The sequence below is a fragment of the Prionailurus bengalensis genome, chromosome D3 (genome assembly GCF_016509475.1).
Source record: "Prionailurus bengalensis isolate Pbe53 chromosome D3, Fcat_Pben_1.1_paternal_pri, whole genome shotgun sequence".
Lineage (NCBI taxonomy): Eukaryota > Metazoa > Chordata > Mammalia > Carnivora > Felidae > Prionailurus > Prionailurus bengalensis.
This window is the reverse complement of record NC_057356.1, coordinates 56,247,458-56,517,923: the sequence shown is the minus strand read 5'-3', so window position 1 is coordinate 56,517,923 and position 270,466 is coordinate 56,247,458. Positions and strand designations below refer to the sequence as shown.

Sequence of the window (270,466 nt, the reverse complement as noted above, 5' to 3'; positions counted from 1 at the left end):
TTTCTCTTTGCATCAATGTCAAAGCCCTTGGGGTTGCTCATGAGGTACATCCATGCACTTGTGCCTGGAACAGAGTTAAAGCTACAGGCGGACTCTTTGCTGTTTTACTCTTTTCCCTTCCTTTTCAGGTTAACCACAATGACAAATCTCATCCTGGCTCTTAATTCTGTCAGCCACTTCAGAAAGTGGTTCTGTTAGGACTCTGTTCTGCCTTAGGGTGATCCAGTAGAGATAAATTCTAAGATGAGGCAAGGGGAAAGGTGATGCCTTTCAAAGTGCATGGAGTATGAGTAATAAAATGAACAACTTAGCTAAAGAAGCAGAGTGGAACATTTTCTAATGGTTTTGTGGACAGGATCATGAGATTCTGGAGAGAAAGCTTTTTAAAAAAAGCTGTAGGACTTGGGTACTAAAAGACATTCACCTCATTTCATTTTAACTGTTATTTGTGGGAAAGTGAACATGTTAAGAATCTAATTTGGTTGCCTTGGTTGTAATATTTGCCTCAATTCTTTTGTTGTAGCAATCATTTATTTTTAATTTTTTAAAGATTTTATGAAGCCCTCTATCTGTACACTCAACATGGGGCTCAAATCCACAACCCTGAGATAAAGAGTCTCCTGCTCCATCGACTGAGCCAACCAGGTGCCCCTGTCATAGTGATCATTTAGGAGGAAACGTAGGTTTTACTTGAATTTTTTACAGAACAGTGAATTCATAGAATACCCATTGGTTTCTCTCTGACAGTGCCTAATGAAAAATTAATTTTTAATCTTGTCAGGCAGCATGGTGGTAAATGACTGACCAGTTTATATACTACCCAATGTTCAGGCCCCTTGAAGGCCAAATACATTGTTTTAAAATATTTTTCAGAAGGTGCAACCTAATTTGCTTACCTTTTCTGGATTTGTTTTGCTTTTTTTAAAATTTATTTTAACTTGTTTTATTTTTTATTTTTTTAAATTTACATCCAAATTAGTTAGCATATGGTGCAAAAATGATTGCAGGAGTAGATTCCTTAGTGCCCCTTATCCATTTAGCCTATCACCCTCCCACACCCCTCCCATAACCCTCCGCTTGTTCTCTGTATTTATGAGTCTCTTCTGTTTTGTCTCCCTCCCTGTTTTTATATTATTTTTGTTTCCCTTCCCTTATGTTCATCTGTTTTGTCTCTTAAAGTCCTTATATGAGTGAAGTCATATGATTTTTGTCTTTCTCTGACTAATTTCACTTAGCATAATACCCTCCAGTTCCATCCCCGTAGTTGCAAATGGCAAGATTTCATTCTTTTTGATTGCTGATAATACTCCATTGTATACATATACCACATCTTCTTTATCCATTCATTCACTGATGGACATTTGGGCTCTTTGCGTACTTTGGCTATTGTTGATAGTGCTGCTATAAACATTGGGGTGCATGTGTCCCTTTGAAACAGCACACCTGTATCCCTTGGATAAATGCCTAGTAGCAATTGCTGGGTCATAAGGTAGTTCTATTTTTAGTTTTTTGAGGAAACTCCATACTGTTTTCCAGAGTGGCTGTACCAGCTTGCATTTCCATGTATTTGTTTTGCTTTTAAAAATTCATTATATTATGCTTTTATGCTTAGGATTATACTGCTGCAGGTAATAACATGTCCCTTTTAAGTGGCAACTTCTTTGGGTGATATTAAAGAGATCCAATTGAATATTGTTTTGTAGAACTTCCTTTATGTGGTCTACCAGTTTGCAATTTGTGATCACTTATATAGAGACCACAAGATGACTTTCATCACCAGGAGTAGAAATGGGTACCCAAAGGGACATTTGGGGCCAGTACTTTGGGGAGGATGGGACCAGTGGGAATGGGCAGAATAACATAATGGTTAGGAGTTTGGTTTCTGGAGCAACACTGGGTTTGAATCCCTGCTCTCTCTGTTGTTAGCTCTGTGACCTTGTGCAAGCTTCTTAAATGTTCTAATCTTTACTCTTCTGTTCTAAAAAAAACAGGCAAAGTGATGGTACTTACCTACTTTATAAAGTTGTGAGCATCAAGTGAATAAATACATTCAGAACAGTGTTTGATGAATGTGTGTTGGCGGTATTTGGGGAGGAGGAATTGCATTGGTGAGGAGAATGTGGAGGCTAGAAGAAACAACAGTGCTGTAAGTCTGGATTTGTCCAATGGTAAGAATTATTTAGGGTCTTTGTTAAAAATACACATTTCTAGGCCTTCAGTTACAACCTTGAGGGAGGGTTCTAGGAATTTGTTTTTGACAAATACCTCAGATGATTCTTACTATCAAATTAATTTGGGAAACTGATGTGGCAGAATGTAGACTTCGGAGTCAGACATATGTAGATTCTGATCCATTCTTGAAACAATTATGTCCAAATTTCCACATGTACCAGAGCCTGCTTTAGGTGCTGGGCATATAGCAGAGATTAAAACCCACCCAAATCCCTTATTTTTGTCTTTATAGACTTTGTAGTCTACTGGGATTCCTGTTCTAAGATGTCAACTGGGGCCTATTGGTGTGACTTGAGTGAACTATTTAAGCAATAAAAGCTTTTTTTCCCTTGTCACACAAGCATTATAAGTTCATTAAAGAAAAAAAATAATAAATCAGAAACACCATAGCCCAGTGAGCGTGATCATGTTGGAGAGGGAAATCTTTAGCTGCCCAGAGGCCTGATGTTTACATTAAGTGAAAGAGTTTGAGGGGGAAGAAAAGTGGTGGGGTTGGTGGTTTGGTGGTGGTGAAGATGTCCAAGTGGTTCTACCTTGAAGTAGGAAATTGAGCCACTTGACCACGGAAGGGCCATTTATGACCAGATTTCATTTGCTTGGGTTTTTGTGTTTACTGTCTGATGGCCTGGGTTGCAAACCTAATAGGTTGTTTTGACAAATCCCTTCAAAATTGCCTTTTGCGAGGAAAATTAGGGCAGATGAATTTTAGTTTTCTCTTCCTCCAGGAAGGTATGATCAAACAGGAGAAAATATGTTTTCATTGATGGCTTCCTTATATATTTACTTGTGAAAATGGTTTTGTTCCTTTCTTCTAAGGGGATAGCATGGAGTACTTGACAAAGGTTTGAATTGGAGTTCAATTTAATATAACCGGTGTCCTATCTACTCTTAGAGTCCAAGCAGGAGCAGGAACTTTAGTTTGTTTAGTTTGTTTTTTATTTTTAATTAAAAAAAATTTTTTTAAGATTTTATTTTTAAGTAATCTCTACACCCAACATGGAACTTGAACTTACAACCCCAAGATCAGGAGTTGCATGCTCTACCAACTGAGCCAGCCAGGTGCCCCTTTGTGTTTTTAGTAAATGAATTAAGGGACACTAGGATTAAGATTGATGAAAGAATGCTATTTAATTCTGTAAAAAACAGATTAAAGATAAAATATTGTTTTCTTTGGAGTGTCTGTTTTTATCCTTTGATTTGCAAGTTCGGGATTTATTTCACACTGGATGTGGTGATTTATTACCATCCCTACTTTTGGTTCTTATGCTCTAAGTACATTACAAAAGTCATTAAAAACAAAAATTATAGTTTAGACATTGTTGTTGGGGGAAATGGAAGTGTTCTTTTCAGTGACATTTGAGACTGATAATGCTTGCCTCTTTAAGAGCCAAAGCTGTCACATTTTTTGCACTTTCTTAATGTGCTGCACGATTAGTAAATTAGTGTAATTTACTTTTACACTAAAGTATGAGTTTTTGGAAATTATGGGGATATAGAGATAAGGCTACATGCTTAAACATTACTCATCCTAACACAATCCAGTTTCCTGATACCATTCCTCTAATGTTGAACTTTTGAAGGTAGTGACCTTGTAACTGCCAGTACCTTGAAGTTGGCTCTTGAATCCTTATCCATTCTGAACAGTAGCATTTGTCACTGTGGACAGCCTATCTTTTTCTCCCACTCTACTGCTCCATCCACACTTTGCCTAGCTAGCTCCTCTTTTGTACCTACTTCCTTTTTACAGGCTTCTGCCCAGCTCACGTTCAACACTCCTCTCTTCATATATATTTCATCTACAAGAAATGATTTCTGTTTGTGCATAAATGATCCCCACATTTGTTTTTCCATTCCTGACTTGTCTACTAAAGGAAAACTGTTTGTTTACTCATAAGACTTCTGATACCGAATGTGTGGGTTTCCCCACATCCAGCGGTTCTCCAGTTCCAAAACTGGAGTCTCACAATTCAGTCCATTCTAACGCTAGCTGCTCAGAGCTGGCACGGGCCCTGCAGGTGAAGGGGTCAGCCCCACAAGACTGTCACTTCACTTCAGATACCAATCACAAGTAGTGGGTTACCAGCTTATCCATGCTTTGGTCCAACCTGGCTACACAGTGGAGATTCCCACAGCCCCCCAAAGGTTTGATAATTTGTTATGATAGCTCACAGAAATTAAGGGGAGCACTTTACTTACTATTGTTGGTTTATTGTAAAGAATACAAATGAACAGTCAGATGAAGAGCTATTAGGGTGAAGTCGGGAAGAGTCCTGGGTGCCAGAGCTTCTGTCCCTACAGAGTTTGGGTTGTGCCACCAACCTGGAGGCTCTTAATGCCTTTGTTTAGGTTCCTTTGGAGGTCCCATTTCATAGCTCTGATTGATTAAATCATTGACCACTGATGATTAACTTGATCTCTAGTATCCTCTCCCTTTCCTGGAGGTTAGAAGTAGAATGCAAAACTGAAAATTCCAATTTTCTAATCAGGTGGTTGGTTCCTCTGGCAACGAGCCCTCGTGTTCCATCTCATTAGCATATATACTCAAGTATACTTGAAAGGGGCTTACTGTGAATAACAAAACTCTTCTCTCACTCCTACCACTCAGAAAATCCCAAGGGTTTTAGGAGCTCTGTGCCAGGAACCAGGGATGAAGACCAGGTATTTATTGCTTGTTACATCACAATATTACATCTACAAAGCCCCAAATCTTCATTCCTGGTTTGTATGAACATCAATTCCAGTATTGGTGAATAGTCCAACAATGCTTCAACATTCACACAGCCAATTCCAATTCAACTACCTTCCTTTATTTTTAATCTTATTATTGATAATGAATTGTTATTGTGGAATTATAATAGAGTAATTGCCTTACTTTACTTTAACTTCCACCCCCCACTTTTTTTTTTTTAACACCTCATAATGTCATGACTAACCAGAAATTTAGAGCCAGTATAGGGGAAAATTGGTAATTTTTAAACTTTGGTCCTATTGAATTACCATCTGAAATAGCTCAAATTTGTTGTCTTTACCTTTCCATGATTTCAATTCAGGCCTTTGTCTTCTTGTAAATAGATTCTTAATCTCCTTGATTCCTATCTGCCCTCTTATTCCAATGCATCTTTCAGATTGCTGCCGAAATCTTTATATGAATCCGATTATGTAATCATCCTATTTGTAAGTCTTTGCTGCCTTGCTGTATCCTCAGAATATAAGGTGCACACTTTTACTACTTCGTTTAGCATCTTTCTCCTGACCGATATTACCTACCTGTGTACTTGGACACCAAAATCATGTTCCATTTCTCTCCTGCTATTGTTTAATTTCTTTGCCCTTGTCCTGACTTTAATAACATTGAGCTTTTGGTTGAAATCTTCAGCATCCTTCAAGGATAATGTATAGGTTATTTCCCTGTGAAGGCTCGCTTAGCCCTTAGGAAGGGCTCTGTTATCATTTGCTCCTCTTAACTTATTCATAATAGTATTCCTTGGACCTGCAAAACACTTGAACATATTATTAAATTGAAAGTACTTATTTTTTGAAATTATCCTTAAATGTTTTTATTACCATTTAGTTCTTTGGTAAATTTCCTTTGTTTGATTTCTTAGCAAACCAAACTACTACCATCACCATTGTCATCCTCACTCTGACACGCATTGAACAAATGTCTGGACTGTTTGCATACGATTGGGGTAGACTGGAGTACAGAAAGATCTAACCATTGGTCCTGCACTTATCAACTCAATGAACTATTCGGTAGACCTGGAATGATGGTAAGTGCGCTTCTCCCAGTGCTGTGCTACCATCACAATGAGTGGATGATCTGCTATACAAGTCTCTGTTTCCTTTGAAATTCAAGGTCATAAACCGATTCATACTCAACACATTTCTAAGCATAGTGGCTACTCCTTTACGTAATTTTAAACAAGTCTCGAGTAAATTATGTGCAGCTAAGCAAGTTTAGTCTAAACTAAACAGTTTTGTGTTTAAATAGCAACTGAGGGGCGCCTGGGTAGCTCAGTCGGTTAAGCGTCCGACTTCGGCTCAGGTCATTATCTCACGGTCAGTGAGTTTGAGCCCTGTGTCGGGTTCTGTGCTGACAGCTCAGAGCCTGGAGCCTGCTTCAGATTCTGTGTCTCCCTCTCTCTCTGACCCTCTCCCATTCATGCTCTGTCTCAAAATTAAATAAACATTAAAAAAAAATAAAAAAAATAAATAGCAACTGATTTCTCAGTCTCCTAGGAAACTGCATGGAAACCAGGGACTCAAGTAGTAACCCTTTAAATAGAGAACATGTCAGGATCTCTTAAAGCTTTAAAATCGAGGATAGTATTAACAGTTTGTGTAAGTAAGCATGACAACATGGTAGAAGGAAATGTTACGAAAGCACACAAGTGAATGCATTCTGCTAATGACTGAATCTAATCAAACCAACCAAAAATAAATTCAAACAAGTAAGTGTTAATTTTTCAAACATAACTTGCCCAACATTTTACTATAATTTTATTAGTCTGTAAAAGGATCACATACTAGTAAAATCCTACAGTTATAATTAAATATATGAAGTTGTTGAATGTTCATCTAAATAGAAGTTCCTATGCCACAGGATAGATACCTCTATTTTTACTGAAGTGTTTACTTGCACAAAGAATGAGTAAACTAATCGACCTTAAAATCCTCACTAGTTTTTGTAGTTGATAGTATTATTACTGTTAGTATCTATCAGAATAATGTAGTTATATATGAAGGGTTAATAGTATAAACAGTAAAGTATATCACCTATTAATCATGTTTATTAGAAAGGTCATCATGTGCATATTAGAAGTATTTCAGAATATTCAAACAGTTGTCAATTTCTTATTTCCCACCCTCCCCTTGTTTGTTTATCTCTCTGGCTTTGCAGGAATCTTGTTAGTTTGTGTTGTGTTACACTTGTTGTGAGTTAACAAGTGATAATTGGCAATAGTGGTGATACCAGATCTAGTTGTAAAATGGATGCAACCTTAAATTACTTTTAGATGTGGAAATACACTTTGGCTGGACCCAGTAGAATAAATAGATTTTTGTTTATCCGCAGTTTAGTACTTTGGCAGTACTACTGCCAAATATTCCGGAAAAACAGTCACGGGATTCTTGAGACTTTTCCCTGGAGCATGCTGCCACCTGTTGGCCAGATAATTCAGGGCAGAGCTACAGTAGGATCGGAGGGAGACTGCAGTATCATTTCTCATTCCCACTAACATTTAATACTTCCAGAACATAGCAAATTTAGATTTTCAATATCTAAGGGATTCATCCTTTTCTTTATAAGGAAAAAATAATATAACAGCCTAAGGAACCAAATAATCTGGAACACTTGGCCCAGAGTTTCATGAATACAAAGCTACTGTAACTGAGTAAATTCTAAAACACCTACTTTTGAGTTGTGTAAAGAAAAAATAATTAGCTTTGGAAAGTTTCATAGCGAAACGCTTAAGGTGTGATTTATCTTATGCTTATTCAGTTTTGTAAATCTGTCACCACTTTTTTAAAAGTGATGGCATATATGAAAATGAAGTAACTTTGGCCTAAATGGAAAAGTGGCATATTTCAAATGTCATTAATAAATAAAATCTGTGCCTACAACACCTACATTTTTGATACTTAATAAACCAATGTTTATTTAGCACCGCTGAGCCAAGAAGTCTACTAGGTTCTGTGACTAGTGCAGTGAATCAAAGACCCAGGGTCTGCCCTATCTAGAGGGTGATGCAGAGGTGGCAACAGAATTCTAGAAAAACAGAATAAGGTACAGTATATGCAGAGTGCTTTGGGCCCTTAGAGGAGAGACTTCAAACCCCAGTTGGGATTATGGAAAATATTAAGCATATTAGAGCAAACATTCTTCAGTAGTTTACAGCTGACATATATGGACTTCAATTTATGTCCCCATAATAAAATCGTAAACTCCAGTTTAATATTGTCAGATTTTTTTTAATGTTTTATTTATTTTTGTTTTTGTTTTTTTTAATATATGAAATTTATTGTCAAATTGTTTTCCATACAACACCCTGTGCTCATCCCAAAAGATGCCCTCTTCAGTACCCATCACCTCCCCTCCCCTCCCTCCCACCCCCCATCAACCCTCAGTTTGTTTTCAGTTTTTAAGTCTCTCTTATGCTTTGTCTCTCTCCCAGTCTAACCTCTTTTTTTTTTTTCCCCTTCCCCTCCCCCATGGGTTTCTGTTAAGTTTCTCAGGATCCACATAAGAGTGAAAACATATGGTATCTGTCTTTCTCTGTATGGCTTATTTCACTTAACATCACACTCTCCAGTTCCATCCACGTTGCTACAAAGGGCCATATTTCATTCTTTCTCATTGCCACATAGTACTCCATTGGGTATATAAACCATAATTTCTTTATCCATTCATCAGTTGATGGACATTTAGGCTCTTTCCACAATTTGGCTATTGTTGAGAGTGCTGCTATAAACATTGGGGTATAAGTGCCCCTATGTATCAGCACTCCTGTATCCCTTGGGTAAATTCCTAGCAGTGCTACTGCTGGGTCATAGGGTAGGTCTATCTTTAATTTTTTGAGGAACCTCCACACTGTTTTCCAGAGTGGCTGCACCAGTTTGCATTCCCACCAACAGTGCAAGAGGGTTCCCGTTTCTCCACATCCTCTCCGGCATCTATAGTCTCGTGATTTGTTCATTTTGGCCACTCTGGCGTGAGGTGATATCTGAGTGTGGTTTTGATTTGTATTTCCCTGATGAGGAGCGACGTTGAGCATCTTTTCATGTGCCTGTTGACCATCTGGATGTCTTCTTTAGAGAAGTGTCTATTCATGTTTTCTGCCCATTTCTTCACTGGATTATTTGTTTTTCGGGTATGGAGTTTGGTGAGCTCTTTATAGATTTTGGATACTAGCCCTTTGTCCAATATGTCATTTGCAAATATCTTTTCCCATTCCATTGGTTGCCTTTTAGTTTTTTTGATTGTTTCCTTTGCTGTGCAGAAGCTTTTTATCTTCATGAGGTCCCAGTAGTTCATTTTTGCTTTTAATTCCCTTGTGTTTGAGGATGTGTCAAGTAAGAAATTGCTGTGGCTGAGGTCAGAGAGGTCTTTTCCTGCTTTCTCCTCCAGGATTTTGATGGTTTCCTGTCTCACATTCAGGTCCTTTATCCATTTTGAGTTTGTTTTTGTGAATGGTGTAAGAAAGTGGTCTAGTTTCATTTTTCTGCATGTTGCCGTCCAGTTCTCCCAGCACCATTTGTTAAAGAGATTGTCTTTTTTCCATTGGATATTCTTTCCTGCTTTGTCAAAGATTAGTTGGCCATACTTTTGTGGGTCTAGTTTTGAGGTTTCTATTCTATTCCATTGGTCTATGTGTCTGTTTTTGTGCCAATACCATGCTGTCTTGATGATTCCAGCTTTGTAGTAGAGGCTAACGTCTGGGATTGTGATGCCTCCTGCTTTGGTCTTCTTCAAAATTACTTTGGCTATTCGGGGCCTTTTGTAGTTCCATATGAATTTTAGGATTGCTTGTTCTAGTTTCGAGAAGAATGCTGGTGCTATTTTGATTGGGATTGCATCGAATGTGTAGATAGCTTTGGGTAGTATTGACATTTTAACAATATTTATTTTTCCAACCCATGAGCACGGAATGTGTTTCCATTTCTTTATATCTTCTTCAATTTCCTTCATGAGCTTTCTATAGTTTTCAGCATACAGATCTTTTACATCTTTGGTTAGATTTATTCCTAGGTATTTTATGCTTCTTGGTGCAGTTGTGAATGGGATCAGTTTATTTGTCTTTCTGTTGCTTCATTATTAGTGTATAAGAATGCAACTGATTTCTGTACATTGATTTTGTATCCTGCGACTTTGCTGAATTCATGTATCAGTTCTAGCAGACTTCTGGTGGAGTCTATTGGATTTTCCATGTATAATATCATGTTATCTGCAAAAAGTGAAAGCTTGACTTCATCTTTGCCAATTTTGATGCCTTTGATTTCCTTTTGTTGTCTGATTGCTGATGCTAGCACTTCCAACACTATGTTAAACAACAGCGGTGAGAGTGGACATCCCTGTTGTGTTCCTGATCTCAGGGGGAAAGCTCTCAGTTTTTCTTCATTGAGGATGATATTAGCTGTGGGCTTTTCATAAATGGCTTTTATGATCTTTAAGTATGTTCCTTTTATCCCAACTTTCTCGAGGGTTTTTATTAAGAAAGGATGCTGAATTTTGTCAAAAGCTTTTTCTGCATCGATTGACAGGATCATATGGTTCTTATCTTTTCTTTTATTAATGTGATGTATCACGTTGATTGATTTGCAAATGTTGAACCAGCCCTGTGTCCCAGGAATGAATCCCACTTGATCATGGTGAATAATTCTTTTTATAAGCTGTTGAATTCGATTTGCTAGTATCTTATGGAGAATTTTTGCATCCATATTCATCAGGAATATTGGCCTGTAGTTCTCTTTTTTTACTGGGTCTCTGTCTGGTTTAGGAATCGAAGTAATACTTGCCTCATAGAATGAGTCTGGAAGCTTTCCTTCCCTTTCTATTTTTTGGAATAACTTGAGAAGGAGAGGTATTATCTCTGCTTTAAATGTCTGGTAGAATTCCCCTGGGAAGCCATCGGGTCCTGGACTCTTATTTGTTGGGAGATTTTTGATAACCGATTCAATTTCTTCGCTGGTTATGGGTCTGTTCAAGCTTTCTATTTCCTCCTGATTGAGTTTTGGAAGCGTGTGGGTGTTTAGGAATTTTTCCATTTCTTCCAGGTTGTCCAATTTGTTGGCATATAGTTTTTCATAGTATTCCCTGATAATTGCTTATATTTCTGAGGGATTGTAATTCCATTTTCATTCATGATTTTATCTATTTGGGTCTTCTCCCTTTTCGTTTTGAGAAGCCTGGCTAGAGGTTTATCAATTTTGTTTATTTTTTCAAAAAACCAACACCGGGTTTCATTGATCTGCTCTACAGTTTTTTTAGATTCTATATTGTTTATTTCTGCTCTGATCTTTATTATTTCTCTTCTACTGGGTTTGGGGTGTCTTTGCTGTTCTGCTTCTATTTCCTTTAGGTGTGCTGTTAGATTTTGTATTTGGGATTTTTCTTGTTTCTTGAGATAGGCCTGGATTGCAATGTATTTTCCTCTCAGGACTGCCTTAGCTGCATCCCAAAGTGTTTGGATTGTTGTATATTCATTTTTGTTTGTTTCCATATATTTTTAAATTTCTTCTCTAATTGCCTGGTTGACCCATTCATTCTTTTTTTTTTTTTTTTTTTTTTAATTTTTTTTTTTCAACGTTTATTTATTTTTGGGACAGAGAGAGACAGAGCATGAACAGGGGAGGGGCAGAGAGGGAGGGAGGCACAGAATCGGAAACAGGCTCCAGGCTCTGAGCCACCAGCCCAGAGCCCGACGCGGGGCTCGAACTCACGGACCGCGAGATCGTGACCTGGCTGAAGTCGGACGCTTAACCGACTGCGCCACCCAGGCGCCCCGACCCATTCATTCTTTAGTAGGGTGTTCTTTAACCTCCATGCTTTTGGAGGTTTTCCAGACTTTTTCCTGTGGTTGATTTCAAGCTTCATAGCATTGTGGTCCAAAAGTACGCATTGTATGATCTCAATTCTTGTATACTTATGAAGGGCTGTTTTGTGACCCAGTATATGATCTATCTTGGAGAATGTTCCATGTGCACTCGAGAAGAAAGTATATTCTGTTGCTTTGGGATGCAGAGTTCTAAATATATCTGTCAAGTCCATCTGATCCAATGTCTCATTCAGGGCCCTTGTTTCTTTATTGACCATATGTCTAGATGATCTATCTATTGTTGTAAGTGGAGTGTTAAAGTCCCCTGCAATTACCACATTCTTATAGATAAGGTTGCTTATGTTTGTGAGTAATTGTTTTATATATTTGGGGGCTCCGGTATTTGGCACATAGACATTTAAATTGTTAGTTCTTCTTGATGGATAGATCCAGTAATTATTATATAATGCCCTTCTTCATCTCTTGTTACAACCTTTAATTTAAAGTCAAGTTTGTCTGATATAAGTATGGCTACTCCAGCTTTCTTTTGACTTCCAGTAGCATGATAAATAGCTCTCCATCCCCTCACTTTCAATCTGAAAGTGTCCTCAGGTCTAAAATGAGTCTCTTGTAGACAGCAAATAGATGGGTCTTGTTTTTTATCCATTCTGATACCGTGTGTCTTTTGGTTGGTGCATTTAGTCCATTTACATTCAGTGTTATTATAGAAAGATGGGTTTAGAGTCATTGTGATGTCTGTAGGTTTCATGCTTGTAGCGATGTCTCTGGTACTTTGTCTCACAGGATGCCCCTTAGGATCTCTTGTTGGGCTCGTTTAGTGGTGATGAATTCCTTCAGTTTTTGTTTGTTTGGGAGGACCTTTATTTCTCCTTCTATTCTAAATGACAGATTTGCTGGGTAGAGGATTCTTGGCTGCATATTTTTTCTGTTCATCACATTGAAGATTTCCTGCCACTCCTTTCTGGTCTGCCAAGTTTCAGTAGAGAGATCTGTCACTAGTCTTATCGGTCTCCCTTTATATGTTAGAGCACGTTTATCCCTAGCTGCTTTCAGAATTTTCTCTTTATCTTTGTATTTTGCCAGTTTCACTATGATATGTCGTGCAGAAGAGTGATTCAAGTTACGTCTGAAGGGAGTGCTCTGTGCCTCTTGGATTTCAATGCCTTTTTCCTTCCCCAGATTTGGGAAGTTCTCAGCTATTATTTCTTCAAGTACACCTTCAGCACCTTTCCCTCTCTCTTCCTCCTCTGGAATACCAATTATGCATACATTATTTCTCTTTAGTGTATCACTTAGTTCTCTAATTTTCCCCTCATACTCCTGGATTTTTTTTATCTCTCTTTTTCTCAGCTTTTTCTTTTTCCATAATTTTATGTTCTAGTTCACCTATTCTCTCCTCTACCTCTTCAATCCGAGATGTGGTCATCTCTATTTTATTTTGCAGCTCATTAATAGCATTTTTTTTATCTCTTTCTGGCTGTTCCTTAGTCCCTTGATCTCTGTAGCAATAGATTCTCTGCTGTCCTTTTTACTGTTTTCAAGCCCAGCGATTAATTTTATGATTTTTATTCTGAATTCACTTTCTGTTATATTGTTTAAATCGTTTTTGATTAGTTCGTTGGCTGTCCTTATTTCCTGGAGGTTTTTTTGAGGGGAATTCTTCCGTTTCATCATTTTGGATAGTCCCTGCAGTGGTGCGGACCTGCAGGGCACTTCCCCTGTGCTGTGGTGTATAACTGGAGTTGGTGGGCGGAGTCGCAGTCAGACCTGACGTCTGCCCCCAGCCCACTGCTGGGGCCACAGTCAGACTGGTGTGTGCCTTCTCTTCCCCTCTCCTAGGGGTGGGATTCACTGTGGGGTGGCATGGCCTGTCTGGGCTACTTGCACACTGCCAGGCTTGTGGTGCTGGGGATCTGGCGTATTAGCTGGGGTGGATCGGCAAGGTGCACAGGGGTGGGAGGGGCAGGCTCAGCTCGCTTATCCTTCGGTGATCCGCTTCGGAGGGGCCCTACAGCACCGGGAGTCAGACCTGCCACCTGAGGGATGGATCCGCAGAAGCACAGCGTTGGGTGTTTTCACGGTGCAAGCAAATTCCCTGGCAGGAACTGGTTCCCTTTGGGATTTTGGCTGGGGGAGGGGCGAGGGAGATGGCGCTGGCGAGCACCTTTGTTCGCTGCCAAGCTGCGTTCTGTCGTCAGGGGCTCATCAACTCTCCTTCCCGTTGTCCTCCAGCCCTCCCGCTCTCCAAGCAGAGATGTTAACTTATAACCTTCCAGATGTTATAACATCCACTTGCTGTTGGAACACACTCCATCCGGCCCCTCCACTTTTGCAAGCCAGACTCGGGGGCTCTGCTTGGCTGGCGGGCTGTCCCTCCGCCCCGGCTCCCTCCCGCCAGTCCTTGTAGTGCACACTGCCTCTCTGGGCCTCTCGTCTACGCTTGGCTCCAGAGAATCTGTTCTGGTAGTCTTCTGGTGGTTTTCTGGGTTATTTAGGCAGGTGTGGGTGGAATCTAAGTGATCTGCAGGACGAGGTGAGCCCAGCGTCCTCCTACGCTGCCATCTTCTGCTCCAGATTTCTTTTTTTTAAAGGGTTTTTGTTTATTTATTTATGAGAGCGAGTGCGTGTGTGAGACCAGGGTAGGGGCAGAGAGAAAGGGAGAAAGAGAATCCCAAGCAGGCTCCACCCTGCCATCACATTACCAGCACAGAGCCTGATGCAGGACTTGAACTCACGAACTGTGAGATGATGCCCTGAGCCGAAATCGAGAGTCCCGGATGCGTAACTGAACCACCCAGGTGCCCCACACTGTCAGATTTTTATCCAAACTGTATTATTCATTGTAAATTTCCTTTTTTTCTCTCAAGGAGAAATACATCAATTTAGAAAAATGGTGCACTATTTCCATAATTAAGATGTAAACAATTTAACAACTAAAGCTTAGGCAGAAATGCAAGCAGGCTATGCAAGCATGCATATTTATAATTTCCCTGGGTTTAATATTCAGTGACTGAGGAGTGATCGCTTTTGCTTTTCACGATCCCTTACCAATACTGTGAATGTGTTATTTCCTGTCTTGTAATTTAGGTTAATGTGCTGTAAAGGACTGCTTCTCTACATTTTCATTTCTTTAGATACGTAAGTTTCTAAAATAGAGTTCCCTTCTACTTTTAAATTTGCTGTGTTTAAAATGAAAGGGCAAGTTACCGGCCTAGAATAAATGAATGAATAAAATAAACAAATGAACACGTGAGTAAATAAGCATGCACACAGTGCACACACAGTACACAAACACGCACAGACCATGAGCTGTTGGAATATTTCTCTCAAGCGTTAGGTTACTGCTGTGGTGAACTGTGGCTCTTTGTTGATTTGTTTATTTTTAAGTAGGCTTCCACCCACTGTGGAGCCCAACACAGGGCCTGAACTCAGGACCCTGAGATCAAGACCTGAGCTGAGGTCAAGAGTCGGATGCCTAATCTACTGAGCCACCCAGGCGCCCCTCTTTGGTATTTTTCTAGTAGTCCCCTTCCTACTGCAGAAGCCACTTTCGCTCCCCTGCCAATGGACCACTTTCATTGTTGTCTTTTTCGTATACCTTACGTCCCTTTAAAATAGTGTGGCCTTTCTAGATCTCAGAATTTCATAAAAATTTGTTGTTAATGTCTTTAAAATTGGCTGAAATATTAGATCATTGTTCCTTTCTTCAAGTACATCTTAACTAATTTTTTTAGACTATTGAATGGGAAGTCATTTTTCAGCATTTTGACTCAGGGCACTTCATAGCATCTTAAAAGTTCTGATGAGAAGAGAATATTCTAAGTCTAAAAAAATTGCATGGGATACCTTTTAATAGAGGTTAAAATGAATACAATAACCTTTTGAAAATCTACTTAAGGGGCACCTGGATGGCTTGGTTAAGCATCTGACTTTGGCTCATGATCTCCCAGTTCATGAGCTTGATGACAGTGTAGAGCCTGTGTGGGATTCTGTTTCTCTCCCTTTCTCTCTCTGCCCCTGACTCACTTGAGCTCTCTCTCACACAGAAAACAAAACAAAATAAAACACAAAAACAAAAAGCAAAAAATCATTTCATTTTATTTTTTACATTTTTTTAAAATTTATTTTTGAGAAACAGAGTGAGACAAAGAGCAAGCGGGAGAGGGGCAGAGAGAGAAGGAGACACAGAATCCAAAGCAGGCTCCAGGCTTCAAGAGAGCAGTCAGCACAGAGCCTGATGGTGGGGCTCGAACCCACGAACTGTGAGATCGTGACCTGAGCTGAAGTCGGACGCTCAACTGATTGAGCCACCCAGGCACCCCAGCAAAAAATCATTTTAGAGAAGATGAAAATCTACTTAGAAGCTGTTTTGAGGGCGCTTGGGTGGCTCAGGTCATGATCTTGCGGCTTGTGAGTTCAAGGCCTGCATCAGGTTCTGTGCTGGCAGCTCAGAGCCTGAAGCCTGCTTTGGATTCTGTGTCTCCCTCTCTCTGCCTCTTCCCCAGCTTACACTATTTCTCTCTCTCTCAAAAATAAATAAACATTAAAAAAATTTTAAAGAAGTTGTTTTTAATCCAAGTTTAACATATATTTTTGAAAGGTTCTAAACATTGTTATAAAATGAAAAATTTTTGTTATCCACTTGGTTCCCCTACATGTCTACCTTCTGGAGAGCCACTATAAATGTTTTCTTATATACCATTCTAGAATTTCTTTGTGCATAATAAGCAAATAAAATAGGTTTTACCTCTTTTACCCAAAAGGTAGCATACCATATACTGTTTTCACTGTGCTTTTATTAAAAAAAAAACCCAAAACTAAGAACATACATAGAGATCTTTCTGTGTTATTTAAAGAGCTTTCTCGGGGCGCCTGGATGGCTCAGTCGGTTAAGCGGCCGACTTCGGCTCAGGTCATGTTCTCACGGCCCGTGAGTTCGAGCCCCGCGTCGGGCTCTGTGCTGACAGCTCAGATCCTGGAGCCTGTTTCAGATTCTGTGTCTCCCTCTTTCTCTGACCCTCCCCCATTCATGCTCTGTCTCTCTCTGTCTCAAAAATAAGAATAAAAAAACGTTAAAAAAATAAAAAAATAAATAAAAAAAATAAAGAGCTTTCTCAATTTTTATAACTGCATAGTATTTTATCCTGTAAAACTTATTAAACCATTATATTCAATCAGTCAGCCTCCTACTGATGGACACTTAGATTGTTTTCAGTTTTGTGATTATAAACAAAGCTACCAAAAATAACCATATACATTTAAACATAGGATATTGACTTTTTTTGTGTGAATGTTTTTCCTCGTGTGTGTGTGTGTGTGTGTGTGTGTGTGTGTGTGTGTGTGTGTGTTTTAGGCTGTTTTCCATGCAGAACTTTTTTGATTTTTATATAGTCAATTTTGTCAATGGTTTCTTCTGTGGTTCCCTTATTTTGTGTCATGGTTAGAAAAACTGCCCTTACTTCAAGGTTGTAAATAAAATGTTTATTTTCTTTGAATACTTTTATTGCTTTGTTTTCATATCTAAGTTGCTGATCCATTTAGTATTTGTCCTGATGTAGAGTATGGGTATAACATCCTTTTTTCCATCTAGGTGGCTATTCAGTTGTTACAAAACAATTTATTAAATAATCCCTCTTTCCCCAACTAACTTCAGATGATACCCTTTTCATATACTTAATCCCTATATATGTATTTGATTTACTTATTGGCTTCCTGTTCTGTTTTTCTGTTTTTTTTTTAAATTTGAGAGAGAGAATGAGTAGGAGAGGGGCAGAGAGAAAGGGAGAGAGAGAATCCCAAGCAGGCGCCATGCTCAGCACAGAGCCAGATGCAGGGCTTGATCCCACGGCTGTGAGATCATGACCTGAGCCCAAACCAAGAGTCAGACACTCAACCAACTGAGCCACCCAGGCACCTGTCTTCTTCTGGGTTTATCTAGCAAAACATATGTCACTTTTCCTAATTAACTTTTGATTTATTAAACAGGAACATACTTTTTGTTTGTTTTTGTTCAGTGAATAATGTGGGGTTGTAAGCATTCAGTGCTTGGGGAGGCATATTTTGACTCTCAAGTTAAGGCGTGGATAAAGTCCAAAGATAGAGCCACCCGTGCTATCCATGCCTGCACCTTCGCACGCTTAGTGTCCAGTCCTTGTGTGTTCATCCTCCAGGCCAATGTTTTCTTCATGTTAGAGAGATGCTGAAAACATTTTTTAGCTGTACAGTCTGGACATGAACTAGATGTTGTACATAATCAAAAATTTAAAAAGGGCTTGCTTTTGCCCAGCTCTACCACACAGAAAAATCAGAAAGTCACGGGTGTGTGTTTTTTTTTTTTAATACATTCTTTTTTAGTTCTTACCGTAACTTAGTAGGTAATGTTTCTTTATTTTATGGATGACAGAACCAAGAGCAGATTGGTTAAATGAGCCCAAGTTCACCCAGGGAGTGGTGGAACCTGGATTTGAATTTAGGGAGGGCTTTGTCTATTTTGTTTTTGAGATTACTACAGATTCGCAGGAAGCTGCACACATCATACAGGGAGGTCCTGTGTACCCTTTACCCAGTTTTTCCCAGTGGTTACATAACATGTAATAAAATGACCGGGGAAACTAGGCAAAGGGTTATCTCTTATGTAACCATAGTATAGTATTAAAACTAGAGCATGGGCATCAGTACAATGTGTGTGTGTATCTATGTCATTCTATGACATGTGCACATTTGTATGACCTCTATAGAAATTAAGATACAGAACTATTCCTACACCACAAAGATGTCCCTCATGTTCTTCATTTATATTTACCACCCCTCCCCGCTTCACCCCTAACCCCCGGCAACCACTAATTTCTTCTCCGTGTTTATAATTTTGTCATTTGGGGAATGTTACATAGTGGAATAGTATAGTATGTGACCTTCTGAGATGGGTATTTTTTCCACCCAGATAATGCCTTTGAGGACCATCCAGATTTTTGTGTGCAGTTTGTTGAAGACAGCATATAGTCAGGTTGGGATTTTTATCTCCTCTGACAATCTGGTGAATTTAGACTGTTTTCATTTAATGTAATTATTGATGTCAGGGCTTAAATATTTTTCATTTTGTCCTGTTTCTCCATTTTGCCTTTTGTGGGTTACTAAAACATGTTTTTAGAATTTCATTTTGATTTATCTATGGTGTTTTGAGTATATGTCTTCATATAGTTTTCTTAGTGATTGCTCTTGGCATTATATTACATATATATAACTTACCACAGTCTACTGGTATTGACAGCAGTTTGAATAAAGCATAGAAACCTCTGTCTCCCTCATTTATAATGTAATTATCTTAAACATTTGCTGTACACCCCTCTTCTATATTGAGAATCACATCAAATAATATAAAGTGGTTTTTTTTTTTTTTGCCTCAACCCTAAAACACAATTAACAAAACTCAAGAGGTAAGGGAGTGTCTATTGTAAATTGTTTTTTAATGTTTATTTATTTTGGAGAGACAGAGAGAGACAGCATGAGCGAGGAAGGATCAGAGAGAAAGGGACACAGAATCTGAAGCAGGCTCCAGGCTCTGAGCTGTCAGCACAGAGCCCAATGTGGGGCTCAAACTCACAAACCACAAGATCATGACCTGAGCTGAAGTCGGACACTTAACTGACTGAGCCACCCAGGGGCCCCAAGGAATGTCTATTGTATGCACCTAAATTTTTACTCTTGTTCATTTTTCCTGATGTTCCTAGTTTCCTCCCGTCATTTTGTTTCTGATTCAAAGACTTCTTTTAGCCATTCTTTTGGGGTAGGTCTGCTGGCAACAAATTCTCTTATTTTTCTTTCATCCGAGAATGTCTGATTTCTCCCTCATTCTTGAAGGATATAGAGTTCTTTTCTTTTGGTACTTGAAAAATATTCAGTCTTCTTATGTATGTTTTACATATAATATCCAGGGATTTTCTCTGTACTTCGGAGGAATAGGGAGAAGAACATTTATACCATCTCGTCCTGGAACCAAAAACACGTGGAACAGTTTTTTTTTAAAAATATTATTTGTATTCCAATTTGGAAAATGGGTACTCTGTGAAATCTCCAACATATAGTTGATTTTTTTCAAGTATTCTAGAATTATCACCAGTGATATTAAAATTATATGTACTAAAGTCACCGGAAAGTGATGTCAAGAGCAAAGCTTAAGATATCGGATACAGGAAGCACCTGGCTGGCTCAATCTGTAGAACATGCAACTCTTTTTTTTTTAAAATTTTTTTATGTTTATTTATTTTTGAGACAGAGCATGAATGGGGGCGGGGGGAGGGTTAGAGAAAGGGAGACACAGAATCCAAAGCAGACTCCAGGCTCTGAGCTGTCAGCACAGAGCCCGACACGGGGCTCAAACTCACAGACTGTGAGATCATGACCTGAGCCGAAGTTGGACACTTAACCAACTGAGCCACCCAGGCGCCCAGGGCATGCAACTCTTGATCTCTGGGTTGTAAATTTGAGCCCCACGTTGGGTGTAGAGATTACTTACAAATAAAATCTTAAAAAAAAAAAAGACATTGGATGCAAAATCTAGATGGATTTCTAGGGAGTGTAAAATGACTTGGTTTATCAAAAGAAAAAGATACTAGAAAACAAATTAAAAAATGCCAGCTGTTTGTCACCCATTCTTTTTTGGACTGATTACTTCTGGGAGCTTAATGAAATAATAGCCCTTTGTGAAAGGAAAGAACCTTAGAATCATTGAGGACTCTTTTCCAAAATTACACGTGCAGGACTTCAGTGTGACACATTCATTCGTGTTGATTGGAGTTATGTAATTCCTATCACCCAGGGTATTACAGCTCCCTTTGCTAGTGTCTAATCTAGTGCCAGACTCCCCAAAGACCCTGAATCTGGCAAGGCCACAGTAAGATGAAATGCATAGTCGTTTCTTTAAAAAAAAAAAAAAAAAAAAAAAAAAAAGGCAGTCCAAGCTGTTCTCTAAGTTTTAAGCTTAGATTTAATCAAGTCCAGCCAAAATTCTTCCACCCAGGAGCTATTATCACATTCCTCCTTTTGAAAACAGCTCAAACCACGGAATTGCTGGCAGCCACATCCAATCCTTTAGAAACAAAAAAATTCTTAGAGCCTCCCAGTCTCTAGCTCTTACTTCCTTTTCCTGTTTAACATGTTTGCACAGTTATTTGGGAAACAGCAAAAAAAGATTTGAGTTTTAATTTGTCAGTCCTCAATTTAATGCAGGATAACTTCATGCTAATAAAACAGATAGTGAATCTGGGAGAAAGAGTAATTGGAAAACTGATGTGTATGGGGATTAATACAGAGAAGTATATATCAATAGATATTGCTATAGCTCTGTATTAATCCCCTTGTCAGTCAGAGTTATATGTATGTCTGTATGTGTGTGTATATATATGTACGTATGGTAGAAAAAGGAAACCTGAAACAAAACCCAAGAGATAATGGCAGTAACCTCAGACTGACATTAAAAACGACCAATTTTTTATTTATTTAGATATTTAGAGCTGCAACTCCTTGGAAAAATTCAAAGCTGGACTGAGCCATAACCCCTTCTGTCCACATTTGTTTCTTCACCTTGTTTTTATAGATGTTAATGTGAGAAAGAAAATACTTAAAGATATATGTATTCTGCTTGTACCTTGTCAGAAGTCTCTATGGCTTTGTTTGGGATCTCTTTGTTATAGATGATGGCCGATAGCCACTTGCAGTTGAATAGACAAGATACTTTTTTTTTATTGTATTGGACAGTTCATGCTAGGGAAGGCCTTATAGAGCTGATCCTGAATGGTACAGGATGTCCTTATTCTGAGAAAAATTGAGAAATACTCAGAGGCATGCTTTTGACTCCTTAAATCAGTACTGGTTTTTCTTAAATGAGTACCCATTTCCACCCATGAGCTCTGTTCTGAGGCCTGATTGTACTTTGCCATGGCTGTCAAAAAATTTTTGCTAACATTGGCTTAAGGTGTACATAAAAAATAATTTAAGGAAGGTATCATTCCTCCCAATCTTTTTTTTTTTAACGAGATGTTTGGAAGATAAAAAAGTACTTCTCTTCTTCTGCTCTGCTGCCTGTGGCTGGAAGGAAAGAGTTTGTTAGCATACCATCTTGAAGATGCAAACACCCCTGGTCTGTGCTTGTTTGATATAAACACTTGGGTTTTTATGAATTATGGAGGCCACTTCTGGGAGGAGAAGGGCTTGAACCTGAACAAATCACTAGAGTCCAGCCATCCCGGCCTTTCAAGGGAAGAGCCGAAGCTAAAGACCTTCCCTAGTTGGGCCATCAATCTGAATCAGAAAAGTACCTGTTCATTAAATTGCAAGTGGCCATCTGCTTGCTTAATCATGTGCTTCTTTTTTCTTTGCGCTGATTATTATTGTCTGATCTGGCCCCTTTTACTAATTAGCCTAAGCTTGAGCTTCAGGTGAACCTCTTCCATTTGGTTAAGCCATTTGAAGGGGGGAAATGTTGTTATTCTTAAGTTTACAAGGCCTGGTTATTTGGAGTCTGAGTTGATATTTGGCTTTTGCTGAGTACATTTGAATACTCCCGTATGAATTGTTATATTTTATTCTTTTTCTCAGCTTGGCAGTGTAGATAGTAATGTTTACATTTATGGTTTCTTAGAGCTAGACAGTATTCTTTGTTTCTTTATTAAGATACATATTGTAAAAGATTCAGTTGTAAAGTTTAGATAACCAGCGCTAGCCATTTGGTCTGCATTCTTTTGCTATGTTTGTAAAATACATGTTTGTGTGGGATGGGCTAGATATCTAAATGTAGCAAATAAAGCTATAGGAGAATATTTCCAGAATGTGATGGGGTGGAATGTGGAAGTGAAGGAGGGAAGCTTCTTAAGCAAGATGGAAAACCCAGAAGCTTGGAGTCAGATTTGAATTGAACATTTAAACTTTCTGAAGATGATATCCAGTTTGGGAAATTGTTTATAATTCCCAAACAATTGATTGTTTATTTCACTAAGCATAATGTTTTCAAGGTCCATCCACGTTGTTGCATATGTCATGCCATTTAGGCAAGGAATCTCAGGGTTATGGGGACTCAGGGCATATTCTGGAAGGGGGATGCCTTTATGTGGGTAGAAGTAGAGTGAGAGAAAAAATAGAGTGGAGGCCCAGGGAAATATACAGTGCATGAGGATGGACATTGTATTATTTACTGAAGCAAGTACTTAGAAATATTGAACTGCTGAACAGTAAAGGAAAGGTTGAGTATATCCCCTTCATAAGCCAGCCACGAAACTGTAAGCGACAAAACCCTTAATATTGGAGACTTTATAACAACATGGAAACTACTTACTGTAATAACCATTGTGAAATATCCAGGCTGAAAAATTGAATGGACACTATGACTTTAACTACATAAAACATCAACTAAAGGAGGTTCACTTCTAGGAATTTATCCCACCAATATACTTGCATATCTGCATTAAGATAAGAGTACCAGAATGCTGGTTGTGGCCTTGTTTGTAAAAATAAAAAATTGCAAGTGAGTGATTTGGTATGCTACTGGGTCAATAAATTATGCAACATTCATACATTGAAATAATATGCAGCCATTAAAAATAGTGAGGCAGCTCTAAATATATACATACATATATACATTTTTTAAAAAAAGAATAGATCCCCTAATCTTCTATTTCCCTCTCATACTGTCACATTGTTAAAAATTTGTTTTAAAATCCAGCATAATTAATGTATGGTGTTATATTAGTTTCAGGCATACAATACAGTGATTCAACAATTCTGTTCATTATTCAGTGTTCATCACAAGGGTACTCTTTAATCCTCATTGCCTATGCCACCCCTCCCCTCTCTCACCCCTCCCGTGGTAACCATCTGTTTGTCCTCTGTAGTTAAGAATCTGTGGGGCACCTGAGTGACTCACTTGGTTAAGCATCTGACTTCTGCTCAGGTCATGATCTCTCTGCTCATGAGCTTGAGCCCTGCGTGGGGCTCTACGCTGACAGCTCAGAGCTCAGAGCTTGCTTCAGGTTCTGTATCTGTCTTTCTGCCCCTCCCCTCACCCCTCTCTCTCCCTTTATCTGTCTCAAATATAAATGTTAAAAAAAAGAATCTGTTTCTCTTTTTTCCCTTTGTTCATTTGTTTCTTAAATTCCACAGTTGAGTGAAATCATAAAGTATTTGTCTTTCTCTGACTTATTTCACTTAGCATTACATTCTCTAGATCCATCCATGTTGTTGCAAATGGCAAGATATCATTCTTTTCTTATGCCTGACTAGTATTCCATTGTGTGTGTGTATGTCACTTCCTTATCTATCCATCTATCTATGAATCTGTTTTCATATTCTTTGGACAAATACCCAGTAGTGGAATTACTGGATCATATGGTAATCATATTTTTTTAAAAAAATGTTTGTTTATTTTTGAGAGAGAGCATGAGTTGGGGAGAAGGAGAGAGGGCAGAGAGAGAGAGAGAGAGAGGCAGAGAGAGAATACCAGGCAGGCTCCACGCTGTCAGTGCAGAGCCCAATGCAGGACTCAAACTCTCAGACTGTGAGGTCATGACCTGAGCCAAAACCAAGAGTCAGATGCTTGACCAACTGAGCCACCCAGGCACCCCTGGTAATTGCATTTTTAATTAAAAAAATTTTTTTTAATTTATTTAAGTAATCTCTGCACTCAATGTGGGGCTTGAACTCATGACCCTGAGATCAAGAGTTGTATGCTCTTCTGATTGAGCCAGCCAGGCACCCCTATTTTTAACTTCTGAGGAAACTTCATACTGTTTTCCATAGTGGCTACACCAGTTGGCATTCCTACCAACATTGCAGGAGGGTTCCTCTTCCTCCACATCCTCACTAAGCCTTGTTGTTTCTTCTGCTTTTCTGAGTTTAGCCATTCTCACAGGTATGAGGTGATACTGTGGTTTTGGTTTGCATTTCCATGATGATGAGTGATGTTGAGCATCTTATGTCTGTTGGCCATCTGTATGTCTTCTTTGTAGAAATGTCTGTTCATGTCTTCTGCCCGTTTAAACTGGATTGTTTTGGTGTTGAGTTGTGTAAGTTCTTTATTCTGAATATTAACCTTTTATCAGATATGTCATTTGCAAATGTCTTCTACCATTCATTCAGTAGGTTATCTTTTAGTTTTGTTGGTTGTTTCCTTTGCTGTGCAGAAGCTGTTTAGTTTGATGTGGTCCCAGTAGTTTATTTTTGCTTTTGTTTCCCTTGCCTCAGGAGACCTAGCTTGAAAAATGTTGCTATAGGGCCATTGTTAGAGAAATTATTACCTATGTACTCCTCTAGGATTTTTATGGTTTTAGGTCTCACATTTTGAAATTATTTTTGTGTATGGTGTAAGAAAGTGGTCCACTTTCATTCTTTTGCATGCAGCTGCCCAGTTTTTTCAACATTGTTTATTGAAGAGACTGTCTTTTTTGCATATTCTTGCCTCCTTTGTTGAAGATTATTTGACTGTATAATCATGGGTTTTTTTTTCTGGGCTCTCTATTTTGTTCTGTTGACCTATATGCCTATTTTTGTGCCAGTACCATACTGTTTGGAATACTACAGCTTTGTAGTACATCTTGAAATCTGGGATTATGATACTTCCAGTTTTGTTCTTGTTTTTCAAGATTGCTTTGGCTATTCAGGGTTTTTTTGGTTGCATACAAGTTTTAGGATTGTTTGTTCTAGTTCTGTGAAAAATGCTATTGGAATTTTGATAGGAATTGCATTGACTCTGTAGATTGCTTTGGATAATGTGGACATTTTGACAACATTCTTTCAATGCACGAGCATGGAATATCTTTCCATTTCTTTGTGTCATCTTCCAATTTCTTTCATCATTGTTTTATAGTTTTCAGAGCATAGGTCTTTTCCCTTGTTAGTTAAGTTTATTTCTAAGTATTACTATTTTTGAGCAATTGTAAATGGGAAGGTTTTCTTTATATCTCTTTCTGCTGCTTCATTACTAGCGTATAGAAATGCAATGGATTTCTGTATATTGTTTTTGTATCTTCTGACATTACTGATTTTATTTATCTGTTCTTGTAGTTTCTTGTGGGGAGTCTTTAGGGTTTTCTGTATATAGTATCATGTCATCTGCAAATAATGAAAGTTTTACTTCTTACTAATTTGGATGCCTTTTATTCCTTTATCTTGTCTGATTGTTGTGGGTAGGACTTTCAGCACTATGTTGAATAAAAGTGAGAGAAGACATCCTTGTCTTGTTCCTGATCTTAGGGGTAAAGCTTTGAGTTTTTTTCACTGTTGAGTATGATGTTAGCTGTGAGTTTTTCATGTATGGCCTTTATTATGTTGAGATATGTTCCTCTAAACCTACTTTGTTGAAGGTTTTTTATCATGAGCAGATGTACCTTGTCAAATGTTTTTTTTCTACATCTATTGAAATGATCACAAGGTTTTTATCCTTTCTCTTGTTGATGTTATGTGTCACTTGATTGATTTACAAATATTGAACCACCCTTGCATTCTGGGAATAAATCCCACTTGTTCATGGTGAATGCTTTTTTTTAACGTGTTGTTGATTTTGCTTTGCTAATATTTTGTTGAGGATTTCTCATGTGTGTTCACCAGAGATACTGGCCTATAGTTCTCTTTCATTTGTAGTGTCTTTATCTAGTTTTGGCATCAGGGTAACACTTGCCCTGTACAGTGAATTTGAAAACTTTACTTCCTCCACTTTTTTTGGAATAGTTTGAGAAGAATAGATATTAACTCTTTAAATATTTGGTAGAATTCAGCTATGAAGCTGTCTGGTCCTGGACTTTTGTTTGTTGGGAGTTTTTTGATTAGTGATTCAATTTCATTGCTGGTAATTGGTTTGTTCTTATTTTCTGTTTCTTCCTGATTGTGATTCAGAGGTTATATGTTTTTAGGAATGTATCCATTTCTTCTAGCTTGTCCAATTTTTTGGCATATGATTTCTCATAATGTTCTCTTATAATCCTTTGTACTTCAGACGTGCTGATTTTTTTTTTTTACTCTTTCTGATTTGTTTATATAAGTGTGTGTGTGTGTGTGTGTGTGTGTGTGTGTGTGTGTCTGGCTAACAGCTTATCAATTTTGTTGATCTTTCCAAAGAAACAGCTCCTGGTTTCATTGATCTGTTCTATTGTTTGTTTGTTTGTTTTAATTTTTCTTGTGTTTAATTCTGCTCTAATCCTTCTGATTTCCTTCCTTCCTTCCTTCTACTGTTTTTGGGTTTTGTTCTTTTTCTGGCTTCATTAAGTATAAGGTTAGGCTGTTTATTTGAGATATTTCTTACTTCTTGATGTAGACCTGTATTGTTATAAACTTCCCTCTTAGAAGAGCTTTTGCTGCATTCTAAAGATTTTGGACCATTGTGTTTACATTTCCATTTGTCTCCATGTATTTTCTGATTTCCTCTTTGATTTCTTCCTTGACCCATTCATTATTTAGTAGCATGTTAACTAACTTTTGTGCATTCGTTCCCTTTCCAGATTATTTCTTGTGGTTGATTTCTGGTTTCATGGCATTGTGACCAGAAAAGATGCATGGTTTGACTTTGATCTTTTTGAATTTGTTGAGACTTGTTTTGTGGCCTAATATGCAATCTGTTCTGGAGAATGTTCCATGTGCAGTTGAAAAGAATGTGTATTCTGCTGTATTAGGATGAAACGTGCATATTTATGTTAGATGGGTCTGGTCCAATGTGTCATTCAAAGCCACCATTACCTTGTTGATTTTTCTGTTTGGATGATCTGTCCATTGATGTAAATGGGGTGTTAAAATTCCTTCCTATTATTGTATTACTATTAATTACTTCCTTTATGTTTGTTATTAACTGCTTTATGTATTTGGGTGGTCTAACGCTGGGTTGGCTCTCTTTGCTTCCTACATCTGGATTTTTGTTTCCTTTCCCAGATTCAGGAAGTTGTCAGGTATTATTTCTTCAAATAAATTGCTCCCTTCTCTCTCTTCTCCTTCCAGGATCCCTATAATGGGAACATTTTGTACTTGATGGTGTCGCTAAATTCTCTTAATCTATTCTCATTCTTTATTAATTTTTCTTTCTTCTGGAAAGAAGCTTGATTTGCTTTCCATTACTCTGTCCTCTAGGTCACTGATGTTCTTTTTCTTCTGCTTCCTCTAGTCTACTATTCCATCTAATGCATTTTTAATTTCAGGTATTGAGTTCTTCATATGATTGGTTCTTTAAAGTTTCTGTCTCTTTGTTGAGACTGATGTCCTCCACTCTTTTCTCAAGTCCAGTGAGTATCTTTATGACCATTACTTTAAATTCTCCATCAGGCATATTATTTATATCCACTTTGTTTAGCTCTTTCACTGTGGATTTGTCCTGTTCTTTAATTGGGGGCATATTTCTCTGTCTCCTCATTTTGTCTAACTCTCTGTGTCTGTTTCTATGTGTTAAGAAAGCCAGCTACATCTCCTGCTCTTGCAAGTAGTAGCCTTATGAAGAAGAGGTCCTATAGTGCCCTGTAGTCCAGTGTCCCCTGTTTGCCAGAACCTGGTGCTTCAGGAGCATCTCCCGTATGTGCTGTGTGCAACCTACTGTTGTGTCTGAGCTGCATTGGCCTTTAGTCCGGTCATCTTCAATGGCTCTCTTTGCCTGTCGTGGACAGGGTTTGGGCCCTCTGGTGTTAATGGGCCAGTCGGTGTCACATTGGGCTTAAGTTGGATCAAACCAGGTGTTTGCCAGAACTGTGGTCACTCCAAACTGCAGGATGCCTTCCCTGTGTTGCTCTCTGGAGGTTTTCACTGGTAGGCAGAGCCTGCATTCAGGTCAGATGTCTGCCCCCAGCCCACTTATGGGGCTGCAGTTGAACTGGTGGTGTGTAATTATTTTCCCCTCTCCCAGGGGCAAGAGTCTGCTTGGAATGGTACTGGCTTCTGTTGGGGCTGCCTGCACAATGCCATACTTGTTCTGTTGCTTTGGATGTATTCCTGTCCTTTCTGGGTTAGAGGGGCATGTCTGCAGAAGAATGCAGGGACCCTTCGTGCTTTTAACAAGCTAGGTGGAGAGTGTTTGTGTTGCAATAGTTTCCCAGGTGTTCTTTTATGGAGGCTGAGGGGGTGGGTGGTAGAGGGAGCTGGCATGTACTAGCTCCTTTGTTTTTGGAGTAATCTCCTAATGATACCTACTCCTCTGAGATTATTAAAGAAATTTCCCTCTTGGGGCACCTGGCTGCCTCAGCTGGAGGAGCACATGACTTGATTTTGGGGTCATGGGTTTGAGGCCAATGTGGGATGTAGAAATTACTAAAAAAAAAAATTAACTTTAGAAAAAAAATTTCCTTCCAGTATACTCTGGGCATTTTTTAAATTGCTGCTTCTATGCTGTATCTTGACGGGGCTGTTTGTTGTGCTCTTTAAGCGTGGGGACTCAGTTTCCTCTTGCCCTCCTGGCTCTCTCAGAGTTGAGTGCTGATTTTTAAAGTTGTAGGCATGAAGCCTGGAACTTTAAAAACTATGATTGTAAGAATTCAAGAAGTTAAGCTCCTCTGGTTTTCAAAGCCAAATGTGATGGGGATTTGTCTTCCCAGTGTGTGTCACCTGTGCCTGGGGTGCCTGGTTTGGGGTTTGTTCCTCTTCTTTCTCTGTCTATGGTGTCCTCCCTCCTGTGGACAGTGCTGCAGGTCAGCTTGGCTCCCTACCACGTCCCTGCCCTTCCTAACCCTCTTCAGTGTGGCTTCTTCTCTACATTTAGCTGTGGAGATTTGCTCTGATAGTCCTTGGTTTATTTATGCTGATGTGGGTGTTATCTAGTTGTATCTGTGAAAGGAGATGAATTTAGGATCCTCCTACCCTGTCATCTTCCTATCACATTCTAAATACCAATATGAAAGCACCTCCAATAAATATTTTGGTATAAAGTAAAGGACTTTGTGTACATGAAAAAGCAAGCCTGAACAGGAATATTACAAATGACAGTAGTTTTAAGGTGGCAGGGATGTTGGTAATGGCTTTTCTTATTTTCTATACATTCTTTAGTGCTTTTGTTACTTAAAAAGGAAGATCAAGGAAAAATAAATCCTAAGCAGCCATGAGAGGGAAGTTTCTTAAGCTCTAATTACCTCCCCCTATGCTGTTGAATTCTGGTGCTACTTAAATTTAAGCACACTTGTCCGTTTCACAAGTCTTCATCGCCCTTGTTAGGTTCAGAGGCAGAGTGCTGGGACTTGGTTTCTGTTAACAGTCATTTTAGCACCTAGCATGTCTATGCATTATAAAGTGAGAGTTTCATGATACAGCTACATGCAGGAGGAAAGACAAGTCGAGAGTAATCTTGGGCTTTGGTTGAGATTTCCTAACTGGTTTATTTCTGTTAATGATATCTTATACAGTGCCATAAATAAAGTAAGCCATCTGGATGCCTTTCCTGGCTTTCATAACTGAGGCTTAACTGGCATTATTTTCCCTTTAGACGTTGTACTTCCATTTGTACCTACATTTGGGACTCTTGACAACAATTTAGTCCTAATAGAAAAATTAAGGCAGGTAACTTCTACAGCAAAGTGATCTGGTACTATTTTGAGAATAGTATTTGGGGGTATTGAGGTAATAAAATCAGTTAAATGCACTGAATTTTTTTCACTCTCTGTGTTCTGTGAGATTTAGCAAAATCATAAATCTTTATCTTTCATTGGCCTGTTTTTCTATACTGATGAGATTTCAAGGGCTAAGCTGGTAACTATTTCTTATTAGCAGTACCTATGGAAGTGCCTGGATTATTAGCCCATTTTAGATTGCCAACTGATGCTGAATTTCTACTCTAGTCCTTTAATTACAATACTTTTAATTTTTTTCCAAAGTCTTGGTAATAATTACATTAAAAAGTTACTACTTTTTTTTTTCACAGATTAAAAGGAAATGATGCTAGATTGATTAAATTTTATTCTAGACACAGGCAAACTGTTTATGATTGTAGCTTCCTTAATTGGCACATAAAGTAACTTTTAACTATGGCTTACCTCCTAAAAGATATGATTCATTAAAATTGGAGAAATTCTCTTGATTTATGTATGGTTTTCATGTGTCCTTTGCTGTGTTTCATTCACGTTAGTAAGTAATCAGATTGCCAAGTTATGCTCACAACTGGTGTTTTAATTAGTTTGGGCTGGCAACTCATTCATATGAATGTAATAAGCCAGGAAAATGGTGTTATTTTTTTAGTTGTGGTCTCAGATCTAAGTTTTATTTATTTTTATCTTCTGTTTTTTGAATTTGAAATCTCTCTATATACTCAAGAGACATTACATTCTATATATTTATTCCTTAAACTTTGCCTTCCCCCACCCCTCCAGGAGGTTATCAGATTGATAATGGAGAGAGTGAGACATTTTATAAGCAGAGATCCTGACTGGTTGAAAAAGTATATATATTTTATTGTAAAGTTTGACAGGTTGCAGCATATGGCAAAAACAACATGGGTTTTTAAGTTAGGCCAAGGTTGGAATGCTGATGTACTAATTACTGGTTACTTTTTAGAACTAGATGTGTACATTGGCAAATTGAGCTTTCTAACACACACTTGCTTTGAACATAAACCTTTGTCCTGCTCAGAACTTGTGAGACATAATAGGAGAGAATACATAGAAGTCTGGTTTTCACTTTGGCCTTCAATTCAATAAGCTTTTATTGAGTACTCACTACATCCTTAATATCTTTTAAAAATACATCTTCCATATGACTTCTTAATAAAAGGATACAGACTGAATATTGTACTATAGCAAAAGAGAAATTGATATTTTGTTATCTGGAAACCTCTCTTACTGTTTATTTCTGCATGCCTATTATATAATAATGATGATTAATATTTATTATGGTAACCCTGAGCCCAGAGGATCCATGCAAATGATTAAAGATGTGGCAAGTCCTATGCTTTCATCTTTAAGCATTTTTATTGTGTTCTAATTCCTTAAAAGTCAGTAATCCAATTGATTGGGTTTCCTTTTGGGTACAGGCAGAAAATCCATAATTTAATCCCACATATTACTTGTAACAATGATAAATATGGAAACTGTCTATTGAGCAGAATATCATTGTTTATAACCATTCCAGATAACCAGTCCACTGAAAATTAAGAATAACATAATAATAGCACCCATTATCCAGTGCTTCCTATGTGCCAAGCTCTGTATGTTTCTCATCTACTTTTATTTAACATTAACTTGAACCAGGCAGGATCTGTGTTATTACCCCATTCACAGATTAAGGAACTCCAGGAGGTTAAGTAAAGTGCTCAAGGTCACATAATAGCTAAGTGGCAGAACCCGTACTCGAACCTCCAACCATCTTATTCAGCCACCTTATTCTAAAGCTTGGGTTCTTAACCACCATGTAATTCTAGATGGCCTTTTGTATAGACCTTCTCTTAAATATTTTTCATATGCCTTGTGGTCAAACTCTTTATCTCTGAATGGGTCTATGCTGGGAAAATATGCCTTATTATGTATGCTATAATATATAAATCTAGACTATTTCAACAGGAGGGAAAATGTACTGGTAGTTGTGAAGCAACACCACATCTCTGATGTTGATGGTGTAGAAAGGTCACAGCATCTTCAACATCACTGTTGACAATGTGGGACTTTAGCAGTGTGAAGAGTCCATTATGAGTCATTTCCCTACATCATGGACAGAAGGCAGTAATAGAAACGCCACATTTCACTTCGGTAGAAGATAAAAACAAAAATGGGAGGGCTTGCTGGTAATACCTGCAGAGAGATGACCTGACAACATTAGCCTGTAACTGAGAAGGATTCTAATCTGTCAGTGGAGACGTCTTTAAAGTTGGCAGCCATCTAGACTGTTGTATGTGTGGTGTGTGCTTTCTGTCTGCATGGAGTATATGTAACATTGTCAAATTCTCGATGCACCCGCAGCCAAAATAATGTTAAGAACCAGCTTAAGTCTAAATTGAGCCATACAAAAATGATTTTAAAGAGGTAAAGTTTAAAGATATAATTAAAGATAATTTCTGAGGATATAATTGTGTGTGTGTGTGTGTGTGTGTGTGTGTGTGTGTGTGTGTGTGTGTGTATGTTTTAGTTTATTTCTGAGAGGGCATGCATGTGCTTGGGGGAGGAGGGGCAGGGAGAGGGGGAGAGAGAGAATCCCAAGCAGGCTCCACATTGTCAGTGCAGAGCCCAATGTGGGGCTCCATCTCACATACCTCACGTATGGTGAAATCCTAACCTGAGCCGAAATCAAGAGTCAGTAGCTCAACTGACTGAGCCACCCAGGTGCACCATTTGTGTGTGGTTTTATGTTATCTGCTCCCATGAAGAGAACTCTGGGAAGTACTGCCTAATGGTTAAGAGCTGTAGGTTTCAGAAATCACTAATTGGCTTTGAATCATTATCACTGTCCTGCCTGTTTCTTTTATTTTTGTTTTTATTTGAGAGTGCATGTGTGTGTGGGGGTGCATGTGCGTGCAAGCGGGGGAGGGGTCAAGGGAGACAGAGGGAGAAAACCACACGGGGCTTGGTCTCATGACCATGAGATTGTGACTTGAGCTAAAATCAAGAGTTGGACGCTTAACTGACTGAGCCACAGAAGTGCCTCTGTCCTGCCCATTTCTAATTTAACTTCTGAGGCTCAACAGTCTCTTCTGTATAATGAGAAATGATCACAATTAATATATTCCTCACTGGATTGTTATGGAGACTATATGAGGAAATTTGAATTATCTATGCAAAGAAAATATAATTAAGCAGGAAACAGTATGATACTTGGGTTCGTACGTACTCAGTAAATGATTGCAGTCAGAGTCCCATAGCCTTTATTTTAAAACTTAAAACAGCCAAGGTAATGCAGCCAATATCTATGATACACAGAAAACATAACAAAATGACTACATTCGTTGAAGTCAAGGAAAGTGAGCTTTCAGCAAAACTGAGGTAGGAAGTCTGAGAGAAGGCAGCTAGTTCATCGTGTTTGAAGTAGCATTCCAGGTTTCCACGAGGAAGTTTGGTGTGGGAATGGGGATTTAGAACGGATCTGATGGAACAGTTACAGGAAGTGTGTGATGTTGCTTTGGAGTTACATAGGATGTGCGAGTGGGTCCCACTGTACCACATTCAGGTACTCCAGTGTTTAATTACGTGACTTCTGGGGTGGTTTTAGCTGTTCACAGTCACGCCTTATTTATTGTAGTCATGAACACACGAGAGCCCTCATAGTGAGAAATACAGTTGTTTATAACGGGGAGTAGAAGGGAAGGGCTTGATAACTAAAAATGCTCCAGAGTTTCCTTGGCTCATTTGACAGTTATAAAATGGGCAAGTATAGTCCTTCACCTCCAGCAATAAGGAGACTTGTTCACAGGTTAAGTCTTCCAGAGCTGTGTAAAAGAAAGCACGGCTTTTCATGGTAAAATTTAAAGTTTCCAAACAGCAGTCGAAACAAGAGAACATTTTATTTTATTTTATTTTATTTTATTTTATTTTATTTTATTTTATTTTATTTTATTTTTTGTATTGAGATATAATTGACCTATAACATTAGTTTTAGATGTACAACATCTAAATTCAACATTTGTTTATCGTGAAATGATCACAGTTAAGTCTAGTTAACATCCATCACCACACATAGTTACAGATAAGAGAAAATATTTTAAATGATCAGCAATCTTTAAAACTTGAAGACAGAAACTAACATTTAAAATGAGCTATTTCCTTAATGTAACTGTATTAAATTTTCTAGCATGGAGCCTGGCAGAGTAGACTTTACATATTTTTCCTTCCCCTGCCTTTTCATGTCTTCCTTTGCCAATGAAAATTGCAAGCTCATTAGGGACTCCCCTGCCCCAGTATTACAGTGGTGTTTTCTAATGAATAACAAAACACATTTACATGATAAAATATCTTTCTTTTTTTTAACTTACAAGAATATCCTGCCTCTTCAGAGTCAAACATTCTCTGTTCTCCCAGGATATGAAAGCTGAACCCTTTTAACAAATAGAAACAGTGGATTTTCTTTGCTCTGCAATAAAGGCCATAGAAAAGTTTATGGATTCATCCTTGGGTTTTATGAATGGGACATGAAAACACCCACTTTGCTTTTCCCAGAGGCTGTTTCAGAGAAAACCTCTATTCTCGTTCTACTTACATTCTAAATCCTTGCACAAAGCTACTAATTTATAATTGTTGATTTGGCTGAATGTATAATCTTAAAGCATTTCAAGTTCTTTTTGGCAACCACAGGAAATTTCCATGTTCTAAAAGAGAATGTTCAGTTTACTTTCTTTAATTAGATGAGATGGTGGTTTTAACCCTATCAAGTGAGGTAAATTTTGATTGAAAGAAAAAAAATCTAGATAGTATGATAGGATAGTGAGGGAAGAATAAATCATGAAGAATGCTAGGCAAGTAGTAACTCAAAATTGAACTTCTGTCCTTAGTTCTAGGAGACTACCAATAGTGAGGATTTGTTTACTCAGAGGTACAAGAGAAATTCCAAGCCTCATGTAGTATCCCATTACTTGCAGTGACAAACATCTCTTTTCAACCAGATGACTCTTAATTTTGTGTTATAAGAGACCTTTGGGCTAAATTTTTATTTCTATAGTAGAGCCATTAATTTTACATGCAGTATGGCAATTTTTTGGTGTCTACTCTTGTTTTTTTAAAATAGCATATTTTGGTAGCACAGTATCATTCCAAATTATTCCCTAGGGGACACAGTGAATTCTAGGCTTATAGCAAATTGGGAAAAGATGGTGGGTGAACCTCTAGAAGCCTTAATAAAGCATTTGAAAACCTCTAAGTGGCAGGGTGGATTTGGGAGCTTCTGGATCTCCTTGTGTTTCTCTTGCTAGAAGTCTAATATGGAATTGGAATTAACCCTGGGAATCTACTTGGATGAATAGCAGAAATAATTTGTTCTGGGCATAAACCAGACTTACAGAATTTCGGGAGTGCCTGGAAGGGTAGATGGATTTTTGAGAACTCTCAGCACATTGGAATCACAATAATAGGCGGTAAGCTGTGGTCTCTCTGGTCAGATTGCCTGAGTTCATGTTCTAGCTCTTCCACTTCCTGGCTGTACAACTTTGGGAGAGTTACTCAACTTCTCTGTGCCTTAGTTTTCTTATTTATAAATGGGAAGATAATAACAGTAGAATTGTTTTGAGGATTAAATGAGTTAATTTTTAAAAGCCGAATATAGTAGCTGTATATGTTTAAAAAAGAAAATACCAGAGAAGAGAACGATCAACGTAGGCTAGAGTAGGGGTTGATAGCTTATGGCCCATAGGCCAGATTGGGCCGAACACCCACTTTTTATAAATAAAGTTTTATTGGAACACAGCTACACCTATTCATTTATGTGTTGTCTATGGCTGTTTTTATGATAGAACAGCAGAGTTTAGTAGTTGTGACAGAGACCCAGTGGCCTACAAAACCTAAAATCTTTACCATTAGGCCCTTCACAGAAAGAGTTTACAAGCTCTGATCTATAGTCTTCATTCTTTTGCATTGGTATATTTCCTTGAGTAATGCTTTTGCCATAGAGCCAGCAAAAGTGCTTCCAGCTACTCTTTCCTTCTTTAAATGCGTGAGAGTCTGTAGGTCATGAAACTCCCACGAAGTAGCACATTGTTCCAAGCTGAGAGGCCGCCCCTGTCACAGAATGAATTGTGACTGGATCTTTTGTGGTGGTACTGTGGACCATTGAAACTAATATGAAAATTACCTTCTGAGTATTTATGCGAGATAATTTAATTTTAGAGCTCATAAACAAGATCAGAGTTATGTGGTTTAACAAAAGGTCTCCTTATGTGTACACACTCTTGCCAAAAACATGATGAAATCCTGAAATATGGCAAACTTAATGTGCACTGTTAGATTTACATGTGGCAAACAGAATTTACTAGTGTATCTCCTTCATAAATATTCTTGGTGCTATTAGAAGGTACTTGGGAAACTGATATAGTTCTATTAAATACGAAAATGATTTCCTCCTTTGCTATGGGGGCCCCATACCAATGGGTACACTTATACCAAAGTCCTGCAGGCAGTTTTTCTTTTTAAAAGTTTCTGTTCCATAGAAAACATGGTCATCTTTTCCCAGCATCTTTCCTGTTCATCTAAACCTGTCCTCATTCAGAGCGCCTACTCATTTTGTTATGAACACCTATCTTGAGGTTGCCCTGGTGTCCTATCTTTCCGAGGCTCCCAAAGCACAGTAGTGTACAAGGAAAGTTAAGTCTGCATTAGTCCTAGGTTACAATTTAGATTTGATTTATTTATCAAACTTTTCTAGGTAACTTTAAAACTGAAAACAACCTACTTTCTTTCAACCCAATTTGAAGAGACCAGGCTAAGTCATGCCTGCATGTCAACTAGAAAAGAAATGGTAAAGGAATATGTCTTCACAGATACCATATGTGTTCACTCTTATGTGGATCCTGAGAAACTTAACCGGAACCCATGGGGGAGGGGAAGGAAAAAAAAAAAAAAGAGGTTAGAGTGGGAGAGAGCCAAAGCATAAGAGACTGTTAAAAACTGAGAACAAACTGAGGGCGGGGGTGGGAGGGAGGGGAGGGTGGGTGATGGGTATTGAGGAGGGCACCTGTTGGGATGAGCACTCGGTGTTGTATGGAAACCAATTTGACAATAAATTTCATATATTAAAAAAAAAGAATATGTCGTCAAATTAACTCAGAATTATTGAGGGATCTATGACCACTCTGCAATGCACTGTCAGTTAGGGGCTGGTTTTATTATCATTGTTGGTGAATAGTAAATACCATCCATCAGTGATCAGTTTCATTCAGCAAGGTCTTCTGGACAGACTATGTTCTGTATGGCCATGTGTAGCCAACTAAATTGCATTAGTTATATTAGAACCAGTATTTCAATTACCTGACTATAGATTCCAATAAAGATATTTTGGCAATTTTGATTCACTAAAATAATATAAGCATTTAATCACTATAAACGTAATAGCATGTATGAAAAAAGAACAATAGTCATCTTATTATAAAAAAGCATACTGTATAAAACTTCACTGACAATTAAAAGAAACAGACCAAAATAAAATACCGTTTTTTACTTAAAGGCTGGAAAAGATGAAAAAGTTTCATAATATGCCAATTTGTTGGGTGTGAGGGGAAATAACTACTCTCCTACATTATTTGTGGAAGTTTAAATTTGACAAAACTTTTTGGAGGTTTGCAATTTGGCAATATATATGAAAATTTATTCCTTTGATTGAGCAATTCTCCTTCTAGGAGTTTATTCTATGGATATACTCAAACATGCACAAAGATTTCTATACAATGATGGTCATTATACCATTGTTATAATAGTAAGAAGCTGGAGACAATAAAATCTATAATGCTTCTGTTATAGACTGAATTGTGTTCCCCCCCAGGTTCATATGCTGAGGTCCCCAGCCACCCGCCCCCTTCCCCCCATCCCCGCCCCAGGTATCTTAGAATGTGACTATATTTGGAAACAGGACTTTTAAAGGGGAGAGTAACTTTGAAGTCCTAAGGATGGTGCCCTAATTCAGTATGACTGGTGTCCTTATAAGAAGAGGAAACACCAGAGAGCAGGCACACACAGAGGAAAGGCCATATGAGGACACAGCAAGTAGGCAGCTATCTGCCAGCCAAGGGGAAAGGCTTCAGGAAAAAACCAAATTTGCTGACATCTTAATCTTGGAGTTTAGCCTCTGGAACTGCGAGAAAAGAAATTTCTGTCATTGAAGCCTCCCACTCTGTGGTATTTTGTTATGGCAGCCCTAACAAACTAGTACATCCATCTAATGAAGTACTGTGCAGTTTCAACATCAGGTATACTGTACCCCCATTTATTGGCTTAAAAAATTTTTTTTAAAAGAGATATTGTGCCATGCTGCTTTCGGAGAGAGGCTTGGTAGTAGAGCTTGAGAGTAAGTGAGGAAAATTCTCATTTCTCATTACATACCATTTTGTCTTCTTTGAATGTTTTTAGAAGAATGTATAGGGAGGGGGGTGCCTTGGTGGCTCAGTCAGTTGGGCATCTGACTTTGGCTCAGGTCATGATCTCGCGGTCAGTGAGTTTGAGTCCCGCATCGGGCTCTGTGCTGATGGCTCAGAGCCTGGAGCCTGCTTCGGATCCTCTGTCTCCCTCTCTCTCTCTGCCCCTCCTCCATTCACAGTCTGTCTCTCTCTGTGTCAAAAATAAATAAACACTAAATTAAAAAAAAGAATGTATAGGTGTTATAATAATAATGCAATAATGCATGTAGTTAAAATAAAAGAGCATTCTGCTTACAATATAGATATTCAACAGGTATGGGATGGAATACTGCTCCCACCAATGTATCTGCTTATAGAACAGTGTTTGTTGTTTTTTCCCATTCCAAGTTCAGTGTTGAGGAATTTACCCTAAGAAACGACCAGAGATGGGTAAAATGATAGCTGCTCAAAGGTGCCTATCACGGCTGTGTTTGAGAATGAAATATTGGGAATTTCAACAACCAGGTATGGTGTAAGACCTAAAAGTAAGGTTCAATAATTATGTGTTGCCTTGACACCTAAAATTGCGTATGTGAGGTGGGGGCTTGAATGGCCTAAGTGCTAGTTCCCCTCCCTATTCTGTTCCCATAGGTAAGATAACCTGGCCAGAAAACCCTCTTCATCATGGGGACCAAACATGGTGCTCTTTATCCCTGAGTAATAACATTCACTTCCCTACTAGTCTGCAAAATTATTCAAAGAAGTCAAATTCAAATACCATCCTCCTTCAGGAAGCAGCGATCACCTCACCCTCTTATTATTACAAAGCCTGCCTCCCACAAACTCTGCTTATTCACTCTGTTCCCAGGTGTGACCCTCATATGCCCCTGTGTGGCATGCACTGTCCTCCTCTGGACTGTGAGTGTATATGATTCATAAACTGTTCCTCATCTCATCTGTCTAGTGTCACATGTTTGCCTATCCCCATAAGCCGAGGCTGCAAATCCCTCTCTTACCAATGGGGTGAAGAGGGGGTGAATAAAATACAGGGGATTGAGGAATTAAACTGCAGTACATCCCAAAGCCAACAGGCTATGCAGTCATTAAAAATCATGTAAAATATTTAATAATATGCAGAACTGCTTATAATAGATTATACTTAATGAGTGCTTTCAGCCATTGTGTCATCTGTCAATCTCTGGGTAGTTTCAAGGATGCAATGGAATAGTAGGTAATGGACATTACCTGGGGGAACAGAAGGAAGCCTCCCTCCCCACCTGACTCTGATCAAGGATATTGGACTCTTAGATTGGGAATCTTGAAAGATCACTTTTTGCCCTGATGTTTTGACTCATCTGGAAAATGAAGGGGTTGGGCATCTCTGTTCTATCTCTAAGGTGTCTTTTAGCTGTGATTCTGTAAGATTAATTTCAAGGGGAATTACATTCCAGGCTGCAATGTTGGAATCACATTATGCTCTCTTGAGTGTAGGGGCACTACTTCCTGCGGAGACATAGGTACTGCGTGTGTATGTAAATACACACATATGTATACATGTATGCATGTGGCACACATGCACACACAGAGATATATGTACAGGTTCTTCCCTACTCTCCTTGTCCAGGAGTAGATAATGACCTGCGTTGTAATATGTCTAGACAAAAATGGGCTGTTAGGTCTCATGAAATCCCAGGACCATCATTATGATACATCAGAGCATTCCAAAGTATCGTTTGGGAAATGGTATAGTGGCTTCGGAAACAAAGGTGGTGTTTCCCCCCAGCATTTTTACCTTTCAACATTCTAAAGAACTTGAACAGAAATCTTTATAACAGTCTTTATTTTACTGCTTAGATTCTCAAAACAGAAAGACTAAGTCCTAGACAGTTGAGACCAAGGAAGAAAAAGCATGCAGTTTTTTAGATCAAAATTGCCTTGGAAATTATTTCATATGTATTAATACTTAAACTGATAATTACTTATAATATAACCTGTAATATGATATAGAAGGGAATAAAGTAGTAAAGGGAAGGTGTAAGAAATCATTTAATGGACACTTTGATTTTAATAGGCCTCACTGATTCCAGAAGTATTCTAAAGTAATACTGGAGTCCAATTACATTTATCCTAGAGGATGAAAACCTGAATTCCTGAAATAATTTAGGAAGTTGTTTAACATAGTGGTTGAGAGCATGATTTTTGGAGTTGCACTATAACAAGGTCCCAGTAGAAATAAAATGATATATTCTAATACATTCAAATTAAGTTTATTTGGAAGGGGATTTAATTCAGGGATGATTTATAATGACAGAACTCTCATCAGAGTGCATGCCTTAGAACTTATAACAATGGCTTGATGGGATGAGAGGGTGTAGAAACTGGTTTCTGGAGCCGTGAGAGACAGTTGTATGGAGAGCAGCATCTTGAGAACAGTGGTGATCTTAAGGAACACAGAAGCTTGAAGGTGATGCTATGGGGAGGGACCCCAGAGAATAGGTACCCCAGGTTTAGTCTCCTTCCTCCCCTCTCACCTCCTGCCTTGGTTCCCATCAACTGAAACAACTATAATCCAGAAGGCAAGGAATTCCATTGATGTGATTCATAGAGGCCAACCACCTGGTTATAAAGTTGGCACAATTTATAAAATTGGTGCAGAGATTAGGATGGAAAGCAGACTTGGTAAATGAAGAGGTCCTGCACTCAGATCCATCTGAATTTGAGTCACTGCATATAACTTTGGGCATATTATTCAGTCATCATAAGCTCATTTCCCCATATGTGAAATGGGCTTGATGATACTATCCCAGAGAGTTGTTGCAAGAATGAAGTGAGTAGTTTATAGGAAGCCCTGGGTATAATGCTCTACCTGTAGAAAAGAACAATAAATGCTATTTCATTATTACCATATCCTTCCCTGCCTCTTTATCTGTTCCTCCTCCTTCTCCTCTAAAGAATATGTTTTTAATGCATGCCTGCTGTGGCCTTGATCTTGCAAGGATCTATTGACTAAGACAAGGGTCCCAGGGACTGTTTCAGTCCTCTGCGAAGGGGAAGCAGTGTCTTGTGCTGTTCCTTGGCCCAGCATTGTCCCAGTCAGCTAGATCTTGGAACCCCCAATCTGATTCCTATCAGGGGTCTGTCCATCATAATGATCCTATCACAATATGCTTATCTTTCATCTTGGTTTTTAATTTAAAATTTTACATGAATACATTATATTGTCAAAGTGTAGTAATGTTCATGTCTACTGTCTCGTAATAACCCTGGAAAGTTCATGAGACACAAAATGCCACCATCTTTGGGAAAAGGGCAATTACTTTAATATGTTAACTTCCAGGATCCTTGGAATAGTTTCTGAAAAATCGTGTGTGAACTTTTTCTGGTGCCTAACTGTGGGCAATTCATTTTATTTTTGTTTAGAAGTGTGGTATTTTAAAAATGTCTTCAGAAGAAGCATATGTGCTTCTCATGATAAAACACAAAATGAGTGGAAAGTGAAATTTCATTGAATAGGAAAACATTACCCTCCTGACAGTATACACAGCTTAATTCATCATAAAAGGAAGAAGTGTGAGAGAATTTCTTAGAGTAACCTATTGTCATAATGATGATTTCTTGTATTGTATTTGTTTTTATAAAAAACATATTCCAAGCCTCAATCTGGGAACATGAGAGCTGAGCCAGTGAACACACTACATGGGGTTTTAAAGTTAGGTCTCTGGGACTGTTGGCTCTGTCTCCATCTGAGCTGTTCTCCATTCAGAGGTTGGCAAGTAAAGTTCTTATTATATAACCCCGAGCTTCTATGGAAACAAAATCCCATGATCTCTCTGTATTCCCTTATACCATCAATAGGTTACTATAACAGGCTCCACTCAGGGACCCTAGGGTTAATATGTGTCTATGACTTCCTTGCTTTGGGAAGGGTAGTTGAAGTGGGTAGGTCTTTTCATTTCATTTCATTTTTTAATTTTGGAGAGTATTAGTTATCCCATTGCTTTTATTAGCGCTGCTTAATGGATACACTGTCCACTTCTCTTTTTCACTTCAAACACTGTCAGAATGGTGTAAGGAAGAAAATAAAAGTAAAAATCAAAGTATGTGTCAATATTGCAAATTCTTTTTTCTAAGAATTCAGAACACTTTTCATGAAGTGTAATAATTTCACATGATATCACATGTTAAGTGAAACCTGTCAATCCCCTTCCCTCATCCATCTCTCTCTCTTTCTCTCTACCTCTCACTCACTGTCACTCACTCACATGCATGCTCACACATACCATGTGCCAGAGGGGAAATCAGTCATATTTCATAGAAATGGTGATGGTTTGGTTAACTGCAAACCCAAGTACACCCCAGATCTTATCCAGTGTTGAAGCACAAATGTGGAAAATCAACTCCAGAAGAGCATGGGAGATATTTCCTAACTTCACCAAAGATTTTTTTCTAAATGAAATCTATGATAGTGATTCAAACTGTCTCCAAATTGTGAATTAATTTTGTTCCAAAAGTCTACTTGTCAGCCAGTTGTCATTGCTCAGAATTCATTTTTCCATCTAAGCAATGTTACAGTGTTCTGTTCCCAGGCTGGCTTCTAAAAGCTGATTGAACACATGTGCAGTTGAACAGTGCTGCTCTAGATTTGCAGATTGTTAATACCTGAAGGATCTTCAGAGATTCTTCAAGTTCAGTAAGAACAAAGGATCAGAGAAGTTAAGTGACTCGTGATCTAGTACAGCCAGGACTGGATCCATATCTCCCAACTTTTAGGCCATGATCTTTCTTACGGTACTGTAATTTATAAAATGTACCACTGCTTACCAGCTTATATCTCTAAAAAGTTACTTCGGAATAACTATATATCACTGTGACACTTAGAAAATGCTTTCCCGTACATTAGGCTTACAAAATCTTCACAGCAATCCTATGAAGATGGTAGACCCTGTCCCCCATTTTATGAGTAAAGACATGGAAGCTGCAGGAGGTTCAATAAATTATCCTTAGCCACACAATTAGGAGGTGGAAACCTGGGACTCAAACCCAATCTTCTGAGTCTGAAGCCAGTGTCGGCTCCTCCACTGACCTTGTAGCAGTAATGAAACCCTCAAAGCTCGCACACCAGGGTGTCCCATGGAGGGGCCAGCAGGCAGATGCTGTGCATGTGGGGGGCTAGGTCAGTCCTGGAGATGGGGGTACTGAAGAGCTGATGGGGAAGCAGAAACGAAGAAAGAGGATGGGAAGCAGAGATTAAGGGCGATGGTACAGCTTAGGGTAGTTCCCAGAGTCATGGTGGTGGTTGGCAATTGGTGGTCCTCAGTGGTAGAAGGTTGAAATAATTGCAGAATGGGTGAGTTGTGCTTGCTGTTGATATGTTTAGGTCACTTTTCGCTAGGAACTGCCTCCATGTAAAGGTGACCTTTAATAGATCATCTAGCATATGGTTGATGTTTTAATTATAATGTTGTGTGGATTGGGCCTTAGTGCCTTGATATAAATAGGCACTCATTAAGGATTTAACCTAAGTCCTTATTTCATTAACCTAACTGGAATTAACCTAAAGCTTCACTATAAAAAGATGAAATGGCTACCAAATATTTTTAAAAAACGAATTTCCGTTTGAAGAACAAGTGCTTACTTGGATGATAAAAGCTAATGCTTTTACTAAATCTCCCTGTGCAGCTCTATGGATTTTAACCCCTACCTTTTCAGAAAGAAATGTTTACCTACAAAAAAGGAACCTCCTGAATCTGGCTGGGAGGAAAATAGATTACAGCTGCAAGTTTAAAAAGGCTCTGACATAATGGTTTGCACACAACACAGGGAATGTGATTTTTGAAATTCCCTGGAAAGGACAGAGAAGAAAGAAGCATTCAAGGGGCGCCTGGGTGGCGCAGTCGGTTAAGCATCCGACTTCAGCCAGGTCACGATCTCGCGGTCCGTGAGTTCGAGCCCCGCGTCAGGCTCTGGGCTGATGGCTCAGAGCCTGGAGCCTGCTTCCGATTCTGTATCTCCCTCTCTCTCTGCCCCTCCCCCATTCATGCTCTGTCTCTCTCTGTCCCAAAAATAAATAAACGCTGAAAAAAAAAAAATTTAAAAAAAAAAAAAGAAAGAAGCATTCAGGAGAATGCACCTTTTTTTCCTGGTATGTGTCCGTTCTGCTTGATGCCCAGCCCCTCGTCGTGCTGGTTAAAGGTGTGGGCAGGTGAGAGTGTGGGTTTAGAGGCACGTTTGTGAAGATTCCTCCTGCTTGTTCAGTAGTAAAGATGGAGTCGGATTCCGGTCTACAACTTGGTGGACTAAGGAGGGAAGAAGTTAAATCCATAACAGCAGCCTGCGGTCTGCAGGCTTTCTGCAGAATTGAAAATGGTTCCAGAACAACATCGTGTTTCAGTGCCACGCGCCACGTTTCTAAGTACTATGTCATATTGGAATTTAATTTGCATTCCTCGGCGCTTAATTTTCATTGTGAGGGGTCTGTTTGTTCACTGATGCTTTCAATTTATTACCCTGCTATTTCAAAATGTATCACTCGAAGTTGCTGATCCTGTTAACGTCAGGAAAGGGAGGGAAAACCTTGCATGGAAGGACATGGAACTAATTTATGAAATGACTGGAAGGCTCCATCTGCCTTCTCCTGTATGCCATTCATTTGACCCTCTTTGTCCCCCTCTTCTCTCTAATTTTTAATCTTGTTCTGTACTCCTTGCACTTTACCTAACTTTTGTCTTTCTCCATCTCCAGGTTTCACCTCCGTTCCTGCCTCTTCTTAAGCCTCCTTTCTCTATAGACTCCTTTCTCTCTCCTAAGAGCTTTTGTCTCCGGACTCTCTCCTCTTCCTCTTCCAGAGCTTGTTGTGTTGCTGCCCACCTACCTACTCTCTTTGGTCTCCTCCCTTTTCTTTCTTTATCCCTAGTATTCCCTGAGTTTAATGCTCCTTATTAAAAAAAATTTTTGTAATGTTAATTTTTGAGAGGCAGAGAGAGAGAGACACACACACACACACACACACACAGAATCTGAAGCAAACTCCAGCCTCTGTGAGCTGTCTGCACAGAGCCTAATGTGGGGCTTGAACCCATGAACCGTGAGATCATGACCTGAGCTGAAGTTGGATGCCTAACCAACTGAGCCACCCAGGTACCCCTGATGCTCCTTATTTTTAATTATGTCTTGGAGTGTAAGAACAAGAGAGTGGTTCTAAGCTTGTGGGCTATATCCTGAGATCGAATATTTGGGAATAAGGGATTATTTTTTTCAACCTCCTGGTCTAGGGTTACTGAATCAACTTAAAGACACTTGAGAAAAAGGGAGTATGTAAATCCAAAGTATATGTCACAATTGTATTATTGTTCCTGCTAATAATAAATAACTCTGTTTAATGACCAGTTAGACCTACCTTGCAGGTCTTCTAGCTTGGGTTAAATACTAGTTCAAGCAAATAGTCTCCATTTTGGAGAGGCAGCACAATATTGTGGGGAAAAAAACATGAACTTTTGAGACAAACAGATGTGAATTTGAATCTGAGCTCTGCCTTTAATTAGCACAGTAATATGGGTAAATTGTTGCCATCATTTAATGATTTATTTTTTATTATGAAATATCTCCAGCTCACAAAGAAGAATACACAATAACATCTGTTTACCCAACATTTAACTTTGTCAAATCTTATTTTGCTGTATTAATTTCAGATCTCTTTATTTTTGTTAAGAAATAAAACATTATAGCAATTACTTAATTTCTCTGATCTGGAGTTTCTTCTACACTAAAATGGGTCTAATCATATCTATATCCTGGAGTCATGAGAATTAAACAGCATGATGTATCTAAAGGGTCTGCCATATGGTAAATGCTTAAAAACATTAGCATTGTTTGTAAACAGTAATGAATAAATCACTTTAGTGGATTGTTAACAAACCCCGTATGATTGAAAGAAAAGACAGTAACATAATTTTGCTGGTTATAGGTAGCCCCTAACCTTGACTTTATTATTATAAAAATAAAGGTGATTTTCTCTATCACTGCTTAGAAAAATGACCCCAAATTTAATATTTTCTGAAACAAAGTTTTTAAAAAAAATTTTTAAATTTCATAACCATTTGAATTTTTTTAAATTTTTAAAAATGTTTTATTTATTTCTGAGAGTGAGAGAGAGCACAAGTCAGGGTGGGGCAGAGAGACAGGCAGACACAGAATCTGAAGCAGGCTCCAGGCTCTGAGCTGTCAGCACAGAGCCTGATGTGGGGCTCCAACCCACAGTCTGTGAGATCATGACCTGAGCCGAAGTCAGACGCTTAACTGACTGAGCCATCCAGGAACGCCTCATGCATCTGAATTTTTAAGCAACAACCAACTAGTCCTCATTAAATGCATGTTGGAAATCATACTTCATAGTTCCTTGGCTACTTTGTAAAAAGTATGAAAAGTTACTTTCCCTGGCACATGAGGGTTGAACCACTTTCTCAGTGGGTTTTCCAGATGGCGGAATGGGAAGGGTTCTGGTAGCTGGTTCTGCTTCAGCAGCAGCTGCCCCCCAAATAAGCTGTTGTCCGGGCAAATGCATAAAGTGTGTCCTAGGTGGGGACAGGGTGGCATATCCGGGAGCCGTGGTTGCCAGGGAAACCCGGTGGGTCACTGCCTAGAAAATCCCATGGCCATCTGAAGCCAGCTGAGCAGTGGATGTTTGTCATTATTTATTAAGTGCCTATCGAATGCCTGGCACTCTTTTAGCCACATGGGATATAGGAATAAACCAGTGGTCAGAAACCCCTTTTGTCATGAAGCTTATGTTTGGGAAGGATGTTCAGAATGGAGAGATAATAAGTTAAAAAGGTTAGTGAATTTATATAATGTTAGAGGCAATAAGTGCTATAGAGGAAAAAAAAAAGGGAAGGCTTAGGAAGTGCTGGGTATAGGACACTGTTTACAATGGCTGTGGGTTTACTTAATTTGTTCATTCAGCAAACATTTATTGAATAACCATGCCATTTGCACAGTGTAGTGACATAGTGCAGGATCTGAAATTACTTACCTGGTGGGGACAGCATGTGTCTGGCAGGGTCTGACCATGGGAAGATGGGAGAGGACTGTTTCGACTCTAGGATCAAGGAAGGGTTTCTTGAAAAAAAATGTTGAGTGATAATATAGAGTTGGAATGGACGGGACATGACTGCAAGTCGGAGATGACTAAGGGGAGGCATCTAGGACAAGGCCTGGTTCCTGCATGGCCACCTGGGTGGTGGTGCTTCTATTGTGCAGAGTCAGGGAAAACAGGAGAAACGCGGTGTTTTGGGGATGATGGTGAGCCCTGTCTGATGCCTTTGGGAACCTGGGGCAGTTCCCTTCTGTGAGCAGAATTGATTTAGAGGCAGAAAGAGGTCTCACAGACTGCCTGGTGCTCTCTTTTACATGGGGCAGCCATGGATCTTTCTGTTCCTGCCCCTTGTTTCCTTCCTAAGGGCCTACCCCCTAGGCTTGAAGATTAATCTTTGGGGGAAATTAAGAAACTTTTGTTTAAGAGCTCAGGCTGGTCAGCCTTGTGGCCAGTCATACCCAGAACCTCAGACTCAATCATCTGCCTGGGAGCTAGACCACCACAAAATTTAATAACTGGGTCTTTATTTTCCTAGGTTCTAAATCCTGTCCTGATACCCTATTCTCAACTCTTAGGTCCTTAAGACTGGTTTCCTGCTCCATAGTTTAGTCCCATTTATTCATGAATACTTGGTCCTGGACGCAAAGGGTGCCATGCAAGGAGAATTGAGCTGGTCCTGCAAGCATGTAATGATGGTTCTATATGATTTGATGCAACAATAGCAGAATTTTTACTGTCCAGAGGAAGAGTTCTGCCCAAGAGCAGCATCACCAAAACCCAACTCTGGCCTTAAAGCCACCTGCTGTCTGCTATAAGATTTCCCTATTGGTGGTTGCTGGCCTGCCCACCACTATTCTCTCTCTACTCTGCTTCCACGGGACTGACCCCTCCGTAGCTTTAAGCATTCTTTTTGGAGTCTAGCATGGGTGACTTCACTGCCATTCTGTGCTAAATGCTTCAACTATATAGGCTTTTTCCCCTTTCTGTCCTCTCCTATCTCACTTTGACCTCCTCTGTACACTAGTTCCTAGTCCCTGTTTTTAACATGGAAAGTTAGCATCTGTATAAGACTCTCTAATCTGTATAAGAATTTGAATCTAGTTTCCCTGAGTCCCAGTGTAGCATTCCTTCCACTAAAGCTCCTGGCCATGTATTTGAAAGGCACAGCAAGGGATCTGCATATTCAGTAAGCACAGTGTGGTGATTTAAAAACCCATCTGCAAATTCTTTGACATTCCTCCCGTTAAAAGGTGGAATCTAATCCGCCTCTTTCAATATGGACTACCCTTTACTATTTGATTTTAGAGGATAGAGTATGGTAGAATGACACTGTGTGACTTAAAAGGCTAAGGGCAAGAGGTGACAGTTTCTGGCTGGCTCTCTTTTAGGATGTTAGCATGTGGAGCCTAGCCACCATGTTGTGAGGAAGCCCAAGCCACAAGGGGGGAGCTTTGTGTTGTGACTCTGGCTCCAGCTAAGTTCCCAACCACCAGCCAGCTGCAACCAGCAGACTTGTGAGTCATCGAACTTTCAGATGCTTTTTACAGGTCTCAGCTTTGCGCCTTCCAAGATGGCTCTGAGTGATGGCTCTGAGACAAACTGTTCCTCCAAACTGCATTTAAGACACATACTTTTGGGGTGATTTTTGATGTTGTAATAGATCATCAAAACACATAATAAACAGAATTACTGGTTATACTAAAAGCTGTTTGTAAGATATTTGAAACTTTGATTTTGTATAAGGAAGGCAAAAAAAGATAGCAAAATGGCTCCTTCTTGGACTAGAATTGGTTGGTGGTCTCTGAATCAGACCCATTAATAACATTCTTTTGAAAAACTAAATCCTCAGCTTTTTGTACAGGACTGACTTGTTTATCTGCAGTTAGTTATGTCTATCTGTAAAAGTGATATAATATCAGCATATCTGAGCAGGAGGTCAGTCTCCAGTTGCTTACACATTATTCTTTTAACAATAACTTTATTGAAATATAATTGATGTACAATAGACAGCTCGTGTTTAGATTATGTGCAGATAGTATGGATGCATTTTGAGATATGTTCATACTGATGAAACTATCACTGCAATTAAGATAATGAACATATATTCATCATCCCCCCAAAAGTTTCCTTATGCCCTTGTAATCTCTTCCTCCTGACCCTCCCACCTCCCCCTGTCCCTCCTGAGGCAACCACATTGATCTGCTTTTTGATTAATTTGTGTTTTCTAAAGTTTTTTTTTAAATTTTTAATGTTTATTTTTGAGAGAGAGAGAGAGACAGAGCATGAGCAGGGGAGGGGCAGAGAGAGAGAGGGAGACACAGAATCTAAAGCAGGCTCCAGGCTCCAAGCTCTTAGCACACAGCCCAATGCGCAGCTCGAACCCACAAATGGTGAGATGATGACCTGAGCCGAAGTTGGACGCTTAACCGACGGAGCCCGCCAGGCGCCTCTGTATTTTCTAAAGTTTTATATAAATGGAATCATAGAGTATATATTCTTTTTTTGTTTTTCTTTTTCACTTAGCATAATTATTTAAGATCGTTGCTGTTATGGGTATCATTATTTCATTCCTTTTTATCGCTTAGGAATATTTCATCATATGGATAGATCACAGTTGGCTCAACTACCCATTAATGGACATCGGGGTTATTTCCAGTTTTTGATTATTACAAATAAAACTACTGTGAACATTTGTGTACAAGTCTTTGTGTGGAATGGCTGGATCATGTGATAGGTGTATATTTTGCTTTTTAAGAAACTAACTGTTTTCACAAGTGGGCACACCATTTTCCATTCTTACCAACAGCCTATGAAAGTTACACTTGTTTCGTACCATCACCAACACTTGCTACAGTGTGAATCTTTGTAATGTTAGCCATTCTAAGAGGTGAGTAGTTGTATTTCATTATTTTGCTTTGTATTTCCCAATTACTAATGATGTCAGCATTCTGTTGTTTCCTTATTTGCCGCTTATTTGCCTTCTTCAGTGGTATCTATCCACATATTTTGCCCATATATTTGTAGGATTTTTGTTTTCATTTTAGAATTTGAAAATTCTTTATATTTTCTGGATACAAGTCTTCTGTAAGATATATGCTTCTCGGATATTTTCTCCCAGTCTGTACCTTGTCTTTTAATCTCTTAGGGGCTTTTAGTTTTCATGAAGTCCTGTTTGTCAATCGGTTATTTTATGGATCATATTCTTGGTGTTGTAACTAAGAAATCTTTGTCTAACTCAAGGTTATGAAGTTTCTCATCGATGTTTTGTTCTAGCAGTTTCATAGTTTGGGGTCTTAAATTTAGGTCTTTGATACATTTTAAATTAATCTTTTTATATAGCATGAGGCATTGCTCTAAATTCACTTTTTGTTTGTATGCTAGCACTGTTTGTTGAAAAGATTATCCTTTCTCCACTGAAGTCTTTGCATTTTTTTTTTTTTTGAAAATCAGTTGTTCGAATATGTGTGGGTCTATTTAGAAACTCTTCAGTCAATTTCATTGATGCATTTGTCTATCTTCATGGCAGTACCACAATTGTCTTCAGCATTGTAGCTTCGTAACATGCCCTGAAATCAGGTAGTGTTAATCCTTTAATGTTCTTCTAAAACCTTTTTTTTTTCTTTTGTTATTCTAGGTCTTTTGCCATTCCATCTGAGTTTTAGAATCAGCTTGTCCTTTTCTACAAAAAGCCAGCTGAGATTTTGATAGGAATTATGCTGAATCTATAGATGAATTTCGGGAGAAGTGCCATCTTAAGAGTTTTGAGTCTTTTGACCCATAAATAATGGGTAGATCTCCCTTTATTTAAGTGTTCTTTAATTTTTTTCAGCAATGTTTTATAGTTTCAGTGTACAAATCTTATAATCGTTTTGTCAGATTTATCATATTTTTGAGACTTTTGTAAAGGATATTTTATTTCAGTTTCTAATTATTCATCACTAGTATGTAGGTATATAGAAATATCATTGATTTTGTATATTGTTTAGATCTTGCAACCTTGTTAAATTCACTTACTAGTTCTAGAAGCTTTTAAAAGTATTCCTTAGCATTTTCTACATAGATAATCATGTCATATGCAAGTGACAGTTTTACTTTCTGCTTTCTTTTCCTTTCATGCTATTAAAAAAATGTTTATTTATCTTTGAGAGAGAGAGTGAGTGAGGGAGTGGCAAAGAGAGAAGGAGACGGAGAATCTAAGCAGGCTCTGTATTATTAGCACAAAGCCTGATGCAGGGCTTGAACTCATGAACTGTGAGATCATGACCTGAGCTGTGGTTGGATGCTCAACCATCTGAGCCACCTAGGCACCCCTACTTTCTGCTTTCTAATTTTTTCCTTTTTTCTTTTCAAATGAATGCAGTTTTACTTTTTTACTTTCTAAGCCTTTTATTCCTTTTCTTGTCTTATTGAACTGGCCAGAATCTCCTGTATGATGTTGAATAGAAAAGGTGAGAGTGGAAATCCTTATCTTGCTGTCAATTTTAGGGGGAAGGCAGTCAGTGTTTTACCATTAAGTATAAGGTTATCTGTAGATTTTTTGTCAATACCCTGTATTGGGATGAGAAAGTTTCCATATATTCTTAGTTTACTGAGAGTTTTTTTTTTTTTTTTTTAATCAGGAAGGAATGTTAGATTTCATCAGATGCTGTTTCTGTGTCTAGTTTGAGATGGTAATGTGGTTTTTATTTTTTAGTTTATTAATATGGTGATTTACATTGATATTTAAAATATTAAACTAACCTAGGATTATGGGACATCCCACTTGGTCATGATGCATTATCCTTTTAATATATTGTTGCATTTGATTTGCTAATTTTTTAAAAGAATAGTTGCATCTCTGTTTATGAGGGAATTTTATTCTGTATTTTTCTTCTATTGCCTCCATCTGGTTTTTATATCAGGATAATGGTGGTATCCTATAACGAGCCAGAAATATTCTTTCCTCTTCAATTTTCTGAAAGCGTTCACATAGACTTCCATATTATTTCTCCCTTAAATATCTGATAGAAACCATTAGTGAAGCCATCTGGGCTTAGATGTTTTTTGTTGTTGTTGTTGTTGTTGTCATTTTTTTTACTGCATTGGTTTTAAATTACAAATTCAATTTCTTTAGTAGTTACAGGGCTATTCAGGTTATGTATCTATGTCTGTATCTCTATTTTGAGTGAATGTTGGTAGTTTGTATTTTTCAAGCAGTATGTCTATTTCATCTAAGTTGTTGAATTTATTGGCACAAATTTTTTCATAATATTCGCTTATTATCCTAGAAATATACATAGACTCTAGTGATGTCCTCTCTCTCATTCCTGATGTTGATAATTTTATTCTTTTCCCTTTGTCCCCCCTGATCTGCCTGGCTAGAGATTTACCAATTTTGTTGCTCTACCCAAAGAACTGAGTTTTGGTTTCATAGATTTTTTTCTTTATTAGTGTTCCATGATCTATTTCACTAATTTCTGTTCTGATATTTATTATTTCCTTTATTCAGCTCACTTTTGGGTTAATTTGCTCTTTCTGTTTTGTTAAGGTGGAAGCTGAGGTGATTGATGTGAGAACTTATTCCTTTTCTTTTATAGGCAGTTAGAGCTATACATCCCTGTAAGTATTGATTTAGGGACATTCCATGACAGAGTTCTACTTCAGTTACCCTTCCCTGCACCATGACCTGGAATTGCTCTCAAGTCAGTAAACTAAGTAGATTGTAGGGCTCGCCTCAGTTGTTTCCTGTTTCTCCTCCATTGTCTGATATCCATTACCTTGAAAACCATTCTTTCATATATTTTGCCTGTTTTTTGGTTTTGTTTTGGCCTTTTCAGGTAGAAGGGTGAATCCAATTTTTGTTAATCCATGATGCTTGCAAGTAGAAGTTCTTATGTATTCTTTTTTTAATTTTTTTTAAATTTTTTTAATTTTTTAAATTTAAAAAAAAAATTTTTTTTTTCAATGTTTATTTATTTTTGGGACAGAGAGAGACAGAGCATGAACGGGGGAGGGGCAGAGACAGAGGGAGACACAGAATCGGAAACAGGCTCCAGGCTCTGAGCCATCAGCCCAGAGCCCGACGCGGGGCTCGAACTCATGGACCGTGAGATCGTGACCTGGCTGAAGTCGGACGCTTAACCGACTGCGCCACCCAGGCGCCCAATTTTTAATTTTTTAATTTAATTTTTTATTTTTAAAAATTCACATCCAAATTAATTAGCATATAGTGCAAAAATGATTTCAGGAGTAGATTCCTTAGTGCCCCTTACCCATTTAGCCAGTCCCTCCTCCCACAACCCCTTCAGTAACCCTGTTTGTTCTCCATATTTATGAGTCTCTTCTGTTTTGTCCCCCTCCCTGTTTTTATATTATTTTTGTTTCCCTTCCCTTATGTTCATCTGTTTTGTCTCTTAAAGTCCTCATATGAGTGAAGTCATAAGATTTTTGTCTTTCTCTGACTAATTTCACTTAGCATAATACCCTCTAGTTCCATCCCCGTAGTTGCAAATGGCAAGATTTCCTTCTTTTTGATTGCCAAGTTATCCTCCATTGTATATATATATATATACACCACATCTTCTTTATCCATTCATCCGTCGATGGACATTTGGCTGTTTCCATACTTTGGCTATTGATAGTGCTGCCATAAACATTGGAGTGCATGTGTCCCCTTGAAACAGCACACCTGTATCCCTTGGATAAATGCCTAGTAGTGCAATCGCTGAGTTGTAGGGTAGTTCTATTTTTAGTTTTTTGAGGAATCTCCATACTGTTTTCCAGAGTGGTTGCACCAGCTTGCATTCCCAAGTTCTTATGTTTCTTGAAGATACATCTTAATTTACAGGCATCATTGTGATTGTGGAGTGCACTGTTGATTTATCCTAAAATTGCTCTTATTCTCTTCTTTCACCCTTCAGACACCAGACCTGGCTTTCCTTTCCCTGAGACACAGTACATTGTAGTAGTTAAGAGCTCAGGTTTTGTTTCTCCTCAACCTTCTGATAGGCTATATGGTAGTTATTTATTTTATTTATTTCCCTTCTGTCCCTCCTCCTCCTCCTCACAAGTGTAGTGAAGAAAAGCATTTTTGTTGGGTTGGTTTTTGCTGAGGTTCAGATCCTGGATCTGCCACTTTTACTAGCTAGACAGTATAACTCCCTGCCTCAGATTCATCATTTGTAAAATGAGAGTCGTAAGGACCATCTCAGTGTGGGGCTGACAATTAAATGTTTATAACATCAAGCACTTAGAACAGTGCTTGGTACCTACTAAATCATTGTTCTTTTTTTCTTTTTTTAAGTTTATTTATTTTTGAGAAAGAGAGCAAGGGAAGGGGCAGAGAGAGAGAATCCCAAGCAGGCTCTGCACTGTCAGCGCAGAGCCTAACTATAGGGCTTGATGTCACAAAACATGAGATGATGACCTGAGCTGAAATCAAGAGCCAGATGCTTAACCGACTGAGCCACCCAGGCACCCCATTGTTCTTTATTTTTTAATTTATTTTTATTTTTATTTATTGTTTTTAGAGAGAGTTTTATTTATTGTTTTAGAGAGGGGGAGGAGTGGAGAAAGGGAGAGAAAGAATTTTTTTTTTTAAAGAATTTTTTTTATGGTTATTTATTTTGAGAGAGAGAGAGAGACAGACAGAGCACAAGAAGGGGAGGGGCAGAGAGAGAGGGAGACAGAGAATCTGAAGCAGGCTCCAGGCTCTTAGCTTCAGCACAGAGCCTGATGTGGGGCTCAAACCCACAAACCGTGGGATCATGACTAGAGCTGAAGTCGAACACTTAACCAACTGAGCCACCCAGGCGCCCCAGGGAGAGAAAGAATCTTAAGCTGACTTGCAGACTCCACTATAGTGCACAGCCCAATGTGGGGTTCAATCTCATGACCTTGAGATCATAACCTGAGCTGAAATCAAGAGTTGGTTGCTTTACTGAGCCACCCAGGTGCCCCGTAAATCATTGTTCTTAAAGATGTTACTGAATTTTCCTCACTAGAGACTGGACAATGTGACAAGAGACAACAAATGCAAGCTTAGCTCTCTCAGATGAGCCACAAGCCAGTAGCACTTAACACAGTTTGGATAGGGCTATATGTTGAAATGATCCACTTAAATATGACTATTGATTATATGTGGATATAATGGCTATACTACAAATTAAAAAAAAAAATTGAGCATGGACTATAAAAACACATCCTAGTGGTCCTGAGTCCAACATGTCAGCCCATTTTGCAGTGAAATATATGATTGTTGGGGCACCTGGGTGGCTCAGTCGGTTAAGCGTCCGGCTTCGGCTCAGGTCATGATCTCATGGTCCATGAGTTTGAGCCCCACGTCGGCTCTGTGCTGACCGCTCGGAGCCTGGAGCCTGCTTCAGATTCTGTGTCTCCCTCTCTCTCTGACCCTCCCCCATTCATGCTCTGTCTCTGTCTCAAAAATAAATAAACATTAAAAAAAAAATTAAAAAAAAAGAAATATATGATTGTTGACACTAAGTGGATAAATGAAGACTATAAAAAACCCAGCATTGGTTCAGATTGGGTTTTACCACCAAAAGACTTTACTGCATACTTAAGAATAAACATCTGGATTTTCAGAACTTTTTGTATATTGGAATTGTGGGCAACAATTGGGGACCTTTTATCATAAGTCTTTGGAGAGGATTGAATACGCAAAACGTTTTTATTTTTGTCTTCGTTACTCATTGCCTCAGCATTAGTAGTAGTATCATGTAGCAGATGTAGTGATCGTGACACGATAAAAGTTGAAGGCCTGTTAGAAATGTTCCTCAGTTTCCCTGATCATTCAGGCTTGGTTTAAGCTATGGGGGGTGTTTCAGAGACGGGCTAGCTAGGAAAAAGGGCCTGGGAGGCTCACCCTTCGAGTTCTTTCATGTGTTCACTGAGGGATGAAATGGAAAGGCTGGTGGTAAGTGTATCCAGTGGGGGTGAATGGCTCTCAAAATATTGGGAAATGCCTTTTGCCTCCTCCTCTTCCCCTTCTCCTCTGCCTTCCTTTCCTTTTTTCTTCTCCCCCTTCTCCTATTTTGGTACCGGGTCTTATGGATGTCATCCCATGAGAAAAAGGAAATCACTTCAACCTCGGGCTAGGGGTTGAGGTTCACGTGTGGGTGGGGGAAGCTAACAGAGTTGTTGACGTGCTGCGTGTTGCCACCTGCACTGTGGAAGGTGAGGCTCACACTGCTTCCTCATGTCAGCGTTAACGTGGCCTCTGTCATCCTTGTTCAGCAGCAGCCCCTGTTGTGCTGGCGTTTCCTACGTTTAGGGAGTGAACAGCTGGTTGACTTGGGGTTGTTAAACGTTGGGGTAGTTTCCTAAGGAAGCCAGTAGACGTGGGATTGTTCTAGCAGTGCTCCTGTCTTAATTGGAGAGTGAGATGTGGTACAGAGTCTTTCCCCTGATATAGCATAGACTTTGGAGGACTGTGAATCCTGGCTCTTCATATGTAGGTGTGGGCAAGTCATTTAGCCTCTCTGAGCCTCACTTCCATGAGATTTTCTGTCTTATGATTTTATTTTTCTAATCAAGATACCAATATCTTCCTTAGCCTTGTGAGAGTTAAATGTAAAAAATATGCAAACACCTAGTACCTTCTTCAGTGCATAGCATGTGCCCCATAAAAGGTAGCTACATTATCTGTGTGTCATATTAGTTTTTAGCTAATGAGAACTTGCTAATAGAATTATCATTTGATGATCTTTATAGTTAAAAAATGATGAGTTGTAACAAATGTATTACTCTTGGGGGGATGTTGCTGGTGGGGGATGCTATGCATGTTTGTGGATAGAGGGTACATGGAAATCTCTATACTTTCTGCGCAATTTCTCTGTGAGCCTAAAATTGCTCTAAAAAATAAAGTGTATCAAAATAAGAAATTATGGTATGATAACTGTAATAGCAGCCACAGAGCTATTCAGCATTGCACAGTAAAATAAATAGTTCTAAAGTATTTTAGAAGATGATGGGGTTGTGCAAAGAACCTGAGATTTAGTAACAAAATACTTGGCTATGTTTTCTACTGGTTGTATGATCTTGAACAAGTCACTTAATTGGATTTTAGTTGTATTTTCAGTAAAATGAGGATTATGATGTGGACTTTGCCTACCTCCTAGGTCTGATGTGAAGATCCAGTGAGAGAATATATGTGGAAGCGTTTTGTAACAATGTAATATGTCGTAGATATCACATTGATATTGTTTTGTAAACTTAATCTTTTCTTTGCCATTTTGGCAAAGGGACCCCTGGTTCTGCTCCAGGGGAGAAGACTTAATCACAGCGTAATAGTCTGATTTCAAAAAGAACCTTCTCATTTCCTGCCAAACCAACATTTCAGTTAGAGACAGGAGAATACCATCACTGAAAGCAGCGGGGAGAACATACATAGGGAGGAGCCTTGAAAAACGAGGTAAAATGAATAAAACATATAGAAATCCGCTGTTTTGGCCTTTCTCACTTGATACGTAGCTCATTCTTGGCAATGTATTTTTCTCTCCTGCTGCTGGGGTTTCCATTTACATGAACTTAGTTATTTCTATTTATGTAAATAAAATTAAGAGTGTAATTACTTGGAAAATCGAGAACGAGTGCTTGCTGCTGTGTGTATTGATGGTGAGAACGGGGCTGTTGGAACCTCAGATTCTGATTTTCTTCCTGTTGCTGGGTTGTCAAGGCATGTTACTTTAATCCTTTGTACTGTCTCAAGTGCTCTCCTTTGCTCTCCTGGGCCCTTGGAAATTAGCCTAGAGATTCAGTGTCACTGGCTTAATTGCTAGGAGGACCTGGGAAAGGCAGCCTGGCACAGTGGCAGGAGCATGGGCTCGGAGACCTCAGACCTGCCTTTGGGTCCCAGCTCTGCCACCTGACAGCTTGGTGATAGGAAAAGTCAAGTCCCTTCTCTGAACCTCACCTTCCTCATGTGGAGAATGAGGATAATAACTTTCTACCTTTTAGGATGGTTTAGAGTGACTGTACATAATATAGGACAGGGCTCAATACAGGGAATTTATTTTTAATTATTAGCAGGAAAGACTTTGGAATTTGAATCCTGTTTCACAGCCTTTAGCTGTGGCCAGAGGACAAGTCACTTAACCTTCCTGAGCTCCCATCTTCTCAGATGGGACAGGGAGATCAAAGCACCACTGATCTATGAGGATTATTCTGAAAATTAACGCTAATACAAGTAAAGTTTCTGGAAAGTAGTGTGAACTGCCTCTTTGTAATGCTGCTTGTTCAGTGGCTGAGTTTGCAGCCACGTGGATCTGAGTTTAAGCCCTAACTTGACCACTTAGCCCTTTTGAACTCCATTTTCCCTTTAGTAAAATGGAGGGTAACTTCCTCCTTGCACGGTTTTGTGACAGTTTATCCTTGTCACGTAAGTAAAACTGCTCAGTAGATGTTAGGATTATTATTGTAATCTGTGGTATTAGTAAGTCATTTGTGAGTTTCATTTGCTTATTGTGATTCTTCATTTACCAGAAAATATCCAATAGCTGATAGGAGTGTTTAAACTTTGTTTTCTTCCTAGACCTGTAAACATTTGCAGCAATGGAACAATTTAGTTTTTGACTTTTAGCTCAAGCAAGAAGTGAGGTTGGGCAGTAGGCATCTGATCTGAAGGCACAGTCGGGGAAACACTTCAAAGACCTTCATGCTCAGAAGTGACAGTGGGCATGGTCCTCACCTTCCCATTTAGGAAAAGTCTAATAACTCTCTCAGCCTGCAGAGGAACTGAGTTTATACCTGAAATATGAACTTGAAGACAGTGGCTCTTATATTTTCCTTTTATTTTGTTTAAACTTTATTTTTGAGAGAGAAAGCATGTGCATGTGTGCATGCAAGTGGGGGAGGAGCAGAGAGAGAGGGAAAGAGAGAGAATCCCAAGCAGGCTCCACATTGTCAGCACAGAGCCTAATGTGGGGCTTGATCCCACGAACTGCAAGATCATGACCTGAGCCAAAATCAGGAGTCGGACACTTAACTGACTGAGCCACCCAGGTGCCCCACTTGTTCCCTTTTAGAATACAGTTTAGAACCTGCTGGCCAGGGGCACCTGGTGGCTCAGCTGGTTAAGTGTCCAATGCTTGACTTCGGCTCAGGCCATGATCTCATGGTTTGTGAGTTTGAGCCCCACAGCAGTTTCCCTGGTGTCAGAGATTCTCCGCCTCCTATCTCTCCACCCCGCCCCGATTCGTGCAGACTCTCTCATAAACTAAAAAAAAAAAAAAAAAAAAAAAAAAAAAAAAGAACCCTCTGGCCAAAGCTCAGAGGTTGGTTGTATATCAAGCCAGAAAACAAGGCACTGTAGACAGTGGTCTAGGTAACTAAAACCAGACATTTTATTAAAATCTGAATTGTTGATTGGGGCACCTGGGTGGCTCAGTCAGTTGGATGTCTGACTTCGGCCCAGGTCATGATCTCAAGGATCTCACGGTTTGTGGGTTTGAGCCCCGCATCGGGCTCTGTGCTGACAGCTCAGAGCCAGGAGCCTGCTTTGAATTCTGTATCTCCCTCTCTCTCTGCCCCTTCCCTACTCATGCTCTGTCTCTCAAAAATAAATAAACGTTGAAAAAAAATTTTTTTTAAATCTGAATTTTTGAGATTGAATTTAGTCCTACAATTTGAATAATTTTCCAAATTGTTTCTCCTCCATGTAGATCAATCAAACATATAATTGTCAATCAGTAGTGCAGAATGTTTTCTGACGTTCAGCTTTGCAGGCCAGCTTGCCTTTAGAAATAAAAAGGGCACTGAAGGATCCTCACCTCTACTCACAAGATCTTTTTAATACTAGAGCAGAAAGAGAATTTCCTTACCCCTAGTTAAGTATTTTAGTGAAATGATTATAAAGTAACAATTACAAAGTTACTCTGGAATCAAGACACTCAGTTGCAAAAACTTCAGTTTTGGGGCACATGTTACAACCTGAATACTTTGAGCTGAGACCTGACTAGATAACATATTTTCAATTTGTTGATACAAATAATGGGTGTATTAGTTTATTAGGGCTTCCATAACAATGTACCACAAACTGGGTGTTTTAAAACAGCAGAAATTCATTGTTTCCCAATTCTGGAGGCCAGAAATCTGGTCTCTCAAAATATCAGCAGGCCCATGTGTTTTCTGAAGGTGCTGGGGAAGGATCTGTTCCCTGTCCTAGTGGCCTCAGGCTCAAAGATCCATCACTCCAATCCTTTGTCTTTACATGGTACTTTCTTTGTGTGTCTTCATATTACCTTTCCTGTGTGTGTGTGTGTTTCTGTGTCAAAATGTCCCCCCACTTTTTTTAAAAAATAAAGATAGCAGTCGCATTGTAATAGGGCTCATTCTAATGATTGATTTTAACTTGATTACCTCCTCAAAGTCCCTGTTTCCAAAAAAGGTTACATTCTGAGGTACTGGACTTTAAGACTTTAATGTATCTTTTTTGGAGAACACAATTCAACCCATAAAAATGGGTTTCGGTTTCTTACTAAAGAAGACTTATAAACTTTTCAGTACAGCTTGGCCTTGAACAATGCAGGGTTAGGGGCACCAACCCCACATAGTCAAAGACCCTATATAACTTTTGACTTCCCAAAACTTTACTAATAGCTTTGATTGGAAACCTTACCTATAACATAATCAATTAACACACATTTTGTATATATATTACATACTATATTCTTACAATAAAGTAAGCTAGAGAAAATGTTAAGAAAATCATAAGGAAGAGAAACTACATTCACAGTACTGTACTGTATTATTGAAAAAAATCCACATATAAGTCGACCCACATAATCCAAACCCATGTTGTTCAAGAGTCAACTGTATTTATTCTATGACAAAGGAACTCTCTGATAATCCTTCTCTCCATCACACTCTTGGAGATGCATGTCTTTTTTTCTTTTTCTTTGTTTCTTTCTCTCTTTCTTTCTCTCTTTCTTTCTTTCTTTCTTTCTCTCTTTCTTTCTTTCTTTTTTAATATTCACAGCAAGCCTTTAAAAATTTTTTATTCCAGTATAGTTAACATACAGTATTATGTTAGCTTTAAGTGTATAATGCAGTGATTCCACAGTTCTATACATTACTCAGTGCTCATCATGATAAGTGTACTCTTAATCCCCTTCACTTAGTTCATCCATCCCCATCACCAACCTCCCCTCTGGTAACCATCTGTTTGTTTTCTATAGGTAAGAGTCTGTTTTTTGGTTTGTCTCTTCTTCTTTGTTCATTTTTTTTTGTTTCTTAAATTCCACATATGAGTGGAATTGGTATTTGTCATATGGTATTTGTCTTCCTCTGACTTATTTCACTTAGCATAATACCCTCTAGATGTATCCATGTTGTTGCAAATGGCAAGATTTTATTTTACTTTATTTTTATGGCTGAGTAATATTGCAGTGTGTGTGTATATTTCCATTCATCTACAGATGGACACTTGGGCCGCTTCCATAATTGGGCTATTGTAAATAATGCTTCAATAAACATAGGCGTGCATGTATCTTTTCAAATTAGTGTTTTAATGTTCTTTGGGTAAATACCCAGTAATGGAATTACAGGATATGGTAATTATATTTAAAATTTTTTCATGCGGCGCCTGGGTGGCTCAGTCGGTTAAGCGGCCGACTTCGGCTCGGGTCATGATCTCGTGGTCCGTGAGTTCAAGCCCCGCATCGGGCTCTGTGCTCAGAGCCTGGAGCCTGTTTCAGATTCTGTGTCTCCCTCTCTCTCTGCCCCTCCCCCGTTCATGCTCTGTCTCTCTCTGTCTCAAAAATAAATAAACGTTAAAAAAAAATTAAAACAAATTTTTTTTTCAGGAACCTCCATACTGTTTTCCACAGTGGTTGTACTAGTTTGCATTCCCACCAACATTGCAAGAGTGTTCCTTTTTCTCTACATACTTGCCAACACTTGTTTTTTTTGTTTGTTTGTTTGTGTGTTTTACTTTAGCCATTTTGACAGGTGTGAGTGATGATATCTCATTGTGGTTTTGATTTGCATTTACCTGATGATGAGTTGTTGAGCATCCTTTCATGTATCTGTTGCTTATACATATGTTTTCTTTGAAGAAATGTCTGTTCATGTCTTCTTCCTATTTAAATTTTTTTTTAAGTTTATTTATTTATTTTGAGACAGAGAGCGAGTGAGCAGGAGAGGGGCAGAGAGAGAGAGGGAGAGAGAATCCCAAGCAGGCTCTGTGCTGTCAGTGTAGAGCCTGACACGGGAGCTTGAACTCACAAACCATGGGATCATGACCTGAGCTGAAACCAAGAGTCGGACACTTAACTGACTGAGCCACCCAGGTGCCCCTCTTCTTCCTATTTTTAATTGGAGTATTTGTTTTTTTGGTGTTGAGTTCTGTAAGTTCTTTCTGTATTTTGATCCTAACCCTTTATTGGGTATGTCATTTGCAGTATCTTCTCCTATTCAGTAGATAGCCTTTAGTTTTGTTGGTTGTTTCCTTTTCTGTGCCAAAGGTTTTTATTTGGATGTGGTCCCAATAGTTTATTTTTGCTTTTGTTTCCCTTGCCTCAGGAGACATGGCTAGAAAAATGTTGCTATGGCCGATGTCAGAGACTGTATTCTCTTCTAGGATTTTATGGTTTCAGGTCTCATATTGAAGTCTTTGATCCATTTTATTTTTGTGTATGGCATAAAAAAGTGATCCAGTTTCATTCTTTTACGTGTAGCTGTCTGGTTTTCCTAGCACCATTTGTTGAAGAGATTTTTTCCCACTGCATATTCTTGCTTCTTTGTCATAGACTAATTGACCACATAATCTTGGGTTTATTTCTGGGCTCTCTAATCTGTTCAATTGATCTCTTTGTCTATTTTTGTGGCAGTACTACACAATTTGATTACTATAGCTTTATAGTACATCTTGAAATCTGGGATTGTGATACCTCCAGTTTTGTTCTCCTCTCTCAAGATTGCTTTGGCTATTTGGAGTCTTTTGTGGTTCCATACAAACTTTAGGATTATTTGTTCTAGTTATGTGAAAAATGCTGTTGGTATGTTGATAGAAATTGCATTAAATCTGTAGATCGCTTTGGGCATTTTAACAATATTTTTAATCCATGAGCATGAAATGTCTTTTCCTTTGTGTCATTTTTACTTTCTTTCATCATTGTTTTATAGTTTTCAGAGTACAGGTCTTTCACTTCTTTGGTTACCTTAATTCCTAGTTACTATTTTTGCTACAATTTTAAATGGGACTGTTTTTTTTAAATTTCTTTCTGATGCTTTACTATTAGTGTGTAAAACTGAAATGGATTTCTTTTTTTTTATGTTTATTTATTTGGGGTGCCTGGGTGGCTCAGTTGGTTAAGCATCTGACTCTTGGTTTTGGCTCAGGTCACGATCTTATGGTTTCATGGGTTTGAGGCCTGTGTCCAGCTCTGTCTGCACTCATAGTGAGAAGACTGCTTGGGGTTCTCTGTCTCACTTTCTCTCTGTCTGCCTATCTCTCTCTCTCTCAAAATAAACTTTAAAAAAAAGTTTAAAAGTGGGGGGGGGCCTCGATCTCAAAAACAGTAAGATCACACTCAACAGACTGAGTCACCCAGGCACTCTGAAATGGATTTCTGTATATTGATTTTGTATCCTATGACATTACTGAATTCATTTGTCAGATCTAATATTTTCTTGGTGGAGTCTTTAGGGTTTTTTATATAGAGTACTGTGTTATCTGCAAATAGTGTAAGTTTTACTTCTTTCTTACCAATTTGGACGACTGCTATTTTTTGTTGTTGTTATCTAAATGGTATGGCCAGGAGTTGCAGGACTATGTTGGATAAAAGTGGTGACAGTGGATATCCTTGTCTTGTTCCTGATCTTAGGGGGAAAGCTTTCAGTTTTCTCACAATTGAGTATGATAATAGCTGTGGGTGTTTTTTTTTTATTTTTAATTTTTTAATTTTTTTTAATGTTTATTTTTGAGACAGAGAGAGACAGAGCATGAATGGAAGAGGGTCAGAGAGAGGGAGACACAGAATCTGAAACAGGCTCCAGGCTCCGAGCTGTCAGCACAGAGCCTGACGCGGAGCTCGAACTCATGGACCGCGAGATCATGACTTGAGCCGAAGTCTGCTGCTTAACCAACTGAGCCACCCAGGCTCCCCTGTGGGTGTTTCTTACATGGCCTTTATTATGTTGAGGTATGTTCCCTCTAAACCTACTTTGTTGAGGGTTTTTATCATGAATGGATGTTGTACTTTGTCAAATGGTATTTTTGCATCTATTGAAATGATCATACAGTTTTTATCCTTTCTTGTGTTGATGTGATGTATCCTGTTGATTGATTTGGGAATAGAGAACCATCTTTGGAGATGCAGGTCTAAAAGGCATGAAACATTTGCAAATTCCAGTGGCTATAGTTCCTTCAGGTCTGAGAAGGTCCTTGATGTTTGTACTTATTTTGTTTTTTTATAATCTGTAGAGAGAAGTAACAACATTTATCCTGTATCCATTATTTAAATGATAATGTAATGTGTTTAAAGGTATCAAATCACTAGTTAAAAAACAAAGCTTATTGTTTGACAAAGAACTGAGAGTTTAGTTGTAAGTATGCATGACTTAAGATTTTCAGAGTTGGCAAACAAAAATGCTAATGCAAATTTTTGTTGTTGTTGTTGACTAAGTGCATAAAAATCCATGGTCAGTAGAGCAGAGCTAATGTAGAAAAGATTTCAGAGGCTTTAAATTGGAGCTTGAAAGGGGGGAAAGAATTATTTCCCCTGCTAAAGAATTTGAAGAAAGTTAAAGAGGGAAACATGACACAAATCAAATTTCAAATTGGCAGTGTGGTGGGCTTTATTCAATAGATATTTATTGGGTACTGACTATGGGCTTATATTCTAGGCATTTGGAATATCTCAGTGAACAAAACCTAAAAGTTACTGCCCTCATGGGGCTTACTTTCTTGGGGTGTGTGTGCTGGGATGGAACAGAAAATAAACTAATTGGTAAATATTAGAAGGTGGTAATTATTTGAGAGAAAGAAAAAAGCGTATGGTAGGGGAAAGAGGATTGGAGTACCAGAGAGAGGGTGGTTGCAGTTTTAAACAGGTGTTCCAGGCAGGCATCACTAAGAAGGAAACAAGTGAAGGAGGTGAGGGAACTATGTGGCTATCTGAGGGAAGAGTATTCTACAAAGGAAGAAGCACCAGGGCAGAATCTAAGGGAGGAATGTGTCTGATATGTTTGAGGAAAAGCTAGGTGGCCATTATGAATGGAACAGGTTCAGCAAAGGGGAGAAGTAGAAAAGGAGTCCATTGTGAGGACTTTTGTTTTCATCTGACTGACATGGGTAGCCATTGCAGAGCTAAACCAGAGGAATGTAATGATATGACTAATGTTTAAACAGAATCTTCTTGCCTCTCTAGGAGGCAAGGGTAGAAGGAGAGAACATTTAGGAGGCCGTTGGGGGTAACCCAGGTAAGAAACAATGGAGCCTGGATCAGGGTAGTAGCTTTGGAAGTGATGGACTCTGGATACACTGTTATCTTGATGACTTTTCATGTAGTCAAGAGGATTTTCTGATGGATTTAATGTGGAGAGTGAGAGTCAAGTGTGACAGTGAGACCTGTCTTGAGCAACTGGAAAAATGGAGTTGTTATCAGCTGAAAATAGGAAATCTGTATGGTCTGTATGTTTGAAAGGTGAGGTAGAGAGAAATTGGGTGTTAAATTTGGGATATGTAAGTTTGAGATGTCTGTTAGACAGCCAGATGGAGATATTAAACAGGCAGCTGTATCTATAAGTCTGGAGCTCAGCAGAGAGTTTGAGCTGAAAATACAAACTTGAGTCACTGGCATATAGAGACTGGATGAGCTCTCCAAGGGTGAAAGTATTGATAGAAAAGAGAGCCAAATACTAAGCCCCAGGAGCTTTCAACATTAAGAGGAGAAACCAGAAAAAGAGACTGGGAGGGAGGAATCAGTGAGGTAGAATGAATAGTAATAGGGTTTGTTGGGCTGTAGCAGAGGGGTAACCATCTGTTGAGACAGGACAAAAAGGATACATTGGGAAGAGGTCTTGAAGACCAAACAGAATCTAGATTTCTTGGATGCTGAAAGTGAGGTATGAATTGATAGAAGATTTGCCTAAAATGATTCATGGCAAATCTGTCCTTCTAATCCTACTTCCTCAATTCAATCGGAATCTTTGTGGTTGAAAAAAGAAATTTGATATGCAATGTTTAGAGATAGGCACCTCATTCTATCATGGAATTTGGTATAAGAGTGTATTTCATTCTGAGTTGTTCAGAGTAACAGATCCTTCATCTACATGTGTGTGTGTGTGTGCGTGCACATACACGCTTCTGATCAGTGGGATTTTAGAGAGGCTTCCCCAGAGTCACCAAAGCCAGTAGGTCAGCATTACTTTATTAAAACTTAGTTTTACTCACAAGCTTGATAAAGGAGGAGCTTCAGACTTGAAAGCCAGACTTGAGGATGGAGTTTATTGAATCCTGGTTCTGGCCTCATGCTCTTTAGTTTTTGCTGAGATCATTGGTCTTGCTTGTTGACCTTGACTTGGGAGCTTGAGTTTTCTTCAGTATAGGTTCTGAAATTAAAGCCCATTAGATTCCAAAGGAGACTGAAATAATATCTTTGGAAACTCAAGTGTAATGTAAAAATATACTAGAGAGAAAGATGTGGATATTCAACAACATCCCGCAAGAGAGATGAAGACTCCGAGGCCGTGGTTTGGCATCTCCTATGACCTACAGATCACAGGTGTGTCAGCCCTAACTCTGGAGAACACTGGAGCACAGTGCAGAATTTTCACTGATTTTTGTTTGTGGCTATTGGGTAATTGCTGACTAAATTGGTCCCTCAAAGAAATAACTAAGTGTTGGCATTTAATAGCTTTTGAAATTCACTTTTGGACTTTTGGGGGGGGGTCCATTTTCCTTGTTGCCTTTTTTCATCTAAACTCTCAAACTCTTTGAGAACTGCAGCAGGAAATTTAGATTTAACCTCAAGAGTCAATGTTTTGTCTTGTGTCTCCTCTAATATAACACAGATGTTAGGATGGCTATATTTTACTTGAACACTTATTGAATTTCTTCCTTACTCCTTTCTCTTTTTAATGGGAAACAGTCTGACTCTACTCCTCATTAAACTCAAAGAATCCAAATTGTAATCTTGAGAATGTACATAGAGAGAAGATCTTTTCAGGCTATTTACTGAGATTACAAACCCTTACATTGTTTCACTATTCGAGGAAAAAACCTCCCATTCAAGAGAAAGACACTGAAAAACAAACAAAATGTTAAATATTAGGAAAGTATTAATTTCAGGACTGAAAAAGTAGATCTTCACGTGTTTTGTTTTGACCAGAGTATCAGTTCATTACGTGAACAGTCTGTAATAAGGGTGAGATGTCACTTTTTACCACTCTGCATCCTAAGTTTATAATGCCTAGGTTTTCTATCTAGAAGTCTAGTTCTCCTAAATTGCACTACTTAGAGGATTGTCAAACCATCTGAATATTTCAGCAATTCTGAGGTTGCTATTTCAGCTCCCTGCTGTGTGTAGCCTCTCTAGGTCAGAGAAAGACCTGGTGTGTCCAGTGACTGTGATAGAAACAACAAAACCTGCCTCCTCTGGCTAAAGCGCTGTATTTATCTATCAGTACTCAACCAACAGTGTTGGTTTTTTGTTTTTTTTTGTTTTTGTTTTTGTTTGTTTTGGTGGTGGTGAATTTATTTAAGAGTTAAAACCACTGCATAATGTAGATGTGTAATACGAGCTTACTCATATGGTTTAGGTACCATTTCTTTGTTGGCTCAGTGACCTGATCTGCTTCAACTAGTCTAAACATATGTGTCATAATTTTTGTAACCTCTTTTGATTTACTCGATTACAGACTTTCTTGTTGCCTTGTGTTACAGAGGAAAATAAACATGTATCCATGTCCTCAGACTTGTCACTGATTTGTTTACTCTGACACAATGCATCATCAAACAGAGCTGTCCAAAATGGAACAGTGACCTCTGCTCGGGTAGAGTGAGCTCTTTGGTCAGTGTAGCCAGGTGACAGGGCATGACTCTGGCATGTAGCCAGATGTCTATATGGTGGGGATCTTATAAAGAGACAAATACTCTGAATGAGCAGTAGGTCCAGTCCCTTCTCACTCCTAGATGTTTTGATCAATTCATTTGATTCAATGCTGTCAGGACTGGGTATCTGGAGGGCTTGGTTGTAAATGAGCAATTTGGAGTCATGTTCACATCTGGCCCATCTTGTGCCAGTGAACCTGCTAATAATTACATGTGTACACTTGGCCATGTAGAATCAGGGTTCTGTGGGAGGAATATTTAAAATAATTTATTATTTTGGCATTGACATTTGCTTTGAAATTTAAATTTTCTATCATGTGCTCATTAGGAATGCTGGGCATCTGGTTTAAAAAACCCCAGACAACCTGTGTTAACTCTTACTTCTAAAATAACATATACATAAGACTATAATAACAAAACCAGTTATTATGGTAGTGATTCTGTTGCAGCAGGCAGCAATTTTATGTATCTGGTCAAGAACTATATTATTTTCTAATAAGATAGTAAAAGATTTCTATTGTTGTCACTATGATACACCTTATTGTTGTAGAATTATAACAAATATTCATTTATGAATGTCTGTTCCGGCCTCCCCATCCTGCCCTATGTTTCTTTCCTGGAGACTTGGAATAACATTTAAATGTCAGTTTAAGCCTAAGAAGGTAAATTAGAAGGCACCAGAGAAACGAGTAAGGAGCTTTTAGTATGGATTGGCCTTGGTTCGAAACTCAGCTGTGAAACTCACTAGCTGTGTCCCATAGTTTCCAACTTCTTCTTCTCTTAGATTCTTTTTTTTTTTTTAATTTTTTTTCAACGTTTATTTATTTTTGGGACAGAGAGAGACAGAGCATGAACGGGCAAGGGGCAGAGAGAGAGGGAGACACAGACTCGGAAGCAGGCTCCAGGCTCTGAGCCATCAGCCCAGAGCCTGACGCGGGGCTCGAACTCACGGACTGCGAGATCATGACCTGGCTGAAGTCGGACGCTTAACCGACTGCGCCACCCAGGCGCCCCTCTTCTCTTAGATTCTTTAGAAAAAAAACCCTGTGCCCCATGAAACCTGCTTGATACAGGTCCTGTGCCCAGAGAGAGACTTCTTTCACGAGAGGGACCGTTGTTCCCAGTTGGACCAGGGGCATTAATGGGAGCAAGGAGGAGTGAAGTAGATGAAAGCCAACATCAGATCTTCTCTCATCCTTTTCTATTTTATTGGCTTGTACCTTGTTCAGCAGTAGGTAGATCAAAAATGGAAGGAGGAAAGAGCAGCAAGGCACTGAAACCAGAGTGTGCTCAACAACGAAGATCTTGATATTCTCAAAAACTAGCATTTGGCTCAAATAATTCTGTATGGCAAAGATGAAAGCATACTCAATTCCTGAGAGTTATGGGATAGCTAAAAAGTCTCTCATAGGTATTTTTATGTCGTAGGGCATAGCGGAAGAAAACCCTGAAAAAAGATACTTTTCAGGAAGTTTTGTTCCCCTTGGTATCTCCTGCCCTCGTTTTCCCTCCTTACTCTATGGGTGGTCTTACTCCATGTGACATGTTGATCAGGCAACCTAGCCTGTTTATATTTATGTCTGTTTATACTTATGTCTTGCCTTCTCCAGCATGACTGTAGGATCTAAAATCCTCACTAGTGTCATGTACCTGGTACAGACCCTTCCAAAGTGGAGGTGTGAATCCATGAACCAAGTTTGCTTTGACAAATTCACTCAATATATACATTGCACACTTAATAACCATCCGTCTTTTATTGGTTTTAAAAATGTTTATAATGTTTATTTTTTGAGAGAGAGAGATAGAGTGTGAGCAGGCGCAGCACAGAGGGAGAGGGAAACACAATACAAAGGAGGCTCCAGGCTCTGAGCTGTCAGCATAGAGCCAGACGCGGGGCTTGAACTCATGAACTGTGAGATCATGATCTGAGCTGAAGTCGGATGTTTAACTGATTGAGTCACCCAGGCATCCCAGTTACCACCCATCTTTTGAAAGAGCTTCAGGTCTTCAGGTCTTTGAAAGAGCTCCAGGTGCTGGGGATAGCTAACCTGATTTCAGGATGCCCTCCCAGCTTTGATGATGCTATATAGAGACTTGGAGTTTATGTGGATTTGTATACAGAAGATTCTTAAAAACTAAAATTCTTGGATGCAAAGAACTTGGATTTAGATCATACAACTTGTGTGTTTTGAGATTTTTACCTGCTAACAATTACAGATTATTATATAAGTTTACTTCTGGAGGATCTAGAAAAATATACTCTGAATATGGTGACATTGATGTCCTAATTTATAATTAATTTATGATGGTATGACTGACAGATTTCAATTTGGTTAATACAGGGGATGATAAGCCTTATAATTTAACAGCAGCATCATAAGGACTCTCATGCATATGATTGATTTTGTCAGACACAATGAATAGTGAATTGCTTTCCTTCTCCCTGGGAAGGTGTTGAAGTTGGGTGACATGAGAGGAAGCTCAGTGCTACTGGAGACCTTCTGCGATTAGAACTGATTCATGTCCAAACCACTCCACTTGGCAGGCTTGGAGTTGCAACAGATGAGGTTCCTGGATCTGGAGATGGGTTTAGAGCAAGGGCAGGCTGGCCTGGCCCTTGGGCTGTAGAGCAGAGCCATAGGAGATTGAATGACAAGCATCCAGGGCAAAGCTCAAGTGGGGTGCCAGACTAGCTGAAGAAGCCAGAGCAGAGAGAGGAAAACTGGGCATGAGGCTACAGCAAGGAAACTGAGGGCATTAGACCTAGGAAATGAAGATATAAGGGCAGGCAGGAGGCAGAACACTACAGGTGCCTGGACAAGGTCAGGCAGCCGAGTTCATTAAAGAGCCACCTGTAGCCAGCTTGCTTCCTTTACAGTGAAAATGTCTTAAGGCATATGCACTGTGCAAAAGATCAAATTGCTGGGTTCTCTAACTTGAATCCTCAGGATCCCTGGGCTTGTAAGAGCTGATTACTCTGGCTTCAGGAGAGTGAAAATGACTAGGTTATCCTAGGAGAAGCTGGGGATATCTGACCCTGCACTATTCTACCTTCTGTCACCAATCAGATAAATAGCAAACTACATAGCAGGTCTCCGGAAGTGTCATGGTTAAAGGAAAATGCTGGAGAAGAGGTAGGAAACTGGTCCTTTATAACTGGTTTGAAACTTTACACTCTGGCAGCTAAAAATGTATTGATTCTACATTCTCTGGTATCTGCTTTTACTATTTGGCCTGTAATAGAATGCATTTAATGTATGTTTATTCTTTAATTTTGGTGTGGTCCTTTGAATATTAGAAGTTAGCAATGAAGGGGACAGGGCATCTTAGTGGCGTAAATCATTAAAATGGTCTTAGTTTTCAGTTTCATTTCATTAAATGACGGTTTGTTCATTTTAATTTGTAATACAAAGAAGCTATTGAAATGGAAGACTATTTTCATGTTCTCATATCAGAGCCAAATGAGCAAAACATTAAAGAATAGTAGTTGAAATGGTTTCCAAATCAGAAAAGCCACATTTCTCTATAATTTTCTCATTCTGGTTCCTATTTATATTTTCTGTGGAGGTTGAATTGTGGTTGTCATAGCAATTCCTTTTTATATATGAAACTCTGATAGTTGGATTTTTATTATTTGTGTCCCTACTCAAGACCTATTCAATTCTAAATATTTCTTTTTAAATAATATCTGATTAGACTAGGTCTTTTAACCTTCACATTTTTTGACCTCTGAATTACAGGATTTCTTAGGACTGTATTTTGGTCGACCAGAAAATAGTCCTATGAGAGGGTGGTTTGATGATGAAATCCTGTGAGTCATGGTACCCATCATTCTTTTCTTTGCCTTGAGCACGTGCAGTGGCACTGAGGCCACTGGGTATTTCCATCCCGGCTGTACACAAGTGATCTTGGCTTAAATACCAAAAGTCTTTGCAGGATTTGTTTCCTTTTCTTTCTTTCATCCTATTTCCTTCCTTATGCATTTATATTTTTTCACACAATTTTCACGTATTGTTTTGACCCCTCTACTAAAAATTTTGGTTTGAAGCAATGACCCAATTCTTGTCAAATCCATTAGTGTCTCCGAGTTTATCATTTGTGTCTTTCCTTTTGATATGGTTGACCAATCAGTCCTCCTTGAAGCTGTCCCCTTTGATTCTTTTCTTTCTCTTTTTTGTCCTTGCTTCCATCTTGCCACCCATCCATTGGCTATGTCATGCCAAGATACTATTCAGAGCCCTGCATTGTTCTGGTCTCTGAGTCGGCCTTTCCCAGCATCTCCTGGGCTCTTCTTTAATTCATTCTAAAATGAGCGCTTCACCTCCAGTTCTGCTTTGAACAGCTCCATGTTCCACATTCACTTCGTTGATGGGCTTTTTCACCTCTGGATGCCACCTGTCACTAGGGAGGGCTAAAACTCAAATCCATATTGCTGGTTCTGACTGCCCACCTCCCTGCAGTTCTCTGTCTCCAAGTAGAGGTGGAGACAGGGCATCTCCACTTTTGGGATCTGCCATCTAACACTGGGTTCATACCTTCTCCTGTAATTCCAGTCTGGTTATTTTCAACTACCAGAGGCAATACTCGTCTGTCAGTTGTCTAACCTGAGAACCTTTGAATCTTTGGCTCTCATTTCCTTTTCATTTCCTATATCCAGATTCTTAGGAATGATCATTGCTAATTCACAATGTTTTTTGACCCCAGCACTCTTTTTAACTGTGACTTTCTAATTTTATAGGTGAGGCCAGGGAGCTTCTTTGCCCTCTTTATCAGTTACCACAGAGAAGAGCCAGGACCTGATTTGCTGACTTGAATGCCAATCCCTGGTTAAAAATCATGGGTCCAGAGCAGTGGTTCTTATACTTCATGGTCTCAGACCCAATTTAGACTCATAAAAAATGCTGAAGATGCCAAAGAACTTTTGTTTATATGGGTTATAATTATTAATATTTATCACATTAGAAACTAAAAGTGGGAAATTAAAAATATTCTTTGTAAAAAGCAGTGAGCTCATATATGAACATGGCACATTTTAATGAAAAATACCTATTTTTCAAAACAAAAACTTACAAGAGTGATACTATTTTATATATTTGGCAAACTTTCTTAAGGTCTGGCTTAATAGAAGACAGTTGGACTGTTAAATCTATTTCTGCATTTGTCTGCTGTGATATCATACATCCTGTAAACTCTGGAAAGATCCACTGTTCATGGTGCAAGAATGAGAGTGAAAAAGACGAGTAATGCCCTATTATCATTAGGAAAATGACTTTGATTTTGAGGACTCCCTGAAAGGTTGTTGGGGTCTTCAAAGGCCCTATGATCACATTCTGAGAATCATTGGTCTAGAGAGTTGCTAAGTCTTTATTTTTTTTTAAAAAATTTTTTTCTTAATGTTTATTTTTGAGAGAGAGACAGAGTGTGAATGCAGAAGGAGCAGAGAGAGAGGGAGACACAGAATCCGAAGCAGGCTCCAGGCTCTGAGCTGTCAGCACAGAGCCCGACGTAGGGCTCGAACCCACGAACTGTGAGATCATGACCTGAGTCGAAGTCGGACGCTTAATTGACTGAGCCACCCAGACACCCCATGCTAAGTCTTTTTCTAACTCAACATTTTATTCTTGTTCACGACCTTTCAATTTTGGTTTTGAAATTTACATAAGAAAAGTTCAAAATTAAACGCAATGATGTAGTTAGAATCTACTATTTATCAATGACATTCAATTTCTAAAGCTTGAAAATATATTCTATGATGAAGTGGTAGCTTTTTAAAGATCATGATGTAATACTTCCATGCTTATTCCATGTCGAGCCCTGCACTGATAGTGTGGAGCCTGCTTGGGATTCTCCCTGTCTCTCCCTCCCTTCCCCACTCATGCTCTCTCTCAAAATAGACATCTTAAGAAAAGATTCTCTCCCTCTGCCCCTCTCCCCAGCTCCTGCTCACTTGTTCTCTTGCGCTCTCTCTCAAATAAAAACTAAAAAAAAATAAAAACAAAACCAAGTAATAGTTACATGCACGCATGTAAACAGCTTAGCATTGTGCCTAGGACACACTTGGGACTCTTCACTGTTCTCTCCAGTTCTGTGTTTTGATCTATTCCTCTGGCCACATGGACTGTAATTTTAATAGAGAATTAAGTTTCTGTTACTTGTGTTAATGGAGAGTAAGATGGATATAGAGAAAATACCTCTACACTCTATCACTGTACCTTTTGTTTTCTTTATTTAGTAAACATACTGAGTTTTTTCTATGTGTTTAAAATCCTGGATGCTGGGGATATTAAATTTGTAGACAAAATGGTCCATCCCTAATATCATACCCAGTATGCACACAGCTTAAACACCAGTGATCACAATATAATGTGTTAACAGAGAAGACCTACTCCTTTAAGAGAAACCTATGTTGACACGATGCAAGGTGCATTGTCTCTGGGACCCCGCTAGGTGACCAATGATTTCCAGTTCCATTTCTGTCAAGAGAGACCATTTAGAATGTGTAGATCCAAAGATTTCCCCAGCACTTAGTGTTAAGCAGAAAGCTTATCATCTTCCACTTAACTATGGAAACTTTGATTCTTCTTGGGTCTGAACATAAACTAGAAGAGTTGGGTATATAGAAGTGGGTGGATTGTCGGGAGAGGAGGCAGGAATTTAGAGCTAGAAAGGAAAATGGTGGCAATGGGGGATCTGAAAAGGAGCAGTAACATAGGTACTATCTCTGTATAACAGCCTGTGTCCCTGGAGAGCAGAGAGAGTATCTCCTTTTCATGCCACACTTTAGTTCAGCACGGATTGAGAGAAAAAGTACCATCACTACCGCCACTATTACTCCTCCCGCTAAGCGCAGAGGCAACAAATGTGCTGAGTACTAATTTTGCCCCAGGCACAATGCTAAGCTGTTTACATACGTGCATGTAACTATTACTTCTTTGTGTGTTTTATTTTTAAAATTTTTATTTGAGAGCGCATGTGAGAGAACAAGTGAGCAGGAGCTGGGGAGAGGGGCAGAGGGAGAGAATCTTTTTTTAAGATGTCTATTTTGAGAGAGAGCTTCAGTGGGGAAGGGAGGGAGAGAGCGAGAAATAGAGAGTGAGGGCGGGTGGGAGGGAGGGGGAGAGAGAGAGAGAGAGAGACAGGGAGAATCCCAAGCAGGCTCCACAGTGCAGGGCTCGATCCCATGAACCATGAGATCATGACCTGAGCCTAATTCAAGAGTCGGACACTCAACCGACTGAGCTACCCAGGCACCCCACGTGTAACTATTACTTACTGAGCCCTGAGGATGTGCTAGCCTGTGGGCATACAGCAAGGCTACTGTTACTACCATCCCTGTTCCAGATAAGCATATTGAATAAGTTTCAGTAAATAGCCTAGTAACTTGCCAGACTGCAAAGATGTGTCCTTATGCATCACGCTGGTAGATGAGTCACTGAGTGTACGTGGACATGTCAGAGGATGGACCATCTGTGGGGTCACTGTCTTTGCTGCGATTTTCTTCATCAGAGGTAACCAAAGCAGAATGTGCAGTCTTGTATCATCAGGCCACTGGGAGCTAGTGTCATGGTGAATGTGGCAGTGGCTACATTTCCTCCCTTATTTGGACGCTGGGAATACAGAGACAGGTGGATAGTGTGATTTCTATGTTGAAAGTGAAGGGCATGTCCAGTAAAATGTGGTTTTAAAATTATTCCTGAGCTGTTTTTAAACAGAACCAATAAAGAAATCTATCTAGAGGAAGCATTTCCCATTAAGCTCCCCTTTGGAAATAGCCCAGGTTTTCTTGTCCTTAGGATAAGGAAGGCAGTTTCAGGAGAAGGAAGTTTGGGGAGAGAGCAGGGCAGGAAGAATAGGAACTTTTTACATAACGGTCACTTGTAATGGGTTTCCTTTCACCGACGCTGCCTCCCTGGTTACCTCACAGCGTACCTGTTTGTTACTTCACAGTGAGGAAGGATGGTTGCCAGGTGAGTGACATCACATCAGAGCCCTTCCACTGGCTCTGTTTTCTTCTGGTGCCATGCTCCTCTCTGCAGCTATAGAGCTTCTGGAAAGCCTGGAGGAATTGACACTCCTGTCACCATGTCATGTTCAGGGCACAGGGTGTGGTAAATATAGGATCTTTTCTTCCTTCTTAGGAGTGGGAAAAAAAGTGCCAGGAATGGGATGGAGGTGAGTGAGGAGGACATGTCCTTACTGCCAAGAGAGGGGCTCATGTGAAAGCTGGGTGTGGTATGTAGGGGTGACTGGCTGGTAGTTTCCACCTGCTCAGCTGCCCTGGGTGGAATGACCCCAAGAGGCAGCAGGTTGGGTAGACATGCTCTTTGGCCGGAGCTCTGGGAAGTTTGGTACAAGGCTCTAGAGGAGAGTGAAAGAACAAACCTGAGATCACTCTTTAACTGCTTTGTGTTGACAGTTCACTTTGGATCTGTGTTTACTTTTATTCCATTGGCTCAGGAAGTGACCTCAGGTCAAGTGAGTGAGAAAAAACAATTTAAATTAAGTCGAAGTACCCATGAAGGTGGCATTTCAATTCAAACAAATTTTAAGCACCTACTGTGCCTCTAAAAGCAGTTTTATTTTGCATTTGACTTTTTTTTTTTTTTAATAAGGTAGTTCAGACGTTAAGCCTAGGGAACCATCCCTTTAGGGCCATGTTTTGACTGTGTCATTTGCTGGCAGTCAGAATTTTTAAGAACTAGAAGGGATCTCAAAGATCATGTCGTCTGATTCTGTCATTTTCGTTTTCATTTTATGAAACTCAAAAAAGTGAGGTGCCAAATTATGTTAGCACAGGCATAGCAAAAACGCAACTGAAATCACATTCCCTCTGCACGATGTTCGCACAAAGCAACAACATAAAACTTGTCTTTTGCTATTAACTACACTGCACTGGTTATCTGTTGCTGCATCACAAACCACCGTGCACTTAGTGACTTAAACCAGTTTATTATTTCTGTGGTTCTGTGGGCTAGCTGGGCAATTCTTGCTTGGGGTCTCCCCTTGCTTGTGTGATGCTCAGAGGTCTGAGCCTCTGAAGCCTCAAAGGGGCTGGATGCCCAGGACACTTTACACACATAGCCACCGGATGAGGCCCGGCTGCTGGGCTTGGGATCGCCTTGTCTTGAAGGTCCCTTCTGCTCTGTAAACTTGGGCAAGTTAGTCCCTGTCAATTCTCAATTTTTGAGAATATCTTAGGTTGCAAGGAGGAAATTCATTTAAGTTACTTCTCTGACTTCAAGACTACACATACATGTCACATCGATAAAACTGATCAACTGGATTTCAAGAGCCAAACAACTGGTGAGTCGTTCAGGGTTCAAGCAAGCAGTAGGTGTTTATGGATCTTAGCTAAAATGTTGTTCCTTGGTTCTTGCTTGTCTGTTTTCTTTTCCTTTTGCTTCTTCTATTTTCTGTTTCAGACCATCTTCTTTATGTATAACATCGCTTGCCATGATGCTTTCTCAGGGCTCCCTTCATTCTGCATCTAAGTCTCGTTTCCACTGCTCAGTCCTCAATCGTTAGTACAAATGAGATGGAGAGGAGGGCAGAGGACCCTGTGAGTGGCCCAGTTCGTAGAGTCAGGCTATGTGGTCACCGGCAACCCTGGACTAAGTGCCCCTGGGTTAGAATTTCACCATCAGCTATGGCTGGGTGGGGACAGGATCTTGGGGTTACAATCTATGACTGCTTAGGGCTATTCCTTCTGCAGGTGCTGGTGGGGGGAGCAGTGGGCAGTGCTGAGATGTCTAGTACTAGGGTAGTGGTGGTCTTCTAATATCTGGATCACCTCCCTCATAGACTATCAACAGAAAAATCAGTAATAATAGCGACTATTTATTAAAACTCTATATGCAAGGTACTTTATCCATGCTATCTCCTTTATTCTTCAGAATGACTTTGCAAGGTAGGTCTATTCTATGTATTCAGATGAGGAAACAGGTTAAGAAATGATCTGCAATTTGCTTAAAATCACACAACTAGAAATGATGTGCCTGGGATTTGACTCCAGGTCAGTGCATTTTCAAAGCCTGTTCTTGTTTTCCTCTGCATGGTGGATTATTTTACTTTTTTAAAAATTCCAGTATAGTTAACATACAGTGTTATTAGTTTCAGGTGTACAATAGAGTGATTTGGCAATTCTATGTTACTCAATGCTCATCACAAGGGTACTCTGTAATCCCATCACCTGTCTCCCCTTCCATCTCTCCTCTGGGAACCATCAGTTTGTTCTCTATAGTTAAGAGTCTGTTTTTTGGCTTATCTTTTTTGTTGTTGTTGTTGTTAGTTTTTCTTAAATTCCACATATGGGTGAAATCATCTGGTATTTGTCTTTTTCTGACTTATTTCACTTAGCATTATATTTTCTAGCTCAACCCATGTCATTGCAAATGGCAACACTTCATTCTTTTTTATAGCTGAGTAATACTCCAGTGTGTGTGTGTGTGTGTGTGTGTGTGTGTGTGTGTGTTTGTGAGACAAAATATTCATTCATCTATCCATAGACATATGGACATTTAGGCTGCTTCCATAATTTGGCTATTATAAATAATGCTGCAATAAACACGGGGGTGTATATATCCTTTCAAATTAGTATTTTTGTATTTTTAGATAAATACCCAGTAGTGAAATTACTGGATCATATGGTAGTTCTATTTTTAACTTTTTGAGGAACCTCCATACTGTTTTCTACATTGGCTGTACCAGTTTGCATTCCCATCAACAGTGCAAGAGGATTGCTTTTTTTCTACATCTTTGCCAACATTTGTTCCTTTAGCCATTCTGACATGTGTGAGGTGGTATCTCGTTATAGTTTCTTTCTAAAGCTTATTTATTTATTTTGAGAGAGCCAAGCAGGCTCTACGCCATTAGTGTAGAGCCCGATGTGGGGCTTGAACCTGTGAACTGTGAGATTATGACCTGAAGTCAGATGCTTAACCAAATGAGCCACTCAAGGCATCCCTCACTGTAGTTTTGATTTGCATTTCTCTGATGAGTGATGTTGAACATTTTCTTATGTCTCTGTTGGCTATCTATATGTCTTCCTTGGAGAAATGTCTGTTCATGTCTTCTGCCCATTTTTAATTGGGTTATTTGTGGGTGTGTGTTGAGGTGTGTAAGTTCTTTATTTTGAGTACTAGCCCTTTACTGGAAATGTCATTTGCAAATATTTTCTCCTATTCAGTAGGGTTGTCTTTTAGTTTTGCTAGTTGTTTCCTTTGCTGTGCAGAAGCTTTTTATTTTGATGTGGTCCAATAGTTTATTTTTGCCTTTGTTTCCCTTCCCTTAGGAGATTGTACATCTAGAAAAATGTTGTTATGGCCAATGTCAAAGAAATTACTGCCCATGCTCTCTTCTAGAATTTTTATGATTTCAGGTCTCACATTTAGGTCTTTAATCCATTTTGAGTTTTTGTGTATGGTGTAAGAAAGTAGTCTGGCTTCATTCTTTTGCATGTAGGTGTCCAGTTCTCCCCAACACCATTTGTTGAAGAGATGGTCTTTTTTCCATTGTATATTCTTGCCTCCTTTGTTGAAGATTAATTGACCATATAGTTGTGGATTTACCTCTGGGCTCTCTATTCTGTTCCATTTATCTCTGTGACTGTTTTTGTGCCAGTGCTATGCTGTTTTGATTACTACAGCTTTGTAATATAACTTGAAGTCTGAGACTGTGATACCTCCAGCTTAGTTTTTTAAGATTTCTTTGGCTATCTGGGTGTTTTTGTCATTCCATACAAATATTAGGATTGTTTATTCTAGTTCTGTAAAAAAATGCTGTTGTATTCTGATAGGGATTGTATTGATTGTGTAGATTGCTTTGGGCAATACGGACATTTTGATGTTTGTTCTTCCAATCCAGGAGCATGGAATATGTTTCCATTTTTTGGTGTCATATTCAATTTCTTTCATCAATGTTTTATATTTTTCAGGTAGTATGGGTCTTTCACCTCCTTGGTTAATTTTATTCCTAGGTATTTTGTTATTTTTGGTGCAGTCATAAATGGGAATGTTTTCTTAATTTCTCTTTCAGCTGCTTCATTATTAGTGTATAGAAATGCGATGGATATCTATATATTGGTTTTGTACTCTACAACATTACTGAATTCATTTATTGGTTCTAGTAGTTTTTTGGGGGGGTGGGGTCTTTAGGGTTTTCTATATTTGGTATCATGTCATTTGCAAATAGTGAAACTTTTACTTTCTCTTTACCAATTTGGATGCCTTTTATTTATGTGGTTTAATTGCTGCAGCCAAGACTTCCAGTACTATTATATAAAAGTGATGACAGCAGACATCCTTGTCTTGTTCCTGATATTAAAATCTTTCAAATTTTCACCATTGAGTATGATATTAGCTGTGGGTTTTTATATATGGCATTAAAAACATTTTTTAAGTTTATTTATTTGAGAGAGCATGGGCTCAAGAAGGGCAGAGAAAGAGGGGGAGAGAGAGAATCCCAAGTAGGCTCCGTGCTGTCAGCACAGAGCCCCATGTGGGGCTCAATCCTGTGAACCATGAGATCATGACCTGAACTGAAATCGAGAGCTGGTTGTTTCACTGACTGAGCCACCCAGGTGCCTCTCATATATGGCTTTTATTATATTGAGATATGCCCCCTCTAAACCTACTTTGCTGAGGGTTTTTATCATGACTGGACATTACACTTTGTCAAATGCTTTTTTCTGCATCTGCTGAAATGATTATAGTTTTAATCCTTTCTCTTATTGATGTGATGTATCTTGTTGATTTGTGAATTTTGAACCATCCTTGCATCTTGAGAATAAATCTCACTTGATCATGATGAATGAGGTTTGTTTTTAAAGAATTGTTGGATTCAGTTGCTAATATTTTGTTGAGTTTTCATCTACGTTCATCAATGATATTGGTAGTTCTCTCTTGTTTGTAAGATGTTTATCTGGTTTTCATATCAGTGTAATGCTGGCCTCATAGAATGAATTTGGAGGTTGTCCTTCCTTTTCTTTTCTTTTTTTTTTTTTTAATAGTTTGAGAAGAATAGGTACTAACTCTTATATAAAGGTTTGGTAGAATTCACCTGTGAAGCTGTCTGGTCTTGGGCTTTTGTTAGTTTGGAGATTTTTGATTACTGATTCCATTTCATTGCTGGTAATAGAGACCAATTACCAAATTTTCCATTTCTTCCTGATTTAGTTTTGGGGGAGGTTATAGGTTTCTAGGAATATGTCCATCTCTTCTAGCTTGTCTAATTTGTTGGCATGTAATTTCTCCTAATATTCTCTTACAACCTTTGTAATTCTGGGATGTTGGTTATTATTTCTCCTCTTTCATTTATTTGGGTCCTCTCTTTCTTTTTTTCCCCAAGAGTCTGGCTAACAGCTTATCAATTTTGTTATCTTTTCAAAGAAATCAGCTCCTGGTTTCATTGATCTGTTCTATTTTTTTTTTTTTTTTTTAGTCTCTATTTTGTTTATTTCTGCTCTTATCTTTATGATTTCCTTCCTCCTACTGGATTTGGGTTTTGTTCTTTTTCTAGCTCCTTTAGGTGTAAGGTTAGGTCGTTTGAGATTTGTCTTCCTGAGGTAGGCCTGTATTGCTATAAAGTAACCTCTTAGAAGAGTTTTTGCTGCATTGCAAAGATTTTGGACCATTGTGTTTACATTTTCATTTGTCTCCCATGTATTTTTTAAAATTTCCTCTTTGATTTCTTGGTTGATCCATTTGTTGTTTAGTAGCATGTTGTTTAACCTCTGTGTATCTGTGTCCTTTCCAGATCTTTTCTTTTGGTTGACTTCTAGTTTCATAGTGTTGTGGTCAGAGAAGATACATGTTATGACTTAGATGTTTTTGAATTTGAGACTTGTTTTGTGCCCTAATGTGTTATCTATACTGGAGAGTTTTTCATGTACACTTGAAAAGAATGTGTATTCTGTTATAGGCTAGAACGTTATGAATATATCTCTTACATCCCTCTGGTCCAATGTGTCATTCAAAGCTATTGTTTTCTTGTAGATGTTGTTTGGATGATCTGTCCATTGATATAAGTGGGGTGTTAAAGTCCTCTACTATTACTGTGTTAGTATTGATTATTTCTTTTATTTTGTTACTAACTGCTTTATGTATTTGGTGCTCCCATGTTCAGTGCATCAATATTTAAAGTTTTTACATCTTCATGTTGGATTGTTCCCTTTGATTATATAATGTCCTTCTTTGTCTCTTGTTACAGTCTTTGTTTTTTATTTATCCAATATAAGTATTGCTACCCTGGTTTTCTTTTCACTTCCGTTTGCATGTAAATGATTTTCCCTGCCTTCACTTTGAATCTACATGTATCTTTAGGTCTGAAATGAGTCTCTTGTGGACAGCATATAGACGTCTTATTTATTTATTTATTTATTTATTTATTTATCATCCCATGTCTTTTGATTGGAGCATTTGTTCATTTACATTCAAAGTAATTATTGATAGGTATGTATTTATTGCCATTTATTGCCATCATCTCTTGACTGATTTTTACAGATATACTTAATTTTACATCTTTCGTGTTTCCCACTTTTCTTACTCCTGCTTAGGGTCTTTCCTTTCCATTCAAAGAATCCTGTTTAACGTTTCTTATAAGGCTGGTTTAGGGGTGATGAATTCCTGTAACTTTTGTCTGGGAAACCCTTTATCTCACCTTGTGAGCAACAGCCTTGCCGAACAGAGTATTCGAGTATTCGGTTGCAGCAGATCCGCCCCCTCCAGCCAGGCCTGCCTTAGTTCCGGCAGTGGCAAGCCCTCTCTCGCAGACGACCAGCACACAAACCTTGCTGCCACTGTATGGGCAGGACACACATTGCGTACAATGTGTCCACTACCTGCGCATTATGGATCTGTCTCCTCCGCTACACTCTTGGCTCGCAACCCTCCAAAGCGGTGCCACAAGCATGGCAGTGTGCAAGCAGCCCCAACAGGAGCCAGCACCACTCCACAGTGACTCCTGCCCTGGGGAGAGGGAAAGATAACCACACACACCAGTCAGACTGCAGCCCCAGCAGTGGGCTAGAGGCAGGCAGCTGGTCTGACTGCAGGCCCTGTCCACCAAGGACAGCTTCTCAGGGGACAACACAGGGAAAGCACCTTGCACTTGGATGCTAATGCATCCCTGGCAAATGCCTGGTCCCACTCAACTCAAGCCCAAGGCAGCCCCAGGCTGACCTACTAACACCAGAGGGACTAAACCCTGCGCCCAACAGGCAAAGAGAGCTCCTGCTGACGACTGGACTGAAGGAAAAAGCGGCTCAATCACAGCAGCCAGATACGTGCAACACACGTAGGAGACACGCCTGAAGCATCAGGTTCTGGTGAATAGGGGACACTACAGTGCCTCCTGTTCATAAGGCCACTACTTCCAAGAGCAGACACAGCTGATTTCCTAATGCAGAAACAGACACAAGAGTCAGAAAAATGAAGAGAGAGAGAAATACGCCTCAAATCAAAGAACAGGATGAAATCACAGCAAGAAACCTCAGCAAAATGGAGTAAGTAGTATGCCTGACAAAGAATTTAGGGTAGTGAGCATAAAGATATTCACCGGACTTGAGAAAAGAGTGGAAGACATCTGTGACACCCTTAACAATGACCCCAAGACTGGCAGAACAACGTCCGTAGCTAAATGGAGAGACAAGGCCACATCAAAGAGGGCGAGGAAGGGTGGAGATGTGATAGGGAGCGAAATGGACCTGCAGGCCTGTCTTCTAGAGGGAGGGACCTATGGGCTCGAGAGGGGACATGAACAGACTGTCAACTGGGGATTCCACATGGGGAAGATGCATCCCTCACACTTGGCTTTGGGCGAAGTTTCATGAGTTGTTAAAACCAGTGGGATTAGGGGCGCCTGGGTGGCGCAGTCGGTTAAGCGTCCGACTTCAGCCAGGTCACCATCTCGCGGTCCGTGAGTTCGAGCCCCGCGTCAGGCTCTGGGCTGATGGCTCAGAGCCTGGAGACTGTTTCCGATTCTGTGTCTCCCTCTCTCTCTGCCCCCTCCCCCGTTCATGCTCTGTCTCTCTCTGTCCCCAAAATAAATAAACGTTGAAAAATTAAAAACAAACAAACAAACAAAAAAACCAGTGGGATTAAAACCTGGAATTTTAAAACTCAGTGGGCTCTGCTCTGTGAGAGGAAAATGAATATCCACCCTTAAAGAGACAGCACAACGAACAGCCTGTGGAGATACAGCATCAAAGCAGCAGTTTGAAAAATGCCTGGGGCCTCCATCAGGGAGAGTTAGTTAACTCCCAGGGTGTAACTAGAGGGACAGAGATTGCTGGGAAACCCCTCCAGGAACCAAGGAGCTGACTTACAGCATTTCCCTCCCCTGCCCTGAGCATAAACTTACAGCCACCGGGGTGGGGCAGGGGGGAACCAGTGGGGTGCCAACACCCACTCCCTAACTTGCTAACGCTGCCGACCCTAACGCCCCCAACTCCCCTCACCCACCCCCATTTTACCGTTTTATCCTGGGATGAAGCCTGGAACTCTGGGAGCAATTTTCTGGGCATAGACAGTTTTGGTCCCCGGTGGACTGGTTTTTACTGCACTGCGTCTTGACACCTTGTCGTCTGGGGTAGGCCTGGTGACTCATAGGAGCAGGCCCCCTAGAAGGTTCCTGTATTAGCTGTGAGATGCTGTGACGGCCAGGCTCCCTACTTCACTTAATTTCTTCTTAGGACCCATGGAGAAATTTCTCTTAGTCCTAAGTACATCTACTCGACATAACTGTTTCTAGCTTATGGACTCTTTAAATTGAGTCATGCTTGCTTACCTCTTGCTATTGGCAACTAGGAAGCTCAGTGGTAATTCTTCCCCTTCATCCTAGCAAATTCTAGAAGACCTTAGGGCATGTGTGAGGCTCCTGACCATACTTCTGGCTTCCTTCATCTCTTACCTCCTCCTCATTTGCCTTTGCTCTGATTTCCTCACTTAGAAATGTAATGTACTGCTTAAAAAAAAATAAACTGCTTTACTTTTTTTTGGACTGAGGAAGGTATGGATTCAAAATGCACCCCCTCCCTTTTTTTTTAAGAGTTCCATTAGAGTAATTGAAGGATACTGATGTGATATTAGGAGTAAAAAAGTCACTACTGACTTGTGTTTTACCCATTATTGGTGCTAAGCTTTTGAAAACCATTAGAGGAGAAAACAAAAACACCCTCCTGTTCCCTCTGCCTTACTTTAGCTTAAAAATCTCTTGGGTCTGAGGTGGTAGGAGCAGCCTTCCTGGATATGGTTTTAAAGAGTGTCTATATTTGCTGATATTTCCCTCTCTTCTTGGGAGGACAGTGAAGTCAACGCATATACATAAACATCTTTTTAGTACAGAAACGTGACCAGGAATAAACACCCTCTCTGTGAAGCAGCAGCCAGTTCTCTCCATGGTTTCTAGGGCATGGTTTCTCCACAGGAGCAATGTTAATGGAACCCCTGACCAAAGATCTTCCACGGACGAGATACTTGGAGCCGTGGGCTTCTCTTGTGCCAAAGCTGCAAGCTTGGTGGAATCCTCTTGCCGGCCCTTTGTCTCCTGCCCGCCTCCGCTGGCCTTGGGCCGCCAGTCCTGCTGGTGCCCTCTGCCCCCCCACCCAGGGTCTGGGCTCTTACCTTGCCTGTCCTGTGAAGTGAGCGCACAGCTGCTGCCTCAAGGTAATGTGTTGTTGTGGAGCTGCATTCGGGTTGATGATGGGATCAAGTTCCCCCTCCCCGCCCCCATGCGATTTTCAAAACAGGAACAAGTGACTTGAGGATACTGGATTCTTCTTAAAATATCTTAAAAGGCAAGAGGGATCACCTCTTATATCATTGTCCCCTTTGCAGTCTTTCCTTCTCTCTCCTTCAGTAGGGAAATCGTGTAAGGGGACTGCCACTGAGCTGGAAAACTAGCACGTGACGAGAGAGCTGAAAGCTCTTGTAGGCCCAGCTTTGACAGGTACAACCGTTCAAGAGTCCTCCTAGGTTTAAAAAGCCTCAGCAGGTTCAGCCCCACAGCACAGCCCATCAGTTTGGGGGCCCTTCTACATAGAAACCCACCGCTTTTGTTTTTCTTTGTGGAATGCATGCAGTGTAGTCCCGTAAGAAAACGGGAGAGGCCGTTCACAGCCTGGAAACCGGCGTGGGTAACAGAACACTACCGTGCAGCATGCCGGCGTAGGCCCACCGTTCCCCTCAGTTCGGACACTGAGGACTTAGATGAGGCTCTTCCTCAATGTTATGTGCTGACTGTATAGCTGGGTGGCCCGGCATACCATTTTTTTTTTTTTAAATATTTATTTATTTTTGACAGAGAGAGAGAGAGAGAGACAGAGGATGAGTGGGAGAGGGGCAGAGAGAGAGGGGGGGAGACAAAGAATCAAAGCAGGCTCCAGGCTCTGAGCCGTCAGCACAGAGCCCAACACGGGGCTCAAACTCACAGACCGCGAGATCATGACCTGAGCTGAAGTCAGACGCTTAACCGACTGAGCCACCCAGGTGCCCCCCGGCATACCATTTTTAAGTTGTGTGTAAACTGACTATTAGTGTTTTCAAATAAAAGTCTGGAGCCTCTTTTTCATTCTCAGAGGCTAACAAAATCGTGTGTTCTAACTACGGGTTACCTGTGCTGTGAAGTCTTTGCTTAGTAAAAACAGCAGAGATACAACCACATGTCTGCAATTTCCAACATTATGTCCTCAGAAGAGAAAAATTATTACATTTGATCTTTTATAGATCTGTAGGTATGACAAATACAACCGTTCACTCTGTTTATTAAATCTTTAAAAGGAATATGTTTTTCTTAAGTAAATGTTATCAAAATTTAGAAAGAAAGGAAAACTAGATGACGTTGGATGTTGTAGTGATAATGTCTTGGCTGTGACTGGTCAGCGTTCTGTGACATTAATTTCAAATCACTCAAGAAAAATGGAAAATGTTTTGAGGTAAAATTCACATTTTCCTTCTCTGTCCCATCACATGAGCTAAAAGGGGTGAGGTGGGGTGGGCAATGTCTGTATCTGTAGGCCAGGAGGATCCCTGAACCTATCTTTGAGAGAGCTTAGCCTATGAGAGACTGACATTTAAGGTAATTTTCTGTAATGTCTCTCGGGAAGAACTTTGAAAAGCCGTTAAAAAATTGTTTCATTGGGAGGTCACATTTCATCTGTATGATAAATGTATCAGATTCGAAGGGAGTGTCATAGTAGTAAACTGTGAATTTAGATCAGATTAAAACTGTGAATACATTTATGGGAACTTTTTATTACTTCTCTAATTTGTAAAGGTTAGAAATTAAGGTGTGTGAGACTGGACCAAAAATTTTTAGTGAATAAGATAAACACAATTTAAAATAAAGTTATACAGATAATCTTCAAAACCTAGAGAAATAGTTAAAAATATGAGGGACATTTGCTGCATAGCTTTTTTTCTGAAAAAAGACCACATTTAGGTACTGGGCTAGTTCCTTCTGAATATCATAAATTCAGAGGTATGTTGATATATTATTACCCTTTAAAAACACTTTGTTTACACTCAGTCTTAACAAAATACCACAGGAAACCTGAAGAAGCTAAAACGTGACAGGCTACAAAGATGCAACATTTGCAGTGGAGAAAGAAAGATGCATTCAACAAATTAGCTTCAGCTGGGCCTTCCATTGATCACAATCCTAATCTCAACACAGGAGGCAGCAAGGCCTTAACCAGTGCCCTTTCTGTGTGAACCCTACCCGTACGAGGTGGGGGGTCTAGTTAGGTCAGAGCGGGGAACGGGGGTCCTGCTCGTGGGCAGTCATGTGAGCTGAAGTCCTGGTGCCATCTGAGGGTCCTCCAGGGCTCAATGGATTTTGCCTATTGCCTTTGTTAGGCAATAAAGCCAGAATGTTTCCAGTGAATTCCCGGTTTCACAAACAGTAGTTGTTGCACATCAGGGAGGTGCCCTGCTGTCACACCGATGCTGTCGGGTGGCGTGTGTGAGTGCTGACAAGCTGGGTCGGTGGGTATTTACTAGTGACAGTAGCTGTAAGGATCATAGTAGCTGTGTTCCAGAGCAAAGAGGAAGATTCAGGAAGGCCAGAAATGAAGTCATGTGTTTCATTTTAGAGAACTGGCATGTTACAACTTAGTGGAATTACATGAACTCCTCTCTGCCCCCACCTCCCCCAGACTGCTGGGCCTACCCATAATGCCAGTAGGAACGCATTACATTTTTAGAGACCATCTCAGATTGAGTCAATGGAGTAAACATGTTATTTCACCACTTTTGTACCATCAGTGATGTGTTCACCAGAGTCCACCAGTGTGCCTTGTAAGAGAAATTACATGGATTCTTGACTATTTGTGTGCAGATGTCTAATACCTAGTGTTTAAAATCCCAGGGTTAGTGGATGAAATGGAAGCACGTGGGTTTTGAGCATGAGCTTTCCCAACCCGGGTTACGGCTCAGACTTCTGTCACAAACTTACCCGGTGTAGACATGAGTGCAGATGACGAAGAGTTGCGGTATCTTTGTCTTCTGTCCTTTTCCCACTTCTCTGCTCTTAAAGGGGCCTAAAGGCAAGTGAATGGAAAACAGTCGCCAAAGGATAGTATAGAAACAAAACTGGCCTCTAGGTGGTGCTTGAAAGCAGTTCAGGGAAGGCTGGCCTCCTTCAGGGTGAAGAGTATAGGTCGGCTGAGCCTGAGTAACCTGCCATCTCCTGGGCAGAGTCTCCAACAGACTGCCGTCACCTGTTCTAGCCTCTCCAGGTGGCTCACTGGGCCGCTTCTAATGCATTTCTTTTTTCACCTCTTCCTGGGCCTATAAGTTTGGATTCTATTTTTGTGTATAAATCACCACTGTTAGCCAAAGTTGTCAAACTAGAGGGGGAGAACGCACTGAACCCCAAAGCTTTTGCTGATCTGAGGTTGTTTTGCCATGAAGCCTTACTCTGAAACATCTGCCTGCTTCGGTCATGGTTCCCTATTTGCCCAGCCCAGTCTTGCCCAGATGGGGCAGGCTGGGCCTGCAGGGGCCAGGCTTTCATTTGCCTGCAGGTGGAGTATTGCCTAAGGGAACGGCTTATCCTTATTTTGGATGAAGTTCTTAAAAAGGGATCACAGCTGCTACATCTGATATCAGGTACTAACCTTTAATTCCTGTTAAAACCTTTGCCAGCAATAAAAGCAAAGACACGCCCCTGCCCCACCCCCTGTAAATCATCCTAAGATGTGGGTAGTTGTGTGAATCGATGAAAACAGCCTATTCATACACACATGCTCACTGAGAAGCAAACTCTAGCATAAAAATTTAAGAATCTGTAAATCCAGTCCTTTTAACATATACTTTTTTTTTATTAAATATGTAAAAAGATAAACGCAAGTCAAGTTATTCACATATTCAGAGACAAAAAAACTATTCTACCATGCGACAATAGGCGGGTAATGTAAAATGAATGAGATACATCTGAATAAGACTTTTTCATCTATTATGTCATTACTTATCTATATTTATAATTAACAATACATATGTTTACATTCCTTTCAGTTTACATTTAATATATAACAAAAGCTTTATGGTGTACTATTTAGTAAAAGTAATCTGAATGCATATTAAACCTTAACGGAATAATGGAAATACTCACCAGGGAAGGGAGGAGTTCTTGGTTCCCTTCTGGAGTTTACTTCTCTCTGGTCAACAAGGTGTTTGTCTTTTCTTTTTCTGCTTTTCTGCTTAGAAAGAAGAGGGGCTCGCTCTCTCTGCCCCCTGCTTCAATCACTTCCTATCTGACATGAGCAGCAGAAGTGCTATAACCAGCCACAGGTGTGTGACTAAGAACGAAGTCTGGCTTCTGAGAGGGAGGGGGAGCACACGAAGGGGTACTTCTCAGCCCAGCGTGAGGATGCGCGATAGGGGGCCGTGGAGTACGGCATGCCCTGGATGCTGGGAGGGGAGAATGATGGGGTGCAGTCCTCAGGGAGGAAGGAGCAGCCCTGGTAAAGGAGACGCAGTCTGCACAGAAACAGGGGTGCAGCCAAAGAAGACCGAGCTAGCTGTCCCGAAGCATCCATGATGTCACGTGCGATAGGGCACAATGGAAGAGGTTTCAGATGGAGACAGAAAGAGGAACTTGTAGCTCTTTTCTAAACCAATGAATAGTTGGCTCCAAGGCTCTCTCATGGAGAATGAAGTATGACCCCTGGGGAAGGGGAAGGTATCGGGCCAGTATGTTTTTCCAGCTGAGAAGGCTGGGGCTTTTGGGGACAGGGCAGTGGTCACTTGAGGCTGAGGCCAGTTGCACAGTGATCACACAATCACCCACATGACAGGAGTCTGGGTCTCACTCCCCGTGGCACTGGGTATTACTGAGATGTCCAGGGCTGGCCAGGAACTGCCTAGGAACCACTGGAGTATCATCGGCATGGAATTACTTACTGTGCCTCTTTACAAAAGCTATTTTTTGACAAGGAAACTCAGGACAAAAGGCCAGGAGGGGACCACACCATTAAGCATGATGCCGCGTATAGCACAACCACTACCTGTAACCAGGTGTGGGAGGGATGTCACTGCCGAGAGCCAGGCTTTCCAGCCTGAGAGAAATGAGCTGCCGCTGTTGTGCAGAGCAAGCAGGAGAGAGAAGAAAGGGAAACCAAATACCACAGAACCTCTGTCCAATTCTGCACAGTGTGTTGTAATAACCTCAAAAATACAAGCACTCTTTCACATGTAACTCAGATACCACATTGCTGCAAAAGATTTTGAGAAGACTTCTTTTGGTGGAAAGCTTCAATGGTGGAATTGAGAATTAGTTCATCAATTAATAAAGAAATGTCAAAGCTTTAGGATACATAATTCAGAAATTTATTTTAAGCTTTTCAGTTAAGAGGCAAGTGGGGTGGGCACACTTGTTTGGCTTGCACCTGCTAAGTCAAATAACAAGTGAAGTAAATCTGAAGTTAGAAACCAAGTGAAATGAATGATCCAGGAAGGGATACCATCTGTCAAAGGAATAAAAGAGGCAGATTTGGAAAGATACTAAGAAAATGTGCAAATATTTGTTAAAAAAATAAGGAATGCTTTTAATTCATTAATGTTTCCTCTCTTTATGAATTGCCAAGGTTATCAAAGGTCAATGACAAGGAGGGCCACAGTATGAACGAGGGGAGATTCCTTATTCCAGAAGGTATTGGGAATCCTAGAGTTTCCTGTGCTGTCATTCCAGTGTCAACACCAGACTTGGGAAGCTGGTGTCTCCCTTGGAATGATGCTCCTAGTAAGGTGGTCTTCACTTCCGGCGAGGGTGCAGCTCACTGCGGAACCCTGACGCTCACGAGCTTGGGCCGCACACCCTCAGGGCATTCTACAGGAGGAGTCCCCTAGCGTGGAGGACAGGCTTTGGGCGGAGACCCAGAGAGAGGCAGGAGGACCGGGACCTACGCAGACCCCCTCTGGACTGTAGCTGACTGACAGCTTACAGGGAGAGGGGCTGCCCACCAAAGAGGACCCTGAGAAAGAAAATAGCATGAGAACCTGGGGGGGGGGGGGTGGGGGGGGGCAAGCAGTTGGAGAGCTAAGTTGAGATGGTGTTGTCCTTGAGTGAATGTCTTTCAAAACTAACTGAGTTTGTCTAACATGCTCAGGGAGAAACACTGGGCCCTGAAGTCCTAGTTTTGATTCTTTTTTTCCCCTTAAGTGTTGGGAGTAGAGGGAGAAACTGGTTTTCCCTATAAAACAAGTCACTGTCCTTATGGCTTTCATATCAAGTATCTCTTTCCCTTTGTTCCAATTTATTATTTGACCAAATTTATGTTCAGAGGTTAGACTTGCAAACATCAAAGCACCACAAATGTGTGACATCTAGTGACACTGGGTTGAGAAATGCCAATATAAATACCATATATCAAATTACCATTGTTTCACACCAGGATAAAAAGGGGGTGTTGGTGGTGGTGGGGTGGGGAGAGTTGTTCTGGAAAGAAATGAAAAGAGCAGAATCAATCTCAAGCAGCCAAGTGAAGTAGAAGATGTGTGGCCCCACGATCTCTCAGGTAGGCCGCCACACGGCCGGCTGCTAATGGGTCTTGGCAAAGTAAACGGGAACCGAGCGCCGTGGCTGGCGTATGCAACAGTGCGTTGGTGTTAACGGCAGACTGGGAACAACTGGTTTCTGTTGAGCTTGAGGCCACACGTTTCTCCAGAAGAAAAGTTCCCACGCAAAGTCGAAGTTGAGAGCTGCCAGGACCCTTCAGTACTCTTCCTGCTGCTGGGGCTGCTGTTCGTGGACTTGTTCCTCTGCCTCCGGCTCTTCCGGGTGACCCTCCTACAGCACAGGGGGAGAGGTTTAGGCTGGAATGATGGACGTGTGGGCGGCCCTGCAGAGGCCACAGCCCCACGACCCCTGCCCAGGACGGCATCTTCAGGCTGGGGGGGGGGGGGGCATGGGTGTAGGCACACGGGCCCCCCAGGCGCTTCCCCACTCCCAGGAGCCAATGCGCGCACCCAGACTGCTCAACGGACAGGTCATTCGAGAAAACACTTGTCGGGGTCTTCGCACCAAACACTCCTTCTGTCTTGGAAAGACCTCTTCATAGAAGATGTTTCCTACTCTCCTGCCCTTGTGAAAGAGAACTGAATGCACTGCCTCACAAGCATCCTGACAACCACGAGGGAACCCACTGTGAGACAGCACTGGGCCCCGGGTCTCACCCGACTCCACGGGCCGGGGACGTGGAGCTTCTGATTCCTTCCCTGTCCTGCCCTAGTAGCATGTCCACCTGAAGCAGACCCTGTGCTGTGATCTGTTACTACTCTGATGCACGGACCCGGCTGGTTGCGGTGGTAAGGCAAGGAAGACACACGGGCTTGGGGGGCTTCTCCACCAGGGGGGGCTCAGAAGCTGTAGCTCAAGGACTCTGCTCTGGGAAAGTGAGGCCTTGGTGCATCCTTCACCGACCAGGACCTGGAGGGGTGAGGTGTCCTGCTTGGCTCCAAGAGACCTAGTCATTGATTTGCCTGACCCCACGAACGCCAACTCCAGGGAGCATCAACCCTAGTCAGCTCGTTGATATTGTGACCTCACAAAGAATAAGCTGCTCTTATTACCCAAGCAGAGGGAGTGTGGCTAATGAGTACCGCCGATAGCTCCTTCAAGAAGGCACACAGGGACCTAGAGCCACGCATGTGGCCCCGCACAGCAGGCACATGCACTCCTTTCTTAGCCAGAGACCCCTGCCTTCAGGTCTGTTCCCTGCGCTTAGGAGAAGCCAATCCAACCGACCATAGTCAGTCTTCTCCCCTGAGCCACAGTTCTTTCTTTCCCTGGTCTTGTAGTGCTTTGTTTCCAGCTTGGCTATAAAACTTGGGCTTGTCATCTTGTCTCCACACTGTGGCTTCTGCCACTGGGTCCTGAGGTTACTCAAGGCACCAAGAGGGCCTCATCCATTTGTGTCCTACCTCACTTATTTCAGAACTCAGTGCAGGTTGTGTTGAAAGGAAGAAATCCCTGAGGACAAAACAACAGAGGATTTGAGACTCTCAGCCAAGGTCCCATGCTGCATATTTTCTGAGAGACAGTAAAATGTCAAGGTTCTAAACACGGGCTCTGGAGTTCATATCCTGGCTCTGCTCTTTACCAGCTGGGTGACTCTGGGCATGTAACTTAACTGCCCAGTGCCTCAGTTTTCCCATCTGTAAAATGGGGGACTGTAACGGGAATACCCGTTGAACAGTTTTCCATAAGTTTCACTGATCGAGGAGTCAGTGGAGTCCTTGAATTCAACAGAGAAGTCAAGGTAGGTATAGAACAGTGTTTGGTTCATAACACATACTTGTGTGAGCTGCAATTATTACTTCTTGGTGGGAGAACTCTCTGAAATACATTCTAGAAGTGAAAAAGTTTTAACAAGTCACCTTTTCTGGGACAGCAGTACAAAGGACCATCACACTGAGGACCCTGGTTCAAATCTAGCTCTGTCCCTTTCTGGCTCGGTGTCCAGAGGCCTGTTACTTACAAACGGTCAGCTCTCTCCGTGCTGATAGGGACCACACCCTATCAGCAGCACCCACAGCTCGCCCACCTCTGAAGCGTGAAGGTCCAACACCCTACTCTGCCTGCACAATGCCAACCTTTGGCCCTACCCACCCCCCACTTGCTCCCGGGCCCTCATGGCAGCTGCCCACTGCCCTGCTCCTCTCTGCTCCGAAAGTTTGTGCCTCAACGGCAAGTGCCGTTCTTGTGGGAGTAGGGGAGTAGTTCTTGTGGGGACTGTCACTGGCTTTTCCCAGTAAGTGCTCTCGCTCTTGTCTGGGGGCAAAAAAGAAATCTAGTGGTCATGGGACTTTACCCAGACTGGTGACCTGGGAACTCGCAAGTGTCTGTTCTGCCAGTGTTCCTGGCTGACCCCTCTTCTCCCTGCCTTCACCCCAGAACCAATCACTCCTCTAAGCTTTCCATCCTTGTTCATGCTTCCATCAGGTTACAAGCTGCAGCCCCGAGTGTATGCGCGTGTGTGCGGGCTCACTGGCTGGCTGCACAGCTGCCTCTCTGGCTGAGTTCCCATCCCCTCTATGGGTCAGGGATGTTCATTCATCCATCATCCTAACCGTTCAATGCTAGTGTGGTGCCTTCATTTCACACTGCTAGGATTTCAGCAGGTCTCAAGAGTACTTTTCTTACCTGTTTTGCGCGTGTTAGGCTGCATGGAAGACCTCAAAAAGGAGGATCCGTATGACATTTTACAGAAAATCTTATTTGCTCACATCACAACTGGGAGTTAACCCAGGACGGAACGTCAAAGCTTGGATTCAAATACTGTGAACCTGTACCAAGTTGAGGACCAGGAACCTCTAAGATCAGACCTCACCCCTGGCCTCCCGTTTATACTTGCCCAGCCAGGGGGCTTTGTGGTCTCCAGCTCGTCCAGGGAAGTTCCCTCAGTCACAGGGCCCCATTGTGATGCCCTCCATCTGCAGGAACTGCAGACCCCAGGCCCCTCTTACTGGGATAAAGAGCAAACCTCCCAGCTTACCAATGGATTGCTAATGCTAGGGGTACAAGCTAAGGTGGTCTGAAAGTCTGCAGACGAATCTTTAATTCTGAGGCATTTACACTGCATAGCACAGCTGAGTGCTCCCACCTCACACGATACCGATACCGTGTAGGCTGGCTCACAGAAAAAAACCTGTCTTCTTACACCCCATACAAGAAAACAAACACATGCAAGCAGGAGGCCAGACAAAACTTATGCCAGATATATGACCAATGCCCTGGAGTGCCACCTGCTTAATTCTAATATTTGCATATCGATCCATCACAGTTGTATCCTTAGAGTTCCTTATTCTTATGATAATTATAGAAGATGGAAAGCAGTACTGAAGAAGGCTCTTGCCTACAACAGGAAGAAAATGGGGGCAAAGAAAGGTGGAAGGGTCTTGAAGAAGCGCCGAAGGCCCCCTCCTTCCTGCGTGTACGGGCTCAGCTGCCCCCACGCACCCCAGCCTCATCCAGCCATTCTTTCCTCTGGCCTCTGTCCATGCTGTTTTCTCTGCCTGAAAAATCCTCTCCCTGCCTTAGCTCCAGGACTGCTGAGGGTCCTAGTCGTTCTCTGAAGCCCACACAAACGTCCTCTTCTCTGTCAAGTAAGTCTTTGCTGTCTCTCCAGGCTCCTCGTCCGTGATCACCACCCAAGTTTAAGTGTCTGTGATCACATGTATCCTACTCCAACATACTCCAGTCAGTGGTGCCCCGTCTGCCTGCCTCACTGAGGCAGTGGCTCTGTCCCCTTTACGCACACCCCATGCTTCCTCCAGTGACAGAAACACAAGCTCTTCCTAAGAGCTCTGGGTTGAGGGGGGAGGAATCGTTAGGTCACTTAACAGTGGCTTCTGTGACAGTGCCTCAGGAAATAAGTTGCCCGTTTGTATCAGCAGGTACACCTCAGCTGACAGATGGACAAGGCGGCAGTTAACCAATGAATAAGCCGAGATACCTGTGGCCCGTGAGGGAAAAGATCCTGAAAATGATAAAGAGAGGCACTGGAGAGATGTCAGGTGATCTGCTCTGGAACCTTCCATTAAGTTTCTACAACTGTGAACTGAACTGCGCCTGTTTACTGCTGCACACGCCCTGCTATCTGCATTTCTGTATCTTCCAAACATTCTATTCTAGAATCGTCTGACTCGGAGAATCAAAGGCCAGCCACCATCAAATAAAGACTTAAAGAGGCCTCTCCAGCAAACACCTGCACCTGAAATGTCCACATAGGGCTCATCTGTGTTTTCCTGAAGAATAGGCACTCAGGCAGGAGCACACTAAGAAGGCAGGAATCTCCCCTGGGGCAGCCCTGCCTATCGGCTGCTGCCACCAGCATTCAGTGGCCCGTGTCAACTCTGAATTTGGAGTTTGAGAGTGCCCCTGTACAAGGACTCCGTCTGGGGAGAATGGGGACAAGATCCGGCTTGAGGTGACCATCGCAAGGGTTTTCCTCCTGCCGACAGCACAGGGCGGGATAGATCTGGCCCTGCACGCTGCCGTCCTCCCTCAGTGGGCCTGGTCCTTCAGCTACACAGTGCTGGGGAGACTGCATGGGATTTAGCCTCCCACAAGCTTGTGAAGAGAATAACTGTAATTCACATAGTACCTGATAGACTACCAAGCCCTCAGGGTGGTGCGGGCACACTAGACATCAACCGGAGGTTTCTGCCATCAGATCTGAAAATACGGAGCACCATATTTTGTGGAGCCATCGCTGCCTCTGGGACCTGGCAAGGCAGCGTCCTAGGACTTCAAGATTTATAGTCTGAGCCAATGATAACTGAGAAAAAAGCTTAAAAAAAAAGTGGTGGCAGGGGGGGAGGGTGAGGAATGAAAAAAGTGGAGAGGCCTCAAACCTTGGATTTCATCCCTCGAATTCCAAATCTTACGTGGAGTAAACATTTGTCTGGTACTGGGCTGGAATAAGTCCTAAAGTACCCTTGCCGGTGACTTGTTCCATTCTGTCCAAGTGCTAACACACGCAACTCGACCACCGGGCTCTGGGTGCGGTCCCAGGCCTCCTGGGCCAACAGAGTCAGACTCTTCCACCAGCTTCAACACAGCCTCAGGAAGAGCTTGAGGCCCCCGCCTACTCTTCTGCATCTTCCACAGGGCGGCTCTGTAGAAGGTGACGCTCCTTCAGGCTCCCACGCTTGTCTTGGTGCCAGGGCCCCTCACTCCCTGCACTGGCAGACTTCTTCTCCCGCCTTGCCTTCCCTTCCCTTCCCCTCCTTGATTCTTGAGAGTTTTGGTCCTCTGCTGCTCCTCACACCTGCTTTCCATCACCAGGATGGATCCACCTCCCGGGTCCCCGCCTTCCTCATGCTCCCGAGTAGCAAGCCCGACAGCCAGGTCTTCCCCGCAGTGAATTCTAAAAGCGTTTTTCAACTGAGGGCTGTTGTACAGCACCGATCTGTGCTGGCAATGAGTAACCGAGACAACCGGCTCTGAAATAAAAACCGTCGGGCTTGCGGGGATGTGAAAAACACTTAGACTAACTCCTCCTCTAACCATACTCTGATCTGTCATGAAGAATCCTTACATCTACTTTTATTGCTCATCTGCTCAGAGCTGCAAACCACTTAAGATCTGGCTGCATAAACCTAGTTTACTCAATCATTCCTCCTACTCTCCCCCTCCCACCCCCATCCACTCATCTCTTCCCAGATTAATTCACGAACACACATCCCACAAGCAGGGGTCAATGGATCACGATGATGATGACACTTATTCCTGTGGGAATAGCACACGCACAGGAGGACTCCTAATCCTCAGGGATCCCAGGGCAGCACCCGAAGACACACAGACTGTTGCACCTTGACCAAGAGCATCGCTTTAGAAGCCAAGGGTCAAGGGCTCTCCTCACACTTACGTGTTCTTCCGAAGCATAGAGGACTTCCATTAGTCGCTGCACGAGGTCGTCGTTTTCCTGCCCATGCTCTTGACAGAGTAGCTCAATCTCTCTCAACTTGCCAAAGTAGAAATCCCTTTCCTTTTCCACACCTTCAAGGGCAAGTTTTAATGAATGTACCTGCAAGGGAGTGAGGATGGAAAGAAAATTCCCCCAAAATCCAGGATAAAAAATGTGACCAACTACACCTGCCTATAACATGTGAAACATGCAAAGACAGATGTGCCAAAATGACTACTAGGCAATGGAGCTTGAGCCTGGGCCACAACGTCCAACTTCAACAACACACTAGTCCTTCCCTCTGCCAACTGAGTGTTCATAACCACTGTCCAAGGGATTGTTCTGCTCAAGGTGGTTGCGTCCAGACCCTGAATGAGCTTTCCTCCTCTCTTAACACAGACTAGGGCACATCCTTCTACTCTGTCCAGTCTCTGCAAAATGGGGAAGCAGAGGAGAGGGCTAGCACTGTGGTTACTTGAGATGTATTTTGAGGACCCTACTTTCTTCAGGTAACCATATTCTGTGGTGGAGCCCTTCGTAAATGTTCCTGAGCCACACTAGGCAAAGTCTTTCTACTGAGAAACTGGGTCTTAGCTACATGAGGGAAACTGGGCAAGACTGAACGCGTGGTTCAGTGGATCTGTTTCAATTCCTCTGGTTCTAGCTTTGGGGACATCGCAGGAAATAGAGGGAAGACTACAAGAAGGAAGCCCCATCCCCTCAGAATAATAGCCCTTGTTCCCTTTTTCCCTGGATGCTGGTTCCAGGACCTCCCAGGGCTGGGTGGCCTCTCATAGTGATTACGGAGATGGCGCCAGGGAAGGAGCCAGCAGTGAGGCAGTGTCACCCGGGCTGAATGAAAGCTGACAGTGCCTCACTCCTACAAGCACAGTAGCTACTCACAGGCCTAAACCATGACCCTGTTCCTGCTTCCCGAGAATCCCTTTTTTAAAGCCCCTTGTGCATTTATATTTACACAGACAATATTTGTCAGGAGGTAAATTAAATCTTTCATGGTCTCCATCAGGTGAAATCTCTCATTCAGTGTATTAAAAAATCACCCTAACAGAATTTCCAAAACTGACATTTGGAATGGGAAATTGTCTTCTCTCGTAATCCTGGGCCTTTGGACATGCTATTTATCAAACGCCTACCAAACATCTGCAGTGTCGGTCCCCTTCCTGAACACCCGGCGTAGGCCTCGGGGATATGGCCCCTCAGAGTTCACCTCACTGCCTCCCTCACCCGCTGCTCAAAAAGCAGCTTTCCCTAGCTTTCACTTTTATTTTTGATGATGCTATGCCTTCTAAGAAAGGAAGGCAACCAGCAGCCTCAAGTCCAGGAAAAAGAAAACTTCCCTTTTTCTAGAAATCCTTCCTTGCTTTACAACAAACCACCCTCCTCCCCAGGCTTGGCCACAGAATCCCTCTGAAGCCTGCGTTGGTGCCAGTGGACAGATCTCTGGCAGTTGAGGAGTCTTGAGTCTGTCAGCGCTCCCTGAAGGAGGCAAGAAGGGTCTCTGGAGTACTTCAACCCATGGAAACTAGGTTTGTCTGCCTCTCGAGGGTGCTTTGGTCTGTACAATGTGCAAAGAGGTGAGGCTTTTGTAGAAATATCCAGTCCAGGTTGGCGTTGGGTGGTATTCCAGATCGCCAGGCAATAGATACACAGCTATAGACATCCCTGGTAAAAAGTGATAGAGGCCCAAGTATATGAGGATAGCCAACTGGCAAAGGAGAGTCCATGTTCACGGTCGCACTCATGCAGAGTGATGCCACCCGCACCCTCATGTATCAAACCAGAAGCCTAAGTGGTGGAGGGGATGCTGGGGATGGACCCTTGAGTAAGTCAAGAGGAAGAGACAAGAGGGGGGACGTTCTCTTCTCCCAGTTCTCCCCTCCCTCAGCGTCTGCACACTGCACGTCCTCCTAGGGAGGCCGCCCAAGCCCCAGCATCCGTCCAAGCCAACTGACGCCCACTCTCCAGCCCCCAGGGGTCCCTGAGCGCAGTGGTGACTCCACCCTACTTCCTGTTTACTAACCCACTTGCCATAAATGGCCCCTAATTATTTCAGTTATGTCTTTTTCTCCCCTTTTGATTCATTTCTATCATTGGAATTGTCTAGCACAGTGGTACTTTTATAGCATGTCATGGGAGACTGCCTGAATAGAGGCAGGAGGCCAAGAAAAGGAGAATTCTTCAAGTTTATGGCACTCGTCACTTTCTCTATTACGACATGTAATTCACTCTCCAGCCTAGGCATTTCCTCGTCCTACAGTCCTGAGTCCCAACACAGCAATGCCTCTGCGGCTACCCATCAGCTTTAGGGAGCCACCCTGCAGGTTACAAGGGCAGAAAATAGAGGGGGCAATAATAGATAACCATAGAAATGGGTCTGGGTAAGTGTTCAGTAAACAGTTGAATGAATGCTCACAATCTGGGGTGTGTATAACCTTCGCTCTGAGGGACTGGGGAGGGGAAGAGATGGGCACACTCACTCCTCCTTGATGTAAATGCATCAGGGGATAGGTGGGGGAGTGAAGCCCTTTGGAAGTAATAAAGGAATTACAGGACCATTGGGAAGTTCCTTTCTTCTCCCTCTCCCCTCTCTAGAGTGACATTTTGGATGGTAGGATGAGGTCTGGGTTCCTTGGGGATGGGAGGCTCTTTGTGTAAACGGACAGCTAATGAGTGCAGAGCCAGCCCCAAGGAGAGGCAGTGGGTCTGGTGGACTAAGGCTGAATGGCAGAGGGGCAGGAAGGGTCTTGAGGTTTCTGTGTGGTTATACTTTGGGTTGGAAGTTTGGAGACCAGGGTGTGGTAGAGGGGAAACAACAGGGAGGAGAGAAATCATGACAAAACATGAGATAATCAAGATATCAAAAGAACTTGGGTTTCTATGAGAAAAGGGTTATAAATCTAAAGCATTATAGACCCACGCCTGAATCTCTTTAGGTCTACTCTGATTTGCTCTGAGCCTTAGGCATGTGGCCCGAGGCTCATTATGGCTGTCGTACCTGCCTTTTATGTGAGAAAAACTCATTACTGGGAATACCATATGGGCTCAAACTGAGAATGAGCAGGTAATTAGAACATTCCAGAGTTTCTAAATCAAAGTCCTGCCCATTGGATAACTTAAGGTTTCACTATTTTCATTAAAGTGATCAGAACTGTAAAGAAATACCCTAGCTAAGCAGCTGCCTGCTTTTAAACTAGATTCTTGATTGCAAATATACAATTATCTCAAAAATGGTTTCCAGACTCTTGCTGGCTCATCAGGAATCCGATTAATCATTGGGAATGGCGCAGCCACTTGGCTGGGAACAGCCTAAGAACCTTGAATAGAGGCTCCTCTCCGGGTAGTGGGAGTAGCCAGGATAAAAGACTCTGCAACTCAGGGTCAGGGCGGGTGGCTTCTTCAGTGGGCCTCATGCTACCAATTGTTTTATTACCTTTAAGCTGCATATAATCTCAGGCAAAATTAGCTATTGTTAGGTAGAAAGCACACCTAAACTTTTATATGGAAATTTTCAAAGGCAGCAGAGCTAGATCTACCATAACCATGAAGAATGTTAGACGAAAAGGAAAGTTCTTCGACTTCAACCACAACCGTGGCCTTCTGATCCCCCAGTATTGGGGTCAGTGCTTCTGTGGCATCAAACATCTGCTGTCGTGGCAAGCATTAGGTTCTCGCTTTCGTTTGCACGATCACCTACCCCGTACAACTGCTGTAAGCTCCGGGGGGGGGGGGGGGGGGTAGGGTTAGCTATCTCACTACCATTATATTAGCACCAAGCACCGAGTCTGTCACACAGAACAAGCTTAACAAATAGCTTGTGCAGGAAAGGAAGGAGGAAGAGAGACTAAAGTCATGAATGCTATCTCGACCGGCCAGAAGTGGGCAGACAGTCCAGAGTCTGGCCTGGAGCTCCGGACAGGCACTGAGGTGTGGGGGAGGGGGATGCTGCCTACAAACCCGCATTTACCTGGGGCTGAGTCATCTGTCCTTCTGTCTTAATGTACAGCTTTGGGATTTTTAACTAACGTCTTATATTCCTGGCGGACCGCTGGTTTCATCTGCCTGAACGATTCCTTTTATTCTTAATCATTTGGAACCAGATTCCCTCACCTGCCCTCCCTTATCTCAGGCCTACAGGTGTTTGGTCCCTCCCCTCTCAGAGACAGGGCCAGGGCTGAGGGGTTACCTGTTCATTAAGCTGTATGACCTGTGTTTCTAAATCTTTATCAGATTTGGATGCTGAGCCGCTGGACGAAGCCCTTTTGGCTGATGAGGGACGAGAAGGTGTAGATCCCGGCTTAGATGCCGGACTTGATTTAGCCGCACCTGAAAGTAACCAGAATAGATTATAAATACGGGCAACATTAGAAATGCTTTTTAGATACACTGCAAATGTATAAAGGAGTTACTAAGAAGTATAAAAGCTATACTCTTTTATAGGACTCTTTCCAATCACAAAAGTAGCCGACATACACTTAGAAAAAGCACCGACGTGAAAAGGACAGTGCCATCTTTGGCAACTTATTTAATCTTTCTGAGTACTTTCCCCCCCTCAAGTTAACAGGAGATTAAGCTGTCCTTTGTGCCTCTGGTGAGAGAAGAAAAACTGATTTAACTAAGAGATTTTAAGATTTTTTTTTTTAAGAGGAAAGGTTCTGAGATAACCTCAAAGCATCACCATAGTTGAGTTTCTAACAACAAAAAAGAGTTTATAACAGATGAATACTTTAGAAAAAAATTCAGAGCAAGTGTAGGTTTTTTTCTCTTTTGTTTCCTAGTTTAGCCACTGAAAGCGCCTGGGAGCAATGACATCTCCATAGCAGCATGTGCTCCAGGTGCCTACGTCCTGGTGTCTAAGTTTTATTCTGCAGTAAGAGCTTCTTGAGAGATAGCAGACCCCGTGGGTGGGGCAGGAAAGGTATGGCGTGAGCCTGGGACACCTTCTTGTGTCGCAAAGCAAGGATGTGCTCAGGACTAAGGTCAACGGGAACAGGGGCCAGTTTGAAGGTGCTTCCAGATAGCCACAGCTGGGACAGTTTTACATGTCAAAAGTGTAATGGCTCTCATGTGCTAGAACACACTGAATAAATAAAAATCCAGTCTATAATGACGGAGAAAGGAGGGAGGGAGGGTATAAAGATCTTTACAGAACACAGCTAGTAAACGCAGAAGAAATGTTAGAACTTGAAAAATCACGACAATTACAACAAGCATAACTGATCCAGGAAAGGCTCAATGACGGACTCTGAAATGTTAACTGGGAAGTCTGGAGGGAAAAAGACATTCATGTGTGTCAAGATACTGGCCTAGGATTTATTTACTACAATGGAAGAAAGATACGCCTTTACAGCAGGGGCCGGAGCGGGGCGTTGTCTGGGGCTCAGCATCGTAAGTAATTAAACAGCATCACTAATGATGATAGAAGCTAGGGGAAAGAAGGTCCTTAACGTCAGGTAAGAGCTCACCCACCAGAAGCTCAGCTCCTAATAGGTGATCACAATCTAGAACATGACACAGACATAGGCAATGGCTTCTGCAGCCAAAACAGAAGCAACAAGGTAGATGTGGTGATATTTACACACGTTGTGGATTAAGAAATTCAGGGTCATTACCCACGGCCCACCCAGGCCCTTTTACTCTGAACACAGTCTCGACCATGTGGTAGCTCAGGCTGGTGGAGAGGCTCCTCTTATATATTTCCATTAGCCCTATTCTCCACCACATCCCACACACTCCTCCTCCAGAAGGCTCCGGGAACACAGGGGCCAGTGTTCATCACCTTTGCAACCCCAGAACTTAGCACCATGCTGGGCTGAACCGGTATTTAGTGAAGGTACAAATGTTGAAATAAATACATGAACAAGTAAATACAACGTGGTTATGCGGTTTCCAGTCTCAAGGTTTATCAGCACCAACAGATCAGAAACAGGCAGGGGGTTATGAAGCCGAGTGTACTGACAGCAGTTACAAGTTTCAACTAATCTCCTAATTACAAAGTGGCAAACAGGAAGAGTTCCGGTGCCTGGAGTCATCAGTTATAAACATGAAGTCATACGCCCCCTCAGGAAGCACTGACAACATCATACCCTTTAAAATCCGTTACAAAGAAAAGAGAATTTTCTTCTAAAAATACAGGGAAAGGCCTAATATATTTTAAACTGAAAAATTAAATTGGGAAGGACTTAAAATATTTGAGTATCCAAAGGTAAATCTTCAGGGACCTGGAAACCTGGCCCATGCGGAAGACCTTCCCAAGGATTCTAGAGAGCTGATGCTCTGCTTCATTTGTGATTCACATCAAGTTGCAAGGACCCTTCATCTCTGCAGGAGCCCACAGAAAACACTCCTCGAACACCACTTCCAGCCCCACTGGCCAGGCTCTGTACAGGCCACGCCGGCAGGGTAGAGAAAACCGTGTGGATAACAGCAGAGGAGGCAGGGTGAGGACATGCTGACCTGGCAAAGTGCCTCCTCTGAGGGCAGCTACCAGCCAGCCTTGCTGAGGGAGAAGCTTCTGAAAAATCAAGTTTTCAGGCCTTTTTATCAGCAATACGTCGTATTTTAATATCCATCATATCTGACAGAGAGCAGCTTCCAGAGGGAGGTTCAACACCTCTTATTTACTAAATACAGGTTTACCCAGTACCTACCATGAACCACGTCCCACTGGAGATCCCTGCTCTCCAGGAGCTCACGGTCTCATGGAGCGACAGCTGTGGACAACGGCCCGGGCACGGCCACACTCACCGTACCCCGGGACAAGGCAGTGTTCCCGACCACATGACCACAAAGCATGATTCATGCTGCGACCCCCTCGCCTCAAACACTCCTCTTCCCCTCTGAGGGACTAAGTGTAGCACCCTGCAGATATCCGCTGGGACGATGCCGCTCCGGGAGGCCGCAGCACCTGTCCCCTATAACCGCACAGCTGTTTGTGCCTATTCTCCCATTCCAGTCTACAGGTAGGGGTTGCATCTGTTTTACCATTTAATGTTCCCAAGGCCAAGCTCCGTGCCTGACCCAGAGGCCACGCTCAACAGACGTTTTTATCAATAACGTTAAAACCACTCCAAGGAGAGGTATCTATCCGGGTCAACAAACCGGGGAGAGCTCAAGGGGCTGAGGCCAACATCCAAGTCACTGACAGCAAGAGCTAGCAATACGTGAAGGAGACCAAACAAAACATCATCAAGTTCCCCCAGAGGGCTCCTACTTGGTTTTCAGATCCTCTTCTGTTATCACCTGGGCCCTTCTAGATGGAACCAGGACAAAGTTCAAGTAGGGAAATCGAGTCAGTAAGCATTTAAGTCTGAGTAGGCAGGGGCAAGCTAGTTTGTACCGTGCCGTCCAAGTCAAGGCCATGTTCATTACCTCTTCTGAAGCAAACAGCGCCCCGCAGAAGGGGCTTCCCTAGAGTGCGTGACCCACCCTGGGCACCTCTCCCTAAGCAGGGCGGCGGCTAGGATGTGGCTCGTTGCAACAGCTGACCTACGTTCATCAGACACTCATTCTCACACCCTGCCCTATCCAGCCCCACGTAAACTTTAAAAGAAAAACACGGAAGGAATAGAAACCTGACTGCTTGTAAAAGCCACTACTAATTATATTTTTAGGACATCATCAAATGCAGCTTGAGAAAAAACCTGAAATGAAGCAAAAGCGGAAGGGTCGTGGGCAAGCCAAAGCCCCCTGCGAGATCAAGTTATCAGGAAGAGAACTGTGAATAAGCAGAGGAAGCTCGCTGGGGAGGAACAGGGGGCCACAGGAGACCCTATGTGGCTCCCGGGGGACAGGCCGGAGCTGCTGCCGTGACTGATGCTGCAGCGGCAGGTACGGCTTCTTCCCCCTGTCTCATGGATTCTGTCCAGGTTGGCTGGGGTGCACAGTCCCCATCTTTCACCTGGTACACATGCATGCAGCTTGTGGCTCTCTCAAGATGACAGAGATGAAAACAATGGAATCGCCTCCACCCCGCCCCGGACAGTCACTCACGGGCTGGGGAAAGGAATGGAAAATAAATTTGAAAAACTGAGTTAACAGAGGAAGTAATTAGTATTTGAAATTTAAAATCAGGGGTTTTGAAATTGTGATTAACTTGTTTGGAAAGAAACTGATAACAAAGGGAAATAAATGTCTAATGAACGAGGTGTGAGAGGGCAGTGCTAGTCAACTGTGCTTTTCTTTTTAAATGTTTATTTTGAGTGCACGTGCATGCAGGACAGGGGCAGAGAGAGAGGGGGAGAGAGAGAATCCGAAACAGGGTCTGTGCTGTCAGCACAGAGCCTGACGTGGGGCTTGATCCCGTGAACCATGAGATGGCGACCTGAGCCCAAATCAAGAGTCGGACGCCTGATGGACTGAGTCACCCAGGTGTCCCGTCAACTGTGCATTTACACTGCTTCTAAGGGATGAAGAAATTACAGAACAGGAAGGCCGTACAGAAGATCTTAGTATCGTCAGAGGTTTAAAGTTTTAAAACCTAGACAATTCAGCATTAAACTAAAAGCTCATTTTTCGAAAGAATATAAAGTGAGCTCTTTAAATCATCACAAACTATAATCTGATGTGGAAGTAATCTACCCCTCACGGCTATTTCTCACATTGAGAAATACTAAATAGTAAAATTCATAAAAGTAAAAATGAAGGCTTTTGTTCATTCTACTTAATGATTTCATGGTTTACTTTTTAGAATAGTAAACGATATCCTAAGGTATATGGCACCCATTAGACTGTTAAGAACTGTATTTTTGTTTATTTGCTCTGAAAGTCTTCCTGTCTCCTTTCAAGCAAGCATACTCCAAAGTGTACCCAGCTTCTGGGGTGCCAGATATCATTCTGCCATTTACCTGGGCTGCTAGCATAAGGATGTTATTAGAAAATTGTAATTATCAATATCAGCAAATTTAACATTGATCTATTACTTTTATGTAAGTTACCATGTAGATTCCGATTTTGTGAAATGACCCAATAATGTCCCGGATAGCATCTATCCCGGCTTCAGATATCGGGGTCCTCAGTAGCTGCCTTCCTGCTTCCTAAGAACGCACCCAGGGCCACGGTGACTTCACTTCTGTGCCTTCCCATGCTTCTGTGCTCAGTGATGCTTACATGAAAAACATTTACATAAGGGCTTTTAAAGAGAGTGCAGCTCCTTCAGCTATACGGCAGATATTTTTTTTTTCCTCGCAGCTATCAACCATTCCAAAATTTTTTTTGAAGCTGTATTTGATGTCCTGAAAACATAATTAGTGGTAGTCCTGTTTTACAAGAATTTTTTTTCCCTCAAGCTTTTCTCTCTCTCCCTAATTTTCCCTTTCAAAATAAAAAGGAGTTTCAGAAGCAGAGAAAAATAGACATAAATTCTGTACAAGTCCCTGTAATTCTCTGACTTTACTCACTGGATATGGACGTGATTTACAATGCTAGTCTTTGAGCAGTTGTGTCTTAATTAATGCCTTTAGGATTTGGTGTATAAATATGATTCTAAGACATTTTAACCATAGTTGTAAAAAAACAAAGAGTAGCCTTATTCACTGTCTTAGTGAAGCCACAGCATCACTGTGTCTAATGTCAATAATTAGTAGCTTAATGTTTATGGAAAATGCTACATTTGGGCCATATGAGGCCCAATGAATTCATAACGATAAAGCAAAGAAAAGCATTGTACTCGGCTTTATCCTTCATGGCCGGAGCTCTGATGGAATTTAAACATTCTTCTCACTTAATCTGCTGTATTCCTTCTGCCAAAGTCATAAACAGAGGAGCTAAAAATATGACATTAAAACTGTTGACAAGAACCACAGAGACATTAAAAACATGTGCACGCGTGCATACACGCTCAGGAGGCAACTGATCTTCTGGTCATCCCCAGCTTCTTCCCTAATTTGAGAGCATATTCCCTTCCACCCCCGGGTCCTTTTCACTCAGTTAAAAACCCCACAGAGGTGGGGGCTGGGGAGTAGGTGAAATAGGTGAAGGTGGTCAAAAGGTAGAAACTTCCAGTTATACACAATGAGATACCAAATCACACCTGTCAGAATGGCTAAAATTAACTCAGAAAACAACAGATGTCGGCGAGGATGCAGAGAAAAGGAACCCTTTCGCACTGTTGGTGGAAATGCAAACTGGTGCAGCTCCTCTGGAAAACAGTATGGAGGTTCCTTGGAAAGTTAAAAATGGAACTACCCTACAACCCAGCAACTGCACTACTGGGTACTTATCTCCAGGATACAAAAATGCCGATTTGAAGGGGCACAGGCACTCCAATGTTTATTTTTATTTCTATTTATTTGTTTTTTTAAGTTTGTTTATTTTGAAAGAGACAGAGATAGCGCAAGTGGGGCAGGGGCAGAGAGAGAGACGGAGAGAGAGAGAGAGAGAGAGAGAGAGAGAGAGAGAGAGACAGAGAGAGAGGGAGGGAGGGAGAGAGACAGAGACAGAGACAGAGAGAGAGGGAGGGAGGGAGAGAATTGCCAAGCAGGCTCCACACTGTCAGCATAGAGCCCCATGGGCTCAAACTCACAAACTGTGAGATCATGACTTGGGCGGAAGCCAAGAGTTGCACGCTTACTGACTGAGCCACCCAGGCACCCCTCACCCCAATGTTTATAGCAACACTATCAACAATAGCCAAATTATGGAAAGAGTTCAAGTGTCCATTGACCGATGAATGGATAAAGATATGGCATACATATACAACGGAGTATTACTCAGCAGTCAAAAAGAATGAAATCTTGCCATTTGCAACAATGTGGATGGAAGTAGAGTGTATTTTGCTAAGCTAAATAAGTCAGTCAGAGAAAACAAATATCATATGATTTCACTCATATATGGAATTTAAGAAACAAAACACCTGAACACAAGAAGGGAAGGAAAAATAAGATAAAAACAGGGAGGCAAACCATAAGAGGCTCTTAAATACAGAGAACAAACTGAGGATTGCTGGAGGGGAGGTAGATGGGAAGATGGGCTCAATGGGCAATGGGCATTAAGGGGGGCACTTGCTGGGATGAACACTGGGTGTTATATGTCAGTGATAAGTCACTAAATTCTACTCCTGAAACCAATAGTACACGATGTGTTAACTAATTTGAATCTAAGTAATACAAAAAAAACTTCCTGTTACAAAGTCTGAGGAACTCATGTACAGCAAGGTGGTTATATGTAACACTGTATGTTTGAGAGTTGCAAAGAGAGTAGATCTTAAAAGTTCTTACCACAAAAAAAATATTCTAATCATACAGTGACAGATGTTAATCTAGACTTATTGTCGTGATCATTTTGCAATATATACAAATATTCAATCATGTTTATGCCTGAAACAATTATGCTGTATGTCAATTATGCCGTATGTCAAGAGCAAAACCCCACAGACCTGAAACATGACAGAAGATGCACTGTACCTACATTGATTGGTTATTTGTGGATGATCTGCCATCACTTCCTTATCCTTTTTACCTTGGTCAACAGATTTTATTTTTTAACTGGGAACGGGAATGAACTTGGTTAAAATAAAAGTAAATAAAGCCACTGCTGGGGATAGAGTATAGGGCTGGAGTGACGCGAAGATGGAGCTCCCACACCAAGAGGGTTTCCTGAGTGCCGAAACGGACACCGGAGTGGCCACACTGCAGTATGACCGACTGCGCCCCCACCCTTCTCACGGCTTCGGGGTCTGACCCTTTTCTTGGAAAATGGCTCCACGCCTCCCCTTTGTAGGCTCCTAATGCGTTCTCTAAGGGCAAAACAAAGGAAAGCGCCTCTGCGGCCAGAGTCCAGTCCACGTGGAACATCAACGGGGGCTCCCGGATGCTCTGATTCAGCAGGTTATTAAGAGGCTGGTTCGTATATTCTGAAATTACTAGTTCACGGCCCTTAGGGCTTCTGTCACCAGTGCAGCCCGCGGCCAAGTGTGGCTCTTCCTTCTGGCCACTTCAGGGTCAGCTTGTAAAAGTGGGCAGCCCCTTTTCTGAGCACCTTGGAGCCTAGCAGAAAGCACACCAGCCGTGTGGGCACGGGGATCGGGTATGGAAGTGGTAATCCTTCGGCTTGCCCTTAAGGAGGCAGTGGCTGAGCTTGGGGGCCCGGTCGCCAGGTGGCCTTCACAGCAGTCCGGGTGCTGCTACCTGGACCCCTGGAGGCCGAAGACCGCAAAAGTAGTGCCTGTTTCCCAGAGCCAGGAACAGCACAGGACAGGTCCTTAACAAGAGCCTGACACATGGTAGGTGCTCGATAAATGTGAGCTCACATTAGTAGTGCTGTTACTCAGCGAATATGATCTGACCAATGATGAAGTACACAGGTTTCCCATTTCCAGACACTAGCAAGATAAAAACTAAAGTGCTAAAGTAGTAAGAACATCAGACTCTCTTTCAAGAAATCTCTATAAAAATTTTAACCCAGAAACCACCAGTGGGCACCAAGGCCTCGGTTCTCCAGTTCCATTCACCCTCTATCTTGAAAATCAGCAAGCTGGAGTCTCTGTGCTCCTTCTTAAATTACCCTGACTCATTCATTCAAGCAGCCAACATTTACTGACCTCCTACTGTGTACCTGGCAAGCTATAGGCAGTTGGGATAAATCAATGAATGAAACATAGAAAATGCCTTTGTGGAATTTACATTCTAACAGCAGAAATGAGATAATAAACAACATGATACATTAGTAAGTGCCATAATAAACCGGCAAGCAAATGCTATGGAGAAGAGACCGGCAGAGCAGGGTGAGGGTGAGCAGCCTCTGCAGTAGCAGCTCCGGGTGTCTGAGTGCCCAGCACGTGTCTTTCTCCAGTCTCAGCTCTGCAGACCCAGGAGCCTCCCATGGGCCTCACTAGACCCAGGTTCCCTCAGAAGGACAGGGGTCAAGATCACGGAGCCCTCTTGATGCGAGTCCTGCCGCAGGCTAGCAGAGACATGAGGCGAGACGTACGCCAGGCCCATGTGGCAGTCACCCTGACCCGCAAGTCCTGTTCCTCACAGAAGCCTACGTCTCTTGTGACAGCTCCAGAGGCATAACCTTCCAGAATCCCTGACAGAGACTTGCCAGGTGCAGGAGGAACCCTTACTTTCAGGCCTAAGAAAGTCAGATTGGAACAGAGGCCTGAGAGGGGTGAAGCTGGTGCCCTGGACAGCCCAGGAGCAGAGCATTCCAGGCAACGGCAAGGCCTGATGCCCACACGAAGGCCCTACCTCATCTGGGGCAGGGGCCAGGTGGAGTGCTGCCGCAGAGCAAGCCTGGGCAGGAGGGGGCAGATCGTCGGGACTCAGAGGCCGCAGTCAAGAGGTGGGCTTTCGTTCTGAGGGGGAAAGGGAAGCCGCGGCAGGGTCCCGAGCTGAGGAGTGACATGGTCTGACTGCTGTGTGGAGAATGGGCTGCAGGAGGGTGAGGGCAGAGGCAGAGAGGGCAGAGGCAGAGTGGCCAGAGAGGAGGCCACTGCCGTGATTTTCCTGGTATGAGTAGTGAGTGCTCAAGACGAGTTTCCTTTATGGTAAATCATTTACAACGCGCCAGTTCAGAAAGCCCCATCATGTACCCTATAAAATAGGCACCAAATGTCTGGCTGTTTTATACGGCTTCCATTTTGCAATGTTAACAGCAACCCAAAAGACATTTTGTGATCAATAGCATCTGCTATTGACTCTGAGAGAAAGGCTGAAGAAAAGTAGGCGGTGACAAGGGCTATGAGTCAGCGTGTGTCCCTCCCAATTCACTCCTCAGGGTCATTACACAGTGTGATAACTGGTTCTGCCCTGGGAGCAAGCCAGGGAATTACACTCAGAGTGAGAGGCCTGGGACGGCGTGGCTGCCTCTGCACCCAGAGCCTCAGAGCCTGAAGGCTCCCCTTCCCCGGCCAGGGGTCACAAAGCCTGCCCCCGCAGTGGCCAAGAGGACCTGAGCTTGGCTGGCCAGCATGAGCACTCAGAAAACTGAATTACTTCTGCCCTGGTTACTGTCCCTGCTGGAGATGATGTGCTTATTTTTAGCCATCATGTGATTCTCCAGTATTTTCCAGGCTCTGCCTGAGTCACTATGGTTTCTGAGAATTTTTCATAGTGGGAAAAAATGCACAGAACTTCTCCTCTTAGAATGGCTCAAGTATTAAAATAGCCAACTTTTGAATAGTTGTTTGAATGTGGCGTGTATTTCCTTATGATAAACCGACTCTTCTCACATCTTGGTAGGTAATTAAGGGTGCTCTGAAACACATTAGGTGCCGAGCAATCAGTCTTAGTTCAAATTCTCGTTTTTAACTTGTCCTCAGGGCAACTTCTCTCTAGAAATGGCAAGGATCCCTCACTCCCAGGAAAACAATACACACCAGAATCCCAACAAGTTAGGGAGGAACCCCCTTGCCTGTTTACTGCAGGAGGAAGAAAAGCTAGTGGGTGAAACAGCCCAACAAACCTAGCCAGACCATCAAGAGTTAAAACACACAGGCATCACCATGACATCGCGGCATCACTGTACTCCTGGCATACAGCAGCCCTTCAAGCCAAAAGTCTTCAAATTAAGATGGCTATTGCGTAGGAACACGAGCACTCAATACTTCATGATGGACAGATACAGTCCTGACTCCACTGTCAAGACCAGTATTTTAGGTTATTTTTCTGGTGGTGGCAAGTTGACTGTGCTCCATTAACAGGATCTTCCCCAGACTCCCTTGCAAACAGAGAGATGTGGTCCGAGGCCACAGAGCTGGAGCTCAGGGAGGCGAGAACCAGAGCTGAGCCTCATATGAATCTTTTACTACAACTGGCTCCTGGCTCCAGCTTCTCTGCTTTCACCAACCAACCATCAAGCCAGAAAAATGTGCATCGTATATCCTTGGCCAACCTCCTCTCCTACATGGTTTGTTGGAACAGCTTCTTAGCTAGTCTTCTGGACTGTAACTGTGCCACCCGCCATGTATTTTCTACACCAAACAGCAAACTTGTGCTTAAAACCTTTCAGTGACTCCCAACTGTTCCCTTCAAAGCATAAACCTCTGTGACCAACAGAACCTATGGTGACCTCCTCTCCCCAATAATCTTCACCTCCTGGTATTCTAATCTTTGTATAGTCCCTTCCTCTAGAGTATGCGTGCGGCCTGTGCCTTGCTTCTAAGCAACAGAATATGACAAAGGTGATGGGAGGTCGCTCTCATGATTACGGTACTCTACAGAACTCTGTTTGGCTAGCGTACACACCAGAGAGAATCCTATGGGTCTAGAAGCACAAGATGCCACGTAAGCACCCATGCTGGAAAAGCCCATGTGGCAAGGAAGTGCAGGTGGCCTCTGGGAACTGAGAGCAGCTGCCACCAGGAGACTGAAACCTCAGTTCTGCAGCTTCAAGGAAACTGTCACAACCCGAGAGCTCTCCCCAGCTAAGCCTCTGATTAGACCACAGCCCCAGAAGATACCTGGATTGCTGCCTGGTGGGACCCTAGAACACAGAACACAGCCAGGCTTGGCCTGGACTTCAGAAGGTGTAAGACCATAGATGTGTGTTGTTTTAAGCTGCTAAGTTTGTAGTAGTTGTTTTGCAGCAACACAGTCTGAATATCACCTCTCCACTCATTATACAAGGGCCCCACCCACCTCTGCAGCTTTACTTCGCAATACCCATGCAGAATAACACACACTTTACCAAATACAGCATATTCTCTCTTGACATCGATATTCTACTCTTTCTGTTTGCAGTGCTCTTGTCCATACTCTTAACCTGGCTAACTTCTACTCATTCAGTGACTCGGTGTCAAAACCCCCATTTCCCCAAGAAGCCTTTCTAGAATCCACAAGACCAGCTCTGATGGCCTTCCTACACACCCTGATAGCACAGACCTCACTTTGTTGTTATTGTCTATTTATTACCAGGTTTTCATCACAAGACTGTAACTTCCCTGAATCATGATGTGTTTCCAGAACTTCTTACGGTGCCCTGACAAATACGTGTTGAGAGACTGAACGAAAATCCAAGCAAAGCTTTCATAAAAAGAGCAACGACTCCAGCAAACAGGAGCTGTTTAAGAAGGCTTTTTTTCTGAGCTATTGTGTAGTACACCATATACTATTTCCACAGCTACGGTACAAGGGGCTCCTCAGGTGATAGGACTGGAGAGGATGCCGAAAATAGCCATACACGTGGGCTTCAGTGCTGCATCTTCCTGGATCCAAATGGACATGCTGTGATTCAATTTAAATCAATTCAACAAATTCTAAATGAAATTCTTCAAAGTAAAACAATGTTTCTCTTCCTGCCCAACATACCAAGTGACAAAGAATGGCACCAATAAGAAAAACAGACCTTGTTCTGCCATCTTGGAACCTGTGGAGGCCTGCTGGGAGCAGGACTCCTAAAATGACAAGTATGTCTGGAAGGCTGTGGTCCAAGGTCATTTTTGCTGGAGAAAGCGGGGTCTCCAGAACCAGAGAGAGCACAGAACTCTTCTTAAAATTGAAGATGTTTATGCTTGAGATGAAACAGAACTGTATCTAGGCAAGAGATGTGCTTAGATGTACAAAGCAAAGAAGAGCACAGTGACTCCTGGTGGCAAACTGAACAAAACCAGAGTAATCTGGGGAAAAGTAACTCGTGCTCATGGAAACAGTGCCATGGTTCATGCCAAATTCCAAAGCAACCTTCTTGCTAAAGCCATTGGCCACAGAATCCATGTGATGCTGTGCCCTTCAAGGATTTAAACTTACTGTAAAGTAAATGAAAGTGTACATTTGCTCTCTTATGCGGCGCAGGGAGGGAGGAAGAAAAAAAGAAAAATAGGTCCATGGGTGACCTGTGATACTCTGTTTATGGAAATGGAGAATAAATGCTAAATCATTGCCTCTGAGACCTCCTAAGTTTTGTCGTGAGGCAGAGAAGCCAGATGCCAAGTTATTATTCCAACAGAGAGAAAAGCGATGATGGGAGTAACACGTGGGATTTAGCACAAAACCAATTGAGTATTTCAACATACACAGGGAGCAGTGAAAATGACCCAACACCAGTTATGAAAGGAATCAATGCTGTTTAAAAGAGGCCTCGACGCTTTACTTCCCAGTGCAGGCAGGACAATAATGGAGGCCATTGGTCCTCTCCTGCAAGGCTGTGAGTGAGGGAACAGAGCCCAAGAGGCCAAAATACATGTCAGTTGTGTCTGAGGGGCTTACTCTTCCCTTTGAAATCACCTAGACCATCCATTCAGAGAATGAGGTCAATCCAAGGGTTAAGAAATCAGAGATGAGGAATCCCGCTAATCCAGGACCCAGTATCCCAGGCTTCACGTACATGTCTGCTTCCAGGCTGCGAAGAGGCCTGGAACAAGTGACTCAAGGTTTCCTGCTTTTACAAACCTATACAAAAGACAGCAACTCTCACCCAGAACTTGCTGCAAGGATGAATGAGAATGTTTTTAAACTTGAAAAAGCGGCTGCTAGTTTTAAAAATAAAAATGGAGGTCATTCAAATGCAACAGCACGTGCTCTGGTTCCAGCCTTTATGACACTGCAGAGACTTTCATTTCCTCCACACACTATGCAATTTGAATCTGGTTTGTGAAAATGTACTGTGGTTCAGCATAGTGTAAGGAGAAGATCAGAACATAAAACAAGACCACATCCATAATATTTCAGAGGCAATATAATGGTTTAAAGAGTAGGCTTTGGAATCACAAGGTCAGGCTTCAAACTCTGGGTCCCCTGCTTCTTTTTTTTTTAATTTTTATTTAAAAAAACTTTTTTTTTTAACATTTATTTTTGAGAGAGGGAGAGGGAGAGAGAGAGAGAGACAGAGCATGAGTGGGGGAGGGGCAGAGAGAGAGGGAGACACAGAGTCCGAAGCAGGCTCCAGTCTCTGAGCTGTCAGCACAAAGCCCGACGCGGGGCTCGAACTCACAGACTGTGAGATCATGACCTGAGCTGAAGTCGGATGCTTAACCGACTAAGCCACCCAGGCGCCTCTGGGCCCCCTATTTCTAGTGTATGGCCCTGGAAAGTTACTGAAACTCTCTGTGGCTCAGTTTCCCCACCTCTACAACAGGGGTTATGGTTGTAGGTTTTGATCTCTAAGCTTTCAAATATTCTAGTTTTACAGAAAACTAGGTCAGGGTTTGATTCCAAAAAGCCAAAATAACTAAAAGTTGTAAACTGAATTAGTAAATCCTCTATCAAAGATGCAGTCTCAGTAAGCAAGCACATTGGATGGCCATGAAAAATGCATGGCTGTTCCTCGGACGAAGGCCGTCAGCCTTGTCCACAGATACTGCCAGAAGATTCCTATCCAAAGCTCCTGAATTCTTCATGTCTCTGTTCCTCACTGTGCTCTCAATATTCCAAACTCACAGATATTCAATATCCTGGCAAGGCAGAGCACTGCTCATATTGTATTGCTGTGGTTTTATCATTACAGGTTGAGAAATACAGTTTTAACTATTGTTTGAGGAGAAAAGTATCCTAATGCCCAGTGGTATATCTTATACATCTTACATAAGACAGATGTATAACTGGAGGAACAAAACTACCAACAGCCTTCTGCTTCCCATGAGCAGCCATTACCTGCTTTGCAGCTTAGCAATGGGATGGTTTCTTAATATGAGGAGGTCAAGGGGATGCAATGCTGATACGGGGCAGGGACTGAGTGAAAGATACATCGTTCATATAACAACCGCTAGCATTTGCTTGAAGACAATTCTTGCTAATTATGGGACTGGTAAGAAAAATGCACCTCTTCCTTGTTTTGAGTTGACATTACATGATCTCTTAAAATGAATATTTGATCCTTGAAGAAGTAAGCAGGTATATGGAGGTATAGTTTGTGGTTAGGTGACTGAGGCCTCTGAGAACAGTTAACAGCAGGAGCATACCGGGAAGGTGCAGAGAATAAAGAGGCATGACTCATCCTGATGCGGAGACCACAAAGGGCAAAGGAGGATGCCTGTGCATACCCTACAGCTCTGAGAAGTCAAATGCTATCAAGGACTGGTCTGGTCTAAAGAACAGACAACGGAAGATGCATTTCTTGGAATAAATAATGGCTTTGGGGTGAGAGCAACATTTGTGTTTAAAGGGCAGACTGTTCTCAAAAGGTAAATGAACACATATGTTTTGTCAGTAATAAGGAAAAGGAAGTCCTGCATGAAGGCACAGGCCTGACACCAAGGTCAGGACCCTCTGAGTGAAATTTAACTTTGTGGGTACTTTTTACATGGACTCTAATTGAGTCCCTGTTAAATCAAAAACATCAGAACACTTTGGAGCAATACACCAAAAGCTTCTATGTCCACAACAAAACATTACAACGTCTACGATATAATCCAAAATTATTCAACATACAAAGATCCAGGAAAATGTGACACATTCTCAAAATCAACAGATGCCAATAGTGAGGTGATCAGATGGTGGCATCAGCAGACAGGAGCTTTAAAGCAGCTATCAGAACCATGCCCAGGGAAGTGAAGGATGTTCACAATAAATGAAAGGTAGGCAGTACCAATAGAGAAAGAAAAAAAGGGAATTAACAACTGAAAACATACAAGGGTTGAAATTTTAAAAATGCTCAATAGAAGGGAAATGACAGAGGACAAAGAGGGTAAACCTGAAGATGTATTAATAGAACCCATCTAATCTAAAGAAGAGAGAGCGTGCTGAGAAAAAGGTGAACAGAGCCTCAGAAACCCGTGGGAGAATTTCAAAAGCTCTAACATATGGATAAATGTGTCCCAGAAGGACAGAGAGAATGGAGCTGAAAAATGGCTGAAAATCTCCCAAATATGGTAAAAGACATAAACTCAACAGATTTAAAGTAGCTTAATGAGCTCCAGAACAAGAGAAATTCAAAGAGAACCATGATTAGGCACATCCCAGTCCCACTAACTGAAAACCAAAGATAAAGAAACTCTTGACTGCACCCAGAGAGGAAAAACATGTTGCACATGGGGAAGAACGATTAGAACAAGCAAGCCCTTCTCATCTCTGGAGGCCATGGACACTGAAACGACATCTTTAAAGCACGTAAAGCAAGATCAAGTGGAATTCTTTATCTATGGAAATTTTTGATCGTGAAAAACAGACATTTACAGAAGAAGCAAACTGGAAGAACTTGTTGCCAATGGACCTGCTCTATAAGAAATGCTAAAGCAAGTTCTTCAGTATGAAGAGAAATGAAATCAGTAGGGAACTCAGAGCTTCAGGGACGAATGAAGGCGACTGGAAATGGTAAAAGGTAGGAATGGGGGGAAAACCCACTCTTTTTTCTCTCAATTTCTTTTAAACACACACGATCGCCTAAAGCAGCACTGCCTCCTAGAAATATGTTAATCAGTCAATTAAAAAATTTTTAAGATGTGAAATGTAATGTATGCAAAAATACATATAATATATACAGATTATAATTTCTACATGTAATTGATAAAATTGTTAGAGATTTTGCATTCATTTTTTTCCATACTAAGTCTTCTACATCCAGCATGCATTTCATACATACAGCACATTTCAATGCAGAATAAGCACATTTCAAGTGCTCAAAAGCCACTTATGAAAACAGTGTTGGTCTAAAACAAAAGTTGTAACATTGTCCTGGGGGATTTATAATGTATGTGGACATAGCACATGTGACAAGTGTAATAGTCATACAAACTATATGGGACAAACAAAAGTGGGAGGAAGGGTTGCCAGGGTTCCGCATTTTACATGAAGAGAAAATACAATTTTTAAGTAAACTGTGAAAGTACATATATATTGTAATTCTTAGAGCAACCACTGAAAAAATTAATGCAAAGAGATATAGTTAGAAAGGCAATCAAGTAAGTTGGAATATACAATATCTGAAAAATCCAGAATATGGATATGGCAACTAAAGTGCAAGCAACCAAAACCACAAGTGGGACTACATTGAAGTAAAATGCTTCTGCACAGCAAAAGAAACCATCAACAAAGTTAAAAGACAACCTAGAGAATGGGAGAAATATTTGCAAACCATATATCTGATGAGAGATTAATATCCAAAATACATAAAGAACTCCTACAGCACAAGAGCAAAAAAACCCAAATAACTCAACTCAATTAACAATTAACAAAAATGGACAAAACATACAGAGAAGGACAGATAACATACGTTTTCACTCTTACGTGGATCCTGAGAAATGTAACAGAAGACCATGGGGGAGGGGAAGGGAAAAAAAAAAGGTTAGAGAGGGAGGGAGCCAAAACATAAGAGACTTAAAAACTGAGAACAAACTGAGGGTTGATGGGGGGTGGGAGGGAGGGGAGGGTGGGTGATGGGCATTGAGGAGGGCACCTGCTGGGATGAGCACTGGGTGTTGTACGGAAACCAATTTGACAATAAATTTCATATTTAAAAAAAAAAGTGAAAAAATGGACAAAAGACATGAATTGACATTTTTTCAAAGATATATGGAAGGCCAATAGGTATATGGGAAGATGCTCAACATCAGCATTCATTAGGGAAATGTAAATTAAAACCACAATGAGAGTGGGGCACCTGGGTGGCTCAGTCAGTTAAGTGTCTGACTTCGGCTCAGGTCATGATCTCACAGTTTGTGAGTTTGAGCCCCAAGTCAGGCTCTGTGCTGACAGCTCAGATCCTGGAACCTGTTTCAGATTTTGTGTCTCCCTCTCTCTCTGCCCCTCCCCTGCTCATGCTGTCTCAAAAATAAATGAGCATTAAAAAAAAACAAACAAACAACCACAATGAGATATCACTTCATGCCTATTAAAATGGCTATCACCAAAAAGATAAGAAATAACAAATACTGGTGTGGATGTGTGTAGTACACAAGGGCACCCCTGTGTACTATTGGTGGGAATGTAAATTGGTGCAGCCACTAAGACAACAGTAAGGAAGATCCCAAAAAATTAAAAATGGAATTACAATATGACCCACCAATTCAACTTCTGGGTATTTATCCAAAGGAAATAAAAACACTAACTCAAAAGGTATCTGCACCCCCATGTTCATAGCATTATTTACAATAGCCAAGACACGGAAACTACTTAAATGTCCAATGATGGATGTATGGATAAAGAAACTGTGGTACACACACACAGTATTTTCAGGCCATAAAAAATGATGAAATTCTGCCATCTGCAACAACATGGAAGGAGGACCTTGAAGGGATTATGCTAGTGAAATAAGTGAGACAGAAAGACAAAGATTGTATGATCTCACTTACATGTGGTCTCTTTAAAACAAACACACAAACAAATAAACTCAGTAAAAGAGATCACACTTGTGGTTACCAGACGCAGAGAGCAGGGAGAGGTGAACTGGAAGGTAGCCAAAAGGTACAAACTTCCCGTTATCAGATAAATAAGTACCAGGGATGTAATGTATAACATGATGGTGACCGCTAACACTGATGAAGGATCTGTAGGAAAGTTAAGAGAGTAGATCCTAAGAGTTCTTATCATAAGGAGAGATTGTTTTCTTCTTTTTTTATTGTATCTATATAAGAAGATGGATGTTAGCTGAACCTATTTACGGTAATCATTTCACAATACATCTAAATCAAACTATTATGTTGTACTCATGAAACTGATAAACGGTGTAAGTTATTTCCAAATAAAACTTGAAAAAATAATCATAAAAAATCCAGAAGACAACAGGAAAACAGAAAAAACAGAGGAGATAAGCAGAAAACAAATGATAATATGGTAGGCCTAAATGCAGCTAAATCAACAGTTACATTAAGTTGTAACAGACTGGAGAGTCCAACGTCCAGAGATTATGAGGATGAATAACAATGCAAGACCCAATCACATGCTTTTTATAAGCTGCACACTTTATTTTTTATTTTTTTTAATTTTTTTTTCAACGTTTATTTATTTTTGGGACAGAGAGAGACAGAGCATGAACGGGGGAGGGGCAGAGAGAGAGGGAGACACAGAATCGGAAACAGTAAGCCGCACACTTTAAATATGAGCTCAAAGACGGGTAGAAGTTTAATGTATCATGGGGAAAGATATACCATGCAAGCAGTAAGCATAAGAAAGCTAGCATGGCTGTTTAGTATCAGATAAAATAGACTTCAAGACTAAGAGTTTTAACGAAGATAAAGAGGGACATCTCATAAAATACAAAGGTCAATTCATTGGAATGATTTAGCGTAACAATGTATGCATCTCACAACAGAGCCCCAATACAGGACACAAAAACTGAGAGGAAGTAAAGGGAGAAAAGACAATTCCACAATCAATGTAACACCCTCTTCACAGCAATTATTTGAACTAGACAGAAACAAAAATCAGTAAAAGCATAGAGGATCTGAAAAACACTATCCACTACCTTGATCTGATATTTCTAAAACGCTACGCAACCAACAACTGCAGAACACATATTCTTTTCAAATGAACAAGGTATACTGACCAAGCGAGACCATATTTTGGGCCATAAAATTAAGGTTGGAACAAGGACAAAATCACTATACACTGCCACATTTCACCGTCTCTCCTAAAAACACAGAACAGAAACTTTTTGGGAAATTAAAAGCAACTCTTTTCCCCAAAGGAGGTGACAGGCAGTGCTTACTTAGATTACAGGTGCTCAACAAATGTGTAAACACTTAAATACACCAATAAACATGAACACCCTGTTAAGATTATATGAACAGCCTTAAAGAACCCAAATTAAAGTTAATTGAGAGAGTATTTACATATTCAATAGTTTTGGAAATACACTGTTAGGATTTATTTCTGTTTACATTTAGGGATTTAAGTGTGATTGTGCAAGTACTTTATTCTGTTATACTTCTTAGGTTGCTTCCTTTTTGAAACCATTTTTCTAATATTTCTATTGATCTGATTTTAAGGCTGGAACACTCAAGTCCCTGAGGAAAAGAGAAAGCACAGCCTCAATTTCCATAGCAACTCTAAATCCATCACATTATATTTGTATATGAGAATTTGATTTAAATATATTAATATATGTGAATTTGCAATGTGTCTAAGCTGTAGTTGCCATAGGAACTGCAACTTCAAATTTCCTTTTAAGTTTAGTAAATGCTCACACTTGACATCGGATTCCCGCCCCCCCCCCCCCCAGCTACCTTGAGTTGCGGATATGGCTCACTACAATACACTTACAAACATCATGACTCACAATGATAGATGCAATTAATAGGTATCTATCATTATGGAAACATTTTTTTTCAATATATGAAGTTTATTGTCAAATTGGTTTCCATACAACACCCAGTGCTCATCCCAAAAGGTGCCCTCCTCAATACCCATCACCCACCCTCCCCTCCCTCCCACCCCCCAGGAAACAGATATTTTAATATATGCGCCTCATTGGTAGATCAAAAGCAACTAGAGATGCAATGCTTCAGAACGCAGATGGCAGAAGACTTGCCAGGCAGCCATTCACCCTTATGTGACAGCCTCTGCTTACGCTGAAGCTTGTTTCAGTCCAGGTAAGTCACCCAACCGCACTGACACCGATGGGCTCTATGGCTTCTCGGAATCTACACGAGGACATTTTGGATCTGTACTGAAATGGCAGAAAAATCTGGTACATTCTCATGATAACTGAATGCACCAAGTATGTGGAGTGTATCTAGTTTATAAAAAAGCAAACAACCCATGGTGCAGGCCTACAGAAGTAGTCTGTGTGATGAAAAACATTATTATTATTATTATTTTTCCAATGTAGACAGTACTTTCTTAAGTGGAGAATCCATTCCAGGATCACATTTCCACTCTAATACGGGCCCTTTGCCACTTATCGCTGCTCTTAATGTATTATAGTCAGGACACGCAAGTTAATTTGTTATTAGCCTACAGAAATATTTGGGGAGAGAGAAATGCACTGCAAAATCAATCAAGTGTTCCATGGCCAAATGAAAAAATAAAGACCATCTCTTGCTTTTGGTTCTACCAGCCATTGCTCGTTTCTACTAACGCAGATGGTTGAGAAATGACAAGGCTTAGAGGTGGAGGGCGCCTGGATGGCTCAGTCAGTTAAGCCTCTGACTTTGGCTCAGGTCATGATTTCATGGTTCGTGAGTTCAAGCCCCACATCAGGCTCTCTGCTCTCAGCCGAGAGCCTGCTTTGAATCTTCTGTCCCCCTCTTTCTCTGCCCCTCTCTCACTCATGGTCTCTCTCTCTCAAAAAAAATAAACAAACATGGAAAAAAAAATTAATTGGGCGCCTGGGTAGCTCACTCAGCTAAGCGTCCAACTTCGGCTCAGGTCATGAATTCACAGTTTGTGGGTTTGAGCCCTGTATTGGGCTCTGTGCTGATGGCTCAGAGCCTGGAGCCTGCTTCAGATTCTGTCTCTCTCTCTCTCTCTCTCTCTCTCTCTCTCTCTCTCTCTGCCCTTCCCCCACTCATACTCGGTCTCTCAAAAATAAACATAGAAAAAAAATTAAAAATAAAAAAAAGAAATTACTGATAGGACATCACTGTTGGGTAACTGTGCTATCCATCTGAGAATTCCCAGAGAGCGGACCCTCACCTCATCATTAAGCACTTAAATTTTGGGTAGACAAAATCAGACTTGTGAAGAGAATGGCTTTGAATGGCTTCAGACCAGAGGCAGGTGACCAGTTAAAAGACTGTAAATAGTTCATGGGGGAGACGATTATAAACAGAATCTTAAAGTATTAGAAGGGAACTCTGAGTGGATCAATTAGTGTAGGCTGGTGTCCTAGTGATCCTGAGGGATAAGGAGAGGCATGGAGCTATCTGATCGTCTAATAAAGCATTCAGGCTGATGGGCTGTTTAGTAAGGTTTTCTGAAGTTTTTTTTGGCTCTTCTTGTACTGATGCTTGTACTTTCTATTGTGATCAGTCTACTCCTTGCCCTAATAAGTTATGTGCTGAGAAACCATATCCCTATGTTTGTTAGAATTACACTTTTGTATCACAGATTTTAGAAGACATTTTGGCTTATATTTTCTTGGCTGTATTCCCAAGAGCTGGATACTGGACCTTGAGAAAAATGAGGTCTCACTGTATTTATAGGAGTCTTTCACCTATTATAGCTTTTAAAACAGTGTTCTACATGCGATGTACACCTTGCTATAATTTTTTCCACAGTATAGTTTTTCCACCTCACAATGTCCAAGAGACAGAACCTATTTTATTAAAAAGGGTATGACTCGTTTGACTTTTGAAAATATCCTTTCTCCCTGATTAAGACCAATGAGGTGAATGAACATGGTCAAGGTAACAGGAACATGAATCTTTTTTTAAAAATTGTTTTGTAATGTTTGTTTATTTTTGAGAGACAGAGGACAAGCGGGAGAGGGGCAGAGAGAGAGGGAGACACAGAATCGGAAGCAGGCTCCAGGCTCTGCACTGTTAGTACAGAGCCCGACACAGGGCTCAAACTCATGAGCCATGAGATCATGACTTGAGCCGAAGTTGGATGCTTAACTGACTGAGCCACCCAGGCACCCCAGGAACACGAATCTTAAAAGAACTACTGCCTCCTGGAACATTAAGAACCTTATTTACTAAAAAAAAAAAAAAAAAAAAAGTAAAAACCCTATTTATTACCTGTTGACTTTAATGTGTTTTCTGAGCTCTGTCACCCAAGAGGTTAAGCTCTGGAAGAAATCTGTTTCTCTTCCAGGTTCACAGACATTCTATCAAAATGGCACACGTTTCTCTGTGGCTTCTGTGAAAGACCAATGGAGGAAGTGCTAGAAAACGAGGCCAAAGCAGCACCGTGGGCAGTGGTGCAGATTCAAGGACACACTGTGATTGTGGAACAAAAATGTACTTCCGAGGCCTGTCCAATTTCACTACTAAACACTTGAAGAAAAAAAGTGGCAGCTGAGTTTTAAGATGAATCTGTACATCAATAACAGCTATAGGAAAAGACCCCAAGACCAGAAATGCCAGCTACCATGGGTCTCGCCTCTCCCCCCATGTCTTCCTAACTCCAGCTGCCCACCAAAACCCCTGATCTGGACAAAACACACCCCTCTTCTACCCCATCTCTACACTGATCCAAGTTTCTGACCACACTTAAAGCCCAATTTGAACTGCTACAATTTTTTGTTCCCCAAACTCCTTGTGGCCTTTTACTCAACCTCTCCCCAGCACTTTTGATTGTTTAAATAATAAAATAAATAAAATAAAATAAAATAAAATAAAATAAAATAAAATAAAATAAAATAAAATAAAACAAAACAAAACAAAACAAAAAACAAAACATTCCCCTGCCTCTCTAAATCTTTATCAACACTCTTGACCTTATTTTCTTCCTCCAGCATCAGGGTCCTGCTCCACAAGTTTCCCCTCCTTTTTCCTATCGTCAACTAATTCTCCTCCAGGGACCTTTCTCCCATCTTACAAACTTGCTCACTGTGCCTTGTCCTAGAAGCAAACAAAAACAGATCAAGGACACCACCATTCGCCTTCCAATCTCACTTCTCGATGCTGTCTGCTTTCCCCCACAACTAAATGTTTTTCCTCAACTTTTTTCCTGACGAATTTGGTGAAGGTGGGATCCCCTCTCACTGCAGGACTTTCCCACTTGTCAGGTCACGCCCTCGCCTGGTCTCTGTGATCTAGGCGTATGCATTCAGCACTTTAACAGACCAGTTCTCTAAAGGATTGTTCATCACCTCCCAGGAGTCCATTATCTTTGGCCTATTTTCAGGCTTCATCCTCTTTGATCTCTCTACAATTAATATTCGGCACTGCTGGTGACCCCTCTTTCTAGAAATTTCCTACTGTTCATTCTCTGATGCTGAGCTTTCCTAGTTTTTTCCCTGATGTTTGTTATCTTTTTCTTAGCTTCCTCTTTTTCCTCTTGCTCCTTATTCCTTAGCTTATTTTATATAATTTCCTTCATTCTATGGCTTCAGAGCTAGACTTTTATGCTGTCTTAATTTCCTTCCTCCAATTCCTCTCCCCATTCTGGGTGCCATCATTGCACTGAGTGACCCCTAAGGTGAGAAATTCAATGGGCTCGTCCAGGCCTCATTTTACTGGACTCCCTTCCACAGGTTCAGACATTGTTGGCCACTGTGTTCCTTTCCTTCTGCTTCTTTGATATGTTATTCCATCACTTCCTTTAATCTTTCTGGCACCTTCCCTGATTCTTGTGCGAACCCTTGCTTTTCTGCCCAAACATTAAATGTTACAGTTCTTCACGTCAGTCTGTCCTCTTCCAACTGAGAGCTTACTTCCGGCTTCAATTACATGAACATATGGAAGACTCACAAATGTACACTGATAGTCTACACAACATGCTAGTGTTGTTTAGCATTAGTATTGTTATAACCATCTCCTATCCATTCTAATTGGAGGTTGGGCATAAATAGGGAATTTGTGTCATTTACGAAATTAATGTTATTGATTTAACAAGTGTGAACACTGGTTTTCAGAATGGAACAAATCGTTTTCTGACGATCTCACTGTTTGACTGTCCAGTACCACAACTGGTGTTTGTAATAATGACTGCAGTTTTACAAGAATACCCTCCTGCTTGATAAAGTCTGTGTTTTATGGAAGGATGTTTGTAGTTTTAAAAGGTTTTTATCCACAAAGTTTAACAAATTTTAAAGTTCTAGGTATTCAACCTCAATGACTCCACTTTTAGACCAAGCTATACAAAGGAGGTCTTGCTGAATATTATCACGTAAATATTGGCACTGACCATACAGGAAATAGGATGCATATTTCAATGACTTTTCTTTGAAGGATGTAGAGGATTATTCATATTTAAAAGCAAAATTGGTTCATATTCTGGTTTGTATGGCCAGTAATTAGGCAGTAAAAATACTTCAGCTGAAATCTAAACAGACTTGACATATTTCAGAAAAACGTACCAAGAAAATGAAACCTATCCCTGGAGTATTATTTTAACATATAGCTTCCATGATACAAAGTGAGTAACTCTGCCTTTTTAAGAGATTAAATCATGATCATTAGACTTATTACAGATAAGGCCCTGCTGTGAAGATAAATGTGGTCAAATAGACGACAATAAAAATCATCCAGAGGCCTAAAGAGATTGACTGCTGGGAAGAATCAAACACAGGAAAGCACACAAGAGCCTGAGCCACTTTCCAAAATGCAAGCAACTATACGATTTCACTGTTCCCATACCTGCGGTGGGGGAGTTTGCGTGATGAGACTTTTTTGGCAGGTTGAAGATCTGTTCGCCAGGGTCGGGGGGAGGGATCGCATCTTGCCCTTGCCGCGCTTCTACAGGATCATACTCCTTCCCATCGTAGTTAGCATCATAGAATTTCTTAAACCATTGAATGAAATCCAGGTTGTCCTGGAAACGCCCCTTCACCAGCTTCTCCACTGGGATCACCTGTAATATAAAATCGCCATGGGAGTCGTGAACCCATTTATGAGTATTTGGCACAACTGAAGCATTTCCTATAAACTATTTTCTACGGGTGAGGGATTATTTACTGGTCTCCCCCTCAGCTTCTTGGCCAGCTATTCTAGAATTCACCTATTTTTTTTCATCATACGCAAGCAAAATTAAAATAAAATGCTGTAGGTGTTCTTCTGAATTATTTCACACCTCTGAACAAATGAGACGAAACAAAAAGTACCTTAGCTGTCAAGAGGGGCTGATTCTCTTCAGAATGTATTTGATTACACAAGCATCTCCATGCAAAAATGGGCCTGGGATGTTGTGCTAGTTCAAGATTGATGGGTTTTCCATATTTCTTTTTTAAAAAATGTTTATTTGTTTATTCTTAGAGAGATCGGGCCAGCAGGGAAGGGGCAGAGAGGGAAAGGAAGAGAGAATTCCAAGCAGACTCTGCACTGTCAGTGCAGAGCCTGATACAGAGCTCGAACCCACGAACCATGACATCATGACCTGAGCAGAAACCAAGAGTCAGACATTTAACTGACTGAGCCACCTAGGTGCCCCTTCAGTATTTCTTTCTAACACCTGCTCCTGCCATGCTGGAATAAACTCCTGTAAGGATTATAGCTACCAGAGGGTGTGAATCAATAAGACTCAAATCAATCCAAACATACACATATCTAACGGTTTGTAGGAAGCAACACAAATTTTCCTGTTTTGTTTGTTTACAATGTAGAGAGACAAGCATTATAAACAACTGCCTGCAATACAGGGCCTAGCAGTTCACAGGCTGCACAGGAACACGGCTAATGTCCACGGGAGTGCACAGGGACAGAAATGGGGTCTGACTAGGGGAGGCACTGAAGGCATTCTGGAGGAGGAGGTACTCTGTATTCACCTCCACTTCTGAGACAAATCTCAGCTTTTCATAGAGTAACCCTTTCTACTGGCATCCTAGACAGCAAATGGGTAACCCCCCCACCCCCCCTTTAGAGGTCACACGAGAACTTTCAGAATTATGACAGGAAGAAATGTGGGGTGGCTCATTAGCTTTACTTCAGTGGGCAGCTATTTTTGAAGGAAAATGGAAAAGGACTTAGTTATGCAAATTGTGCCATTACCAGATTCTGACTTCCTCATCTTTGAGTGGGAATCCTAGCTGAATGTAGGTCATGGGAGTTACAAAGCTAGGGAGTGAGTCAGATGATGTGCACACAATTCAGACACAAACCTAGGGTTGAAAGGGCACAGCTTCACTGACTAATATAAGCAGAAGCCATATAAATTAAACTCTCAGCAAGGCTTTGTCATCTCTGGAACCAGATACCCCTGATACCCTAAAATGGATCATCAGAACCACTTAAAAAATAGAGAACAACCTCTATCAATGACCACTTGAAGAAAAAACACCAACTGAAGCATTTTAGGCAAGCCATTAAACTAAATCATTAGCAGTATATTTTTAAAATGTTTTTTAATATGTTTTTTATTTTAAAGTTTAGTGCACGTGCACAGGAGAAAGTCAGGGAGGGGCAAACAGAAAAAGAGAATCCTAAGTAGGTTCTGAGCTGTCAGCATGGATCCTGACATGGGGCTTGATTCCCATGACCCTGGGATCATTACCTGAACCGAAATCAAGAGTCAGACATTCAACTGACTGAGCCACCCAGGCATCCCAGCAGTAAGTACATTTTTAAAAAATGTTTTTGATAAAGCTAAAATTGAAATGAACTCAAGAATAGAGCAAAATAAAGAGAAACAAACATTGGGAGGAGACTACATTTTTCATGAAGACTCTTCCCAAATTTCACTGAAGTCCACCCTTTTGTGAAGACTCTTCCAGGGAGGGAGACTTGGGTGTGGATCTCTCTCTCTTCCCAAATTTCACTGAAGTCCACCCACAGGGAAGAATTCCTTCCACACATGCACTTAATATTTGACTTGTGGTTTTATTAAATATTTTCATGTCTTCATATGTATAACTTTTGTTTATGCTGATACTGATTTTTAAGTGCCTTCCTAGAGCATAAGGCCCTTTAATTAACATGCTACTTTCTTTTGTTTTCTGCCAAACGTGAAAATTTACAAACAGTTTTAGATGATGGTGCTACATTAACCATTGACAGTAAGCACTTACTTCTGTTAATTTCACATTTCCCATCAAAATGGGACCTAAGCTCCCAAAATGGGGCCTAAGCTCAAAATCTGGGATGGCAAGCAAATCTTTACACAGATGCTTTCCCCTGCTGCCCTGCTCTGACAAACACACACAGGGACCACTGTCTATCCAAGGATCCTTGGGGGAATCATAGCATATTACGTTAGAGAGGCCGACAAAGGTGATTGAGGCCAAGCTCCCTTCACTACAAGAATTTTATCCTAAACATTCTTCAACAATGGCTCATCTCCTCTCTATGTATACACTTCCACGGACATATGGATGCCCCTAATCTGTTACATAGCAAGTTATGAGTGGTTTTTTCTTTTTGATCTAGAAGCATGTATAGAGAAAAGATACAGAAATGGATAGGGAAATAATACTGTTAATAAGTAAGGAGAACCTATACAGCTCTGATTTTGGATATTACAGAAGGAGCTAACTGGAAATTAACCACAGCAAAGGACAAAGTTGAAAGGACTCCAAAAAGGCTGAACTGTTAAGGGATTAATTTGAAATAAAAGTTCTGAGAAAACAAGAAGGCAAGATTTTAATATTTTGGTAAGATCGCTTTCATTTAGGAAGATAATAATTGCATTAAAATGTGTTCAGTTTAGCAAACTTTTCTCTTTTCCTTTCACCTGTCTCTTATAAAACACTATTTAAAATTTTCATTTCCATGTAGCCTACTTATTGCTACTATTGATGCAAAGTTATCTGTTCCTCCCCTGCTGCTTTTTCTCTTTCCCCTTACTCAAAATTCATTTCTTCCCAAACCTATTCCCTATAAGATATACAGCCATGGTAAAGAATATGGATTAAATATGTATTTGAGTAATAGGAACCATGCAGAGACTGAGTGGACTTCAGTGACAGTCCTTTATGGGAGAGAAAGGACTCTAGTCTACTTCATTTGTACCACACTGGGACAAAATTCTAACATTTAAGGGGTGGGGGGAAGGCAGTTTATGGAGATGGAGAATTTGAGTGTATACACTATGCTCAACATTTTGATACACATTCCCTCACTTTCATATCATAACTATGGGAAAGGGGTTATGGTCTCACTTTACAGGTGGGTAACTCAAAGAATTCAAGTAACCTGCTCAAATCTTGGACATGGGATACAAACCCATGCCATTTCCACTGTAACCTGCCTTTTTTTCCCCAAAGGAACAAAATACACAAAGAACCACGGTGGCATCTGGCAAACAAAAATTTCTCTCCTGCAATGCTAAAACAGAACAGCAACATTTTAACCTCTGTAATTACCTCTAGTGTTTAATCTAATGGCTGTTAAGTTTAGAAATTTCCTTAAATAAAAGCCTCACACAAATATAGGAAGAGAGGGTTGATGCTTTATGCTAGGTACAGACCCCAAACTACTTTGACCATATTAAGGAATACGCCTTCAGATTTTTGCATTTTGGCACAAAAACCAATTTTTAGGAAAGATCACGCATTTTATGGAGGTAGAAGTTAGTTTCCTACCTTATCAACATTCATTCGCTTAAACGATGCTTGCAGAAGTTTAAAATTGTGAATATACTCATGCTCCAACTTTGCTTGAAATTTTACTTTCTTCAAACTAATGCAGCCTGGAAAGAGCATGTCCATGAACTGGCAATAGGCAGCCCCTGGAAAGAAAGGAGAAAAAGGCTGATGTAAGTCTGACTGTTCCCAGGTGTGACTGAGGATTGTTAGGCAGGAAGGAGCCCCCCCCAGCTGTGTGCTCCTCTCCCCCATGTGCTTACACATCCTTATTCGGTTGGGCTGGGAGCCAGAGAGGGAAGGGACCATGCCTTCCTCCCACCACTTTTCCCATTCCTAACCACTGTGACAGTGATGCTGTGTTCACCAGAGCATCCCCACATTCCACAATGAACAGAAATACTTTTTAAAAAAATGTTTATTTATTTCGAGAGACAGAGAGAGTGGTGAGTGTGAGTGGGGCGGGGGGGGGGGGCGGAGGGAGCAACCTAAGCAGGCTTCATGCTGCCAGTACAGAGCCCGATGCAGGGCTCGAACTCACCAACTATGAGATCATGCCCTGAGATGAAACCAAGAGTCTAATGCTTAAGCAACTGAGCCACCTAGGCACCCCAATACTTTTTGAGAGAGAGAGAGAGAGAGAGAGAGAGAGAGAGAGAGAGAGAGCGCGTGCGAGCGCACATGTGCGCACCAGTCAGGGATGGGGAAAGGGAGAGAGAGAATCTTAAGCAGTCTCGACACCCAGCAGAGAAAGAGGCGGGGCTTGATCTCAAAACCCTGGGATCATGTCCTAAGCCAAAATCAAGAGCTGGAAGCTTAATCCACTGGGCCACCCAGGCGCCCCCAGAGATATTTTAATGCCAAGGAACTAAGGATAAGAATAACTTTTCTTAGCTTCTATCAGAAAAAAAGGAACATTTTCTTCCCTCTAGATGCTACCTGCTCCAAGTCATCAAAATACACAGATGTAAGAGAAAAACAGAAAGTTTAAACACAAGAATACTACAAAATTTCTCATGAAATGCATAGCTCAAAAAATAAACACGCAAATACAAATATGCCCAAGCTGTTTTTTTTAATTTTTTTTTTTTTTTTTTAACGTTTATTCATCTTTGAGAGACAGAGAAAGAGCATGAGCAGGGAAGGGGCAGAGAGGGAGACACAGAATCCGAAGCAGGCTCCAGGCTCCGGGCTGTCAGCACAGAGCCTGACGCGGGGCTCAAACCCATGAACTGTGAGATCTGACCTGAGCCGAAGTCAGACGCTCAACCGACTGAGCCACCCGGGCGCCCCTGCCCAAGCTGTTTTATATCCATCTTGCAAAATGACTTAGGTTAAACTGGATAACTAAACCACCTAATACCCAAAACAGTTGTATACCAATTTAATTCCAGTCTAGAGCAATGGGGTCCTATATTAACATGAAGGATGAAGACAAGGAGACTCTGAAACTTACAGAAGTTCAGAGTCATGCTGTTTATGACTGAGAAATAAAAATAACAGAAATGTTCAATGAGTCCCCTGAGGAAATGGTCAGAGAAAAAAAAGATTAAGTCTTTCATATGTATTTTTTTAATGAAGAACTCTTACATCATGACAATTTCCACTAGAAAATCCCAGCAAGATCATGTTTACGGATTCATATCTTCTTAATAGTTAAGGCCGCAGGCATTTAGAAAAGGAAATTCAAAGCCCGAAGGAAAAACAGTAATTGAGTGGCAAGAATGGGAACAAGATGCCATTTCTGTGTTTTGTTGTGTTTTTTTTTTCCTTCTTCAGATCTCTTGGTCTGTTTCTATAATGTGCCCGTGTTGGCCTTTCTGGAACATGAAGGAATTCCCCTCATCTTCTGGTATCAAGGTTTCTGTGAGAAGTTCTTTATTGTATTCGGGTGATTTACCTTTACATGGGAAGAAGCTAAATGATCTCTTATGTCACACAGATGTTGAGCATCCTTTACTGAGATAGGAATCTGAGAGAGAGAGAGAGAGAGAGAGAGAGAGAGAGAGAGAGAGAGAGAGAGAACAAAGTATCCGGGATCTAAGGGCTGCCTCAACAGGAAGTGGTGAGGTAATTCCTTATTCAGAGGTAATACTATAAAATCATGAAATACAGGCTGCGGTAAAAAAACCACCTCCAGAATCTTTGCATCTATGAAGTTTCTCCTTAGATGACCACACCCTGAGCGCAAACTAGTAACATTCCCACTCAAGCAGATGGGTTCTCTTAAAAACGAAGTAAAACAAACCCCAACAAAAACCACTGAGGAGGTAAGAGAAACATCATGATCTTGGGGGGCATTCTTATAGCCGTAATTATTCAGGTCTCCCTTTTCAAGTACCACCAGATGGAACAAATTCCAATAGACATTCGAACACTATTTTTACCAGAGATGGAGATGTCTATAAATACAACTGTCTCATCACCTGCTTTTTGTAGAGTTGTTTTTCTCTAGCATTTAGCATAAAATGTACTTATGAAGATCCAGATACTTCTGCATTCTTACAAGCCAACCAACCAACTCCCTCACTTCCAAAATTTCCAAAGTACTAACAGCTTTTGGATAAAAAACAAACCTGAATTCAGAGAGGGGAAAAAGGAAAAGTCATCTCCAGTTCATCTAAAGAGAACCACCTTAATGACCTGGTATATACCACTTATTAATTAATTAATTAATTAATTAATTAATTAAATTTTAACAGACTGATCCCCTTCTGGGTCACGTTTAATACTTTCTGACATTTTTAAAAAAAATTTTTTTTTCAAAGTTTATTTATTTTTGGGACAGAGAGAGACAGAGCATGAACGAGGGAGGGGCAGAGAGAGAGGGAGACACAGAATCGGAAACAGGCTCCAGGCTCTGAGCCATCAGCCCAGAGCCCGACGCGGGGCTCGAACTCACGGACCGCGAGATCGTGACCTGGCTGAAGTCGGACGCTTAACCGACTGCGCCACCCAGGCGCCCCAATACTTTCTGACATATAGATATTCACATACATTTTCTTCAAGTATTTTGTGGTCTCAAGTTTTACATTTACATCCTGAATTCATGCAGAATTTATTTTGGTCTAGGACATAAAGGATGGCTCTAATTTTAGTTACTCCAAATGTTGGTGGGAATCTGTCATTTTTGGCATCCCAACACTTGGGCACCTTCCTTCTGGTTGATGCTACAGTGCCCTACCTCCCATCCCAGTGTGGACAGGGGGCAAATATCCTTTTCCCCATCCCCAGCAGTCAAGATGCAGGCCTGTGACCTGGGCTATGCCTGGGTCTCAGAGTCTTGACAGTGACCGAAATACACAGGGGATACTAGAATTTAATCATGGTAGCACTGGTGGGATCTAGAGTCCTGGGACAGCAACACAGTGGCATCCTAGTCCAGTAGCACAAGGGAGGCTCTCTTTCCAGCTTTGGCTTGGTTTCCCATGGTCTCTGAGGTACTAAATATCTTTCCTATAAGTTTGTCTCTGCTTAAGCTTGCCAGGATTATTTTCTGCTATTTTCTTTTCTTTTTTTGGTGGCGGCGGGGGGGGGGGGGTGTGGGGGGGGAGGAGGGTTTGTGAGTGCAGCTTTTTGTTTTATTTTTATTTAAACTCAAGTTAGATAACACACAGTGTAGTCTTGGCTTCAGGAGTAGAATCCAGAGATTCATCTCTTACATATGACACCCAGTGCTCATCCTGAAAAGTGCCCTCCTTAATGCCCCTCACCCATTTAACCCATTCTCGACTAGCAACCCTCATTTTCTGCTATTTTCAACCACAAATCTCAAATGTTAAAGTAACCTAGGTGTTGATCATCATTTCATAAATAATTTATGTTTTTCCTGAGGAAAAGCATTATCTTTACTATATATTGCTTTCCTAATACAGGCATTCAGATCTCTTTCCAGACTTAAAATAATTTTGGTCTGTCCCAGGGATAGCTCATACTCTTTGCTAATTAAATGCTACAATATGTGTTATTTTTTATAGAATAATTTCCCTTTTCTCAAAATTGTCTTAAACTTTATCATGCATTTATTCTATTTTTGTATTTGTCATTCATGGCATATAGAAAATAAATTTTCTTTGAAAATTAGTCATTTGCTAAGTAACAGCTCTATTGAGATATAACTCATCTATCATAAAATTCAACCTTTTAAAAGTACAGTTGATCCTTGAGCAACATGGGGGTTATGGGCACTGACCCTCCTGCACAGTTGAAAATCTTCATGTAACTTTTGACTCCCCCAAATCCAAGCTACAAATAGCCTACTATTGACCAGAAGACTTAATAACAACAGTTGACACCTTCTGTAGGTTATGTTTTCTATCCAATTACTACCTTCTTATAATAAAGCTAGAGAAAATGTTAGGAAAATCCTAAGGAAAAAAATACATTTAGAAAATGTACTGTAGTGGGGCGCCTGAGTGGCTCAGTCGGTTAAGCGTCCGACTACGGCTCAGGTCATGGTCTCACGATCCGATCCGTGAGTTCCAGCCCCGCATCCGGCTCTGTGCTGACAGCTCAGAGCCTGGAGCCTGTTCCGGATTCTGTTTCCCCTTCTCTCTGCCCCTCCCCTGCTCACACTCTGTCTCTCTCAAAAATAAACAAACATTAAAAAAAAATTAAATAGAAAATGTACTGTATTTATCTAAAAAAAAAAACAAACCACACATGTAAATGGATTGATACAGTTCAAATCTGTGTTGTTCAAGGGTCAACTGTAAACAAATTCTGTGCCTCTGAAGATACAGAATCGTGTATCCACCACTACTATCTAATTCCAGAAGATTTTCATTATCACCAAAATGAACTCCATACCTGTTAGCAGCCACTCTCTCCCTTCCTGTTCGCCCGGATCCTGATAACCAATCACTGATCTATTTTCTGTCTCTACGGATCTGGCTATTGTGCATATTTCGTATAAATGAATCAAAATATGTAACCTTTGTGTCTGGTTTACCTTAGCAAAATCTTTTCAAGGTTTATCCGTGTTGTGGCGTGTACCAGAAGTGCATATTCTGTTCTGTGGCTTAATAACATTCGATTGTAGGTATATGCTACATTTTATTGATTTACTCATCAGTTGGTGAACATTTGGGTTTTCGCTTTTGGGCTATTAGGAGCAATGCTACTATGAACTGTCATGTACAAGGTTTTGTGTGGACTTAAGTTTTCAGTTCTCATGGGATATGGTACACCTCTGTTTAACATGTGAGGAACTGTCACACGGCTTCCTATTTTACATTCCCACCAGCAACACACCAGGATACTAATTCCTCCACATCTGCACTAACACTTATGTCTTTTTGATTCTAGTCATTCTAATAGGTGTAAATTTTGATTTAATTTCCCTAAAGACTAATAATATTAAACATCTTTTTCATATGCCTTTTGGCCTTTTATATATCTTCTTTGGAGAAATGTTTATGCAAATCCTTTGCCAAGTTTTAAACTGGGTGATTTTTCCTTTTATTGGGAAGGTGAAAAATCTCCATTTTAGAAACAAGTCTCTTATCAGATACCTAATTTGCAAACACTTTCTCCTGTCTGTGCATTGCCTTTTTACTTTCTTAATGGCATCCTTTGAAGCACACACATTTTTACTTTTGATGAAGCACAATTTCTTTCTTTCATCACTTGTATTTTTGTCATTTCTAACAAACCACTGCCTGCCTAATCCAATATCGTAAGGATTTATACCTACATTTTCTTCTAAAAGTGGTATAGCTTTAATTCATACACTTAGGTCAATGGTCCATTTTGAATTATTTCTTATATATGGTGTAAAGTTTGGGTCTTTGTTATTTTGCATGTAACTATTCAGTTGGGGCACCATTGTTGAAAAGACTATCCTTTCCATTTAATTGTCTTGGCACTCTTGCTGAAAATCAATTGCTATCAATGGCATAGTTTACTATTTCTGAAGTCTCATTTTTATATTTGTGCAGTAACAGTCTTGATTACTCTCTAACTCTCTACTGCACTAACTTTGTGCAGTAACATTCTTGATTACTGTAGCTTTGTAGTCAATTCTGAAATGAAAAGTAGAAGTCCTCCAACTTTGTTTTTCCTTTTCAAACAGGTATTCTGGTTCCCTTGCATTCTCATATTAGTTTTAAGATCAGCTTGTCAATTTCTGATAGGGAGTGGATGATAGAGGCTTGGAAAGTACTGCCATTGTAACAATAGTAAGTCTAATCCATGAACATGGGATGTCTTTAATAATGTTTTAAAGTTTTCAGTATATAAGCCTTCCACTTTAAAATTTTTATTTTCTTCAATTCTACCATAAGTTGAATGGTATTCTTAATTCTATTTTTGGATTGTTCATTGTCAATGCATAGAAATATAATTGATTTTTGGATATTATCTTGTATATCCTACAACCTTGCTTAACTCATTTCAGTTATAATAGTTTTTTCTTGGCGCTGAGGATTTCTTTGCATACAAGATCATGACATCTGTAAATAGAGATCATTTTACTATTTCCTTTCCAATGTGAATGCTTATTTTTCTTGTCCAAATGCCATGGCTTGAACCTTTAGTAGTTTGTTAAATAGAAGAGCTGCCAATGTACATCCTTGTCTGGTCGTAGTGGGGGAAAGCATCTAGCTTTTCACCACTAAGTATGATGTTAGCTTCAAGTTTCTCATTATCAGAGGAAGTTGCCTTTTTCCTCCCAATGTTTATGTATTTTTGAGAGAAAGAGCATGGGGGGAGCGGCACAGAGAGAAAGGGAGACACAATCCGAAGCAGGCTCCAGGCTCTGAGCTATCAGCACAGAACCCAACGTGGTGCTTGAACCCATGAACCGTGAGATCATGACCTGAGCCGAAGTGAGATGCTTAACCAACTGAGCCATGCAGGTGCCCCAGGGGAAGCTGCCTTCTATTACTAATATTTTTAACATAAAAAGGTGTTGAATTTTGTCAAATGCTTTTTTTCTGCAATTATCACATGGCTTTTGTCCTTTATTCTATTAAATGGTGTACTATACTGGTTTCTTTAATCCCATTTGATCTAACCTTGTATTAATTCCATTTGATCATGGCATATAATCCTCTCTATATGTTGCCAGATTCATTTTGCTAGTATTTTGTTGAGAAATTGTGTCTATATTCCTGAGATATTGATCTATAGTTTTCTTGTGATATCTTTGGTTTTGGTTGATACTGGCCTCACAAAGTAAGTTTGAAAGTGTTTCTTCCTCTTATTTTTTGAAAGAATTAGTGGAGGGTTGGTGTTTTTTTCTTTGTTTGTTTAAACATTTGGTAGATTTCACCAATGAAGTCATCTGAGCTCAGGGTTTTCTTTCTGGAATTGTTTAAAAATTACCAATCACATCTCTTATTATATAGATCTATTAAGAATTTCTATTTTATCTTAGGTTTCAGTAGTTAGGTCTTTCTAGGTTTTTATCCACTTTACCTAGGCTATTTGGTTTTTAAATATTCATTTCCTAACTTATGAGTTCTAATAAATTTTCAGTTGTTTCTCTTTAGTTTTCTAGGGAGAAATAAAGTGATACATTTTTGTACTGTATTTTTGTGTATGTGTGTGTGTATATATATATATATATATATATATGTTTATTACATACTTTTTCTTTAACAAGAGTATCTCATGTCCTTCCTCTAAGTCAGTTATTGACCACTGATTTCTGATCCTAAGGAAGTATTTTTCTGAGTTTTACCAAGAGTTGTTATCAGGAAGGGATCCTGAGTTTTACCAACTACCTTTTTAGCAACCATGGAGACAATAAAAAAGTTTTTCTCCTTTGATCTATTAACTGATCAATAACGTTCATGGATTTCCTAATGTTGAATCATCTTTATATCCTTAGACTTAAGTCCTACTCCGTGATATTTAAAGTTTTTATTACAGTGCGGGTTTAGATTCACAAATACTTTATGATTTTTGCCCCTATACTTGTGAGGCTGTCTGCAAATTTGTGTGCTTTTGTCCTGGTTCTGATTATTCTTTTAAGTTTAAAAAATACATTGGGGAAATTTTCATAATTTTGGGAGTCTAAAAGCTTGTGCACATAAAAAAAAAAGGCTTTGATTAGATTGCTCATGGCACAGTTTGCTAGCTGTATACCCTCAGTTTTTTCCTTCTCTATGCTTTCAGAACCATGTAAGTATCAAACAGGTGGAGTAATTTTTCTCCAACAGGCAATGTGGAAAGAATAGGTAATATTAGCATTTCAGGTAATTTCAGTACATTATGTGATCATTTAAGGTATTCAATCATAGGTCAGATTTTCTAGAGTCAAAGGAACCCCTGAAAATTTTTAAGAAATATCTTATTGACCTTGGGGAGCTATACTTAAGATTTGTTGTCACTGCTCCTGGGTATGTCCACTATGGGTATTTTCAACTTCCAGTTCCCCAAATCTCTACTGCACAAGACACATTATGAAAAGGATACTTTGAAATTAATTGTTGCTAAGAACATGGTTAAGGGTGCTTACTGGGGCAAAAAACTATAATCATGGCATAACTTGAATAAGGCTGTTGTATTCTCTTTTCTATCAAAGGCTAACCCCTCCAGCTGTGCTGTAGATCCCATCTCTGCTCATCCTCTCATTGAGGTCATGGACTCCAGCTACTCTCAGTCTCTCAGAAATTGCAATGCGCCAATATCATCTGACTTGGACAAAATAAAAATCTTTCTTAATTTCACGTAATCCTTTAGCTACTGTATCATTTGTCTCCTCCTATTCACAACAAAACTTGACAAAGTTGTCCTTATTTCCATTGTTTACCATTCAAACCAATCCTAGTGTCTTCCAATCTTACCAAGTTCCAGTTAAGGTCATCAATAGCTTCTCTGTTACCAAAACTAACAGTCCTCTTTCTTCATCCAACTCAACACCTCTGAATACTGTCTGTCTTGTTGCCCATCCCTTCTTGAAATTCTGTATTTTCCTCCTTAGACAGAATGGGTATCAAAGAACTGATCAATTCAGCAATCATTACTTTTGCCCTTTAAGTCTCAGCCAGCCACAAACCGGAATGCTCTTCATTGACAGGCATACAGATTTTTGGGCCATTTCCTTAACCTTGCAGTAACATGGCCTACATTTTGCACACATCCCACTTCCATCAATTTACGCTAAGGTTGCCATTATTCAGAACACATACCACTCCTTACTAAGGAGACTAACATGGTTTCCTAGGAAATCACTATGAACTCCTTCCCCACTCTATAGTGACCTATGATGTGGCCTCTGTCTACCTCTCCCTTGTCTAACTTCCCCTTAGGAAGCTCCTTTCACACTGGCTTCCTTGCTGTTTCTGGAACACTTCAGGTCTGTTTCTGCATTATGACCTTTATATAGGCTGTTTCCTCTGGAACTTTACATTCTTCTTGCCATTCATATCAAGGCTTGGATGTCACCTACCAGGAAAGGCCCTCCCATCCCATCCCATTTGAAGGGACTCTCTTGTCACTCTTCATCACGTCATCCTGTTTTAGGTCTATTTTATTACTTTATATGTTAGTCTGTGGCTTCCCTTCCCTTGCTGCAATAGAAGGTTCAAGAGAGCTTGCACTTTATCTGTCCAGGTCCCTTCTGTATCCCGAACTTTGATAGTGTGGCCTTTAATATCTGGTCAATGAATCAAAGTTTGCCGATAGTAGCAGCTGAACCCCAACAAGGGCTAGTTGATGGTAAAATTCTAATGTTACCAAAGTCCCAAATAAGAGTACAAATAGAGTTGCTACATATTTTAAGAACTCATTGGGGTCAAAATTAAGCACAAAAGCAATCTAAACTAAGAACCACTCTGGAAACTAAGTGTGCCGAAAGGTGAAACATAAGCCTCCAAAGGCTAAATATAACACACTCTGGTAAAAAGCAATCCAAATTGTAGGATGTTGTGTTTAACAAGATCATGATGGGCCATGTTCTGAGCCTGTGAACTCAAGGCACTAGTGCAGTTATGAGGGTCAAGTTCTGAAAATGAGGGAGTAAGTAGAAAGTAAGGAAAATGTTCTGTCTTTGTGCCATGCTATGCCTGCACATGGTTCCAGTTGTTACAATCAAAAGTGACATCATGGAGCTAAAAAGTTTGGGGACAGGAATCCAAAATGAATAGGTGAGGCACTGTATAAAGGCAGAACTCAAAAATGAATACCTAGCCCTCCAAAGATTCAAGGATGTATGATTTAAATCTATGGAATCATGAAAAGCATGAGAAGATAAATAATCTCATTTCTACCAGATTTAGTATTAGGGAATCAGGATAAACTGACATTTTTAAAAGGAAATGTTCAGACAACAAGAAAGGAAATGTTAATTTATAGATTATACCATGCCAAGAAATAAATGAAAATACCCATATTTATTTAAAATGTTAAAACATTCGTTATCAATTTTCAACCTGAACCTCACAGAGGTATTTTTATTATCACCATCCTATTTTACAGACTTGGGAACAAAGTTCAGAAAGTCATCCAGCTAATGAAAATAACAGAAGTGGAATTTATACTCTGATCTGAACTTCAATTTCTTAAATACTTCCTCTTCTCTATGCTGCTTCTAGGAAATTATAAGCAAAAATTCAAAGAAAATTTGGAAAATTTCTAGATTATAATTCTGTAAGAAGTCATAAAATGAACTGGAGAACATATGAACCTTTCAGACTGATGTCAGAGGTAGAGGGCCAGCTGTACCTTTCCTAGTTATAGAAGAATTTGGGCTGGATAGATAGTTCATTTACCTGTCCCTGTGTCATGATTTTATATTTTTTAGTACATATACACTCATAAGAACTTCATTTTACATGTTTATGTAATGTATATACAAAAATGTATGTAAAATAGAATACATATACATTATTATCTCATAGCACTTTCCCTAGAAATGTGACCTTGTCTGCAGAGACCTTCAGATATATTGGGTTTTGCCACAAAGAGCTACTCAAATTGCCCATCTGATGTTCTCACAGGCCAAAGAACTATTATATACAAATGTCTGTATCACTGGATTCAATTTCAACTTTCCACCATCTTAGGTGATACTGATGAAGGGTCAGAAGAAATACAACCTTAATTTACTGGACACATCCACACAATTCTGTCATTATAGGTAAAGGACTTCTAACAAAGCTGCTTCAATTAGGACCACAAAGTGGGCAGAGAAGGATAGAGAAATGAGCTGTTGGTCTTTAGATCTAAGCCTTAATCATCTTGAATAGACCGTGACCGGGCATCACACCTTTCTAAAACAGCAGAATCCCTGTCTGCAAGACATCAGGTTTGGATAGATCTCTAAGCTCTAAAGTTAAATGATTCTCCAATTCGGTCACCAACTTCTCTTTTAAGGGATACTTGATATTTCTGCTAATTAGGAGACAACAATGCTTCATTATCATATGACTAAGTCTTTTGTCAGAGCTCTTGCTCCCAGCCATTGCCATCTTTTGTCATGGTCGCTGGAACAGACACTAGGATATCACTGCGTCTGGGGTAATGCTCCCAGGGGCACACACAAACACACACCCCTTCTAGATGACAGTTCTTCCATGTATTCCTCCTTGAGCTCTTGACATTTATATTCTCAGCAACATAACTGTGTTCTGTCACCTTCAATAGTTCAATTAAAGAGCTTTCACATTAGAATACTGTTTTTACACAATCATCACAGGATCATTCCGGCTCTATTTGAGCATTCGGCCCTGTCATTCCTTGAACATGGTCTGCAGAAGCATGGCTGTAACTAAAGCTCTCATCTCATGTTGAAGGCAGTATTCTATTCCCCTCTGGGAAATCAGAGCCTCATAACAAGCAAAGTGAGACTGCAAAATACAGGGTTACAGATTTCCAGCACATCAGCAGAAATCTTCCTACCTACACAAAGACAAGTCTTGAGGAGCTTAATGGTAACTGAAAATAGTGCTTTGAAACATTAATGTTTTACAGGAATTAAAAATCCTCAAGTTAGGCTGCATTTTTCTAATCCAACAAAAATACGATTACGTTAGTAGTAGCTTTGTTTTTGTTTTTATGGGCATCTCCCCCATTCCTGGCACGAACAGCTGCTTGATAACTTCAGTTACCACAGTATGATTGAGCTCCCTTAGAGTGAACTTAGAGCACCGTCTATTTCACCTGCCCTGAGTCACAAGTGCAAAAAATAAAGATCCAGAGGTTCAGAAATCTGCTTTCAACGGAGCTTGTTCTCTGGAATTCCCATGGTCCTCCACCGAGCTTCCCGCTTCTTCCCACTGTTTGGAATGATGTCAAATTTTTATTCATATTTTAAATAAGTCTCAAAGACAAGTAACTTTTAAATGGATTCCATAAAGAGGAACAGGAGCAATAACCAGCAGGAAGATTTCAACTCCCACAGACACAGAGAAGGCTCACGTGAACTGTGCCGAGTGCTGAAAAGCACCCCATCCTTACCCTTCTCCACATACAGAGTAAGTTGTCAAAGGACATTTTCATCTCTTCTTTCACACAACAAGAAATACGCCAGCGATCGCTATTCAGGCAGATGGAGTTTTAAGAGCATCAGCAGATAGACTACAAGGCCTTGCCAAACCATGTGGCTGGGCTCTCATCTGATAGGTACACTCAGGTTTTTACTAATTTAGAGGATATAAAACTTTCTGAAGCATCTTATGACTTCCAAATACTAAGTAACAGAAATGACAAGTACCGTACAAGAAATATTGACGAAAATAATTATACAGCAAGAGATGAAGTATGCTTACTATGGTGAGCATTTCATAATGTATGTAATTGTTGGTCACTATGTTGTAACCTGACACTAATATTGTAGAATACTTTATTTCAATAAAAATGGAAAATTACAATCTTGTAAGGCTGCAGCAAATTGCAGTTAAAGGTGTTAACATTCTCTGCTTACAGCCTGCCTTCAAGAAGCAAGAATACTTTTTAAAAGGTAATGTTATCTTTATACTGTACTTCTATTAAGAAAATTACAGAGCAATGTTGAAAGTGAGACCTGCTGTAAAGAAAAAACTGATCAGGTATTAAGATTAATGTACTAAGTTGATTTCAAAGTGCTTCTTCACCAAAAAAGCCATGGAAGAATAAAGATTTTATTTTTCAAAAGGACTGTCAATGTAGCAAAAATCTCCATATGAAATAGTCCTTAAGATTTTATGTTATCATTTTTTTTCAAAAAATTCAACATTTTTCATTTACTTTTGACAGACAGAGAGACAGAGCATGAGCCAGGGAGGGACAGAGAGAGAGGGAGACAGAGAATCCGAAGCAGGCTCCAGGCTCCGAGCTATCAGCACAAAGCCCAACATGGGGCTCCAACTCATAAGCCGTCAGATCACGACTTGTGCCAAAGTCAGGCCCTTTAACTGACTGAGCCACCCAGGTGCCCCTACATATCATTATTTTTCAATAAAAGGTAAATTTTAGAGAAATAATTAGAGATTATAATGGATAGAAATGTACAATACACAGAAGAGAGCTATTATTTTAAGGGCGGTATTTGTGAAATAATTGTTGCAGAAACTATTCTCTCAGTTGAAAATTAAAATGTGAAGAATGCTAAAGTATGACTGGACTATTTCTGGTTGTTTTTTTCAACTAAATGGTGATTACCCTGTAACTTGTCATCTTGTGTTTCAAAGTTTTTAGGAAAAAATACAAAATTTCAAATCTGCCTATTGATACAAAAAAAGATTCAACCAAATAAAAGAATAAAGAAGTGGGAGATGAAGAATCATCTTCTTGATCTGAAATACTTTTCATTTGCTAGTTGACAATCCAGTGCTGGGAACCTGGTTTCGCTTCTAGTTTCCAATACCAGTGATTTCCTTTAGGGTGATAGACTCCCTATCTATTTTACCAAACAAGCTGTCTAACATACCCAGCTTTATACAGAAAGATCTGGCCTCTACATGGGAATCAAGAATGAGGGAAACAGAAGCACTTGGAGCACAGGCAGGCATGGTGTGCAGGACAAAAGGTCACTGGCTTCCAGGGAGTCTGATGCTGAAACTGGCAGCGAGATGTCCCAATAGCTTAACTCCCTGAATAGAGCTAAAGTTAGCATTTGGCATTCCAGACACAGGAGAAAAGGAAGCACAAAAAGCTTTCTTACAAACGAAAAACAAGGTAGAAAAGTACATTTGAAACCCACACTGAAGGGGTCAGTTTTCTTATTAGGGTCATCAAAACAGAAACTTCTGTAAAGCTGTGACATCAGGGGACACAGTTTTCTTACATGTGCATTCGGTATTTTCACGTTGTTTTGTATCACCTCCTCTACTTCAATGGACAGTTTTTTTTAAGTGTTGAAATTACCTATTTAAAAATGGAAGATTTTACTTAATGAAAGCTTGAGGTGGTGGCAGGAATCTGGAAAAGACGGGTTTTGTATCTAATTTTTGTGGTTATAGATCACTGCTAAAAAAATGCCAATCCATAGGTGACATATAGGGATTTCACTTGATTAATCAATGAAAAGCCAGTGAACCAACAAATACTTATCGAGGAATACTTACTTAAAGAACCAAGTAACTTAGTTTTGAGAGATGAGACCTAGGAAAACGAGCAAACACACCAAACTGGAAGTCCTAAAGTATATGGCAGAGACAGAAATACTAGAGCGCTTAGTTCAAAAATTTTGCCCAAGAGAAAGCCAAGAAAGAGTAAACAATATTCTCAAACAGATGAAGTCAAGTCCAGCTTGCATGGCCATTTCCAGTCCTCAAATGGTTTAATAACCTTTAATGTTGAGGTTATAATGACCCTAAGATTTTGTACAGCCCTGAAAATTAACATCAGAGACAGCTCACATCTTGTTGAGGGTGACCTGGAAGAAGAGGAAGGTGGCACTGGGGATGGACCTCAAGGGCAAGCATTCCAAGCAAAGATAAGGAATTACATCCTTTGATGAAAGAGAATTTGAGGCAACTGTAGGTGAAGGGTAGGGTGTAATGGGGGTAGATGCTGCAAGGACTGTTTGTAGCAACTGCTCAAAGCTTTAAAAGCCAAGAAGAGAAGCAACTTAATTTGATAGGTAGTGGAGAACCAATGCTTATTTCTGGGCATAAGTGTCTTTATAGAAAAATGCCTCCTAACGTATGCCATTTTTAAGCTCCAGTTTTTTAGAACGTATCTATTTTAAGGCAAAATGAGATTAATGGCAAGAAACCTAAAGCCTATACACTCTTCCCAATTTTTCAAGGAATTTCTACTGAATCATCATCCATGTTTTTTTTTAAAGTTTTATTTATTTATTTGGTGTCGGGGGGGGGGGGGAGCGCACGAGTGGGGGCAGGGAGCAGAGAGAGACGGAGAACAAGAATCCCAAGCAGGCTCTATGCTGTCAGCATGGAGCCCGACATGGGGCCTCATCTCATGAAACATGAGATCATGACCTGAGCTGAAATCAAGAATCGGACGCTCAATGCACTAAGCCACCCAGGCGCCCCACTGCCCGTACCATTCTATCAACAGTTCAACATGCTGGGCCACTATGTGAATACTAGGTGTCATCAGCTGATGAAGCAGCTTTTAGTACAGTGCAAGATGGAGTGATATGAATTGAGCGGCACAAACCCACAGTCCATTTCTCCACAACAGACCACTCTCTACAGTTGCTCTTTTTGTGGCTGAGGTCAGTGTCCCTGGGAACTCTTCCTAGATCTAAGTTATTTCATCTGTTTCACCAAGACTTACAGGTGAGGCCTCCCTACTTACCAGCACGACCCCAACAAATCCAGTCTACCAGCTCTCACCAATGCCAGTAACATGCTCTACTTTCCAGAAGCAAGCATTCCCTTCCCCCACAGCTCCCTGAGGAGAGGCCTGGTGGACAGAGAAACTCCAGAAGGCCAGGTGTGGTATCAAAAGAAGAACCACCATTTAACATTCATGCGGACTGTGACACATTCAAGAATTTTCTACAATGAATTGCTTTCTTTCTATTTCACAGATTTATCCCAGAACACTTTTGCTTTTCTAACAATTTTCTAACAATTCTAGTGCTGGGAGGAATCTAAATTAGTATGAGGAATGTATGAGCATTTACTTGAGGGATTCAATTACAGGACCACAGGAGAAATTAAAAAAAAAAAAAAGGCCAAGTTTAAAAAAAAAAACACACACACAATTACATATAATTTTAGAGTTGACATACACATTTTCATTAGAATTTGGCACCTTATCCAGTTTCCTGAAGTTCTTCCATGAACTGTCACACAATGTAATCTAGAAGAAATCAAAGTGGAGAACGATTCTCTTATGGAGGGGAGGAACTTCAGGAAATCGCGTTGGCATGAGTTTCCCATTTACATGCTTCTTATTGTCAAATAATTTGGTCATAAAAGCTTATGAGTGTTAGTACTTGGGTAAGATCAAACCCTTGGAAGGGAGGGGACAAATACAGAGAGGTAATTTGCAATCTGTCTGAATTACGTAATGGTTACAGAGTGGAAAAAACCCAATGTACAGAGCCATGCAGAGTTGCCAAGCAATTCAATTATTTTTTCCAGGTAAGCAATCCTAACATGCCCAAGCATTTGAGGGCAGCTTCTGACACTCCTTTCTTATAATGTCTACATGGTTGATAAGCTGTGTATTTAAAAACATCATTTAGAAAAACAAATAGGTTAGAAAAAGTATTCTCCTTTGAAGAACAAGAAAACTTGAAGCTACTGGTTTGATCATCTTAACTGTGTGGAAACTAGACAGTTTACTAATGGTTCAGATATTCCCATGCACAAACTGCCCGTTAGAGTTGTGGCCACCTGAATGGGGAGACAGGCTAGACATTTACTTTTCTCCCGGGACCATGTTCCACCTTTGCTTTATACTTAGGGAAACTGGAAAAAAAGGAATCTGAGTGCTCTGGCTACAAAAGTTATCAAGGAGAACTTTAGCAGTAAAGGAATCAACTGGTCTCCACTGGATACGATCTGTATTGTTTTTATATACCTATATCCCCACATCCCTAGACCTGACACATTGTAGTAGGCACTCGATAAGTCTGCTGTCTTTGGGAATACAAAGCCATATGTTAAACATCAAAATGACATCTGAACGGTACCTTTACTCAGGGTACCACAGTACCTTGGGTGGTGCAGTGGGTTAAGCATCTGACTCTTCATCTTGGCTCAGGTCATGATCTGAATTCAAGCCCCACACAGGGCTCTGTGCTGTTGGTACAGACCCTGCTTGGGATTCTGTCTCTCCTTCTCTCTGTCCCTCCCCTCCCCTGCCTGTGCTCTCACTCTCTCAAAATAAATAAACTTAAAAAAATTTAAATGGTACCCTTACTCAAAATCCCCATCTTCCTCTTCTTGCCCTGAATCTTATCCATATTAAAAACCTAGTTTGAATGACATTTCAATTAAATTATGCTTCATAAATATTTACCATCCACTAAATTTGCATGGCTATTTGGCCAAAGACCCAAACAAGGCTGAGACAAAAACCTTTTCTAGACTAAAATAATCTTTCTTTGAACACCACAGCATTTACTACTTGAAACATTCCTGTCCCTTTTCTGCTGCCTTGAATCCCAATCTATGTTCCAGAGTCTTATGCACACATGTGCATGCATAAAACCCTGCATCTTTTCTCTGCCTTCAGTAACATTTTCTGCCTAAAATGTCCTTTTGAGACTTGTTACACTTGAATAGAAATTTCTCATTCTTTAAATGTTAGTCCAAATATCACTTCCTCTATCAAGTTTTTCTGTTCTTTGTACAGACTTCACTATTTTATTATAATGGGTATGGGAGCCCAACAGCAGGTTGACCTGCATTTTAATTAACAATCTCTCTCCTAACTGACTGGTGAGTAACTCATTAAGACTGGGAATGGTGTCCAGTCCACCTTTCTACTGCATTAGTAGGTGTCTACTCTGACTATAGACCACTGACAGCTCTAGAATCTCTATTTGGAAAATAGGAGCTGCAGCCTGGGTGGAGTTGGGAAACAGATATGGGAATAAGGAGACAGAACTGGACGGGAAATGGGTGAATATTCCTCAATGTTGCATTAGCATGTCCCTTCATAAAAGGCTAAGAAAATCAACCTTCCATGCCGAAGGGGTTGGATAAGCACTTGACAGAGGCTCTTAGCGTAGCTGTTGCAACCCAGGTTTGCTGAACTCAGTGCAATACTGGGAAAACAGTGATACCTTGATGTCTAATTCCTTTGGGGGAGGCCAAGCCTGTAACAAAATTTTTCTCAAAGATGTTATTTTTCCTCAAGAGCACAGAAAGGAAGAAATGAGGATGTGAGGTCCTCTTAGGTACAAGCTTGTTAAATCAAGCCTGGATTCAATGTGAGGAAAGGGCTACATTTTTGAGATTCAAATGGTGGATTGTGCACCCATGTGCTTAAGTGTATTTCTAAGGAGGCATTATCCAGGCTACTGTTTCACTGGCCAAGGATAATTTTGCGAGAGCTGAACAAGCTCTTCCAAAGCGGGTGGTGAAATCTCAGAGCCACCGTGTCTTCCTCGGAGGGAAAGAGTTCAGAGGAGGAGAGGAAACCAAAAGGAACAGGCAGAGAGAAGGAGAAGCTCTTTCTCTACTCCATCCTTTGTGGGTAGAGCAAGGAAAAATTAGAAGCAATCACACAGCAAGTGCCTGTGTGATTGATTCTACTAATGTCTCACTACCTTTGGTGAGAAAGGTCTTGATGAGACCACTGGGTCGCATCCGTGTCATCTGAAGAACTACCAGATACATCTCAATTCTTCAAGTAGTAATAGAAAGGATTAGGATGTGGACTTCGAACTCCTCCTTCTCTAACATCCTAGAGATGTTTAATGGGTTCCTGATTAATGGATATGGAGAGAAAAAAAATCAAACACACACATGTGCACACAGTGAGCTCTCCATCACACCCACAGCTGCCATACATACAGCAAGGAAAGCATAAGGTTGTGATCCAAGGACATCCCAGTTCTAGTGTCAGACGTGAACATTTGGTATCCCCTTGTATAAAATAGAAATTAAACATTCCTATTCTTCCACACAGGCTGTTATAAGAATTAAAGTAAATACACATAAAAGCACAATGAAAATGGTCAAGAGCAATATATAAAAGCTGAGGCCTTAGGACAGCATTATCATGCCCCTCAAGTATACAACTATGCATTATGTTCCTGGTTAAGATCATCGGAGCTATAAGAATGAACAGGATTGGATTGGATTGTTTCAGATATGAAATATGAATCTCTAAAATGCATGTTTTAGATTCAGAGGGCAAAGAACCAAAGAACAAAAGGAGATCCTTGGCCTCCCACCAGCACAGGAAGGCTATGAACACATTCCCAAGATCCTCCAGTTTATCTACTCAAAAACATCCGAGGGCTTCTCTAGGCCTGAAGTCTTTCCCCAGATAAACATATGAGGTGCTTAAGTAATCACAAGTTCATTTATGAAAGGAAATGACTATTTTTCCCCAATTTTATACTCTTCCTGTTAAAGTCTTTAGATGGTTTTAGCTGAAAAGGCAAAGAAAAAGAGCAATATGAATACAAAATAATGTTTTATAAGGAACATATCCGTCTTGTAAAGTAAATGACAGCTTTGGAAAAATCAAAACAGCTCACAATATATTGGAACACACTTTTTAAAACTTAAGATACTTGTTTTTTATACATCTTGGTGAATAACCTCAAAATAAACACACGCTTTAAAAGTAAGCAAACATCTTATAAAACAGAGACAAAAATCCAAGGAGAGGGGGCTCTACAGGTTTCTGATATTAGAATTATGAATTACAAAGGAGCCTTAAAATCTGCCATGTCCTTGGACTCCAGCCTGATGTTTCCCAAACTCTTCACCAAGAGTCCTGGGACCATGGAGTCAGGACTCCAGGCAGTGTACCTGACGGAGTTAATCAATGCTGGGGCTTCTGAGATGCATGCGTAGTCTAGGCCCTTTACTTCCATCAGTACCACCCTCATCAGATGGACTTACCCACATTACAACAGTGCTCATCTCTAGATTCATAACCATGGGTTCACTGATGGTTTTTGAGCAGGTAAAACTCAGTAGAGTCTTACTATAGATTAGAAGAAAAGAGAACCTGAATCCACGAAATTACATGATAATGAGTTTCTGGAACAGCAATATACTTACTAAGAACTCAGACTGCATTCATCTATGACATCTGAGAATTTTCTCAGCGAAAATAATGAGATGCAAGTCTAGAATTGAAGGGATCACTTTGTACAAATTCATATAATTACTAAGTTTTTGTGATTTGGTTAGAATTCTCAAAGGTAATCATCTGGGTTTCTAATAATATGTCATTAATTAGTTTTGTTTCTGTTAAGATACTATATTTAGTTCATTGTGATTACATGTGCCTTGGTTTTTTGTTAAGTGTAAATACTGCCAGTCTTCAATAAAATAAGCACGTTCCAGGTGATGTGTTTTCCCTAGCCTATTTCCCCAGTGTTCGTCACTACCTATGAGAGACTCCAGTAGAAATGAGTAAGTACACAAAGGACGTGTCTGTAGATCTGTGTTTGTGAAAAATATTAATGGAGTCACATAAACTTATCTAGTTAGGGACCTGAACAGTCATCACAGAGGACTGGCATTATGGAATTTAAAATATTCATTGCAGGACACCTGGCTGTCTCAGTCAGAGGAACATGTGACTCCTGATCTCAGGTTGGGGAGTCTGAGACCCATACTGGGTATAGAGATTACTTAAGTAAATAAAAATTAAAAAAAAAAAATTGAAGTACGTATTGCCTTTCTTGAAAAGAAATGAGCAATTCTATGGTTTCCTGAGAACATCTCACATGTATGCATAGTTGCTTCAAATAGAGTAAAAACAATCTTTGCATACTCCTATGATGAGATCATGAAGATAAACTCTTTTTCTTAGAGACGACAACATGCTTCACGTATTTAAGGGCTGTACCTAATAAAACACATATTATCTTATCTACTGGTCACCCTATCTGACTCAAGAGGGAGGACTTCTGAGGTCTTTCCCAAACTGTGGCCATTTTAAGTCATCCAGGCAGCACCCACCCAACTCCCAAAGAACCTTCAGGAAGGTCTCTCTCCACAAACTCCTCATGACCCACCCCCACCCCTTCTTTGTATACCCAAAGCTCTTCCAAAGCAGCACTTACCACAGTGTTGTCTCTAATCTTTTGCAAGGACAGTGTCCTGCTGTACTGAACTCCCAGAAGACCATGACTATGTCTTATATACCTGGGTTCCCAGGGCCCAGCCCAAGGAAAGGCTCAAAACATGTGTGCCAAATAAAACTCAACTGATTATCAGAACCAAATACTCCTTAGCATGAGCTAGATGAAGATGCGGCTGACTGCTTTCAAAGACGTATCTTCCATATACATAAAAAACAAAATTTATAGGGGCAGTTTGATCAATGAAGGTAAAATGCATATACAGCCCAACAAACACCCCAACAAAAACACAAAAGCACCAACTCATGTTTACTTTCAGTATCAAAGTATCAAGATATATGTAAACAAATTTACAAGGGGAAAAAAAAAACTAGAGTATTTCATATTCTGCTCAAAAAACAAACTCCCTTTCATCCTAGGCATTAGTTGGGATACTGCAGTGATAGAACCTGAGGCTGGACCACCCCTACCATTACCCAACTTACTTTTTGCCCCCTTACTCTTTCAGTAGGTGGAGATATAAAGTAAATGGATTTTAAAATTAAATGAAGTCAAATAGAACTGGAGAAAGAAACTGTCACCAAAGAAAACCCCAAACAAACAAACAAACAAACAAAAAAAACCTACCTCTCTACATAATACAGCACCAATATGAACAATATTCCATTATAATACAATTACATCTATAATAGTAACACAATCCAGGATGACTTAAATTTCTTACAGCAAATAATAGTCTGATGTTATAAAGCTAAGTAAGCTCTTGAGCTATCAGACACTGATGAAATATCCTTACTTGGTTTCAGTTCAAGAGAGCCAACAAGAGAAGGTCTACTAAATTTAGACTCTGAGCTGATTTCATCACTAACCTGTCCTCCTGAGAGAGGTCTCTGAGGACAAAAAAAGAAGGCACAGGGGACACCACAATAGGATGGGCTTAACCTATTTAACAGGCACAGACTGCAGCCGAAAATGGTCACAAAGAATATTCTGCTAAGGTTCACAGCACCTGTACAGGCCCCGGGGCATGGCAGACAGCCACACCTTTGTGAATCCCAGAGTGTTTCTGTTGAAGCCTCGCTCCTTCCAGAGAGCCATCAAGGACCCAGAACTGTGAATGTGACTACAGTGACTGCAATATGACCAGCTGAATCCACAAGTTTTCCCAGAAGAGAAAAAATACCAGAAACTTGATCCAAGACAGGGCTTGAAACAATTTGGAGAAGCACAAATTGAAACTTCAGTCAAATAGTGGTCATTTCTCTTTCTTTTTAAGCTGGTGAAAAAAAACACCTAAATTTTCCAGCGCAAAAAAAAAAATAGTTTAATTCAAATTACACTTTACTAAAATACTAAAATGCTCAGGAAGATCAATGAACTGTTAACCAGTATAGTAACACTACAGGCAATGTCCACCTGACTGGGGTTTGTAGCTCTGAATCTGCAAAAAGTCAGTGGTTTGCTTGTCCTAAGAAGTGGGTGAGGAGGAGGAAGGGAAGGTTGCACAGAGAGAAAAGGGCAGTCTGCACTAGGCTTTGGAGGTATGGGAGAGCCACTGGTCACGTGCTTGCTGGTCAAGCACAGGCAGTGACTCAGCAGTGGACCCAATGACTTTGCTGCTTTAGGTCCCAGATCATAGGAGAGGATGGCAACACAGAAAAATGGATGTCAAAGGAGCGTTTGAAAGGAGATTTGATGTATTAGAACAGGGGAAGAGGGGTGGAGAGGAAAAGGTACATTTCTTCCATCCCCATCAAACTCCTCTAGCCATTTTTTCCCATTCCTCCCCTCCATATAGTCTACTACCTTTCCTTTCACCTCCAGTATGGTATCTCAAGTTGTTAAAGTTGTTTTTAGGGATTTTTAGCACCATGCTGTCCATCCTCCCTCTGTAGTACCTTATAAAATATTCAGTTCACTGGTTTGAGCTGTGTACTAAAGTAAACACAAGGTATCTCAACCCCACTAAAAGCATTAGGAATTTTACAAAGTATACAACAAAGTGTTCTGAAGCTGAATTAACCTAGTACTTCATGTGGTTCAACCCCCTATTCAACTATGGGGAAAGCCACATATATTGTTCATCTTTAAAACAGATTTAGGTGACAGTACAGTGTCCTGTTATTATAGGTAGTATTCACATCCACTGATATACTGCTCTCCATTTTATACAGCCTAATCTTTTACTTGAGACATAAAGGTTGCTTTTCACAAGAAGCGAATGCCAACTAAATATGCACATGATTTATATGACCCAGATTTACTGTTCAAATTTTTTTTAATGTTTATTTTTGAGAGAGAGAGAGAGAGAGAGAGAGAGAAACACATGCGCGCATGAGTGGGGAGGGGCAGAAAGAGAGAGAGAGAGAATCAGAAGCAGGCTCCAGGCTCCGAGCTGTCAGCACAGAGCCCGAAGAACCCTGAGATCATGAAATGAAGTCGGATGCTCAACCAACTGACCCACCTAGGCGCCTCCCCAGATTTACTGTTCAGAGCAAACTTTCATAAGGTGACATCGCTGGGATAAAATAACAGGAGATAAGAGTGAGTCACTTCCATTGTTTTGCAACTTACCACAATCTATTTCCAAGTATTAGACCTTCTCACAACACCTCTCCTTTAAAGAACTTTTAAAATGCTTCTATAAGAAACAAAAGCTATATGAAGGCAGAAAATTCCGAAGAAAAAGGAACACAAACATGAAGAAGCCGTATGTTACTTTTCCATGAGCTAAAGAAAAGCTGTCATTCGCTTTAATGTTAGCTGGATGGATATCTTTTAGCTGGAAATAAAAAAAGAAATAGAAAACAATGCAAATGGGGAAAAAAATGCCAAAGGAGGACTTCCAGAATTAGAGCGGAAGTCTTTGGCAAAAAGAAATAATTGTATTGAATAAGAAAAAAAAATCAGTTTAAATACATGAAATTGTTTTTTTAATGTTTATTTTTGAGAGAGAGAGAGAGAGAGAGAGACAGAACGCAAGCAGGGGAGGGGCAGAGAGAGAGAGAAGGAGACACAGAATCTGAAGCAGGCTCCAGGTTCTGAGCTGTCAGCACAGAGCCCGACGTGGGGCTCAAACCCACAAATAGCAAGATCATGACCTGAGCCGAAGTGGGCGCTTAACTGAGCCACCCAGGCGCCCCATAAATACGTGAACTTAATTTATATTTTACCACAGCATACTAAGATACAATCACACATAGACAACTGAAGTAATCAAAATAAAAGTTGAAGAGAAAAATACCATCCAAGAATTTGATTACTTTTAAGTATGATGAGGAGAAATCACTTAGGTCACCAGTATTTGTTTGTTCTTGTCCTAATAGCACTGTCCTAGCTGTCTTCAATGTCTTCTAGAACAATGAAGGGTATAAATAAATAAATAGAAAGACAGCATCTTCCTGCTAAATGCCACTGCTGAAGAATCAGAGACTAAATTATGAATGAGGAAACCGTGCCTGATAGATTTTGGATATTTTAACTTCATTTTTAGTGGTTTGGGGTTTCTCTAAAATGCACTGCAAGCCCTTGGCTACAGCACAGAAGTACTTGGGGTGCTTGTTAAAATGCAGATTTTAGGCTTCACATCCGGAGATACTGGTTTGCCAGGTCAAGGGTCCTAAGAATCTGCATTTTTAAGCAGCCCCACAGGAGATACATGCGTATGGTCCACAGTTTCAGGAAACTACTGCCTAAAATAAGAGACCTCTTCTGTACCCTATGGATTAACATGATTTAAGCAAACACAACAAAACAAACAAACAAACACGTGACCCTCTGTAGTACAGAGATCATAGTAAAACCTGTTTCAGAGCAGAAAGGAACCTTTAAATCTACTTTATTCTTCTGAACAAATCATCAGCCTTGTAACCTTAGGTAGCCGGGGAGTCCTCTTAATGACAATTATCTGTTGGGTAGGGAGCCAAATGGTTTCCACAGGTGTGCCATCAACCCATGCTTGATAGCAATGTAGCTACAAATGGTTGCAAAATGCATACCAGTGCTTGAAGATAACTGTAGAAGAATCTTTCCAAAATTCTGCTTAAAATTTTGTTGAATTCGCCTTACTATAAATCTGAAAGATCTGCAGAGAAACTACATATATTACTCAAACATCTATTACATCTATTACGACTCTATCTCAAAATCCTAAATGGCCCCTCATTGCATTTGCTAGCAAAACCTCTCCGTGGTCATCAGAGAGAAAGCTGTTAGTGGGCTCCTTTACTACCTAACTCCTTCCTTCTGGCCTCTTTTCTATATAACCAACCCCGTTCCCCTTATCCACATGTGCATACACCCACTTTGAGAGTAAGACACATTCCTGTCTTTGCCCCTAGCAGTTGCAAACTGATTTTCATTCCCCCTAAAAGGAGCATTTCTGAGGCACCAGTTATGTGCCAGGTGCTGTGGAGAAACGAACTCCAAGCAATTACGAGGCTGAAGGGATCTGGGTTAGTAACAAGGGAACGAACTGCTAAGGACAGTTTTTCCCCAGCAAGTCAAAACTAAAACACCGGAGTGCTCCAGAATGCACTGCAAGAAGAGTGCCATCAAATCTGAGTGGAGATCTGCAGCTGAGTTAGATGCAACGGGGGTTGTTTCTGACTGTGGCTGTGGGAGTCATTTCGACAGGCCAACAATATATACCTCGTACGTTCTCACAGTCCAAGCCAGCTTTTCTTAGCTTGTGCTCAAGGGCAAAGAACTGGCTGGTGAGCATCCATTATCGACCTCACAAATCATAGGACTTGTTTGAGGCCTGGGCACAGAGAGGGGGAGTGAGGCAAGGCGGAGGTTCCAGCCAACCTCACTGTCCTCCTCGGGGGACAAATGCTCATGGGAGAAGAGGTGTCAATAGTAGTGAAAGACTGTCCTCTGGTCTGTTCTCAAATCTTGACCTGGAGAAAGGAGAATATATTCCCTGGGAGGCGTTGGACTCAGGCTTATCTGAGGGTGACCACTGGGGGCTTTCCAAATTCTGGCTACACTTCATGAAATCCTTTTACACACGACCCCCTAGGAAAGATAGGAGAGGTCTTTCTGTTGCACAGACAGCACTATGGCAGCTAAACCTGCTAACTCCCTTGTATCTGTTATGCCTTGTGGATTTTCACGTGAACACAGTTCAGGAATATTTTCTAACACCATTTTTATGTCAGAGCCAGGGAGGAAATCTCTTACCTGTAAGTTCACAAGTAGAATACACTTCCTATTTCCAAAGGAAGACTATTTCTTTGATAAACATTCCAAGAATGAATTACTTTATCAGTGGCACGTTTTTGTAACATGCTCCTGCTTTATCATCGATGTTAAATCTTAATTACTTTTTTCTTAAACTCAACATGTATTCCCCACAGACCTACTTTATACCAAGCATGGTGCCACCTTAGGCATCTGACAAAGAATAAAACACAGTCCTGTCCTCTAGGACTCCTGGTTCCTTCAGAAGAATGGGAGCTGGACCTTCTGGCACAGTGTGGTTAAGTGTTACTCTGGAAGAGGGGGCACCGTGTTTTGGGGGAATCTGGGAAACCCTTCAGAGGGACAACAACTGAGTTGGATTTTAAAGTGTCGATGAGATTGTAACATGAATGAAAAGAAGAAGAAAGACTGTCTCAGCAAAAGAAGCATGAAAACAAGTTATGGGATGCAAAAGGCCATCTGTAAGGAACAAAGAGTATTTTGTGGGACTGAGGCACTGGGGGAGGGGGAGCAGGCAGGATGGGGGGCACGTAGATGTAGAAACTGAGGAGACAGGATGCAGCAAGAACAGAAAGGACTTTATCAGCCATGCAAAAGAAAGAATTTTATCCTATAGGAAGGACAACATGGTGTCCAGAAGGTTTTTAAAGAAGGGGTTATAAGACCCAACTTGTGTTTTAGGAACGCAAGAGTGGTGGCTGATGGGATGAGAGATAAGAGCCTAAAAATCCAATTACAAGGCATTACAGAAACCGTTCATAATATGCATTGGGACGCCTCTATGCTCTTAGATGCCCGTTATCATTCCCCCCTCCGACACACACACATTTTTTAGTTATATCTGAGTTTTGTCCCTTTAATTATGTATCAATACTGATAATTCTTTTTTCCCCACCCAAGATGTATCATCTGTGGTTCATAAACTAATATTCCAGATGATAGCAGTAAACATTTAGGTAAATACAGGCTTAATAAAATAATCTCTTACCTGAACAAAGCTGTTCCACTTTTGTGTAGTTTAAAGATACTATGTCATTAACCCATGCGATGATGTCATGTCTGCTCATAGTCTCTTGGGTTATCGAGGTAGAATACACATTGACCGCCATTCCCCAACTAGAAAAAGACAAACAAGGAAAAAATTAACTCCGGAACATAAAAGATACCCATTTCAAGGTCAGGAACCCTGGTCCAGACTCTAAAATGTCTGCTTTGGCTGAGTCTTTTCTCTTCTTTCTCTCTCGTCTACATATTTGTTATGATACCATTAAATTTCATGTGTTGTTCATGCAGTATTATCCCACACCTCCCCGCCCCCCCCCCCCCCACACTCCCATGTTTTTTAGGTTCTGAGATACCGATTTTTCTGATGTAACTTAAAGTCTCATTTTCATCCTTAAGTCTATGTGTGGTATTAAAAAGGTCCCTAACCGTGTGCACTACAGTCCCCTTTATCTTGTACACAACTTCACTGTACTTTCATTTCAAGCACTCGCAAACGGTGCCTCCTCCTGCACTCCTCTTTGGGGATGTAAATGGGAGCTCCACTGTATCCAGTTGGTCAGGCTAAAAACACAACACCCATTCTTGCCTCCTCCGTCTCCCTCACCACCACATCCAATCCACCAGCAAATTCTACTGGCTCTACCTTCCAAGTATTTTCAAACTTCAGTCAATGCTCACCTGATGTTGGGCAATAGTCTTTTCACTGGCCTCCCAACTTGCACCCTTGCCCCCTCACCACGTGTTCTCAACACAGCAGCCAGAGCTATCCTACTGGCAAAAATCAGATGCTTTCTCTTAATTTAAAACCTTCTAGGGGCTCCTGGGTGGCTCAGTCAATTGAGTGTCCAACACCTAATTTTTGGCTCAGGTCATGATCCCAGGGTCATGGGACTGAGTCCTGCATCAGGCTCCTTGCTGAGCGTGGAGCCTGCTAAAGATTTTCTCTCTCCCTCTCTCTGTCCTCTCCCCTGTGTGCGCTCTAAAATAAATAAATAAATAAATAAAAAATCCTCCACTGGTTGCTCATCTCAGAGCACAATCTGAAGTTCTTACCAAGCTTTACAAGGCTTTCTACATTCTGCTCCCAGTCACTGTCCCTCACTCCACTCCATCCAGACCAGCCTTGTGACTCTGGCTTTGGACTCTCCTCACTTCCTCCTCAAGGCTTTTGCATTTGCTGTGGCTGCAGCCAGGACCATTCCCCAGTTTTGAGGCGCACTCTCCCTCATTCCTTTCAAGCTCCCCTCAATGCCACTTCATTAAGGGGACATCATCATTATCTCCTATTCTTTTTCTCTATTCGCAGACACAGGACAGAAGCGCCATGGGGACAGGGATTTTGTCCATTTTATTCTTTGTATACCCCTGGTGTCTAGTCCAGTTCAGACAGAGTAGGCTTCCGATAAAATTGCTGAAGGCAGGCGTGTGCTCCCCCACTCCCCCCATCCCATGTAAGATAAGCAGGGCAGTAGGTAAGCTACAAACTTTTTTTTTTTTAAATCAGCTTTAGAGAAAACCCACTTCAGAAACAGGCTTCATATAGGTTTCATTAGAAAAAAATTCTCACCTAGCATTCTCTCTCTCTCAAAGCTTTGGAAAAAGCCTTTACAAAAAGTATAAAAACATTTGAATAATTTGAAAGACATGTACTGCCTAACTGCATAGATCTCCCCTTTATGAAACTGGGAAAGAAGACTAATTGTTAATATATTTCTCTGACCATTTCATGATACCGATTTCCCCAACTTTTCATCAGAGTGGCATATACAGAAAAGGTTTTGTTCAAAATATTTTGTTATCTATAGTTTTGTGTCATTGGTTTTTACAGCTGTTCACAAAATTCAATTGAAGTACAGACTTTTCCCATATACCCCTCCCTTTGTCCCCCCACACATACAGCTTCCCCTACTATCAACATCCCACACCAGCTGGTACATTTATTACAATCAACGAACCTACACTGATACATCATTATCACCCAAAGTCCATAGTTTACATTAGGGTTCACTCTTGGTGTCCTATATTTTATGGGTTTTCACACATATATGACGTGTATCCACTATTGTAGTGTCGCACGGAGTAGTTTAGGGAAACACAACACCCATCTAAAAATCCTCTGCTCCGCTGATTCATAACTTCCTCCCACCAATCCCTGACAGCCACTGATCTTTTTACTGTTTCCATGGTTTTCCCTTTCCCAGAATATCATACAGTTGGAATCATACAGCCTGTAGCCTTTTCAGATTGGCTTCTTTCACTTAGTGATGTGCGTTTAAGGCTCCTTCACGTCTTTTCATGGCCTGACAGCTCATCTCTTTTGAGCTCTGTTACACTGTGTGAAGGCACCACTCACTCACTGAAGGTCATCTTGGTTGCTTTCAAATTTTGGCAATTATGAATAAAGCTGCTACAGACATCCATGTGCAGGCTTTTGTTTGGAAATAAGTTTTCAATTCATTTGGATAAATACCCAAAAGCCCTACTGATGGAATATATGATAAGAATGTTTACTTTGATAAGAAATTGCTAAAATGTCTTCCAAAGTGGCTGTGCCCATTTTGCATTCCCACCAGCCATCAATGAGAGTTCCTGTTGATCCACATTCCCACCAGCATTTGGTGCTGTCAGTGTTTTAAATTTTTTTTTTTGACGTTTATTTATTATTGAGAGACAGAGACACAGAGCGTGAGCAGGGGAGGGGTAGAGATGGGGGGAGACACAGAATCTGAAGCAGGCTCCAGGCTCTGTGCTGTCAGCACGATGTGGGCCTCGAACCCACGAACCATGAGATCATGACCTGAGACCAAGTGGGTCGCCTAACCAACTGAGCCACCCAGGCGCCCCTGTCAGTGTTTTAGATTTCGGCATTCTAATAGCTGTACTCTAGTAAAAGAATTTTAATGTTTAAACCTGGTTGAAACCTTGTGATTTTACTAGTTCTGTGCAACATATTAACACTTGACATAATTTTATGCAAAATGTATGTATAAACTTTCATTTTGAAAAATTTTATATATATGAATCCTATTTTGAAAGTTTTTGAACATATGAAAGTAGAGACAACAGAATAACCAGTTGTCTTCACTTCTTGGCTTCAACAATCACTAATATTGGCCAATCCTACTCCATTTAAACTACAGTCAATACTCTCCATCCCAAAGCCTACCCTCCATTCCCCAAGCCAGTCTATTTTGAAGTAAATACCAAGCTTAGCATTTTGTGTACAAGTATTTCAGTATGTGTCTCTAAAAGATAAGGACATTTGAAAAAACTTCAAATAGCATTATCACATCTAAAAGTAAAAATAATTTCTTAATATCAAATATGCATTATCTTATAATTTCTTCTCCATTTCTAACATATATATGTAAACAATATATATACATAAACATATATGTAAATATAAACATATATACATATAAACATATAAATATAAATTATATATATATATATATATATACACACATACATAGTTGAAGGAAGTGGGTTGTCTTGTACAGTTTCCACAATCTGGATTTTGCTCACTGCATGCCATTCTATAAATGGGTCATTTGATCTAGAGGCCAGATATGATTCAAGTTCTAATTGGGGGTTTGGAGGCAGGACTACTTACTTGCAGTGTTTGAACTTTCATCAGGAGGCACATAATGTCTGACTCCTTTTGGGATATTGTTAGCCATTAATGATATTTGTTTAGAGACTTCAAAGTGATATTCTGTCACTCATTTTTGATTTACTACCTAGCATAATTCTACAAAGAAAAATTTCCCCTCTGAGGTACTGGTCATATTAACAAATGATTCGCTTTATTGACCATTTTTTTCAAAACAACGAGGTAGTTCTCTAATAGTCTCCCAACATGACTAATGAGGTTTTTGATTCTGAAGTATAATTAGGAACTCCTAGCAAGTAGGTTTCAATCCACGTTTCAACCCACCACAGTTTATGTCTTTGCTGATGTGTAAGCTTGTAAGAACTTATTCAAGCTGGTTTCTGAGTTCTGCTGACAAGGTCCTGGGAGTCTCTGATAACTTCTTTGCTTTCTGGGATGGCAAAATGTTCCAGGCCCAACTTGGACATTTCTCACCTTAGACCTAAAACCAGGAATTTCTCCAAGCGTCCCTTCTTTCTTTAGTCACAAATGGTAGAGATAAATATTTAAAAAAAAATTTTTTTTTCAACGTTTATTTATTTTTGGGACAGAGAGAGACAGAGCATGAACGGGGGAGGGGCAGAGAGAGAGGGAGACACAGAATCGGAAACAGGCTCCAGGCTCTGAGCCATCAGCCCAGAGCCTGACGCGGGGCTCGAACTCACGGACCGCGAGATCGTGACCTGGCTGAAGTCGGACGCTTAACCGACTGTGCCACCCAGGCGCCCCGAGATAAATATTTTTAAGCACGGCGATATACAACAGAAAAATCTCGTTTTACACAAAAGTCTTTGAATTTATAAAAGGCTTCTATTTGGAGTGCTTATTAAGTCTACAGCAATAAAGATCTGCTTTCTACTTGCAGTGCGAAAGATTTTATTTTTAAATAAAAATATTCATCCATCCCCAGAAGCACCCTTATCTCTAAAATTCTCTTCCCCTGAAGACCTACAACAAAAAATAAAACCTCACGATACTGGCATTTCAGATAATGTGACCATTGTTACTACTTTTATACAACACATGAAAGGTTTTTGAGTTTCTGGTTAATAATGTGTGTTGTTTTAGTCTATCATTTATTAAACAAAACCCTTTGCTTTTAATACCTAGTCAACTTTGTATGACTATGTAAATTATATACAATCTCAGCAGAGATAATTCAAAATTTAGAACATTTTGAACGGCTTAATTTTTTTTTACAGGTATAACTTTTGGCAGTTCATGTATGTTTCTGATGGCTTCTTCTTTAGGCAGTACTGAAAAGCTTTTGCTTTACCATGCAATGTATTGTTGCAGGATGAGGCATCGGGGTCCAGAATTGTGCTAGGTGACATCTAGCCAAATTGGGACATTATTTTTGGTCCAGAAGATTTAAAAACAACCAACCACAAAGCAGGAGCAATACTGTCAGGTCTGTGTTTTAGACAGATAATCTATATACAAGTGAGTAGAGATGTTCGGTGGTTTCCTAACAGAAATGTGCAACAAAGTAACAGGTAGCCATGAGAAGAGGGAAGCAGGTCATTCATTTGCTAGAAGTGCTGTCAATGAATCACATCTCCTCTGGGTGTTTCTTGATAACATTCACCTAAGGGGAACAATCTTTCATATCTAAATAAACAATCTTTCATATCTGCAAAAGCAAGTAAAATTGGGAAGACCAGACAAACAATGAAGTAGCACCTGATTTTTGCTTTAGAAAAACTGTTAATCAGTTACTAGACTCACCACTCTAGCCTCTGCCACATCCCCTCTCTAACCAACACAGCTGCAGTCCCCAGAATCAACTCACCCCACCCCCAACAGTGACAGTAAGACCAACCGGCACTAGGGGACCTGTGGGAAAAGCAGAATGGAGGGCAGACCAAGAGTGAGGGTGAGGGAAGGAAGGTTAAGTTTTCCTTCTTTCTTTCCTTCCTTTTTTTTTTTTTTTTAAAGTAAGCTCTACACCCAGTGTGGGGCTTGAACTCATGATCCCAAGATCAAGTGTCACATGCTCTACCAACTCAGAAAGCCAGAAGCTTCTATTAGGTTTTCTAAAATAAAACAACGACAATGCATCAAATAAATAGATTTCCATACCTACTTCAAACTAATAGCCATGGAACCATACAGATAATTTCTATTTACAATCCATGCTGAGTAGAATATTTTTATCTACCTTCCTCCAAATGTCACCAAGATACTCACAATTCATTTCACTTTGTGGTTGTCTTTTGCTCCCTTTATTAGTTCTCATCTCGAGGGGCAAAGCCTTCTGATTTTTGAGGCAGAGTGCTGGGTCCAGACCCCTTCTCCACAGAAGGGCTGGTGCTCTTCCTAACCCCTAGGAAGTGAGGTGGCTCCAAAATGCAAAAAGAATTCCATTCCTGCTTTGCCATCCATGCTTTGCTCTTCCCAATTCCTTCAGCTCCCACTTTTCCTACAGGCGCAACTTCAACATATTCAAGCCTAATTTATTCAGGTGACCACACAGTTCACGGAAGGAAACTGATCTTCTTCCAAATGTTAAACTCAGGGCTGGTGAGAGTGTATTTACCGGTCTTAGCTTTTCTGTGGACACATTCTAAAATCCTAAGATTTCATTATAATTTTTTCACTGTCAATCTAGATTACAATACACAAGTACCAGCTCCTGATTATTCAGAAATGTTTGGATAACACAAGGAATTTTTCTATTATTTTTAAATGATTTCATGCTCCCATTTTGATCCTTGAAAGAATCCTATGAGGAAAGCAGGGCAGGAATTATAGTCTTCCCTGACAAATGTGGATACCCAGTCTTTCTGAAGGTAGGAGTTAAAACAATTCATACAAGACACTGATGAATGAAATTGAAAAAGATCCCGATAAATGGAGAGATACTCTTGGACTGGAAGAATATTGTTAAGATGCCCATACTACCCAAAGCAATCTACAGGTTCAATGCAATTCCAATGGCATTTTTTACAGAACTAGAACATAAAAAATTGTATGGATCCACACAAGACCCCAAATAGCCAAAGCAATCTTGAGAAAGAGGAATAAAGCCCGAGGTCTCATGCCCCCTGGTTTCAAACTATATCACAAAGCTATACTAATCCAAACAGAATAGTAGTGGTATAAAAACAGACACATACGGGCCCCTGGGTGGCTCAGTTGGTTGGGCGTTCGACTTTGGCTCAGGTCCTGATCTCACAGGTTGTGAGTTTGAGCCCCACAGTGGGCTCGCTGCTATCAGCACAGAGCCCACTTAGGATCGATCCTCTGCTCATGCTCTCTCAAAAATAAAACATTAAACAAAATTTTTTAGGGGTCTGGGTGATTCAGTTGGTTAAGCGTCTGACTTCGGCCCAGGTCATGATCTCGTGGTTTGTGAGTTTGAGCCCCACCTCGGGCTCCATGCTGACAGCTCAGAGCCTGGAGCCTGCTTCGGATTCTGTGTCTCCAACTCTCTGCCCCTCCCCCACTTGTGCTGTGTCTCTATCAAAAATAAATAAAGTGTAAAAAAAATTTTTTTTAATTTTTTAAAAAAAAGACACATAAAGCAATGGAACAGAATAGGGAGCCCATAAATAAACCTACACATATATGTATGATCAATTAATTTAAGACAAAAGAGGTAAGACTATACAACAGGGAAAGACCATCTCTTCTATGAATGGTGATGGGAAAACTGGACAGCTACTTGCAAATGAAACTGGACCACTACCTTACCCATATACAAAAATTAACTTACAATGGATTACAGAGTTGAATATGGGATGTGAAACCATAAAGCTCCTAGAAGAAAACAGGTGGTAAGCTTGTTGGTCTTAATGTTTTTTTTCAGATCTGACTCCAAAGACAAGGACCACAAAAGCCATGATAGCTGAGTGTAACTACATAAAACTAAAAAGCTTCTGCACGACAAAGCAAACCATCAACAAAATGAGAAGGCAGTCTACTGAATGGGAGAAGACATTTGTAAATGAATTAACCAATAGGGGGTTAATATCCAAAATATATCAAGAACTTCTACAACTAAGTAACAACAAACTAATCCAATTAAAAAATGGACAGAGGAACTGAATAGACATTCCTTCTCCAAGACATACAGATGACCAACAGGCACACGAAAAGGTACTCCACCTTTTTGATGATGCCCACCATAAATCATCAGGGAAATGAAAATCAAAACCACAATAAGATATCACTGCACACCGGGGCACCTGGGTGGCTCAGTCGGTTAAGCGTCGGACTTCAGCTCAGGTCATGATCTCGCAATTTGTGAGTTTCGGCCCCATGTTGGGCTCTGTGCCAACAGCTCAGAGCCTGGAGCCTGCTTTGGATTCTATGTCTCCCTCTCTCTGCCCTCCCCCATTCATGCTGTCTCTCTCCCTCTCTCAAAAATAAACAAAAACATTAAAAACATTTTTTAAAAAGGTATCACTGCACACCTGTTAGAATGGCCAGCGTCATAAAGACAAGAAATAACAAGTGTTGATGAAGACATGGAGAAAAGGGATCCACACACACTGTTGGTGGGCATCAACTGGTGCAGCCACCATGGAAAATAGTATGGAGTTCCTCAAAAAATTAAAAATAGAACTATCATATGATCCAGCAATTCCACTTCTGGGTGGTTAGCCAAAGAATACAAAAACACTAATTTGAAAAGACACATGCACCCCTATGTTCACTGCAACATTACTTATAATAGCCCAGACATGGAACAATCTAAGTGTCCATGAATCTTAACGATGTGATGATACACACATACACGCACACACCAGAGCTACTCAGCCACAAAAAAGGAAATCTTGTCGTTTGTGACAACATGGATTGACTATGAGAGTTTCACACTAAGTCAGACAGAAAAGACAAATAATTTCACTTATAAGAATGATTGACAAATGATTTCACTTCTAAGAAAACAAAACCCAGACTCATAGAGTGAACATAGTGATAATTGCTACATGCAAAAAAGGGGGGTGCCTGTGAAATGGGTCAAGGGGGTCAGGAGGTACAAATTTCGAGTTATAAGTCCTGGGGATGTAATATATGGCATGGGGAATACAGTTAATAATATTGTACTAACTCTGCACAGTGACAGATAGTACCTAGACTTCCAACTGACCCAGCCAGGCACCCCTCAAAATACTAACTTTAAAGTTTACTAATTTCCAAAGACTCAGTCAAGAAATATAAATGGCTAAGAAAGGTAAGTAATACCAAATTCTACAAAATAAAGAGAATACACTGTGCAAGGTTTATTCTGTTTGGATCCTCAGCATGTCTTTTACACAGAAACAACAGTTTATTCTTCCATAACCTGCAATCTGGTCTCCGGGCCAGAAACACTTCTCTTTGTGCCATCCGTGAAGAAAAGGAAGCCCTCTACTCTGTGGCTTTCAGTCAGATTTTTAACCAGATCACTGTGTGTTTAAAACCTAGTAAGTACAGCACCACTGAAAGTAGACAGAAGACAATTCTGAAGCACGATGGTCTTTGGGACACCATATTTTGACTGGCATTTAAATTTTAAAATGAACTCGCATTCACTGTTCCTACTTAAAAATAAACCAATAACCACAATATATTAATACATGGTTTTCATGATATTTGGAGGGTCTTTCTGCAAAGCTGGCTATAAACCTATTTTGCAATCAGGAGAAAGAAAAACACAGAAAAACAGAAATCCCTGTGTACCTCCAGCACGCAAAGTCACAGTTCTGACTTGCCCATGGAGAGTGCCTTCAGAAAAAGGACAGCCTCAGGCCGGGGCCAATGTGTTGATTTTGTCTCTGTATTCAACACGTGGTGGTGGGCAGGGCACAAAGAAGTACAGCCAGTCTATGCTTTGCAGCGGTTATTCAGCCATATAAATTAGAAAGTGCATTTCTGCTTACTGAAACAAAAGGAATTTTATGGGACAGACTTGAGTTTGCCTACTGAGCAAAGCCTGGATAAAGACTTGGCAAGCCCCACACCATGGAAATCAAAGCATGAATTCTATCACCTTACCAGTTATGGGCCCTTAAACCCATTACAAAATATCCTACAATTTTGTTGTCCAAGAATAAATTTGGCAGGGTTTGTGAATTATTGCAGAGGAGCGTCTCTCTAAATTTTGACAAATACAGAAGATGTCCTCTAGCATCATGTGTGGCCCTTAAGTGAAATTATTTCTTCCATAATTCATTTTCTCTCTGGGCCCCAACCTAACCCTTACAAATAAATCACAGCCATACGTGGGGGGTGGGGGTGGGAGGCAGTGAGTTTTCCTCATTTCCTCCCTTCACACATGGACCGATCACTCCCTTTTGAAGGAAATAGTGTTTCTTTGGGCAAGGCTCAGGATAAGCCAGGTGTCCCAGGATCCTGGCTCTGGTCCTGTTTTGGGTGTGCGGCTATAAGGAGAGGAGTCTGAGAAATTAATTTTGGAAAGGAAGCATGTGGAACTTATTTTGATTTTGATTTCTTCCCCCTACAACTAACGTCTGAGTCTGCCAGGCTTCCCAAGTTTAGACACGACCATCTGCAGAAGAACAGCCCTCTCTAAGTGGTTGACTACTGCAGTCTGCTGCTCTGGTAAGGAGGTTCTGTTTGGCTTAGATTGAACCCAAACCCACTCTGAAGCGGAACCATTAAAACACCTTCCTGACATAAGTTACTTTCTTCATGCCACTGCCTACAGGAGTCTGAATGCAACTGGAAACTTCACATGCAATATAAAAGGTTCTGAAAATTCAACCCACTCTATGCCAATACATTCCATTCACACATTTTATACTGACATCTGACAGCTATACCCATATTTGTGACCGTCTGTCTTCTCTCTCATAACAATCTCTATTTGCAACACGCTCCCCCATCACTGGGAGAATATACCTCTACCAGTCTAGGCTAAACACACGCAATGCACCCTTCACCCGGTTTCACATAAATGAAAACAAAGAGCAGCCTGGGAAAGAGGTACAAAGAATAATGGGGGTTTTTCTTTCACCTGAGAAACTTACTTTAGTTTGAGCACGTAAGGATTCCTGAAGCCCTTATAATAATCCATAACCCAAGTGGTTTCCTCAATGACATTTAAAGATTTCACTGCTTCACAGGAAGCCATGTCCTGCTGACCAGGTATTAATGTTCATTTCAAAGCGTCTCAGAAGTCGTTTGTACCATGTCTCCATACGTGCTAAGGTGGAAGAAGCACCAGGGAGCCATAAGAACACCTTTTGTTTACCAACCATTGGACTTACACGTGGTCCAGGTCAAGGCCTCACTTTTAGTTCTTGTCTCACATGATGGGTGGGTCTACTCTGCCTTCAGTTTTTAAGGTTTGTCAAGGTTGGCCTGTTCCTACTACCAGGTAAAGAAAGGGTGGGGGTGGGGGTATGTAACTTCAAACACACTTGCAAACAGAGCTTTTGATTCAGAAGTAATTTTGTGTCCTTTTAACAGAAATGGCCATTTTGCAAATACTTCAAAGGATTCACAAATACCATAAACGTTTACAGAGATTTAGCCAATCGTTGGCTCTCACTATTTCCTTCTCTTACAAGTGGCATCATTCTAAAATAACCTATAAATATTTTGAAAACATGAAGCCCAAGGAAGAAACCCCAAGTTTTTCTCCAAGACCACTTCTGCATTAGAATCTATGTTATCAACTCAATCTGAGGGGAAAAAGAGATTCAGTTCCACAGCAGACACTTAAATCAGGGAGTTTTCGTTTGAAAAGCCTTGTATCAACACAACACGATTCTGCCTGAGTGCCTCCTTCCTGGCTCCCTCTCTAACAAAAGGCGGATGTGAAATCTCCCGTGGCTGTCCCTCATAATGAACTGGGCATCAGCAGGGAGTGACGTGTAAATGTGTCCCCTGAACCAGAAACTTCCCTGCTTTTCAGCTGTGCATAATTCATTCTCTAGATTCAATACCATGAGGAGTAGGATTTAAACATTCCACCAAGGAAAGACTATCTCCAGATAATTCTCAATTCATCACTTTCTCTTTACTTGTGACCTGAAATGTGGGGGCAGGGACACACTATTTGTATGAGGAGGGAGATCAGGACCTAGTGAAGCTAGAGTCAAAGAGGGTATCTCTGAAAGACAAACCTTGACAAGATGAAATCTCCCTGGAGAGACATCAGAGAAACCATATTGAGTTTCATTTAAAATTGGGTATTAGAGCTTCCATTTAACTTGTGGAGTAACTGACGGATGCATGAATTGTAGGGCTGGGATGAGAATTTAAGAGGTCATTTATTGTCTTCAGGTAATAATAACACACTTAAGCCGCTGTGGGCAGATGTGCATCTGTTTTATTTTTACGGGGCTCTGTGACTGTTATGGGATTAGACACACAACACAAGGCTAACTCCTCCAGGCACGGACCCTCCCTGGAGAGCTCCACCAGCCTGGGGAGCAGAGCTGAGCGCAGTACTGACCCCAGACAAGGATGACAGAAACACCAGGACATGGCCACAAAGATAAAACACACATATTCTGTTAAAACGGATACTGCGATGTATTTTCTCAAGATTAGGCTATTCACCACATAGAGCCGGTGAAGAAAACCAACAAAAGGAAAACTTTACTATTAAGCTGCTTGGAGAAACGCTGGAGCAAACATGAGTTTTATCAGAGGCCGGAGTTGCCTGCTTGTTATTCCAGGCTTTTCTAGGCAGCCCCCCGCAATTATTAATGTGCTCTTCGGTATCAGTCATCACTCAATGATAATGCTTTTAATGTGTGCACAAAGTTTCACTTAGTCTGACACTCTGAAGTCTTAACTCTAGCTAATAACTGCCACCTCTCAGTAAAAATGAACAGAAAATACTCTTTTCTTTCATGATGCTCCTATCTTTTACAATTAACTGTTACTTTTAAAAACAGATTCAATTTGCTCTTGCCATATCACCACCATGTATCCCAAGTACAATTTTTTTCTGAGAGAGAGAATGCTCCAGGGCAAGTGTATGAGTGGGGAGGGGGAGGGGGAGGGAGAGGGAGAGGGAATGAATATATATTTTTTTAACATTTATTTATTTTTGAGAGAGGTAGAGACAGAGTGTGAGCAAGGGAAGGGCAGAGAGAGGGAGACACAGAATCTGAAGCAGGCTCCAGGCTCTGAGCTGTCAGCACAGAGCCTGATGTGGGGCTTGAACTCACGGACCACAAGATCATGACCTGAGCCGAAGTCTACGCTTAACCACAGAGCCACCCAGGTGCCCCAAGAGAGAATGAATATCTTAAGCAGGCTCCACACCCAGCGCAAAGGCTGAGGCAGGGCTCAATCCTACAACCCTGGGATCATGACCTGAGCCAAAATCAGGAGTCAGACACTTAACTGACTTAGCCACCCAGGTGTCCCCCAAGTACCTTTTTTAAAAAATAGAATGATTAAGGGGCACTTGGGTGGCTCAGTTGGTTAAGGGTCTGACTTCGGCATAGGTCATGATCTCATGGGTTCATGAGTTTGAGCCCTGTGTCGGGCTCTGTGTTGACAGCTTGGAGCCTGGAGCCTGCTTTGGATTCTGTGTCTCCTTCTCTCTCTGCCCCTCTCCCTCGCTCACACTCTCTCTGTCAAAAATAAACATTAAAAAAAATTTAAAAATAGAATGATTAAAATATTTCTCCAACCACCTGTGAAAGGAGTTTCTATAACTAGCCTTGAAAATCCACCTCCATTTTAACAGCCATGTCATTACCTGCCTGAACCCCATTAGATACTATTCAGTAGATGCCTGACTTAGCCTGAGTGCCCACAATATTCTAAGCAGACAAAACAAATAAATACGACTTTCAAAACAGCATATATATGTTTTGATGTTTTTAAACTTGGAATTAATGAGTCAATAGTTATAGCCCTGAAATGACTTGGAAACTTGGCTTTTATCCCAAGAATGAAGAAATTTTTGAATGCTAAAACAGTTCTTGGTGGCATGTGTGATGTTCACTGATATGAAACTCAGCTGCATATAACAAAAGAGTAAAAGGCCATGGTCTTACACACACACACACACACACACACACACACACACACACACACCAGGCATACATTTCTTCTTATGGTCAGAAGTGCAGCTGATTATAGCTGATTCTATTTGCCTAAATGTCCATCTGTTTCAAACAGTGGGTGGCTTGGTCCATGCTCTGAAAATAATTTCAATGACCCAGAGCTCATTCCCATGCCACAGCGCTTGGCTGGTTTCCTCAGGGCACCAACTTTTGCTCAGTGCTCCCCCTACCCCCGCCCCCAACTTGGCTCCCAGTCCATCCACTTGTTCTTGACCATATGCCTTCTGTTTATTTTCCCAGCCCTACTTGGCCCTGTTCCCTCTCACCCTGACCTTAGCTCTCTCCCATGATCCAAGTCATTGCCAGTCAGGTCCCGAGTGCCCCTACCACTCCCCCCAGCATAACCCCAGGCCAACCCTTTAGGGCATGGGTGATGCACCCACCATGGAGGACGATCATGCTCAGTCATTAATCCATCATGCATACAATTAGGTGCATAAGGTATACCAAAGAGTATGTGATGGATATGCCAACATTAGGCAAAGTTGTGTGTTAGGTAAAGTGTTTTCTTTGGTATTGTCCATCTCCCCTCTTCCTGATTCCGAGCTACTGTGTGCTCTTGGTAGTGCTGACCCCTCCTCAGGTACTTAGCACTTTCAGCTGTCTGCCTTCTCTAAACCTTCTGCTAAGAAAAAAGCAAATGAGGGATGACAGCTTTAAGGACAAACCTCAAGACCTTAGGCAAAGGAAGAGGTCTCTCCCAGCACTTAGTATCTGCATCTCGTGCTTCAGGTTCAGCTCAAATCTAACTTCTAAGCAAGCCCTCCCTGACCACCCTCTCTCTCTCTGAAGGGGCTTCCTCCAAGTATTCCCACATCACACTGTTCTTGTCTTTGTGCTACTAACTCAGTCTGTCATGATCTCATCTGTTTGTTGTCTGGTCACTACCTCCTGCCCCCACAATGTAAGCTCTGCGAAGGCAGATCCTTTATAGAATGTATTTTGTTTACTACTATATCTCCTTTGTCTAAAGTAGGCACATAGTGGGGGCACAACAAAAAGTAAATGCCCAATGAATGTATGTGCGGGAGAGTTTCGTGGGGAGGGGAAACTCACAGGGTACCTAAAATCATACCTCATAAGGCAGAGTATGTGAGATAATTAGGAGGGAATGCATTAGGATTGAGCGGATTCAAGGCCTCAGTGTTCTAGGTCTAAAAAAGAAAGAATCATGCAGAGAAATGTGCCATCTTTCAGGTCTCCAACATGGATATGAAAAGCTCAGTAGCTGTACTGCAGCTTCACTGAGCGCACTGATCTAGGAAGCAGGGGCATTGGCTTCCAGGAGCCGGGTTCGTAAACTTGGGACACATGTGCCTCATCTCTTCAGATGTCTTTTTCTTCACCGGCGTGTGTAACACACATTTTCTCCTTTCGTCTGCACAGCAGTGCTACGGGATAGCTACTGCTCTCATGCCATGAGGTAGGAAAAGACACACAGACTCTGGTCTAGTGACCTGTCCACTCACCGCTGAGTGGAAGGACAGGGATTTGGAGCCGGGGCAGATTCTAGGATTCTTGATTCTCTCAACAAAGCCCCTTTCTACTCTGTCATTAGAGTAAGTGGGACGTAAAAAGAACTCCAAACGGCATACAATTGTGTTCTTCAATAAAACCATTTTCCCTTTTTATAGCTCTACCAAGGCCTCCTTGTACATTTTCACTTTAACCAAATGAGTTTTCCTGAAGAAGAGCCCAAAATGTAGAGATTTGGGTGACTACTTAGTTTATTACCGGGAACGATTTTTGGCTCAAAAACCTGCCAACTGTAACATATAAATATGCTATGCTAATATTTTAGGAATCACCATATTTTGCATTTCTGGTTACTACTTATCTCAGACTCAACTATCTCAATATGCTTTTGTATTAGTTTAGTCAAAATGGATAGAGAGGACATACATTACCACTTACAATTTTTTTCCAACCCTAATAAAAGACATCAGTGTCTTGACTACATGTTTAGAGAAATCTATTTGAAAAAATACATCTCTTGGTATTTCACTCTTAGAGGCTATCCAAAGCTCTTTATTATGGTAAAATTCATTTTTAAACTCATGAGAACATTTTGAAATGGAAATGGAAAGTGAAATACCAATAAAATTAAGACTAAAAGGATGAGGGATGTGCACGCCAGTGTTAAAATATATTCTGGTAAATCAGACTTCAAAGTGGCTAATGTACCTCCATCTCCCTCCAGCCCTGTTCATGCGGTTTAGTCTTAATTCTTCTCATAGTAGACTCTGACACAGAACCAAAATGGCCAATTGGCAAAACAGTATAACATTAAACTTCATAAATATTACATAAATGTGACAAGGTACTGATGAACTTCTCCATCAAACCCATGCCCCGCCCCAGAGAACATCCTGTGAATTACATACAAGATGGCTGCACATTAGGAGAACAGGAAATGTAAATTTCAGTTATTTAAGCTAAGATTAGTAACGTTCAGCCAAATGGGTGTTTCAATAGGGAAATGCTATCAAAACCACGTACACACTTTTGTCACCAGTTCACCAGGCCATCGTTCCCAAAACTTCCTTTCCCAGGTAAAAGGATCCACAGTTTGTTGAGAGAATGGATTTCTTCCCATCTCCCCAAATTCTACCCTAGAATCACAGTTCATCCTTCTCTCCTGTCCCTAATTACTCGTTTGGGCAACAGATACCAATCCTATCTTCCATGATACTGGAGTAGAAGAGGTGTTTGTTATTTGTTGTGCATTTATTTTTGATAGAGTGAGAGAGAGAGAGACAGAGAGAGAATGAACAAGCAGGGGAGGGGCAGAGAAAGAGAGAGAGAGAGAGAGAGAGAGAGAGAGAGAGAGAGAGAGAAAGAGAGAATCCAAAGCAGGCTCCGAGCTGTCAGCACTGAGCCCGACGTGGGGCTCGAACTCACCATGAGATCATGACCTGAGCTCAAGTTGGACGCTCAACTGACTGAGCCAACTAGGCGCCCCTTGTTTTGCTTTTAAATCAATGAACTCATTTGCCATTTACTCACTATAATGAAGAGGCTAACAGACTTTTGTATCAGACGTACCCAACAAAAATCAGTTTACACACACACCTTGCAATACCTCTTCACTCTATTGCTTTCTTACAGATCAAAAGTTAACACACTTCATGCATCAGTGTGTTAATAGTATAATTCCCCAAAAGAAGTGCAGATACTGAGCATTTGGGTCAAGAGTGGATAAAACTTGTGCCATGTCCAAGCTGAAAAAGATACAGCAACAACAGGAGCAGATTCAAGGTAAAACCTTCCACAATTTGGTAAAGAGTGGAAGCACAGAAGTTTCTTGAATTGAAGTCTCCTTTCCTTTTTTTTTTTTATGTTTATTTTTTAGAGAGCACAAGCAGGGGAGGCACAGAGAGGGGGACTAGGGGCGCCTGGGTGGCGCAGTCGGTTAAGCGTCCGACTTCAGCCAGGTCACGATCTCGCGGTCCGGGAGTTCAAGCCCCGCGTCAGGCTCTGGGCTGATGGCTCGGAGCCTGGAGCCTGTTTCCGATTCTGTGTCTCCCTCTCTCTCTGCCCCTCCCCTGTTCATGCTCTGTCTCTCTCTGTCCCAAAAAATAAATAAACATTGAAAAAAAAAATTAAAAAAAAAAAAGTTAACACACTTCATGCATCAGTGTGTTAATAGTATAATTCCCCAAGAGAAGTGCAGATACTGAGCATTTGGGTCAAGAGTGGATAAAACTTGTGCCATGTCCAAGCTGAAAAAGATACAGCAACAACAGGAGCAGATTCAAGGTAAAACCTTCCACAATTTGGTAAAGAGTGGAAGCACAGAAGTTTCTTGAAGTCTCCTTTCCTTTTTTTTTTTTATGTTTAGTTTTTAGAGAGCACAAGCAGGGGAGGCACAGAGAGGGGGACAAAGGATCTGAAGTGGGCTCCACGCTGGCAGCAGGAGCCTGATGTGGGCTCAAGCTCACAAACCGAGACATTACGACCTCAGCTGAAGTCAGATGCTCAAACGACTGAGCCACCCAGGTGCCTCTGAAGCCTGAAGCCTCCTTTTTCTTATTCGCACTTTTTCAGTCTGAGGATTTACAGGAGCAAATGACAAAATTTAATATACTGTTGTCATTTAACAAACGCGGGGGATCATGGTCTCTATAGAGTTTAGAATGTTTTGTTAAACTTGAGAAAACTAAAGAAAGAAAAAAAACCAAGTAATTCATGAGCATTCAGCATAATTAAGGGAAAGCAAATTACTTAAAAGAAGCCCATATGAACGTTTTGACTAAATAACTAGAGTTATAACTGTAGACAAAGTCTGAAGAATAAGAAGAGTTGGTGGATAAAGTTAGTTCTAGAATAGATGTTGTATGTTAGGAGTTACCCAGTATTTGAGCCAATGTAACGAATGAAATTTGGTCAAGTGCATCCCCATCTTGTCCCCATTCCTAGTTTCTGGGTTTAGTTTCTAGAATTAATTTGACTTAGAGACTTTAAAACATTTAAGAAATTAAATTTGAATTCAACAATTGAGCATACTTTTTTTTTTTTTTTTTTGCCTCTCCAGACTTAAACACCTGATATTACGCTGGTTGACCCAATGTCTTCAAGACGTAGTTTACATTATTTCAGTTTTGGCTATTGATAGTATACTAAACATAATAAACCTAATACCATAAAATATTGACTCATATACGTATTTGTGTGTGTATATATGCTATGAAAGAGTCTTAAGATTAAGTGTTTTCATTTGATTAGACAAAGTAAAACTCAAAATGGGACGTTAGTAAAAAACAAAAACATTTTTTTTTTCAAATTTGAGAGAAAGAGGGGCAGCACAAGCAGGAGAGGGGCAGAGAGAGAGAGGGAGACAGAGAATACCAAGCAGGCTTTGAGCTGTCAGCACAGAGCCTGACATAAACCTCAATCTCATGAACCATGAGATCAAGAGTCAGATGCTTAACTGAGCCACCCAGGTACCCCCAAAAAAGTCATTTTTTTTAAAGGTGGATGTCAAAAGTGTTACTTTAAAAAATGTTTTTTATATTCAGTATTTTTTCACTATAGAAAAAGTAGAAATAAAATTAAAGATGACTTTTACCTTTTATAGGAGTGTGTGGGGTATGTGTATGAATTTTATATGCACTTATTAAAATGGGTATGTATATACACACACACACACACACACGGTTGAACAGTGACCCTCCAGAATTCACATCCACTTGAAACTTTACTATATGATCTTATTAGGAAACAGTCATGGCATATGTAATTAGTTGGAAGTTATACTAAGAAGGCCATGTGGAAACAAAGACACAGACACACAGGGAAGGAGGTCATGGAATAACAGAGGCAGAGACTGGAGTGAGGTAGCTACAAGCTTCGGAGGGAGCACAGCCCTTCCAACACCTTCATTTCAGGATTCTAGTCTTCACAACTTTGAGGGAATAAATTTCAACCCGCCCAGTTTGTGGTAATTGGTTACAGCAGCCTTGGGAATCAATACAGTCCACACACACTTTTGTACTGATCAACTTGCTCCTCTTAACGTATTGTGAAAGCTGTTGCATCTTCATGTGTAATATGTGTGCTACATTTCATTGTATAGGTGTACCACAATGTACTGGCTTCCAGAATTTTTATGGTAGCCTGTTTAATTCCAAGAACTTGTAGTTTGGTCATTTCCTCTTTTGGCAGTTTATTATTTCAAGACATCAGAACTGGTGGTCACTTAAATGCTAATAATGACCAAATCATTGTTGGCTCACATAAAAAGACAAGGACGTTTTTTCATGTTCCAGAATTCTTCAGGTGATTTTTGGCAGAGGTTCAGCTGTCTGCTAGTTAGAGTCCTTTAAGCCAAATGGACATTACTGGTTCTGGGCTCCCGTGTTAACAGGAAAGGAAACAAGCAATCATCTTATTAAAAAAAAAAAAAAAGTCACGTCCTTGGCCACCGTAAACTAAGGGAATCACAGGACGTCCTGTCTAATGGTATTTGGCTTCCTTTCACGGAACAAGCTCAATTAAAGCAAAAAGAACACACTCAATTCTCAAGTGATATCTGAGTGGCTGTGACCTGCTCTGTCCCAACTAGACCACAGAAAATAATCATCCATAACCTAGATTGCAAGATTACTGCTATCATGGAAGCAGTAACTCATCTGGAATTTGGCCTGAAGGTTTTGCAAGAAGATGAATAAACGACAGAGGAAATAAGTTAAGCTCACAAAATGTACTAGTAGACATAGGGCATTTGTGAAGTCATAAGATATTTTATAATATCTTTAGATTTTGAAACATATGTGGTTACGAAAATTTGGCTCTTAGCTGCGAAGATTCTGGAAGCTAAGCATCCCCAACCTTCTCAAAAATCACAAGGTCCCTCAGTTGATCCTTTCAGGTAAACCAAAGATTTTACTGGACATTTGCTTCCCAGTTTCTCAATTCTACTTAAGGCAATTTCTCCTTGGGGGTTTAGAGAAGTCTGGAGTCAAACTAACAACACCAAAGCTTCCAAATTAAGAGAATGCATCGAGGAAGAACTGGGGGATGTTTGCCTCTGAGTTAAAAAAAAAAAAGAAAAAGAAAAAAGAAAACGGAGGGCATCCAATGCTTAAATACCCTGATTTTTAAAAGTGTGAAAATTGTTCTTTGCTACCTTTAAAAGAGAAAACATTTCTATACACATTTTCCTCAAACACAGGAGTGGAAAAGTTGATCCAATATCAAGGGGACACTCAATACAAAGAAAAAAGTATCTATGTAATTACTGGGTTCTTCTCCACAGAAAAAAACATCCCCTAGCTATCCAGATGCCAAGGAAAACCTAGCTCTTAAATTTAACTCACTCATATGCAACTTTTAAAGTGGGTGTAGTAGTCGTTCTGCCCACCCCCCGAAGTAGAAGAATGATTCTGTTACCTTACTTTTTAAAAGTCTATTTTAATAGAGTCTGTTAATACATACCTACAGAGAGCTGGACCTAACTGCTAGAAAAGGCACTGTAGACAAAGACCAGGTAGATCAACTCTTTTTTCTTGAGGAGTTTGTATGCAGGTGAAGAACACAAGACCCGTATCCATTAAAATCTAAGACTATATTACAATATCTATAATACATTTTTATAATCCCCTTAACAACAAGAAGATAAAACACCTCATTTTAAAAAACAGGCAACTGATTTAAGCCGACGCTTCACTAAAGATACGCAAAAGGCAAATAAGCACACAAAAAGACAGCTAGTATCATTCATCTCCAGGAAAATGTAAATTTAAATCTCCATGAGATACCTCTACACATCTGTTAAGGATGGCCAAAATTTACAAGACTGATAACACCAAGTGTTGCCAAAGAGGTGAAGCACCTAGAACTCTCATGCATTGCTGGCAGGAACAACGGCACAACCGCTCTGGACATTTGCGGTTTCTTAAGGTTGACTATAGGACTCAATCATTTCCCTCCTAGGTATTTACCCCAGGGAGATGAGAACATATATTCCCATAAAGACTGTACATGACAATTCACAGAAGTTCTATCCATAATTGCTAAGAATTGGAAGTAACCCAAATGTTCATCAACTGGTGAATGATAAAATATGGTGCAACCATACAATGGATTGTTCAGCAACCAAGAGTGCCGAACTGCTGATAAACCCAATCTGGATGAATCTCAAGATTATGCTGACTATAAGAAGTCAGACACTATAGAGTACAATCTGCATGGTTCCATTTAGATCAAATGTAACCTACTGGTTGGTGACCATGTAAGCAATTACCAATATAGAGCAGTGGTTGCCTCGGGCTACGGACAAAGGGTACCAGGCATCTTCTGGCAGTGATGGCTTCAAGGACAAATACGTGGCCAAACCTCACTGAATCATACACTTTAAATGGATGCAGTTTAGTGCATCTAAGTTAATTCTTAAAAAAGCTGATAAGAGGGAAAGGGCTACCATGTGATTTGTTTGAATTTTTTCCTCTGATTCAATTTAGACTTTTAACTAACATCTGCTACACGCCAGGTATTGTAACAGGTACTGAGGCCACAAAGATAATAGATTATTATAGAAAAAGGGTGACGACAGTAGACTGGAACTCCTAACAACAATACTGGCTGACAGTTCCGTTCTATTCTATCCTATTCTATTCTATTCATTTATTTGCGAGTGAGGGACAGAGCATGCATGCAATCAGGGGAAAGGGGCAGAGGGAGTGAGAGAGACAGAATCTTAAGGAGGCTCCATGTTCAGCATGGAACCTGATGTGGGGCTCGATCCCATGACTCTGGGATCATGACCTGAGCTGAAGTCAAGAGTCGGGTGCTCAACAGACTGAGCCACCCAAGTGCCCCTACTAGTAAGTGCCCCTACTAGCTGACATTTTAAGAGATGTTTACTTTGTACCAGTCACTGCTTGGTATACTTTATATTCCATAGTTCATTTAAATCCTCATTAAGAACTGTGAGGCTGATGCTATTATTATTTCCACCTGCTTAAGAGGTTTAAGAGGCTAAGAGAAAAACGAGGCTTAAGAGGCTAAAAAGTTTACACTAGATCATCTGGTTAGAAAAGGGTAGAGCTGGCATAGTGAGTCTGTCTCTCTAGCAACCTGAGACTTTGAGTACCCCGACTGTTCTGAAGGTGGACCAAGAACGGAGGTGCCGGATGGTGCAGACCATCTGCTCAGTCCAGTCCAAGTTCTGAACTGGGGTTGAGGTAGCAGTGACACAGTCATCACACAGGCTAGAAATATGTTTGCTGTTATTCATGCTGACACCTTTAAGTCAATGTTATGACAATGCTATGTGCAGATCAGAAATCCCAGGGAGAGAAAACCTGGCTTCTCAAACACCAAACCTGCTTTTCAATTTACCGTGCACTACTAGCCCCACTAGGGGATTTTGCAAAGACTTACAGGTCCCTGTTCTCTCTGCCATCAGCCCCCAGCCTCGCTGGCTGATGGCTCTCATCTCTTTCTCCTCCTCTCTGGAGAGCTGGCGTTGGAGGGGCAGATTCACTCTGCTCCCAGACACAGAAAGACAGGGGTCAAAGAGTGAGGAGGGAGAGGCTGGCACACCCGTCTGGGAAGCCCTCACACTGTACCCACCGAGCACCCCCTCTTCCCCATCCTCCTTTACTAACAAGACATTCAGCCCACAAACTCCACAAGCTTTCTATTTCATGGTTATTGATGGTGAGCAGGTCCCTATAGCTGGGATAATGCACTCAGAGCTCCCCTTTTGTTTATTCCTAATTGGTCAGTCTCCATGGGGATTCGCTCAGCCTTCATCCAGACTGGGGGGTGAGGGGGCTGGAGCAGGGAGGTACCGTGAATGCAGATGGCTGGTTTCCTGCCGGCATGGCACTATCGCAGGGGTCACATTAAGGCCAGATATTGCTCAATAACTTCCAGAAGGTAGGAAGCTGGTCAAAGAGCTGGGGAGGCCAGACGTCTGCAGCTGAAAAAATGGCACTGACATGGTACCTCCAGCTTTAGGGGCCCACATAGCACCTCACACACACAGCAGGTGCTCAAACGAAAAGAAGAAAACAAAAATTCCAAGGGGGTATCGAGAAAGAAATCTCCCAGAGGATTATTTTGCAGTTAGTACAATATTCCTGGAGCATACTAAGCAGGCCGGACGCATTACAGATCAACACAGGCGGCGGCTGCAGAGCAGCCGGGAGAAAATGAAACGAAATCTGGGCTATGGGCTGCTATGTGCGCAGCCTCACAGGGCAGATACTAGAGGAGCACATTTCATTTGTGATCTGTGACCTTTTTTTAATGTAAGAATAGTACCTGCATTAGGCAATTCTTTACCATCATCCATGTGACTTCAGTAAGTCTGTTATTTTGAGATGCTTCCCAACATATTTCAGCCCGTAAACCTCATGATTTAAATGAAAACTAATTTAAAAAAATTTTTTAATGTTTATTTTTGAGAGAGAGACAGAGAGACAGAGAGAGAGGGAGGAAGGGAGAGAGCGCACTCGAGTTGGGGAGGGGCAGAGAGAGAGGAAGACACAGAATCTCAAGCAGGCTCCAGGCTCTGAGCTGTCAGCACACAGCCCCACGCGGGGCTCGAACCCACGAACTGTGAGATAATGCTAAACGAAAACTAATTTTTAAAATTCGTGCTATTAAAGTACTAACTGAACCACCACTGATGAGGCAATACATTTATGGAATTCCAATTTAAAAAGAAAATGGTACACATGTACTTATCTGTGCAGTTGCCATCATTATTATTCTCTGTTTCTCTGTGCACATCAAGTAAGTGGGAATAGTCTTATTTTCCTTTCTGTATAACAGTATACTGTACTGTATTTAACCTAGCGATGGTCAATGCAACTATCATAAAGATCTGGAGATCAAAGAGATAAGCCTTTTACTCTTCCCACGTGACTTTCTGTCAGGGTAAAGGAACTTTCCTACGCAGGTCCCTCAACATTGCTCAGACTTGTGCCTCATGGCTGTATTAAAACTTATTTACAGAGGTCATACTAAGGGGGACACACACACACACACACACACACACACACACACACACACAGTTTTTATTTACAATGCTCCATTTCTGAAAGCTTGTGAAAATTACAGGACTGATAACTTCACTTCTGCTGGACAGTGATCACAAAAATCGGGGTCAAGTGTGGGTTCCCCCACCTTCTCAGATGCCTCCTACCAAGTACTATTTGACAGCCTGCTGTCCCTGACCCTGGGGGTTTTAGGAGGAGGGGCTGTGCAATATTTCCCTCTGCATTCTGGGGGCCCAGGAGTGGAGAAGAAGTCAGTAAGGTTGCCTAAAGAATAGATTCTTGAGCGACTGTGGGAGTTTGGGCTTAAATCTCAATTCCTATGTAAAATCCAGAAGTGGGAATTTAAAAAGCTACATTAGCAACAACTTGAAAACATGTTTTGGTATTTCAAAATGACAAAAGGAAATAGATGTGGTAGGGGGTGGAGCCCACTTTGGAAGCTTCACTTTCTCCCGATGTGTGGACCCACCAAATGCAAACCCTGCAAGGAATCACAGGGTTGGGGGCTCTTATATAAAGGGATACTGCTATTTAGCATAGGAAAATGTCCCCGAAATGTTCATGCCTCTGGGAATTTTGACAAGTTACCTCTCAGGGCTTTGCCAGGATAGGATTATACTCAAGAAAAAAATTAATGTCTTTAAAACAAAGCAAAACAAAAACACCACTTCTGAGGGGGAAAAAAATGGGATCACAGAAATCTAAGGAAGAACAGTGGAAGAGAAATTTCAGGCTTATGCAACAACCAACACTGACCACCGATTCCAGGACCAATTCTCTATGATAGATGACAAGTCTTATAGACTACCAATGCACACTATACATTAAAAAAAATTTTTTTTAACGTTTTTATTCATTTTATTGAGAGGCACAGCAAGAGCAGGGGTGGGGCAGAGAGAGGAGGAGACACAGAATACAAGGAGCAGGCTCCAGGCTCTGAGCTGTCAGTGGGACTCGACCCCATAAACCGTGAGATCATGACCTGAGCCGAAGTTGGATGCTTAACCGACTGAGCCACCCAGGCGCCCCTGAGCACACTATACATTTTTAACTCCTACTTTTCGCTCTCAAATCTCTTGCCCTTTTTCTTTTCTGTTCCAAGTCATGGCCAAAATCTGATGCCTCTTGCCTCTAGCAAGTCAGGTCTAGAAATAACAAAGACTGAGCTCTAGCCATATTTTCTTTACTGGACAAACTACACAAAGTACACCATCACTAAAAGGAGCCATATCAACTTGACTATCCTATGTATATATCATCACCTTCTGCTCTTTTAGAAACAAACAAACAAAAAAATCATGCCTAAAGAAGAAAGTCTGTCCTGGTTCAAGTGAGTAAAATTCTAATTAGCCAGGGGAGATCTGACACTGAAAACGTACAAGTATTTTTTCTTTTTTTAAGTAACCTACTAAGAAATTATTTCTTGGTGGCCTACAAAAACTGTTTAATCTTTATCCCGCTATTTTCATTAAAATGAATGATCACCCTTAGGGGATGCATTTAACAAAAAAATTTTGGAGAAATTTCTTTGATTCATACTACAGGTTGAAAGGTGGGTAATTTCAGTTTTTGCCTATGTGAATTATACATTTCCATTTTGAAAGAATTTTCTCAGGAAAATATAAATTCTAAGGGCCCCAAACACTGAGATAAACCATCAGAATTTTGAAATGAACTAAGAAGCAAGGTCCCTGTCATACTGGTGGGATGTGTGTGGAGTGTTATAGGAAAAAGGGCTGCTGGATGCCAGGGGAGTAGGACACATCCAATTTAGTATCACAGAGGCCGACACTGAATGGCAGCCTAAAGTCAGGAAGAATGAAACTATTCTAACTATATATATTCTAACATATTTCATTGTGAAGAAACGTACTTTTCACAAGAAAAGAACAAATCAATTTTTTTTTAAGTGAAATGCAAAAAATTCAAAAGTAAGCAAATCTACTCAATCCAGGTTGAATGCTCAGTCTACTCTAGAACCTGCCATCAAGGGGATCACCTTCTAGCCGTATAAGGAACTGGCTCTGGAGCCATTTGGAGTGCTCCAGGAAGCTTCCTCTGAGAATATCTGTACATTTTCTGGCCTTAAATGACTCAGAAGGATCCTTCACAATGAAGTATCATCCACCCTGCTTCTGAGTTTGGGAGGATTAGAACAGCGCCCTCTTGAAGCTATACGCTAGCTACCTCTTGAAGTTCTACAGCTAACTATGAACTGGGCTTCTACAAATACAGAAGTCACTGTCTGAGCTAACTGCCAGTCCTGTGAAGGGACAAAGCTGCTTTGATTGCTTCTACTCCCGGAAGGAGGACTCAAGTCAGGAACATACACCTAGTCTCTAGGGCGGGGCTTGAGAATTCAGTCAGGGCAAACTGAGTATTCTCTAGCAATTCTGGGCCTCTAGGGTGGGGCACTGGAGGACTCCCCATTTCCTTTCAACTCCCATTTCAAAACAAGAGATAAATGCCAGCATGCATTTCTATTTTCATTATGCTGTTTTTCCGTCAATGAGTTTTCATTAGCCTTCAATTTTCAAGTTCTGACTACCCTGCCTGCCTTTCAATGCCTCGGCCTTATCTTCCACTACTGCCCAATATGCACACCTTGTCAGGCCAATGAAAATTCTGATTCTAAAGCCTACACTCCTTTCACCAAGACTTACGGTCTTCCTCAGTGTTGTTTCCTAGAGCACACTGGCTTTGAGGGGATCTTTTTCTAATTTGAATCACTGTGGACTGAGGAGATGCAAACCACGTTTACTATTAGATCAAGCCAAGTATTCACAGCAAGGTAAATCTGTTACACAAGGAGTTGCTTATACATCTGACTTTGCTCCAACTCAAAGTCCTTAAGGGGCATCTATCTCAGACCTATCTCAGGAATTTGTCGAACTGTCTAAACCGAATGGAATATTTAGATTAGTACCAGTATTTCCTGCTCCATTAATCTAAGGGATTATTCATGGAAGCTTCAAGAGGTCCTATCAATACAGAAAAGATACTGCATATGGAAATCAACGTCCTCAACTCAGAGGACCACTTCAAGCCACTGTTCTGCCAGGATTGTGCCCTGTAAGAAGATACAACCAGTGACACCCACTGCTGAATAAGGGTGAGCATCTCACCACAGGTGCCCAGAAGACCAACCCCTTAACAGAAGTTCGGACAAAGAACCCTGAAGAGAAGTTGAAAATTAGGCACCTACCAAGCATCAAGTAATCCTTTGATTTTTACAAATATGAAGAAAAATATTAAGGACAAAAGTCACTCTTTCCGAAAAGTTCCTATGACAAGTAAACCCAGATGATACTGACATACCTAATAGACAAGTGAAGCTAGACTTTTTGCTGTCTGTAGCTGCTCTTGTGGGGAGTAAGGATCAGAAATCTACATTCTGGTCAGAGAAAGCCGTGTTATGACAGCCTCTATGAAATGGAACATTCCTTCACAACTCTTTTATACACACACGATATTTCTTTTTATTTTTCTTAAGAGTTCATTTTGCAAAACTGGCAATGCTGGGTGGGAGGGCCAAGGTCTTAGGCTTACGTTTTAAGTTTTGCCTTCCTTTACAGTCCACTTCCTGGGGCCAAGCCTTTTTTTTTTTTTTAAGTATTCCGAAACATATGCTACTGTAGTTGCATGTTCAAACACTCATGTGGAAACAGTCCCCTGGACTTATACGTTCATTCTTAAAAGACTGGAGTATGCAAACAAAGATGCAGTGGGCAGAAGGCCAGTTAATAAATCTCATTTCCTACTAGCATCTGCATGAAACAGAGCTATAGGGAATAGCTCCTCCAGGGAGAGCCAGAGCACGACTCATTCGCTCTGTGAATTAAACAGTGTCACCTCAGATGGCCCACACCACATTTATTTTTTAAGCAGCTCTTAAAATATATGGATTTCTCGTGCTCATAAATGCACTGAGGAAGCTGGGTCCAAGGCACTCACACAGTAGTGAACATGAATGGTGGAAACATCCACACAGTCCTGCTGAGCCATTTTTGCACCGGCTCCTTTCAACTGAAATCACTAATGAGAATAATTTCCAAAAGGTAACTTGCTCTTCCTATCAAAGCGCACATGGGTTTCAATAATGGCGTACCACCCTCTCCAGTCCAGGCTACAAAAATGGGCTTGGTTACACAAAGAGATACCTGGATTAAGATAATCTGGGTCATGAACCATATTTGACCCTTATCTGTAAACAATCCAGTGCAAATGTCATGACGATAATGTCTCTTGCTGGGAAGAGTGACCATCTGTCCAGTTGACAGTGCTGGAAAAAACAGTGTTGTTCCCTAGGTGTCCTCTCCTCTTCTCACCTATGCCAGCTCTTGTCCTGGAGCTCCGGGAAGATCCCTTTGCAGTAGTAATGGCATTCTTCTTGTATTTACATAGATCGTTTAAGAAAGTCTTTGTTTTAAATGGTTGAAGCTAACGAGCAAATACAGAAAATGAAGCCAAAGGTAAGGGAACCGCTGGTAAAGAAGTCAGCAATGGAATCAGGAAAAGTATTCCCTCTGATCGTCCCAGGGCTCCGGTCTTACCCAGACACTCCATGGGTAAGCACTCTTAAGCACATATAATTTTTGAGGGCTATAATGAACCCACCACCAAAGTAGACTTTATTTGGTTAAATCTCTCTACTTGGACTTTCACAGTACCTTCCAAGTTTCCTCAGCAATTACATGGCAATATTATTCCAGCCTCAAGATGCCAAAGTAATTATGGAACACTTCCTGGATAGAAAAATGTCTCACATTTTTCCTTCTCCTATGCCCCTCCAAAAAAATAAGTGAGAGTTGTACTATATGGGCCATCCACTTTGAAAGGAAAGCAGACCAAAGAAAACATAAGGTGGATCTGTCTTAGTGTACACCCTTTGTATAATTTAATACCAATGCCACCTTGGAGGATTCCTTCTGCATTTAACCTATGACATCTCTCACTATGGTGTCCAGTAATCCTATTATATAAAATACAAATGCAATAATGCTCTTACTGACTTCAGAATTTTGTACAGTCAGATCTTCTTTAAATTCAGTTTTGTTTTTCATAGAATTTCAGGTACCATTACAGGGACTCAAAACAAACTGGAAATAATTTAGGACATGGAAATAACTTAGATTGAATTTAAAAGGTAAATAAGATTTCATTTTATAGCAATAGTTTGCCACCAAAAGGTAGCATTTAGCCTTTCCACCACCAAGTAATTTTCCATTGCCATTTCAAGTTTGTTTATATGACTAATAAAACCCAACTAGGCAACTTCCTTTGGCGTATGTGGTAAAATTCGAACTCTTACAAGCAACTGCTACTTATACGGCAGAGATTAAGTCACTTAAGAAACGAGGGTTTCAAATTTATTATCCGTAAGAACAGTTGAAAGAAGTGAGGTTTAAAAGGAACTCAGGGTTTGGGTTTTTTGTTTTTCAATTCTATTTTAGGCTTTGGAATGTGCACAGGGAAAGGTGGATGAGTAAGGGAGAGAAGGGACCCAATGTTCCAATCACAAGGATCTTCAAAAGGAGACAGTCCCAGAAGCTGTGGACCAGTTTTGGTTTATATTAAGAGAATAACAAGTGCTTGGAATCTGTAAGGATGCCATGTCAACCTATTAGCTGGAACCATAAGGCATGAGATTTTGGTGACCTCATGGGCACAGCCAAAATTAACTCCAAGTATTTATGTAACTGCCAGAGATGACAGGGCAAAGGTTGCTTATGATTTTTTTTTTTTTGAGTCAACAAATAGGGTTTCTTTGGCCAAAGAGGAAGTCGGGGTACTCTCGGTCCTATTTTGTAATTATGTCATATTTATATACACCACCGAACACCCATAATACCATCTGAACAAACGTTTAGATGAAGGCATTAAAAAAAAGAGTTATTTCCTGTTGCTCACTAGCTGAGAGGATGCGCTTTAGAGGTATGTGTGCTCTGCCTGAAAGCAAAAGCATTGTTAGTGGTTATCAAGGTAACATTTAAAAATAACTACCCTAGTACAAAAGAACTTCAGAGGAAATATGAGGGAAGCTATCAGTCTCCCCTCAAGTCTGGCCTTGAGCTGCATTAGGCTCTAGCTGCATTCTCCATTACATTGTTATCCTTATCAAACAATGCAAACAATTTTAATGAGCTTATCTACTAGAACATACTGCCAGATATGCTAATGTAAAAATGATGCCAACCTTACAGTCCGACTCATTAATCAAAAAGCTCACAATACAATGACCAAGATCAGTCCCAGCCTCACATCAGACCTCAGCAAAATAGCAGGAATTACCTTCCTACTGTTTAAACAAGGGCGGGCTCCCCCACCCATGCGGAGGCTATAAACTCCTAAGAAAATGCATAAGGGCACCCGGTTTTCCTCAGGTCCATTGCAGTCCGGTCTCTTTCTAATAAACCACGGGTTCTATGGAGAAGATTTTGGTGAATGTCTGACACGGTGACCTCTGCTGTCAATCCTTGCACCAATCAGCGAGCAGAATTCTTACAAAGCTCCATCAATCTGGCGGTTTAACATCACAGACTGCAGCTTAATCTAGAGGATTCCATCTTTCCTGCACACACACCAGGGCAAGCGCAAACATTTTTCTCGCCATCCTCCCGTTCTCTGCCTTTAGGCACAGCCTACCCAATGGTTCCTTTAAAATCTAAAGGAAAGGAGAAAAGGAAGTGCTACAGCGTGTCTCTCTTTGGAGAAAGGGAAGAAATTGCTTGCGTTTTTACCAGTGTGGAAGGAAGGCGATGGAAGGAGACCCCTCGCAGGCAGCAAACCTATTCACAAAATGCTCTCCATCTGCAATCATGAAGCCTCAATGCACGGCTAACATGACACATGGAAACAGCAAATGATCACAAGCGCCCTCGTGAACGCACGTCTGCAGCCCGGTCCGGGCGCAGTGTCCGCTCCATTATATAACGGGCCGGATTTCCGCGCGCCCCCGCCGAGCTCCCCCGCCCGGCGCCGCTCCCGGTGCCAGCCCCATTACCTGTAGGAACGCTCCCCGCGCACTGTGTGCTTCCGGAAAGGAATGATGGTCCCGTTATCCTGGATGATGTCGTTGTTGTTCTCGCCATTTGGGGACAGGGTTTGGGTCGGACCAGGCATTGGCGCACTCCCGAGGTAGGGAACAAACCGCGGCGGGCTGGCTGGTGAGGAAGGTGGCTGCGTCGCGTCTTCCCGCTCGCCTGCTCCTCGCGCAGACCTTGCCTGCCGCCTGCTCGCTGGCTCCCTTCTCCCCGCTCGGCTCCCGCCCCGCCCTCCTGCGTCCCGCCCTCCCGGCTGCTGACGTCAAAGCGCCGGCAGCAGCACCGGGTCACGTGGCCGGGCCTGTCACCATAGCAACCCGCTAACTCATCACCTCTCCTCAATTCGCACTGGGCCGAGGCGTGACCATGCCAGCAGCTCCAGGCAGGCACCGGGGCAGGCCTACATCTGGCACGTAAAACCCCAGGCCACCCCCAGCCCCCCTCGCAGACTCGCCTCGTCTGAAAACCAGCTCTTCCTCTAACCATTTCCTTTCCGACCCGTGCTCCAACTGCAGCTGTGTACACAAAAGAACGATTCAGGCAGAGGGGTGTGGGAGACCCTTTAACTCCTTCAATACCAAGTTCTTACAGCATTCAAATTAAGCCCGGTCTGGTTTCAAAAAATATATAGAAAGATATGGTGGCCTGCTTCTAGAAAACGTTCACCTTATCGGCTTCCTCCCCCATTCTCTCAACAGCAGCAACCTCCTTCCCAAAAGAAGCCCCAAAGCTGAAAACCTAAAAGAAAACTGCTTTTCCTTCCAATCAATGTAGCCTTTCCTTTAGTAATGTGAAGATTAAAGATTGCAAATTAAGAGATTATCTGCACAAAAGAATTCTCAAAGAGGGCTTAAAAAAATAGCTACCCTTTTGGCACAGGGTAACCCAAGAGCCCCCAATTCCAATTCTTCAACTGCCTCTAGATACCGATAATTAACTCATTTATTTTATTTTCGTTTGTATTAAACAAGTCAACACTCAACTTAAGTATTTGAAAGCTCCCCACATTCTAGCTGTTCTGTATCATTGCCACGCAATTTTCAAATACATTGGCTATGAGACAAGTGCGATTATCATCACCCCTATTTTAAAATGAGTCAACTATTGTATGGAAACCAATTTGACAATAAATTTCATATATTAAAAAAAATGAGTAAACTAGTGAGATTAAAGTAACTTGCTCAAGGTCACAGAGCTAGGAAGTGGTGAACTGGAACATCAAAATGACGTGCTTTTTATCAATGTGATTGGACAGTACTGATCTATATTTAATGTGAGCTCATAAATATAGATCAAGGTAAGTAAGAATCAAGTACTTTATGTACATTCGCAACATGACCACTGTGAACAGACCTGTGAGCCGAATTGCTAGTACTAGGCAAAGTCGATGGATTAGATTATAAACTCTCAACAGACCCCAGATGCATCCATTGCTTTCCTTCAGAGAAGAGACTTTAAAAGGATCTCTGCTCATCAAAAGTGGTCTCTGACCTTTTGTGGGTGTGAAGGGAAGAACCGGGGTATAAAAGACAGCATAAATGTATGTAGCAGAAAGTACGAGGCTATATGGCTCATCCGTTCACATCATTGTATGGTTTATCAGCTTTATCATTTTGTGGTACAGACATTTAAAAAAAAAACCCACAACTTTGTCATTCCTGACAATTCTCCAGTGTATCTCCGTGGTAATAAGTTATTTCTGGCACCAAGCTTCTAGAATTAGAAGCAAAAAGTTCGCAACCCAGATGGTAATGATAATCTCAAACAGGGTTTTTTGTTGTTTTTTTTTTTGTTTTTTGTTTTCTATTTTATATTCTTCTTTGGGGCCATATTTTAGAAGTTTTTGTTTTCTGCTTTTCCAGTGAACTCCAGTGAATCTCATCACATGAGATTTTTTCCCCCTCGTACAGTAAGGATCTACTTCTGACCTAAGACTTGCAAGGTACACAGATAAACATATCTAAGTACAAGAGATATACAGGAAGCCTCACACTGCACACTGAGCTAATGAGGCCTGTGAGTGTGTGCAGTCCTTGCTACAAATATCCACAGTTCCTCTTACTATTTCTGTTACTGGCCCCGCAGTTGTCAATTTCCTTACTAATTTGTTCCCTTTCCCCAAAGCTTCCCCTTTCTTTGGGGATAGTCTGAAGGTGAAAAGCACAGTCTACAAATCAAGTATTTAATGTTTTTAGAGTACATCCTCTCATTTTGGGTTCTTTAGTACAGCTTTCTTCTCCACGATCCCATATTTAAGCAATAATTGGTGTTATCATGGGGACTAAATTTGTCAGAATTTGAATGTATAGCTCATTGACTATCCCATCTTATTTTGTGGAAATTATAGTCCCACTGTTTCTATGCTGCTTATGAAGGAGAGGACTATGGCCAAGAATTTGGGTTGATGGGCTAAAAGGGAGGGGTGGTGGGTCAGGTGAAGGAGGTATCTAAGAATCCTTGTAAATCTTCTTCTAAGACTGCTGTGAGCCATGATACTATAAAGGGACCCAGAGAGCTCCAGAGACCTGTGATTACCCTCGGAGACACTGGGGTAACCGGGGTAATAATTTGAAAATACTAAACAGATGTGTTTTCATTCCTTTCCCCATAAATCAAGTAGCCTGGCAGCCATTCTCCCATTCAGCCCTAGGGAAAAGGAGAGGGCAAATTCCACTTTGGGAAGGTGGTTGTAGGATACAGGGGAAGTGCCAAAAAGGCAGGGAGGGGGAGGAAAGAGTCTACCCCTTCCAAACCTGACTGAGTATAAGGAGATGAAAGGAGGAAAAATCAGGTCCCCTAAGGGAGATGTTACAGAGGTCTGGCTTTGTTCTCAGCCTCTGGGACTTACCTTGACCTCCTTTCCCATTTGAGACTCTGAGAAATAACCACCTCAACGAGCGTCTCCCCAACACTTCCCTCCCTAAGCAAGGTACAGTCCCAGCACAATCAAGACTAAAATCAATGGCTTGGTATGGTTAGGCAGAAGGGCCAGGGGGAAGGAAGGACATCTAAAAAACTGAACAACCACCCAAGAGACGGAGTTATTCAAAGATAGTCTAAACTCCAATAGGTTAGAATTCTGTGGATTGACAAGTTTAAAACCATTTGTTTTCCCACCTCTCATCAGGGTAAGGACTACCACATAGATCAATTATAGAAAAAAATAACTATGCAAAAGCATCTATGAATATCTGAGTGTGGATTAAGGTTTTATCTTATGTACCCAGGTGTTTCTAAAATAAAATATATGCAGACCATTGTCTTTCATTTCCAACTGCCCCACGGAGAAACGGCTCCTTCATCAAGCATCAGGATTAAAACTGGGCCTCTGGAGCCAGTCAGATCTGGGTTCCTTGCTTGGTTTCATTACCTGCTGGCTATGTGACCGGAACAAGTTACTTTGCATCTTTAAGATTTAGGCTCCTCACTTTCCTCACCTAGAAAGTAGGTGTAATAATACTGCTTTCATATGGTTGCTGTGAAGATGAAGTTACAGAATATATTTAAGGCAGTTAACACAGTGTCTGGCATATGACAAAGGCTCTTTAGTGGTAAATGTTCTATATAAGGCGGCGCCAGGGTGGCTAAGTCCGTTAAGTGTCCAACTTCGGCTCAGGTCATGATCTTCTGGTTTGTGAGCTCAAGCTCCGCAAGGGGCTCTGTGCTGACAGCTCAGAGCCGGGAGCCTGCTTCATGTTGTTTGTCTGTCTGTCTCTCTCTCCCCCCTCCTCTGCTCGTGATCTGTTGCTCTCTCAAAAATAAACATTAAAAAATAAATAAAATAATAGGTAAGGCATATTCTTGTGTATGAGAAGCTGGTACAATAGGGAAGGTCCTAGGCTTGTCCTTGAGGAACTCACAAGGTTGTAGTGAGCAAGATAAAAGTACCAGCAATTATGATACAACATAATGCTGTAATAATGGTACCATACAGGGTGACATAGACCCATCAAAGATGAGCACCTAATTTAGAATGGAAATTAGGAAGGAGGTCTGAAAAGTTCCCCCAAGGAACTATCTCCTAAGCCTTGGATGAGTAATAATTATAACCTTTTTTGTTCACTTCCTACGTGCAAGATAGAATGTGAGATCCATTAGGGTAGGAGCTCCAACTCTTTTGTTCACTGCTATCTCTGGATCTCCTAGAATGGAGCCTGGCAGGTAGTAGGCACTAAATGAATACCTAATTCATTCAGTTATTCAATATCTGATTTGATTCTCCCAAAAACCCTAATGACAAAATTTAGGCAAAAAGAGGAAAAGCCACTTGTCCAGTATTGGGTCTCAGGGTTTCCTGGCCCCAAAGTTCATATGCTTATCCATTAGGCTGTATCACATTTAAAACAGAATGGTAGTATAGTGAGAAGATAAAGGATTTCTCAGGCAGATATACTTAGGTACAGAAGTAGGAAAGGGAGTGAAGTCTCTGGGAAACAGCAATCTGTTTAGTATGGACCAAGAGCAGAGTACACAGCACCAAAAGATAGGGCAAGGACCAGGTACAGAAAGGTGCCATGGCCCAGTGAAGGAGCTTGAACTTAATTCTGAAGGTGTTTTAGAAGCATGAAGTGTTGTAGGGAAAGAAATTAATGGTGCAGTTTGCAGATCGCAAAGGTCTGATGCTGGTTGTAGTGTACAGAATATTGGAGAAGGCTAACATGAGTCAGCAATAAAGGCCTCAACTAAATCAGTGGCCAAGGGGCTGTGGAAGCAAGCACAGATCTGTGATCTTCAGAGGGTGTTATTGTTAGGATTTTCTGACTAAATGGGTGTGGGCACCATCGTTGATGGAGGTTAAGGGTAGTTAGTGAAGGAGAAAGACATTTTAAATGAATTTCAAGTTTATGGCTTGGTTGACCAAATAGATAATGGGATCATTTATCAAACTAGGAAATACAGATGGAATCACCCTTCTGGAAGAAAGGCTGTCAAAAGTTTGTATAGAGAGAAGTACCTCTAGGACACCCAAGTGATAAGAACGAGTGGTTACTGGGTTTCACACAGAGTGGGTGTTCATTTAATATTTGTTGAATAAAGGAATATATGGGTCCTTGAATTTATTTGGTATGTTTGACTTGGATATACATAGGATTTGGAGGAAATATCTCATAGGTGAGAACTGAAGCTGTGGGTGTTGGTGCCCATAGAGCGAAAGAGAAGGCTTGGCGTAGAACTCTTTAAAAGCCCAAGAATAAAAGAGAAGCCTGTGAAGAAAAACAGGGGGATTGGGGCGCCTGGGTGGCGCAGTCGGTTGGGCGTCCGACTTCAGCCAGGTCACGATCTTGCGGTCCGTGAGTTCGAGCCCCGCGTCGGGCTCTGGGCTGATGGCTCAGAGCCTGGAGCTGTTTCCGATCCTGTGTCTCCCTCTCTCTCTGCCCCTCCCCCGTTCATGCTCTGTCTCTCTCTGTCCCAAAAATAAATAAACGTTGAAAAAAAAATCTAAAAAAAAATAATTAAAAAAAAAAAAAAAGAAAGACAGGGGGATTTTGCTTGGTGTGGCTAATCAAAGAGGGAGTGGTTTCACTGTGCCCAGAAGAGAAATGAATTTCAAAAAGAAATCTCTCAAGACAAATGTCACAAAGTTTGAATCACATAAGGGCAGAGAAGGGTTTACTGGATTTGAGGTGTTCTCAAAGGTAGTTTTAAGAAGTTGGATTTCAGATCAGACCCATTAATGATAACTGAAGAAAATAAAGAAGTAATCAAATATGGAGAACCATAATTCTCTGCAAAGTCACTAATATTCTGACTAAACCAAGATATTCAAGGAAGGAGGAAATATTAAATCAAGGTTCATACATAGTACTGGAAACTAACTGGAATCAACAAGTATTTGCACTAAAAAATTTCCAGCAATATTGGAGGGGCTAATATGTTAATTAATACGCACCTGTTAGGCACCAGATGAACTGACCCTTCCTGTGAGCCCCCATTCTAGTGGGGTCATGACCCACATCCCAACAGAATGATAAGACATATTTAAAATGCATGTTTGGAGAACAGCATTACTAAGTCAGACCCAGAGGACACAGAGCCATGAGAGTAACAAGCAAAAAAAGGAAACCATCAGATGTCTCAAACACAGGCCTACTCAAGGAAGATCAAACTGGGTACCACCACAGATTTTAATTTTTAGAGTTCCTAGCCTATAGCACAATCGCATTTCTCTGGAGACTTCAGCCAGCAAGCACTGCCAAAAATCCTGGTCTACTTTTCTAACATGTGAAGTTCATCTAGGACAGGGATTTTGCATTATCTTGGATTTGAGAAATCAAAAGACCATACAGAGAAGATCTGAAATCATTAGCCAGGAATGGATATTAATCCTGATTCCATCCCAGAAGCCCTTACTCATCACAAATGCCTTTTCCAGGTGAAAACATGTTCACTGAAGCTGATAATCGCTGCTGTCAAAGGCATTCACAGCTGTCACACCACTTTAGATGGGGGGCTTCCTTAGATTGTTATCACCTCCGGATGTAGACAGAAGATTCCACTTAGCAGTCACATTGCTGCCCTGGGACAAGTAATTTCTCCCATGTGTATGTCCTAGGACATTTTCCAGTAGAGAATGGCAGGGACAAGTTATCAATCAATGGCTTAAAAATATGCTCCACATCTAATAGCAGTGGAATATACAATTGGCCAGCCAGTGATGCTGGTCCTGAAATTGCATTGGTGGCATAGAAATGTATTTGGGATTGGTTCTTGCTCACTACTTTTAATCCCAAGGCATCAAAGATTTTTATTAGTTCTTTCTTTAGATCTGATGAGAGTTTTATGATATGACGCCTCCTGATTTTAGTAATAGCCTTTTACTTAAAATTGGTGCATAAGGTTTTCCCCCTACATGAAGCTCCCTTTAAAGCCAACTTAAAAGGTGTGCTCATTCGTGATGGACTTTTGAGATTATTTGTCCTTGGAGATTACTTATCAGCCATATTTATAGCTACACTGATATATTCATTTAGAATTTTGCAAGCCTCCTATCTGCTGGTAAAATAGCAAGGTTTCCATAATGTCAAAAGGTAGAACATCGCCACTGCCTAAGATGTCTTGTGTGTTGGAATTTTCTGATTTGCGATTCCTTGGATTTTCTCAAGCTTTGGACTTAACTTTGTGGAATAATTCATAGAACATGATGGGAATGCAATTTAAAAACACTCAGCACTATGATTTCTGTAATCTTTCAATCAAATCTGTGCAATGTGAGGTTTCAGTCTATTAAATAAAAATGTGCTTTTGAATTATACCAGCTGGCTAAATTTAAGAGCCTTAAGTATGTTTTCCATAAAAATACAATGTTATAAATGTTATAATTGAAAAATGTATTAAGTATCCCAGAAATATAGAAAATAAAGTAACCATGCCTGGGGAAACAGGTAAAGCTTTGACCAAGGCAGTGATCAGGGCTCATTCATTCAACAAATACTTATAGAGCACCTACCATGCGCCAGGAACAATTATAGGTTTTGGAAATACAGAAATTAACAAAACCAGACGAAATTCCCTGACCTCATGCAATTTTCACTTGAGTGAGTGCGTATGTTACGGGGTTGAGGGGATAGTCAGAAGAGAGGAGTTCAGAAAGGTAACAGAAGGACCAGAATGTACAGGGCTTTGAATGGCCATTGTAAAGACTTCCACTTAAAACTAAAGTTAGAAGCTACTTATTTGTAGCAGCGTTAGCAGCGTCTGCTGGCACAGATGTGGAATGCTAACAATGGCAATGATTAGCGATAGCAATGCCTAACATTTACTGAATATTTAACGGGCCAAGTGCTAGCCTTTAATTGAACAGGTACTTTAATCCTCAAAAGCTTATGAGGAAGGAGCGACTTTAAATCTCACTCGTTAGAGGAGGTAACTAGTTAAAAATAACTTAGCCTGATCACCAGCCAGGAAGTGGCAAAGCTGGGCAGGAATGTACCTGCCAGGTGTCAAAGTAGTCATTCTTATTCACTAACAACAGCCTGCCTTCCACTGGAGTCTGATAAAACCTGGGGGGTAAGAATGCAGAATCTAAGGTTGGAGAGTAGCAGGGATGAGACAGCAGAAGAACACAGAGGCAAGAGAATGTAGATTGCTGCCCTGAAGGCAATTAATTTGGTCAAGGGGGCAAAGAAGTAAAGCCAGAAAAAGGCTGAAGGCAGGGACAGCCAGGAGGGGAGGGTAAACTCTACAGAACAGCACTATCCATGGGAAGAGGTTGGAAGAAGTGGAAGGATAGGAGCTGAAAATTATGGTTAAGGAAAAGGTGGGGCAGGGTGTAGTAGGGAGATATACCAGGATTTGGGGTTAGCGATATACATGATTAATAGAGACAAAGTATTTTCTTACCCTTTATTGATAGTAATTAACTTTTTCCCCCTGAGTAAACCTCAACTATCAATGTCCATTTCTTTGCTATCTTCTGGAGGGGAAAAGACAACCACAGGCACTGTTTTTTGGTACTTGTTTCTGAAGTTAAAATCTGCTTTCATTTTCACTATGCCAAGATCGTTATAATTCAACCATCCAGCTGTAGACATGACTATTTGAGTGCTCTCATGGAAATGTGTCTGAGCCCAAATTCATGAAATTCCTTTATTTCCTTCCCCTATTTTATTTCCATGTTTACATAAAGCACATCTTGTTGAATTGAGGGGACAAAAGGCATCTCGGGCTCAACTGTGTGGCAAGAGAAATGATGAGCCTATAGGTACAATTAATAAATAATCTTCCAGAAGTCCTCAGAAGCTTTCAAGAGAGGATTTCCCTAGGGCTCCCAAAAGTCAACTAACCGATTTGGCTTTATTTCTGACCTTGATATTAAGAAGTTCAGGGGCGCCTGGGTGGCTCAGTTGGTTGAGTGTCCAACTTTGGCTCAGGGCGTGATCTCACGCTCCGTGGGTTCGAGCCCCATGCCGGGCTCTGTGCTGACAGCTCAGAGCCCGGAGCCTGCTTCGGATTCTGTGTCTCCTTCTCTCTCCGCCCCTCCCCACTTGTGCTCTGTCTCTCAAAAATAAATAAATGTAAAAAAAAAAATTTTTAAAAAAGCTCAAACTGAGTCAAGAGACTCATTAATATAATTGTGAAGCCAGGAGGCAGGGTAACTGTGCAGTGAAGAGACAATAGTTCTAACAGGCACCAGTGGCCTTCAAAATTTCAGAGGCACCCAGAACTTGGGCTACCAGCAGCAACCAGGGACACTGGGAGGGTGGGGCTTCGCTGTCAAGTACGATGTTCATGACAGCCAAGCTGTGGCTCATGGATGTCTCCTCTACAGCTTGTCAAGGGAACATGAGGCCAGCAGCTGGGAAGCAGTGTGAGTAATGGAAGAGAAATTCCCCAATTTCTGACCTCATCTGAATAAAATTTTTAAGAAGAAAATTGAAGAAGCTTAGTTCATTAAAAAAAAAAAAAGAATGCAACTGGAAGTCATGAAGACTAAGTTTCTATCAGAAGTGTTCTAATTAGAGCTTGTACTGTGCTTAATCAAGAGCTCATAAAGCCAAGTACCTTCATGTCCTCAATTTGCATTCACTGAACATCTACAGAACATGAACATGAAGGGTCCAACTACATAGCAAAGCACATGAAAACAAAGAGTCACCTTCAGCTAGCTTCCACTTAATTTCTAAATGAAGTTATCGGATTCTTAGGAAATATGAAAGGATCTTAGTCTCAACACCATATGGAAAGCCACAATGAGTTAAAAATCAGCTGATACAACTCCAATCAATTCTTCAGATTAGATCTCCTCCACAGCTTGCCTCTCATACTTTCCCCCAAGCCCCTAAATTCCAGTCTTCAGGGAAGATCCTATCAGCCTTTAAGAATGCAATGGGATCATTATAAACAAGAAGCAATGGCATGTCTAGTGAATTTTTATTATTTTTTGTCTTTCCATCCTTGTGGGAACAATTCCTTCAAACCTTGTGATTCTAGCTGAGTTTGACAATTACAATATTTCATCTTCCTGGCCCTGAGGATTGGTTCAGAGTTAGGCCTATGATCAAGCTATTTAGAATATTTCTCTAGCTTTGGGGCGCCTGGGTGGCACAGTCGGTTAAGCGTCCGACTTCAGCCAGGTCACGATCTCGCGGTCCGTGAGTTCAAGCCCCGCGTCGGGCTCTGGGCTGATGGCTCAGAGCCTGGAGCCTGTTTCTGATTCTGTGTCTCCCTCTCTTTCTGGCCCTCCCCCGTTCATGCTCTGTCTCTCTCTGTCCCAAAAATAAATAAACGTTGAAAAAAAAAAAAAAGAATATTTCTCTAGCTTTAAAAAAAACTAAAGCTGCAGTGTGTGTGTGTGTGTGTGTGTGTGCGCGCACACACATGTGCACCATTGTACTTGGGGAAGGGCAGAGATAATAGCCTCCTTATTGAAGATAGCACTCTAGAATTGAGAAAACATGGTATAAATTGTTCGACAAGAAATAAAAAGCATCCAAATCAGAAAAAAGTAAAACTGTCACCATTTGCCTGTGACATGATATTACATATGAAAAATCCCAAGGACTCCATGAAAAACCTGTTAGAATAAATGAATTCAGTGAAGTTTCAGGGTACAAAAATCAGCGTACAGAAATCTGTTGCATTTCTAGATACTTATCAACTATCAGAGAAATTAAGAAAGCAATCTCATTTATAATGAGATCAAAAAGAATACAATACCTAGGTATAAACTTAACCAAGTAGGTGAAAGACCTGTACCTTGAAAACCGTAAGAGACTGATGAAAAAATTGAAGACACAAATAGATATTCTATGCTCATGGATAATATTGTTAAAATGTTCACACTATCCAAAGCAATCTATAGATGCAATGCAATCCCTATAAAAGTTCCAATGGCATTTTTTCAGACAAATAAAAACAGACAATTCTAACTTTTGTAGGGAACTACAAAAGATCCAGAATAGACAAAGCAATCTCAAGGACAAAGCTGGAGGCATCACACTTCCTGAAGTCAAACTGGAATACAAAACAGTAGTAATCAGAACAGTATGGTACTGGCACAAAAACAGACACATAGATCAGTGGAACAGAATAGAGAGCCCAGAAGTAAACCAATACATAGGATTAATTTATGACAAAGGAGGCAAGAATATATAATGGGGAAAGAACAGTATCTTCAATAAATGGTGCTGGGAAAACTGGACAGCAACATATGTTAGAACGAAACTGGACCCCTACATCATACAGAAAAATGCCTAATAGATTACAGACTTAAACAGAAGACCTAAAACCTTAAAACCCCTGGAAGAAAACATAGGGGTAAAGTTACTTGGTATCAGTCCTGGAAATTATTTGTTGGATTTGACACCAAAGCAAAGTCAACAAAAGCAAAAATAAACAACTATATCAAACTAAAAACCTCTTGTATAACAAAGGAAACCATCAACAAAATGAAAAGGCAACCCATAAATTAGAAAATATTTGCAAGTCATATTTGACAAGGGGTTAATATCCAAAATACATAAAGAACTCCTACAACTAAATAGCAAAAAAAAATCTGATTTAAAAAATGGAGGGAACTCAACACATTTTCCAAAGATGATATACAAATGGCCAACAGGTACTTGTAAAAGTGCTCAACGTCACTAATTATGAAGGACATGCAAATCAAAACTACAATGAAGTGTCACCTCACACCTATTAGAATGACTAGTATCAAAAAGACAAATAAATGTTGGCGAGGATGTGGAACAAAAGGAATCCTCGTCCATTGTTGGTGAGAATGTAAATTGGTACAGCCACTCAGGAAAGTAGTATGGAGTTTCCTCGAAATGTGAAAAATATGATCCAGAAATTCTACTTCTGGGTTGTTAATGGGAAGAAAATGAAAAAATATCTGCACCCCCACATTCATAACAGCATTGTTTATAATGGCTAAGACATAGAAGCAACCTACACGTATAAGGACACATGAATGGATAGAGAAAACATGGTAAAATTCCCCCCATATTGTAATAGTATTCCGCCATAAAAAACAAAGATCTCTTGCCATTTGGGATGACATGGATAGACCCTGAGGTCATTATGCAAAGTGAAATAAGTCATACAGAGGAATACCAAATGGAATCTAAACCAGCCAGCCAACCAAACAACCCCTTAAGTCAGAGACACAGAGAACAGATTGGTGGTTACTAGAGGTGAGGGGTGAGAGTTAGGTGAATGGGTGAAGGGAGCCCAAAGGTACAAACTTCCAGTTATAAAGTAAGTAAGTCCTGAGAATATAATGTACAACATGGTGACAATAGTAATACTGTACATTTCAAAGTTGAGGGAGTAGACCTTAAAAGTTCTCATTTTCACAAACAAAAAAACCCATTTGTAACTATGTGTGGTGATGGATATGAACGAGATTTCTTGTGATCATTTCCAATATATACAGATATCGAATCATTATGTTGTACACACAAAACCAATACAATGTTATATGTCAATTATATCTCAATTTAAAAAAGAAAATATAGTATACATTGTATAGTTACTATTTTTGCAAGGAGTAGATGTTGAAAGAGGTCATAGTTAAGATTAATGGACCACTCAAATTTGAATCTAGATGCTGGTCCTTCAAAATTGAGTAATCTTGACAAATTACTTTCCCTAGTTTCAGCTTCCTCATCCATCAAATGGGGCATACGAAGATTTACAAAGTAACACTTTGAGATATAAAGCTAGGTTCTTGCTTTATCTGCTGAGGTCACCATTTTTTTAGGCTTTTCCCTTCAGAGGTTTGATCTATTTCTCCTCTCCTCGAGTCTAGGCAGGCCCTGTGGAAGCTTTGAGGGATAGATTTTTAGCAGTATATTTTATTGGCAAAAAATTATGCCAACTAGTTCCTAGCCTTACAATGACTAGCAGATTCTGCCTTGGTCTCTTGGAAACCAGCTGCCCTGTAAGAAGCTTATTTATCCTTCATCACCATGCTGTGGGAAGTATAAGCCATGTGGAGAGGCCCTGTAGGAACAGATCATGGGGAGGAAGAGAGCACGGAAAGAAAAGGAGCAATAGGGAACGGTGGTTCCAAGGCTCATGACCAAAGGTCCCAGCCACCGCAGCTAATAGTGATCCACCATGTGGATCAAAGATAAATTGTCTAGCCAAGACCTTCCTGAATCCCTGATCCACAAAACCATGAACTATAACAAAATGGTTAAGTTTAAGAGTTGGGGGATCACCTGTTACACAGGAATATAGATAACAGCAACACCCTGAGTCCCTATTGCTGCACAAAGGATCACTCCAAAATTTAGTGAGTTAAAACAGCAATCATTATCTTTTATTCTGCAGGCTGACTGGAGAATAGCACAAGTAGCAGGTTGTGACTTATGATCTCTCAAGCAGTTGTAATTAGAAGGTAGCCGACTACTGAAGACATCTTAATGGCTTTCTCAGCCTCCCAACTGATGGTTGATGTTGCCTTTTGGTTGGGACCTCAGCTGGAGCTCTTGTGGAACACCCACACACACCTCTCCACACGGCTTGGGTTCCCTCACAATATGGAGCTGGATTCCAAGCATGATCATCCCTAAAGAACAGGCAGAAGAGGATGGGATTTCAGAATCTACTCTTAGAAGCCCTAAGAGTAACTTCTATCATACTTCGCTGGTAACCCAGTTGCAAGGAGGGATACAGACTCCATCAGAACCATAAATGGGAGGATGTCAAGGCACACTGTAAGAGAAACGTGTGGTAGCCGTCTATGAAAAATAGATTCTGATACACATACACCCTTTTCGACCTCCTTACTTCCCATTTCTTCCTCACAGGGTTGTTAAAGAATTTGAGAGAAGAAAAAAAAAATCAGTGCTCAAGTACTGAGTTTCAAAATAGACTTTAAAGGCCCTGGCATGGAAAATAACCTGAAGAAAAATTTGTGAGCCTCAGAAGTCTGATTTTCAAGTATTAAAGGCTTAAGATCCTTGAATGACTCAGAACTTAAAGTTCATGCTATAAATCACAAGACCACATGACTAGCTGGAGACTGTTGAGGTAGGAGGCTGATGAGTTACCCTGAGAAGGGATTCTGCCCTCCCTCCTATTCCCAGCCATGCCTCAAGCCAACGGGAATCTGCAAGTAGAAAGAACCTGTCCTTTGCCTTATGTCTGGAACCCTAAGGGAAGGCAAAGCCACACAGAGGTTTCTAACTCACCACAACACAGAACACGAGGGGATAGATATGACTGAATGGCTTAGCAGGATATGGATTTTTCTGCAGAAAGGCCAAATATTTTTGAGGAGAGAGGGAGAACACACCTGACCCCATGTGGTAGCCACAGAAACATTAGCAGAAAATAGACGTGGTCTGCTGACCAAGCAGGTTTTCCTGAGGGAGAGTTGCCATGAGAGCAACTCGAAAAATCAGATCTTCATTCAGGTTTCCAGAAGCACCTTATAAAAATGTGGTGTGGTGTCCACGGTCATCGCTGCCTTCCCTCACTTACTGAATATGCAGGCCAGAGGCAGAAGCAGAAATTAGGTTGGCGCCATTGGTTTGCATGATGCTCGGTGCATTCAACGAGGAAGCGTCTCCCTCACTCGGCTCCCCTCCTTCTTGAACTGTACCCATACCCAGCACTCAGTTTTGACTCCTCACAATCTCCACCTCCCATCCCCATCTCTGATTCTGTCACCGTATCTGTTCATTTCAGTGAGACCCGAGACATGGAGGCCCCTCTTTTTCTTCTACCTCACACCCTACTGCACACACCTCCTACCTCAGGCCTAGATGAGGAGACTCCCGAGAGGTTTCCTCACTTCCTTACTCTTATTTCTCAAGGCTTTTGACCTCTCACCCTAAGAGATATCTTTCATCCCTCCTTTTTCAAATGTCTTCACTGGTTTCCTATCACTTTCAGGTTAAACATTCCAGGTCTTGCTTTTGACACTGACGTGCCCTATACAATCAAACTCCCTTTAGAAACATATCCCTCACCATATACAATAAGGCTGGGATTTAATTACCTTTTACCCTGGAATGCTAGTTCTGCCTTCTGCTGTCAGCATAGGAAAAGACTTCTCTACATATAATTAGTCGAGAGAAGAGCCTGTAAATATTTGTTTTTTGTTTGTTTCTTAAGTAGGCTCCGTGCCCAGCATGGAGCACAACTCAAGACTTGAACTCATAACCCTGAGATCAAGACCTGAGTGGAGATCGAGTCAGATGCTTAACCGACTAAGCCACCCAGGCACCCCAATATTTCTATTTTGAATCCTTCACATAGGCTCTTGTAGAAATGGATTCTTCCTTCTGATCATTGTACTGGACGTGTTCAGTGGGACTGCTAGACCTCTAGGCTACCATTTGAAAATAACTTCAGCTTGCCTCAGGATCAAGCGAGGAAGAGGATAGCAACTCAGGTCAAGTGAATTATGATGTAAGTGTAACAGTATCTGAGTTGACCTCTCTTTAGAGTCCCTGTCCATCCAGGACATTCAGGACGAGGAGAGAAAGCCAGGAACATTCAGCCACCACCATCTCATCTTCACAACTGCACTGACTAGTCAGGTTACATCATGAAAGTCAGGATTTCTGTTTTCAGCAAATTAAACGATGAGCTTAAAAATTGATAGGCAATTCTTGGGGTGCCTGGGTGGCTCAGTTGGTTAAATGTCTGACTTCGGCTCAGGTCGTAATCTCACAGTCTGTGAGCCCGAGCCCTGTGTCGGGCTGTGTGCTGACAGCTTAGAGCCCAGAGCCTGCTTTGGATTCTGTGTCTCCCTCTCTCTCTGCCCCTCCCTAACTCTTTCTTTCTCTTTCTCTTTCTCTCATAAAATAAACATTAAAAAAATTATTTTTAAATCCATAGGCAATTCTTGCTTGGAAGAAATAAGGCAGCACAGTATTGCTAATTCATATGTTCAAAGTTCTGCAGAGGGTAAGTTCTAAGGATGGACGTCAAGTCCAAAATAAGTTTCTCTGGCTGTTACTTCCATTTGGACACAACCTGCTGAACAGCAGCCTCACATTGTGCACGCAAAACACTCGACTCTGGGTAAAGTAAATCATTCCACAAGTGGTCCTCCTCCCACATTCACATTACTTGAGAAGAGTTCCTGAAGTTTGGACACAGCTCTGTGGAGCCGAGCCAGCAAACTTCACAGTGGTTATGAAACAGCTGCAAATCCACACTTAGGTCATGCCTTGTACAAATACTCTATAAAGGATACATTCACATCGAGAAAGGCAATGTGGCTTTGCTAGTGCTCATCAAGGTGAGCAGCCTTTATTTCACTAAGGTGACAATAACAACCTATTGGGGGGTTGGTTCCTATTCCTATAAATCCTATTCGAGGATGTATAGTCAACTTGGATTACTTCTTTTCTTTTCTTACAATTTGTTTCATATTTTATTTTCTCCAATCCCCCTCCTCCAAATAAACAAATAATAATTTACTTCCCTCTTCTAAAATCATCACTTGAGCCATTCACAACATGGAAGCCAAGAACCCAACCACAAACCAAAACAAAAACACTGACTTTACCTGGCAAAACAGAATGCCCTCCAGCAAGGGGAAGCTGTTGCCATCCCTGAGTATCAGGGTTCCCGAAAAGATCTTTTTTGGATTCCCTTGGAATATCAGTCAGGCAATTGTGAGAACCAAGTTTTCTGTGTGATTTTGCACATAATTATCATTCTCTGCAAAATGGGAAATGGAAGCTCAGTGAACCTTTGGATTCTGTTCCAAAGATTTTGTAAATTTTACTGATCTCGAGATTGTTTCCATTTGCTAAAGAAAAGCAAGTTCTGTAGTTCTAAAAACTGAAATCGATTTGTGTAGAATGCTTTCTTCTAATTGCAGTATGAAAAAAAGTGGCATTTTCGTAGGAAAGCCTTCAGCAAATAATTCCAACAGATACTCCAGGAGCGAGGAATGATGTCAGGCTGTGAATGGGGAGGAGGACGTGGCGAGTTCAAAGTTAAGGAAGAGGTTTCAAAAGAGCGCTATTCTTCCCAGCCTCAAGTTAGGTGTTAAAAAAAACACACAAAACTTGTAGTAAACAGGATCAAGTAAATAGGATCAAGCCTGGGAAGTTGCTAAAATCCCAGCTCAAGGTAGCAGAGCAGGATTAGAAGCTCACTGAAAACTCAAATATTCAGAGCCCTGGAGCTTTGAGAGTTCCTAATGCAATAAAACCTGGGCACTTTCCCCCAGCCACAAATCAAATCATTGAAAGATACGATAGAGCCTGTATACACACTGTTAACCTGAAGCATCATTCTTTGTTGACCTGAAAGTTTTGACCGAAAAAGTGCTACTTCGGTTATTCTTTCCTGTGGTCAATGGTGTCAAATGTCATATATTTGACATTTATGATTAAATAAAAAAATATTTGACCTAATGACAAATATCACTTAATACAATGGCCACATTTTCATATCTTGGCCAGCCCATAGAAATACTACTAAGGAACACCAAGGCATCAGTAAATTAGAAAAGAAGCATACTATCTGGGTGTCACTTTGTCAGTAGCTTCAGTTTAGATTATGCGCGTCAGAGAGTCTGAAGTATCATACATCTTTGTTTTATTCTTTAAAAAAAAAAAACAAACCCATGCCGTTCAGTTATCTACCAAATCACCAAATCCTACCCATTCTACTCCAGTTGCCTCTCAATTTTTGTTTCCATAATCCTGTCATCTGAAATACAGACAAATGTGGAAAACTTCCAAGAGTCTATCAGTGCTCTCCTTTCAATCCATTTAACGCATGTGACTGTTTGCAATTCATAGAATATGCAGAACAGTTTGAAGACATACAGAATGTGTAACATTAAAAACAAAGCTCTCTCTTGCTACTGTCCCTTACCCCTAGAGTCCCATTTTAAATAGTTAATCTTTTTGAACTATTTTTGTTTTTAATTCTCCGGGGGTTACAATTGTAGCTCTAAAAATTCAGGAATGTTCTGTTCTTGATTTATCAACACAGTATTTTCTACTATGAAAGAAATCCAACACCCTTCTATTGCTTCTTGCCTGTTTCAGTTATTGGTAATCTTGTGAATTATTCCAGGGGTTACCATTATAATTTTAAGCAACATTCTTAAAATCCTATTTCTTGACTTATTCCAAGGAAGGTGACCTATTGACTCTCCATTTTAGGTCTCTTCTCAACCTTTTCTGTTTTTCATTTTCTTGGTTTTACCATTATGTCTCCTTTATCCTCTGTATTTACATTATAATCTATGACTATACTTACGGCTTCCTTGTTTTGACTATAGCTTGCTTCTAAACTTGAAGTCTAGTAGATGGCACTTATGATTGTCAGTTCTTTTCTTCAAAATCAAATGGTATCACCTTTCATAGAGAAAGAAATATCTCATTAAATCTTGCCATCAGAAGAATATTCTAACAAAACCATGAAAGTCAAATGGATTATCTTTCTGGGGGCCATTAATTATTCAAAAGCTCGCCTCATTTGAAGATTAAAGTTGAATTTTACCCTATCTATGTATTTGATCTATCTAAGAAAGTTTGTCTTTCTTAGAGATTTTAACTGTTTTTATTTCCTGACAGAAGAAACCTATACCATCATTATCTAATAAAGAATACTCAGATTTGAACTCTCAATTTATGTAGAATCTTTTTTTTGCAAGACCTTCCTCATTGAACTAATTTAGGCCAATTGCTTTGATATTATTGCTGGCATCTTGGTATTTGTTATAATTGGACTCTTCCAGTATTTAATATATAATTTTTATGCTATGTTATCCTCTATGTTTTTTCTCTCTTATTTTCCTGGACTAGATCTTCAAGTTGTTTGAGAAGCAAGAGAGGTAAAATTTTCAAGCCTTCAGGTCAGAAAAGGTCTCCTTGCTCTCATACTTTGATAGTTGGGCTGAGTACAGAATTATGGTTCCAAAATCCATTCCCTCAGTGCTTTGAAAGCCTGGTTCTATGGTCTCCCAGCCTCCAACACTATGTACCAAAGTATATGCCATTCAGGTAAATACTCGTGTTGGTAACCTTCTTATTGTCTGACTTTACACTCCAGAAACCCTAAGAGTTTCTTTATCCTGCAATCTCACCAAGATGGGTAAAGGTCTGGCCTCTTTTCATCTGAATCTTTAGGCCTTTCTTTCTGCTGTCTTTGTTTTTTCCTTTAAAGACTCTTCTTAAACTATGTTGGAACGTCTAGATCATCCTTTGGATACTCTGTATTTTCCACCTGTTTTTTGCTTTATACTCTGGAATACTCTTTGTTTACATTCACAAAGTCTTCTCTTGATTTTTTTTTCATTTTTTCAATGTTCATTTATTTATTTTTTTTCTTGAGAGATTATGAGCAGGGGAGGTACAGAGAGAAAGGGGCACAGAAGATCTGACATGGGCTCCATGCTGACAGCAGTGAACTGGATGTGGGGCTATAACACATGAACCATGAGATCATGACCTGAGCCAGAGTCGGACGCTTAACTGATTGGGCCACCCAGGTACCCCAATTTTTTTTTTAAGGAAATGGGTAGTATACGATGAATGCAACACTTTTCATGCCAAGGTTTGAATTTTGTTTTCTTCTATTCTTAGAAATATTTCATCTGGATTATAAAAATTCTTTCAATCATTTCAACTGTTCTTTCCCCATATTTTTGTCTTTAAACATTTTTAACTAGCAGTATAATCCTGTCCCCTTTCCATGTTCTAGAAGTTTGTCCATTTCTGGTCCTTACTCCCATTTCCAGAACTGCCATGAATTTTTTCTTCATAAAATTTTTATTTCAACTGATCATCTGGAGAGAAGGGAAACAAATCTAGATTTAGACGAGTGTTCTAGAACTCAGCGCTTCCAGGTAATTGCAATGTGTTCAGTATGTTTTACTATCTAAAATGCGAAGTTTAAATACAAAGTTTAAATGACTTAGTCTGATATTTAGGATTCAGCACAGTTTGATCGTAGTTCATCTTTCTTCCTTAATCCTCCAGTAATCACATTAAAGAGTCAGTCATTCCCTCCTACCTTCCTTGAGAGGTCTCTGCTGTTCCTTATACCTTCTGACTGCTGCCTGGAATGGCCTTTTTGCTCCTCATCTAACCCTTTTTTTTTTTTTTACAAATATGGGTTTACAAATATAGGCTCAGTTCAAAATCCATCTCTTCTGAAGCCTTTATGACCACCCTAGGATAGCCAAAATTCAGTTATATTTGAAACCATTTATTGGGGTGCCTGGGTGGCTCAGTTGGTTAAGCGTCCAACTTCAGCTCAGGTCATGATCATAAAGTTCATGGGTTCGAGCCTCACGTAGGGCTCTGTGCTGACAGCTTAGAGCCTGGAGCCTGCTTCAGACTGTGTCTCTCTCTTTCTCTGCCCCTTCCCCACTCACCCTCAGTCTTTCTCTAAAATAAACATTAAAAAAAGTTTTTTAATTAAAAAAAATAAAACCATTTATTGAGTTCCATCTGAGTAAATTGTTCTTTGTGCCAGCAATATCAATTTTTTTCAATCCAAATTCTCTGCCGTTTTTACCCTGAAATAAAAGATAATTTTACCTAAGTGGAATTAAATTTAAAAGCAAATGCTTCATGTTTTGTTATCTTCCCATACAATAAGATATCAAATTTTTGATGAGGTGCAGAAGACACGATAAGAGCAGAAGACAAGAATAGACACTTTTCCAAAGAAGATCTACAGATGGCCAACAGACACATGAAAAGATGCTCAACATCACTCATCAGGAAAATGCAAATCAAAACTGCAGTGGGATATCCCCTCACACCAGTCAAAATGGCTAAAATCAAGAACGAAGGAAACAACAACTGTTGGTGAGGATGTGGAGAAACGAGAACCCTCTTACACTGTTGGTGGGAATGCAAACTGGTATAGCCACTCTGGAAACCAATATGGAGTTTCCTCAAAAAGTTAAAAATAGAACTACCCTACAATCCAAAATTACACTACCAGGTATGTACCCAAAGAATACAAAATACTGATTTGAAGGGATACATACACCCTAATGTTTACAGCATTATCTACAATAGCAAAATTGTGGAAAGAGCCAAAATGTCCATTGACTAATGGATAAGGAGATGTGGTATATATACACAATGGAATATTACTCAGTCGTAAAAATGAATGAAATCTTGCCATTTGCAATGACATGGATGGAGCTCCAGTGTATTTTAATAAGCAAAGTCAGTCAGAAAAAAATACCATAGGATTTCACGCACATATGGAATTTAAGAAATGAAACAAAACTAGCAATTGTGAGGGGGGTGGGGTAGACAGGCAAACCAATAAACAGACCTTAACTATGAACAACAAATTGATGGTTACCAGACGGGAGGGTGGTGGGACATGGGTTAAATAGATGACGGGCATTAAGGAGCGTACTTGTGACGAGCACTGGGTGTTGTATGGAAATGGTGAGTCGCTAAATTGTACACTGGAAACTAATATTATACCGGTGTTAATTTTTTTAAAAATCGAGGAGTGTGCCTGAGTTACGCAGTTTCTTAAGTTTTGTTTTGAGCAGGAGGCAATAGCGATTAGGTATTCTTACTTCAAGATACCTTTCTAGAAGAATTGTTATCCTGGTTGGAGGCAATAATGTCATCATATAACATTCCAAGCACCCAATTCATATATATATATATTTTTTTTTTTTTGACAAACCAAGCAAAGCTTTTCTCCAAGCTGGGCACCAGAAAATGATGCTAATGGTGCAGTCCAATTTGTAAGCCAAAGCATGTGGTATGAGTGGCATTACCTCACACGAGTTTGAAATGTATCACTCCCCAAGAGCAAAAATAAATTTGAAGCACAAGAATCCTGTGAGAGAAACTCTACCAAGTAGATATTATGTAGCCTAGTCATTGCCTGGGAAAATCACAACAGAACACATCAGCACTTTGAAACATCATGGTCCAGTGAAGGACTAACCCCATACTCCAAAACAGGAGCATGAAGTATTGGAAAATAAAAAATCCTCATGACCTAGAATGTAGTTCTCTAGGGAGACACTGAGGCTTATCCTGACCTTTACTGTTCATGTTCCCTAACGTAGTTTGATGTTAACCTGATAATCTCGGATTCATTTGAACTGCTTTCTTGAAGATTGAAACATGACTAACTTTAGAACAGAGGCAAACACGTCAGTGCATGCATTTTAAGCAGAATGATATTTGAGGTAAGGAAGGCTGAAAATCTGTCATCCCCAGTACAAGTCGCTGAGCAACCTCATGCCAAGCCAGTTTCATAGATTATGCAGAATTCACGAAGTGTAAATTAAGGGCTTAATGTCTGGGATGGGAATGATAATTAAAACAGAATGGATCACCTCCTTTTCTTTAGAATATTATGTTTGGGAAAAATTACACGTGAAAAAATTTTAAATCCAAGGTAATACACACTCCGGAATTCCCTAGTATAGGAATTATTCTCAGGGGATGTGGTAACACACAGGCATAAGACTTCCAGTCAGGGGGATTATTTAACCAGTTAAGATTCATAAGTTTAAAACCTACCAAAGTTAGCTTTGAAATAGACTACTTAAGTCAAACAATGGCAGGTTGGAATAATAATAGTAGGTTAATTCTATAGACTATTCTATAGACCTTAACACTATAATCATGAATATATGTTGGGCAGCATGGAAAACTGCTCGCAACATAAAAGGAGATTAAAAGGCAGTATACTGAAGTATGCACATAGTATTGTTACAACTGTGTAAAATTACATGAGACCTAGAAGGAAAAGAGAAAAATAAATCATTAGGGTAGGATTATAGGTGACTTGCTTTTCAGGATTTCTACTATTATTTTCAATAATGGAAATTTTGGAAAGACCACAGAAGTAGAACATCATATATGTAAGACACTGAAGAAGAAAGGCAGGGGTCACCTGGGTGGCTCAGTCCATTAAGTGCCCGACTCTTGGTTTTGGCTCAGGTCATGATCTCACAGCTTCGTGGGTTCAAGCCCCACATCAGGCTCTGTGCTGATGGCATGGAGCCTGCTTAGGATTCTCTCTCTCTCTCCCTGTCTCTTTCTCTATGCCCCTTCCCCCACTTGCACGGTCTCTGTCTCTCTAAAAATAAATAAATCAGCCCTAAGAAAGGCAGGCAACATTGGAACTGTGGGAGATGTTTGATTAAATGAGTGTAGATAATCTACGTCTCATAAGATATGCCATAAGTATACTTAATTACCAAGTGACTTTTGCCTAGATGGTAAAAGATGGTGGTGTAGGTCTGTTTCTTGAGTAATTTTAATTCAAATGATCAACTGTACATCATCTATGGCACTAACAGTTGTATTTCCATGAAGGGTCACCTATAATCAACATAACTGAAATGGTGGGGGAGGGTAGAGAGGGCAGGCAGGCAGGGAGAGAAGGAATATAGGGTACAGCTTGAGATAATCAGAATTAAACACACACACACACACACACACACACACACACACACACACACACAGTCATTTGCTTCCTATTACCTCTATTCCACTTCCAATCCTACTCTGAAGGTTTTCTGCTTCTCTGGTAGTTCCCAACATGTATATCTAGCTGTGAATACTGCTTGTGGAAATAGCTTTGGACTCACACTTGCTTGGGTACTAATCTTGCCTCTATTACTAAGCTAGAGGCCTGGACAAGTTAGTAAGCTCTGAAACTCGATTTTCTCACTTATAAGAAGCATAAACAAATTTCATGCAGAATGTATAAAGATTCCCAAGACATCCTGTGTGAAGTTGCTAACACAGTACTTCTGTACATTAGCCATTCAAGTTTGTTCTCTCCCCATCTTTTTTCCCCCCCTTTGTACACAGGACTCTGGTATTCAAGTATTAGTTTAGGTAAAATGGAGGTGAATCCACCTTAGCTGTAGGTTGTTTTTACATCTTGCTCCTTCTGCCATATTTACCCTGAACACATACCAGAAACCCCAGGCTACAACCAACTTGATGGCAGAATGAGGCCAGGCCAGACTTGTTTGGGCATCAAAGACCAGAATGAGTTTCCTGGGTTGGCTGTATCTGTAAGCTGTGTTTAAAATTTCAGTTCTATCTAATCTGGCCTTTAGAGCTGGCCGCCCAATACAGTAGCCACTGGCCACATGGGGCTGTTCACATTAAGAATAAAGAAAATGCATTTGCAATGTTCATAGTCACGTTTCAAACACTCAGTGGGCACATGTGGCTAATGGCTATCGAATCGGGTGGCAAAGATATAGAACATTATCACTGCAGAACATTTAGAACTCTGCCCTAAAGTTCTGAAGCTATCAGTGGGAATAAGAGGTGTCCTGGGATTAGTGCCCATCATATTCATTATTTTGCATCTTTCGGACTGGAAAAATAAACTCAGATACTGATGGGGGGGGCGGTTAGAAGAAACACTTGATTAGGGGTCTCAATAGACACAAGCATTCCAGGCAGCAGCAGCCTATGAGACATCAATAGCATTCTTTCCCACATACCACAGTCCAGTTGTAAAGTGATAAGGTAGGTAAACCTCAGAGTAATTTTAGTGACATTTTTGCTAGCAAAGACGAGTACCAAATCCTTAACCAAATCCTGGTGCTCTGTGCAAGAGGCTGAAATCTCTAGATCCACCCCCATTGCTGCAGATAAGATTATTGAATCACTATATTGCACACTTGAAACTAATAGAACACTGTATGGTAACCATACTAGCATTTTTTTTTTAAAGCAGAAATACCTTATGAAGACATACAGCAGTTAAAGTTTTCCTAAGTAGTTGGCAGTTTTTTGTTTCTGTGCAACAGAGTGGTGGACTCTGGTGCTACAAGTATCTATGATGGGCAAGGGGCGGGGAGGGGACACCAAACTACTCCAACTGTTCAGCTTCACTCTGAATTACTCGAATCAGTTGTGAATTAAGGCTGGTTCCTAATAATCTACTTTGTCAACAGGGGGCCCTCATGAGCTACCATCCCTGCAGTCACCTCGAACCCATTATAAACCAGAACATTAGCAGCCAGTCACCCGGGACCTACAACATTTTAAATAAAGCATTAGCCCACTTAAATAAAATACATGTAGTGTCCTCATGATCAAATTTTCACGTTTCTGCCACAAAGGAGCCCTTAGGAAGTTTTCATCTGCTCAGGCACATGTGCTTCATCTGGACTGCTGAGCCCTGCTAAGACCTCTTGGGGGGGGGGGGGAGGCGCTCTGCCTAGAAGACAAGAACAACTATAAATTCATGGTCTCCCAACCTGAGTGGGTGTCACCGCTTCCGGATCATCCCTCTGTCTTCCTCGTCAGCACTCTGTCATTATTCATACACCAGACATTTTAATATTCTTTCAGTTTCTTTAGATCTCTGACCCTTCCACCTTCCCCTCCCTCAGCAGATGGTCTTGCCTCTGACTTCAGAGGGTATTGAAGCCATTAGAGGAGGATTTAAGTTTCCTGCCCCCAAACCTACACATTCACCTACAAGGTAGCCCTCTCATTCTGTTTCTTGCTTGCTGCAGTGAAGAGGTATATCCTGGCCAGTTGCCTCTTGTTTTCTCAACGACTTGCCTGGTCACTCTCTACCAGACCTTACGTGCCCCTTTCCCTTGGCTCCTTCCCAGCAGCAATGAACTCTACAGTCCCTTTTATTATTTTTTATTATTTTTAATGTTTTATTTTTGAGAGACAGAGTACAAGTGGGGGAGGGGCAGAGAGAGGGAGACAGAGTCCAAAACAGGCTCCAGACTCTGAGCTGTCAGCACAGAGCCTGACGTGGGGCTTGAACCCATGAACCTTGAGATCATGACCTGAGCCAAAATCGGACACTGAACTGACTGAGCCACCCGGGCACCACCCCCCCCTTTATCTTAAATCAACTTTTCTTCCCCATAGATTCCCCTTTCTCTCATCTCTGTAGCCAAATATCTGAAGGCTTATCTAAACCTGCCCTCTCCACTTGCCCTTGACTCCACTTTTTGCATTCTGGATTCCAGTTTGACTAGGCCACTGAAATTATCTTCATCAAGATCACCAACTACCTCTTTGTTGCTAAAAATCAATAGGCACTTTTTAGTCATTATCTTACTTAACCTTTGCAGAGCATTTGGACTTGCTCATTCTTGAAATGCTATTTTCCTTAGGCTTCCATGACAACATATTCAAATGCTCTTTCTCCTGTGTTTTTGGCTCATGATTAATCTGTCTCATTGTAGTGAACAAATGGTACAGAAATTTCGCTATTTTCACCATTTTCACGGAAATGTACGGTTCAGTCACGTCAAGTACATTCACATTGTGTGTGACCATCATCGGCATCCAACTCCAGAACGCTTTTCGTGTGATAAAACAAACTCTATACCCATTAAGGAACTCCCCTTTATCTCCCTCTCCCAGCCCTTGAAAACCACCATTCTACTTCTCCCCTCTATTAATTTTATTCCAGGTAACTCATGAGTGGAATGATACAATATTTCTCTTTCTGTGACTGACATTTCCTTCAACCTTAACGCTCATCTGCCGTTTCCTTTAAGGCACATGAGTACTTCATTCTATGTATATTCGGTGCTTTGTTTATCCCTTCCTCTGTTAACGGGCACTTGGACTGCTGCTACCTTTTGCCTATTGTCAATAATGCTCCTATGAGAATGGGTGTATTCTTTTTCTTGATCTACCTCAATACTGGTCATCTTTAAGGTTCTACTCTACTACGGCAAGTTTAGCTCTACTCGCCGCTCCCAAAGCTGTTAGTGACTCCCAAAGCTGTATTTGTGGTTCATTTCTCTTCTGGGGGTTCAGATCCCAAACTCCACATATATTCATTTAGATGTCACAGGCACCCTAAACGCAACATGTTCAATGCTAAGCTTCAGATTCTTGCCATCACTCTAGTAATGTTCCGTTGTCCTGTGTTTTCTATCTCAGCAAGTAATACCATCAAACCTCCCACTGATATCAGGCACCTGGCTGTCACCCTCTGGCAACCATAACACTGCCACTGGCAGAGCTTCTAGGGAGCCCATTCAATTCCATGGTCACCAGGGGACAGTTTCTCACTGTGGCATCATCAGGACCCCCTGATGGGGGTTCCAAGGGTCAGTCTGTGCTCCTCTGAAACACTCCTCTCTTCATAAGTCCCCTCTACATGAAATGCTAACACCTCCCTAGAGCTCTTACCTTATTTTCCTTCTCAACCCTGAAATAGTGCTTACCACATAGCATACCCTCAATGCACATGTCCAAGGAGTTAACCCTTGACTTCTTCCTTACCCGATCCTGTCTATCTCACCTTCTAAGTTATATTCAAATCCACCCACCTCGCTACCCCAGCTGCCAGAGGGACCATTTTAAGATATGAAACTGGCCAGAGGGACCATTTTAAGATATGAAACTGCCAGAGGGACCATTTAAGGTATGAAAAGTTTTCTCTACTTACTTTCACGTTCAGAATACAACCCAGGGGTGCCTGGGTGGCTCAGTCAGTTGAATATCAGATGTTGGCTCAGATCATGATCTCACCATTCGGGAGCCCTACTTTGGGCTCACGGCTGTCAGCACAGATCCACTTCAGATCCTCTGTACCCCCACCGCTTTGCCCCTCCCTCACTAGTGGGTGCGGGCTCGCTCTCTCTCTCTCTCAAAAATACACACACACACACACACACACACACACACACACACACACACACAGCCAATCCAAAGGTCTTTGCTGGCCTGCCAAGGTCCTTCTTCATCTATCTCTCACTACTGATGCTGCTCACTACTGAACCTCTTTTAACTTAGCCAATATGCCATACACTTCTCTTATTTTCTTTCCAAGTTTCTGAAGAGGCTGCTCATCTTTTTACCTGAACAACTCTCCCTTCCCTGCAGTCCCCTTCTCAACATCTGCTGCCTCCTCCTTTTCCTTCAGGTCTTAGAGAAGAGGTCCCTGCCTCTTGGAAGCCTCGTCTCATCTCCCTGCTCCAGTTGTGGTCTCGTTGTCGCTGCTGGGGGCTCCCGTGGCCTCCTGCACTTCTCCCTATGCAGGAGGCCCTGCTTAGTACCCTGTCGGGGGCTGCCTGATCCGTGACTGTTCTCTGCATTGGGCCATAGCTGCAGCAGGGTGGAGACTCTGAATTTCTTGCCCAAAATGTACCCTCTGCCCCTTGAACAGTGATGGGGCCATGGTCAAGGCTTAATCTTTAATATACAATTTTTAAAAAATAGCCTTACTACCATGTTCATAGACCATATGAAATAAGTACTGAAGAGTGAAGAACCATGAATAAAACCTTCTAAATTGCTCCTTAAGCATAATTAAGTGAAATTCAGAAATGAGAATATTAAGTTATATACCAGATACTTTTATAAATGTATTCTCAGGGCTCCCAGGTGGCTCCGTCGGTTAAGCGTCCGACTTCAGCTCAGGTCATGATCTCGTAGTTTTTGAGTTTGAGCCCCACGTCAGGCTCTGCGCTGCCAGCTCAGAACCTGGACCCTGCTTCAGATTCTGTGTCTCCCTCTCTCTCTGTCCCTCACCCATTCTCTCTCTAAAATATATAAATAAATATAATAATAAATATATAAGTGTATTCTCATTGCATCATTTATTGTCCTGAGTTTTAAAGGGTAACCTCATTAATACACAAAAGGACCCCTGTCAAGAACCTGTAGCTCTAGGTGGGAAGGAGAAAGAAAATACTTGCGGAGTGCCCATGATGTATCCAACGCTTACGTTTCTTCCAAGTGTTCTTACAACAAACTCAAGATGTAAAAACTCATGTGGCCAAGTTATTTGTCCAGATGCTAAAGGAGGAAAATGGCAGATGTAGGAATTTGTTCCACATTTCCCTCTCTACTAATCTATCCATCAGTGTTTTAAGATTTCATTTAAAATTTAATTTAAAATTTAATTTCGCTAATTAGGGGCATCTGGGTGGCTCAGTCAGTTAAGCGTCCGGCTTTGGCTCAGGTCATGATCTCGCAGTCCGTGGGTTCGAACCCCGCATTGGGCTCTGTGCTGACAGCTCAGAGCCCGGAGTCTGTTTCGGATTCTATGTCTCCCTCTTTCTCTGACCCTCCCCTGTTCATGCTCTCTCTCTCTCTGTCTCAAAAATAAATGTTAAAATAAATAAATAAAATAAAATAAAATTTAATTTAACTAAGTAAATTAAATTTTTAATTAAATTAAAATTTAAAATTTAAATTTAAAAATGTAATGTAAAAAATTAGAATTTAAAGTTTGTTAGCAGTGGTCTGAAATGGATATGACACATATTGCTTCTACATGCAGAAAAAAATGCATGGGCTAATTCTCTTTTTAGTTCTTATTACCCCTATGGTATAGGTAGGCAGGGAAAATTGCAGCACTGAGCACAGAACAAGCAGTGAGTGAGTCAGAAGTCAGGGTCTGGTGCCTGGACTTGGTCATCAAACATCCAATGGTAGGGATGTCACTTAACTCTCCTCACCCAAGAACATTCATCTTTAAAATGGGGGGAGTTGGATTAGACTGAGGTTCCTTCCAGCTGTTTAAAGAACAAGATGTAAATGAAACCCTTTTAATTCTTTAGTGATTTGCTCCAGTCCTCAGCTGGTGAGGGCCAGGGATCCCAGCCCTAGCTCAGTGTATTCTCAGTGAATATACTCACTGAGGACTGAGTAGGGATGGGGCTAGAAGTATAGGCCAATTAAAAAAAAAATTTTAGTGTTTATTTATTTTTGACAGAGAGAGAGAGAGAGAGAGAGCGAGCATGAGCAGGGGAGGGGCAGAGAGAGGGAGACACAGAATCTGAAGCAGGTTCCATGCTCTGAGCCGTCAGCACAGAGCCCGACGCGGGGCTCGAACTCAGACTGCGAGATCATGACCCGAGCCGAAGTCGGCCACTCAACCGACTGAGCCACCCAGGAGCCTCTAGGCCAATTTTAATTGGAATGTTGGGTCAGCCAACTAGAATAACCTTCAAACTTATAGAAGCAGATCTCCCGCAGATTATGAAAAGGAAACTAATGAGGAAGACTGTCAGAAGAGGAGTCAAGTAAAAGCTCCACTTCCAGAGAGGACCCTGGCTTTATCCCTACCCCCAGTGGATCCTCTGCTAGACAAGCCATCCTACTTAGTGTATTTAAAAAAAAAACAACAGTCAATTCCATTAGATGCTAACCTTTAAGAGCCCTATATTATTTACCCTTATAACCTTAGCTTTTAGCGTAGCACCTGGCACATAGTTAGCTATCCATAAATGTTTATGGTATGAACGACCAATCTCCCCAACATGAGTATCCCAATCCAACTCACCTCCAAGGTTCAGCTCAGATGCCACCTCTACCCTCCAACCCCAACCTTTCCTTCCACCTGCCCTCCCAGGCTCCCAACACATCTTTTGGTATTTCTCTTATGGTGTATCTCATTTTGTATACAGTTATAGAGATTACATTTATCTATCTTAGCTTCCCAATAAGGTCAGACTCTGAGACATGAGCTATCTTCTGCTCACCATGGAAACTCTACAATATATAGTTTAGAGCAGGCACTCAATAAATGTGGGAAAAGCTTATCATTTTTATATGTATATCAAAGCAACTAGCACTTTTTTTTTTACATATAGGAGACACTCAAATATTATTGAATTACATGCTCTTTCTGATCAAGTTGTGGTGAGGCTAGTACTCTCAGTGTGCTAAGGATTCCAAACCTTTTGTAAAGAAATATGATAGACTAGTTTAAAAGTCCTAAGAATGGTCATATCTTTAAATAATCCACTTCTAGGATTTTGTAGTAAGGAAATCAACAACAACAACAAAAAGATACAAATTAGACTGAACCAAACCAACAACAAAATTGGAGGCTACTACGGTATAATTGATATAATAGTGTTCCAAGGATAGTTCTAAAGATCTTCAAAGAAGCTTATGACTAACACTAAGTAACACACAAAGTTCACATCCAATATAGAAAAACAGGAATACTTGTGAGAAAAGAAAATATGCAAAAAACTGAAGTTATTTTGGGATGGTGTTGTTATGGGTGATTTTCTTCTTTCCAAACTTTCTTATAAATGTATCATTTTTATAATAAAAATTTGGCATAATCAACATTTATCTTTCCTTAATGTGGCTATATTTTCCATAGATAGTTATTTAGTGAGGACCAAAGCATAAAACTGAATTGTCTACTAAACAGCTATGCTCCAGGATTTAACTCCAGGATTCAAAGGAGACCTCACAAGGAAGGCTATTCTGGGTCATAAGGTAGAAGGTACAGGCATTGTTGGGCATAGTGCAGAAACAGATTTGGATAAGGAGCAAGGAGCTAGACTCAGTCAAGGATTCTCAGGAACCACACAAGTGAGTGAGATGATTCACTCAAGCAACTATTAACACTAGTTTCTGAGAGGGTTAAGTAAGGAGGCTGCAAGCCAGAAGGGATATGAAGAGCAAGGAGAGGAATTAAGAACAGTGGTCTTCTTGTTAAGGGGATAGGAAATGGTGGAGAACTATTATCTCACAAGGTTCTACAAACTATGGCCTGCCAGCCAAATACCATCTACTGTCTGTTTCTATAAATAACATTTTATTGGAACACCGCCAAGCCATTTATGTATTGTCCATGGCGGTTTTCACACTATGAGTTGAATAGTAGTGACAGAGACCCGTATAGCCCACCAGGCAGAAAATATTCATGATGTGGCTCTTTACAGAAAAGGGAGCATTTGTCCTGTAGTCCTAGATATAAAGACATTTATAAATAGACACCCCATTTAGGCATTGGGGTACCTTTTTCTATTACTTTTTCTTTGAACATACCGGTCTAGGAGATAGGCATCTATAGAATTTATCATCCAAATGCAGATACTTTTGAGGGTGAAAGGGGATGCTCATGAGACCATGCTCCCAGACAATGAAGTAAACCAGGACTATCCCAGACGCATGGGCCCCCTACCATAAGGGCTGGTAGCAAAAGAAGTTTCAAAGAGCACTCAAGGTCGGCTTTTAGGTGTATGAAGCAAGCTCAGGTGACTCTCCTGGTCTCCTTGATTCTTTCTACTTTAATTGCCCTCAGATGCCTTTCTACTTCCTTCTGTCCCAGCTCTGGTCCTTGAAAAGTCCCACTGCTTGGATACCAGCCAGAGTTCAGGATCTCCATTTTCATTAGAGCAAAAGGAAAAAAGTTTACTCATCCCATTTAAATAAATTATTTCACATCAATACAAGTAAGAATTTTATACCTGCAAATTTCATTTGGTTTGATATCAAGATAACTCCTTAAAATGCTATCCTTCGTTAGTATTTAAGGTTTCTCTTCTCAAATAATTAAGAAATAACCACTAATCACAGCATTTATCACAATGAAACCCCAAAACAAATATATTATCCATTGATTTGAGCTTTTAGTAGTGAAACTTTTTTTTTTTTTTTTTTTTTGGTAAAAATTTTTGGTGTTGGGGGAAAGAAATAAAACTAAAGATGTTTAGAGCATTTTTGGTGAAGTCTTGGACGTTTTACTCAGACTTCTCTGAACAACAGTAGCTCACAGCTTTGAAACCTCTGTGGATGGCTTTCCAAAGATTGCCATCTGGTGGAATTTCAGTTAATTGTTCCTTTGTTCTAGGGAGCTGCTGGAGGTGAGTGAACCTTGAAGGCATTAGAGAGACTCAGAATACCAGTGAGAGATAAGTGAAGTTCAAATGATAGGGTCTCAAACACAAACCCCAAACTGAAAAAAAAAAAAATGAGGCTTTGAGTCTTTGTCTCCTTCCCAAATCCTCTCCACTCCCTATTGTCAAGTCTGAGAATTTGCCTTGATTTTGATTATAAATAAATGAAATGGAATATTTGTTCACAAATAATACTGAATGTCCTGAGATGACTTGATTACATCGTGATATTCTCCCTTCACTTATCATTAATAATATCTCCAAAAGTAAACTTTAATTTGCTTGGCCATTTTTAGAGGAATTGCTGATAGCGGTTAATTAGCCCTTGATACACTTGAGAGATGGATTATAGTTTGAAAGATAATGTTTTAACGGAGAATGTTTACTGGAATACTTTAATTGTAAAATGGGATTTTGAAAATAAATTGTTACAAAGGCACCAATACTTCAATTCCATCAGTAGACAAGGATTCCCACACTATTTTATATTTAAACCCTACCTTGAGCATCCAGGCTCTCTCCCTGGCTGTCGAGATGAACCGTACCGTTGAGAAGTGGGATTCTGGGATAATAAGAAAAAGAAAAAGAACGTTTAATAGGATGAAAACATGGGAGCAAAGAGTTATAATTGAGTTCATTGGGTGTAGTTAGCTATGGAAAGGGACATCGAAACGTACACACAATAACAAAACACAGTTGGTTTTACCACAGGGGAGAGATTAAGTTAGGCAAGCAATAGGGTTCTCAGTCTCTATTTTAGATTAATTTTTAGGTTGATTATGGTTTGTGAGTATTTAGTATAATGTCAATTTTATGAAAGTAATTTCTTATCTTTTCACCTTTCCCTGTGATAGTCTGAGGCAATGAGAATTCATGTGTTAGCAGGAAGCAGAGCCTCTATGGGGTATCAAAGGTCAACATCAAACTTCCTGAAACTTCAGCTTATTTTCAGGGTTTATTTTTTTCAGAGTACGTTCCATGCCCAGCACAGAGTCCAACACAGGGCTTGAACTCACCACCCTGAGGATCAAGACCTGAGCGGAGATCAGGAGATGCTTAACCCACTGAGCCACCCAGGCATCCCTATTTCAGGTTTTAGATCTAGTATCAACACAGGCTTATTCTTCTAATCAGAAGATATTTTTTAATAGTTTAAAAAATTTTTAAATAAATTAAAAAAATAATTTCTTTTTGAGAGAGAGACAGACAGACAGAGCCAGCAGGAAAGGAACAGAGAGGGAGACACAGAATCCGAAGCAGACTCCAGGCTCTGAGCTGTCACCACAAGCCCTACACAGGGCTCGAACCCACAAACAGCGAGTTCGTGACCTGAGCCGAAGTCAGATCTTTAACCAACTGACCCACCCAGGTGCCCCAATAGTTTATTCATTTTTGAGACAGCATGTAAGCGCGCATGCATACACACACACACACACACACACACACACACACACACACATACAGAGTGGGGGAGTGGCAGAGAGTGATAGGGAGACAGAGAATCAGAAGGGACCTCTCTGCTGACAGCAGAAAGCCCAATCCAGGGCTGGAACTCACTAACCTTGAGATTGTGACCTGAGCCAAAGTCAGACGCTTTACCTACTGAGTCACCCAGGTACCGCTAGTCAGAAGATTTTGAGAGGCTAGGCATTCTAAACAATGCCAGGATCCAACTTAAAAATATATATACCAACAAATGATAATTTGTGTCAATTAGCTATTTCTCTTCCAAACATGCTCTCGCTAAGTGAGAAGACAGTAAACTGACAAAGGACGGATCTAATTCTTGAGGCTAAGAAATGTGTCTCAATTCCAGGTTTTGAGGATCCAGTGTCAGGGTGGGGAGTGGATGGTTACTGGGGAGACTGTTTATGGCTCAAGCTGGTGCTGCTGAAAAGGACCCATGATGTATATGTGCACAAGCCTTAATGGTCTTTCCACCCCCCCAAGGAACACATCAGAAATGACTGCTGCCTTCCACCTAGGCCCTCACCCTGCACACTGCTCTTCTGAAATGGTCCTGTAACAGAAAATACAAATGCCTTTGGTGCCTACTTGGTTTTTTAAAAAGTCAATTGCATAAAAATAAAGTATTTGTGGCACACCTGATGCAACATGATTAATCCTAGACACAGTTCTGGAGATGTTGCCGGGAGATTTCTTTAAAAAAAAAAAAAAGGAGGCACTTTACACCTTTTCTATAAGACAAAATGGAGATGGTAAGACAGTGCAAGGAAAAAAAATAGAAACAAGATAGTAGGTGCTGAGAGAAGTAAAGGTAGGAGCTGGTTTTTCAATGTTATACTCTTCAGTGATGGAGCTTAAAAGGCACTTGCAAATTTGGCTTGTTGCCAAAAAAATCAGAAAATTTAATATACATGGTCTTGAGGACCGAACTCTGGTAACAATTTTTTCTTTCCAAGAGAACAAGTAGAATTTCTTTAAATATTTTAGGGCAGAGTTTAATTGCGTAGGTATTTCACATCTTTCCATAAATCTAACGATAGTTGATAAAAAAAAAAATCAGACAAAAAAATCTGTTCCCACCCATGTCATTTTCCTAAGTCCTCCAATCTTCCAGCAATTAATTGAATTACGCTAAAATTTTCATTTACCTTATTTAACTATGTTACCAGGGAAAGGACTGGCCACCCAGCTAGGAAGCAAGAGTACAAAAGTTCCAAGTTTACCTCTAAACTAGATAATTCACCCTTTGAAAATTCAGGATTGGCTGTATACAATTGGTCTTCTTCTGCTGACAATGACCCCTTGCTCATTTTCCAACAGCTGTAATGGGTCAGTTTGAATGGGATCATTTACTGAAAACTATGCACCAATCATTTCACACATTTTATCTGATTTAACCTTCAAAATCTTAATACCAATTAAGAAACTGAGGCTCAGGGTGGTGGTGCCATATCCGGGGTGGTGGATCGATGTCCATATCATGCATCTAGAAAGTGACCCTTTCTGACAAGAGTCTGATGGACTCAAGTGTCTGCTCAGCCTTTCACCCATAGCCACTGTAAAAGCCAGGCCTTCGCCATAGATTTGAAGGCCACAGACAGTCTTTGCTCTGCTCGTGGCAGAGAAGTGCTCAGTAAGGCACAACCTTGCAAGGTGGCAGGTGAGGCAGTTTTGTCTGTGATGTGCGACAGCAGCAAAGCGGTTCTTATCCATAAATTTCATACTTGATGTAAAAATTAAAAATGGAGCACAGTATAAATACAAAATAGAAAACTAGGAGAAACATAGAAAACCTTTGAGACCTAGGGCCTGGCAAAGAGTTCTTAGCCTTGATACCCAGAACACAATCCATAAAAGGTAAAGTTAAATACACTGGACTTCATCAAAATTAAAAACTTTTGTCCCTGTGAATTGGATGTAAATACAAGGTATAAACTAGGAGAAAGTACTTGCAAACCATAGATCTCACAAGAGGACTAGTTTCTAGAATAAAGAGTTCTGAAAGCAATTAAAAAAATTCAGTTGAAAAGTGGGCAAAAGATGTGAACAGGCATTTATCTGAAGAGGATATATAGTTAATAAGTATATGAAATGATATTTAACATTAGCCACTATGTGGGTGAAAATTAAAAACCGTAATGAGGGCGCCTGGGTAGCACAGTCGGTTAAGCGTCCGACTTCAGCCAGGTCACGATCTCGCGGTCCGTGAGTTCGAGCCCCACGTCAGGCCCTGGGCTGATGGCTCAGAGCCTGGAGCCTGTTTCCGATTCTGTGTCTCCCTCTCTCTCTGCCCCTCCCCCGTTCATGCTCTGTCTCTCTCTGTCCCAAAAATAAATAAACGTTGAAAAAAAAAATTTTAAAAACAAATAAAAACCGTAATGAGATATCACTACACACATAGCAGAATGGCTAAAATAAATAGTGACAACTTGAAATACTGATGAAGATGTGAAGAAACTAGAGCAGTCACATCACTTATAAGAATGTCTAGGGTTCTGCTACCCTGCCAAACATTTGTTTTAACGCACAACTACCATACAATCCACCAATTGTACCTCTAGGCATCTTTCCAAATTAAAATGTACATTTATAGCGGTTTTGTTTGCTTTTAGCAGTAGTCAAAAGCCAGAGACAACCCAGATGTCCTTCAACAGGTTAACGGTTAGTTGAACTGTGGCACATCCCTACCACAGAATGCTACTTAGCAATAGAAAAGAACAATTCATGCATACAACTTAGACCAATCTCCAGAAAATTATCCTGTGTGAAAAAAGGCAATCCCAAAAGGTCATATACTGTATGATTACATTTATCTGACAGTCTCAAAATAAGTATAGAATTGGAGCACAGATTAATGGTTGTGGGGTAGAGAAAGAGTAGCAGGAGTGGCAGGAAGAGGGGGTGATTATAAAGAGGCAACATAAGGCATCCTTGTGATAGAAATGTTCTGTATCTTCAATGTGTATTAGTGTCAATATCCTGGTTGTGATGTTATACGTTTGTAAGTTGTTGGGACACCTGGGTGGCTCAGTCAGTTAAGTGTCCAACTATTGATTTGGCTCCAATTGTCATCTCCCAGTCGTAGGATCGAGCCCCCTGTTGGGCTCTGCATGGACAGTGTGGACCCTGATTGTGATTCTCTCTCCCTTTTGCTCTCTGCACCTCCCCGCTCCCCAAATGACCAACATAAAAATATGTAAGATGTTACCACAGAGCGGGAGAACAGAGTAAAGGATACATGGGAGAGAGCTCCATATCGTTCCTTACAAGTACATGTTAATGCACAATGATCTAAAAACAAAAAGTTTAATTTAAAAAAGATTGTCCAGTAACTACAACTGAGGGGGAAGCTCTCTTATTTTCTTACCTTTTTAGAGAAGAACAAAAGCCCCCAAACAGTGGGCAAGATGGGGTCAGGAATTTGTCCCACTTCGCACAGATCCAAGAAAAAAAGCTCACCCACGGTTCTAGCATGCAGAAACCACTGTGAACAGTTCACTCCTGCCTACCTTAGAGTTCTCTATCATCCCCCTTTTCCACATTAGCCTTAATAAACTTTCACTTAAAGTCAGTGTTGATACAAACACACTCAAAACCAGAACTAACTTCTAAGTAGTTTGTTATGCTCTGCATTTTTGAAATGATCTCTCCTACCTTCAGGTTCAGGCGATCCAAGAATTTCCAACAATTCCCACCCTTATTGGCTCAGGACTGGCATTTCATCTCCCGCGGTTCTCGTAGATGACAAGGTAGGTGTTCTGTATTCTAAACCGGGTCACACTACAGAAGAGCACGACTGTAACCACCCCTACACAAGCATGAGCTTACAGGGTTTTCTTTTACGTTAGAAGAGACCACGTTGACTTCTACTCTTCCTATTTTAAGCGCTAGGCAGCTTCTCAGAAATGAGCCAGCCGCTCTCTCTTGGCCTGCTGGTTTTAACTGCAGAGAGCAGGTGTCTTTGTTAGAGTAAGAGTCACGACACAGCCAAACTCTTTAACAGAGCACATTCTCAGTTACTATAAAAGTCTATTTTCCTTCATCCTCTAGCAATTTCAAATCCTCTTTCTTTGAAGAAACTTGGAATTCTGGCATCCCATGTGTGGGGCATAGAGCATCTGTCCTAGCTTGAGAGTCCCCTCTAGAGGCTGCTTCCATGTCTGGCCATATAGCCATAGGCACTTAAGAGGTATCAGAATCAAGAAGGGGTTGTAAAGACCTTCCAATCATGCCCCACCATTGAAAGATCTCCCTCTTTCTTCAGTGCCCTGTATCTAACCAGTGAGGCTTCTGATCAGTGCAAGGTTAAAGCATTCTCTGCACAAAAGAGATGGGAGTCACAGCCTCTCCAGTTGCTCCTGGCTGTATTTTCTGGGAAGGGGACACTGCTGGGACATGAACTGAGGTTTTCCCCTCCAGAGAAGGGCCAAGTGATCTCTGGACCTTCAGAATGAGCTGTATCCTCAATGCCAAACTCCTGGGGCTGCTGTGAGATATCGAATCACTCCAGTTATAAATCACATGCTTTAGTGTGGGAGGTCCACAACTTTCTAGGAATAAAGCAGAATGTAAGCATTAACAGAAAGTCACAGACTATTAATCCTTAGGCTGATCCTACTCCATATAAGCCTTCTGAAGAGTCCTGCCTCCGCCAAGCACCACCTCAATTATTGGCCTCAGGTGGGTGGGTTGGACTCAAGGCCTTCCCCAGAGCAGCAGCAGGAGGTCAAGAGCCCGTCCAGTTCAACTATCTCAGGGGACCGAGAGGCATGACTGCCGGGAAGCACAGAACTGAGCACACACCAGGGAAACCAAAACCAGATGAGATTATCTGGCAAGTAAAAGAGGTCAAATTACACTGACTCTTGGGCACTGAGTGTGGTACAACACATTCCTCTCCTTAAGCAAGGCAGACTACAAAATGACCCATATTGTATATTTAAGTGCTTTTGAAAAATTATAGTTGGGGGATAAAGGGATTTTGGTGGAATACATTAAGAACGGTAATGATGTTAAAACTTCTTTTGGTAGTGTGATTTAGGCTTCTATAAAAATAAAATATAATCCCCCCAAACGGTCTTAAGTCATAGCTATAATAAAATAGAAATTCAGTTATTTTCATACAAATGGAGCCTCACCCCCCCTTAGAATCCTCCTTTATCCATCTGCTACTTCCCATGCGAACCAGGATTAAAATAATTTGAGAGTGCCCTTTCTATTCTAGAATAGACTACTCACAGTGCTCAAGGCATGAAAGTAAAATAAAAAAGACAGACCTGAGAAACTACATGAGAAATGCCATATGTATTAATTCTGTGAAAGGTGCTTAATAATTACACGACTTCACTATCCTCTTATCTGTTTATAATCAGATACCCTTGAAAATAGTTGGAATGGAAGAACGGCTCCTTTCCTCACAAGTTGACTGCTAATAACACGTAGCAGAATGTTCGTGAATAAACAAAGTAGCACAGTGAATGGGATCAGATTCATTTTAAGAGCCCAGCATCCTAATTTAGCCTTTGGGTTATAGTGGAAACTAAATCCTCCCTTTACATGTGTCCTGTCTTTATGGTCTTATTCTTTTGACCATCCAAAGAAAAAATACAATAACAAAGTAGAAGTATTGAATGGGTAACAGGAAATTTAATAAGACTTTGGCCATAGCAAGAAGGTTAGGATATCAGGTACGAAGGGTTGCTAAGACCTCTCTCAAAAGGTGGATAGCCATTGTCCACTTGTAGTGTTGTGTGGGAAGATTTTCAAACTAACATTTTCAGCAGTCTGTTAGAAGTGTTAAGTGGATGGAAACTTCTTGAAATACGCAGGATTATTTGCTTAGCCTCTACCCCCAGGTTTTCTGTTGGTGCTGATGTACATCCTATAATGCTCATGTAACCACCAACAACACTGTTTTGGTGGGGGGTCCTACTGTGGAGTTTTCTAGAGGAGACCCCCTTACAAAATATTCAGGGGCTGGATCAGTAATCATTTAATGGGGAAATTTAGGCTGAGTTCCACTCATCTGGAATCTAGTGACACTCCAGAACCGAAGTACTGATTATGTTATCAGGGATCAAACTTGGGTGGGTGGGTTGTGGAGTGTAGGCAAACAAACCCCCATCTATTCTAAGAACTAAATCTGGGCCAAATACCCAACTTGAAATGTTTCCTAAAGCCTTTTCTTTCCACAGTTATGCAGGTCTATAGCTCTTCCTGTTTTTTGTAGTCTATTGGTTTATTAACACGAATATGACATGCACATAAGCAGTCTGTTATTTTCTTCACTGGGCAGCCTGGCATTGGGATTGGGGACTGATGGCCAGCTGGGCTGCTCTTTCCACAAGGGCTCTGAGGTGCTTGCAGGAGACGTTGTGAGCAATCTCTACACAGTAAGATTTGTTGCACATCAGCAGCACTTCAAGCTTCTTGATGTTGTGGACCAGAAACTTGCGGAAGGCACTGGAGAGCATGTGCTTGGTTTTCTTGTTGCTCCTGTAGTCAATGTCGGGCACAAGATCGGGCCCTTGAATCTTCTGTGTACCCTATTGTCAGTGTCTCTGGGTTTCCACCAACTGTGCTTAATTTTGACACCTCGGTCTGACTGGTGCCAGATGAACTTCTTGGCCCTCTTTTTACCAAACTTGGGCTTCACCAGAGGTCTGGGGGCGGCAGTGGTCCCAACCAGGAACTGGCTTCCACCCCTGCAGGCAGCACCGGGGAAGAGGATGGCTCTCCATTTTGTGAAAATGTTTCACAGACATCATCTCACTCAGATCTTGAAATCTCAATTCTTTCTCCACAGGTTCACTATGCTTGCCTTTTGGCTACTGCCTTTTGCTCCTTGATTTTTCTTCCTTAGAAACTCTCATCTGCTATGGAGTTGCAGAGCCCTCTAAATCAGCTTTCCCCCAGATGGTTCCCCTCACTCTCTGCCTTCCAGGGGGTGTTTTTAGACATTCCCTCCTGGTCATCTCCCTCCACCTCAAAGAAATTAAATACTACCGAATAGATTTTATCTGTTAGGGTAGAGCTTTAGACGGCCACAAACCACTGTAATATCTGATTTCTGTCCCCATGGAGAGGGCATGCTCCAGTCCAATTGAACAAAAATATCATGCAACGTCTCTGGGCTGAGATGTAGGGATACAACCAGGAACCAGGTGGGCCCTGTCCTCCTACTCGGTTAGATACAAAACCCTTTTTTGCTTAACCCCTAAAAAGAGTCATCAATCACAGGAACTTATTGTAGGAAATCACACAGCTGATCAAGGACAGAGCTGGGACCCAAACTCTGGTCTTCCGAGTTTCAAATCACATGCTTTTCCTATGAATCTGTTCTGACCCATTCTCCTTTTTTCTCCCCTTCGCCCAGGCTTTCTTTGCATTTTAAAATTCAATTTCATATTTTTGGAGCAACAGAGCGCCAAGTTTCAATCTTCATAATTTTTTTATGCAGTTCCTAATCATTCATTTGTGTAACATTTATTGAACCCATGAGAACAGTTCCCGCTTTCGTGCGGCTTCGATGTGTCAGGTGCGGTCCTAAGTGTGTTCCCTGAATCAGCTCATTTACTTCCCGCTGTAACATTCTGAGGGATGTGACTTCTTATTTTCATCTTGCAGCTACATGGAGGCTTGTGGCAGGGCCAGGACTTGGGACCTCGTGAACATCATGTTACGCACCTTTTATGTCCTAGGCACCCTGCTAGGTGCCGGGGCTCTAAAGGGTGAGAAATTTACAGTGCAGCCATCCAGGGGCTAATAGACACCCTCATAACTATAACATGAGGCTGTGAATGCAAGCATATTGACAGGGAGGGTCAAGAACAAAAAGGAAAAATGTATGACTGCTGTTTCCTGGATGATCTGTAGGATTTGAAGGCCATTGTTTTCCTCATTCTGAAAATTAGAGAAAAAGAAGTATTTTCCTGCTCAGGTTCCTTTATGGCAGTGCTTTTCAGATTTCGAGTCAGCCAGGAATCTTAAAATTCAGATTATGATTCTATAGGCCTGGGGTAGGGTCTGAGATTCTTTCTAGAAACTTCTAGATGCTGCTGCTGGTCCAGGAACCACGCTCTGAGTTGCACAGAATCTGTTCTCAGAGCTCTTCCCACAATCTGCTATGTGCTGATCGGAGCTGCACTTAGATGGGCCATTCACTCAGACGATTCCAACTGATGTAAACTCATTATAGCTCAGACCTTGTCACCAAAGATGGATCAAAGCAAAATTTAGGAGGTAAAGTCTATCCTTGGGACACATTTTTCCTTGCTCCACTGCTCCCCCCCAACATCCCTAATCCCCCAGTGGTCACGTACTCGTCAAGAGTTTCAGGTCCTTAGAGAAAGTTCTCTGCTTTCCAAGAGGATGTGTAGCTAATTAACTAATCTGTGCAAATGCATTGGGGAGTGCTAATCACAACCATTTGTTATTTCTTCTCTACTGACCCAAATGGCTGGTTCTGGCTTTGGTTACACTGGTGCCCTCAATGAAGCCATGTTTATCTTCCCTTGCATAGGGAAGGGACTCAGCTGAATTTATTGCACGTACATCCAGCGTGCTTGAGACACAGGAGGATGCTCAGGTGAGCTAAGTAGTCTCTCTAAAACAAAAAGGGAGCAAAAAAAACTTAAGTTTGCAGAAGCTAACTCTTTTGGTAACTCTAGTATACTTGAACTGTCATTTTGCCTAAAAGAATCAGGTGCAAAGTAGGTTTGAGATTGCCAGCACTTTCTAACAACACTCTGGACAAGTCATGACTTCTCCAGGTGCACTTGCATTCTTTTTTTTTTTTTTTTCTAACTTTTAATGTTTATTTTTGGCAGAGAGGGAGACACAGAATCTGAAGCAGGCACCCAGCTCTGAGCTGTCAGCACAGAGCTTGATGTGGGGCTTGAACTCACAAACCAAAAGACCTGAAGTCAGATGCTTCACCAACTGAGCCACCCAGGTGCACCTCCCCCTCCCCCGCCTTTTTAAATTTTAACTTGCATATTCAAACTGAGGGAAAAGAAGCAACCATTCATGTCAGAATATTAAGAGTCCTCATCGGTGATGGGCTATATACCAAAATGGACTTATCAACCCATTTTTTGAAACCCCATTCATCTTTCCATGGGAAATAGGAGGCTGTTACGATTGAATAGCTTTATGAACAAAAGGGAACTTTGAGGGCTACGTGGAGAATCCAACTCTCCTTTGTAAATCTGCCTGGTATAAAGGGCACCGGAATAAATTCCCTGGGACTGAGGTTCTCCCCCTTACGTGAACTGTGCATATACCATTTAAACTCCAGGCTCCAGGGGCGCCTGGGTGGCTCAGTCGGTTGGGCGTCCGACTTCAGCTCAGGTCACGATCTCGCCGTCCGTGAGTTCGAGCCCCGCATCGGGCTCTGGGCTGATGGCTCAGAGCCTGGAGCCTGGTTCTCATTCTGTGTCTCCCTCTCTCTCTGCCCCTCCCCCGTTCATGCTCTGTCTCTCTCAGTCTCAAAAATAAATAAAACGTTAAAAAAATTTTTTTTTAAAACTCCAGGCTCCAGTTTTTATAGTTTCCTGTCAAGTGCAGCTACTTAGAGTGTTCGTGCTACATAGAAGCATCCTTTACTGCAAATTTCTCTGTAAATGGGAAACACTCATGATCATCATCACTATTAAATAATTGAGTTTGAACCACATCTCCTTTGTCAATTGGATCTGAATATTAGTCACAGGATCAGGAAGTTGAAGTACAATCAATTATGGCAAAAACCAACGGCTTGGAAAGAATGGGAGAGAATGCCCATCTGAAGGGATCTTGTGGGTGTGGCCTTGAGCAGGACCCTCACTCACAATAGGTGAAGCCTCTTGTGCTGCCTCTTCTGTAGTCCGTGACCTCAGCAGGTTCCACGGCTTGACCACAGATCTATTAAGGTTGGCAGTGGAGGGAGAAAAAAAAAAAAAAAAAAGCAAAGAACAAAGCCGTCTTTTGATCACAAGTAGAACTTTCCCTGTTAGCTTTAGGTCAAATGCTAGTTAGATCAGGCCATTGTAGGGATTTCATGCTTCGCAGGCATGACTGCACTGAATGCAGGGTTTTAAGATCCTTCTTTCTTTCAAATCTTTTCAAATCTTCCTAGAGAAGCTAGTTTTTCTGCCTTTTGGTTCCTCCCCATCCCACAAGGTGCTTCCTTTCTGCTCCCCATGGGGAGATCTAGCGCACCCCCTGGTCTTCCCAGGAGCACAAGGTGCTGGAGAGCCAGGAGGAGGAGGGCCTCTTGTGTCTGCCTGTACTTTGGGGCAGCTCAGTACAACTCATTGCTGGACTGGATCAGTAGTTCCGCTTGTCCAGGTCTTCCCTGATCTCTAACAGGGTAAGATCTACGACCTGTGTATAGCTCAGCCCAGGCCCACTGAGGGAGAGAGGACCAAATACTGACAACCAGGCGTGTGGGGAAAAGGCAGCTCAGCAGGCGATCTGAGTGGGTGCTCTTTAAAATGTGCCTGCTCTGCCAGAAATCCCACCACTTTCCTATTTGGATCTACAATGGCCTCATACGTCAGAAGCTCAAATCCTACCACTACTTCTGCCCTGTTGCAATTTAAATAATTCACAGTGCTAACGTGCTATTGAAATGATTTATTTTCCTCATGTTTTGAAAAGCTCATGGGTTCTCTGAAGTACAGTTCCCGTTACATTTCCTATTGTAGTTCATTCTAAGAGATGGATTCACAACTACCTTTTGGAGCGCTGGGATATCTTGTGGGGGAAGCAGAGGGAAAGGGAAGATACCCTCCTAATCGAGGAGGCTAGAGGTCACAAGTGAATTGAGTTGTTTGCATTGCACCTGAAGCAGAGTTGGGACACAACCCATGTCCCCCCACAATCAATTTAAGTTGACTTGTTAATAAGAACAGTAAGAATGATGTGGTGTCTAACTTGCAAAGATTGTGTAAGCAGAGGAGAGGCCAGCATTCTTGGTCTTAACTCCTAACTCATGCTTATTTCTCTTCTGAAGATTTTGGTAGATATTACTGCTTCCTCTTTGAGTGTATTCTTTCTCTAAAACTTTAATTCCTCATCAATGGAATTTAACTTCCTCTTAGTTTTTTAAGCTCTAGAGCCTCTGTTCATGATCTTTAGGAGATAATTTTTTCAGATAGGGAAATCAAAGTATCAAAGTCTCCCCACGCCATACAAAAGTAATAACACAGTTATTAACTACTTAACTTTCAAAAACAAACTCCCCAGAATGTGAAAAACCAAAAAATACACGTGGCTTTTAGATTCCATGAGCAATGCTGAAACCACGAAACCTCATACGAGTTGAGTGTTAAAGGTCTCTTTCCTTTGGGAGGGGCCACAAACCCCATGGGAAAATATGACTCAAAAGGACTTAGGCTTGAGGTCACAGTGTACAGAACACAATTGTTCTCCCCATCCCGCATGGCTCACCTGCGTCAGATTGCTCAACAAGGTATACTCTGAAGGTGTCAAATGACTCTTAAAAACCCCACCCAAGGTTCCCTGTCTGGGCGAAATTACGATGAATAGCATCATCAGACACGCAGATAAGCAGCTTAGGACAGAATAACAATGTAATACACTCTTCCACAAGAGAAGCCACACTCAGATGCACACTCAAGTTGGTGTCCATGGTGATGGATCAGCACAGTGACAGGCTCCCAAAGGGGAAAAGAAGCCACACATTCTTCAATATAGTTATACTCCCCGTGGTCTATGGGGCTAATTGTGAGAGCCGCTGGTAAGCAGTACCAGGAGCCTCTGGTTCCTTTCAAATAAGACAATAGCCTTGCAGGACAGACATTTCTTGTTTCTGGGTACAACTTGATTCCAAAGCCCTCATCCGTCTCCTGCTAATTCAAAACAGCAGCCTCCCGGGCTAAGCCTCATTCCATCAGATTGTTCACCCTTGAGTTCACAAGACGTTCCTTCCACAATGAAAGGACCAAGTGGTTCCTGAACACAGAGAAAGCTCCTATTCAGCTGCTGTTTCATTTTAGTAGGAGTTCAGAAACATCACTGTAGAAGTACTTGCTCTTGGTCTACAGTTTTAAAACCAGTATCTGGAAAAAAGAAAAAAAGGTCCTCAGGGTATCAGGGGTTCACTTTGAAAGTGGGGCTGGAGGAAAGGCAGCATGGTGGACAAGAGTTCTATCATGAGATTTTTTTGGATAACAGATTTTTTTTTTTATTTATTTTTGGGACAGAGAGAGACAGAGCATGAACGGGGGAGGGGCAGAGAGAGAGGGAGACACAGAATCGGAAACAGGCTCCAGGCTCCGAGCCATCAGCTCAGAGCCTGACGCGGGGCTCGAACTCACGGACCGCGAGATCGTGACCTGGCTGAAGTCGGACGCTTAACCGACTGCGCCACCCAGGCGCCCCAGATTTTTTTTTAATGGAAAAGTGACTTACGATAGGATTCACGATAAAACACATTGTAACATCTATCAGGATTAGAAATGATTTTGCAGCACTCCACCATTTACCTTTCCTAACACCTACGCGTATACTCCATCAGAGAACCATTATCTCTAGGTCTTACCAAACGCTTGCCAGAATCTGCCCCTGCAGGTTCCCTCAGAGATGTTGGTGTTTAACAAATATTAAATGCCTTAAACAAAAAAAGATGAAATTCCAACAGTGGCCTTTCTGGAGTTATTCACAGAAAAAGAAGCATTTCTCTCCCCTCAACCCCCAGTAAGTTTTCCATAGTCTTTACTATGCAACAAAAGACTCCCAATCATGAGCCAGTGACCCTGAGGGTCCTACCTAAATACCCACTTTCCCAGCACGGAAACAAAACTTCCACCTATCTCTTTTCACCTACAAAGCAGTGGGGTCAGAACATGACCAAACAACTCCAAATATTGAATGCTTACGTATCAATTATGCTCCACTCGGACCTGGGGGACGTAAAGATGAATACGAGTCCATCCCGACCGCCAACCAATTTATGTGCTGGGGAGGCCCATGTGTGGGGAATTAAAGGCAAACTGCAATGAGTCACCTGACCTATCCTGGATGGGTGGGGCTGTGGGAGGTGGGGAGAGGTAATGGCTAGGAGGTTAGGAAAGGCTTTCCAGAACAGCCTTTCTCAAATGTTAATCCGGAACACCTGAGAATCTTACTACAGTGCAGATTCCGATTGAGAATGTCTGGGGTGGAGCCCAAGCTTCAGCATTTGTAAGATGTTCCAGGTGATGCAACAGCCGCTGGTCCGGGGAGCACACTCTGAGTGGCAAGGACCTCGAGGAATGAACACCTGACATAAGACAAAGGCTGAGCTTGAGTTAACCAAGGAAAGACACCTTGGGCAGAAAAACACTCAGAGACATTGAAGCTAGAAAGATGATGCTGGTCGTGGGGAGCAACATTCAGCACGGTAAGGGAGAGGTTTATGTGAAACATTGTTGAGTGTGAATACAGTCAATAAAAGCTTTACACAAAAATGGGAAAAAATATTTTTAATAGTTGAACGGAGGTGGTAAGACTAGGAATGGTCCCCCTCACACCCCTTCCTCATCGTTGTCAAACTCTCGCTCATGAATTTTGTGTGGCATTTATTAAAACAACCACAGAAGGATACATTCGTTTCTCTTCCACGTGCTGGTGAGGGGAATTCTGTACTGGGGTGTCTTTTGACAAAATGACCACGCGGCTTCCTCCAATCTGGGATTATGTGATGGGCTAAGATACACAGTTACTTAGTGACTGATGGCAACGATTATGTAGTGACAAGGTTATGATCACTACAGAAAAAGCTGTGTTTTTGAAGGAATAATTTTTTATAGAAGGAGTCAAGTAATTAAAAACGTTGAAGTGTGTTTTTATAGTCCATCCGTAAAATTTCACCTGGGGAAAAAATGCGAGAGGAATTATATAGAATTTGGACAGAAGAAAAACACCAAGCGTTGTATCTTTTGACTTCACAGAACAAAGAGTGGCACCCCGGTGAGGAATTCATTGCTTGGTGTCCCAGAGCACCTTGCTGTCACAGGAAAGGGGGAGAACTTTTAAGTTCCTGAGGGACAGAAGGGAAGGTTGTGATTGCTAAGGATACATGGCCAAAAGCTATACATCTCTAAGATACGTGCTCTGTGGTTCCATTCCCAGCGCATACATGGAACTCTCAAAATTAACATCACCTTTCTTCCAAATTAGGTGTGTTGTAGGAAGCTACATATATAATATTTAGTCAACTGCCAGCCATACGTGAAGGTCACTAAACAAATCTATGTGTCACTCTACATATTATAGTCTTCATAAAGACTCACACATTGTGCGAGTCTTACAAGAATCCTGTGAGACAATGCCGGGCTCTAGTGTCTCAAGTTGACAGATGAGAAAACTTAACTGGAGGGGCATTGATGAAGGATGGTAAGTAACATCTCCAAAGACAACCAGTCAGTCAGCAGCAGAACTAGTTTTAAGCCTCAGGCTGTCTGATGTTCTTGCTGCAGTTCCAGAATTTTTGCTGTGACACAACCCTGTAACTTCTTTTCAAAAAATGTATTTATTTATCTTGACAGAGAGAGAGCACAAGCAGGGGAGGGGCAGAGAGAGGGGGAGAGAGGGAGAATTCCAAGCAGGCTCCACGCTGTCAGCGAACTCACGCAAACTCACGAACTGCAAGATCATGACCTGTGCAGAAGTCAGATGCTTAACCGATGGAGCCACCCAGGTGCCTCCAGACCACTGTAACTTCTTAAAAAAAACAAAAACAAAAAACAGGTGGGCAGGCAAAGGATGTGAGGATTTCGAACGTGAAAGGAATCAAAATCTATGGAACCTTTTCTCTGAGTTTTTAAAACTCAGAATTTCACAGACCAGTTTGGAGCTTGCCATAGGCTCAAACTGCATGCCCTCTGTTCAGTTTTTTTTTTTTTATGTTTATTTATTTTCGAGAGAGAGAGAGAGGCTGAGAGAGAGAATCCCAAGCAGGCTCCTCACTGTCAGCACAGAGAGCGACATGGGGCTCAGGCTCATGAATTGGGAGATCATGATTTGAACGGAAATCAAGAGTCAGACCCTTAACCCACTGAGCCACCCAGGCGCCCCGCCCTCTGTTCAGTTTTAAAGGAACCTAAGGATGTAAATATATAAACATGTGGTGCTGGCATATAATTATCCACTTAAAATATATGAAATGAAGAAACACAGATTTGCTGGTGACTTGAGGCCCAGGAAGTGTGTGCCACTTAATTTATGGGTTATTGATGAAAGACAAACCAGGGATGTTATTTATAACAGGCTGTCTGGTAAGTCCTTAGGTCTTTTTTTTTTTTTTTTTTTGAATTTTTGAATTTTAAATTTTTAAATTTTTAAAAATTTTCAGTAGGTTCCATGCCCAGTGTGGGGTTTGAACTCATGACCCTGAGATCAAGAATCATATGCTCTACTGACTGAACCAGCCAGGCATCCCATGAGAGTCTTTTTCATACTTGTATTTGTCTTATTTTGTTAAATATGTAGATTACAAAACAATATTAGAAATGCTCATTTAGGATTCTCATAAGAAAACAGAAATATAATAATTGCATATCAAAGATATTTGATCAAAAGAAACTATTTCTTCTTAGGTGTTAAAAGGGAATTTTGTTAAGGATTATTTCAACGCGGTATTAAATCAAAAGGCCAATTTATGTGTGAAAAAGTGAATCCTCTGTTTCAGGGTTTCTCAAACTTTCATGTGCATGTGAATCACCTACAGATCTTGTTAACGTAAGGACTGGTTGCCAAGGTCTGGGGTCAGCCCGAATCCTGCATTTTAAGACACTCCTCTGGAGTACTGAAGCTGCAGGCCCGGGACCTCACACAACTAACAAGGCATCCTTGGAATCCCCTGGGAGTGAACTTCCTTGGAATCACTAGAAATCATCAACTTTTATTAGCAATGTCATGCTAACAATCTACCTATCAATGTATCTATTGAATTAGAAGGTCTGTAAAAAAATAGAAGGTACCTTTCAATAGCTTACAAAGTAAGATGACCAATTTTCTAGTTCTAGTTTCTACTTATTTCCCCTCCTTGTGCAGAATACTGCAGATAATAGCTTGATTTTTTTTCTTCAGTAGGTGAAAGCAGGGCAGACATTTTAATGTATTACCTTGGACATAGAGTCTCAGATCAGATATTTTATAGACCAGAAAAGATAGACCTTTTGAGATTTATGATGGGATAAAAATAGGGTTGCAAATTTGGAGAAAACAAAAAAGAGATGAGAAACACTAAACAAAATTCCAAACAACCAAAAAAATGGGATGCTCAGTTACGTTTGAATTTTAGCTAAAAGACCAATTCTTTTAGTATGAGTATACGCCATGTAATACATATATGTAATATATGGGACATAGTTACACTAAAAAAAAAATCATTGCTTATCTAGAATTCCGATTTAATTAGCCATCCTGTATTTCACCTGGCAACCCAAGAGAAAAGCCCGTTCCCCCAAATTCTAACTTACCCTGAAATGCTGAGAGAACAGGTAGCGTGGAGAACGAACAGACCCCCTGACAGTGCTGTTTAAACACTCTAACTGCACCAAGAACTGCTTTCCGGATTTGCCAGTAACACATACAGCACTTGGTTGTTATGCTGTTGATTTGTGGAAATTCCTTTTAGAACATTTGTGCCCAGAAGACTCCACTTGAGAAAAAAGTTGTGATAGAAAGCAAGCTGGAAACTAACAAAAAAATCTTCCGTCAATAGTTTCCTTTTGGGGAAGGACCAGGGGGAGCAGAGCAGAAGGGTTTTCCTTTTAGCTCCCTCTCTTTTGGAGACTGAAGAAGATCAGCGGGAAAATGGAGACAGTGGTTTCTTGGTTAGAATCATGAAACGTTCTTTGTAATGGATCAAATTCTGGCAAGCTGGTTGGGTTTTAAAATTATTGAAAGAAGGAAAGAATGCATAAGGTGGTTGCAGGGATGCTCCACTTCCTGCTCATCAGTTGTTTGAAAGCAGCCTCTACCAGCTTTTAAAGAAGGGAATCTACTCTTGCACTGCTGGTGGGCACGCAAACTGGTGCAGCCGCTCTGGAAAACAGTGTAGGGGTTTCTCAAAAAATTAAAAATAGAACTACCCTATGACTCAGCAACAGCACTACTAGGAATTTATCCAAAGGATACAGGAGTGCTGATTCATAGGGGCACTTGTACCCCAATGTTGATAGCAGCGCTTTCAACAATAGTCAAATCATGGAAAGAGCCCAAATGTCCATCAACTGATGAATGGATAAAGAAGATGTGGTTTGTATACACAATGGAATACCACTCGGCAATGAGAAAGAGTGAAATCTTGCCATTTGCAACAACGTGGATGGAACTGGAGGGTATTATGCTAAGTGAAATAAGTCAGTCAGAGAAAGACAGATATATGTTTTCACTCATATGTGGAACTTGAGAAACTTAATGGAAGACCAGGAGGGAAGGGAAGCAGAAAAAATAGTTTTACACAGAGAGGGAGGCAAACCATAAGAGACTCTCGAATACAGAGAACAAACTGAGGGTTGATGGCGGGGAGGCAGGGGTGAGATGGGGAAAATGGGTGATGGGCATTGAGGAGGGCACTTGTTGGGATGAGCACTGGGTGTTGTATGTAAGTGGGAATCTACTCCCGAAGCCAAGAGCACACTGTATACACTGTATGTTAGCTAACTTGCCAATAAATTATGTTTGAAAAAAATAAAGAGGGTAATCGAGTCCTCTGGTTTCACTTTCATGCATGGCATCCAATAACAAGTTTGGCACACTTCAGCAAAACTGAAAGAAGTCACCTCATTTTCCACCTGCTTTTTCTGGCTTATTTTACCTTCTCTGACTAACTCCAAATACCAAGAGTTGTTCTTGCCACGTTGTTTGTAATTAATTCTAAGTTAAAACCAAGGTTTACCTGTAAGCAAAATGCTTGAGTGTTCTGCCCCTGTTCAAGCAATTGAAACTTACGAATTTCTTACTCTGGAAAAATACAGTAAATCTTCATTTTAGAACTACTTTTTTTTAAATTCAAGTTTTTATTTTAATTCCAGTTAGTTGACATACAGAGTTATATTAGTTCCGGGTATATAATATAGGGATTCAACACTTTCATACATCACCCTGTGCGTATCACAACAAGTGCATTCTTTAACCCCCATCAACTATGTAGCCCATTCCCCTACCCACTTCCCCTCTGGTAACCATCAGATTGTTCCCTATAGTTAGGAGTCCGCTGGGGGGGGGGGTGCCTGGGTGGCTCAGTCAATTAAATGTCTGACTCTTGGTTTCAGCTCAGGTCATGATCTCCCAGTTCCTGAGTTTGAGCCCCTCACTGGGTTCCACACTGACAGTGTGGCATTCTCTCTCTCCCTCTCTCTCTGCCCCTCCCCCTCTCATTCAATCTGTCTCTGTTGAAATGAATACACTTTAAAGAAAGTTTTAAGAAAGAGTCTGCTGGGTCGCCTGGGTAGCTCAGTAGGTTAAGCGTCCCCTGGTCGCGGCTCTGGTCATGATCTCGTTGTTGGCAAGTACAAGCCCTGCAGAACCCTCTTGGGATTTTCTTTCCCTCTCCCCCTGCCCTCTGCCCCTCCTCTGCTCATGCTTGCTCTCTCTCTCTCTCTGTCTCAAAACAAATAACTAAACTTAAAATAAAGAGTCTGTTTCTTGCTTCGTGTCTCTCATTTTTTTTCCCTTTGCTTGCTTGTTTCTTAAATTCCACATGAGTGAAATCCTATGGTATTTGTCTTTCTCTGACTGACTTATTTCACTTAGCATTATACTCTCTAGCTCCATCCATGTCATTGCAAATGGCAAGATTTCATTCTTTTTCATGGCTGAATAGTATTGTAGTGTGTGTGTGTGTGTGTGTGTGTGTGTGTGTGTGTACCACATCTTCTTCTTTATCCATCACCCAATGGACACTTGGGCTGCTTCTGTATCTTGCTATTGTAAATAATGGTGCTGTAAACATTGGGGTGCACATATCCCTTTGATTTAGTATTCTTGTATCCTCTGGGTAAATACCCAGCAGTGTGCTGCATCATAAGGTAGCTGTATTTTTAACTTTTTGAGAACCCTCCACAGTGTTTAATTTTGGAACTCTCCTGGGGAGAGCTACATGTGATATATGTATGGCACAAGTTATATTAAAGAAAATCTTGTTAGCAAAATATGAAATCTACACTATGATAAGGGAGGAAAGTTGCTTTTTAACTTGAACTGGTTACATGATCTGTCCTCAGTTGTCCCCCTTCATCTTTCCTCCCCAAATACTCCATCATGAGCAAGAGTAAGTTAAGTCCCCTCAGGAGTTAGATATCTATATGCCATTACTGCCAATAGTCCTAGGATGGGGTTAAATGCCCTTATAATTTGTTTTGTTTTGTTTTTAGAAATTATTTAGCTGATCTCAGGTTCCTCAAACTTTACATTATCTGCAATGCATTGTTTGATGTAGTGAAAAAAAGAAGCCCAAACTATCATTTTTTGGTCTCTGAATTGTAGGTGTACTGATTCTGGAAGGGAGGAAGAGGACGGGTTATATATAACCCTTGAAGTTGCTCTATTAATATAAGTGAAACTCATTTACAAACAGTCGGTGGCATTAACAAAAGAGGAAGTTCTCTTAACTGAAGGAAATTTCATGAGGCAACGCTTAAAGTAAAAAATTAAGACAAGGTCTCGTTAATGTCGTTATTGTTCTTTCAAAGGTTCTTTCTAGAATCTTAATAGTAATCTCTCTATCCTTGGGAAGAAGGCAAATAATTTTCATCTCTGGATCATGATCTGATCTGTTTCTGAATTTGGAAGTTTCAAACTAAATTGTCTATGGCATAATGTCAGCTTCTAGGGATGTAAGTGACTGTAAATCTGCTCATTATTATTATTAAAAAAAATTCTTTTAATGTTTATTTTTGAGAGAGAGAGGCAGAGCACGAGTGGGGGAGAGGCGGAGAGAGAGAGGGAGACACAGGATCCGAAGCGGGCTCCAGGCTCTGAGCTGTCAGCACAGAGCCCCATGCAGGACTCAAACTTACGAACCGTGAGATCATGACCTGAGCCGAAGTCGGATGCTTAACCGACTGAGCCACCCAGACACTCTAAAACTGCTTACTATTTAATGATCCTTGCCTTTGTAAGTAGAGAGCAATTTATTTTAAATGTGTACTTTAGAGGAGTAGTGTGATTTTCAAAACTGGCAAGTTTCCACATGTTTTAAGTGTGTAAAATGACCATCAATGAAAAATTTCAAATCTGAATACATCTTCAAATTATGTCTTCATACACTCAATCAAATAAGCAAAAAACGCCCTCACAGGTTTGAGAAAAAGAAGTTCCTACTGCTAAAGAGTTAAGGCAAGTGTCACCCTGGGCTCACTGTCAAGGGTGTGTTTTCCCATCTCCTGGAGCAATGGAAACACTGACATTGGCTCAACGTAAGTCAGCACTGCCCTGTTTGGGCCTGTTAAGGTTCAGAAGTTTTATAGTTCGCCATTCACAAAAATTCACATATGCTTTAGAAAAGTACTGCTGTTTTGCAAAGTACATGCACACAAAAGGGAAATAGGAAACTAAACTATTTTTAGTGAGTTACCTATGTTTGGAAACAATTTTTTTTTGCCTTCTCTAACAGGGAAAAAAAAACTGAAAAAAGACTAAGTGAGCAAATTCTCATTCAGAACCGAAGTATGTTGAATGAGAATAAATCAAGGGCGTGCCAATTTGTACCTAAATACTTAGTAAATATTTTAGGCTTGGTGGCCCGAATGGTGTTTGGTGAAACTACCGTGTTTCAGTAGCACTAAAATAGCCATAGACAAAATATAAGTGAATAAGTATGGCTGTAGCCCAGTAAAACTATTTTGAACACTGAAATTTGGATTTTGTATAATTTTCAAGAGTCCCAACATATTTTTCTTTTGTTTTCTTTTTTTTTTTTTTTTTTTTTTTGGATATGTTTTCAACCATTAAGCAAGCCACAGAAACCAATTTTAGTTCACAGGACATACGACCACAGACAGTGGGTCATAGTTTTGCTGATCTCCAAAACACACGGAGCCATGGCTTTCAACTCAACACAAGCCTAGTGCCATTACGTGGAGTTGGTCAGGAGTCACTTTTGAAGGGTGTAGATTATTAGGTTTGTTGGAAGGAACTTTACCAATAATCATCTTCTGTAACTCTGGGGTAACAAATCACAATTTTGAATGCTTCTCTTCAAATTTATGGTTTCAAATTTGGTGCAGAAAAAAATCGTGCAATTAGTAGATTTGAAACACTATAGCCAGATCTTCCTGATCAAGGAGAATAAATTCACTGTAAGCATCTAAGATGGTTGCAGGTAAATACGTAAGATAGTTGGATTTTATTCTTTGTGGTCTCCAGAGGGTGCAGACAATGCTCTGTGGATGTAATGTGCTGCGAGGGAGACATTGACATGTAAATTGAAGGACTATTTAGTAAGAAGCTATACAGGAAGTTTCAGTTTTTGTTGGATGGCATGATTATTATTAACCTGTAAGGGCCCTTCAAACAAGAGAGTTTATGTTTCTATGATTTGGGCAAAGATTCTAAAACTTCCTATTTTGGTTATCTGGATAAGAAGCAAACAATAGCTCAGATTTTGGGGGGTTGATTACCCCAAAAGTCCAAAGGTTGATTACTTCAGAATAAAGTTGGTGAGATCATCATGTGTGTTAGAACTGAACTTGTCTAGCCAAAACCTCCAAGCAAGATTATATTCCACTCTATTCAAGAAACAGCTACATGATAGAGTCAGTACCCCTGGTTTCTCATCACTTTAGAGTATCATTTAATTTTGGGATTTGTGCTCTTTGGCGCATGGGAATTCTCTCTACCAGAGTTATGTTTAGGCCCTGATATACTAAGGAGACCAAAGGGCTGTATAAATTTAAGGTAAAAACAAACAAACAAACAAAAAACCTGAATGATTCTGATCTATCCCAAAAACTTCAGTTTCTAAAATTGAGGTGATACCCCTTCTTTCTACGTCACCGCTTCTGGCTTACTTGTAAATATTACAGAACTAGGTCTACACCATCCTCTGATGAACAGTTTCTCGTTAATCTGGATTAGACCCATTCTTCTAGACTACGGTTCAGCCTTTCAATATCTTACAACTCCCAGGAAAGGGGCTGGAATTTCAGAAATGTATCCCCAGTGCCTTTTCTTAGCTACACAGAAATGAAATGAGAATGGGCTCATTTCCATCACTTTGGCCTTTGGAAATTCTTATTAACACTTACTTCTGGTGTTATGTGTCAAAGAATATATCCAACTTCTCATTTTAAAATATGCTGGCTATTTAAATATATTTGTGCTATTTTTAAAAAAAATTTAATGTTTATTCACTTTTGAAGGAGAGAAAGAGAGAGACAGAGTGTGAGTGGGGGAGGGGCAGAGAGACAGAATCTGAAGCAGGCTCCAAGCTCTGAGCTGTCAGCACAGAGCCTGATGCGAGGCTGGAACTCTTGAGCCATGAGATCATGACTTGAGCTGAAGTTGGTCACTTAACTGACTGAGCCATCCAGGTGCCCCACTTGTGCTAGTTTTAATCAAGGCCGATGACAATAAAAGCTGTTTAACTATTAACTTGCAATGCTCTGAAAGAACTCTCCTAGCTTGATGAATTCCTTTAGGCATCCAGATAGTTGGATGTGATTTTTCCATCATAATGGGCAGAGAGCAAACTTTTGTGAAGTGAATCTTCACATGAGAGTGTAGTTAAGTATTCTAACAGTTACTAGTTATGCTCAGAAGTCTAGGTTGTTTTTATGGTAAAACTGTAAATGAACAAATGAGCTACCATTTCATAGCACTTAAGAATTGTGATGGACCTTTAGCTCCCACATATCCAGAATGTCCGTCTTGGAAAATAACAACTGAACGTACTCAGGATGCTCTGCTTTCAAATGTTCTCCCCACCTTTTGATAATGTTCAGCATACACAAATAGCATTCACAACACGAAAGGTATTATGCTCTGTGCTATGGGAGCTGCAGACAGAAGGGCTCCTGGGAGAGAATACCAAGCAGGGTACATAGGGGCTAGGAGAGATTCCAACAAAGTTCTGTAGCTGATAATATTGAATGCTTGCTGTGTGCCAGGCACTGTTGTTCCCCCTTAAAGAAACAGAATGGGGAAGGAAGCAGGTAGACTCAATCATGGTGATATAAAAGGTAATGAAGAGAGGAGTGGTATAAAAATTGAAGTTACGAGTAATAAAAATAAGAAAAATAAGTTTATTGACAAACTACAAGAGCCTTAAATACAGAGAACAAACTGAGGGTTGCTGGAGGGGTTTTGTGGGGGGTGTGGGGGTGGGTGGGAAAGGCCAAATGGGCAAAAGGGGCATTAAGGAGGCCACTTTTTGGGATCAGCACTGGGTGTTATATGTGAGTGATGAATCACTAAATTCTATTCCTGAAATCATTATTACAGTCTATGTTAACTAACTTGGAGCTAAGTTTAAAAATAATAATAATGATAATTTAAAAAAGAAAAATAAGTATACTTAATAACCTGTGTACATTAAAAACTTTTTTTAAATGTTTATTTATGTTTGAGAGAGACGGGCAAAGTGCGAGCTAGGGAGGAACAGAGAGACGGAGACACAGAATCTGAAGCAGGCTCCAGGCTCTGAGCTGTTGAACATGACCTGAGCCCACATGAGACACTAAACTGAGCCACCCAGGCGCCCCCTAACCTGTGTACGTTTTGAAACAAGTTATCTTATAAGGGTCGTGTCTTAGGGATTTTTTTTTAAAGCAAGAAATCATTAATAGCAAACATATTCATGCAAAATGTTAGGTATAACCATTTCTATTTAAATAGACCCTTTAATCCACCACTGAGAGTGTGATCAAACAGTATTTGAGTTTTCTATACTCAAAACTTATGCACTGCTAATTCATCCTCTCTACTTCACATATTTGAAATAACCCAAACCAGTTCACATTCTCCAGGTTTGTTTTTTTTTTATATGCCTTCCACCAAGGAAATTACAAGATGTCTAGTTGGTTTTGTGTTTCCTCCTCTAACAGGAGAGCGCATTATAATGAAGCAAGTGGAACAGGCGTCTACGAGCAAACATATCCTGATCAGATATTCAAACACGCTTTCAAAGGAGTGGAATAGTGCGCGTCAAAAAGCTACTGGATGTAATTACTTCCTATTCCCCGGGGCTCCGCCTTAGAATGAAGTCTGCTGACTCACCAGGCTGCTCCTAGTTAGTTTCTGCTGGGTTTCCCCACTGCCTGTGCACGTGAGTCATCACGGGGAATGAAAGTTTCTACCGGCTCCTTAACAACCATGCAGAAACCAGACACTGACAGTGAACTTCGATCTTTCCAATAGGAACCGGACCTAAGGCAAGAGGGGGTGAAAGATGATGTGGCAGGTGTCACCGCCAGCCAAGCCACCCGGTGACAGTCCCCGCCCTAGGGCGTCTGTGGGCGGCACTCCAGTTCGAGCTTCGCCCCCGCCCCCACCCCAAGTAGTTAAACTGGCATCTTGTCTTGCAAGCCTTGCAGCTGCTGGCCACTGAACTCCTTTGCGTCAGTGTTGCTCAGACTTTGCTCCACAATGGGATTACCTGGCGATTAAAGATGAATAAAACAAATAACAAACCCGATGCTTGGCTCTCATCTCCAAACAGGCTGATTTCAATGGGTTGGGATGAGATATGGACATCAGGATTTTCCAAAGCTTCCCAGGTAATTCTAACAGACAGCAAAGTTTGGGAACCTTTGCGATGGAGAAGGTCACTCTTTCCATGCAAGTGAAACTTACCAGTTAAGCATCACTAATGACCACCTGGTGGCCTCCCAAACCATCCTGGAGATCCAGTGACACATAGCCCCTGATAATTTAATTAGTTTGGCAGCCACAAAGAACGCTAGCAAAGCAAGGGGGCATTTTCAGAAGAGACACTGGCTAGTCAAGGACCATCTTCCCTCTTAGCTTACCAAAAACTTGGCTACATTTAGTGCTCAAGAGAAGCGTCTCAAATGTTGCTATTCTTTTTTGTTACCTTTTGATCTCTGCTCTGTTTCATCCCACAGAGTCTTGCTCCGCAAAGCTGTAAGCCTCGGGTCCTCTCAGATTAGAAGCAGGTGCTGCGTCAAAGCACAATCAAGACGGTACTGCACGCTTCACTTGGGCTGGGACCGAACCGCCACCTCTCAGCGCGGCCCCAGGGTAGATACTATGCTAATCGAGAAAGTTCTTCCGTCTCCTCGCTGGCGGGCGGGTGCAGGTTTGAACACTTAACCCTTGATTTTACGTGACTGCATTATAGTGCGTTTAGTGACTTCCTCTTGCTTAGCGGGTCTGGACCACGTTCCATGTTTTTGGAAGAGAGGACGTGAGCAAGTGCTGGCGAAAACCCGCAGGGAGGGGACAGCAGTGTCGGCTGGTGCCAAAGTGAAGGGATGGCTAATGTTCGGAATATTAATTACTCCACGCGCTACTGACCCAGCGAAGACTAGCAGAAGGGGACTGGGGGTTAAGACAAAGGCTCCTCCTGATCAAATGGCTGCAGCGCCCCTTCCTCCGAGGTTATAGCTCTGCCTTCTGCGCCAGGCGGCACTTGGCAAGGCACTGGCAAAGTGACTCAAGGGGTGGCCAGATCCACTATCTGAAAGTCTGCATTACCGAACGCTCCAGACTCAGAGGGGAAGGTCTTTCTGTGCCCACCCCTCCTTCCTGCCCTTTGTGGGATTTCTGGGCTTCCGCGCAACCCTTCTAAGGGTGGACTGAAGAATTTCCTACGGAAGCAGAGTGAGGAGTCGCCGAGTAGCCCTCGCCCTGCGCCCAGGGTGATCTCTGCAGAAGAACCCGTTGGGGTCAGAATAACAACCCCTTCTCATTTCCCCAGACCTGGCTCCCAGGTCCCGGGCGCCAGGAGCACCAGCGGGAGCCGGAGTTGGAATGGGGAGCTGTGGGGTTCGCCTCCGCCGGAGGGCAAGCACCCGCGGAGGCGGCAGGGCCGGGGGTCTAGCGTTTGATCCCCAGCAGGCCGGCGCCAGCGCGCTGCACTTCCTGGTCTGCCCGAAGTGCGCTGCCTCTTCCAGCTCCCTCGGTTCTCGGTCCCTGCGCCCCAACTCTGGCGCCTCCAGGTCTGCGCGCTGCGGGAGCGCACCCCCAAACCCCCCTCGGCACCAGCGCCAAGTGTCCGCGTCCTGGACAGTCCCGGTCCTCACCCCAGAGCTAGTCCACTTTGTTTCTGCCAGCGTGGCAGCCCGACTCCCTCCCCTCTTCCCGGGTGCGCAGCGCTGGGGCTACGAAGAAGGGGTGCCGCTCGCTGGCGGGTGCACATCCCCGAGCCGCGGGGCCGACCCCTGCACAACTTCTTGCAGGGCACCAGGGACCCCGGGGTCCCGCTGGCTCCGCGACCCGCAGACTGCAGCCCCCCGGCGGCGGGAGGAGGCGCGGCCAGCGCTTGGCCTGGGAGGGACTGCGCCCGGGCAGGAGGTGTCGGGGTGCGCCAGGGCGGTACCGCTTTAAATGCACTTGACTCACCTGCTCCGGCGCTGTTGCCTCCTTCCTCTACTGACAGCTGGGGGCTTTGTTTTCTCCACCCACCAGGCCGGGTGCGCTCCGCCCCCACTGCCGCACGTGACTCGCCTTCTGCCACCGCTACCGCCGCCGCTCGGCTCGTCCACCCTGGAGAGCTGGCCGCGCCACCCTTTTCCAGGGGTGCGGAGTGCGGGTAGAGACCCCAGCCGAGCACAGGTCGCGGCAGGTCCGAGGTGACCTGTTGGCGGGCTGGTTGGAAGGTTGCGCTCAGGTTGGGGCCCTTGGAAGCCAGAGTTGGTCACTTAGGATAAAGTGCCAGCCAAAAGAGCAGGGCCGTTGGGCCCCACCAAGAAAGAGGAGGCCAGCGCGGCTGAGAAGAGGGGTCTTGAAAAGGCGACTCCACACTCTGAATTAAGTACCTGTAGCTGGGGGCGTGCTTCCGTTTTTTTATACCAAGCATTTGTACTCCTACCTGGGGAACAATTAATAATAAGGGGCAAACTAATTTTGTCATGAACATTATTAATCAAACCAGGCAATTCTAAACTGAATAATACCATAACAGTGCAATCATGGCACATTTTATTGAGGTTTCAAATCTGCTTTTTGGTGCTGTTGATATTTGGATTCTATTTGGAAAACGGAATCCAGGCTGGAGAAGCTAACTCCAGATTATTGATGTGGGCACCGGTCCATTTGGAACAATACTTGTTTTTAATGAAACGAATTGAGAAAATGTTCTGGCTTCAAGACCCGGCTCAGTATCTGCTGCTTTTGGAAGTGTTCCTGACCTTCGCTGATCTCCAGTGTTTGAAACTCAAAGAACCTGTTGTCTGAATCCTTCCTTTTGCCCTTGGAGAACACATACATTACCTCCCCCCTCCCCACTCCCTCCTATTGGAACTCAGGGGAAAGTTTACCTCCAGCTCTCCTTTCAAGTGAAGTCTGTATAATGGAGTGACTTAGCACAGTGAGTCCCAAACGTTAATGTGCAGAGAGATCACCCCGGGGCCTTGTTTAAACCACATTCTGATGGATTGGGTCTGGAATTGGGACTGATACTCTGAATGTCTGGCAAACCCCAAGATAAAGTTAGTGCTGCTGGTTTGAGGATCACACGCTTGCTCTAGCAAGGCTTAGAACACTCACTTTGGCATTGGCCCGCCTAGTTTGAGTCCTGATGCATCACTTAATAGCTCTGTGACCTTAGGCAAGTTTTCTTAACAATTTGAGCTCCCCAAGCTGTAAAATGGAAATACTCCTAATATCCACCTCCTAGGGTTTAAGGTTAAATGAAAAAAAACCCAAAACTTGTAAAACAAAAAAAGTACCTTGTGCCTGGCACACGCACCTAGGGTTCAGAAAATGTTAGCTAATTAACTCTTGGGGTCATCCTTGCAGGAGCAAAGCTGGCACAAAGCTGAACATACAGGGGGAACAGCAGGTACAGTGGGAGTGGAGGCAGCCAGTCTAGAATGACCGCAGCACCCCATAGTGTGGTGCCCCGGACAGATGTGTAGAAGAACAATCCTGTTGAATAAATGGAGGACTGTAATGCAGAGCAAGTCATACATGTTTAAAAGTTCTGTTTCTTCTGTAAAACTTTAAATCTTGATAAATTAGTTCTGGGACATTGAATTAAAAAATCATTTGCTTTTTATTACAGATAATGTCCAGCTGCCTGTCACATGGGTGATCTATTTTAATATCTGAGAGAGTAAATGGATTGTTAAGGAGTAGTGCATTTTTTATCCTCATTAAAAACCTTGAAATTTAAATTTAAATGAATTTATTAATGAAGATACGGTATTCTTAGCTCTCGAAATGAATGGGTATTGTCATCAGAGTTCTCATGTCTCTCTTGCTTGCTGCTTCTCTCTCTAGCCCTAAATATGAATGTTTCCTAAGATTCGTTTGTGTGTGCGTGTGCATGTGTGTGTGTGTGTGTGTGCGTTTGCTTTTTATTTTTCTCACTTTTTCTGTCATTTCCTTTGGAAATTTTATTCATGCTTAATGTTCAACTTTCAAGTGTATGTACCCACATTTTAGCCTGTTTCCCAGCCCCGTTTCTGCATTACCAATCACCTGCGAGGCATTTCCAACTGACTATCCCACCAGCCTAGAAGTTTCAGTGTGTTCTAAATTAAACTCCCTTCATAAAATTGATACCTTCTAAGGAATAAATCAAGATAGTAATTTGCATTGAGAAGCCCTCAGTGTTAATTCAGGGACCTGGCAAAGGTGTGGGACATGCTGTGGGATCATCCCAGTACCTTCCTCTTGCCCCCAGCTATTTCTCAGAGACTTGGCCTTCAATAGTGACTGAGGCAGATTCATCCTATAAACACAGCTTACTGGTGTAACAGCCACATAAACATCTATGGGTTGCTGCATAAATGGTGATCAATGTGACTTGAGCTGGTGAGAAAGTGCATCAGTCAGGGTAGGCTAAATTATGTTGCTGTAACAAACACCACCAAAATCTCAGTGGTTTAATACAATGGAAGTTAATTTCCTGCTCACGCAAAATCTCCAGGCAGCTCTCAGGGTGACTCATCGCTCTAGCCCGCTTCCTTCCTGTGACTTTGGGTGTGTACTTAGAAATAGATGGAAATGTAGAAATCTTGGTGAACAGCAGTAATATCTACCATAGGGATCCATTTAACACAGGGGGCTGGGGATAAAATTAAATGGAAAATAGGGTAGTGACAATAGAGGATGAGCAGAAATTACCAGTTTGAAGAAGGTACCAAGTTCTGTGAGGAGTCTTTGGAAAAGCATTATTGTTCTTGTTATCATACAATATAATTATGTAGGGAGACACTTAAAAGTAAAAACTTGTGTCTCTGCCTGTCAGGGTCACCTTATCATTTAACCAAGGTCAGTCTACTCCAGGCATTGATCATCCAAAGTCTTCTGTGACACAGGGGCTCGGAGATATCTTCCATGTTGATTATATCCTAGGCGGCACATCAACCATTAAATAAGTAAGGTTACATCAACACAAGCAAGTTTGCTAATTTTGCTGACCTTGATGGTCACTCTCTGCTTGAGGGTTGAATACGTGTGTGTGAAGAATGGAATATTTCAGCAGGATCAAATTGTCCCATGTTTCTCCTATGATTGCCTGAATCATGCCTTTGACATATTCAAAGGAATGTTGAAATGTAGCCTAGTGAGTAAAAATCAGTGTGAGAAAAATAAAATCATGGCTTTCAATAAGCTTTGGGGCTTCTTTCTCCAGAGAGCAGAGTTTACATCAGCTCAACTTGCTTCATTCATCTCCCCACACTTCACATGCATAAAAGAGATAAAGCATTGATGAATGCTATAAGCTCTAAAATGCTCTACACACACAGGTTATCATAACGTGTTGCTGAGCACTGAGCAGTGCTTTGGATCGCAACAATTGTGTGTTGTCTCTGCTCACATCTATCAGTGGCACTCCCTTTAAAACGTTTGCCTCTCATAAAACTGTTCCCAAATAAGTATTTTTACATAACGTCAGCATCTTCCTAAAGCTAATATTCTGAGAGCTTCAATCACACGTTTCCTCAAATGTTGAAAATGAGGAATTAGAAAGGGGAAAGCAGAGCTTATCAGTGAATATTTTAAACCGTTCGCTCAAATCTTTCTCATTTTATCTGATTTATTTTTAGCTCGGAGTCCTTGCTGAACTGTAATACCTCTTTAAGTATAAATCTTAACCTCAAGAGATATGCTACAGTGAACCACTTATGAATGTATCAGTTAGACCATGTAAGACTGAGATGGAGGTGTTCATTACTGAGATGTGATGGCATTTATCAAGATGAGTAGTGAAGGTGGCACAAGATGACAGCTTGGCAGGGATCGCTGCCTTGTGAGGACCCTAGTGTTTAGTTACAGAGTAAATGTTGAAATAAGAAACAATGCCACCTTCGAGGCACTGCATGAGCTTTGAGTAAATATTGGTGAGTTGGCTAGAAAGTATTCTGTAGGTAAAGTTAAGGAAGGAGCTTAAATGACTCACCCAAGTCCCAATTTCTAGTTATGTCCACTAGCAAAAACTGTGTCTCCATAGCATAATACAAAATGCCAGAAGGAAAAATACACTCATTATATAATATATATTGGTGTATACATCATAGGCTATGTTTAATGTAGATCAAAAGGAACAAAATGTTACCCTGACTCGTACAACACTGTGTGTTAGAGGTGTCCATGATTTTATAGCAGATGGAAAAAAATCCCTCATAGAAGGGGTGCCTGGGTGGCTCAGTCGGTTAAGTGTTGGACTTCGGCTCAGGTCACGATCTCATGGTTTGTGGGTTTGAGGCCCGCGTCGGGCTCTGTGCTGAACTCTTGCTCAGAGCCTGGAGGCTGCTTTGGATTCTGTGTCTCCTTCTCTCTCTGCCCCTCCCCTGCTCGCGCTCTGTCTCACTCTGTGTCTGAAAACAAACAAACAAACAAACAAACAACAAACAAACAAAAAAACCAAACGTAATTACAAAAATTAAAAAAAAAAAAGAAAGAAAAAATCCCTCATATAAAATAAGTTGGACATGAATATTTTTATATGCTGTTTAGAACAGATGTAGACCAGTTGTAGAAGGATCAACTCTTTCTGGATTCAGTATTTTAAGCAAAAGGCAGCAGATAAAATTAGTTTGTTGATTAGTAATTATCTCTTAAGTGGTGGAGTTATCTTCAAACTTACCTGTTTGGTCTCTGAGACCAAGAGATGAAATCTGTTAAAGTTTCCTGTTGTAGCTCCATGAAGCCCCAAATGCTTTGATCCCCTACGAGACCAAGGGGATCACTGCCAACTCACTTTGGGACCCCCCTGGGACACAGTATAGCCGTTTTTTTAATGAATTCCTTGGTTATTAAACATTAGCGTGCCAATTTTATTTTCTTTGCCATTTCCCTATGTCCTGCCCGTGAGTTGGTCAGCCAGTGTAACAATATCAGGAAATTGATTCCTTGCATTTCTTTAGAATCTTATTTCTAATGGTCTTTGATTCATCAGCAGAAATTTGCTCATCTTTGGCCTTTCTAATTTTAAAATTGCTTCAACCTTTTTAAGTTGTAATTTATTCAACAGTTTTGTGATGCCTTCCTCTGGGCAGTCACTCTGTTAGGTGCTATGTTTCCCCAAGTGGTCTTTGGTCTTAAGGGCCTTAGAGTATAGGGAACGATGGACGTGTGTATAGTGTGGCTTGAGGCACATTAAAAGTTATGAATATGGCACCTGGGTGGTTCAGTCAGTTAAGTGTCTGACTCTTGATTTCAACTCAGGTCATGATCTCATGGTTCGTGGATTTGAGCCCTTCAGTGGGCTCTGTGCTGACAGCACTGAGCCTGCTTGGAATTCTCTCTCCCTTTCTCTGTACTCCTCCCCTACTCTCTTTAAAATAAATAAATAAACTTAAAAAAAAATAAAAGGTATAAATAAGATGCTAAGAGAACACTGGACAGTCAGGAAGAAAGTCAGACAAGGGCTCTCATTTTTGTTGGGTCTAGAAGGATGAAGAAGAGTGTACCAGGTGAGGATGGTTTGGGGTAAGGCAGAGTTTGTGGGCATATATTCCAGAGAAGGAATGTGGAAGCAAATGACGAGTTTAATGTGGCTGAAGAATAGGGTGTGTGGAATGGAAAGGTCAGTGGGGTAGACAAGAGAAGGCCTGGTGTGTCCAGCTGAGATGTTTAGATGTAAGATATTGGCCAGTGGCCTCCGTGTGGGGTGAGAACACTCTGGAGTTGTGTGAGGTGATATGCTGGGTGTGAGAAGGAAGGGCGAAAACTCGGATGTCTATCTATAATCTGAGAAGGGACTTAGTGGCATATGGATTGACATCGGTGCTCTTGCTTGATCTGCAAGCCAGACAGACAGAGGGACTTACCAGGTGCAAGGAATTGTGAGGGAAGGGTTGGGATCCACCACACTGAGGGGGTGTCCCTAAGCTCCTTACTTGTTCTCAAAGCAAACTGCAATTTGGTAGTAGTTTATGTGTGCTTGTGTAAGTGCATTTATGTGTATTGTCTCGTTTGACTAATCTAAGACTCAAAAGATGGATAAATGACTTAAAAGGATTAAAGATAACATGAATGATACAGACATTAGTGGGTTTTCACAAAAGCCCTTGCAAAATTGGTAGGTGATTTTGAAAAACGAGTATCGTAATTTCATAAGCTCATCCAATGATCTACTTCCTGTGTTTGTACATGTGGTTTTCTGTGAGATGTGCTGTGTGGCACAGCCAGCCATCAAAGCAAACATGGAAATAAAGTGCACTTGGGACCAGGTTTCAAGTTGCTTTATCACAAGGCAGTAAAACTGTCTAAAAATGATGAAGTGTTTTCAACCACATTATTCGCACTAAACAACATTTTAGTGATAACAGAATATTTTGCCTATCATTAATACATGGAATATAAAATAGTGTATATTTCATCTTTACCTCACCCTTTAAAACGTCAGTTTTGTTTTCTAATGTGTATAATATATTAATGCAGCAGTTGTATATCTATACTGTTTACAAATGAATATGCATGTGTGAGATAAGAAACGTACTTAGAGGAGTGCGGAGGCAGAAACAAGCCAGAAAAGGTGTCAGAGCAAAGGTGCCTATGATCAGGTTTGTTGGTACCACTGGGGCATGGAGGCTGCTCTGGAAATTCACTCAGAAGGTTAGTATCCTGATCTGGAGGAAAGCTGGTGAGGACCTGGAGAGGAGAGATCACCAAAACCTTCCGTCTTCAGTAGGAAGGGATGTGTATGGTGGGGGAGGGGAGGGAGGGAACACCGTTGGGGACGGGGAAGGGTTTGCAAGTCTGCAGCTTGCCAGTCTGGGTAGAAGGAGAAACCATTGCTTGAGATGAAGAAATGGGATATTGAACAAGATACAGAGTTCAGTTTAGGACACATCAAGTCAGAGGTGCCCAAGGGATTCCACGGCGATGACTAGAGGGTGTTTTAAATATAATTCTGAAGCTCAGGAGAGCTGAGAGATACAGAGTTTATAATAGCTTTAATTTCACCATCTGCAGCCCTTCCTACAAGTGCTGGTCTTAAAATACACCCCTTCGTCTAAGACAAATTAACACAACAGCTTAACATTTATAATTATTTATAATAAAATGAAAAAAAATTAAGAATCAGCTTACCAATGCATAATGGGAAGGCATCCCTCAGCAGACGCTCTTAGGATTTTAATTGGGCATTTAGATGAATTTTGCATTCTGCTGGACCTCTCCAGAAGTGTCTTGTCCTTTGCTGGTTTTCTATGCGTACTGTTTTGGTTCTTTCTCAAATGTTATCTAGACTATAGTTTGTTATAAGATAGTCACTCTTTTTCATACTACATTCTATCTTTTCACACTGCCAACCTTGTTGTTCAAGCCAGACATCTATTTTTTTCTTATTGTATCAGAGCAATTGGGAACGTTTCTGATTCTGTTGTACACGTGTCCCTTCTTTGGGAATCACAAGCATTGTGAAACCATGGCCACCGTCCTCTCTGAGTTGTTTATTGAGCGACCTGTCAAAGCATATTCTTGCTAAGTTATAAGGATGCCTTTCATACCATGCCATTTCCCCAATTCCTTACCTTGCACTTACTAAGAATTACAGATAATTTACCTGTTTAATTTTCAGACTCCTTATAATTCTATTTGTTTTTAATTTTAGTTTTAGTTTTTTAGTTTTTGAAAGAGGGAGAACAGAAACGGGAAGAGAGGTAGAGGAGAGAGAGTCTCAAGCAAGCTCCACACTCAGTGCGGAGTCTGACTCAGGTCTCCATCTCACAACCATGAGATCATGACCTGAGCTGAAATCAAGAGTCGGACGCTTAACTGGGTGAGCCACCCAGATGCACCCGTGCAATTCTATTTCTAACCATTTATCTCATGAATAAGATTTTGTAATTAATACCAAATAAGTATTTATTTAAAATTTGAAATTTCTTACAGCATGGTCTTGTGGCAGCTCATTATTTAATATCTCAAGCACTTATGCATTGTCTCCTTTATTAAAATGGAATTAATTTTAGTGCAAAGACATGTCTCTGCCCACTAGAATGCAAGCCCCATGAGGGCAAGAATTTTTGTCCATTTTGTGTCACTTTTCTATTTTTAGTGTGTAGAACTGTGTTTGGGACATGACAGATGATAAAGAAATATTTTTGAATAATCAAATGAATACATAAATAAGCAGAATGGAATCAGAAATGTCTCAATTGAATTATCTTTCCATTTTTAAAATCTATATTATTATATTATATTATATTATATTATATTATATTATTTCTCTGTAATTTAGCAACTCCATTAATTTTATTAAAAATTCAGCTTAGGGGCGCCTGGGTGGCGCAGTCGGTTAAGCATCCGACTTCAGCCAGGTCACAATCTTGCGGTCCATGAGTTCGAGCCCCGCGTCAGGCTCTGGGCTGATGGCTCAGAGCCTGGAGCCTGTTTCCAATTCTGTGTCTCCCTCTCTCTCTGCCCCTCCCCCGCTCATGCACTGTCTCTCTCTGTCCCAAAAAATAAATAAATGTTGAAAAAAAAATTCAGCTTAATATAAGTTTATTAGGAGACAGTGACTTTCATACACAACAAATTTTAATTTTTCAGCATCTAGGAGAAAAAAATCTTTTAATCTTCTTTCAGCTGATAGGTTTTCTTAAGACTGAAAACACATCTTACGGAGTCCCCCAGCAATATTTAGGTAGGAAGGTTTAAGTTTAGTCTTAAAATTAAAAGCTAGCATTCATAAGGAACAGTTATTTCCAGAATATGGCAAAAAGGAAATGAATAAAAGAGAAATCTATAAAATATATTGAAATAATAGAACATGAGACCAAGAAATCAGCTTAAAGATAATAGCTGCCTGTACCAGAGAAGCTCTCAGCATATGGTACATTTCAAGGCGTTGCTAAAATTGCATTTAACCACATCCACAAACTCATTCTTGCCATTACCATAACCATTTCACAAAACGTTTTTTCTCCTCATCTAAAGTCTGAGAAGAGTAATTGGGAAAAAAATGCCACTTAACTGTCTCCGAGAAATCCAGCTGCTGGGAGCTGTCATTGGCTCTGGGGACTCGGACAAGGCCCCCTGTCAGTGAGGATAATGATGAGGAGTGAGATCTGCGGTGGGAGGAGAGTCAGGCCCTGAAACTCCCCAGTCAATTGTGCTTTGAGAAACACTAATGTGTTTTGCCATGCTACCATGTGTCTCTTTGTTCTCCAAGAACGTCCATTCTGTTCACCACTCATGAGTGCACGTTTAGTTTTATCTCATAATTCGTAGTGTAAATGAGTAGACGCAGAGGGCAGAATATGCTCCCGTTGAGATTCCATAAGGCCCGTTCACAAGTCTTCTTCCTCCTCTTATTTTCTTTATTTTCATTCTTTTGAGGACCTTAGAGGATTAAACAAATTTTGGACAAGTCAAAAACATTGCTATGTTAATTGCAAACAGATGCATGCTCTTCATAGTGATGATGATACAGAAACGGGGACCAGGAGCCCACATCACTGCCACAAGGACCTTTATGGTGGGTATAGATTTTCGTGGTTATCTACAGAATTGTGGTATTTTTTTGGTGCCAGGTCAGACTCACTCTGGCTAAATTCTGAATTGGGAATAAGCTCTTTATTCGTGACAAACTCTAGCCAGCACCAAATGGAACCAAGTGCAACACTTTTTTTTGACATGCAAAAAACTGTACATATTTAATGTATACAATTTGATGAGTTTGGAAATAAGTGTACATCTGCCATTAAATGCAACACTTTTGATCCTGACTTCTAGAGACCTCAGATCCCAGAGACAGCACCTAGATGGCTTTACATGTGGGGAGAAAGTGCTGTGAATACAATGAACTCATCAAAAAGCCCAGATATAGTCAAATAATTAACATATTATACAACATATTATAGTTCAGTTATTTGATGGATTATTTGGTAACTGCTAAAAAAATGTTCAAATATTTAAGAGCATGGAAAAAATCATACTTTAATATCTTAAGGGACAAAAAACAAGATTCAAAAGTTTGATTCTTGTATATCCAGTATGATGTCATTTGAATAAAATGTTTCCATATGTTTCTATGCATAGGGAAGTAAATAAGAAAATAAAATTGGAGGAAATACTTTAAAGTGGCGGTATTTCTGGATTACAGGGAATTTCTATTTTCGTAGTTTTCAGTTTGATCTATATCCATATATAGATATAGAGACAGCCAGGGAGACAGAGAGGAGACAGAGAGGAGACAGAGAGAGAGATTTTATGGAATTGGCTCCCACAATTGTAGGATGGTTGTGGAGGCTGGCAAGTCAGAAATCTAGAGGGCTAGCCCGTAGGCTGAATATTCAAGCAAAAGTTGATGTTGCAGTCTTGAGAGGAATTCCTTCTCTGGGAAACCTCAGTCATTTCTCTTGAAGCCTTCAACTCGTTGGAAGAAGCCCACCCACATTATGGAGGGTTAATCCCATCTAAATCCCATCTGAAAAATACTCTCATGGGAACATCTAGACTAGTGTTTGGCCAAACAACTGAGCATCATAGCCTAGACAAGAGGACACATCAGATTACCCATCATAGCTTTCAAGCAATTCCCAGCCCTCTTTCTTTCTAGAAATAGGCAGATTTTCCAGGTGGGTGTTACGTCCTTTCCCAGGCTGGCCATGAGCTTTTCATGTACATTTTCGTCTTCCCAACAACCACTGTTCAGGGGGGTGAGGTGGCCTCAGTGCCCCAGGAGTGCAGGTGAATTTTGGAATTCTTGCTCGGAATGCTAGGACAGCAGCTATAACTCCAGGGTGGAGTGGGAGTACAGCTGGGAAACTGCAAGATGGACCCCATGGAAGGCAGAACAGAGATGGCCTTCAGTCCCTGAATTAAACCAACTCTAACTTCCATCCTTCCTCTGGATTTTCAGTTACACAAACTATTTATTTCATCTTATTCTTCTGTTAGGTACAACCATGTTTCTGTGAATATGTTGTCTTTTCCAGTTTTTCAACAAATATGGATTACTTTTATAAGGAAGCAATTTACTATATTCATTGATTCTAAGGAAAACTTTTTTGCATTTTAAAACCTCTGAAATTGGGATGTGTCACGGCATGTCATAACTTAATAGAGCTTTCTTTTGTAGCATATATAAAAAACAGTGATGTCTGGGGCACATGGGTGGCTCAGTTGGTTAAGTGTTGGACTTCTGCTCAGGTCATGATCTCATGGTTTGTGGGTTTGAGCCCCACATCGGGCTCTATGCTGACAGCTCAGAGCCTGGAGCCTGCTTCGGATTCTGTGTCTCCCTCTCTCTCTGCCCCTCCCCTACTCACTCTCTGTCTCTCAAAAATAAACATTAAAAAATAAAAAACAAACAATGATGTGTCTTATGTTCAGTAATGTTTTAGACTTGATAAAAAAATACGATGTTTTTGACTGTATAAAAGTTATTTTTAAGGGAGATGGAGTGCAACTGACCAGGATACTTGGAGGGATGTGCCATATACCCCTGGGATCATATGGTGACCTGGATGCCTCTACATTTCTGGAAGGGTCCAAGAAGAAATCAATAACCTAGAACCTGGCCCTGCTGTACTAAATATTTAAAGACTGATACAAACTTGACTGATAGAGAACACTTGGTTCTCCATAATGAAAATAGGAGCAAATCTTCTCCTTTCAAAGACTCTGATACATTTTCAATGTCTATTTAAAAAAGATTTTTTTTAACGTTTATTTATTTTTGAGAGAAAGAGACAATGTGAGGGGGAGAGGGAGAGAGAAAGAGGGAGACACAGAATTGGAAGCAGGTCCCAGGCTTTGAGCTCTCATCACAGAGCCTGATGCGGGGCTCAAACTCATGAACCGTGAAATCCATGACCTAAGCTGAAGTCGGACGCTCAACTGACTGAGCCACCTAAGCGCCCCAGCAATGTCTATTTTCTTTTTCTTGGACTCTACGGTTTGGTATTACTTTTGGTTTTAAATGGTTTCAAAATCGATTCCCTCAATCATGCTATTTCAGGCTCTTGTACATATGACTAATACATTAAAATTGTTTTCAATGTTTATTTATTTTTGAGAGAGAGGGAGAGAGGGAGGATGTGAGTGGGGGAGGGGCAGAGAGAGAAGGTGACAGAGGATCTGAAGCAGGCCCAAGTGGACAGCAGCGAGCCTGATGTGGGGCTCGAACTCACAAACTGGAGATCACGATCTGAGCTGAAGTCAGGTGCTTAACCAATTGAGCCACACAGGCATCCCAACATACGACTAATACATTAATAATAATATCATATGTTGCCTATATATAGTATTTTTAAAACTTGAAAAAAATTTAGATATATTATGTGATTTGATTCCAGTAATATTTCTGTGAGTTATGCAGGTTATTGTGATCTTTTTAATATTTAAGAGGCTTGCTTGGTGTCACAGAGTAGTTGGTAGATGTGGGACTTCGAGTGGACTAGAAAGGAAAGGCTGATAAATGAAGTTTTATTGCCTGAAGTTATGATCTGTGTCATTAGCAAAGATAGAATACAATTTTAGAGTTTTTTCAAACGCTGGTTCAAGGTTAAGGTCATCAATTCATGACTATCTTTCTGTTCTCATGTATATTCCTCACTAAAAATGATCATTGTTTAACTGAGGCCATTGTGATTCCCCTGTCTTGAAAAGATCCTATTTATTTTGTCCTAACTCACACTGTACTGTAAATAATTGAGCAACGAACCATCCCAAGAACTAAGGTCTTAAGCACTATTATAATTTATTAGATTAATTTGAATTTTTAAGATGGTTTGGATTGTATATTGCATTTACATTTTCCTAAACTGGATCAGGCAGAAGTTATAGACAATGAACAGAGAAATAATGACAAGTTAGAATACAAGAAGTAGAATGAATTCAGGGAAAACTTATCCTTCTACTCCCGTTTATAGAAATCTCTGCTTGTTGTGAATTATGGTCCCATCTTATCCAGCTACACTTACTATATTTTGTTTTAGTTATTTTTTTCCCACATCCTCCTCTTCACTATACGACGCATTTCTGGAAGGCAGGGACTACGTCTTACTTTTCTCTCGGGCATATTCTTTCTAGCATACCACCTGGCACATAGCAGATGCTCAAAACATGTTGGCTGCATGGCTGTGCAGGAGAAGAGCAGGAGGAGAGCAGGGGTGGTCTTTAATTTCCTGGAGAAGTCGGTGGGCCCATGTGTTGAAAATTAAGGAGTAGGATCTGGTTTGGGGACCTGAAAGTGTGAAAGCGAAATTTCTGAGTTTAAGTCATAGGATTTCTGGGGATGGGAGATTGCAGGTGAGGTTGGCAGTCCCCCGATTTGGGCAGATGGGGGATTATCAACAGCTTGCTGCCTCCATTTTATATAAGAGAACGGCAGTGACTCAGGTAGATGGGATATTTGGGTCTTGTGATCTCAGTTTCCTCACTGATTCATGGCAGTAAACAGCAAAAAATTTTTTAAGTTTATTTACTTTGAGACAGAGAGTGAGAGAGCGGGAGCAGGGGAGGGGTGGAGAGAGAGGGTGAGAGAGAATCCCACCCTGATTCAGGGCCTGAACCCACAAACCGTGAGACCATGACCTGAGCTGAAATCAAGAGTTGAATGCTTAAGCTGACTGAGCCACCCAGGTGCCCCGTAACCAACATATTTTAAGCCTAAGCATTTTTTTTACTTTCTTCGAGAAGATCATTTATGTAAACACAACTATGGCTATTTAGTACTACCTAGTTAGATAGGACAATGTAGTGACTTATTTTATTTAGCTGGAATATGCCCTGTAAATTTCTAGGAAATTCACCAAAGATTCCATTTAATAAGGTAAGACGATGTTTTAGGTAAGTCAGTAAAGCAGAACAAAGAGAAAATCTTGACATATACCTCAAATCCTGAACATAAAGTAGTCTTTATTTATTTAAAGAAATTGATACTTTTACCTCATATAATTGTGTCTATTCAGTCAGTCGTAATAATGGAGGGATAGACCAAGGACATGATTCTGATTATTTTAAAGGGGGTGGGGAAAGAAGCAATGGAGATCCAAAGTTCTCCATTCTCTTTACCTTGTGAATGGTTGAGGTATAAAGGTCATCAGCATGACTACTTACCGTGGCTGAACAGACAGTTGTGAAATCCAACTGAAGGTCATTTTACTATCTCTGAGAGTTCTGGCTCTGACAGGAAGAAGATGAAAATAATTTCAGAAAGAACCAGGCAGTACACAGATACAATTCAGATAAGAGGGTGAAAAGGTTGAAAACACAAATCATTGTGAAGAACTGGTAATCCAGAGGGCTTGTGGCCACCAGACTGCCCCCTTTTAAGATAAGAAGTAACATGGTGGTTTTAAACATAGGCTTACTGCATTCTAGCCTTTTAAAAGGTGAGTCTTTTGGTTGTCCTTGGAGGCAGCTTTTGTTTCTGGAAAAGACTATTTGTACTTGCTTTGATTTTTAGAAACGAATACTTAATTTATTCAAGTTGTGAATCCAAATCTAGTTTTTCCTTAAGATTTAAATTTAAACATGGGACTCCTAGGTGGCTCAGTCGGTTAAGCATCTGACTCTTGATCTCGGCTCGGGTCATGGTCTCACGTTTTGTGGAATCAAGCCTCACATTAGACTCCATGCTGACAGCATGGAGCCTTCTTGGGATTCTCTCTCTCCCTGTCTCTTTTCCCCTCCCCAGCTCGTGCTCACACTCGTGCGTGCGTTCTCTTTCTCAAAATAAAGAAATAAACTTAAAAAAATTTAAACTTGTAAGTCTAATTATTCTATTTATAAATCTCTATTTTGAAAATTAATTTCAAGGAATAGATATAAATTTAATATATTTGATTTTTAAAAAGCAGTTAAAGTATCAGAACAGATACCCTCCCAGGCATTCAAATTATTTTTAAAATGTATTAAATCATATTTATAAACATGAATAATTTATATATATTATTCTAAATATCTCAGTATTGCTCATAAGCCCATAATTCTTTTGTATTTCCCTTTGAAATTACAAGTCTAAGTGAATTACCTAATCATACATTTCAAATAGGAATCACAAGATTCATCAGACTTTTCCTTTTTTAAATTTATTTTTAAAATATTTTTTTAATTGACATATAATCAACATGTAACATTATATTAGTTTTAGTGTAAAATGTGATGGCTCAATATTGTATACATTGTAAAATGATCACCACAGTCAGTCTCGTTATGACTCATCACCATAGGACAAAACTTTTTTTTTTCTTATGATGAGAACTTTTAAGATTTACTCTCTTAGCAACTTTCAAATATGCAATACAATATTATTGACTATAGTCATCATGCTATACATTACATCTCCATGACTTATGTATTTTGTACATATTTTGTACCTCTTGACACCCTCTACCCATTTCACCCACCCCAGACGCCTTTCTGCTCTGGGAACCACCAATCTATTCTCTGTGTCTATGAGTTTTGTTTGTGTGTGTGTGTGTGTGTTTCAGATTCCACATAAGCTACATTCATTTTTAAAAATTCCTTTCTTCTTTGGCTGCTCCGATTGGGTGAGTTTCAGTGCCCTGTCCTCTAGATTGCTGATCCTTTCTTCTTTAAAAAAAATTTTTTTTAATGTTTTATTTATTTCTGAGAGAGAGAGAGGGAGACAGAATGTCAGCTGGGGAGGAGCAGAGAGAGATAGAGATAGAGATAGAGATAGAGATAGAGAGAGAGAGAGAGAGAGACACAGAATCTGAAGGAAGCTCCAGGCTCCAAGCTGTCAGCACAGAGCCTGTGCTCAGGGTTCATGATTTCGTGAGATCATGACCTGAGCCAAAGTCAGATGCTTAACCGACTGAGCCACTCAGGCACCCCACAGATCCTTTCTTCTACTTCATCTAGTCTGCTGGTGAACACTTACAGTGTATTTTTCAATTCCATTATTGTATTCTTCAGCTCTGTGACTTCTGTTACTTTCTGATGATTTCTATCTCTGTTGAAATTCTCACTGTGTTCATCCATTCTCCTCCCAAGTTTGGTGGGCATCTTTATGACTATCAGTTTGATTTCTTTATCAGGTAAGGAACTTACCTCAGTTTCTTTCAAGTTTTATTGTTGTTGTTGAGTTTTTTATCTTTTTATTTCATTTGGAGCATATTCATCTGTTTCTTCACTTTGCTTGACTCTGTTGTTCCTATATATTAGGTAAAACAGTTACCTCTCCCAGTCTTAAGGGAGTGGCCCTGGATAGGAGATGAAACTTATCATTCAACCTTGTTCTAGCTCTTGGTTGTCTCCTGAAACTTTGTGACTGTCTAAGCAGCCTGATTTATTCTTGATAGCTTCCTGTTGTTGAGGGTGTGTCAAGACCTTTTAGTGTTCCAAAGGGAAGGGTTGGATCTCAGTCAGTACCTAGATTCAGGCTGATTGAAAGCCAGACCCTCAGGCAGCATCTTTTAAAGTCTGCATATATATAGTACTGTGGGACCACAGCCCTAAACCCTGCTGGTCTCCAGACTAGGAAATGTGGGTGACAGTTGAAACCATTGGGTCTCCAGATGAGTGCAAAAGCTCCTTTCTGGGAGGTACCAGTAAGTTGCAGTGAGGCCAAGGGAGAGCACAAAGATGACATCTCCTGGCCTATGTTTCCTGAGAGCACCTCTGTAGTCTCTAGATGTGTGAAAAATTTGAAGCCTATTCCTGATGCTGTAGCTCCAGGACAAGTAAAGAGGCCTTTTTCATAGGAAGGATGGGGGTGTGGTTCAGTCTGCTCTCTATTCCCGGGGGGAGGAAGGGGGTGGTAACCTGCCAAGAACTGTTTCTCTGATTCCTTCAGTTCTGTGAGGCCCAGAAACATCAGCCCTCCATGCCACCAGAGCCAGGCAATCAAGGTGCACCCCCTGTGTGTACTTCATATGCCTGCTAGCTTTGGAGAGTCAGAAGAGTGCAGGCCAGAGGCATGTTGGTTGGTTTTAGCAAGGAAATAGGAGTGCAGGGATGGGGCATGCCTGCTGGCTTTAGTGGAGCAGTAGGAGAGTGCAATTCAGCACCAACAAGATAGAGGGAGAGCACAAAAATGGTGTCCACTATCTCCTCTGCCCCTGGACAGAGTCCTAATTGCCCCATTCCTCCAGCAGATTCTTTAAGATTAACAAGTGAATCTCCTTCACATATAGTCTAGGTGCTTTTGAAACTGCTGCTTTTGCACTGGGTCCTGGGAAAAGTAAATCTGTGTATGAGTCCTTGACGAGCAGAATCTCAGTTCCCTATACCCCTTTAGTTCTTGTAGAGGTAAGCCTTGCTGGGTTTTGAAGACAGATATTTGGGGGACTTGTGTCTCTTGTTCAGGTCCCAAAAGTTGTGGGGCCTGTTGTGGGATACCAATCCCTTGTTCCTCAGGAAGAAGTTCTCTATGTGTGAGGTCCCTCCCAATTGTGTAGCTATGCCAAAGGAGGGGGCGGTGGTTTGCTGAGACTGTATCTCTGCCTCTCCTACCAGTCTTGATGTGACCCTTTTAACCTTTGCTGTGGAGGAGTTGTCCAGCTAATTTTCATGTCTTTTTCAGAGGGAATTGCTCCATATGTAGCTATAGATTTACTGTGTCCATGAGAGGAGGTGAGTTCAGGATCTTTCTACACTGCCATTTTGAACTCAATTGATCTTTTATTCTCTTAATGAGTATACTCTTAATGCCAATTATGCATATGCTTTTCTAACATTTAATATAAGAATATTATATATTTAATTTTCTTTTTCATCTCTCTCCTTTAATCTAAATTTTTCCCGAGGGGGGAGGGGAGAACAAAGGGGGAAGTTTCTACCCAGTAAATTGGGGTTACTCTTTTAATACCTTCTCAGATGGATAGGTTGCATATCTGCTGGTAATTTTATTTGGATCAAAGGAGGTTTATTGTCCTAAGACACTGCCAAGGCCTTGGAGCAGCATGAGTTCTCTGTATAGTGGCTTTACTAGGTCCTGACAAAAAGTAGACTCTTAGCCCACTCAAGTCCCTAAGATTCAGTTTGTACAAAATCTGATTCTTCTTCCTTGCAATAGCTTTACCAGTTGACAGGATTCAACTAATCTCATCTCTTGATCCTGTTTTGAATTTATTTCATATTTTTCTAACCTGACAGGGCCTAAACTCTTATAAATATTTAAATGCTATCTGATTGGATTCTGCACATTCCTCATGGCTTTACCTCGTTCTTCAGCTACCACACTGAAGTCATCTTAACGATGGATAAAACCATTTGATTTAGTTTGGGTGTCTCCCAAAGTAGACCTTGAGACAAGAACAAGAGTTTCAGTAGGACATAAAACAAACACTGGGAAGTGAGACGGGGATGGAAGCCAACCGATGAGAAGTATATTATCAAGCCAGTCATCACTACGGGCTACTGGAGCTTAAGGTGAATGAGGAAGTGCTGGGGGCCAGCATGAAACATGTGTCTCAGAGTCATCTCATCCAAGAAGTAAGGGAGCTGGGGTATTTATATGCCAATTCCTGTTGCTCATATGTTGCATGCCGTTTCTGGAGGTAATTAAATCCCAGCACTTTCTGCCTACTACTCAGGAGGGCAAAGTGGCTTCAGTGGTCAGAGAATGCCGTCAGGAAAAGGAATATAGGGGCTGAATTGGTAGGAGCGTGAGTGTGCGGGTCATTTTCTTTCCTTAGAGCTTCAGTTGCACTTACCACCAACATGCTGATTTCATCACACTTGATTCCGGTTACCTTCAAGTCTCCCAAATGCTGGAGATAGCGCATAATCCAAGACATCCTCTTTCACATGCACTGTGCTCCAGTTTATCACAGGTGAGCGTCTTAGTAATGGGGTTACCACAGCATGCCTGGGATTGTTACCACTCTACTTACTACCAGTAATGGAGCCTTTGGGGTCTTTTGGTTGGTCTCACTCAACTCTAGAGTCCCAGCCTGAGGATCTTCTTTTCAGGACTTCTTATCTCACTGAGTGTCTTAATTTGGGTTCTCACAGAGGTAGACTCTGAGAAACAGATTGGAGTGCAAAAAGTTTGTTTGGGAAGGTGAAGCAAATATAAATAGGAGAGTTGGGCAGTAAGACAGGGAGGGAAGCCAGTCCACAAAATGTATGTTTGGCCAGACACCAGTGTGGGCTGCTGGGCTTAATCCACTGAGGGATCTCTGTAGGGAGCCTATGTAGAACACACCTTTCAGTATTATCTCACCCCCTCTTGGCTAAGGAGTCTGGGATTTTACTTACTACCTCCCTTCCGCACTGGTGGACAGTTCCTACTGAAGCATGCTAATTCCCTGGCATTTTTGATCGGCTGCAAAGTGGCTAGAAAAAGCCCCCAAGGAAGGTAACACAGGTGCTGGGTGGTGGGTGTTGAAGTCTGGCCTGCATGTACCAAGGTGGTAAGATCAAGGGGATATTTATGGGGCACTCGTGGTATCCCTTATACCATTGTTTCCCACTTCTTAAGACTTTTTTTTTTAAGTTGTATTTATTTAAGTATTCTCTACACTCAATGTGGGGCTCGAACTCATGACCCTGAGATCAAGAGTTGCATGCTTTTCCAACTGAGTCACCCAGGTACCCCTTAAGATTTTTGTTCCAACTTGATGTTAGGTGT

At 41.1% G+C, this 270,466-nt stretch overlaps 1 protein-coding gene across 4 annotated transcripts; it reads right to left on the bottom strand.

Annotated features, from left to right (window-relative positions):
- Positions 1 to 91,682: 91,682 nt before the first annotated feature.
- On the bottom strand, positions 91,683 to 250,881 carry MAPRE2 (microtubule associated protein RP/EB family member 2). 4 transcript variants are annotated; one of them, XM_043558594.1, is made up of 8 exons: positions 250,855 to 250,881; positions 223,368 to 223,429; positions 159,057 to 159,184; positions 131,737 to 131,882; positions 127,862 to 128,075; positions 102,992 to 103,131; positions 98,749 to 98,907; positions 91,683 to 93,164 (listed from the first exon to the last, which is right to left on the bottom strand). In XM_043558594.1, the coding sequence occupies exons 3-8, from the start codon at positions 159,175 to 159,177 to the stop codon at positions 93,090 to 93,092; spliced, it is 855 nt and encodes a 284-aa protein (XP_043414529.1). In that variant the 5' UTR covers positions 159,178 to 159,184; positions 223,368 to 223,429; positions 250,855 to 250,881; the 3' UTR covers positions 91,683 to 93,089. The 4 variants fall into 4 exon arrangements, with proteins under 4 accessions (XP_043414529.1, XP_043414528.1, XP_043414530.1 ...); XM_043558593.1 differs by lacking the exon at positions 250,855 to 250,881 and adding an exon at positions 249,365 to 249,696; XM_043558595.1 differs by lacking the exon at positions 250,855 to 250,881 and adding an exon at positions 208,515 to 208,612.
- Between the last annotated feature and the right edge of the window lie 19,585 nt (positions 250,882 to 270,466).

Bases quoted from the DNA above. Each gene is read 5' to 3' on its own strand.
- MAPRE2 (XM_043558592.1), bottom strand. From the start codon at position 190,404: ATGCCTGGTCCGACCCAAACCCTGTCCCCAAATGGCGAGAACAACAAC. The intron at 159,185-190,285 runs GTAATGGGGCTG...GTCTTTTTCTAG, and splicing joins CGCGGGGAGCGTTCCTACAG to TTGGGGAATGGCGGTCAATG. The intron at 131,883-159,056 runs GTAAGAGATTAT...CTTTCTTTCCAG, and splicing joins AGTGGAACAGCTTTGTTCAG to GGGCTGCCTATTGCCAGTTC.